The sequence below is a fragment of the Microchirus variegatus genome (assembly GCF_963457635.1).
Source record: "Microchirus variegatus genome assembly, chromosome: 18".
Lineage (NCBI taxonomy): Eukaryota > Metazoa > Chordata > Actinopteri > Pleuronectiformes > Soleidae > Microchirus > Microchirus variegatus.
Window position 1 is genome coordinate 19,282,284 of NC_139819.1, and position 254,742 is coordinate 19,537,025.

At 41.3% G+C, this 254,742-nt stretch overlaps 4 protein-coding genes and 1 long non-coding RNA gene across 15 annotated transcripts; 4 read left to right on the forward strand and 1 right to left on the reverse strand.

Annotated features, from left to right (window-relative positions):
* Window positions 1–76,442: 76,442 nt before the first annotated feature.
* LOC310940110 (uncharacterized protein) lies at window positions 76,443–80,667 on the forward strand. The gene is made up of 5 exons (XM_083905040.1): window positions 76,443–76,496; window positions 76,594–76,671; window positions 76,907–78,770; window positions 79,233–79,343; window positions 80,014–80,667. The coding sequence occupies exons 3-5, from the start codon at window positions 77,315–77,317 to the stop codon at window positions 80,355–80,357; spliced, it is 1,911 nt and encodes a 636-aa protein (XP_083761166.1). The 5' UTR covers window positions 76,443–76,496; window positions 76,594–76,671; window positions 76,907–77,314; the 3' UTR covers window positions 80,358–80,667.
* Window positions 80,668–86,492: 5,825 nt separating this feature from the next.
* LOC310940316 lies at window positions 86,493–88,482 on the forward strand. The gene is made up of 3 exons (XR_014593070.1): window positions 86,493–86,747; window positions 87,868–87,985; window positions 88,137–88,482. It is a non-coding gene; the product is annotated as an uncharacterized lncRNA (long non-coding RNA).
* Window positions 88,483–90,914: 2,432 nt separating this feature from the next.
* On the forward strand, window positions 90,915–108,484 carry LOC310939809 (protein transport protein Sec24C; the record flags this gene model as incomplete). The annotated part of the gene is made up of 19 exons (XM_083904653.1): window positions 90,915–90,968; window positions 91,295–91,348; window positions 91,454–91,565; window positions 91,817–91,944; window positions 93,069–93,204; window positions 93,310–93,419; window positions 98,238–98,350; window positions 98,424–98,615; window positions 99,024–99,120; window positions 99,262–99,366; window positions 99,952–100,119; window positions 100,665–100,761; window positions 100,847–100,995; window positions 104,216–104,354; window positions 104,663–104,784; window positions 105,141–105,320; window positions 105,415–105,591; window positions 108,008–108,097; window positions 108,194–108,484. The coding sequence occupies 19 exons, from the start codon at window positions 90,915–90,917 to the stop codon at window positions 108,332–108,334; spliced, it is 2,364 nt and encodes a 787-aa protein (XP_083760779.1). The 3' UTR covers window positions 108,335–108,484.
* Window positions 108,485–112,910: 4,426 nt separating this feature from the next.
* Window positions 112,911–212,654, forward strand: camk2b1 (calcium/calmodulin-dependent protein kinase (CaM kinase) II beta 1). Of its 11 annotated transcripts, XM_083904782.1 has the most exons (24): window positions 112,911–113,170; window positions 129,728–129,822; window positions 138,774–138,833; window positions 142,540–142,594; window positions 142,874–142,939; window positions 149,406–149,478; window positions 160,220–160,322; window positions 161,032–161,115; window positions 161,208–161,302; window positions 165,973–166,095; window positions 166,273–166,356; window positions 167,029–167,071; window positions 180,745–180,819; window positions 186,652–186,689; window positions 192,105–192,173; window positions 199,121–199,165; window positions 200,898–200,946; window positions 205,815–205,904; window positions 206,700–206,843; window positions 207,518–207,700; window positions 208,151–208,226; window positions 208,317–208,411; window positions 208,841–209,076; window positions 209,566–212,654. In XM_083904782.1, the coding sequence occupies exons 1-23, from the start codon at window positions 113,109–113,111 to the stop codon at window positions 209,071–209,073; spliced, it is 2,040 nt and encodes a 679-aa protein (XP_083760908.1). In that variant the 5' UTR covers window positions 112,911–113,108; the 3' UTR covers window positions 209,074–209,076; window positions 209,566–212,654. The 11 variants fall into 11 exon arrangements, with proteins under 11 accessions (XP_083760908.1, XP_083760913.1, XP_083760911.1 ...); XM_083904787.1 differs by lacking the exon at window positions 205,815–205,904; XM_083904785.1 differs by lacking the exon at window positions 192,105–192,173.
* Window positions 212,655–214,115: 1,461 nt separating this feature from the next.
* LOC310939597 (retinol dehydrogenase 14) lies at window positions 214,116–217,472 on the reverse strand. Its single transcript, XM_083904399.1, has 4 exons — window positions 217,236–217,472; window positions 216,743–216,985; window positions 214,654–214,956; window positions 214,116–214,420 (listed from the first exon to the last, which is right to left on the reverse strand). The coding sequence occupies exons 1-4, from the start codon at window positions 217,354–217,356 to the stop codon at window positions 214,161–214,163; spliced, it is 927 nt and encodes a 308-aa protein (XP_083760525.1). The 5' UTR covers window positions 217,357–217,472; the 3' UTR covers window positions 214,116–214,160.
* Window positions 217,473–254,742: the final 37,270 nt, after the last annotated feature.

The following is a 254,742-nucleotide window of genomic DNA, read 5'->3' on the forward strand; positions in this document are numbered from 1 at the left end:
CACCGCCCTGGGATCCTCCGCCAGTCTATCCTCCGGCTATCACCCCCAATCCAACGGCCAAACCCAGAGAGCCAACCAGAGCATGGAGTTGGCTCTCCGATGCGTCGCCGCTCACCACCCGGAGGACTGGAGTTCGTTTCTCCCTTGGATAGAGTACGCTCATAATTCCCTCACCTCTGCTTCAACCGGCGTCTCACCCTTCATGGCTTCCCTGGGCTACTAACCCCCACTCTTCAACCCCCAGGAGAGAGAAGTAGCAGTCCCCTCAGTCCAAGCCAACATGGAACGCTGCCAGGTGGTGTGGGAACAAGTCCGAGCATCCCTTCAAAGAGCCTCCCTACAATCTCCAAAGCAAGCCAACCGCCATCGAACCCCTGCTCCAGAATACCTACCTGGCCAGAAGGTTTGGCTGTCGACGAAGGACCTCCCCCTCCAAGTCGAATCCCGTAAGCTGGCTCCAAAATTCATCGGTCCTTTTCCCGTCGACAAGATCATTAACGCCACCTCCATCCGTCTCATACTACCCCAGTCACTCAAAATTCATCCTACATTCCACGTTTCCCTTCTCAAACCTGTGATCGAGTCAGACCTTCCTTTAAAGGGAAACATAACACATACATCTCCAAGCTTCAAGCTCCAGAGGGGCCCCAGACAAGGTTGTCCACTCTCCCCTTTACTGTTTGCCATATTTATAGAACCGCTTGCAGCCGCAATTCGAGAAAATGGAAATATCAAAGGTATTCAAACAGAAAATCTGCACCACAAGATAAGCCTATATGCAGATGATGTTTTACTCTTCCTTCAAAACTCACAAAACACTCTCTCTGGTACTATCTCACTCATCAATAAATTCTCAGCAGTTTCAGATTACTCAATTATTGGACAAAATCAACTATTTTACCAATCAACTCCAACTTCAAAACATCTTTACCGACTTCCTTGAAATCAGGCAACATTAAATACCTGGAAATTAGTTTATCCTCTAGGATCTCAGACCTGACTCCACTAAATTATACACCTCTACTTAAACAATTGAAAATGACCTCCAACGATGGACCTCTCTACCCATATCACTTATGAGTAGAGTTGCCACTATAAAAATTATGTTCTTACCAAAAATTAATTACCTCTTATCTATGATCCCCACCAAAATTCCTGTGGAAAAATAAACCAGCACGCATCAGTCTAAAAACCCTTCAAAAAGTAAAAACCTGTGGAGGATTAGAACTTCCAAACTTTCATAATTACTTCCTGGCTAATAAACTACAGTATGTCCAAAAATGGATAAAACCCGACCCACTGGACAGTCAATGGTTAGACATAGAAAAAACATTCTGCAAAGATATCCGAATCTGTGATCTACCTTTCATCAGTACAAGCATTAAACAGCACCAATGTTTTAAAAGCATAACTATAAGTACCTCCCTCTCAGCCTGGTGGGAATTTATTAAAATCACTAGGTCCTCACATATACCCTGTAAACTTACCCCAATCTGGAACAATCCTGACATCCTGCAAAATAAAGTAATGTTAAACTTCTCAACACGGCATGAAAAAGGAATAAGGTACCTGGAACAAATACTCAAACATAACACATTGATCCCATTCCAGAACCTGGTGGAGCAATATTACCTCCACAGTAGTAAGTTTCTCGAGTACCTGAAAATGAAATCTGTAATTAGGTTTAGAACTAGTAAATGGGAACTAGAACTACCTCCAATAATAAATCAATTTCTAAACGTCACATCTACCAGAATATTATCAAAAATGTATGCTCTACTGACAGAGAATGACACAATAATCTCCTTACCAACTAAAAAATGGGAAACAGACCTAGGCATCAGCCCAGACGAAACTTTTTGGAGACAAATATCAGCTAACATGTTCAAAATGATTAAAACCCCAGACTTACAACTCATACAATACACAGTTCTACACAGAATACACTACACAGGACAATGCATGTTCAGAATGGGGTATTTACAATCAAACACCTGCTTAAACTGTAAAGAAGACAAAGCAGATAATTACATGCATGCTATATGGATGTGCACACCTGTACATATGGTATAGGATATGTGAGGACCTCTCAGCATGCCTAGATCACACTATACCACCTACTCCTGCACTGTGTATACTGGGAGATTTAGGTCAAATAAATATAGAAACAGGGAAAAAACTTTGCTAATTACTAGCCTAAGCATCGCCAAGAAAACAATCCTCATAAACTGGAAAAACAAACAAAAGATAAGTACAAGCCAATATAGAAATCTTCTGCTTGACCACATCTGCCTCAATTAAAAACACTAACACACACACACACACGCTTAAAATGGTTCCATATTCCCAAATGTTCTTTAAAAAAAAGAATGTTTGTCCCTAATTCTCCACTGTGGGTGTTTCTGTGTCCACTCCTCCCTCATCGTTCTCCACACCACCTCTCCTCCTCCTCCTCCCTTTGTTTTCTAACAGAAAATATTCATCTACTGTGGAGGGAGGAGGAGGTGTCAGTGTCATCTCAACGAGTTTCTGTTCCAATTGAAATAGATTGAGTTTACAGTTCAGAGAGAAGACGCCCTGAAAAACCAGTCAGTTTAAGGTGTGCTGTTTACGGCTGTTGCTTTGCTTGTGTGCATTTTATTGATGGTGTTTTATAATCTAATCACTGTGTAATTTGTTTGTCCATTTACTGTCTGTGGTTTTAATTGCTTTGGCAGATTGTGATCCTGTTTTTTAGTGGAACAATAACTTTTGTTGAATGCAAAATAACTCAAGTTTAGAAGTTTTGCTTGTTCTGATATTATCAGAACAAGCAAAACTTCTAAACTTGAGTTATAAATAATGATTTTTTTAGTTTCATTCTCTCTTTCCCTCTCTGGCTTCTTATTTAAACTATTGACAGTTTTTTTTTAAAGGTATTAACACTCATTGCACTTGCAGTGATGTCATATTGTTGTATTTGACACTTTTATATGACTTTTGGAGAATGAAAATGCTTAAATCCAGGATTTTGGTTCTGATTAAATAATCATTCACATGGTCAAGTGTATTTAGGTCGTGTCTGAATTCACTTTAACTCATTTCAAAATAAGGTCAAGGCTATTATTATAAATAATATTATTTTTATATATATTTTTTATAAAAAACACCTTTCCCTGTTTTAAAATAAAATACAATAAACCATCATTTGCCAATACTACTGTGTGTGTCCTTAAAATAACAGGATACATTATTATAACACTGACTTCAGATCGGGATAATCTACAAACAATAATCTGCATTTGTTTGTTCAATTCTTTAATTCTACTGAAATAGTATTTGAGGAAAGTATTTTTCTGATTGGTACCACAGTCAAATTTAAAATGTATTCATGAAATATCTAAATATATAAGATGAATCATCTGTCCCATTTCAATGGCTCCTTTAAGTGTATTCTGCCTTCATCATCCAAACACCTCCCAGGATTCATTGCATTTTGGAGACAATTTATTTGAATGAAATAATGAGTTCTTTATAATAATGTTCTTTATGTTGGGGAAGACGAATGTCAGGGCTGATGGGTGACAGGAGGACAGCAGAGAAAGCCAAAGGGAAAGTCTATGACGTTAGTGAGACCGTAGCACTGTCTAAAACAGGACAGGAGCTGGAGGTGGCAGAGCTGAAGATGCTGAGATCTTTGTTGGGAGTGACCAGGATGGACAGGATTCGAAATGAGGGACAGCTCAGGTTGAACAGTTTGGATTATAGTAAGAGAAGGTCCATGGATGTTGTGAAGGAGGACATGAGAAGAAGACATGATGGAGGCAGATGTTCTGCTGTGGTGCTGTGGCCCTTAATTGTCTTCATGTGTCCGTTTCCATGATATTATCCTCAATATTTCTGTCATGTTATTTTGTTTTTCTTTGTTTTGACAATGATTGACGATGAAACACTTGGTAACATGGTAAATAAGACATTTTACTAACAGGACAATTGAAGTTTTGGTTTGGTCCAAGTGATGGATGAAGATGAAATATTAAAAATATGACACATTTATTTGTTGTTGTGTGAAATATAAATCTGTGAATGAATGGATCCAACTGCAATATGATGTTTGGTAGGACTTAAAAAGTTAGTCTTTGTTGTCCTCACCATCATCACTTATCAGTGCTTAACATCCACTTCTTCTTCTTCCTCATCATTTTAAAAACAGAGCACACTACTGCCTTTGTGTTTCTCCTTAACTCCTGTGATGCCAAGAGTCAACCGACCAGAAAACATGTTTGTATGAGTGTTTCAAGGATGTTTCCTGTTTAATATAAAGTGATAGATGTGACCACGTCTTTGTTACACGATGCACGTCTAGATACACACTAAAAAACAGCGTTAATTGGAACTTCCGGTCTAGGTCCGCTTTAAACATTCACCTGGAGCGTAACACTGCTGCATGCAGTTTGTTTGAGACACACAATGGTTTCCAGATCTTTAGAGAAGATGTATAGGTTTGACAGTAACGATACTTCAAACTAACTTTTTCTACATTTTCCTCAATGTCAATGTTGCTCCTCAGCACACACACACACGCGCACACACACACACACACACACACACACACACACACACACACACACACACACACACACACACACACACACACACACACACACACACACACACACACACACACACACACACACACACACACAGTCTCTTCACAAATAACACTTTCATTTACTCAGTGTTTTTCTTCTGAAGGAAATGGAGGGAAAAAGCAACTCATTGTTAATGTGTGTGTCTAAATTGTGCGCGCTCACATGCAGGTAGACTAACACATGGACAAACATCAACTCAAACTCAGAGAGTTAGGATGAAGACGAGTCTCACACTGTGCAGATACAGTTTAAGAAGCAGCATAAGAATGGATGAGCAGGGACAACAAGGAGCTCCTACCTCACCGATTTGTCCTAAAATGAGTCTTTATATTTCCTCTCAGTGTCTTCACCAGTGCCTCTTCTTCCTTTTCTTTCCCCTTGTCTCTTTCTCTTCTTTCTTTCCTTCTTTCTTCCGTCTCGTCAGATTTGCTTCAGCTTCGCGGGTGTTCCTGAGGAGGTGTGTGTGTGTGAACTTATCTCACACACACTCTCAGCCTCTCCTATACCGTCAGTTTCAACAACACACTCACTCACACACCAAGGACAGCAGCACAAAGCAGAGCCTCACTCTCACACACACACACACACACACGCACACACATACACACACTCTCTGCCTCGGGGAAACACCCCCCCCCCCTCTCTCACTCACTCACAGTCTGTCTTTCTTGTCTTTTTTCTTTCTCTTCCATCAGATCTTTTCATTCATCTCATCACATTGGAAGGTAACACAGAGGGAAACATTTTCCATTCTCCTCTCCTCATCCTCCTCTCCTCATCCTCCCTCCTCTCCTCATCCTCCCTCCTCTCCTCATCCTCCTCTCCTCATCCTCCCTCCTCTCCTCATCCCCCTCTCCTCATCCTACTCTCCTCATCCCCCTCTCCTCATCCTCCTCTCCTCATCCTGGCTGATTCTTCAGTTTGTAACCTGGTCTTTTGTTGTCTTTCCTGCTCATATTCCCTCCACAGTTTGCTCGTCTGCTGATTCATGAATAAGTTACAGAGAGCTGGAGAAAAACAGATCACTCAAATATCTCCTGCTTTTTCTTTGGCTTTATATCAGTTTAAAAAAAATAGTTGACTGTGTTTGCACTTTCCATGTGCAAACATGTTCACCTTATCAATTAGTCCTAATATAGTGTAAAAAATAAAGACAAAATTGAAGTGAGCTGTGGCTGTGAAAACAGGACATTTACACAAACTAAACTCCTTATTTAAAGATCTGATTTATTCTCAGTGCAAACATTCATTTTTAAATCTATAAATCCTTCATTCATGACATTTTTCAAAGTCTGAAGAACACAAATGAAGAACAGGTAGAAGAACAACATTTACTGAACATTCAGACGTCTGATGTTGTTACAGTCTCTTTATCTCTTTATATCTCTGTACAGACACCATGTTTGAAGCAAACTTCTGTCATTTGTTTCATCTTCTCATCAGCACGGCCATGGAATTGATTTTTTGTATTAAGCTGTGTGACAGTGTCACGAGGAGGCAGATTTGTTAGTATTTGTGTTGATTAGTCAGGGTTAGGGTTAGGGTTAGGTGTTTTAGTTTATGTCTTCAGTCACGTTATAGTTCATGTCATGTGGTGTTGGGTTAGGTTCACTTCCCCTTTTATTTTGGTAAACCCTCACTCTTCCTGTTGCACTGGCACTGCATCCACCTTGACGCACCTTCCCTTAATTCCCTCATGCACTGCACCTGGTGATCCTCAGTAATCACACACACCTGCCCTTGATTTCCTCTCCCCTTTATAATGTCCCCACTTCCCTCAGTCAGTGTCAGTGCGTCGTTTATGCTTCATGAAGAAGTCATTGTTTCAAGTCTGATCGCAAGTATTTTTGAAAGCGCAGAGCTAGAATAGTGTTTGTTATTTTTGTTACAAACCAGTTCATTGATTACTTGGATTGTTATTTCATTTTGTTTGAGGAGCAATAAAGCCTCACCGTTGTTCATTCATCCTGATTCCTGTCTCTTGCATTTTGTGTCCAAGCATTGCTACACCTTCCTAACAGCTAATTGTTAGCCTGTCCAGTGCCATTCTGAACATCCATGAAGTAAAACATATCAAGTTTTTTAGCTGACGGAGGATAAAATCAGCCTGAATTTTGTCATGTTTTTGTCACTTATTGTGATTCTTCTGTGGAGTGTCTTCTATTATTTCTGGACACTGTGATGCGCCTGCACAGAGCGTCCTGGACAATTTTTGTCCTTTTAGACTCTGGTTTTGACCTGATTTATTTACTGTCATTTCTCAAGGTCAGTGGCATTTTTTAAGAAATGTGCATCAAGACGTTGACCAATTGCTTTTGACCTGATGTTTCATTTCAGATGATAAAAAACTAGAAGAGGAAACCTGTGTGTGTCCTTACATACTGTGTTTTTAAATAGTGTGTGAGAGACTGTGGGGGAGGGAGATGAGTGAGCTCCACATCTCTTAGAACAAAGCTGAAATATGGCGTGTACATGCATCTGTTATGGTCATATTACTGTTGAAGGCACTGAGGAGCTTTTCTCTCGCTCTCTTTCTCCTTAACAATAGACTGACCCCCTGTAGAGCTTCTTTATGGGGGGTGTTCTCACTGAGCCATCTTCATCTCCCTCTGAGACTCCTGGGAAACGCTCACCCAGCTCCCCACCTCTCTTTACCTCCCCCTTTGCCAGTTTCCTTCACCCTTAAATTCCCTCTCTCATATCCTTCCCTCCGAGGCTTGAGTTAACTTTGGTTCAGATCTTTTTTTTTCTCCTTGTGTTAATCTCTGTCCTGTTACTCTTCCATTTTCATCTCCACCACGATGATGACCCTGGCATGTTCTCTTCTTTCTTTTTTAAAAAACACAGATTTTCTCCTCTTCTTTTCTTTATTCCTGTCTCTTTTTCATTCTTTGACACTTGTCTCTCTTCTTCTTTTAACAGTAGAGTGATTTGGTCCTGGCTCTCAGGCCTGTGAGAATACCAGGAGCTTGGTTTCATCTTTGAATAAATAAGCATCCATGGCTAATCAGCTGTGAACCTGCAGCCCCTTGTTTATTTCCCGTTTAGAGAGAGGAGATAAAGACACAAAGTGATGGCAGAGCCTCACAGACGCTCATTATATGCTTGTCAGTGAAGTTTTCTCACAGGGTTTCACAGATAGCTCAACTCCACTTCACTCTGTTTGTTTCTTTTCAGGGTAAATCATCTATATTACATTCTGCTTCCTTCTGTATTTTGGTATTTGGATAGAACTGGTCTCATGTATGAAGCGCCACTTCAGGCTGAATCAAGGCAGATTATTGAGAGCAAACTGCAAAGATTATTGCACTGAAGTAACGGCTATTATAGCAGAGAAGACTGTGAGACTGAGTGAAAAGAAGGCATCTGTGGGCGTTTTTCTTTAAAAGACAGGCCCTTATGTTATGTTCTATGATGTTATGCAGTGAGTGGGGTGTAGCAGTTGTAGTTGCTGTCTCTCTCTCTCTGACTCACACAAACACACACTCCATTCATGACTTGGAGAGGGAAGTGTGTGAGCGCCAGGTCAACTGTGAACATCAGGTATGAATATTGCAGGACAAACAGGTTTTCATTAACACAGCATCACTTCAAGAAATGTCTTCATACACATACGACATACAAACCCCCTAAAACGACTCTAAACGCTGCAGTACATATGGCAGGACTGTATGTGGCGCTGTAGCTCGCTTCCACAGAAAAGACAAGAAGATGAGGCAGATATGTGGGGACAATATGGGGTTTATCTGGAATGGCTCATTTCTGACGATAAAGGGACACTGTCCGTACGTTTCCAAGTGCAGTTTAAATGGATAACTGTCCTTGTCCTAGAATACAAGCACAAGTGGCTCATTTATTTCAGTCGTGTCCTACTCTGCTGCTAAGTCGTAGTGGTAAAAGGACCCTTTTCAGATTCTTTAAACTCGCCTTGGCACAGCTTTTTGGCTTTTCCATTCGTGATAGTACCTGTAGTTTTTTAGCACCTATGGCGAGGTTCCAAGTGAGCTGAGCCGAGACTGTCTGCAATGTCATGAGAAAGAATGCTGGTCACTGATTTGTCAAAGTGTTGTCACTGGAAGAGACATGAGGAAGAAGTCTGTACCTCCATATTTAAGTGGACTCTGGTGTATTTTAGCGACAGCGCTGCTGAAAGCCTGTGATTGACAAGCAACAAGCAGCATCACAAACCCTGCTGTTGTATTTCAGTTCGGTGACTGTCAGACAGTCTGTGCTGCAGTCTTGGAGGAACTACTGAAATAATCTTTTTAATGAACTGATTCTAATGATTCACTACATCGAAAACAACTGCATTACGTTGCTTCCGTGCTTTCATGTTGAGGAGGTACTATACAAAACCGTGAAGAGTTGAGCCATTCCATGCCAACAACTTTATCTGATAGCATGTGTGAGTCATCAACATCGGTGTTGAGTGTTGAGTAAATCAAGTCTTTACTGCATGCATGAAGGAGAGACCCTGTCACCAAGATGGTCTTTAATGTTCTCTGCCTTTCCTTCAGATAGCTCAACCATATATACAGTCACATCAAAGCATCTTACAAACACAATAAAACATCAAAGTTACAACAAGACCACACACTATTAATCGTTTTTGTTAGTAAACGATAAACCATAATAACACTATAGCCTGGCACTTCCTGTGGTCGCTACCACTAGGGGGCTGTGGAACTTGTGGTCCGCCTGTGTCAGAGAAATCTGCTCAGTGGTCAGTCAACTTCACACGCCAGGTGGACACGACGACGACGACGACAACGAGAGGGATTTACATTCATTCAAGTACTTGAATTACTCTTTCAAGGTACGTATTGTCAAAATTTAATTAATTCGTTTCGGTTAACAACGATTATATTTATACTTAATTTATAAACATAACATTACATAACGTTACCAAATTCAACTGTCTCTGCCCCTGCGCCGTGGGTGCTAACAATGTCGATTGGATGTTGCTACGACTTCTCCAAGGGCACAATTTCTGTGGCTTCTGCCTCTTGTCAGTGTTCACTTATTTACAGTTTCAAAATATTGTACATTACGGATGTTATCATTGATATATCTTTTGTGTGTGTGTGTGTGTGTGTGTGTGTGTGTGTGTGTGTGTGTGTGTGTGTGTGTGTGTGTGTGTGTGTGTGTGTGTCTGTGTCTGTGTCTGTGTCTGTGTCTGTGTCTGTGTGTGTTTGTGTGGTGGGGAAGGGTGGCGGGGATTGGGCACACCAAGGCAGTTTCCTCCTTAACTCATGGGCTGCCATTGACTGCTATTGCAGTCAATTCCAAGTAGGTCTAACTGCAGACCGCAGACCCCATGCCAGACCATTACAGGCACTCCCATTACCCATTACAGGCACTCCCCTTACACGCAGGCACGCCTCCTCAACACTGATTGGGTGAGAGATCACGTCTGACGTGATGACGTTTACTTTTGTTGAAACTTTATTTATGCACGCGTATCCCATGCAAACTCATTGACAGAGACTTTTTGCGACAATAATAGAGACGAATAAAATACTCGTTGACATTTATGAACACAGAAGTGTACTTGGTATGCAATTTATGAATAAATAAAGCCACTTTGTAAACTATTAAATAATATAGCCAAACTGCTAAAATATATAAATGCAGATTATACACATACACAGAGATATAATTATCACGTTTATGATACAATGATCACGTTTACCATATAAAGTATCACGTTCATGAAATATAATTCTAACGTTTATAAAATATAATGATCACGTTTATAAAATATAATGACCACGTTTATATATTACAGTATCACATTATAACGTGATACTGATCCCCAAAAAGCATTTCCACTGTGACAGCAATAGCTTCTGTACAATGTAACGTTTGTGAGTGATTTAAAGGTACAACATGTAGTATTTATGGGTTTATATAACCCAAAATCCACTTTTTTATACATATTATGTGCTCCTGCATTGTCTAGTCGCTGTATAATAGTTTTTGTTTCATTTTCGTAGTGTTTCAAAAAGTCATGTTAAATAACATGACCGCGGACCGCGGTTGCATAGCCACTGTTAGCAGCGAGACGCCATGTTTCTACCGGAGCTTGTAAGGACAAACGCGAGAGAACAAATCAAGGGTCTCTTTACTTGTAGCGGAAGTCCCGCCTCCTCTCTCTCCGCTTCGTCTGCTACGGCCGCGGTAGCTCGCCCTCTCCCTCGCCTCACGAACCTCATCTGCTGACACGGAGAAAGACGACGAGGACGACATTTGACCAGCTGCGGATACCGTAGCGCTCAGGGAAGGGAGGGGGTGAGCAGAGCAGCAGGTCTTTGTTGTAAATTTCAGCCTCTCCTCTAGATGGCACTATAAACTACTTATTTCCCCTTTAATTTATTTTTGCAAACTTCCATGATCACAGCAAACTGTAGGTTCTAAAAAGTTGTGTTTAATAGCCTACACGAAAAAGTATTAGAACTATAAAAGTCTACTTGTTCTGTTTTTACACTCCCATGAGGTACAACTATGAAATCACTCAACAAAGCTTTCTACAAAATCAACAATAAACTAAACTATTGCTGATTACGTCATTAAGGAGTTGTTACCTACTTCCAGGTAGATATGTGAAACACTGGTTTCTGAATCAAACACAGTTGGACAGCAGTGGATATTTTGACGAATGAAGTCATACAAAAGCTCTGAAACACTTGATTCTGCACAGAAAGTTGTATAACTTTAAAATCCATGTATTGAATACAAGAAATGAGTGATATATTATTTTTATTTGTTTAACAGAAAACTATTTACACTTTTGAAGAAGAGCCCCGGCCGGAACAAGAGTCTTTCTGCATGGAGTTCGCATGTTCTTCCTGTGTGTACGTGTGTTTTCTCCTGGTTCTCCAGCTTCCTCCCACAGTCCAAAAACATGCAGATTTGGGGATTAGGTGATTTGGCCAATGGTGTGAGAGTGTGAGTGAACGGTTGTTTGTCTCTATATGTGTCCCTGTGATGGACTAGTGAACTGTGGTGTGACCCCACCTATCGCCCTATGTCAGCTGAGATAGGCACAGCCCCCCCCCCCCCCCCCCCGTGACCTTCCAGTGGAGGACAAAGTGGTAGGTAATGGATGGATGGATGGAAAAAAGTTTGACTCAAATTACAGCTGCTGAAGAAAGTCCTCACTCTCTAAAGCTCTCTGGAATTGGCCCAAGAGGCTTTTGAGTTTGAGCCTTGCTTTATCAGACAGGTGGCTCTGAAGCTGTTCGCTGAGCAGTGTTATCTCACTGATAAGACAAAATGATACAACAAAATAATGAAGTCATTAATGACACTCGCATACATTTGGGAATATACACTTCTGTGAAAGTTGGTTTAACAGTTTTCTAAACTATCTTACCTCGAGTCAAACTTCGTTTCACGTTTATAAATCTCTGTGGCTTTGTCCAGGGAGATGGAGCGTACAGCTGCCAGGGCGAATATTGTTGCCTGTGTCATGAAGATTAAGATTTAAGATTGTGTTGGACAGTGACCATGTGTTAAAAGGAGACATATGCAGTAATATAAAATATGTAGTCTTTGAATCAGTGTCTGATATCTCACCTCTGGCAAAAGTACATCCATGAAGTATGCAACTGGATCTGCATACATCTTACATCTGTCTGTGTACTTCCTACATTTGTCTGTGTATTTCCAAGTACTCCAGACAAAAAAGTGTATCACCTGGTCCACTTGGTCGTCTTCTTCAAAAAGAATGAAGACCCTGTCCTCCTTCTTGGCCCAGGGAGACTCTGATGATTTTATATAAATATATTATAGGTTACTTTTTAGTTTGGGTATTCATATATAAATAAAATAAATAAATAAATCTCACACAAAATGCCTTTGACAAACTCACTTGAAGGTGTTGCAGCATGCATTGATCCTCAGTTATCACTTTAATCAACAGGCAACAGGACTTACGGCGTTTGTTTTTTGCTTGTTGGGCCCTTTCCTAAAATGAAATTATACAATGCATAAATATGCAACACTGTATATATTCAAGTACTTTGAATAAGACAATTTCTTTCCCTGATCATTTGCACTTCCTTGCGTACCACAAGACTCTTTGTGGATGTGTCATTGAGCTGACCACAGTAACATCACTGCCCTAAATGGATACACAGATAAGTTTGACTGAGAGAGAGCACATCTGTGTGTTTACTGATGTATGAAAGAAATGCTTAGTCTAACGAAGTCTTTTGGAGGAAAGATGCAAGGCATCTCATATGCAAATGTAAACAACTTCCAAAAGAGATCCATGTTGGATTCAGAATGACACAGAACCATAGTTAACATACGACATGTGTCATAACAATCCATGTAGTATGTATTACTGACCACAGTGGAGCGGCTGATCCTGAGGACAGGTGCTGGGTTTTCTAGAACTGTTGCTCTGTAAGAGAATTTTAACATTTAATATTTAATTACATTTATTTTGTATTTTTAACATGGGAAAATGTTTCATCGACAATCCAGTAGTTATTAACTGGATTACATTTGCCTATAAGACTTTGTCCTAAAATATATGTAGGCTAACTGAAATGAATCAAATCAAATATAACTGTTTACTGTGATTCAACAGAAGTTTTTATTTCTAAACGTGAAATATATTATTCATTATCAAATTTTTCATCTTTACAATTGTAGAACTGAGGTCACGTTTTCAAATTATCAAAGCTGTGTGCAACTTCAGTCATTTAAAGATTAAAAAAAATGACTAGATAAAACTAAATAAAGAGCATGTAGTTTATCGTAAACATTTCTTAGTGGAAAATGTGACTCACTTTGTCAATGTTATAACCTGTATGAGTAAAGGCATTAAAGAAATAATTAAAACAAACTAGAAAAAAAATAGCTTCTCTTGCTTACTGATACAGTCGCTACGGTTACAACATGCAGACACGAGTCACGACTGGTTAGCAAACTAAACTTAATTGACTTAATCGATAATGTATAAATAACAACAATAAATACAGTGTTCAATATCAAACTGTGTATTTATCCATTCTTACCACCATTTTGAGAACTACACGCTAGTCCCTGTAGTTGTGAAGCTCTCCTCTCTTTCTAACTTCTCGCTCTCTCGTCCTTCTTCAAATACGACAACGTCATCACGCCAGACGTGATCTCTCACCCAATCAGTGTTGAGGAGGCGTGCCTGCGTGTAAGGGGAGTGACTGTAATGGGTAATGGGAGTGCCTGTTAGACCCTTCTCGTCAATTCGACCACTGCGTTCAAAATGGCTGGCAGTGAATGTTTAATGGATATGAAGCCATTGGACAGGGAAAAAAAACTAAATGAAGATTTCATGTGATTTTTGTAACGTTAAAAAAAATAAAACAAATGCAACATATGTCTTATCTTAATGTCTATTTTTATTTTTGCCTTTTAGCTGATCATGGACAGCAGTGTGGCCATGTCGTCAGGTAAGAGTATATGTGTTATTTCTTATATTTTTGGTTTTTTTTTAAGGCAAGGTCAGTATACCAGTACTAATACCAACTTTTACTATTCTTTAGATTTAAATACTGCATTTACAACAGTGGAGGACTTGTACCACACTGAACACAAACAGTGCCAATACTGTAAAGTTGCCACAGTGCCAACCAGAGACCACATCACAAAGGTCCATTTACAGTATGCTTTGTGCTTCCTTGGAGAAGTTGGTAAGCAGAAATACAGTACTGTACATGTTCGTCTACCAGTCCGGATGCTTGGCCTGATATGTTTATTTTTTTACATGTTCCATAGAGACCTTCAGTATACCATGTCACTGCCAGCTTAAGCAGACAACACGCAGTCACTGGCACTGTCCCAAGTGCAGTTCCATCATTCAGAGGAGACACTTTTGAAACTCACCTTAAAAATCATGGTAAGATTGTTAAAATATAGAATAACCACGATTTGTTCCCCTCGTGTTCTCAACATGCTGCATGCACATGGGTGTTTACATAGCATGATCATTATAAAACAGGACATTTTAAAGTGAACAGATAAACCTGTACGTCTAATGCCCATAATAATACCATGCTAGTGTTGTGATTCAACTTGTAATTGGTCAGCAAATATTAATAAAAATGATTAATTATTTTAATAATTAATTTTGTTATTAATTTCTTGAAAATGTTATTAAAAACGGGGCACCACTCCTCTTCATAGCGAGGAGAATGACAGAGAAACTGTCACTTAACAACCTTCAAATGTCTCGACTGCTAATTATAAAGAATTAATAATAAGTATTTAATTTTAATCAATAATTAACTGGAAGGTGTGAGATCATACACTGGCTTCTTTCAATTACCCTTTGTTACAAACAAGCAAACACAAAAGACAGAAACAGTACTTTTAAAGTAAAGGCTTAACATTTATTAAAGCATTAAAATTAATCACTAACAGCAACAAACATCAATCCCTTAATCTAATATAACTGCTGGTAAAAACGTTTCAATATAAAAGAAAGAAAGTAAAATAAAAAGGGGTATGGATCTGAGTGCAGGAATGTGTGTGTGTGTGTGTGTGTGTGTGTGTGTGTGTGTGTGTGTGTGTGTGTGTGTGTGTGTGTGTGTGTGTGTGTGTGTGTGTGTGTGTGTGTGTGTGTGTGTAAAAAGGGGGCGTGTCACTTTGGCAGCAGGTAACAGGACGTGAACAAAACAAAGCCAAAGTAAAACAGGAAGCAACAAACAAAGCCAAAAGGTAAAAGAAGGAGGGGTCTCTGACGTGACGGTTGTCACGGCGACGCGCCTCCCACTTCCGGGTTACCAAAAGGTGGCTGCTACGTCACGTAAAAATGTCGTCACTCGCTGTTACCGTGAGGCGACGCCAGATGGCGCTCGTGCTCTGATTTCTTCACTCCGCTCTTCCGTCTTTCACCAGCGGAAGGGTAAAAGAGGAGAGTTGAAGGAGGAAATGAAATCAGCATTGACGTGGAGAATTTAGAGGGAATGGCGGCGGGAAGTGAAATAGACAAAGGAACGGGTCTGATCAGAAAACTTCTGTAATCACACAACGTATTCGGCTTGACCGACTTAAACTGTGGTTCTTACAGATCACGGAAGTTTCCTCCCAATGATCCCAATGAGTGATCGCGGGCTGTGTTGAGGACACAGGATCGCGATACACGGGAACAAATCCCAGTACAAAAGGGGAGACACGTGAGGAGAAATAGAAACCGAATTCGACCACACAGATTAGCGAGAGTTTATCTCGTGAACCTGCCGTCTTACCGGTCCTAATTAAGGCTTCTATTATGATCGCCCCTGGCGCTGCACGCGGAGCAAAAGGCACAAAGAATAATAAACAATTGATCAGCTGGGCGGACTGCGAGCGGTGTTTCTGCTAAACGGTCCGCTAGCGTAAGAGTCAATCCGAAGAGGCCGACCTCTTCAGTTCGTTCCATTTTGATACCTTTGCCTCGGGGGCGGGGCATCCCGTGGTGTCCATCAATGGGTGAACGGCTGCCTGTTGTGGACGTCATCTGCCACATTGGGTTGTGGGGGATGAGTACATCACAGCTGGACGCCTTGGGGGGATGGATTCCTTTCCTTTGTTCTTCCCCATGTGGCTCCTGGGGTCTTTCAGACTGCCATTTTAGGTCTCCGCTGCATTCAGGCTTTCCCAAAGAGGACAGTGAGGCCTCACACTCATGCTGGGCCCAACACTAGAACTCCTCAATCCGATATAAATTCATTTTGATTCATTTATTATGTATTTTCCTCATAATTAGATACAATTGGACTGATACATTGAGCAGGTGGAGGGTTTATTTATATCACTTTGATTATGAGCATTTCAATGCTATCAATGTCAGTGATACCAGTCTTAGGCAGAGGGAACATGTCCATTATTTTCAAGCATATTATAAGCCTTGGCATGATAAAGCGATTCTAGTACTATTACACGTTAAGTACATAATATTGATGGCTAGCTGCCTGAAAGGTAGAAGATTTACATATGTATCCCAACAAAATGTTTAGTGTAATTTAAATATTTTCCCCAATCAACAGGAATGATTATTCAAGGGGGAAAAAAATCATCGAAGGTAAGTTTATTAAGATGAATAAAAGAGCCATTTCTCCCTTTATTTGTCTCTTGTGTTTATTTAATGTAATTCATTTGTTTGTACGCTAGGTGGCAGTCACTCCCAATTTGACTCTATAAATTAGAGGATGTCAGGTGTGTTGCATACCTGCAAAGCAAAACTTTTGAAAAATATGTACGCCTCTTTCATTATGTTGTGTGTGTGTGGGCATATATACATTTTTGTGTAATTTTATAACAGTGCAGAACAGTAGATAACTATTCACCTTCACTGTATCCAACAGCTTGAAGACCTAATCGAACTTGTGAAGGAAGCATTGTCTTTGGACGAAAATGACTTAAAGGGGAAATAAGTAGTTTATAGTGCCATCTAGAGGAGAGGCTGAAATTTACAACAAAGACCTGCTGCTCTGCTCACCCCCTCCCTTCCCTGAGCGATACGGTATCCGCAGCTTGTCAAATGTCGTCCTCGTCGTCTTTCTCCGTGTCAGCAGATGAGGTTCGTGAGGCGAGGGTGAGGGCGAGCTACCGCGGCCGTAGCAGACGAAGCGGAGAGAGAGGAGGCGGGACTTCCGCTACAAGTAAAGAGACGCTTGTTTTGTTCTCTCGCGTTTGTCCTTACACGCTCCGGTAGAAACATGGCGTCTCGCTGCTAACAGTGGCTATGCAACCGCGGTCCGCGGTCATGTTATTTAACATGACTTTTTGAATCACTACGAAAATGAAACAAAAACTATTATACAGCGACTAGACAATGCAGGAGCACATAATATGTATAAAAAAGTGGATTTTGGGTTATATAAACTCATAAATACTACATATTGTACCTTTAAGGAATTGTCCTCTCTCTTGTAATTGATCCATCTTTTTATTTTTTATGTAGGCCACAGTGGACATCCTAGAGAGGTTGGAGGGAATTACAAGGTTCCAGGCGGAAAAGGTTATCGGGACGATGATAGACGAGGCATGAGGAATTGGTGTGGTGTTTTTTTTGGTATTAATCCAATTCTATTTTTATTTTATTATTATAAGTTATTTTGAAAGAGAATTTTAATTTTTGTTTTGTTATATTTATTATGGTATTGTCAGTAAGAAGTGTTAATTATAATAATCAATAAAAAAAATGTTGAGCTGTTTGTGGAATGGTTGTATTTTTTAATAGAATAAAATATAACTTCATGCATGGACAGTTCTATTTCATTCTTCCTGACCGCCAGAGACGGTATGAAATACCTGGATATCCATCACGCGCATGCGCATATCGAGACATAATATCAACACAAGTCACGTGACCTGGGTGACACAAGCGACCTGTATAAAGGAGGCTGGCACCCAGAAATCCGCTCCTTTTCATCTTCTCGCCTTAGCGCACGGATCGTTGCTATTGTTTTGTCGCCTCACGGTTGGAGCTGCAGATTCGCCCTCAAGACCGGATTTGCTCTCATCCCCGCTGTGCGGATCACCAGGTAAGTATTTTCCTCGCCAACGGGTGTGATTTATTGTCCGTAACCGAGTGTTCCCGCTCTGTTGTTACGTTGTTGATTTGTCAGAGCGGCGTTTTAGCTCTACGGAATTTTTCTGTTGCTGCACTTTCACGGCACCAAGGTTGTCTGACTGGACTCATAACCAAGTGTTCTCGCTTGGTTATTTTCAACTGCTGGTGTTTTTTCTCTGTGACAGCACCTTTTTAGGTGATCGTAGCTGGGTGTTTTCCCGCCCTGCTGCTACGTCGCCAGCCTCGCAGTCGTCGGGTTAGTCAAACTTCGACAGCCTCTGTTACTATGCTGACTGTTTGTACATCCTGCATGGCTCCTCTCAGTCCAGAGGACGGCCATGTCAGATGCCCTTCATGTCTTGGCAACACTTAAGGTCTGCGCTAACTGAAAACGCTTGCGTTAACTGCTCTTGCATGCCATTGGCATGCTCTTGCATGCCATTGGCATGCAAGAGCAATTAACCTTTAACCTCCTGCACCTTTGCCCGCTTCTACAGGGTTAACATGGCCGCTCCCCATCCCGTGGCGACGGCTATCGGGTCTGTTCCTTCGGTCTGCAACTGAATTTCGGTGAGTGCGGATTCCTCATGACTTTGTTGGTACAGGTCATCCAGGTATTTCATACCGTCTCTGGCAGTCAGGAAGAATGAAATAGAGCAAGAGTTACGGATGTAACTAAGGTTCTATGAATTCTGGATGACCGCCAGAGTTTGTATGAAATACCTGGATGACCTGTACCAACAAAGTCATGAGGAATCCGCACTCACCGAAATTCAGTTGCAGACCGAAGGAACAGACCCGATAGCCGTGGAATCTTGACGAGAAGATTCTGTAGGAGACAATCTCTGGGTGCCAGCCTCCTTTATACAGGTCGCTTGTGTCACCCAGGTCACGTGACTTTGTTGATATTATGTCTCGATCTGCGCATTCGCGTGATGGATATCCAGGTATTTCATACCGTCTCTGGCGGTCATCCAGAATTCATAGAACCTTAGTTACATCCGTTACTCTCAATTTATTTGTCATCAGAGACAACAGATATTAGTCAACACTGAAAAAATGGTCTGGAGCACGAAGACCACAAGCTCCAGCGCCCCCTTGTGGCAACGGCCAGTGGTGGGTGTGTGTGCGTGCGTGCGTGTGTGGTCCGCCCGCTGGTCCACGGAATTGGCTTTTCCCTCTGTTAACCCTCTGTCCCCTCTGTCCGGACCACTGGGTGGCTGGTCCCGACCATCTGGTGACTGGTCTGGACCACCTGGTGACTGGTCCGCACTAGCCGGCGCAGGTACCGACCACACGGCGGCTGATCCGGACCACTGGTCTGTGGACGGACTGGACAGACCACTGAATTGGCTACAACCCCTGCTGCAGAAACCCTTACATTAAACCTCCTATGGCAGGGGTCGGTAACCCGCGGCTCCGGAGCCACATGCGGCTCTTAAGCTCCTCTGCAGTGGCTCCCTGGAGATTTGAAAAAAACATTTTTTTTCAAATTATTTTTCATTTATAGCTCACTAGAAAATAATTATTTATATCAAAGCATTTTACTGCTTTCTCTTCCCCATCTCTTGCCGCTCCTGTCGGGGCTCGCGCACGGTGACGTTTCGGACTTTGCGCTCATGTGGACAGCGCAGTTGTGAGGCGCACGATGAAGTTTCTCCATGTGGTCACACTTTTTTTATATATAAAGAACTGAGGCATTTGTTGCAGCCAGGTCGATGATATTACAAATCACTGTGACTGGACATCTGCGCATGGCTGCTGAAGGGAAAGCAGCTTTAATTGTAATCGTGTCTGGTTAAGCTTTTTCCCCACTCGTGATGGTCACAGCTGTGTGGAGATCAGCTCACCTGTTGCATCTGTTATTCCCTTAATTACAGCGCTAAAGCATCTTCTAAAGCATGGGTGTCAAACTCTGGCCCGCGGGCCAAATTTGGCCCGCCGTGTAATTTCATTTGGCCCTTGAGGCAATATCAAATTAACATTAGAGCTGGCCCGCCGGTATTATACAGCGGCAATCGCGCTGAGTTTAGCCGGCGATTTGGCGACTTTGATGGTCAGTATAGCGGTATTTTTAAATGTATTAGCTTGTGGAAAAAGTTAATGTTGATATTTACCTCAGAAGGCTGCAAATAGAAAAGAGGTATTCAATTTTTTATTTAAATTTTATTTGATATGCCATTGATATTTTTTAAATATTATTATTATTATTTGAAACTCGATTTTGCATGTCACTACAAAGTTATATAAGCCTTGCTTGTTCAATATTCAATGCAAAACTTGTTTGGGTCCCTATTAAAAGGTTAATTTGTTCAACCTTGGCCCGCGGCTTTGTTCAGTTTTAAATTTTCGCCCACTCTGTATTTGAGTTTGACACCCCTGTTCTAAAGAAAGATTGAGACCATGGAGTAAAAACAATGAAAAGTGCGCTCTTAATCGATCCTCGTCATAAAGATCATTATGTATGTGTCATATATGGATGTGTGGATAAAACTGCGCATAGAAAAAAGGCCCGCACCAGATGAGTGGCACCCTCTATAATTGCAATGCCTTGACTTTAGTGGTGTCAGTACACACAGTCCCAGCCATAACAACAAAGTTAGATTTAAAAAAAAAAAAAAAAAAACTTACAAAATTGGCACAATAATTAATTTCAGTTTTTCTGTTTTTTTCCATTTTGAGTTACTTTCCCTTACTTCATGAGTCACCATAATGGTCCTTCAAAAAACCTCAGAATGCCCCATTTTTACCTGAAATTTTCAAAAGCTCCGCATTTTTTTTTGGGGGGGGGGGGGTCCATTTAAATTTTGGGGTATGTGTTATCTTCATTTTAAGGGTCCAATAGGTTTTGCGGCTCCAGATGAATTATATTTCAGGGAGAGGGGCCACAAATGGCTCCTTTGATAGTAAAGGTTGCAGACCCCTGTCCTATGGGGACAAAAAAATTATTAATTATAATTTTGTAATGAAACTCTTAACCACATTATCTGGGTGTGCTTGCATTAATTAAGAACAATGAACACAGAGGCACAGGAGAGAAACTTTGAATATATTCAGAGGTCTTATTCCGTCACCTCTCGCTGTCCACTCTTACTTTCTCACAGTTTGTTCTATAACTTGTGCACCGTCAGTGGCAAGACACTGTACACTATATACATGAGTGTGTCCATGACACTGTCTGTGTATAATCATGAGTGCTGTCCATGACACTGTCAGTGTACAGTATATACATGAGTGTGTTGTTGGGCCCAGCCATTGTCATCTGTTGAGGCCTACTGGAAGTCATAAAGCCTGGTGAAAAGTTTGGGGTCATAAAAGGCCTCAAGGTTGAGAACTAAGGAACAGACCACCCCACCAGGGGTCCAGTCTGTGAGGGACCCCTCCCCACTAGCCAGGGCTGCAGATGACATCCACGGCAGTCAGCCGTTCACCCATTGGTGGACACCACAGGATGCCCTGCCCCCGAGGCAAAGGTATCAAAACTGAACAAACCCCCAGAGTTTGATCTCTTCACCATATTTTCCTAGCGAGAGCGGATGTATGTGTTTAAGAAGAGGAAAACATCAAGAAAATCTACATCCTTGCTGGCCAAGCTTTGAAGATTCTTAATCGTCCATTCCTACCCCATTTTTGGTTTTTCCCTTTTTGTTTTTATTTTTATTTTTGATCCAAGGACCCCGTGAATAACCCCCTGTTATTCCTGTTATTCCTGCAGAATAGGAGGCTGTGCTCCTAAATCCCTGTCGACCAGCTGTCCCTGTCGTGAGTGGTGAACCACGTATTACACAGCACCAGAGCCGCGCAACGAGACGCCCGCTCCCGTTCTCTGATACCGGTATACTGACCGAAGAACAGATTGAACCACGGATTGAACCACGTGAAGCACCAGGACTCCTCCTTACTCGTTGGAAGGCAACTCATAGTAAGCGATTGTGTCTGGGCAAAATAGCTTATTTAAGGCTTATTATAAACACGGGAGTGCACCCCGTAGTTTCATTGTGTTCTTATTGTTTATGTACTTTTTATTTTCTTTCATCGTCACCGTGTGTCTCACACACGGCTGTAACTTGTGTAGAATAATACCTGTGAACTAAGCTAGCGGACCGTTTAGCGGAAACACCGTGGCGCCGTCCGCCCAGCTGATCGTTTGTATATTATTCTTCGTGCCTTGCGCTCCGCGCGCAGCGCCAGCGGCGATCGTAATAGAAGCTTAATTTGACCGGTAAGAAGACTCACGAGATAAACTCTCGCTAATCTGTGTGGTCGAATTCGGTTTCTATTTCTCCTCATGAGTCTCCCCTTTTGTACTGTGATTTGTCCCCGTGTATCGATATCCTGTGTCCTCAACACAGCCCGCGATCACTCATTGAGAGGAAACTTCCGTGATCTGTAAGAACCACAGTTTAAGTCGGAGAAGTCGAATAAACTGTGTGATTACAGAAGTTTTCTGATCAGACTCGTTCCTTTGTCTATTTCACTCCTTGCTGCCATTCCCTTTAAATTTTCCACTTCACTGCTGACTTCATTTCCTCCTTCAACTCTCCTCTTTTACGCGCTTCCGCTGGTGAAAGACGGAAGAGCGGAGTGAAGAAATCAGAGCACGGGCGCCATCTCGCGTCGCCTCAAGGTAACAGCGAGTGACGCCATTTTCACGTGACGTACCTTTTGGTAACCCGGAAGTGGGAGGCGTGTCGCCGTGACAACCGTCACGTCAGAGACCCCTCCTTCTTTTACCTTTTGGCTTTGTTTGTTGCTTCCTGTTTTACTTTGGCTTTGTTTTGTTCACTTCCTGTTACCTGCTGCCAAAGTGACACGCCCCCTTTTCACACACACACACACACATTCCTGCACTCAGATCCACACCCCTTTTTATTTTATTTTACTTTCTTTCTTTTATATTGAAACGTTTTTACCAGCAGTTATTTTGGATTAAGGGATTGATGTTTGTTGCTGTTATTGATTAATTTTAATGCTTTAATAAATGTTGAACCTTTACTTTAAAAGTACTGTTTCTGTCTTTTGTGCTTGCTTGTTTGTAACAAAGGGTAATTGAAAGAAGCCAGTGTACGATCTCACACCTTCTTTGTTATTTATTAATTAATATTATTAATCAGTTATAACTGATAGTCAAGAGACACTTGAAGGTTGTAAAGTGACAGTTTCTCTGTCATTCTCCTCACGCTAAGAGGAGTGGTGCCCCGTTTTTAAGAAATTAATAACAAAATTAATTATTAAAAATAATTAATCATTTGTGTTAATATTTTCCCACCAATTACCTAAGTTGAATCACAACAGTGTCTATGAGTGTGTCCATGACACTGAGCACAGATACAGTCACACCACAGTCTGACCATGCATCAAAAGGAGGGATGCAGCAAATGATTAACACATTTTGGTTCTCATAGGTTGTTCTGCCTATGCTCAAAAACACTGCAAAGCCTGTGTTATCTGTGCTACTCACGGTGCAGGCAGAGCGATTCAACCCTCTCAACAAGCTGCTAATCCCAAACCAACTCAACCTTTTGAACATGTCATGATGGATTTTGTAGAACTGACTCCATCAGAAGGAAAGTCTCATTGTCTAGTGATGGTAGATATGTGGAGCAAATGGGTTGAAGCGTTCCCAGCCTCAAAACAAACTGCTTCAGTTGTAGCCAAAGCCCTACTCACTGAAATCATTCCCAGATGGGGAATTCCAGGAATATTTGGGCGTTAATCTGAGAACACACTGTGCCTACCACCCAGCTAGCGGAGGTGCAGTAGAGAGGGAGAATGGTACACTGAAGAACAAGTTGTCAAGATGTTGACAGAGGACTCTCATGGACACAAGCATGTCCTCTAGTGCTTATGTACATGAGAACGCGGAAACGAAGCAGAACTCATTTCAAAAGAGTCCGTTTGAGATTCTTTTTGCAGTTCCTCCTTCTATAGGTGTAGAACCTCCTCGGTCTCCACCCCCTACAGCTCTCTGACGTAAGGAAGCAAGTAGTTGCAGCCCTCCCAGTTTCAGCCAGTGGTCCCCTACACCAGCTTGAACCAGGTGACTTTGTGGTTGTGAAAGACTTCAGGAGGATGTCATGGAGGAACAGGAGGATGCAAGGAGGTGGCTAATCATTGCAGGAAGGTTCCAGCACCTCCTGCTGCTTCTCCAGAAGAACCACCTGTTGTTCATACCACATACACAATCATTGCTCAAACTAGCATATATACGCCTTGTTTTCCTCTGTGCACTCACTTTGCAGACTCCTCGACCCTGTAAACTGTGTACCTCTTGGTTGCAACCTCGATTAAATCTACTTGCTTGTACTTTTCCAACTCAGTTCTCGTGCTTCATCTCACATACAAAAAACTTCAACAACAGTGTGTGTGTGTGTGTGTGTGTGTGTGTGTGTGTGTGTGTGTGTGTGTGTGTGTGTGTGGAGGAGAGAGATGTCATTGCTGATGAATGTATATTTCTCTTGCTATATTTTCATATCTTTTAGTAAAATAATATAATGCAAGTACAAGTCTCGACAGAGCTGTGATGTCTCCACAAAGACAACTCCATAACAATTGAAAATCCAAATGAACATATCCATGCTTATTTTTCCTTCATTTTAAAATTCAAAGTAAGAAACGGAAACACAACTGTCTCTTTTTCATTCTTAAAAGGTTTTTACTAAACACTGCATTGTCTTAAGAAATGTCTTCATCCACATGAAACCCCCTAAAAACAGCTCTAAACGCTGTAGTACATATTCCAGGCCTGAATGTGGCACTGTAATGCTGCCACAGAAATGCACTAAAGAAGAAGTAGAGCATACACAGAAAGTTTTTTGGGGGTTTTACACTAAAATGTAAAAGAAATCACAGTGCCTCACCATGGCGTGGGCGGACGGCACCGTAACCTCCTTCTCAGTCTCGGGGAACAGGCGGTTGGTAACCGTAAGTGCACTGAAAAGGAGACAGACCAGAAGCAGAGGTTGGCAAAGAATTGTGTGCATACTCAATATACCCATATCAGATAACATACTCATATCAAGTGCTTGCTCGTTGCTCGTAGGGTGGTCTCGAGGTCCTGATTCATCCTCTCTGTCTGTCCGTTGGACTGAGGATGGTATCCAGAGGTCAGGCTGACAGTAGCTCCCAGCAGGTCGCAGAACTCCTTCCAGAACTTAGATGTGAATTGAGGCCCCCGATCAGAAACCACATCCAGAGGAATACCATGCAGCTGGACAACGTGCTCCAGCACTAACATAGCTGTCTCCTTGGCAGAACCACCAAGGGAACGAAATCGACCATCGTCGAGAATTGATCGTCGAGTGTGAGAACCTTGTTGTTGCCCCTGGAGGAGGGCCTGTGATGAAGTCTAACGAGATGTCACTCCATGGTAGGCATGGTAGAGGTTGAAGGAGTCCCTGCTGGGGCCTCGTCTTGTTGCGGGCAGGCCGCCACGTACTCCTTCACGTCGCGGTCCAGAGACTGCCACCAGAACCTCTGGCGGGCAACGTAGCTGGTTCGCTTGGCCCCAGGATGACAAGTCAGCAGCGAAGTGTGTGCCCAGTCAATGACCGAAGACCGCAAGATCCGTCTTGGCGAACAACCGCTAGGCACAGGGCACTCACCACTTTAGCGCTTGACCAATTGTTCTATCAGCAGGAAACGCCTCCTACCACACAGTCAAGTGGTAAGATAGGTGCTGGATCTGTGGCCAAAGGCTCCGGGTGGTGGAGGCGGGACAGATCGTTCAGCTTCCCATTCTTGGACCCAGGCCTGTAGGACAAGATAATTTAGTCTCTTAGCTCTGTGAATATACTCAGGGTTTTGTGGTCTGTCCACACCAGAAACGACCTGAAGCCCCCTCTAGCCACTGCCTCCACTCGATCAGAGCTTCCTTCACCGCCAGCAACTCTTTGTCTCCCGCATCGTAGTTGCGTTCAGCTGGGGTTAGCTTTCTGGACATGAAAGCACAGGGATGAAGTCTGTTGTTCTGGGCCAACCTCCCCATTGGAGACATCCAGAAAAAAATCAGGATATCATCCAGATAGACAAAAACGAATTGGTTCAGGTACTCACGTAATACATCATTTATGTGTTGGAAAACGGTGGGGGCGTTGGCTAGGCCAAATGGAATTACGAGGTACTCGTAAATGCCGGAGGGGGTGTTGAAGCCGGTTTTCCATTCGTCTCCTTCTCTGATTCTGACGAGATGGTAAGCGTTCCTTTAATTTGGTGAGTATTCGTGCCTCCTGTAGCTGCTCGAAAGCCATGGACCTGAGTGGCAATGGGTAGCGGATTTTGACTGTGATTGCGTTAAGCGGGCTGTAATCGATACAGGGGCGCAGAGAGCCGTCTTTCTTGTCGACAAAAAAGACTCATCCCCTGGCAACGAGGAAGGTCAAATGAGGCCTGAGTGAAGTGATTTGTCTATATAGTCTTTCATAGCTTGGCGTTTGGGATTCAAGAGAGAGTACACTCTTCCTTTGTGGCACCTGGTACGAGATCAATCGGGCAATCGTAGGGTCTGTGGGGTGGTAGTGTAGTGGTAGGAGGCACCACTGCCATATTAAACCTAGTTTGGCTGCACCACAGCCCCTCTGGCTTGTTAGCCAATCACTGCACTTGCCAAGGCAATAAATGTAGGCCGTGTCCCTCTGCCTGACCTCTCGCTTCCTACCTCTTCGGCCCGCCCACTTCCGGGTCGTTGCATCTGCTGCTGGCATCCGAGCACGGGTAAGCGTACCTTGCCGCGTTGTTTTGTGTATATTACTCCGTGTTCCAGTTAATTAAAACCGTCGCTCCTTAATAGATCTTCACTGCGGTCGAGTCGCTATTTGGGGATTGTGTACCGCTGCCGACCAGTGTATTGGTGAGTGACGACATGCTTCTGTTGTTAACTGCTGTAGCCAGGTGCTAAGCTCCTCTTCCGCTCTTCTCCCTCTAACAGTCTGCTGGTCGTGTGTTGCATGGCGGCTGTGTCCTCTGCTGCATGCGATTCTCTTTACCCCTCTGCCTCTTTGGACGGGATGCTAATGCACCCGGACCTATAACTGACTGTAAAGCTAACGCTAATGACGAACACAGCTGATTAATCGAGGCTAATTTGCCGCTGCTTCGCCGCTGCTTTGCCGCTGCTTTGCCGCTGTCCTGCTGCTGCTTTGCTGCCGCTCCTGTTCCGACGGTCTGGGTCTGGTCCCGACGGCCGTCGGTGTTCAGCCAGCTTTCTGCCATTACGTGCAGCGCTGCTTTGTGTGTGTTTGTGTGTGTGTCGGTCACCCAGCCGGAGGCGTATTGCCCAGACTCTCAGGGGACTGTACCTATGTTCCCCGGGTCCTATGTTCCCCGCTTTGTATGTGACCGGGGAACATAGGACCCTTTCTCTAACCCTAATCCTAACCCTACCCTTTTTCAAAAAATGGGTCCTATGTTCCCCTGTCACATACAAAGTGGACCTTTTTTGGGAAAAACGGGGAACATAGGACCCGGGGAACATAGGTACGACCCCGACTCTCAGCCGCTCATTAAGACTGGGTGTATGTGTGCGAGTGTGTTTTAAATGCAATCTGTCAAGGTTTGGTCTTGTTGTTTATTTATTTACTTTCTGTTTAATGGTTGAATTTCTATTGTTAATTTAATCAAATTGCGTTAAAACTGTTAAAATTGATTAATTGTTGATTTGATATCTATGGCCAGAGACTCTTTTGTTTCTTTTGCCTGGTTGATTTATTAATTCAATTTTACATTTATTTGGTTGGCACGCATTATTAAATATTGGTTGTTTTTCTTTATTTTGAGCCCTGTTAACTGTGTGCTCCTTTTCCCCTAGTGCTGAATGTTGACGGTGGTGGTGGTGGTTCTCCTGGGTGGTGGTGGTCCCCTGTGTGCTGTGTGATCTCCCTTTTAAGATTTTCTTTGTTTACACATCACTTTTTGCTGTGTGCGTGGGGGGTTCTTTTTATTTTGGATGTCACTTCCCCTACCAAACCCCTCCTCCAGCCGGTAAGCCTCAGACTATTTCCCCCTTTTTTTCAGTTGGGCTCCCTTCTTTTCTTTTTTGTTAGTGCCAAACCTGTTGCTATTTTAAATAATAAATGTTGTATGTGATCACTGAACGCTGTCTCCTTCCCTTCCTGAGTAATGAATCTGAGTGTCCTTTTCATTCAAAAGTAATAATTGACCTTTAGTACGAGTCCTTGGGCCCTAACCCAAGGTGGCGTTGTCAGTAGTTGGTGTATGATAATAATAATTATAATAGTCATGATAATACTCGTGCCGTCACAGTAGTGAAGTCACTCTCTCTTTACTAAATACCTCCTCCAGATGGTGATAACATGTGGGGACATTATGTAGGTCTAATTTGGGTGGAGGATGGCCCGCGTCACTTGACTAGGATGGAGTCAGAGGGATAGTTTCTTTATTCAAATGAGAGGTTACTAGTGTTCTTCCCCCCAAGAGCGAACTCTCCCCGAGCGCCAGTCTATTGTGGGTTTGTGTTTTATTAACCATGGAAAACCCAGAACGACAGCGTGAGATGGTGAGTGATATACGTGGAAGTTAATGAGTTTGTGATGTCCTTCTATATCCAAGGCTACAGGCTCTGTTGTGCAAGTGATCTGGAAAAGCTTGGTTCCGTCTAGGGTCGTAGCGTTTACAGGTGACGGTAGAGGAAAAGCCTTAATATTTATGGACTGGGTGAGTGCTGAGTCTACTAAATTTTCATCAGCACCAGAGTCAATAAGAGCTCCCAAACTTTGGCATATCTTCCCTCGTGACAGACTTATCTGTGTGAGTGTGCGTGGGGTAGTGTTTGATAGTTAATGGCAGCTTAACAGAAAGTCTGGAGTGCGTGTGAGTCGAGGTGCGAGTACCGGACATGAAGCTCTTTGATGTCCCGGCTCTCCGCAGTAAAAGCATCTGCCCTCCTGCCAAGTGGAGACAGGGATTCTGGCAGGCGGAAGTCGAGGTGGAGTTGTGTGTCGCCTCTCCCGGTTCCGCTCGCGAAGACGAATGTCCAGACGAGTAGCCATCTCGATAAGAGTGTGGAAGGTAGGGGGCACATCCATTGGCGCGAGAAGATCCTTTATTGGTTCCTACAACCCCGGAATGAGTCTCTCAGAGCCGCGTCATTCCAGTCGGAACCTGCCGCTGCTGAGCGGAAGCGAATGGCATACTGTGCCACCGTTCTCTGACCCTGCTGGATCATCTCCAGAGTGCGTCTCTCCTTTCTGGATGGGATTGAGCTGTGGAACACCTGCCGGAACTAGACATTTGAACATGAACACCTCCCTCAAAGTCCCACCCTCCAGGGCGGAATGGCAGTGGCTATGCGCATACGTGATTCATTTGCAGCCTGGACACAGAGTGCGAAGGGTTCTCCACTCTACTCTGACTATAGGCTTGGACTGCGGAGTTTACTGTGAGAGTGATGCCTTCACACAAGAGTCTCCAAACACCACAAAAAGTCGACAGAATTAGCAACAAAGTCGCCATGGTGGCAACACTGCTCTGTCAGAGATGCGCACGACTAGGAAGCTGTGACAGCGATCGGCGAGGCGCGCGACAGAAGACAGACAGGTAGCTCACCAAATTATTTTATTTGGTCCAAATTTTTTAATTGGTCATACTTTTATCATAATAATATGAGAATTAAATAATGATGAGTTTCAAAACCTGGTGGTTTTATCTTATGTTTTAGAGTGCCATACGCTTATTAGGAGCTGTTACCTCCCGAGATGTTAACCAGGGGATGAGGGAGGAAAACAAAGTAAAATATTTCCCGGGAAAAAGAAAACGACACGGAGATAGATCAATGTGTATAAAAATAATGATATTTATTAAAGAGTGAAACTAAAGTTGTCCCAAACTGACAACGCTGGTCAAACTAAACTCCACGGACCAGGTCAGCGCCACTCTCTGGGGAAAGATAAGCCACAGTTAAATAACTTTAACAAATTAAAAGCGTCACCGCACCTCGGGGTAAGAGAATCCAAACAACTGATAACAAGAATATATTTTCCACTGAAAAGAGTACACCACCACAGATAAATAACACCGCCAGCAACAAACAGAAATGGCCTCACCACCGATGTCCACGCTACTCTCTCTGCCCCTCCTCTCGCACTGCACTTGCTCCTCCACCTTTTGACTTGCATCTGTTGATTAGCAGAGTGGAAACAGCCACTGATCGGAGGAGGGGAAGTCACCTGGAGGAGTAGATTGGAGAGAGAGAGACACACCACCACCAACCCTAGGCCCTAAGGCCGTAACAGGAGCAATTTAAGATTACAAAAGAAAAGTGTAAAAATGCAAAAAAGTAAGTATAGCTTTAAGAGGTCCGCTGAACTGCAGACAGATCGACGATCCCACTCCACCGTCAGTCAGCGGCTTGACCCGTCAGGTGCGTGATGAGTAATGCTCATGCTGGCAGCTGGTGCCATTACTGTGGCACCAGAGGAGACGGCACGGACGTTGGGGTGAGTAATCAGCTGTTGCATGGTCTGGTTCATGGAGATAATCTGGTTTGTTATCGAATCTTGAAATCTCTGTTGTTATGTAGTCAACAGCCGAGGCCCGTTCCGCAAAAGTAGGATAAGGGATTAAGCCGGGCTATGTTGCTTATCCTGGCTTAACTTATCCGTGATCCGGTTCCTCAAAAGCAGGATAGGGGAAGGCAGGATATGTTATGACAGTTACCATGGAGATTTACCCTGTGGCCAAGTTCCAGGATTTATTAAATCTCATCCCTCATCACAGCCAGCAGTCAACACAAATGGAAACTAATAGTTATTCCACTGTCCACTACACTATGTTTTCACATTCAACTATACCCACGGTCATTATCTAAACATTTGTAATCATTGATTACAATAATTCAAAAATAATTAATAATAATTTTATATTTATACACACGATCAAACACATCAAAGAGTAACACGATGCTACTTTATTGAATAAGGATAAATCAAAGCAAGCAAATCAGCTCCTTTCAAAACTGAACTCTGTCTCTGCAAAGACATAAAGCACCAATTCAAAGCATATTATAGAACATAAGAATATTATAGAACATAAGAATGAATGCACATTAAAAGGTCTGTATATAATACACGCACACCACACGCACAAACGCACGCACACACACACACACTCTCATACGCACGTGCACACACACTCTACACAAGCTCGCTCGCACACACGCACGCTCGCACACACACACACGCTCGCATACGCACGCGCTCACACACACAAAGTGTATTTTACAATCTAAAGGAAGTGATATTTACACATTTTCACTCACAATTTCAACTCATTATCGGAGTACATCTACGTTATCGGAGATGTTAAATAACTTTTTGGATTGTAAATGTGACGGTTTCGACGGAAGGAATTGACGTGTATTTCCGCACTACTTACGCATTCTTTCACTTCCTCCATGAGGATTTCAGCCTCCGAGGACGAGAAGAACGCAGCAGTTGTCATGGTGAATCTAAGAATCTGTGATCAACAGCGAGGTCTATTTGAGAAGCTGTGTACACACACTGATCCAGGATTGGTTTCACCTGGCTTGATGAACCCGTGTCCGATCATCCTGGCTCGGTCTTTGTGGAACCAACTGAGCCTGGACACGCTTGTTTTGGATTCGCTGAACCAGGCTCAATCATTCATCCTGGATATCTGAATCCTACTTTTGTGGAACGGGCCTGGTTCAGTTCTGCGTACTGCTCCTCGTTCTGCTGTAAACGACGCCCCTGGGCGCCGAGAGCTGCTGTCACTGTTCTTGTCTCTGATGGATCCATGTTTGGTCCGTGCATTCTGTTAGGAAGGTGTAGCAATGCTTGGACACAAAATGCAAGAGACAGGAATCAGGATGAATGAACAACGGTGAGGCTTTATTGCTCCTCAAACAAAATGAAATAACAATCCAAGTAATCAATGAACTGGTTTGTAATAAAAATAACAAACACTATTCTCGCTCTGAGCTTTCAAAAATCAGACTGTGATCAGACTTGAAACAATGACTTCTTCATGAAGCATAAACGACGCACTGACACTAGCTGCGTCTCATTTGGTCGGCCGCGGCCGAGGAAGGGTGGATTCTTCGTCACAGCGCAGCGCCGTTGGCTGTCCCGAATGAACCGGTCCACCTTGACTGCTCCGTATGCGGCCGACGTTAGCTTGTTTTTGAAGGATAGGTCTGGGGTATCCTTCGCAGCCGACCATATCCCACAATTCTTTGCGCGCCAGCTGCAAAACTTTTCCAATCCAACATGGTGGGCGTGTTGCGGGAGAAGCGAGTTCGTTTTCATACGTAAGTATTACAAATCAGAATGAAATAAAACAAATTAAACGTCTCTTCTGTTTTAAATGTTCCGCTATTTATGTAATTAATAAGCACAAGTCACAAGACTGACCGCTGCATTTGCTGTTCGCTGTGTGCTGTGTGCTGTCTGTAAGCACCGTGAAACAGTAGTTTCAATCACGGCGTAACTTTCAAACTTGTTTTAACTTAAACTTTAATTAACATATATGTCGTGGTTTTATATAATACTTATTTCACCACGTACACTGATTGTAGTTGGTGGCATGAAAGAAACATACGTTAATCATTTTATTTTCTAATAAAATGATGCTCGATGTATTCTCCTCAGAGATGAGCTCACCTCTTCACTCTGGCAAAGACATAAATGTTGTTGTTGTCTTTCCTAAAAGTGAAGGGTAATGTTATTATGCCTATAATGATAATTTTAACTGTGAAATAGGGCAGCAACAAACCCCCGTGCTAAAACTACATCTTCCCTTGTTGTCTTTTGTCTCTGAATAGAACTATTTTGCAAAGAATGGACCTGCAGGAAAATGTAACTCCCTTGCAGGCCAAAAAAACAACTTAAAAAGACAACTTAAAATAAATATTAAGTAAGGATACGGTATGTATATATTAGTTTGATGTCTGTTCAGTGTTTTACATTACATTTGGTTTATCATGGGCATTAATAATATACTTTTGAAATGTACTTTCATTGTTGTTTTTGTTGACTTGATGAATCCCCTGTTTCAGGATTGCAACTGTCAGAATGGGGAAGCCCACTGCTGCAACGTTGCCCTGCGATGTCCTCAGGGATGGAGTGCTTCTGTCTCAGCACCTCATCCATGAGGACAGACAGACCAGGGCAAAGTTGCAGCAGTGGGTGAAGAGGAGGACGATTGGGTGGAGGAGGAGGATGATGATGAGGAGGAGGACCCAAACAGACCAGAACCTCAGAGGAGGAAGAGGGACAGAGACGGTGAACTGATCAACCTCCTCAGGGAAGACATGAGGAGAGAAATGAGATGGAGAGACTCCTCCCTATCCTTGAAAGATGTGTCCCCATATTTATTATATTTTTGTTTATATTTTTTGATAATAAATACACTGTTAAATAGTATCTTGGATTTTATTATTTTAACATAACAAGCTATATATATATAGCTATATATGTATGTGTGTATATATATGTGTATAAAAATGTAATACACAAAACAAGCACTATTGACAACATTTACATTAAATAGAATATAAATGTCTTGGTTGAGAAGGTCCAGAAGCACAACCAGGGCTTCTCTGCTCAGCCTGAAGTCTGCCCATGTGTCGTCCTGCCTGAAGAATCTTTCCAGCACAAGAACAAACATGTTGATCCTACAATATTGAAGAAAAACTACTTACTACTTTACTTTTAAAGCTTAAACATTTCTTAGATTGATGACTAAAACTATATATGTGTGTATACACATGTGTATGTGTATACATATATGTATGTTTATATAGATATATACACAAGATTATGTTTACTTTCTGTTTCTGTGAAGTAGGTACTACATGACAAGCTCTACAAGGGAAAATGACTCCTGGTACAGTGACATGTCCATTGTATTATATCTGATGAGCTTGGATTAAGATTACTGTTCAATTTACTGCTGTAAATTTTAGTTTGGGCTCAGATTTAAGTACTTAATATACATATGGCTGGTTTAATTTACAGTGACATATCAGATTATACTGTATACAATTATGATAGGATTGTATGGCTGCAAAGTGACATTTATTATGTTTCTATAGGAATTCTATAGGAGTTCACACCATAACCATGTTTATTTTACTTGTTCATGTTTGTCTTTCAACCTGAGAAACATCACATGCCGGCATCTGTGGTAAAGGTTCTTCATATGTAATATTAATATTATTATTATTATTATTATTATTATTATTATAATCTAAAGGCTCCATCCAAACTAAATTAAATTAAAAGGAATAGTAAACGTACCTAAAACAGACTAAAACTATACTACTACAACTAAATAATGATTGTAATGATATAATAATGAATTATTTTGAAATAATGAATTGTTCTTTAAGATAGTTAGCGGCAGATTTATTAGACTATTTTACGAAAACTAATACTAATAAAGTAGCTCTAGCTTCGGGAATCGGGAAGAATTGGTGACGGCTTGCCGCTTAGCGACGGCACGCTAACCGAAGAAGTAAAAGAAGAAGAGGTAGGCTAGACCGTCTCATTTCGCAGCGTTTGACTTCCGAGTCCTCCGGCGGCTGCGGTCCACATCGGCCGCGGTCTCGCATTTGGGACATAGCTACTGACTGAGCGAAGTGGGGACATTATAAAGGGGAGAGGAAATCAAGGGCAGGTGTGTGTGATTACTGAGGATCACCAGGTGCAGTGCATGAGGGAATTAAGGGAAGGTGCGTCAAGGTGGATGCAGTGCCAGTGCAACAGGAAGAGTGAGGGTTTACCAAAATAAAAGGGGAAGTGAACCTAACCCAACACCACAACATGACATGAACTTATATGTGACTGAAGACATAAACTAAAACACTGACTAATCAACAAAAACTCTAACAGATCTGCCTCCACGTGACAAAATAGAGACGGGATAAACCGAGCCAGGGGGACAAATAAATTCAAATAAAATTTGACATAAAGCGAAATACACTTAAAGGTGCCATATGTAAGAATGTGGCCAAAAACGGTTACTACATTCAAATTCAAAATACCGAAGTCTTTTAAGTTTCGTTTTCTGATGTACCTAGCAACCCGTGGTTGCTCAGCAGCTGAGACTCTATTGACTGCAATGATTGGTAGATGGCGGTAGGTGGCGCCACATGCCAAAACATGATTTCAAAACATAAACATTATTTGCAGTCTGCAAAATATTTTACAGTGTGTACTGTTGTTGTTGGTGAGTTCAGTTTGTTATATGAACATTATTCCTGAGTCTGTGACATATTAGGAGGATTTTATGGCCAGTTGCTTTAGATTTATTACATAATGCACCTTTAACAAATGTGAAAATGCAAATCCAAGAGCAAGACAGAGGTCATTCTATGACATAATCATTTTCCCAAAGTTGCATATTTGTTGTTTAGTCTTTTGAGTTGTTGTTTTTTTCCACCCTGGAACCTGTTTTCCAAAAAGCATTTTAAGGGCACCCTAAGCACTGGTTCTGTGTGGATAAAGAGCCCAAACAATACTAAACTTATTGTCTTATGTATTTTGGACTGAGGTTCAGCCAATTTATACACACACAATAAATGTCATCCCAAATTGAACTTGATCTACTCATGCTGAGGTTTGTAGGCTTCTGTCTACACTTCATATTTTTACCAACAGTATAAATATAACTACTACATGCCTGTAATAATGTGAAGAATACAGAAATGTTTGACTGAGAAAATTGTCCACAGTCAACAAATATGATAAATCCAATTTGTCAGTGACATGATGTCATTTTGGTGTCACCTCCTGAATCTCCTAAAAACCCCAAAATAAACTCTGTGTTTCTCATCGTTTATTTTCTAACAGTGTGTGTGATCTATACTGGGAAAAGTATAGACAAAAGTCAGATGTAGCCTGCTGTTATTGGGCTTTTGACCAGAGGAGCAGATCAAGGACATTTTCCTCCGCGAACATAGTCCAGCCACGCTTTTACTGCACGGACTCCAAAAATATGATTTATAATTTATTAATTTTCTCTTAATCTATACTTTATAGTCATAGGCCACTTTGTTGGTGAAGTGGGATGATGATGCACTCTCACAGCTGTAAACAAGACAGATACAAGACAGCTTTGTGAGATGTTGATGAGATTAAATGAAGCACTCAGTGAATTTTACTGGCTACAGCTTTGTTTTGTGGCGTTTCCTGAATTTAATCAAACACTGTGGACACCCCCGTCCCCGCAATCAAATCTGTCCAAAAACAAAAGAAAATCATATTTGAAATCTGACTGAGGATAATAAAAAAAAAGAACTTCCCCAGTGTTCCCTTCACTCTAAGTAGTTTCTAAATGAATCATCCTCCACTGAGAGTTTTACTCAACAAACAAACCCTCCAGTACATCATTATAAGTCAAAAAACACTGCAATCTTCTATATGAAGACATCTGTCTATACATAGCAGGATTTTGTTCACTCTGGTTCAAATGCCGTTCATTGTTAGTTTTCTCTGTACAGAACTCCCAGCACACAGTGGAGTGTTGGGTGTGTTGTGTCTGGAGCTTAGAGATGCTCCATGATGATGCTCCTCTGGACCTTTGTGTTCGACTGAGAGCTGAGGGAAGAGGAGATGTAAAAGAGAGGAAGTGAGGCGAGAGAAGGGAGGAATTCAAAAGAGAAGAGACAAGGAGGAAGGAGAGGAAAGAATACAGAGGCGCTGAGGAGAAAAACAAGGTAATAGTGGTGAGGAGGAAAGGCAAGGACATTGATAGAGGAAAAAAGAAAATAAGATGGAGAGAAGAGGACACTGAAATAGAAGAGACAACACAAGTTAAAAGAAAGAGATTGGGATAAAAAGAAGCAGTCATGCAACTGTGTAACCAAAGAAGAAGACAAAACAAAGAATGGGTAGAGGAGAAAACAGAGCGAGAAATCATCCAAAGGAAAGGAGATGACCACATAAACTAGGGACAAGTATACAACTATTTCCATGTATTGAATCATTAGAACCACTTTATTGAAAGGACGTAGTTCAGCATACTCCATCTGACACAGTCACTGAACTGAAGTATAGCTGAACGAGTTGAGATTGGGCTCATTACATACATTACATTGCACACTTTCACACAGTCTTTTGGCCTGATAATCCTCCTGTACATCTCGCTGCATCTCCATTACTACAATACACCGGACTCACAGTCAATTAAAAGTGCCCATTTTCTCTTGGATAGTGATGAATAACAGGAATCTTTTCATTTAATCTTTCAAATACAGATCAAAACCATGTTTTATGCAACGGTTGGCAACCTAAGTGCAGGCTGTCACTCTAAACACCTATAAAAACCTATAACAAGCCACACGAGCGCTTCATCTGCTTTAACAAAGTCTTCTACTCTAGTTAAGTTTTAATGTGTTGGTTTACAGCCTTAAGTAACTGTAACTGTAAAAAAACAGACATTGTCATGTCACTGGTGTCAAACTCAAACACTAGGGTCATCATCAAAAAGTCAGTGTCGAGCACATTTTCAAGTCCATTTCCTGATCATTCTCAACATTTCAGCGTAATGAGGACGTCTAATCCTCGGAAGTGTCTGTGTGCTGAACATTCACTCACATCTTAAGTGTTTTATTCAGTCTGAGCCTAAAGAGGATTTGATAAACAGCGTGTTGTCAATGAGCACAAACATGTTGATGTCAGCATGGTCAGTGTAAAGTACTGTAATAATCCCTTCCTCCTTCCTCTGCTGCTCACACACACAACGGTTCCTGAGGGAATGACTGGATGCTGCATTAGCTTCGTAACAGCATTACCAGGAGCTGAATGAAACTCTCCGGAGCTTTGGAGCAGACAGCTTTCTGACTCGGCTCTGATGAATCACAACAACTGAATGAATGTGAACAGACGCTGCAAGTTTTGCTGGATGTGCTGTCGTTGTGAAAAACACAAATTTTTGACTTCAGGGGCGCTTCCAGGGCCAATATGGAGTCCTTTTTTTATTTGACTAAATCAAGATGTAAACACTACATAGAAACTTAGCTGAAAACCCACCAACACAATGTTGACAGAAATGTTAAAGGTGTATATCAACATCAAAGGTCTCTGAATTTGGTCGAAATCATGTAAATGAGCAAATTAAGAGTAACTCAAAACAATGATGACACTGCTGGGGTTTTTAAAATCACATTCTATTACAGGGTTGGTTTAAATTGTATTTTATTTTTTCAGATCTTTTACTCTTAAAACTTGTCATAGTTGAGAGAAACACATTGAAGAGCTTTTATTTCCTTTTCTTTGAAGGCAGTCACTTTGACGTTAACCTTTTGTCTGTTTTATTTATTTTTCCTCTGTTGTTGTGGGAATGAGACATGTATCTCATATCCACTGTTTGATCATCAAATAACACATTTATCTCTGGAAATCAGTAAAAAAACATTAAAAATGTGTGTGTGTGTGTGTGTGTGTGTGTGTGTGTGTGTGTGTGTGTGTGTGTGTGTGTGTGTGTGTGTCAGTAAATGTTCAACAGTTTTTTCTGACAGAAAACTGAAGTTTGTGTGACTTTTTAAAGTCACCTCTTATTCCCCACACTTAATTCCATAGAGGAAAATCAGCAGTTGTATATAACTTCAATTAACTTCAATAACTTAACTTCAATTTACAGCTAGTTTACTAGCAATAACTCAATATATGACCAAAAGGTGTGTTTGTTTATGTGCATAATCACTTTAATTAAGGCAATGGACATCGATCTGTGTCTGTTAGACATACAGCTGGCCAAACTGGAGTTAATAAGGGCACCAGTGTGTGCACTTATGTCATTGACAAATGCCAGAGATGTTTTGTGTAAATATTGAAGTGCACTAGTCACTTTAACGTAAAAATGTGTTGATTTTTGTAGCCTTGGAATAAGCCTCATATATGCAGACTACTTTAGGCAAGTTTCTGCATGATGTTTCTACAGCAGCAGCTTCCAGACAAAACATGAGCCTGAGAAGACATGATGTGAGGATGAGAGTGAAGAGATGAGGAAGAATATGACAGACAGATAAAATATGTTTTCTAATACTAGAGGATGCCAGTAATGCAACATGATGGATGCAAGCTACTGTTAAAAACCATTGAAGAAGAGGAACAGCAAGCTTTTCATGTTTTGAAGTGGAAGTTTACTATGCATATGATAACTTTCTGGCATGTAAAGGCTACTGTAGTCCTCTGACATGCAACAGAGGAGTCAGAGTCTGCAGCTTCACCTTTAGATGTCACTAATCTTTACACACAATACAAAATACTGTAGAGTTAAGCTGACATACATTTTGTTTAGTGTGTTTGTATACTCTATGAGTAAATGTAATGAAATCTGAAAGAAAAAGGACAATCTTACGTGGGGACAAAGACTCATTCTCGATTGATAGGAAGTAATAGGTAAGTAAGATGATATTGTATAAACTCATATTGCAGCGCAGATACGACATAATGAGATGAACTGAAACATCAGTCGCAAAACATTTCACACATTTAAGGTACAATATGTTAAGTTTACATTTACCAAAAAAAAACAAGTGAACACATTTGAATCTTTTGGAATGCTGCCTTGATTTGATTGATGAGGTTGATTCAGCTCAAGGAAGATAGAGATATAATCATGGTGAGCAATGAAACATAAGCACTAAACAGAAGCTCCTGTGGTTTAATACACCTTGTCAACTTATGTAAAAGGACAGTTCCACTCTGGACCAGGGAGCCAGGTTTGCTATTATACTCAGAAAGCCAGCCTCAAAGCCTCCAGACCACATCAATATTAAAGCACAAGGGGCCAGAAAGGAGACTCAATCAAATATTCATCCATTCACTCGTCTTTCTCTTTCCCACTCTGCTTCTCTCCATCCAGACTGTAACACACTGCAAACACACACACAGCCGCTGTTCTCTCAGTGTTAATATCTTTTTATATTCAGTGTCAACATCTATAAGGATAAGCAGTAGATGAATGACTGAATGAATTGAGTCAATAAAACATGTGCATTGTAGTCGATCCATTACTTCTTTGGAGCAGTAGCGCCCCCTGCAGCACTGAGTGTGTACTGAGTCGAGATCAGGCTGGAAATCAAATAAGTCTGAAGCTGATATTTAAATCAAACAAATGTCACCACTAAAAACAGGGTTAGGGGTTCACAGGGGTTCATCTCAAGGAAACACCAGATTGGAGAGGGAGAGCGTTATTGTTGGAATCTGGTGTTTAAAGTACTGTGATGGGGTTGGTGACAGTGTCACAGTGAGGAAGCGACTCTAGAGTCCAGGGGCCTCATGTACAAAGACTTGCGTGGATTTCCTACTAAATCTTGGCGTACGCCAAAACCCAGAAACTGTCGTACGCACAAATAAATTCAGATGTATCAAAGTGTGCGAACGCATGGATCCAAGCACGTTCCCTTTGTACATCCCAAATCAACGTGGAATTGAGCGCACATGCAGAGGTGCCAAACTCCTCCCTGTCCACGCCCCATTTACATATGCAAATAAATTTAAATAGGCCCTGCAATTCACCTCTTTGATCAAATAACGCACTGAACAAAGAAAAGTAAAGGAATTTCACACAGTCTGAGCAAGAGATTCAAGAGTGAATGAAAAAAGTGAATGAAAACGCGCAGGGAGATTTTGTTTGACACCCTGTCAACAGGTATAAATATGACAAAAAAAACGTGAGTGGGAGTGTGTGTGAGTCTGTGGGATCAGAGCAGCGCACGCACACACACACACGCACGCACACACACACACACAATACACTCACAATACACATCGTGCGTAAAGATGGCAGGACATTGAACACTTTGACTCATGTTTAATTTTTTTTCTCACAATTAAAGAAAGCAGAAGTGCGCCGGCTGACATTTGCAACTTTACGCCCGCTTTTACTGACATGAATACTGAACACAGAGAGACAATCAGGGGCTTGTTAGAAAGCTCTGTATCTCTAATTTCACCAGCAGAAAAAAGCAAAGTAAACCAAAAACATGATATGTGAATGCGCACATGCCCAAATGTGCATGGCGCTGGTTTTCATCATACATAATAAACTATTTACTCACCCAGAAGCCACCCATCGCGCACTGTTCCAGCCTCCAGCCTGTTCAATTTGCGCATCACATATGAGTTGAACATTGATGGAATGAAAATGTTTCCTATTAACGTAAACACATTCTGTGACGGCGCTTTTATAGCGATGTGTGTGCAGTCAATAGCTCCGATTACATTAGGGAAACCGGCTCTCGCTGAAAATTGCGCTTTAATGTTGGCCTGTTCAACAGCATTGTATGGGAGTGTGATGTACCTGGATGACATTCGGAGGATTCCATCCCACACGGCTCGGCTCAGGGTTGACTGGCACACTCCTGACCGCATCGGCTTATGAGCCAATTATCATTGTTTGCAAGTAAATCCTCGCGTTCCCTAAATACTCGCTCACGCGTGGGCACCGCACATTTCCACGGTCATTTCACGTTTAATACATCTGAACATGAGCGTGGAAAAGGACGTACGCCACGTTTTTGTGCGTACGCTTTCTTTCACGCACACAATGGCATTTATAAAAATGTACTTGGCGTGGAACCTTGCGGACTGCAGCGCAAACTCTCGAGCTGCCGTGAGAATTTGCGGAGCGCTGCGCAAACTCTTGTCAGGTGGAGACGCTGCAATATTAAGCTCTGAAACTTATCACAGTGTTTCAAAATAATATTATTAATGTGTCTACAGTGACAAACATGAATTATTCTGTGACGAACAACAATGATACACCATCGTACGTTTGAACATGTGTGGATAAGATGATCAGAGGACAGAGGACAAAACTGATCCCGCGCGCAAACACACACACTTCAAACGCGCGCTCGTGTGTGTGAGTGAGTCACACTTTTCTCTAAGTCTTACTTTGAGTAAATAACTGAAATTGATTTTAACACAAATTAATATTTTCTTTATGTAAATAGACACAGCTGCTGACGTGAACGCATGGACACACGCCAGTGTAACCAGCCTAACATTTTTACGTGACTCGTGTCTACATGTTGTAACCGTAGCGACTGTATCAGTAAGCAACAGAAGCAATTTTTTTTTCTAGTTTGTTTTAATGATTTCTTAAATGCCTTTACTCATACAGGTTATAACATTGACAAAGTGAGTCACATTTTCCACTAAGAAACGTTTAGGATAAACTACATGCTCTTTATTTTGTTTTATCTAGTCATTTTTTTTTAATCTTTAAATGACTGAAGTTGCACACAGCTTTGCTAATTTGAAAACGTGACCTCAGTTCTACAATTGTAAAGATGAAACATTTGATAATGAATAATATATTTCACGCTTAGAGATAAAAAGTTCTGTTGAATCACAGTCAACAGTTAAATTTATTTCATTTCAGTTAGCCTACATATATTTTAGGACAGGTAAAGTCTTATAGGCAAATGTAATCCAGTTAATTTCTACTGGATTGTCGATGAAACATGTTCCCTATTAAAAATACACAAGAAATGTTATTAAATATTAAATATTAAAATTATCTTACAGAGCAACATGACCTTTCCTGTTGGAGCAGGCCCTGAGCTGAGGCAATGTGACTCAGACACTTTTCAGTGTCCGATTTGCCATTTGAAGATTTGCAACATTTGCATATGACACATGCTGGCACAATTCTGATTGTGATGATGATCGTCTACAGGTGCCATCAGATGCAGAGGACCATATATACAGCAAGATGCCGTACATCTTTTCTGCAAAAGACTTGGTTAGTCTAAGCATTTCTTTCATACATCAGTAAATACACAGATGTGTTCTGTCTCATTCAAACTTATCTGTGTATCCATTTAGGGCAGTGATGTTACTATGGTCAGCTCCAATGATGCATCCACAAAGAGTCTTGTGGTACGTAAGGAAGTGCAAATAATCAGGGAAAGAAATTGTCTTATTCAAAGTACTTGAATATATACAGTGTTGCATATTTATGCATTGTAAAATTTCATTTGAGGAAAGGGCCCAACAGGCAAAAAAGAAACGGCGTGAGTCCAGTTGCCTGTTAGTTCAAGTGATAACTGAGGATCAAGGCATGCTGCAACACCTTCAAGTGAGTTTGTCAAAAAGCATTTTGTGTGGGATTTATTTATTTATTGTATTTATATATGAATACCCAAACTAAAAACCTATAATATATTTATAGAAAATCATCCGCGGCACAGTGTCTCCCTGGGCCAAGAAGGAGGACAGGGTCGTCATTCTTTTTGAAGAAGACGACCAAGTGGACAAGGTGATGAGCTTCTTGTCTGGAGTACTTGAAAGTACACAGACAGACAAGAAGTACGCTGATCCAGTGGCTTTCGTCATGGATGTACTTTTGCCAGAGGTGAGATATCAGACACTGATTCAAAGACTACATATTTTATATAACTGCATATGTCTCCTTTTAACACATGGTCACTGTCCAACACAATCTTAATCTTCATAACATAGGCAACAATATTCGTCCTGGCAGTTGTACACTCCATTTCCCTGGACAAAGCCACTGAGATGTACAAATGTGGAAATAAGTTTGACTCGAGGTAAGTCAGATAGTTTATAAAACTGTTAAACCAACTTTCACAGCAGTGTATATTCCCAAATGTATGCGAGTGTCATTAATGACTTCATCATTTTGTCTTATCAGTGAGATAACGCTGCTCAGCGAACAGCTTCAGAGCCAGAGCCTGTCGGATGAAGCAAGGCTCAAACTCCAAAGCCTCTTGGCCAGATTCCAGAGCGCTTTAGAGAGTGAGGACTTTCTTCAGCGACTGTGATTCGAGTCAAACTGTTTTCCATCCATCTGTCCATTACCTACCACTTTGTCCTCCACTGAAGGGTCACGAGGGGTGCTGTGCCTATCTCAGCTGACATAGGGCGATAGGCGGGGTCACACCCTGAACAGTTCACCAGTCCATCACAGGGACACATATAGAGACAAACAACCGTTCACTCACACTCACACACCTACGGCCAAATCACCTAATCCCCAAATCTGCATGTTTTTGGACTGTGGGAGGAAGCCGGAGAACCTGGAGAAAACCCATGCACACACGGGAAGAACATGCAAACTCCTTGCAGAAAGGCCCTTGTTCCAGCAGGGGCTCTTTGTCAAAAGTGTAAAAAGTTTATTTTGTGTACACGAATAAAAATAATATATCATTAATTTCTTGTATTCATTACATGGATTTGAAAGTTATACAACTTTCTGTGCAGAATCAAGTGTTTCAGAGCTTTTGTATGACTTCATTCGTCAAAATATCCACTGATGTCCAACTGTGTTTGATTCAGATACCAGAGTTTCACATATCAGTAATGAATCATTATATGCAGTAACTCAATGAGCTCTATCTGCTTATTCTGTGCGTAATGCGCGTGTGCGTAACTGGATGATGACGCGTGACACTGACAGATTTATAGATTGTTGAAATGATCTGTTAATTCAGCACACATGGATAAGTCATGTGTAAACAAACATGTTACATCAGAAAAACACCCGCAGAATCAACTATCAATGCACAGCCAGTTTTTTTAAACATTAATATGAGAGCAGCCGCGGTGACCCTCACATTTAGTTCCTTCGTGTTTATATCTAATTCCAAATAAACAAACAAACAAAAAATTTATGTCATCTCATATTAAAACAAACAAAAACAAACAAAATGTTTGATGATAAGGATTTCTAAAATATCCAGCTCACTGTTTGCTCTGAAATCATTCAATCAATATATCCATGTTTGTGTTGAAGTAGAAAACTGTAAAACAAGAGTGTTTAAAATAAACTGCCAATTCATTTTCTATTCAGATCAGAGTAAAGATGAAAGATAAATGACAAACAAGACATAAATAAAACAATACTTGTATAAAATAGAATGCTTTGATTGTTTTGGTTCAGTGATAGTTTATTAGGGATTTATATTTGAATAATATTGTGTCTTTTAAATCTTTGTAGTTTTGTGTTTTAATCTATATTAATTACCATTTTGTACAAACATTGTTATTTGCTGTATATGTGATCAATGGCATGAATGATAAATGCTAACATCAATTCATGAGATGCGAGGTAATAAATATGCATCCTGTGAATTCTATTTCATGTACCTAATTATATCAGCAGATATAAAGAATTTTATTTACATCTTATATACTTTAATTTCTATGCACACATTTGCAAAATAGTCATGTATAGTCAAATTAGTTTAGAGTAGATAGTAATACAGTACTAAAAAGTGATACAGTACAAGACTCTTTGAAAAACATAGTGGAAGACGGGAAGTCCGAGTTTTTTTGTTTGTTTTTATTGTAACTTGATTGTAAGTGACAATGATATGGGGTGAGGGGGTTACAGGTGAAAATCAGAAAATAGGGTGATTCATCAAAATGAAGATACATAACATCATAGAGTGCAGGAGAAGACAAAATAAATAGAATTCAGGTTAGACAAACAAAGTCATTTCAAAAGCATGGAAACAAAGAAAATAATACTAGAGTTTTTATGGCTTTCTTATTTTCAGACTGACTAATTATGTTGATTTACTGTTTGATTTCCTTTTTGAGACGGTGAGTACAAAGTATTTGATTAGTGAATTTACGGTTATGGATATGAGCTTTGGCTAAAAATAATATAAATTTAATTATATAATAATGGTCTAATTGAGAAGACGGGGCTGAAAGGAAACCAAACAATACATTTTGATAGTCCAAAACAAAATTTCTGTCAATGTGTTGATGGATGAAATAGTTACATTTTTCCCAAAAATCTGCAGGTAAGGACATGCAGAAGAGATGGTGAAGATCTTCTGGAGCCTGTTTACAGAAAGAGCAGAGTTCGTTAATGTCTTTTTTATATCTTTGCATAATGTGTCCAGCCATGGCAAAACCGGTCACAAGTCTACCTCAGAATCCATGATCGCTGATAAAACAACCCTAATTCAAATACAAAGTTTATGGTTTTAAGACCCACAATACTGTGATTTGAAGCATGTAGTGGCTTCTTCAAAACTTCAACTTGTGTCATTTAAAAAAACGGAAATCCCTTATTTTGAAAAAAAAACCTATTTCCTATTTTTTTTCGTTTTGCGCTGGGCCGACTTGTTCCCCCTTGGTCCGTGGCGGGTCACAAATAGATTAGAGAGGTAAATACGATGGATGAGTTTAAGGGATACTTCTTTGATTTTATTTGTAATAAAATATTTGTAGGGGAAGGACTATATGTCTTTCCAGATCAGGTTTGTGAATATATTATTCCAGTATGACACGACTTTGGGAGTACTGACGTTTTCTTTTTTAAATAATGCACGTACAGTGCGGTTTTTGTTATTTTTTGGTAAGAGGCAGATTCGACCAACTTCTGTCTGTACAGGCTCCAGAGGTCAGGGGTCAGACTTACCCTGGATTTCCACTGGACGCTGAATGGCCGCGGAACAGCAGCGGCGGGGTTCTGCTTCGTCCTGTGCCCGGCATCAATCCCCACTGGGCACGTTACGGCAGAGGCGCGGAGCCTTGGGAGCCAGCGGTATTCACGGAAGATCATGCGATAATCTCGAACGGACGTGAGTTCGCGAGATCCAGCGATAGACTGTGTGTATAAAGGAAACAACAACAACACAGCTTCTTTTCATTCTCCGACGTGGAAGAACTTTTGATCTGGTGTCATAAATGATTTTATGTTTCTCCACTTCAACAACCAGTCTCTCGTCGTACATTATGACTCTCCGAGACGCTCTGATTAATTGACTGTTGACCTGGTAGCACCGGTCACGACGTAATGTTGATGTGAAGTTGTGACAGGCTGTATGACCTGCATATTGTGTTTTATTTTGAAAGGGGGGCAGAAGTGTTTTACTTTAATTCTGTATCAGACTTCCTGTCTGGTGCGAAGTGCTCTGTTGGAATTTACGAGGTTCAGCAGCGGCAACGGCAAAAATAGAACTGCTACCTCTCGAAAGCCGCTGACGTGCCGTGGCCGTTCCGCGTCTAGTGGAAATCCAGGGTCAGGCAACATAACATTTTTCAATAACATAATCATACCGGAGGGTATTGCATCAAATACTATTGCATATTCTTTCAGAGGAACAGGAAGTGTATATTTATTTAATAATTCTGAGTATGATAATAATGTGCTAGATTTGAAAAGTTGACTAACTAGAATTATGCCTTGGGTGAACCATTTCTCTAAGAAAATGGATAAGTGTTTGTATAGTATGTCCCTATTATTCCAAATATAATATATAATATAATATATATAATATATCTATGGGGGTGAAGTTATGTTTAAAAATCAAAGACCAGGAAAGAAGTATCTGTTTATGAAAGTTGGCTAGTTTTGTGGGAAGTTTTTCAATATTGTAGGTGCAGAGTAACAGAAAGTTAAGGCCACCAATTTTGGAAAATATATAGTTGGGAATAAAGTTCCAGATTGATGTTGGGTTTCTGATAAATTGTCTGATCCAGTTTATTTTGAATGTGTTATTGAGAGTGGAAAAATCAAGAAAATTGAAACCTCCATTTTCATGAGGATTCATTAAAGGCAAGGCAAGGCAAGTTTATTTGTATAGCACCATTCTTACACAAGGCAATTCATAGTGCTTTACAGGCAGGAAATACATTTGAAATTAAAACACAATCAATTAAAAAATCAAGTAAAGAAATTAAAACCATTTAAAACATCAAACAATTTAAAATCAAGCAGAAATGAGTGTAACAAAATCATTTGAAATTTAAGCACAATAAATTCAAAAATCAATTATGAAATTAAAACAATTTAAAACATTAAACAATTTAAGATCAACAATTTAAAACATTTAACAACTTAAAATCATGCACAAAAAAAATGCAATTTAAAATCATTATTTTAAAATTATTAAAATCATTAAAAAGGAAAGTTAAAGTGGTTAAAATTGGTAATATTAGAAAGCTGCAGTAAACAATAATGTTTTTAACCCTGATTTAAACAAGCTGACAGTTTGTGCACACCTCAGGTGTTCAGGGAGCTTGTTCCACAGGTGAGGACCATAGAAGCTAAATGCAGCTTCGCCCTGCTTGGTTCTGACCCTGGGGACGCTTAGTAAACCTGTCCCTGATGACCTGAGGGGTCTGGACGCTTCATAATCAATGAGCAGCTCTGACATGTATTTAGGCCCAAGACCATTCAGCGACTTGTAGACTAGTAGCAGGATTTTAAACTCGATCCTTTGACTCACAGGGAGCCAGTGCAATGATTTAAGGACAGGTGTGATATGGTCCATTTTCTTACTGTTGGTCAGGACTCTGGCAGCAGCATTCTGGATGAGCTGCAGTTGCTTGATTGATTTTTTACTAAGACCTGTGAAGACACCATTACAATAATCTAACCTACTAAGAATAAATGCATGAACAAGTTTTTCCATGTCTTGTTGAGACAGAAATCCTTTGATTCGTGCAATGTTTTTGAGATGATAATAGGCTGATTTAGTGATGGTCTTTATGTGGCTGTTAAAGTTCAGGTCTGAGTCCATAACTAAACCAAGATTTCTGGCTTTGTCAGTGGTTTTTAGTGTCATTGAGTCAAGTTGGTCACTGACCTCAAGCCTCGCATTTTTGGGACCAAAAACAATAACTTCTGTCTTTTCTGCATTGAGCTGGAGAAAATTCTGGCCCATCCACTGATTGACTTGTTGAATACACTCACTCAGCAACTGTAATGGACCGTAATCATGAGGTGACACTGTAATATAGAGTTGTGTGTCATCAGCATATGAGTGGTATGAGATGTTATGATATTCCATGATCTGGGCCAGTGGGAGCATGTAGATGTTGAACAAGAGTGGCCCAAGAATGGAGCCTTGAGGGACCCCACATGTCATCTTTGTTCGCTCAGATTCACAATTGCCCAGTGAGACAAAGAAGTCACGATCTTCTAAGTAAGATTTGAGCCAATTTAGCGCCGTACCAGAAATTCCGACCCACTTCTCCAGTCTTTGGAGCAGCATGTTGTGATCAACAGTGTCGAATGCAGCACTGAGATCCAGTAACACCAACACTGAAGTTTTTGATGCATCATTATTAAGACGTATGTCATTTAAGACCTTAATAAGTGCAGTTTCAGTGCTGTGGTGTGGTCGAAAACCTGACTGGAAAGCATTGAAGAGATTGTTTTGGGTCATGAAAGAGTGAATTTGTTGATAAACAACTCGCTCAATGATCTTGGACAAAAATGCAAGGTTTGATATGGGTCTGTAGTTACTTATTAAAGAGGCATCCAGATTATGCTTTTTCAAAAGAGGTTTGATCACTGCAGTTTTCAGGGCCTTGGGAAATTGTCCTGATAGAAGAGAAGTGTTAACTATCTTTAATACATCTGGGGCAACACAATTAAAGACATCTTTCAGCAAGCTTGTAGGCAGCACATCAAGACAGCAGGTCGTGGATTTTAGATTCTGAACCGTTTCTGTCAGAGATGTGTGGTCTACGAGTTGAAATGTTTCTAGGTTTCTAGAAGGCTGAGGAGGAACCGGTGACATAACCAAGTTGCCTGCGAAAGAGCCACATGCTGTTTGTCTTATCCCCTGAATTTTATCTGTAAAAAAAGCTGCAAAGTCATTGCATGACTTGTTGGACAGCAGTTCTGGAGGGACAGATACTGTAGGGTTTGTCAGTCTGTCGACTACAGTGAATAAAGTGCGGGCATTGTTGGTGTTATTTCTGATAATCTCAGAGAAAAAAGACTGCCTTGCCATTTTCAATTCTTGGTTATAGATGTGAAGGCTATCTTTATAAATGTCATAATGAACCTGGAGTTTGGTTTTCCGCCATCTGCGTTCAGCCTGCCTACACTCTCTTTTTTGAGCTTTCACCTGAGTGGCGTTCCTCCATGGTGACTTTTTTCTTCCAGAGATAGCTTTGGTCTTAATCGGAGCAATGGCATCCATAACAGTTACAACATTGGAGCTGAAACTATTCACAAGGTCATCAACAGAGGCTGAGGGCAGAGCTGGTGATGATATAAAAGCCTGAGTGAATAATGTACAGGTGTTATTGTTAATAGACCGCTTTCTTATCACCTCCGCTTCTCCTTTGCTAATACTAGCAGGGATGGTCATTTTACAATGAACACTGTAATGATCAGAAAGAGCAATATCAGTCACCACAACATCAGAAATGTTTAGACCCTTGGAAATAATTAGATCCAATGTATGGCCCTTGTTATGTGTTGGATATGTTACATGCTGTGAGAGTCCAAAGGTATCAAGAATATTTAAGAGTTCTATTGCAGATCCATCATTCACATTATCAACATGAATGTTAAAATCACCCAGTAGAACCACACGGTCAAACACAATGCAGATAATAGACAGTAGTTTGGAAAACTCATCAAAAAACATTGCATTATATTTTGGAGGCCTGTAAATGGTTAGAAATATTACACGACATGAGTTTCTCGACTGAACAGCAACATATTCAAAGGAGTTGAAATCTCCATACAGCATTTTCTTGCATTGGAAAGTTTCATTAAACAAAATGGCAACTCCACCTCCCTTCTTATCCACCCTAGCTTCACTAATGAAACTGAAGTTAGGAGGCGTTGATTCAATAAGGACTGCTGCACTATTTTCTTGGCCTAACCAAGTTTCAGTTAGGAACATAAAATCTAGGTGGTGCTGTATAATGTAATCATTAATTAAAAACGATTTGCCTGCTAATGACCTGACATTTAATAGTGCTAGATTTGATGTGTTAGAGGCAGTATCCATACGAGTGTGGACTGACTGCAGCTGACATGGAATAGATATTAAATTTGATGTTACCCTGTTTCTTGGCAATTTATACATTCTTTTTCTATTACCAATCATGACATGAACTAAAGAAGCTTCCAGTACACTGGGCCCCGACTTTCGCTGGGAATAGTCTGGAGTGACATCTTTAGAGCCTGGACCCAGATTAAAGTGGATTTTTTAATATAATGGATTTTGTTTTTCCACACAAAGTTATAAAGAGTTTTGTCAACCGCTGAGGTGGTCTGTTTATTTACGTCCAGAGATATAGCTGTATATGTGAGCCGGGATAAGCCCTCTGCTTTAGATAAAAGAATTCTGCCCTGAAGGGAAAGATCTCTCTGGAGCCAAGAGTTAAACTTTTTCTGTGTTTTTTCTATGATGTTGGTAAAGGTCAGGGAGCATCTGTTGCTTGTGTTTTTGTTGATGATGATTCCCAAATAGGTGACAGACTCTTTTACGGGTATGTTGGAGATAGATGTAATATTACAGTTTTTGAGTGGTAGCAGTTTGCACTTTTTTTAGATTCAGGTGAAGTCTGGATGCTCTAGAAAAAAAATGTATTCGATTAATAACAACAGAAATTTGTGAGGCATTTTTTAAAATTAAGGAAGTGTCATCTGCTAATTGACTAATGACGATTTCCCTGTCTGCTATAGATATCCCTTTGATGGGGCTCTGCTTGATGAAACTGAGCCCATATCAAAAATAAATATGGTGACACAGGGCAACCCTGCCTGATTCCACAACTTAAATCAAAACGTGGAGAAGTGCCTGTCTGCATTTTTAATGAGCAATTAGCTTTCTAGTACATAGTGTCAGGACCTGAGTCAGGATCATGGACTCAAATGCTCGAGAAACAGAAGTTGGTTTCAAAATCAGGGATTTTATTTGTCAAAAGAGCAAACTCAAAAAAGGCGACCATAGGTCCAAACAAAACTCAGGGAGGGAGCAAACAGACTCTAAAATACCTCCTCAAAAATGAATGAAAAATAAATCTACAGTCTTGCTGTGAAAAACCATAAAACAAAAACGACAGCCCTGCTGCGAGAAAAAACAGAAAACGACAGCCTTGCTGTGAGAAAAAACAGAAAACGAAAACAACAGCCGTGCTGCGTGACAAATACGAGAAAATCAAATCTACAGCCTTGCTGCGAAAATACCATGAACGTGGGAACAATGAGATTCAATTCAATACTTGGTCTTCTCTGAATACACATAGGTGACGCACTGACAACTGACAAGGGGAGAGTGACACTTTTAAAGGGACAGAGGTAATAATCACCAGGTGCAAGTGGTTACTAATCACGGGGGCGCAGTGAAGACAGAGACAGTGAACACAGACAGCGGAAAAGTGACATAACAAAAACCAGACAAACCTAACTAAAAACACCAACTAAACTTACATAACCTCCGCTTCGTGACAGTACAGTTGGTGGACAGTTGCTAGGTTTAGGGTTCTGACTGGCTTCCCGCCTGACCTGATCCTCAACGGGCCAGCTGACCGCTCCGACCACATGGGAAGGTGGAAGGATGGGCTCAGGTTTCCTTGCCACAGGCACTGGCTCATAAATTCGGGAGAGTGCGTCAGGCTTCGCGTTCTTGGATCCGGGTCTGAAAGAAAGGGAAAAGTTTAACCTTTTGAAAAACAGGGACCAACGGTCTTGGCGAGAGTTTAGGCATTTCGCTTTGCGTATGTATTCCTGATTTTTATGGTCGGTCCAGACTATGAACGGTAGCCGTGCCCCCTCTAGCCAATGACGCCACTATTCAAGGGCCGCTTTAACAGCTAATAGTTCTTTGTTTCCAATGTCATAATTTCTTTCAGCCGAGGTTAGCTTGCATGAGAGAAAGGCACATGGGTGCATTCTGTTGTCAACAGGAGATCGCTGGGACAATACCCCTCCTATTCCCTCATTAGAGGCATCGACCTTCACTACAAACTGGAGCAGGGGATCCGGGATATTGAGAATGGGGGCAGAAGTGAAGGCGTCTTTAAGACGCTCGAACGCCTAAGCGGCTTGTGGGGACCAGACAAAAGATGAATTTGCCGAGGTTAGCGAGTGCAGAGGAGAGGCCATAGAACTAAAATTTCTGATGAACTTCCAGTAGAAGTTAGCAAACCCAAGGAATTGTTGCACTTTCTTACGGGAGTCGGGGGTTGGCCAATCTCGTACCGCTTTGACCTTTTCGGTGTCCATTTCTATCTTTCCTGGGGAAATGATAAGACCGAGGAAGGTTACGGTAGTGGCATGGAAATCACATTTTTCTGCTTTAACATACACACACAGCTGGTGTTTGAGCAAAGACGCTAGGACCTGACGGACATGGTGAACATGTGATTCTAAATCCTGGGAAAACATCAGGATATCATCCAAGTAAACGTACACAAATCTGTTCAAGAAATCCCGAAGAACATCATTTACCATTGCCTGAAAAACAGCTGGGGCATTGGCTAACTCAAACGGCATTACCAGGTACTTGAAATGACCAGAAGGTGTATTGAAGCCGGTCTTCCACTCATCCCCCTCCCGTATGCGGACCAAGTGGTAAGCATTCCTGAGATCTAGTTTTGTGAAATATTTAGCTCCCTGTAACTGATCAAAAGCCGATGCCATGGGGCAGGGGGTATCACTGTGATGTCATTTAGGGGGCTGTAGTCAATACATGGCCGAAGAGAGCCGTCTTTCTTTGCTACAAAGAAAAACCCCGCTCCTGCTGGTGAAGAGGATGGGCAGATCAAACCGGAAATCAGTGACTGTCAATATACTCGTTCATAGCTTTGGTTTCAGTTTGAGACAAAGAGTACATTCGGCCTTTAGGAATTGGTGCCCCTCCTTGAACTGCCACCTTATCATGGTGGAGGGGTTTGAGTATCCGTATGATCCTAGGAGCTATGTTGTCCGGGGCTTAATGCCCCTGGTAGGGTCTCCCAAGGCAAACAGGTCCTAGGTGACGGATCAGACGAAGAGCAGTTCACTTACCCCTTATGAGAAAAACAAAATCAAAGACGAGTACGTCGCCCGGACTGGCGTTACCGGGGCCCCATCCTGGAGCCAGGCCCGGGAGGGGGGCTCGCAGGCGAGCGCCTGGTGGCCGGGTCTTTGCTCACGGGACCCGGCCGGGCTCAGCCCGAAGGAGCGACGTGGGCGCCCTTTCAAGTGGACCCACCACCCACATGAAGGGCCATAAGGGGCCGGTGCAATGTGGTTTGGGTGGCAGTCGTGGGCGGGGGCCCCGGCGGCCCAATCGCGGGACAACAACACTAGCTATGGGGACATGGAATGTCACCTCGCTGGGGGGGAAAGAGCCTGAGCTTGTTCGGGAGGTGGAGCGATACCGACTAGAAATAGTCGGGCTCACCTCCACGCACAGTCTGGGCTCTGGAACCCAACTCCTTGAGAGAGGCTGGACTCTCTACTACTCTGGAGTTGCCCAAGGTGAGAGGCGACGGGCTGGTGTGGGCTTGCTTATAGCTCCCCAGCTCAGCCGCCATGTGTTGGAGTTCTCCCCGCAGAGCGAAAGGGTCGTGTCCCTCCGCCTTCGGGTGGGGGGTAGGTCTCTCACTGTAGTTTCGGCTTACGGGCCGAACGGCAGTGCAGAGTACCCGGCCTTTTTGGAGTCCCTGGAAGGCGTACTGGAAAGTGCTCCAACCGGGGACTCCATAGTTCTGTTGGGAGACTTCAATGCTCACGTGGGTAACGACAGTGTAACCTGGAGGGGTGTGATTGGGAGGAATGGCCTCCCCGATCTGAACCCAAGCGGTGTTTTGTTATTGGACTTCTGTGCTAGTCATGGTTTGTCCATAACAAACACCATGTTCAGGCATAAGGGTGTCCATCAGTGCCACGTGGCACCAGGACACCCTAGGCCGGAGGTCAATGATCGACTTTGTGGTCGTGTCATCTGGCCTCCGACCGCATGTCTTGGACACTCGGGTGAAGAGAGGGGCTGAGCTGTCAACCGATCACCACCTGGTGGTGAGTTGGATCCGCTGGCGGGGGAGGAAGCTGGACAGACTTGGCAGACCCAAGCGTGTTGTGAGGGTCTGCTGGGAACGCCTGGCGGAATCACCTGTCAGGGAGGTCTTCAACTCCCACCTCCGGGAGAGCTTTGACCAGATTCCGAGGGAAGCTGGAGATATTGAGTCAGAGTGGACCATGTTCTCCACTTCCATTGTAGACGCGGCTGTTCGAAGCTGCGGCCGTAGGGTCTCCGGTGCCTGTCGCGGCGGCAATCCCCGAACCCGGTGGTGGTCGCCGGAAGTAAGGGATGCTGTCAAGCTGAAGAAGGAGTCCTATCGAGCCTGGTTGGTTCGAGGGACTCCTGAGGCAGCTGACGGGTACCGGCAGGCCAAGCGGACGGCGGCCCGAGCAGTCGCAGAAGCAAAAACTCGGGTCTGGGAAAAGTTCGGGGAGGCCATGGAGGAGGACTACCGGTCGGCCTCGAAGAGATTCTGGCAAACCGTCCGGCACCTCAGGAGGGGGAAGCAGTACTCCGCCAACACTGTTTACAGTGTGGGTTGGGAGCTGTTGACCTCGACTGGGGACATCGTTGGGCGGTGGAAGGAATACTTCGAGGATCTCCTCAACCCCACTGACACGCCTTCCCTAGAGGAAGCAGAGGCTGAGGACTCAGGGGTCGACTCATCCATTACCCAAGCCGAAGTCACTGAGGTAGTTAGGAAGCTGCCCAGTGGCAAGGCACCGGGAGTGGATGAGATCCGACCTGAGTACCTTAAGTCTCTGGATGCTGTAGGGCTGTCCTGTTTGACACGTCTCTGCAGCATTGCATGGCGGTTGGGGACAGTGCCTCTGGAATGGCAGACCGGGGTGGTGGTCCCTCTTTTCAAAAAGGGGGATCGGAGGGTGTGTTCAAACTATCGAGGGATCACACTCCTCAGCCTCCCGGGGAAAGTCTATTCCAGGGTACTGGAGAGGAGAGTTCGGCCGATAGTCAAACCTCGGATTCAAGAGGAACATGGGAGGCTCGAGGGTTCATGGGAGTTTGCTCAACCGATCCACATGTGTTTTGTGGACTTGGAGAAGGCTTTCGACCGTGTCCCTCGTGGCATTCTGTGGGGGGTGCTCCGGGAGTATGGGGTCGGGGGCCCTTTGTTAAGGGCCGTGCGGTCCCTGTACGACCGGAGCAGGAGCTTGGTTCGCATTGCCGGCAGTAAGTCAGACTTGTTCCCAGTGCATGTTGGACTCCTGCAGGGCTGCCCATTGTCACCGGTTCTGTTCATTATTTTTATGGACAGAATTTCTAGGTGCAGCCGGGGGCCGGAAGGGGTCTGGTTCGGGAGCAGCTGGATTCCATCTCTGCTCTTTGCAGATGATGTGGTCTTGATGGCTCCTACAAACCAGGAACTCCAGAGTGCGCTGGGGCGGTTTGCAGCCGAGTGTGAAGCGGCTGGGATGAGAATCAGCACCTCTAAGTCCGAGGCCATGGTTCTCGACCGGAAAAAGGTGGGTTGCTCCCTCCGGGTCAGTGGAGAGATCCTGCCTCAGGTGGAGGAGTTTAAGTATCTTGGGGTCTTGTTCACGAGTGAGGGAAGGATGGAGCGTGAGATTGACAGGCGGATCGGTGCAGCGGCCGCAGTAATGCTGTCGTTGTATCGGTCCGTTGTGGTGAAGAAGGAGCTGAGCCGAAAGGCAAAGCTCTCGATTTACCGGTCAATCTACGTTCCTACCCTCACCTATGGTCATGAACTTTGGGTTATGACCGAAAGAACAAGATCCCGGATACAAGCGGCTGAAATGAGTTTTCTCCGCAGGGTGGCAGATCGCTCCCTTAGAGATAGGGTGAGGAGCTCTGTCACCCGGGAGGAGCTCGGAGTAGAGCCGCTGCTCCTCCACATCGAGAGGAGCCAGCTGAGGTGGCTCGGGCATCTGTATCGGATGCCCCCTGGACGCCTCCCTCGGGAGGTGTTCCGGGCATGTCCCACCGGGAGGAGACCCAGAGGAAGACCCAGGACACGCTGGAGTGACTACGTCACCCGGCTGGCCTGGGAACGCCTTGGGGTCCCCCTGGAAGAGCTGGAGGAAGTGTCCTGCGAGAGGGAGGTCTGGGCGTCCCTTCTCAGACTGCTGCCCCCGCGACCCAGCCCCGGATAAGCGGAAGAAGACGGATGGATGGATGGATGGGAGCGAGCAAATCAATAGGACAGTCATAATCGCGATGTGGAGGAAGAGAGGAGGCCCGATTCTTACTAAACACTTCTTTAGTAAAGAAGCTTGGGTAAAGACACTGATGCGACTTCTCTTGTGTCATCTAAACACCTTGTTTGGCAGCCCTCACCCCAAGATCCAATCTCTCCTGTGGACCATTCTATGGAGGAGCTATGCTGGTCAAGCCAAGGAAAACCTAGTACTAGTGTCAGAGGGTGACGATGCCCATGTGTGGGACCAGTGGGGGGTGCTGTCTTTTAATTTGTCTCCACAGGCGTTTGGCGCCAGTCAGGACTACCTCGGAAGGATCCGGGAGTCTGCAGATGTGTGGTTGGTGGAGGAACAGAGGAGGCGGGGCCTGGACAGGTGAAAAGGGAGCAACGGGAAGAACACAGGAGAGACGAGACACGACAGGGGCGGGAAAAGAGCGTGGTGCAACTGCCCGAGCAGGTAGAGAAAGCGAGGTCCAGCCTATGGCTGGACGAGAGAGGGAACGCAGCGGCGGAGCCAGCCACAGACGGCGCTGGTCGGCTGCAGGATACTGGAGAGAAAGCGAGACCCAGCCTAAGGCCGGACGAGAGAGAACGCAGCGGCGGAGCCAGCCACAGACATCGCTGGTCGGTTGCAGGATACAGTGGCGACGCATCCAGGGAACATGGAGAGAAAGCGGGATCCAGCCCCAGAGAGTCTGTGTGAGTTCAGCTGAATGTGGTGTTCAGGAGAGGTGCGTGCATTGCCTACCGGACATGATGACCTTAGATGACCTGACTGTCCACAGTAGTAACACCTTCCCTCCTGGCACTGGCGTTGTCCTTCCGCTGGAGAAATCTGGGTGTGCCCCATCTGCATTGGCTCCTCTTCTCCAATGAAGGAAGCTGATGGGCTAGGTGCTCTGGATGTCGCTGGAGGCTGACAACGGAATTCGTGTCGCGATCGGCAACTGTCATGACGACGTTCCTCTTCTCTTTATCGTTTGCGAAAATCCAGATGGGTTGCCAGGGCGATCATGCAGTCCAAGTCCGACGGCTCCTCCAGCGGCGACATCTGGTCCTTGATCAGCCCTGACAGTCCCCGGTGGAAAGCGTCCTTTAACGCCACAACCTTCCACCCGATGTTGGCTGCAGCTGAACAGAAACAATAATACAAAATAATGCTGTCATCAGGGCAGTAATCAGCATAATCAATAAGACACAAGTCTTATGTTGTTGGATATATGCCTGCCCTTCATAAATCCTGTTTGCGTTTCATCAATAATGTAATCCAGTACGGCTTTAAGTCTTTTGGCAAAAATTCCAGCTAAGATTTTATAATCATTATTGAGGAGGCAGATTGGTCTCCAGTCATCTATGCAGAGTGGGTCCTTATTAGGCTTAGGGATAAGTGTTAGAACATGGATGTATAATATGAACTGGATAGAGCACCGCCCCCTCTGCCTTGAAGACAATTTTTACATGGTGGCCACTGTGGGTACTGCTACAGAAAACCCCATAAAAGCCCAAAAAGCAATTTTCCCATTGACCACAATAGTAAAAGAGACGCCTGTACAAGTGTCCACAGGACACCTCGAGACATGGACACAGGCTTTTATAGATCTTTATACGGTAGTGACACTACTGCGCATGCTCTATGGGCGGAATAAATGCAGAAGTCAAAAAACTTTTTTGGCATATGCGCTGGGTGAGCAGCTTCATAGGAATGAACGGAAGCGAAGAGGCGGTGCTCTATCCAGTTCATATAATACATCTGTTGGGCCCCAACAGTATGGCTGAAATCTATTGTTCTCTGACTAAGGCCTGTATGCAGGATTCGAAGCCTGACTGTGAGTTAAAAAAATCCTGCAGGCTCCACACCACAGGGGGTTTATGACCGGAGAGCTCTCCGTGGGGGGGTTGAATCCTTTAAGTCTCATTGGCCGTCACGGTCTCTGTTATTTTTGATCCAAGGACCCCGTGAATAACCCCTGCGAGTTATTCCCGTTATTCCTGCAGAATAGGAGACCGTGCTCCTAAATCCCTGTCGACCAGCCGTCCCTGAACCACGGATTGAACCACGCGTAACACAGCTCTAGAGGCGCCCTCTCATCTCTCCCATTCCGGCAGAACCAGCCGACGCACGGAGCAGAATCGCGCAACGCGATCCACGGACCCCTTCCTTACTCGTTGTAAGGCAACTCATAGTAAGCGATTGTGTCTGGGCAAAATAGCTATTCAGAGCTTATTATAAACACGGGAGTGCACCCCGGAGTTTCATTGTGTTTTTATTGTTTCATGTACCTTTTATTTTCTTTCATCGTCACCGTGTGTGTCTCACACATGGCTGTAACTTGTGTAGAATAATACCTGTGAACTAAGCTAGCGGACCGTTTAGCGGAAGCGGCACCGTCCGCCCAGCTGATTATTGTATTATTCTTTATGCCTTTCGCTCCGCGCGCAGCGCCAGCGGCGATCATAATAGAAGCTTAATTTGACCAGTAAGAAGGCAGGCTCACGAGATAAACTCTCGCTAATCTGTGTGGTCGAATCCGGTTTCTATTTCTCCTCACGTGTCTGCCCTTTTGTACTGTGATTTGTCCCTGTGTATCGATATCCTGTGTCCTCAACAGAGCCCGTGATCACTCATTGAGAGGAAACTTCCGTGATCTGTAAGAACCACAGTTTAAGCCGGACAAGCCGAATAAACTGTGTGATTACAGAAGTTTCTGATCAGACTCGTTCCTTTGTCTATTTCACTTCTTGCCGCCATTACCTTTAAATTTTCCACGTCACTGCTGAACTCATTTCCTCCTTCAACTCTCCTCTTTTACTCAGCGCTTCCGCTGGTGAAAGACGGAAGAGCGGAGTGAAGAAATCAGAGCACGAGCGCCATCTCGCGTCGCCTCACGGTAACAGCGAATGACGCCATTTTCACGTGACGTAGCTTTTGGCAACCCGGAAGTGGGAGTACCTTTTCTGTCTTTTGTGCTTGCTTGTTTGTAACAAAGGGTAATTGAAAGAAGCCAGTGTACGATCTCACACCTTCTTTGTTATTTAATGAATTAATATTAATATACTTATTATCAATTAGTTATAACTGATAGTCAAGAGACACTTGAAGGTTGTAAAGTGACAGTTTCTCTGTCATTCTCCTCACGCTAAGAGGAGTGGTGCCCCGTTTTTATGAAATTAATAACAAAATTAATTATTAAAAATAATTAATCATTTGTATTAATATTTTCCCACCAATTACTAAGTTGAATCACTACACTTTGATATGGTCAATTACAGTGATTATTTAGACTGATTTTGAAAGGCATAGATTGATTGTCTTTTCCCTGATTTCAGCGTGGTGCCCCGATCTAAAGTTAATTAATTATTAAACTAATTAATTAATGTTTATTACTTTTATTTGTATCAATCAAATTATTGCCACTATTGTTGAACCACAACATAATGGTGCCCCGTGCAAGGGTTTTAAAGAAAATAATAAAAATTTTAAACAAAATTAATTATTAAAATTAATTAATCATTTGTATTAATACAAATGTTATATAACATTCAGATGTTAAGCCATCAGTTCCAGGAGACTTGTTTACTTAAAGTTGCTGAGTAGCAGAACTGACTTCTTCCAAAGTTATTTGCTTGTCACAGATGACTCTCTGGTCATTACTGATACGTTTTAACTGAGAGTCATCTGTAGGGTTTTCATCATAGTGTGATTTGTACAGGTTCTTGTAAAACATTAAACAGTGATTGGAAACCTTTTGTGGATCATCTGTGACAGTCCCATCAATATTGAGTTTTAAAATGCAGTTGGCTCTACTGCATGACTTTTCCAGTCTAAAGAAATATGCTGTGTTTTGCTCTCCTTCTTCCAGCCATTGTTTTCTGGATCTCACATCAGCTCCTTCTGCTTTAACTCTGTACATTTCATCTAGCTTGAGCTGGTGTTCAGTTAATTAGGGCGGCAGACCACGAAACTCTTATAACTTTATGACGGAAGGTCCGATCAGAACAAAACTCGCCATGAGTGATGATGGGTAGTTGCTGAAGAGGACTATGAAGAAACGATCAATTTTAAAAGCAGCTCCTCCTGGTGGTGGCAGAAAACATACAAAAAAAAGTTTCTTTAAGATTTTGGGAATAACTTTTACAGATATCATTGTATCACACTCAAAATTACTGACAGCACTCAAAGCACATGGTAGATGATGCATGTACAATATGATGATGAATTGGCAAACGGCGTTGCCATGGCAACCACGCAAAGTCGGATTTTTGCGACAAAAAAGCAAACTGTTTGCTTTTTTTTGCATAACTTTGCGAATCCTGGTCCGATCTGAACCAAACTTGCTCAGATTGATGACAGGCCAGCCCTGAAGACATCTTTATGAAAATATAAAATTTTTCAGCGCCCCCCGGTGAGATAGTATTACATTTACAGTATTTCATTCTGCTCCAACAGGGATTGCTGTATCCACCTGAAACTTAATATAGGCTATAGGCCCGGATAGCCCCACATGCACTAGTCATACCAGTCCCATAACTGTATCACACAGGACGATTATACTATGACTGGAGAAAAATAAAGATTTCTTTGAGCCGGTAAAACGCATGACCCTGAAAACCCTTGGAGAGATGAACAAGAAGATAAAGATCACAACAGCCAAGAACAAGGCCTTCCAGTACAAACAACAGGGCAACATTGCCTTTCAGCTGTTTGTAAAGTCCCAAAGTCAGAGCTTTCAACTGGATTGAAAGAGCTGATGACTTATCCACTGACTGCAGTTCCATACAGCATCGGGACAGGTGACGGGTACCTAGCAAAGACGGACAAATCCAAATGTTTCCAGTATCTGACAAACGAGTGTGAAGATGCTCCAGTACCTCCCATAGAATCTACATTGGTAGTCCTCGACGGAAATGCGTACTTCTATTATATGAAGGAAATACTAGCGAATTTCAGCCTGATTTGCCAGAAGGCTGATGCAGTGTTCAGCACCGACATGTACATACCCCACTCCATCAAGTCAATGGAGCGCGAGCGCAGAGGCACCAGCGAGAAGCTCATCATCAAGGGCGAAAATACCAAAAAGCCCTGGGACTGGAAGTTGTTTCTGACAAACAGCGAGAACAAGTCAGAATTCATCAAGCTCCTTTGTAAAGTATGGAGTCAACAATCGTTTGCCAGCAAACTCCAGGACAGGAAAGTTATTCTGATCTGCGAAGGTGCTGCACACAAGCAGGATGTGTCCATCCGAGGATGGGTCAACCACAAATAAGGAAGAAATTTTGAGCACAAAAAAGTTTGTGCTCAACTCAAGAAGAAACAGATTCCATAGTAGTACTGTACTGAATTCCCAAAACAGGAAGTAAAGTCCAACATTGTACGATCTGCATGAAAATTGACATGTGAGACAAGTGAACTTCCCTGAACACGCTTACGGAGATGCCTTACACCCACAGGAAGTCGATCGAAAGCCTTCTCCAAGTCCACAAAACACATGTGGACTGGTTGAACAAACTCCCATTAACCCACGAGCACCCTGCGAAGGGTATAGAGCTGGTCCAGTGTTCCACGGCCAGGACGAAAACCGCATTGTTCCTCTTGAATCCGAGGTTCGACTATCGGCCGAACTCTCCTCTCCAGTACCCTGGAATAGACTTTCCCCGGGAGGCTGAGGAGTGTGATCCCCCGATAGTTGGAACACACCCTCCAATCCCCCTTTTAAAAAGAGGGATCACCACCCAGGTCTGCCATTCCAGAGGCACTGTCCCCAACTGCCACGCAATGCTGCAGAGACTTGTCAACCAGGACAGCCCTACAGCATCCAGAGACTTAAGGTACTCAGGTCGGATCTCATCCACTCCTGGTGCCTTGCTACTGGGCAGCTACCTAACTACCTCAGTGACTTCGGCTTGGGTAATGAATGAGTCGACCTCTGAGTCCCCAGCCTCTGCTTCCTCTAGGGAAGGCGTGTCAGTGGGATTGAGGAGATCCTCGAAGTATTCCTTCCACCGCCCGACGATGACCCCAGTCGAGGTCAACAGCTCCCCACCTCCACTGTAAACAGTGTTGACGGAGTACTGCTTCCCCCTCCTGAGGCGCCGGACAGTTTGCCAGAATCTCTTCGAGGCCGACTGGTAGTCCTCCTCCATGGCCCCCCGAACTTTTCGCTTCTGCGACTGCTCAGGCCGCAGCTTCGAACCGCCACGTCCACAATGGAAGTGGAGAACATGGTCCACTCTGACTCAATATCTCCAGCTTCCCTCGGGGTCTGGTCAAAGCTCTCCCGGAGGTGGGAGTTGAAGACCTCCCTGACAGGTGATTCCGCCAGGCTTTCCCAGCAGACCCTCACAACGTGCTTGGGTCTGCCAAGTCTGTCCAGCTTCCTCCCCTGCCAGCGGATCCAACTCACCACCAGGTGGTGATCGGTTGACAGCTCAGCCCCTCTCTTCACCCGAGTGTCCAAGACATGCAGACACGACCACAATGCCCACGTGGGTAATGACTTCAAAAGTCTTGGTTGCAAATTCAACAGCACTTGATGGGCGGGGCCTACACTGGTGGATGGAAGAAGAGTTTCTATTGGTTGGTTTGACCTCGTTCCAGCACCAGCTACGTCTTCTGCAGTACACCCACTTCTCCCCTGTGCTGTGCTGCTACAACGTAGGGCTGTGATTTAAACATTTAGTGTTGCATGGTACTCTCGGTGCCAAAACGTCACAGTTCCTACACAACAGTACTACCGTGGATTACTAAACTTCCGCCGGACACCGTGCCAGTTTCCACTGTGTCACGGACTGCTGCCGGGAGCTGGAGCCAGTAGTTTTAACTGGCACCATGTTCAGCGGCGACTCTGCTCAGGCTGTGACTAGCAGAGACAACCATGTTGCTGCTAATCAGTGTGCTTGAACAAGCAGGGCATTATAATGAAGTACTTGTGTTGTTGTTGTTGTTGTGTATGTACAGCAGGCTGTAGCCAACGATATATAGCGCAATTCATTTCTTATGGGAAATGTTTCAAGAGCAGCAGCTCAAGGGAGAAGTGGGTGGGATGCAGAAGACATAACTGCGCTGGAGTCAGGTCAAACCAACCAATAGAAACTCTATTAAACTCTAATAGAGATCCCTGCTGATGATGCTGAAGGGTTCCAACAATGTGGATTCCCAAGGAATTCCATCTAGGAAGACGATCTGCATTTCCATAGTTACCGTAGTTCCTAGTTGTAGCTTGTGGTAAAGCATTTTTGATGTTTACTTCACCTTACTGTCGAGGCCATGGGGAGAGGCCCATTGGCGGTGGGGGAAGACCCACGGACATCCGAGAAAGAGCGGACGACAGCTCAGAAAGACGGCACGCAATAGTGTCAGGGCTAGCACCCCGAAACACTGCACAAATGCTACGAGTTTCAAACAAAGAGAATACCCCCAAGTGGACCGAGGAGGGGGGAGGATAATCTGCCATCGTACGGATCAATGGTTACAGACCCGGAAAATGGAAAAAGGACTACGAGAATGGATGCGGATTGTTTCATTTTCATAGTGTTTCAAAAAGTCATGTAAAATAACATGGTCGCGAGCCGTGGTTGAATTGCCACTATTAGCAGCGAGACGCCATGTTTCTACTGGAGCCTGTAAGGACAAACGCGAGAGAACAAATCAGCGGTAGCTCGCCCTCTCCCTCGCCTCACGAACCTCATCTGCTGACATTTGACCGGCTGCGGATACCGTATCGCTCAGGGAAGGGAGGGGGTGAGCAGAGGAGCAGTTCTCTTTTGTAAATTTCAGCCTCTCCTCTAGATGTCACTATAAACTACTTACTTCACCTTTAAGAAAAGGTGGAGGGAAGCAAGCGACGAGGAAAGTGTCTGGAAGAAATAAGCACAAGGACTCTCAAAAGGCTAATCCAGCTACGGAGAGCTGAGACGGCACGGGATAAGCAGAAGGAGAAGTGCCGTAAGAGGAAAGCCTTTTTCAATAATTCCTTCCAGTTCACAGCAGACCTAGTAGGAAAGCCCAAGGGAGGGACCCTGTCTTGTACAAAGGAGGAAACAGAGAGCAGCGTGGCTGTTGCCCATGGAGATTCCTCCAGGGGCATCCCCCTGGATGAATGCCCTTTCCAACTGCCAATTCTTACACCACACACCCCTTTCAACATGGCAGACTTCACCATAGAGGAAGTGAGGACAGTGGTGTCAAAAGCACGGACAGCATCAGCCCCAGGACCATCAGGCACCACATATAAAATCTACAAATGCTGCCCACTTCTACTGAAGAGGCTCTCAAAACGGATACTTTGGAAGAAGAAGCTGGAACCCGGGCTCTGGACTCTTGCAGAGGGCTGCTTTGTGCCAAAAGAGCTCAATTCCACAAGACTCTACCAGTTCCGGGAGATTTCCCTTTTGGATGTAGAGGGGAAAATGTTCTGGTCCATCATTGCCAAAAGGCTAACAACATACCTTCTTGCCAACAAGATCATCGATCCCAGTGTCCAAAAAGGTGGAGTGCCAGGATATTCTGGCTGCCTGGAGCATACAACGGTGATTAGCCAGCTCATCAAGGAAGCCAAGAGAAATAGCGACACACTCTCTGTCATTTGGTTGGATCTCACCAAAGCCTATCCAAGCGTCCCTCACCAGCTGATCCGAAAGGCATTGGATCACTACCAAGTTCAGAGGATCAGAGGTAGTTGAGCTTGTGATGGCACACATGCGTTACGGATGAGGTTCACCGTGGGAAGCGTCACCACCAAATGGCAAAGGCTTGAGAAGGGTATCATGGCAGGATGCATAATTTCCGTGGCCCTGTTCATAGCAGCCATGAATCTGTTGCTAACAGCAGGAGCGATGCAGTGCAGAGGCCCAAAAGCAGACGACGGCACAAGACAGCCTGCCTGTCAAGCTTTTATGGACGATGTGACTGTAATGACTCCATCCATCCAGGGTACACAGTGGATCCTGAGTGCACTGGAAAAGATGCCGACATGGTCACGCCTGCAGTTTAAATCTGAAAAGTCAAGGAGCCTCTGTATCTTGAGGGGGAAAATAACGGGCAACACCTTCAGCATCCAAGGCGCAGTCCACAATCCAAGATCAAAGGATCCGATGCCTTGGAAAGCAGTATGACAGCTCCCTAAACGACAGCGACAATCTCGCTAGGACCAAGGCTCAGCTGAACACCTGGCTCAACACAGCCAACTGCTCGGGAGGTTTAAAGTCTGGTGCTTCCAGTATGGCATCATTCCCCGGCTGCAATGGCCCTTCCTACTCTATGAATTTCCTATGTCCCAAGTAGAAGGAATAGAAAAACTGTGTAGTAAGTTCTTGCAGAAATGGCTTGGAGTCCCTCCATCCTTCAGCACAATCAACCTGTACAGCAAGACCTCCAAGCTTCCTCTGCCAGTTATATCAGTAGTGGAAGAGTTTAAAGCCACCAAGGCAAGGGCAATTAGTACACTCCTTTCATCTGAGGATGGGAAAGTAAGACAAGCAAGCGAGACCATCAAAAGCGGCAGAAAGTGGAAGCCCCAACAAGTCGTAAGGGAAGCGGAATCTCACTGGAAGCACCAGGAAATCATGGGTGTGGTATATAAGGGACGACTGGGCCTGGGGTCACTACAGCGAGAAGAGGTAGAGCAGGGCAGACGCCAGAGTCAGAAGAGGTCTTGTGGTGCAGAGAGTCCGAGAGGCAGTAGAGGAGGAGCGCCAGGTGAAAGCCATCGGACTTGCCTCCCAGGGCCGATGGACGCAATGGGACCAGGCACAGGAGCGACCGCTGTCTTGGAAGGAGTTGACTGACCAAAAGAAGTTGAGCTTTCTCTTGCGCTCAGTGACTGACCTGCTGCAACCCCAAGAAACCTGAAGATCTGGGGCAAAGATGAAGATCCATCTTGCAAGCAGTGTGGTGCAGCTTCATACACACTGAACCACATTCTGACTGGCTGTCCAAAGGCGTTGGCAGAAGGGCGGTATAGATGGAGGCATGACAAGGTCCTTACAGAAATCGCTAAATGGGTGCGACAGCAGCGAGTTAAGGCCAACAACATGCAAGCCCAACCTCCCAAAGCCATAAACTTTGTGAGGGAAGGAGTCAAGACGCAAGGAGTTAAGACCAGCTCCGTGGCCACAATGGCAGTTCCCTTCGACCAGATATGTTCGTGCTATCCAGGAGCACTAAAACAATCATAGTTGCTGAGCTCATGGTACCATGGGAAGAAAGGCTGGCCACATCCCACCAACTGAAGAAAGCCAAATACCAGGACTTAGTCGACGAAGCTGTGCTAAAGGGGTGGCATGCAATCAACAATCCCATTGAAGTCGGCTGCCACGGGTTCCCCGCAAAATCAGTGGGCTATTTCCTGCAGAGGGTGGGGCTGCAACCCAAACAGCTGAAGGGACATAGCCGCAGCAGCCGAGTCCAGCTCAAGATGGCTGTGGCTTAAGAGAGCCCACAGTTGGAACCCTTCTGCAGGTGAAGGCTAGTCAGTCTTCGCTGCCCCACTCAGGCCAGGTGTTCAGGTTAAGGGGCGAAACACCTGAGACCCTGAGATCCCTGCTGACGATGCTGAAGGGTTCCAACAATGTGGATTCCCAAGGAATTCCATCTAGGAAGTCGATCTGCATTTCCGTAGTTAGCGTAGTTCCTAGTTGTGGCTTGTGGTAAAGAATTTTTAATGTTTACTTCACCTTCTCCCATCCACCAGCGTAGGCCCCGCCCATCAAGTGCAGTTGAATTCGCAACCAAAACTTTAGAAGTTGCAAACAAAGAGGACTGATTTGCAAGCAAAATGGTTGTATGTTTTTACTAACAAACATTAGTTTTGATTGAATTTGAAGAAATATGTTATCTCATATTGTATTTGTCAATTGCAACCTGTTCTTTTTCGATCTCAATAAAAAAATAATCGATTCTTCGATGCATCGCGATTCTCTCTAGAACGATACAGAATCGATGCGGATAAGTTAATCGGAATAAAAAAAAAATAAAAAAATTTACTTCGCCTGCTGCAGAGCCAGGGTTTCCCCAAGTGTATTATAAGACTAGCGGGCCGCCAGGCTTTACGTTGCTTGTTTATTTATTTAAAATAGATTTTTTTATACACCTCAGCTTTTTCTATACCGGGGAACAAGAGCGTACGTTCCCCCATGTAATCCGCGCAGCACACGCTTGTCCAGGTGCCGATTGAAACCCAAGTCACACTATCAAGTGCGTCATTATTACGGTTACATTGTTCTTGTCAATAAAGATATTATATTTAGGGATGCACCGATAATTCGGCGGTGGAAACAGAGCGAGTTCTTCACAGCAGAGAACATTCTCTCTCTTTGAGCAGTTGACTAAAGACATCAGCTCATCTGATGCATCTGTTATTCCCGTAATTGCAGCGTTAAAGCGTCTTCTTTCACAAAGATTAAGACCACGGAGTGAAAACGATGAAAAGTGCGCTCTGCTCTTCAGAGTCTGTCACCACTCAGTTTCACTCGGATCACCTGCACTTCATCGCGACTGTACTCCATCCTCGTCATAAAGATCATTATTTTTATGTGGGGAAAAACACGTAGAGAAATGATCCAGTCTTCTTTAGATCAAATCAAAATCAAATGAGCGCTTGGAGACGCAGGAGCGACGAACGGCGCAGTAGAGGGAGAAGAGAACAACGCAGGGGCGGTGCGCAGAAATAAAAGGGCTGTCTGCACCAGATGAGGCAGATGAGGGGGCACTACCACTTTTATATTTATGTTGCTTTATCTTACTTTTAAATGAGTAGCAAAGTTATTAAGAAAACATTTATCATTAAAAGTCCTATGCCAGTAAGATTGTATTAGAAAGTGACTTTTTTCTATACAACTTTATGCTTTAAAACTGAGTTGTTGAGTTTCCAATATGAATTCCGATGGGTAATACTTATGGGCTGAAATATGTGCCACCAGAAACTGAATTTGAATCATTTATATTTGAATTTGAATTGCTAAACTTGAATAATTGCATTAAAAAACTGAATTTGAATCACATCATTTGAATTTGTATTGTTTAATTTGAATTATTGCATTGAAAAACTGGATCTGAATAGTATAATTTGAAATTGAATTTTTCAAATTCAACATTATGTCTTTGCATTCAGTTCTCACAATTCAAATTCAGTTATCAAAATTCAGATTCAGTTCTCAACATTCAGATTCAAATTACTGTGACAGACAGGGTAGTTCAAGGATGAAGGAAGAACAAGTGAGCGCAGATACAGGATAATCACTTTGGTTTTTCGCCAGGAGGCAGCAGCAGAGAAAACAAACCCTAAATTTAAAAAAATGTTGTGTCCCAGAATGCGGTTTTAAGATCATTTGAGGCGAGAAATTAGTGATTTGGAATTCAAAAATGTGGTTTGTGTATTAAGATGTGATGTATTTCACCTACAGTGTTGATGAATTAACATATAAAATACTTTTAATAAATGCATATATTGTTGTTATTTTCACATTTTAAATATTTAACTTAATGTATAAATGCATGTTTATTAAAATATACAGTACCATGTGGAAAATAGATAAATTAGAGCAGTTTAGAGTAATATATATATTAGACACACACACACACACACACACACACACATATATATATATATATATATATATAAATTGTGTGTATATATATATTTAATAGTCTAGTATATATTATAGTCTCCATTATATGTAAATACATATACAATGACATTGCGACTTTAATATAAATATGACATTAATATTATACAAACGTTCACACTGTCAGGTCAAAACGTTTGCATTAAAAACAAAACACGTCAACAATAAATCTATGGATCACACCAAGTATGTAATGACGGAGCCGTCTGAACCAGCGGATCATTTTATCAGGACAGGCCGAGGTAACGCTGCTCTGTACCGGGCACTGTGCGCACCGAGCATCCACAGAGGCGGAGCTGATCACCTCCGACAGCGCCGCCACGTCATATCTTATTACACAAACCACATGTTTGGATTCTAAATGACTAATTTCTCGCCTCAAATGATATTAAAACTGCGTTCCGGGACACAGAAAAATATTTATTTCAGTTTTATATTAGTATTTTATCCTGCTGTGTTCCGCCGAAATGCATTATGGGATATATGGCTTTTCCGAGTACGCTCAAGGCCGTTTCTCAATATCCATACTTGTGTGTATGGATTTCTTGTGCGAGAACACTTCCGGATATGAGAACCGTACTCGCTGCTCGCGTTCTTGTATTGAAACAGAGCTTGGACTGAGGCTGATGGCGTTTTCACAAGTATGGAAGTACGCAAGTACGGACAAGTACGCACAAGTATGGATATTGAGAAACGGCCTATGGTGTGGGGGCATGGATGTATAATATGAACTGGATAGAGCACCGCCCCCTCTGCCTTGAAGACAATTTTTGCATGGTGGCCACTGTGGGTACTGCAACAAAAAATCCCATGGAGCCCAAAAAGCAATTTTCCCATTGACCGCAATAGTAAAAGAGACGCGTGTAAAAGTGTCCACAGGACACCTCGAGACATGGACACGGGCTTTTATAAATCTTTATATTATGTTTTTTTAATTCATGGAGTTTCATGTTTGAAAAACATTCCTAAAGGCCATAAAAAGCCCAGACAAATCGTATTTCTCAGAGTGACGTCACAGCTGTGTACGAGCACAGCAGGGCGCGGTCATGTGGCGTCTCGGGAACAGCGCTGCTGTCAGTGAACCGTACGACATAGATAGATACTTTATTCATCTCACATGAAAACTTTATGAGAAATGTGAATAAATGAAGACAATGAGGGGGTTTCGTTTACATTTTTAAAATATTATGACAAAGCAGGTTTTAGTAGTTTATTCGGCGCTCATTAACATTTACTTCCAAAGTTTTATCGATGTATTAACGAGCTGCTTTGTGGATTCATTGAGGAGAGGAGACTGACATGCTGCACTTTATCACTGTGTTCAGTCCCGGACATCGTGACACTGATGACGGTGTGGACTGTGGAGCTGTGACCGTGTGATGCACTGAGACCTGCGGTCACTTCACCACTGATTCCCGGGGAGGATGTTTGTCTTATCGTCACTATCGGTTCATAAAGTTACTGTTAAATGTGATGAATACGCGAATTATAGTTGAATACAAACGTGTTGAGTGAAATAATCGGGAGTTATAGACCTACTTTAACACGTTGTTATTGTTCCTAATAATAATTATATAAGTATATAAGGGAAATCAGACAAAAACAACACGATTCCTGTTGTTTTTGTCTGATTATAAAGTAATAGTCACGGTCCTAACCAAAATAAACCATTTTTATTGATCGTTTTAATCTTTAACTCCGTCATTGTACTTTTCAGCTTCACTATATTCACTTCGCTATCGTTGGTTTTGCATTTATTTACAAATCCATGGTTTAAAGCCGAAGTTAACGTGACGCCGGTATTCATTAAATCCGCTAGCACACGTCATTAGCATACTCCCATCATGCCTTTCGCTGTTCATGTACGCGCCGAGCAAGTCGATAACGGGGACGGCTCGTTCACATAGCCGAAAGGAATGATGGTAGGAACACTACTGCGCATGCTCTATGGGCCCCATAACCGGGAAATAAACGCGGAAGTCAAAAATGACGCTAATGACGTGTGCTAGCGGATTTCATGAATACCGGCGTCACGTTAACTTAGGCTTTGAACCATGGATTTGTAAATAAATGCAAAATCAACGATAGCGAAGTGAATATAGTGAAGCTGAAAAGTACAATGACGGAGTTAAAGATTAAAACGATCAATAAAAATTGTTTATTTGGGTTAGGACCGTGACTATTACTTTATATGTGTTACAGGAATCGTGTTGTTTTTGTCTGATTTCCCTTATATACTTATATAATTATTATTAGGAACAATAACAACGTGTTAAAGTAGGTCTATAAGTCCCGATTATTTCACTCAACACGTTTGTATTCAACTATAATTCGCGTATTCATCACATTTAACAGTAACTTCATGAACCGATAGTGACGATAAGACAAACAGCCTTCCCGGGAAACAGTGGTGAAGTGACCGCAGCTCTCAGTACGTCACACGGTCACAGCTCCGTAGTCCACACCGTCATCAGTGTCACGATGCCGGGACTGAACACAGTGATAAAGTGCAGCATGTCAGTCTCCTCTCCTCAATGAACCCACAAAGCAGCTCGTTCATACATCGATAATACGTTTGAAAATAAATGTTAATGAGCGCCGAATAAACAACTAAAACCTGCTTTGTCATAATATTTTAAAAATGTAAACGAAACCCCCTCATTGTCTTCATTTATTCACATTTCTCATGAAGTTTTCATGTCGTTCGGTTCACTGACAGCAGCGCTGTTCCCGAGACGCCACATGACCGCGCTTTGCTGTGCTCGTACACAGCTGTGACGTCACTCTGAGAAATACGATTTGTCTGGGCTTTTTATGGCCTTTAGGAATGTTTTTCAAACATGAAACTCCATGAATTAATAATATAGAATATGAAGATTTATAAAAGCCCGTGTCCATGTCTCGAGGTGTCCTGTGGACACTTTTACATGCGTCTCTTTTACTATTGCGGTCAATGGGAAAATTGCTTTTTGGGCTCCATGGGATTTTTCGTTGAAGTTACCCACAGTGGCCACCATGCAAAAATTGTCTTCAAGGCAGAGGGGGCGGAGCTCTATCCAGTTCATATTATACATCCATGGGTGGCCTCTCGCTGATCTACACTCCAGAGCAGAAGGGGGCGGTAGTGCACCTGCAGATGGATGCCAACCGCCGTAAAATTTCAAAAAAAAAGAAGAAGAAGGAAGTCCGGGTTTGGTTTAGCAGCACCATTTCTCCATTTGTGACTAAGAAAAGGCCTTGCTAACCCCGACGTGTGAAGGTACCGTGTTCTATGTTCTAATCTATTACACTTAAAAATCTGGATATTTTATATACATACTTTTGTTTCCACGTGCCTGGTCATTTTATAGTCGTCGGTAACCGCAACGAATAATCTGGAATTTAGCATTCGAGAAAGATAACGGCTAACGTCAACAGCTAATCAGAGCAGCTAGCCAAGTAAGCTACACTTGGTAGCTTAGTGTGCACGTAAATACAACACTATAAACACATCTGACAATACTGGTCTTACATCAGTTATCTGGGTAATACACCGTCGTAGTTTAAAAGCACCGAGCTTCTAAATTACTGCCAATGTAAAGTGTTAGTCTTTGATTAAATGTGATTGAGTAGCACAAAGAGAGGGGGTACTTAAAATGGATGGCTTTGCCTTTTTCTGAGATTGAAAAATCGATTTGTTATAAACTGTGATCAATTGTCTAATCATTAATGACCGTTTGTAGTTCTCAAGAGAGGAACTATATCATTAGCAACCCTAACGCTCTTCATAATCCCCAAATGTGTTGCTGATATTATTGTTATCATTATTTTTTTCTCAAAGTCTCCTGTACCGTTATGGCCAAACGTTTGTTTTTTGTTATAGTTGGGGAAAAAAAAATTTAAAAGCTCATTTGAATGAACATATCTTGCAATAATTATTATATGTATGTTTGATTAGCTAGCCTTACATTCTACTTTTTCTCTCGCTCTTGCACTATATTACACAGCCATAAATAATTGTATCAGTTATCTTGGAATTGTGTAGAAATGTCTGCTGTGATGCAGCCTACAGCCTCACTGATAGTCTTCTTAAAACACACTGTTGTGTCTTATGTTGCACTAGGTCAATGAAGTAAGTTGTTTTTACGTTGTCATGACAATTAGGATTAACTGTACATGTTGTTTTGCTCTGATAGGTCTGCTATCCAAGCAACTGAGAGATTCCAAGTGACCATTTCCAATGATTAGAGAGAATTATGGACAACCATACCGCAAACAAGAACCAAATACCCTGTCAGTCATGGATGGGTCCGAATGGCTGGTCCACAACTTCAAGTCAAAGACCCCTCCTCAACCCACTGGGCAGCTCACAGCATCTCAGCTATGAACACCTGCAGGTGTCCGCTCAGAGCTGTTTGAGTGAGCCCAATGCCTCAAACAACTCCCATCATTCTGCCATGTACAAAGTCTCCCACATCAGCAACAACCCATCATCCACATCATTATTTGCCAACACTGCTATTCCGAGTGCCTCCTCCCTCGTTTCCTTTGCTCAGCAAAGCCCTCACATTTCAACAGCTCTGCTAACATCAAACCCACAAAAAACTTTACCTCCTACATCACATCCTCAACTTAATCAAGGATTACTCAGTGGGTCCCAGCATTTAGCTTTTCTTTCACCCCATGACCCCTACAAAGACCCATTTCCATCTCCATTGACCAGCCAGGGTTTACCAGGTGGGATTCAAGGTCTGCCTATGAGCCTTCCATCATGTGGGCAGCGTATCAACACATCTCAGACTCTTTTGGAAAGACCTAATATGGAGTCTGTTGGTGCTGCTGAAATGTACCCTCACAGCTATGGCCCGTCCACTTCTCAGGAGCAACCACAGTGGACACCTTCAGCTCACTGTGTGGGTAAGGACTGTGTTACCATCATGCATTTATTTTCACTTTCAACGGAAGTGTGTTTGATTGTGTTTATTCAGCTTTTCACCTTTAGTGGACAAGAAGAATTCTGTAATATAATATATTAATATACAGTATAATATCTGGTATTAGCATGGTGTATGTTTCCTCCAGCTTCCTTTCACAGTGTCTGTCTTCTCAGGGGCTGTGAACAAACCTGTCGTCAGTACCGCTGCTCATTCTAACCGTCAGCCATCACAGAAGAGCACGATCGCACTGGTGAGGAAATTCACAGAAAACACCAAAACATACCAAAAGTGTTGTTTGTCTCTCTGTTTTTTCCTCACAAATATCTTTACAAAAAAAAAAAACCTTGGTCAATTGAATTTACACAAGCATTTACCAGAACAAGACAGAGAGGGAGAGCATGCACAGTGTCAGTACACTCCCTTATCTCACAAGGTTAATAATACACTGCTGATAACAAGTCCCTGAGGATCTTTTGTGTATGTAATAGGGCTGAACGATATGGCCAAAATGTCATATCTCGATATTCATTCCAGATATCTCGATATCGATACGATACGACTACAGGTTCGGTGAAAACCAAGCATTTTTCAGAAAAATAAAAACATTATACAAAAGACTGTGGAAACTTTCCACATGGAAAGTGCAGTTTTATTGATGAGAACTCACTGCCAGTCATCAACATTAACATAAAGTCACCAAAGAATAAATAAAAAATAATTTTTCATCATCATCACATTTTTTACTGCAGCTCTGCTTTAATGTCCGATGCGTTATCAGTCATCACGCAAACCTGTTGGTCCTCCTTCAAGTCCCAGTCTGCTAATGCACCTCTCATCTCCTGCGCTATATTATCACCTGTATGCTGCCCGGGGAAGAAGGACGTCTGCAGACAGCGGCTCTTGAGTTCGGAGTTTGTTGTAATAAAATGGATTGTTAAACTGATGTAAGGTTCGGTTGTCCGGCTTGACCACAGGTCCGTGGTTGCGGCGAAATGATCGATGATTTATGTTTTGGCACAAAATCGCCTCCGGCCTCATTATCTTCCGCTCTCATGTCGCTTTTCTTTCTTTTTTTTTTTTGATTTTCCCACTGTATGTCGTGTGTGTGCGTCTCAGTCTCCGTCTCCCTCCCGCCCTCCTATGTTTGTCATTGGTTTGCTTCAGCTGTCGATCCACAGCAAGCATGAAATAAGGTTTGTGATTGGCTGGCCGTAGTGGTGCATTCAAGGGCAATCGTAAAAAAGATGTTTATTGTGACTGCCGGAGTTGTACATGCAGGGCTAGCGCGGGGGAAAATATATATTGTTTATATCGTCGCTTTTTTGATATTAATATCTTGAATGTTTATATCTCGATATCGATACGATAACGATATATCGTTCAGCCCTAGTATGTAATGTCATTTCAACCATCCTTTACTTTTTGAGTTATGCCACTCACAAACAGACTTACAGAGAAATATTGACAAAAACAATGAACAGTTGAAAATCCCTTGGAGATTTCAATCAAAAACAATCTGCTCAAAAAAAGTTGAGCAGAACTTTTGTGTTTTTCTTATCTTTGAATTTTGACTTGCTTTCAGCCCACCAATAAGAGGCAGCGTTCAGTTATTTTACATCACCGGGCACAGCTACTTAAACAACTGGCAGAGATGAATAAACTTGTAAGTGTGATAGCATTTTATTTTTTTATTTTTCATGTTATATGTATACATATTTGCTACCCAGTATAACTGCAATATCAGTATGATCATGTTCATGATCATACTGACATTTCATCTGACTTGACTTTGTCCCCCTTAAAGCTGGATTTAATCCCTCCAGAAGACATCAGTGAGCGGGAGTCTGTAAATACAGCTGTTCAGGTAGGTCCATCTCTGTTTTGACATTAAAATAGCAGCTGAACATTCAATCCTATTCAAAGATTTTATCTTCTTTTTCTTGTTTATTTTGCTTCTTTAGTCACAGCTCTCAGCAGATTGTTCATCGCCTGCATCCTTTGATGAACACAATGATCACATTTCAACAGAAGCATCAGAGGTAGCTACGTAGCATTTTGGGGGAGTTGGGTTGGAGGTTGCTTGTTCAGTTCATAAGAAATAATATAAATTACCTGTTATTATTGAGTCATTTTGGACTAAAAATGAAATAAATTACTGATGGCGCTGAATAGACGTTTTCTTAAAGCAAGAATTGTTTTTGTTCGCAAGATGACTTGTAGTTGATGCGATAATGGATTGTAAACTTGCATAAAGTTGTTTTAACCTTTCCTCAGAAAACGGAGGAGCCATCATCAGAGGATGGCACTGATCCTGATTACTCACCAAGTGGTGATGGCGACTCGTCTGATGTGCAGTCTGACTCTGACTGGTGCTCTTCAGAAGAATCTGTGCATAGCTCTTCCTCTCTCTCCTTGGATGATGAACCTCCTCAAGTCAAAAAGAATGCTAAATCCTCATGTTTTTTGTCCAAGGACAAAAGTGCAAAAAAGTCTCCTCCAGTTAAATGGAAGACGTCCTCTGAAATTGTTGTGTTGCCAGCCTCAAAGGTGAAAGCTCACCGTGACTACAACAAGAAGAACTACTGTCTGTTTTGCTCCCAGCCACAAACCAAATTATCAAGGCATTTAGAGAGAGTTCACAGTGACAGAGCCGAGGTTGCAGTTGCATTTCAGTACCCCGTCATGTCCAGAGAAAGAAAAAAGATCTGGAGGAATTTAATGAACCAAGGGAACTTTTTACATAATAAGGATGTTTTGAGAACAGGAAAGGGACTCCTTGCTGTCCAGAAAAGGCCCCCCAAACCAGGAACAGCTAAAGACTTTCTTCACTGTCTTCATTGTCACGGTCTTTTTTTGAGGAAAGCTTTGAACAAACACATGAGAAAATGTCCAGAGAAAGTCAAGACTGAGAATGAGTCTCAGTTTGGAAACAAGCGTGTGGCTTCACGATGTGCACTTGAAATCTTAGATCTTGGCATAAGTGATGGCTTTAAGTCCATCCTTTGTGAAATGATATATGATGATGTGACACAAGCGGTCATTGATGACGAGATTCTCTTGCAGTTTGGGGAGCAAATGTTTAATCATTACGGCGCTGATGTGAAGAAGCATGATTATATTAGACAAAACCTTCGTCAGATAGCAAGACTTGTTCTTGAAGCTCAAAAAACCACCCCTCTTAGAAACCTGGAGGACTTCTTTTACCCCTCAAGCTTCCGACATGTGGTGTCCGCAGTCAAAGTCCTGGCAGGTTATGACCCAGAAACCAAAACATTCCGCGTTCCCACACTAGCACTCAAACTTGGCTATCACCTACAGAAGGCCTGTAGCATTGTGGAGAGTAATGCAGTCAAGTCTGGTGATGAAAATCTGGCAAAGTCTGCACAAAACTTTCTATCTGTGTACCAGAAGAAATGGAATATGCTTGTTTCATCAGGTGCATTAAAAGATATCAAAGAAACAAAAATGTCCACCGATAAGGAAGTGCCATTCGCTCAGGATGTAAAGCTCCTGAATTCACACTTGGAGACTGCCCATGAACTGGCAGAGAAAAACCTCATAGACAACACCACGGTGGAAAACTATGCTGCTCTGGCCAAGGTTCTTCTTGCTCGTGCAATTGTTTTCAACAGGAGAAAACCAGGAGAGGTAGCAACCATTCAGCTGACAAGTTTCATGTCACGGAAAAAGTCTGAGATGCTGGACAACATGGACGTCGCTGTCACAGACTTAGAAAGAAGAATGTGTGGGTTTTTTACTAGAATTGACATAAGAGGGAAATGTGGAAGAATGGTTCCTGTCCTGTTAAAGCCCTCATTCGTGTCAGGTTTGGAGCTTCTTGTAAAGACTCGGGAGACGATTGGAGTCCCAAGTGAGAATCTATACCTCTTTGGCCGACCAAGTGTGCTGACTGCCTACAAAGGGACAGACTGTGTTCAGAAGTATGTCAAAGAATGTGGTGCTAAGAACCCTGAAGCAATGACCACAAGAAAGATTCAGAAACATTACACAACAATGCTACAGCTGATGAACATGGATGATGAGGAGGCCAACCAAATCTTCGGTCCTAATCATCAAGTCCATAGCCTACATCAGAACAACGACATGCAGCTGTATGGTGGGGAAAGCATCTCTGAAGGTAATGTAAAGACTTAAAAACTACAACAATTATGACAAGTGATTTTGTCAAACACCTTTGTCCCCCATGATTAAGACTAATATCATGACATACTGTGATTAAAAAACATGCAATATCAAACTACAGTGGTAAAGAGTGCACACAAAGTGCAGAGGACCCCATTTAAACTGAAGGAGTTAGAATTATTTCATTAATATTTTGATTGTGGATTAATTGGTGTTTCACAACTCTCAACCAAATTTTCAGTTTACTTGTTAATTGTTCATGTCCTCCTAGTGTCAGCCCCAAGCCCAAAACAATGTGGGGTGGGTTGGGAATGCTGTATCCTGTGTAAAAATCTCTGCCACATAAAATATGTTGATTACTGATAAAGCAGGCGCTTTGCTGTGGTGGAAAAAACAATGTCTACATTATCTCAATCTAAAATCTGTCAAACTAATAACTGATTATTTTCCAATACAGGAACACTACAGCCTGAAACAGGACAAGCTGTATGGCGTCACAAGATGCTCTGCGCGTCAAGTTATGGACATGTGAACTTAAACGGTCAACAAACACAGGGAGCAACAGCAGGTACCAGTACAAGTGTTCTTCCAAACTCCAACTCAACATTAGTGATGGAGAGATTTCTGTCTTCCCAGTGATGTACACTGTGTCAAACTTCAGTTGGATATAGTAATAATGATAAGAAGTTTTTGTGTGTTAAATAAAGAAGACTCAAAAAGTGTTCATAACAGAACTACTGACCTCGGAAGTGAACTTGCAGTGCAGAAACAAGACATAATCCACCACTTCACCAAATTGTCATGTTGATGAGCTAAAGCTTCAAGACTTTTTCACTTGCCAACCCCCTTTGTATTCTTATTCACTCAAATTCACACTGTTTAAATGGACACCATTCATTTCACTATTCACTTATTCTGATTGTCCAAGTTAAATTCATATATCCGCGTGTTAGAGAATATGGTGTGATGTTATGTTGACTCACATCAACATAACATCCGCTGCTGTGAAACATGGTAAAGGATGTTATCTTAGGAAATACACATAAACTACATAATGTGACTCGTAAGTCTCTACATGTAGATGAAGGTTATCAGAAAATCTTGCTTATATGGCAGTCTTATTCACCTTATATCAGGTCATTGTCTGCCTCCATCTGCATGTGGACATTTCTTATACCACATACATTATGTTGCCAAACAAATGTGAGTTTATGACTCGAGTTCCTTTCTCTCCACAGAGGTTCAACACAAGGGCCATCATAAATGGGAAGAAGCAGAGGTCCGTGCTGTAGAACGACACATGATGCATTTCATTTTAGAGCACAAGGTGCCTCAGAAGAATGACTGCGTTCAGTGTCTTGAGGCTGAGTCAAAAGCACTGAGCACCCGTTCATGGAAGGGTGTAAAGGACTATGTCAGAAACAGGATCACAGCCCTAAAAAGAGAAAGTGGCATTTTCCAGGTTTCACCTGCAAACGGCAAAAGAGCCAGGCAAGTGGAGCCAGAGCAGAGTAGTGGACATACTGCACAAACTGGACATAGTGAACTTGGTGAACATAGTGGACATTTTCCACACTTCTAGAGAACTGCATTTCAGAGAAAGCTTAAGTAATTTCATTGTTTATGCTTGAGGTCGATAGTTTTTACTTGTTTCCAGTCATCAGTGTTGTTGATTATGTCTCTGTGTGATTTTATTTCATCGTTATTCACCTCATTAAGAGGTGTTAAACAGATTTAGCAGCAGGATGTTTTCTGGAGCTCGACGTTTACTTCATAAGTTATCTAGTATAATGTATTTTGTTCTGTTTAGTATCTGTTTTTGTTGACATTGTTACACGTTTATCAAGGATAGTGTCAATGATAAAATGATATTCTACCAGTTTATTTGAATTATAATTCAAAAAACATCCATCTGTAGTTTGAGTCTTTGTACAATAAACGACAACAAAAACACTGCTATATTAGTCTTTTTAGTCTAATTAGAATTTTCTTACAATTATTACTGACAAAAATATTTTACCTAGTAAATTTGGAGTGGTGGGCAGTAATTGTTAAATATTTTACAAATGGCTTTTCTATGCTTTTTCATGGTAGTTATAGGTCACACGTGTAAATAATACAATTCATAATGGCTAGTACAATTTAGCTTGCTCTTCTGTTCACTGTCCTGAAGTGAGTCATCATTATTGTTCTCATTATATTATTATCATCAGTGCTTCCACTGCTAAATAATTATATACAATTAAATGTATAAATGCCCCAGAATATAATTGGGGGCAGAAGTTGAATTAAATCAGTATAACTAATTACATTTGATTATTTTACTGTAATAGTTATTTTTGTTGTCTCGTATTTTTTTTTTTTATGTTTATTTCTCGTGTAATGACAGGTGTCATGTGCTTTTATTTTGTAGGGACAAGCGGAAACCGTCGTGGCTATTGCTAACATGTTACTAACGTTGCGGCCAAGCTCGGTTTGGTGCAGAGAAGCTGCTACTGCGTGTCTGAAAACACGACATTAAGGATGAAACAGTCCATCGTCTGCTTGTCATTTGTCGTCTGTCAACAGTCGTTTATCTTCCGTCGATGCTGAGGTGGAACATGATGACATTAATCACGTTAACGAACACACTAAATTCCACGGTTTCCATTGATGAGCGAAGGTAGAGTCGAGTGTCTTTATGTTACACCGTTGTTTTTGGCTAAAGCTAACTGTGTTTATTATTGTCTGTATATAAGTTGGTTCATATTTGAACGTTTGTCACAATTGAAATGGTCACAATCATAGATATAATAAAGAGTAGATATCTTGTCCGCGCTGCCGGCCAATGGAGTCGAACGTCCGCACCACCTTGTCACAGTCAACTCGCTCACCCATAACGTGTTGTAGTGGTACATGGACTTTTAAAATAACCATAACTTGCTCAATTTTCTACCGATTTTCAAACTGTTTGGTTTGTTATAAACGTCAGAATAATTATAACATTGGGCTTTAAATAACATTAAACAGAACAGAAAGGTGCAATGAATGTAGTCACACACAAGGGTATGTATGTTAAATCAATATATGGGCTACTAAAACTCAGGATACAGAATGGCATGAGATATGTGTATACTTTTATATAGGAATATTTCTAATATAATACAATAATTTGAATTATTACATGTTTAGTTTAAACATGTAATAATTCAAATTATTGGATTATATTAGTAATATTACTATTACAATCTTTTGAATTATTACGTGTTTAGTTTAAACATGTAACAATTCAAATTATTGTATTATATTAGTATTATTATTAGTATTCTTTTTATAAAAGTGACATTTATTTGCAATAAAAAAAGGTTCAAGATTTCCCTTCACAAATATACATCAAGAAATGCTGCATGTTGAGGACAGAAATGAAAAAAAAATGACCCAAAAAACACTGTGAAATCAATAATAATAAATAATATTTATTAAATGATAATGATTAACAATAGAGAAGAATATAAAGTAATGGGAGGGTGGTGTAAATCAGTAAGTGGAAGGGAACCAAAATTGATGAAAACCAAACAAAAAGCCAAAACAGAGAGAGACAAATACACACCTAAATGATCATATTTATGGGGTAATTGTATGCATGTATGTAATTTAAGAATAAGATAACCACACTAAAAACAGAAACATTCAGTGATTGTGTAAACAAACATATTCTAAAAAGCATTGTATCAACAAAAATCTTGCAATACTATTGTCATAGCCCCACTGTTCCTGTGTAACAGGACCTGTATTGTACATACTTCCACTAAGTAACTAACAATTATCCTAAATTTAAATCATAATTTTACAAAATCCTACAGGTGAAAGGTGATCACACGGGTTCTCGTTTCAACATCCGTAGGCTGACACAAATAAGCTGCACGATTAAGTCGTTTTCCGAAGAGAAATTTCAACATGTTAAAGCATCCAGAATTAAACGTTTATAACGTTTGTAAGAAACAAACCGTTTGTAAATCTGTCAAGATTTCACCGAGATAAAAGTATTCACGTGTGTGCAGATCACTAACTTACCTCAGGTTCCCAGAGATCCCACCAGAGAGATGGACTGGGGCAAGATGGCCACCAGTGCTGACGTTCAACACTCCGCCGTAAGACATCTACCCTTTATTATATCTATGGTCACGACCCTTTTCAAATGGACGTCAGACAACTTCCGTTTTGGGGCGAAGCAGGGTTTCAATCTTGCCTTTTGTAAATATACAGAATTTTGTTTAGTGCTGTCCTGTGTTACCGCATCTTCAATAGTATCTTTCTCAGCCTTTGTTGTCCTCAACTAACCTTTGCCTTAACTTAATGTGTGCAGCTTTTTTTTATTGATTGTGGCTCCTAAAATAGTGACACGAGACTGAGAAACACACGACACCCACAGTAGAACTTAGTGGGATACTGCAAAGTCTGCAACCGCAGCGTAACACAACACAAGAGAAAATTGAAGCCTAAAATCCTATTTTATAAAAGCCTGGAGATAATGAGGCTCCTCGTTTTTCTTCATTGACATGTGACAGCATGCTCTCACTGAGACTGAGTGGTGAACAGAGTTTGACACTGTTCCAAAACAATGTTAACGATAGATGAGAGAGAGCTCAGCATTACACATGAAGGCTAAACAATACTAAACTATATTCGAGGCACGACTCAGTAACAACTAGGGCTGTAAAAAACATTTTATTTTAACAACATTTACTTATATAACAACTTAATGTAACATTTAATAACAATATTTTGGAACACTGTGAACAGATTTGAACATAAATAAATAAATAACCAAAGATTTCTCTCTTTTCTGTAACAAAACAATACTGTTGGAAAAATACAAAGTAAATGATCAATCAGACTGGGATTTGTCCCCAAAGCATGCTGGGAAGTGTAATTCTTCATGAGAAGATGAGTTTTGAGTTTTGTTCCGGTGGAAATAACTTGTTTTGATAAACAGCAAAGGTAAGACAACATTTCCACTTATATTTCTTGGAAGTCAGTTGTTGTTTTGCTCTTATTTTGGGGCTGGATACGTGAATCTTGTTCGTAGAGTGATAAAAATGTTACCGTTAGAATCTGTGGATTCTCCGTTGTTTACATAATCCCACTGACGCTCCAGTCCCGCTTTTAAACATGTGCGCTGTAGCGGTTTTTTTCACCTCCTGTGTTTTAACTGTGTTTGGTGAACATAAGAATGGTTTATATGAGCTCTGAGTATCGTTACAGCCCTAGTAATAACTGTGAAGTAGAATAATAGATAAAGCAACAGCTTAATATTTATAAAGCTACCATAGCAACTTAATCTTAACTTAACTAATTGATTATGCGAGGACATGTTGCCTACGTTAAGTTATTATCCTCGAATCTCTGCTAACGTCAAAGCTAAGAAGACAAAACACTTCCCTTCGTAATGGAGGCTGGACACTTTGACAGTGTTATGGGAGCTTGAGGAGTGACTGTGTGAAGTCTATTTTGTGAACACCGCTCAGTGAGATAGCAAGTCAGGATGCACTGCTTCGCTCCAAAACGGAAGTTGGGTGATGTCATGTGAAAAGGGGTCTAAAACATGGATGTATAATATGAACTGGATAGAGCACCGCCCCCTCTGCCTTGAAGACAATTTTTACATGGTGGCCACTGTGGGTACTGCAACAAAAAATCCCATGGGGCCCAAAAAGCAATTTTCCCATTGACCGCAATAGTAAAAGAGACGCCTGTAAAAGTGTCCACAGGACACCTCGAGACATGGACACAGGCTTTTATAGATCTTTATATTCCTTATTTTTAATTCATGGAGTTTCATGTTTGAAAGACATTCCTGAAGGCCATAAAAAGCCCAGACAAATCTTATTTCTCAGAGTGACGTCACAGCTGTGTACGAGCACAGCCAAGCGCGGTCATGTGGCGTCTCGGGAACGGCGCTACTGTCAGTGAACCGTACGACATGAAAACTTTATGAGAAATGTGAATAAACTAACACAATGAGGGGTTTCGTTTACATTTTTAAAAATATTATGTCAAAGCAGGTTTTAGTTAATTATTCCTCGCTCTAATCTTTAACTACGTCATTGTACTTTTCAGCTTACTGTATTCACTTCACCATCATTGGTTTTGCATTTATTTACAAATCCATGGTTTAAAGCCAAAGTTAACGTGACGTCGGTATTCATGAAATCAGCTAGCGCACGTCATTAGCGTTCTCCCATCATGCTTTTCGCTGTTCATGTACGCGCCGATCAAGTCGATAACGCGGACGGCTCGTTCACATAGCATTAGAGGCATTATGGGCACTACTGCGCATGCTCTATGGGCCCTGTAACCCGGAAATAAATACGGAATTCAAAAACTTTTTTGGCATATGCGCTGGGTGAGCAGCTTCATAGGAATGAATGGAAGCAAAGGGGCAGTGCTCTATCCAGTTCATATAATACATCCATGTCTATTATGGATTTGTATCGACTTTCTAGATCCCGCCTTCATATAAAGAGTCACACCTATCAGTGATGGTTATGGATGATGATGGACATCCCCATACCCAATCAGAGACAGACATTCTGCCAGGGGGTGGGACAGAACGGCTGGTCCACAGTGTCACTACCAGAACTCCTCTGCAACCCTGTACCCAGCATTCAGGATCTCAGCCTGGGGTCGTCCTCTGACCAGAGCTGCCAGAGCCACCTCGACACCCTCAACAACCTCTCACCCTATCACAATTTGGGCTTAGCTAATCATGATGAACAGTCTGGGCAGCATTTTATTCTCAATGCTCACGTTTCACCCGTGGCTCCACATGCAAGCCAAGCTAGAACTCCACCTCCATGTTCTCTGCCTCTTTTGAACACAGGAACACAGCCCTGCAAACAGATGTCACTGTTATCTCCTCACACACCTCACCAGGCAACATCAGACAAGGGTTCACAGAATGGACCTCTGTTTCCACATCGAAATCATCTGCACATGAATCCACAGTGTACACCATACACTGCTCATCATGCAAGATATATCCACAGTCCTGCCATCCAGCAGCCTTCTCGGTGGACACTTTCTCCACACTCCAGAGGTAGGTTCACATGAAGCTTCAGGCCAATACACCAGTATTTATTTTTTAAAGCAACATAACAAAGGATTACCAAACTTCAAATAATGTCTCCAAAGATAACTTTGGAGGAATGTCATCCTGTCAAAGCCTGAGCAGGTCTGCATTGCCTGTTGTGGCACTATGGATCTTCTGATTTCAGGTCATTGCCATAAATACAACTATAATTTTCCACTTTATGAACTGTCTCAATATCATACTCGTCAGCATAGAATAGTGCCATAATGTTCATACCAAGTACATTTGATCAAATTCAGGCAGATGACAAGATGAACGAGTCTCATTGAAACAAATGTAATCAGGCTCAAGAGAGCGTAGGAGCACATTCTAAAGTTCAGTTATTATAAAGAGTTGAGGCTGAGCATCCTCTCCTCAGACAGGTGTCATACCAAAACCAGCCTCTGTAGCCATCAATGGGTAATTCCCTGACAGGTGAAAGTCCTTCCCTATTGGTTGTTTTTGTAGCGTGCTCCATTGGAACTGGATCTGGTTCTGGGTTGCACTGCAAAGCCCCGTGAAGCAGTTATTCCACCTCAACCATTAAAAGGTCCTGTGAAATACGAGAGTGCAGGCGAGGTAGGAAGAGTGGAGTCATGTCAATGCTTCGTGGATGCACAGCGGAGCACAGTGTTTTACACAAACTTCCAGCCTCAGAGGATTTGTGTGTCCAGTGGATATATTTTATGTATGAAAAAAATGTGCCGGATAAAGTCAGCAAACGTGTGTTTGTTTGTTCGCACCACTTTGCATCAGAGTGTTATGTGAACCTCGGTCAGTACAATTCTGGAGAAGCAGAAGACTGAACCTGAAACGGGAGCAGTACCAACTGTCCGTGGGGAGACTGCAGTGGAACAAAGTGTAAGTATACTTCGCATGCTTAGTTTGTCATTGTTCGCCTAACGCGAGCAATGAAAGTCTTCGCGGTGTCAGTGCAGTAGGCTGACTGAAATGTACTGTGGTGTTTTTGTGCTCTGGGAAATTGGCTTTAGGTTTGTATGCTTATTAATCAATAATTAAGTGTCATGTTTGTATGCTTCGATGCTGGCACGAGCAGAGACGTGGCCTCTGGCCTAACAAACAGTAATAACTTCTAATAAGGTATGTTTACTTTGTCATTGCTCGTGTAACGCCAGCTAAGGCTAAATGCGGTTAGCTTCAGAAGCCCAAGAGTGACGTCTGTTGTTTTTAGAGACTCACGGAAAGTGTTTTCCGTGTCAGGTTAGGTTAGTGGGTTGACTCGGTGAAATATACTGTGATGTGTTTTTGGGGTTGGGGAAATTGGCTTTACGTTTGTATGCTTATCAAGTACTGTATGCTTTGCTGCTAGCACGAGCAGAGACGATGATGTAGCTGGTCATGTATGTAAATTCCTATGCTAGAAAAACACCTTGAACGCACCAGTTACGTGCAGCTAGGGAGTGACATGTGTGAATCAATAATATGAGCAGCGAGCAATTGAAAGCATGGCAGAAAGGTAACAAAAGAAGGACAATATCAGTTAACTGGAAACATTTCGGCTTCATTTTGAAGCAAAAGTAAATTGTTTGCAAAGTTTCTCGCGCTGTCGTGTCTGCTCCTCAAGGCAACACGACCAACTTATTCTATCATAAAGTGCTCTATGACGAGGCGATAAAGCTCGTCAGTCAGCGCCACCACAACACAGTCCTCTATTAAGGACACTCTTTACCATGCCGTGTTTATTAATCGTGATTTCAATATCAATCAAATTAATCTTTTTTGTTATTACGTATGGACATACAGCCACACCAAAGTAAGCCAGTTATGCAGCCAAATAATGTAAATCATTAATTTAAAAGAAACCGACTAATGTTTACATGTTAAATACAAAGAGGTGATAAAAGAATTCCTACATTTGAAAATAAATCGCCATTGTCTGAATATTTTGGGAATATGTACAATGTGTTCTTATTCTGATTTAGCATTGTATTCTTTTGCCTCCCAACACTTTACCTGGCAGGAATGCACTTCGATTAAAATACAGACCGTCTACAGGAAACAAACTGATGGTGAGCTGCTGTTCAAGTGGAAGAAAGGAGAATGCACAGCAAAGCCAGTGAAAGAGCAACCAACGTTCAGTAAGTTTTCTTTTTAACTTTTTATTGAAAGTCACACTAAAAAATGTTAAGGTCAGAAAATGTGTGTAAACAAAACAAATATATAAATTACACTAGTAAAATAAATAAACACAACAAATTAAATACAATATTGCACTTTCTATTATTGCAGACAACGTGGATGAAATAGTGGACCTGGTGTTGGAGAAGGTGTTTCTGGAGCCTGGTCCATACACAGATGCAGTTATGAGAATGTCCATCCCTGAAGATCGCTCTGCACAGTTTGAGAGGCCGGACAAATAGGAGGTGATGGAGCGATTTGTGACGAGGTTCAGTCAAGGGCCGGTCTGAACCCCACATAGATGTCTTCAGCCTCAGGGAACTCTCTCCGTAGCACCACACAGCTGGCAGTGGCACACAAAGTTTTCCTCCCAGAAAACTGTAACGGCTGAACAGAGTGTGTATAAATGTTTAGTTGTACATGTACATTTTTTACTTTAGTTTAGTTTACTGTTTTATTTCTGTCACATAATGTAAACATGTCAATAAAGTGTGCTGAGTGTGAATTTGAGTTTGTTCAGAAATGTAAATGTGTTTGATATGTAACATTTTAACAATAGTCAAACTACCTTTAGAAATGGAAAATAAGGAATGGAACAAAGTTGCAAAATGTAATTTATATACGTGTATTGTTACTACAAGAACAAAAGAAAATACAAAAAGAACTTACTGTTCATTCCTCTGATGCGTAAAGGCCCAAATTAGTAATAAGTAAACAAGTAAAAAAATAACAATAGTAAATTAAAATAATGATAGCAATAAAAACAATAAATAAAAATAAATAACCAATCAACTTGCTGCACACCTTGCAAAAATGTACAACATGCAAAAAACACTAATAACACAAAATCAAAACAAAATACTCTTCTTTTTCAAAGAACAAAACAGTGCTATACTCCCTCAGCACAACATTTATCATACAGGACTGCAACTCTGCTGAAATGTTTACGTGACGGCAACACGTAACGCTTGTGAGGGCAACACGTAACGCTTGTTCAAAGTATGAACAAGTGTCTTGAATCCTGGGTTGCTTACTGATGCTTACATGTCCCCCGCTACCATGTCACAGCCTCCGTTATCTCCTGATGTCGTGGTGGGATATGGGGCAGCATTGTAAAGAGTCTCTCAATGTCAGAGCGCAACCCCACCACAGCACTCCGAGTTGTGGAGATGTCCACTCTCGCACTGAACATTCCCCATGCCAAGGAGAGCATTCCAATTGTCATGAACGTGAATATGTACTATATCCAGTGCAGCAAGGCACAAGACTTGCCACTTTTCTGTGCTGTGCAGTAGTTATTAACTCATACCATTTGAGTATTCCTGATTTGATAAATAATTGATTTGTATGTTCTCTGTAATTGGCATAATGTATAATTCTCAGAGCCCTTTTCTGGAGTATTAGCAGTGGGTGTGTGTTACCTTTATAAGTGTGTCCCCAGACGTCTGCACAATATTGAAGATGAGGAGAGATTAGTGTGCAATACAACAGATTTTTTTGTACCTTCCAAAGTATGGACACACTTCTGGCCAGCTTGCTTTTTAAGTGTCTTATATACGGCTTCCAACTTAACATTTCATCAATAATCACTCCCAACACTTTGTGCTCATTAACCCTTTCAATTTCCACTCAATTAACTTGAATGTTGATACTCTTCTTGTATCCTTTTATCCCATACAGCATATATTTAGTTTTCTCTAAATTTAGTGATAGTTTATTTATGTTGAACCACACATGAAGTTTGGCCATTTCATTATTGACTGTTTCCACTAATTGATTCAAATCATCCCCAGAGCAGAAGATGTTTGTGTCATCCGCGAATTATATTAATTTCAGAATATTGGATACTTTGCATATGTCATTTATATATAGTATTAACAGTTTTGGACCCAGAACTGACCCCTGTGGGACCCCACAAACTATGTCCAAGCACGTTGACGTGTTATCACCTATTTTAACATATTGGGATCTGTTGTGTAAGTAGCTCTTGACCCATTCCAGTGCTATACCTCTGATACCATATCTCTCTAGTTTATCTATCAAGATATCATGGTTAATGGTGTCAAATGCTTTTTTAAGATCTATAAAGATCCCTATTGAATGTAGTTTTTAGTCAATTGCATCAGTGATGATCTCCACTCACTGACTCAGTTAAAGCCAGAGCAGTTGAGTGGTTTCTTCTGAATCCATATTTGCTATTATACAACAGACTGTGTTTGCTGATGAAGCTGTCTAACCTGTTGTTATATCATTTCTCTAGGATTTTTGACAGTTGTGGTAGTAGAAAGTTTTTGATACTCTGGATCAAATACTTCCTTCTTCTGATGGTTTTTCTCAGCAGTTTTTATTTTTTATTTTTTAACTCAATAGTTTCCATTGTAGAGCTGAGTATTTCTTATTCCAGCTCCAGATTCAAGCTAATTTTTGAAGCCGTTTTTTCCCAGTGCTCTGTTCATAGTATCTTGGTTTTTCCAACAATGCAGGTCTAAGTAAGTTTTGATGTTCAACACACTTGACAGTCTTATTAAACACCTGAAGCTCATTAATACAGTGATGCATCATCTTGTAGTCTTAGTCATGATTTTGCTCACAGTCAGGTTGCAAAAAAACTGTCATAGTTTACCAACCAGTTTCAAAGAAAGCTGCTCAAGTATGTTCTTCAGTTAAAATATGCCCTGTTATTATTTACCTCTAGTTTATATTAAATATCAATCAAATGTGAAGCTGTGGACTTGGATTATCCATAATCAACCACCACTGAACTGATGGCAGGACAAACCACTTTTTGACTCATCAAAGAGTCAGAAAAACTACACAATCTAAAGCTGGAGTCCAAAGCTCTCTGTCCTCAGTCTTTGTCTTTATTTCTTTGCTTTCTCCTCAGGAACCATGAAGGAGATTGTTCCCAGTGTGGATCCACCGGACACAAACATCATTCCACAGGTCGGGAAAGTATGTTTTACACTGTTGTAATGAACTGGTGATTAGATCAAAATGTATACATACTCATTTTATAGTGCTATAAAGCAGAGAATCACAGCAGAGCCTCATATTAGAGAAGCTATAAGCATAGAAACCGCTCTTGTGGAGACTTACCTTTATGTTTAAAAAGCAGTGACTCGGTTTTGAGATATTTTTGTATTGTTTCAAAAAATCTAATTATTTGATTTTCTCTATTTTTACAGGAAGTGTGTCTTATAAAACTTCTAAAAGTCTATATAAACAGAGAACATTGTATGTAAAATAACTTTTCCATGTTGTCTCTGCAGTCTCCTAACTCTGAATCCAGATATGGTCTGGACCCAGAGCTCCTGCCCAGTGTGGTACGCTCTTTTCTACTGTCCAGAGTATTATCACAACACGCCGTATCATTTTAAGGCTATTATTATTGAGTTTGTGAAAACTGAGTTTTCCTCTCTGTTCTCCAGGTGGAGGTGATTGCACAGGACAGGGCAGTGTGGGAGGACAAGGTTTTTGTCTCGGAGCATTTTTCACATCTTCCTCCTCTGGCAACTACGTCCTGTATCATGGAAGACCAGGGTGAATGTGCAACAATGTCATTTGTATATATTCATGTAAATATTTTACAATGTAAAATTTTACATTGTGATGTAGTTTGAGACTTTGACAATCAGATCAGCCAAATCAGAAGAAAAAAGCTTAAAGGTCCAGTGTGTGAAATTTTCCCTAACCCAAAGCAAAAGCAGAACCAGAATTTTGTTTTTATTTTTGCAAAGACAAAAGAAGTGGTGTAACTTAGTGTTGTTGACTGTGTCACTGTTGAACTCCAGGTAACACCAGTCCTTGTGTGATCCGCTCCACCTCTTACTGTGTGCCCTGTGAAGGTCAGAGCGCCCTGCTGTGTCGTCTGCCTCTGGGAGCTCTGCTCACTCCTCTGGCTAAACCAAACACTGGACAGGTCAGACCTTTTAGCTACTCTACTTAGATCAGGTCTCAAACTCAAATGACCTGGGGGCCAATGTGCATCTATTGTGGTCGAAGAGAGGGCCGGCCTAGAGAACAAAAAGTTCAACTGTTCACAATATTGCATCATGATATCACATGTATACTTAATAATACTATTTATGATACAAAATGAATGTATTAATATCAAACCGACATTTATTTTAAATTACATAAATAATAGTGTGGACAACTGTAATTAAAATTCATACCAGGAGCGGGTTCGGGCACAGCCATTCATGGCCCTAACAAGCATATTTATATATGTAATTGAATGTTGTATGATACATTTAATAATGGGATAATTATGACCAAATATCTTATTACTGTTATAAATACATTGCGAGCAAACATATATTATATCACCTCTCTGGCAGCTGTGCCTCAGCTACACACTGTGTTTAAAAGACGGTGAGGTCGTGGGCCATGTTTTCATTATAACATGATATTAAGTGGGGGGCCACATGTAATCAATTGGGGGGCCCCGCCAGTTTGAGACCTCTGACCTAGATCATAATATTATAGTACACAAGGTTCCCACGGGTCCTTGAAACCCCTGAAAAAATCAATTTCAAGGCCCTTTTTTTGGAAATTGCCCTGAATAGACATGGGTCATTGAAAGTGCTTGAATTTTGTGCAGGAAAGTTTAAATTCAGTTGATATTTAGGTAAATGTCTCCCTTGTTTGTTACGACGCCACCTACTGTTTCATGCCCTGCATTGCTTGATGTACGTACGAGGCCAACACAGAACAAACTTGGAGTCATAATTACGAGCGAAGTTGTGGACACTGTCCAGTGTCTCTCTCCAGTGTTGATGTGAGATTCCATGCAGAACAAGGAGTGAGTAACATTAAGCAATAGATCATGTGATGCCTGGGAAATGAAAGTTCCAATGGCTAAGATCCCGAGGACAATCGCTTCTGTAGAATCAGTAAAAGCCATGGGTGAAGAATCCGTGTCAACATATTCACTTCTTGAATTTAAGGGAATTGGTCCTGGAAAGTACTTGAATTTGATGTCAACACTGAGTACATTAATAACGACAATAATGGAGCTCTGTTTGTGTTGGTTGTCTCCAGAAGCCCATCCCAGTCTGCAGAGAGCCAGACTGTATGTTGGGTTGTCGTAGTTGTGGAGCGGCCATGTGTCCGGGGATGAGCTGGCAGGAGTGTGGTCAGAGATTTTACTGCCCTTTCTGTGGTCAACTCAGTGAAGGTAACACACCAGCAGTCAAATGCTTCACATCTTGAAGTCAAATGGTTTTCTGTACCTGTCTTGTGTGTGTGTATGTGTGTGTGTGTACGTGCGCGCGTGTGTCAGTGCCGTGGCAACACTACCAGCCCAACAAAGGTGTAGAGGGGGCCCGGATCGATAAAGACAAGAGACCTGAACTCAGCATGGGATCCTATGAGATACTTGGTTCAGAGAGGGTATGTTTCACCTCCTCCTATAACACTCATATTATATACATGTATATCTATATAAAACAGCTCTTAAACATGGACTTTAAAGTCAAACAAGCACAAGAAGCAGCAGTCTGGATATTGACATTGCAATAAAATTATATATATATATATATATGTATATATATATATACATATATATATTTATAAATATATATATGTATATATATATATACATATATATATATATACATGTATGTATGTATGTATATACACTCAACAAAAATATAAACGCATAAAGAAAAACTTGTAGTTATTGTTATGTGACAAAACAGAGTAACTATCCAAAAATAACAAACTAAAAATAACTTTATCAATGAAGTGGCTTTAATTTGCGAGCATTAGGATCAATTTCAAAACAAAAGTCCTGGAGTAATGGCAGGAAGAACACAATGGGGGTCAATGATCCAAGTTCACAAACTGTTCACAATAACGTGTGTGTCCACCATTAGCCTCACGCAGAGCGGTACACTGGCGACGCATGGACATCACCATGTTGTCGATCGTGGCCTGGAATGATCGTGGAATGATGCACATTCAGTTGTGTTGCCACAGCTGTAACGCTTAACCCAGCACTCAGCATGCCAATGGCACGCTCCCTCATGATTTGTGACATCTGTGGCATATTGACAAGTGACAAAAGTCCACATTTTGGTGTGCCCTTTTATTGACCAGACCATAAGGAGTGTCTGTGTACTGGTCACACATATTGACCACCACTCTGCCATGCTCCATGACTCACGTGAGTTGAAATACTCAATCTGAGATTGTAGTCAATAGGAGTGGCCAAGTGACACTGGACTACTGGGTTTGAGCAAAACAAATCATTCCATAAACAAATGCATCAAGAATCTGAACAAATGTCATGACATTCTATTTTTGTTCACGATTTCAAGTTTGTGCGTTTATATTTTTGTTGACTATGTATATATATATATATACACACGTGTATTTATATATTTTTTCTGTGTGACTATTTTTGAGGATTCCTAAAACCTCACATAATTCAGTTTGAACATTTCTGCATTGAAACATCTAAAAATGTCATGTGCTTACCAAAATCTTTCCAACACTCTTTACGTCTAGAGAAATCCATATTTATCTTCAAGGTAACAGACCGTGTTTCATTTTGGTTGACATTTAGACTAAGGTGCAGACTTGACGGTACATTTGGATACTACTATACAGTAGTTATATGTTCTGTAGCTGTGAGAAAGGAAATATTCAGTACTGTTAGGGCCTGATTTACTAAGATTCCAAATAGAGAGCGCTAAATTGCTTGCGCGAGCAGAAAGACTGCGCCTGTTACTGGATTACGTTTTGCGGGTGAACTACTAAGATTGCAGCCGCAATTGACTACAGGCGCAGAAGTGGTTAAGACCGCCCTATTTAAATGAGGATTTTGCGCTAGTCAAGAGTTGTCCACATGGAGAAAGAGCAAACTCAACGGAAGTGCAGAATTAAATTTGAAGCCACTGAACAGAAAGTGACGTTCTGCGATGAGCAGATAACTGGGAGCGAGGCATATATGACATCCTTGTTCCCCGGGTCCATAGGACCTTTTTATATTATTATTCTTATTATAATTCTGCGTCTGTATTTTGGACAGCTCCATCATTACCTGATGTATCAAACAAAGAAAACTATGGACTATGGATGTTGCCGTAAAAAAAAAAAAAAAAGGTCCTGCGCTCTCCTCCTGACTCACCTGCAGCTCACTGACAGGAGCCAGGAGCGCTCTGCAGTTTCTCTCAAGATTACACATAGGTCTAATTTCAATGGATGAGTGACTTTTTTGTCAATAAGTAAATAAATAAATAAAGCGGATCATCACAATGGCTTTTTAGTCCCAGTCCGTCCCTGGTTTCATCTGTGTTCATTCAGTCGGGGTGAGTTTCCATTACGCGTGCCAACAGCCTTTGATCTGACTTCAGAGGCGACGGGACAATCGATATAGATGATATATCTATAGCTGATTCAGATAGTTACATTAAATAGTGATTGTTGTGATTATTTATTGCATTTAAATGTGCCTGGAACTGGAAGGTTTAGGGTTAGGGTAACCTGCCTGTGAGGTTTTGGTGACCGCCTGCGCTTCGCCTTGCACCAAGAGTAGACCAGGGGCCTCATTTATAAACGTTGCGTACGCACAAAAGAAGGCATACGCCACTCTCTACGCAAACCATGGGATTTATAAAAAGAGAACTTGACGGGAAAATGTGCGGTCCTCCACGCCAACTCTGACCCATGCGTACGCACATACCTGGGGTAAAGCGAAACTGCGCCACTGATGGCAGAAGAAAGAAACGGGAGAAATGTGTGAAACTGATCGTGTAAAATAAATTATAAGTTATATTACCTCCCATATATGAACAGTTTATTTGCAAGAAATGGATAAAAACAACTACATTTCTACAACGAACAAACAAACTAACTCCCTGGAGTGCACACGGGAAACATATGATTTAGGACAATAGTCAGACAACAGTAGGGCAAATTATGTATTCACTGATATGAGGGTAATTCTAACACGTGTAGCAGATACCTAATCGATGGGCATATAAAGGCAGGTACTCACAATGCGTCATGGCGCACAATGCTTTGGCACTGTTAGAGGATGTGGCAAACGGAAGGATACGGAGGGAGCGGAACTTCCGAGACGAGCTAGATCCACTGGCCAACAGTGATGAGTGGCTGATGAGCCGTTTCCGACTCCCACGAGCTGTCCTCTTGGATCTGTGTGTGGCATTGGGCCCAGCCTTAGAGAGGAGCACCCACAGAAACCACGCCGTGCCAGTCCCGCTCCAAGTGCTCACAACACTCGGGTTTCTGGCGACAGGTGTTGTGCCAATGTAGGTATCCCCGACAGAAAGTGTTTACCCTGGCCGCGGAGGCGGAGGCGGAGGCGGAGAAACAGTGGTGCGCTTGCTTTCACCCAAGTAAATTAAAACTACAAATTGCATTGTTTAATGATTTATTTTATGTTTACTTCACATACTAGTCTATAACCTCTGGTATTATGAACAGCTTTCTTCTATTCTAGCCGAAAATATGGGGGGATACAAATTATGGCAGACAGGTAAACAGTCTGAAATAATGTGTTTCCCCCATATCTTTGCCAGACGTTATAGAGTAGTATGTGAAGTATACATAAAATACATCATTAAACAATGCAATTGTTTTAATTTACTTGGGTGAAAGCAAGCGCACCACTGTTTCTCCGCCTCCGCGGCAACACTTTATGTCGGGGATACCTACATTGGCGCGACACCTGCATGGGCGTCCCCCTAAACCTCCGTCACCTCTCCACTCAGGAGGGATTCCCCGATGATCCCCGCCAGTTTTTCATCCAGCGGGGTGAGCTCCGGTTGGCCTGTTCCTCGCCCGTGGCACAGACGCTCTGCCTGTGTGACTCCAGGCGATTTTTTGCGTCTACTTTAATGTCTGATCACTTTTTTTTCACCTCGGTCACACTCCGACCTTCTGATGAAACAGCATTGACATTATCCGCCACATGCTGCCACTCTAGAACACCAAACAATAAAGACTTCCTCTTCTCCACCTCCCCGACAAGTACTTCCACCTCGTGAAATTACGTTATTTGGCCTTTCTCTCCGATTTCTGCATGATTTCAGTCATGAATCAATATTTATGAGGGGCGTTTCTCTGAATATTTATCGGCAAATATGGGCGTGGTATGACCCGCAAACAGGTGCGCCACATTTAGAGTGGATTGTGATTTATAAAGGGAAATCGGCGTAGGATGTGCGTGCGCACTGTTTTATAAATCAGGATATTTTTGTGCGTAAGCACTTTCTGTGCTTCGTGCGTACGCCAATTTTGACGTCGGTCCTACGCACAGTTTTATAAATGAGGCCCCAGGTTAGAGCTGGACCCGTTAAGGTAAAGCGGGGTTCCCCGTTCCTCCGGTCTTAACCGGGTAACATAGGTATGACCCCTCCTTGAACCACAAACTGCAGACCAAGGTAAGCCCATACCAGTACAAACATACATTTCTCCTATGGATATCTATATTTAATTTATTCAGATATACCAAATAAGAAATGAATGTGCGTCATCTCTTAACGTGTAGTTGAACATACTCTGGAAAAGTGTAATTTCCTGATTTACAAATATAATATAACTATAAATAACCGCAGCCATGCGTGCGCACCGCTGTGCCAGTTAAGACCTGCCTTTCAAACGTGCTAAATATAGACAAAAATAAACACCGCAATCAGTTTCAGGTTTGATAAATCACTTTGCGCGTGCTAAAATAACATATTTACATTTTGTAAATGCCCCATATTACATATGCATTAAGGCAAGAACGCTAAATGGGTTGCGAGTGCTATTTTGCCGATCTGAGGGACGCACTCCTCGTTGCGCCCTGTTAGTAGATCAGCATCAACGCAAATCTGCGTGTGCAATCCAGTTTGCACACGTTTTTGCACACGCAGAGCTTTAGTAATCAGGCCCTTAGTGTTCAGCCCGTGACCAAGCGGAAGGGAATTGGGCTTGTTACTGGTGGGGGCTATAAGCCCAATTCCCAAATTCCAAATTTGTGTTGACGACCTATAAGCTGAAAGTCTTTTGTTTTGCATTTTATTGTGTGTATTTCACCTCCCACACATAAAATTACAACAGAGTGAAATCTCAGTTTTTCTATCAATGTTCTAACATGACTTTATTGTCGTCTGACCTTGACGTTCACATCACTGTTGCCTCATGTAGAAAATAAACAAAGGAAAGGTCCAGTATGTATGATTGTTCTTTGTGTGTCAGGGTGAAGCTGCTGCTCTGCTGCTGGCCCTAGATGTGTCGGCCTCAGCGCTGAGAGGAGGACATCTGGAGTTTGTAACACAACAATTACACATGCTGCTCACCTCTATGAACAGGTACAATACATAGATTTACACACAAACACACACCTCTATGTAGAACTGAAGCATTGTCATCTTATTGACACAGGGAGGGTGGTGATGCCTTGTCAAGTGTCCGCATTGGCTTGATGACGTATGACAACAGGATCCACTTGTACGACCTGAGCCCCACTCTGTCCCGTCCACACATGCTGGTCATCACAGACACTGAAGAGCTGCAGCTTCCTGTGAGGGAGGGGCTTCTGGTGTCCTTTAAAGACTGTGTACACAGCATCCAGAGGTACCAGATGTTCACTGTTGTCAGTGCCTTTACATGCATGTTAAAATTGCATTTTAGTCCAACTAAGAAAATAATGACATGTAATCATGTTAGTCTGACTAAAATTGAGCCAGTCTTAGTCGGACTAACATACCTGGATAATGCGATGAATTACTCCTGCATTTAAACACTAAATGGGACTGGAGTCATATACATCGTCCCCAGACGACGTATAAGCTGCAGTACTGTAGCCGGAAACATACAGCAGCGTTTTATTTCTTTGGAAAACACGACGACCACATTCTCATTTGTATCACAATTAGCATGTACAACAACATGTAAAGATCACAGGAAACTGATTCAATATGCACTAGTTTATGCACTAGAGTGTGCTGTTATTTGAATTGTCTACATGTTTTGTGTGTCTAGTGTGTTGCAGCTTCTTCCTCAGTTCAGTGCAGAGTGTGATGACTCCAGTGGAGTTCCCATCGAGCTGCCTGTCAAAGCAGGACTTACTGTACTGCAGGTTGGTTTTCAGAGCACTTTAAATCACTCCCTGTGCTCCATCTATTACAGCTGTCTTTTTATTATTTTACTGACAATTGAAATTGTATTTGTCAAAAACAAAAATTAATAAATGTGTTTTTCTTTTGTGTTGTGTTCTTAGGCTCTGGGTTGTCCTGGTAAGCTGCTGATCTTCCATACGGCCTCCTTTATTGAGACAGGACTCACTAACTCCTCCTCAGGGCTTTTTGGCTCCAATAAACCAAAGGTACATAAAACCACACACTTATATACTGTACTTTGAAGTGTGGACAGAAGGACAACAAAGTGTGATGGGAGTCCATGGAAGACACTGTGCCACCAAATGCCAAGAAACCTCATTTCTCATCAGCTCTAGTGTTTGCTCAACCATTAGCTAACTGTTGACTGTTCTGGAAGGGAATAAACTGGATATAAACATTTGCAGAGTGTGTAGGTCAGTGTACAAGTGCCTGAAAGCTGCAGTGTGTTGGTCTTCAGGGGGCAACTCCCCTGGTTGTGAAAATAGGTCTCATTTTAAGTCTTTATTTTTTCACTTGATTCCTGACATTAGTCAACATTTTCCTAGTGATTTTTGGTCTTAATCGCTCATTCTGGCTCTTCTTCAATACACCATGATGTCCATTTTGTAAATATTTGTCCCATTTATTGTAAATCACACACTAAAACATGACATTTACTGGGGTGTGAACTTTATGTGACTGGCGGTTTTACTGTCCACTTGAGAATTAAATGACAATTATTAAGAAATGAGCAATAATAATATTTTTTTCCAATATATCTTCACTTTCTCTTCCACATTTGTCCTTCCCAGTCCATTTTCCAGCCATCAGAGCCAGACATCTCATTGGCCAAGGAGTGTGTCCGTCAAGGCTGCAGCGTTCACTTGTTTGTCCTCTCCCATCAAGATGTGGGCGGAGCCTGGCCAGGACACATTCCATATCTAACTGGTGGAGCTCTGCACACCTACAGCCATCTGCAGGTATTTCAGCATCTCCTAACACTTTGTTGAAGTGCACAGCATGAAGGAGACGTTGTCATGAATATTTATATTTATATAATTACACTTTCTTTTAAGTTTATCTTAGCTTTAGCTTGGACTTTGTCATGAATGGTCTTTGAATTTGATGTGGGGACCCGGATTATTAAACCTGTAACATTTTCTCAGATGGAGGTGAAAAAAAAGACAATGGCCAAAGATAAAGGCCAAAAACAATTGTAAAATATATGGCTCATAAATGGAGAGATTACCTCAGGTTGAAATCAATAATTGAAAAAAAAAAAATGCAATTCTCAAATTGCAAAGACTGCAATGAAAAACCTTAGCATTGGTCGTAGAAACACTCATGGGTAGAACTGTAGTTTTGATATTTTCTGTGTTAAGTTAAGCTAACGGGTTGCTCTTCATGTAAGTTTGGACAGGTGTCAGATAGTGAAAAACTAAATGGCAGCTTCAGCTTGTCAGATGAGTTATCATTGACTGTATGTCTTCATGTAGATTGTTGTGTATGTGATTTTGTCTTTCAGGGAGAACTGGACAGAGAGCGTTTCAGCTCTGATCTTAACAAAACTGCAGAGATGGACACCGCCTACAAAGCAGACCTCAGGATATTTGTCAGCAAAGGTGAGAAAATACACTGAGTTATAATACAGCAAGTAAAACGTTTATAAAACACCAGAAATCCTCATTGTTGTGTCTGACTCGTCAGATTTACGTGTGTCTGGCTGTTACGGACTCTTCATCCCTGGTCCTAGCCCAGGCCAAGTTACCATGGCAAACCTTGATCAGTGGACAACACTGGGTGTGGAGCTGGCCCACACCAGAGCTCTGGATGAGACGAGAGGTGTAGCCATACAGGTGGGCCATTTCATTCTACTGTTTGATTTATAGTGCTGCCGTAAATCACATACTGAGGACATATTCAGTTAAACTACACTAGTCATTTCACACTACTTTACTGGTGGAGCCTTGGTGTTATTGCAGATGAGCCTTGGCCATGGACAAAAAAAAAAAATTAAAATCTATATTTAAGGTCACAGAGTGGTCCTGTTGCACATAAATGTTAGTGATGGAGGTCTACTTACACATTAACTTGTTTTTCTGGTCAAAAACCTCCTAGTTGCTGTAAACGAGCCGATTGAAATCCTCTTTTCTGACGCTTTTCGTCAGCCGTGATGTTTCAGAGTGAACTTTCACCCCCAGAAAACTTGTGGGCTTGTGACTGGCCAGTACTATTCAGCACACCAGCTCGCAGATGCGCAGCTCCCCCTTTTGGAACGGTGGATGCACTGCTCCTGATTATCAAAACATCATTTTAACAGTGTTTAAAAATAGCTTCGTCATGACTCCCCACCGCAGTCCCTTTTATGACTTTGACCTGGAGTCAGACCCAGAGTCAGAAGACACTGTCGCTCGCGAAACACCTCCACAACGGACGTTATTCTTCTTCTGCGGTTCAATGTACGCAACCGGATGTGCCCGGACTAGTGCCCGGAGCAGGACGATCTGCTGTTCAGGATAACCGCTGTTAACGTAACTATTACGGGATTTTCAGATATCTCGTTGAGCCCCGAGATTACAATAAACAGTGTTCTCAGCAATGGCTGAACTGCTTGTTTCGAACCTTCAGGGCTTCATAAAGGTAATGACACTGATACACGCCAAAAAACAGTGTTAATAGGAACTTCCGGTCGAGTTCCGCTTTAAAACAAGTCTAATAAAAATCTGATTTTTACATTTTAATATATATGTTTTGTTTGTATTTACACAACACAAGCTAATGGTAATGACATTTAAAGCTGTAAGCAGCAATGTTCAGGTCGTCACAACCACTGTGCTGCCAGCAGGTGGCGCTGTGCCCTTGGCTCACTTTTAGTGTTGCTAAATTAAAAATGGATGACTTCCTTTTGGGTAAAGTTCATGTTTGTATACGTGTTCAGACTCTGTCTCTTTTGTCATGTATGAAGTTTCAAGCCGATCGGTCAATGTACGGTGAAGATACAGGGCACTTCCTGTTTGATGGCCAATGGTTGCTGTGGCCATGCCCCTTTGAATCTGTTAGACCTTTTGATAAGTTTCTCTATCTTTGATTTGTCTACATGCCAAATCAAAAATGGTGGATTTAAGGTCATGGTCCCAGTGGACTTCTTTGTTTTTTGTCTTGGGCTGTGACACGTTTCCACTAAGTTTGGGAAGGTGCAACTTTGTCCTACAGGGTTTCACCTTCCCAAACTTAGTGGAAACGTGTCACAGCCCAAGACAAAAAACAAAGAAGTCCACTGGGACCATGACCTTAAATAAGCTTACCTGAGAAGGTAAGCATGTGTAAAACAATAATATTTATTTACAGAAAGGTATAAACAAAAAGCGACTTCAATAAAAGTAGGAAGTGAGGGGGGGAAAGTGAGGGAGTAATGCCGATGCAGCTGTGTCAGGTTCTGGCGTGGATTGCGTTCGAGCAGCGATTCTTCATAGAACAAACTCACTGGTAGTGGAGGAGTCAGCAGGAGAAGTTCCCAGGAGAAGAGGGAAGACTGACGACGACCAGTGGCTCTCGGCGGTACAGGAGACGTGGTGACCTGGAGCGAAGAAACGCGAGTGAGAATCCAGGAAGACAACGAGTTTAAGTGACAGCAAGTTAGAGTGCAACTTTACCAACTCATGTGGAAAAACGATCTGACGCTGGTGAACGGGGCGGCTCCGCTTAAGAGTCTTCCTGATTGCTGATCAGCAGCAGGTTAGGCGGGGTCGCGAAGGTGTAGACGATCACCAGCGCCTTCAGGGAAAGTAGGTCAGCCACGCCCCCTGCAGAGAGAGAGAAGGAAGAGCACAGGGCAGCAAAACAAAAACAAAACAACTACAAACTAATAAAAAGTGTTGAAGGTGCAGGTGAGATCGTGACAGTAAGTCTTAAAGTATAATATACTTTAAGACTTACTTTAGTAATATGTCATATTTTGACATTTACTATACTTTAGTATCAAAAGTAATTTTCTGATATAAAATGTATAATACTTTTATACAAGTAAAAGTATAAAAAAAAGTAAATTGTCTTTCTACTGGAAGGCAGCGTGTGTGAATGTGTATGAAAGATGTGTGAAGAGACGAGAACAGCTCTATATAAATGCAGACAATAATACCAACTCATCTTTGTTAGTAATGAGTAACAAATATAGTTAGAGGAAAGGTAGTGGAGTAAAAGTAATATAAATAAGAAAGTAAAATAACGATGTGAGTTTTGTACTTAAAGCGGACCTAGAACGGAAGTTCCAATTATTGCTGTTTTTTAGTGTGTATCTGCGTCATTACCTTGTTTAAGAAGCCCTGAAGGTTCTAAACAAACAGTTCAGCCACTGTTGAGAACGCTGTTTTATTGTAATCTCGGGCTCAGCGAGATCTCTGAAAATCCCCTTATAGTTAGTTAAACAACGGTTCTCCGGAACAGCAGATCGTCCTGCTCCGGGCACTAGTCCGGGCACATCCAGTTGCGTACATTGAACCGCAGAAGAAGAATAACGTCCGTTGTGGAGGTGTTTCACGAGCGACAGTGTCTTCTGACTCTGGGTCTGACTCCGGGTCAAAGGTCGTCAAAGGGACTGCGGCGGGGAGTCGTGACAAAGCTATTTTAAACATTGTTAAAACAATGTTTTGATAATGAGTAGCAGTGCATCCACTGTTCCAGAGGGGGGAGCTGCGCTTCTGAGAGCGGGTGTGCTGTCACTTCCGGGTTGAGAGATTTGAGTCTCAAGACTCGCGGCTGGGAAACACCATCAGAAAAGAGGATTTCAATCGGCTCGTTTACAGCAACTAGGAGGTTTATAACTAACATATATGTGCAACAGGACCACTCTATGTGACCTTTAAATACAGCAACTATTTGTACTTTGTCTTTTGGAAGGGAAAATACATTCCAGGAATTCATTAGGTCCTCACATCACTGTAATCATTTATATCAGTATTGAGATAATTGAACAATGCGATGCATTTCACTCATGTTTGAATCTAAGAGCGGGTCTTTGCAGAAGTTTTGCAGTGTTTTTTACAACAGTTTGTCTTCTTCTCCTCTGGTGTCCTGCAGACTGTGTTGTCTTACTGCAGTCAGACAGGAGACAGAAGGACCAGGGTTCATACTCTGACACTGAGATGTTCTCGTCACCTGAACGACTCTTTCCGTCACTACCAGGCCCAAACACTGCTCACCCTCTACTGCAAGAAGAGTAAGTTCACCTCGGAACAACAGCATCAGAAGAACTTCAGATATATGAAAACAAATGGTGTTTTTATTTGATGAACTTCCACATTTTAAAAGAAAGTGTGTGGTTTTGGATGTTGTCAGAGCAGAAATAAATTGAATGAAGTTTAGCATCAGTTTATAGCTGTTATTTAACTGAACTACTTGACTTTGATCTTTACTGACACAGACTCTTCATAGCTTGTAAATGTTTTTACTCACTGTCACTTGTAAACATCATCAAATGTCTTTATACTGTCTGAATTAACTCAAGATTTGATTGTGTCCATTTAGTGTACTGTGCTGTGTTGGAGCGCCCTCTACAGGAGCTGAGGGAGGAGCTGCAGATGGAGATAACAGAAGCGCTGTCATTGTACAGAAAACACTGCTCCTCTACCTCTATCTCTGCTGGAAAGGTGAGTATTTTCACTCTTAAAGGTGCACTTTTGTCAATGTCAAGGGTGTCCTTCTAGTGGGCCAGTTCTGGCCCATGGGAGGCCACTAGAAGGTCCAATCCAGCCCCAACCTGAATTTGTGTAAACTACTGTTATAATAACTCCTACTTTAGTTTCAGGAACACTACATAGATGTGTAGTAACATCATTTCTAGATCTTGACATGTTCTAATGTGAAACAGTAGAATTTTGTGACTAAATGTTTTGTACGTTTGTAGATCCACTGTCATGTGTGTGTGTGTGTGTGTGTGTGTGTGTGTGTGTGTGTGTGTGTGTGTGTGTGTGTGTGTGTGTGTGTGTGTGTGTGTGTCCTGCAGCTGGTCCTTCCTCAGCACCTGCGAGCTCTTCCTGTTTACATCAACAGTCTGAGGAAGAGTGAGGTTCTGCTGCCTGGTCTGAGGAGCTCCATCCACCAGAGACTGCAGCAGCGCTGTCAGGTGCTCGGCCTGGACACCTGCAGCACCGCCACACATTTCTACCCTGTTTTGCTGTCTCTGGTCAGTGCACGTCCACATCAGCATCTGCTCTAAAGATACTCTAAATGAATACATGAATACAATGACAGATATTCTCTTCTCTGTCTCTGGTCAGAACCCTGCAGAGCCCGAGCAGATGCTGCGCTGCAGTGGTGTCAGCCTGGAGCCCACAGCTCTGTATCTGCTCCACGCTCCCCTCACTCTGCTGCTGTGGGTGGGAAACCAGGTCCCAGCAAATGTCCTGACTCAGGTCTTCAACAGCAGCTGCTTCCTCTCACTGCCTTCTGGAGAGGTAATCTGGGATTATTCACACACAGGGATGAACAATAAGCCAATCAATATTTTCAACATCATTCAGGTTCAATATATTGATATTCCACTTCTATGCTGTATAAAAACGTTTTAGGTCACAACACATCATTGCTATCAATGTGCAGTGTTTGTTTTATGTCTATAACTTCATCTTTGACTCCTGACTGAACGATGCATTACACCACACATTTGAATTTTTACATTATATTTACTGACAGTTTCATCTTTCATAAACGTGATTGACCTGAACAACACTGTGTTTATATAATTATAATTATAATGTACATTAAAGTACATTTTACAGTGGACTTTTAACTGGATTAGTAAAAACTCAAATATTATCTAAATATTAATATATATATATTTATATATATGAATATATATCTCACGCTCCATCCTTCCCCCACTCATGAACAAGACCCCGAGATACTTAAACTCCTCCACCTGAGGAAGAAGGAGCTGAGCCGAAAGGCAAAGCTCTCGATTTACTGGTCAATCTATGTTCCTACCCTCACCTATGGTCTTGAACTTTGGGTTATGACCGAAAGATCCCGGATGCAAGCGGCTGAAATTAGTTTTCTCTGGCAGAGCGCTCCCTTAGAGATAGGGTGAGGAGCTCTGTCACCCGGGAGGAGCTCGGAGTAGAGCCGCTGCTCCTCCACATCGAGAGGAGCCAGCTGAGGTGGCTCAGGCATCTGTATCGGATGCCCGCTGGACGCCTCCCTCGGGAGGTGTTCCGGGCATGTCCCACCGGGAGGAGACCCAGAGGAAGACCCAGGACACGCTGGAGTGACTATGTCACTCGGCTGGCCTGGGAACGCCTTGGAGTCCCCCCCAGAAGAGCTGGAGGAAGTGTCCTGCTAGAGGGAGGTCTGGGCGTCCCTTCTCAGACTGCTGCCCCCGCGACCCGGCCCCGGATAAGCGGAAGAAGATGGATGGATGGATGGATGGATGAATATATATAATATATATATTTAAAGCCAGTCACTCATTTAAAAGTGTTCAAACTATGGCCTGTGGACCAATAACGGCCCTCGTCATTTTTTCACTCCTGCGTGGGTTAGATTTGGTTACATTTCCATTTAAAAATTACAATTGTGACAATAAATGTTACATTTTATTGTTACTGTTGATCACTAACCCCTGGAAATCTGTACTAGTGATGATGGGAATTCCATCACTTGGCTCGGCTCACTAGTGATGTAATCAACTAAACATCCAAACAACACTCAACAAAATATAAATTAGAGCTCTGGGATGTAGGTCTACTAGGTGGCTGTGGTGGTGATATACTGGCTGACGCTACATAGGAGCAGCAACAGTTGCAGGAGTTGACACACTGCAGTCCCTTGCTGGTCTTTTCTCCAACTCCATTAATTGCACTGTTGGATGATTAGTTTGCATATGCCTGTGCAGGTTGTTTGTGGAGCCAGCTCGGTATGACATTTTTATTTTACAAAGTGTACACTCTGCCTTTCCGGAGTCTAACACTTTAAAATGTGTCCAAATTTGACTCCTTTTCCTGCTGTCACTCATCTACGGTAAACTGGTAAAATCCTCTTGCTCTCGTCTCTCTCCATGCTGTGTGTGTGTGTGCTGCATGCGAGTGTCTGTAACCCCTCCCCTCCCCCTCCTGCTCAGTGGAGTCACACAGATGCTGCCACAGCCATACATGTTGACCAATGCGGCTTTAAAAGACAATGTTTTATTTCTCCTTTATTTAGCCAGGAAGGTCCAGAATATGAATGTTAAAAAGAGGTTAAATTAAAGGCATACTTCACCGATTTGAATGTGGCTTTGTATTGCTAGATTAGCACTAGTATTTTTTAGAAAATGTGCTTCCCTCCTTCAGTTTTTCCCTGACTTGTAAAAAAATCTGTTTTCCCTTATCCAAATGTGCCCTACCGTGAGTCAAATGACGCGTTTTGCATCACAGTCGGGCAAATTTGAAAATGGAAAACAGATTTTTATACAACTCAGTGAAAAACTGAGGGAGGGAAGCACATTTTCTAAAAAATACTACTGCTATTCTAGCAATACAAAGCCACATTCAAATCGGTGAAGTATCCCTTTAAAGTAAAAAAGAGATACAGTAAAGTGCACAAGGATACAGGCCATAGCAACACAATGCTTCATCTGAACCCTGAAAAACCAACATGTTTCTGTCATGACGGTGTTTAAAGAAGGCAGCTCTTTCCATGTCCATGTCATTATCACCTCAAAGAATCAGACAAGTGGGTTGATTTTTTTTTATTTAAGTAACAGATGAATATTAAATAGTTTTGTATTTGTATTTGATTTATTAAAACTAATTTTCACTTCATCTCACAATCCCCCAGTGTGTCCTCCTGACCCTCAACAGGTTGATTTGATCATCCATGTGTTTGTTCCTCCAGACCAAACTGCCGCCTCTGGAGAACCGTCTGTCCGTCAGTATCCGATCCCTGATCACCACACTGAACTCTCAGGCTCCCTGGGCTCGTCAGGTGAGACACAAACACTCCTCATTTCAAACTTATACAAACCCACTTATAATAAACCAACGCTGTATGTCACACACACACTGTGTCATTGTCGCTCAGCTGTGGGTCGTGAAGCAGGGTGACACCTGTGAGGAGGCTCTGCAGCGCCACCTAGTGGAGGACAAGAGTCCAAACGGAGGAGCGTCCTATGCAGACTTTCTCTACCATCTTCACGTCAACTCAGTGCGTCTGCTGCACTGACCAAATACATTCACAACATCCATATATAAATATATATTTATATGACTATGTAATGCCTGCTGTGATGTAATATATGATGAATCTGTTTATGTATGTCCGTGTCTCCTAGCGGTCTGGTTATCCCTGCCTGAGATTATGCATGTGTGTGTGTGTGTGTGTGTGTTTGAGATGCATACAGTTGTGCATAATCTCCTGTAAAAACTAAAAGATTGAAGTGAACCACAGGGTTTGAAATGTTTTTTTGTTTTTGTAATTAACTTCATTCAGCAGTCACATATTAACATCAACATCAGGAAAACTGTCTAATGACTTGTGGATTATATCGTTAATCCTTATGTTGACAAATCTTCAAGAAACTTCACACATGAGAGAAGAGACTCCATCAAGACATCAGCACATGAAAAGGGCATAGCGCCACCTGCTGCGAGGGCCAGCACAATGCTATTATTATTATTATTATTATTATTATTGTTATTATTAGGCTTAGTGTGCAAGAGATACTAATATTTATTGGTGAAACTGAAGAATGCTTCAGCTGTGATCCCCCACGAAGCAAGGCCACCTCTTACAGTATATGGCAAAAATGACATATACAAAGCTTATTTTCATTATTCTAAAGCTACAAAAACCATAGTATTTTTATTTTAATGTGATTATACACTTGAACAAATATATACGTAAGCTCCTAAATGTTACACCGTAGACCTTTTGAGGTTGTCAGGGTGTGATGATCTCTTCACATGCACTCAGTGGCGGCGCGTTTTCAGCACACTCACCAACTCTCTCATATTTGACCGTATTAGGAGATAACACGCTGTGCACGCGGGAGGTGTTTCTCCATTACGTAGCCGCGCGCTGCTGTTGCGCGCTGTGTCCGCCAGAGGGCATCAGAACAGAGAGCAGCGGCTTTCAACACGGTTCAACATGAAGCTTCCAAACTCAAACAGATCGTCAAGGTACACGGACGCAACAGCCCATCACCAGGAAGTGGTAGAGTTTTGGCTTCCAAAATAAAGTTCAACTTCATAAAGTTCGCTGTTGAGGTAAGTATTATCCTAAGACCTGGATGAACTTTTTTTTTATCATGTTTCTCAATATGTTCATTGGATAAACACATAATTATTTTTATTTTTTATTTTATAGACTTGTTTTTGGTAACTAAGATTGTTCCAGATGAATAAATAAAAGTCATTTCACTTTTAAGTTATCAAACTTAACGTTTATCAGGCCACTTTGTTCGGTTTGTGCATTTGTTTTTTTGTTTTTCACTTTTTCAGATCCAGATTTTTACCCCTTCACCACTGTATTTCCTGCTTCCCCTATTTAAGCTTACACATTTACAGATAAATAAATGAATGGACTGGCTGTGTGCACCTCTGTGGGACTGCACTGCTGTGCTTAAAGGTAACACACAAGATGGAGTCAAGGAAGTCACTCACAGATGTTTGTGTGTGTGCATCTTCCTGACTATTGTGACTGAAATCAAACTCTGTGTACTGTGTGTTTAACTTACTTTTTAAAAATTTATTTATTTCAGGGGAATTTAGAATTATCTTGAACCAGATTTATGAAAGGTGAGTATATGTTTTTGAGTAATGTATACTCAAAAATAGAATGTCATGACATTCACTCAGATTCTTGATGCATTTGTCTATGGAATGATTTGTTTTGCTCAAACCCAGTAGTCCAGTGTCACTTGGCCACTTCTATTGGCTACATCTCAGATTGAGTATTTCAACTCATGTGAGTCATGGAGCATGACAGAGTGGTGGTCAATATGTGTGACCAGTACACAGACACTCCTTATGGTCTGGTCAATAAAAGGGCACACCAACAGGTGGACTTCTGTCACTTGTCAATATGCCACAGATGTCACAAATCATGAGGGAACACTCAGCCGGTGTGATGGAGACGTTTTCAAGAAATTTCATTCAGTTCTTCTAGTTGCCAAGTTCGCTGGTGCTATGGCTAGCGCAAGTCAATGGTATGTGCTAGCATGGCATTAGAAACACTAATACCGACTCCACAGTGCACCCGAGGCAAATCAATTGTAATGGCAGACTATCGATGTACATATCTGTGTTGATAGAATGTTTGAAATAAAAGCAACCTTCCAATTTGAAGGATTTATGTCTCATCAGCAGCAGCAGCGCATCATACTTCCGACAGTGGCGGACTGATCATTCTGCTGCCGGAAGTATAGTGCTGAGAAAGTAGTCCCTCAAAAATTCATGCGATGCAAGTTTAGTTTTGTTTCAAATATTATTCTATCAACACAGATATGTACATCTATAGTCTGCTGTTACAATTGATTTGCCTCGGGTGCACTGTGGAGTCGGTATTAGTGTTTCTAATGCCATGCTAGCACATACCATTGACTTGCGCTAGCCATAGCACCAGCGAACTTGGCAACTAGAAGAACTGAATGAAATTTCTTGAAAACGTCTCCATCACACCGGCTGAGTTGGAAAATAGGTCTTATGTCCAACATTCCCAACTATCCCTTTAATGTTGGCTGAGATGAATTGATTAAAAAAAATAACATCAACATCTAACTCAATACCATGATGGATTCTCAAGATATGGGTCAATGACAAATAAAGCTTCTAAAAATTTATTTTTTAAAAGTATTTTCAAAATGGATGTAATGCATATTTTTGAGTCCAGAACAATGTGCTTGAACATTTCTCATATATGGTTTAACTATTCTAACTGTTTTAACTCATTTTTTAACAGTATCTTTAACTTCACAACAAAAAAAATGTCAGGTGGCACAACCAACTATTTATAAAAAAATATATACATTCCTAATATTTATTTTAAAATGAATTATTTGGCAACTATACCTTAAGGTGTCTACACTAGATAAACATTATTATTTTTATCATTGTGTTGTTTGTTTTTTTTTTACAATATTTTAAGATTTTTGGTCTCTGAAGGTCAGGTTTTAAACATCCTTAACATCCAATTTTAAAGACAGGAAAATAATCACACAAATACACACATTCATATATTTCAGTATAATAACTACACACATTACATTTATAAACCATTTGGTCACTTTGACGTATCATTTATTGGTTAAAATTGGTTTAACCACTTGACAAATATTGGTTGCACCACCTGATCACATTAGTTATGCCATGAAATATGCTGAAAAAAAATGCATTTTCATTTCAAATAGTAACATGTGTTTTAGACATCAGTTAAACCTAACCCTAACCCATCAAAAACAATTCACATAACATTACATCTTTATGATGAGGATCGAGTATAGTCGCGATGAAGTGCAGGGGATCTGGGTAGATGTTAATAAAACGTGGTGACGGACTCTTAAAGAGCAGAGCTCACTTTTCATTGTTTTCACTCCATGTTCTCAATCTTTGTGTAGAAGACACTTTAGCGCTGCAATTAATGGAATAACAGATGCATCAGATGAGCTGATGTCTTTAGTTAACTGCTCAAAGAGAGAGAATGTTCTCTGGTGTGAAGTCAATGTCGCAGGGAGTTCATAATCTGCTCCGTATGCAGCCAAGTTTCGCTTTAGCGCAAAGAGACGTTTCAGCATTTAATAGGTGCTGTTCCACAGTGTACCCGCTGTGTTTCGGCCGCCGAATTATCAGTGCATCCCTAAATATAACATCTTTATTGACAAGAACAATGTAACCGTAATAATGACATATTTGATGGTGTGACTTGAGTTTCAGTCAGCACATGGACAAGGGAGCGCTCGCCGATTACATGGGGGTGCAGTGGCCTTGATCACTAGTTTTACATTGGTTTACATTGGTTGTACCACACTGACATGGAAAATGTACCAACCTACATATAGTTGAAAGTAGTTATTTTTATCAGTATTTTACAGAGATCTACAAACCTTTAGCTTAGTCGCAAGGTTCTCTGGGGTTCCTCTGGCTGATGCAACATTTAGTTTACAGCTAATGTCTCTTGACTTCAAAATAAAGTCTAATGTTTATGGTTGCACCACCCTGATATTTAGGAAATGTACATTTCTGGACAAAAGTTTTGCAGTTATTAAGCTTTAAAACTATTGATATTAGGGAAAAAATATTATTCAAAAGACTTCAAACATAAAATTATTTTAATAGTTTTCTTAGTCTGCTCACTTGCTCGGACAGCTGCATCACCTGATATCTTAGGGGTTTGAAAAGTCAAAACATAAAATAAGATAATTATTTGAATTTACTGAAAAATTGATGAAAATTAATGGGTTATATAGAATAAAGTGATAGATGTCATGAAAAGATTAAATTTTGTTTTTTTTTAGATAGTGGACTTGGACACAAAAATATGCACGTCATGTCATTGACCCATACAATTTGAATGTCAAATCACTGAAAAGTCAACTGTTTTTCCAGTTTACCGGCTTTGGCCCCCTCCTGACCACACTAGAAGATCACTGGCCCCAGGTCATTTTCAGTTTCTGGCCCCTGTTCTAGACTAGAAAAGCTGTATTTTATTGTGAAAGTAGCAGGAAGCCGAATCGGATGCGCGCGTGAGGCGTCACATAGTGAGTAGAGAGCGCGCGAGCTCACACTGGCCTGCCTGCTCGTTTCGTCTCTCCAGTGTCAGAACCGCCGCTGCCTCCGCCGCTGTTCTTTCAAACCGTCGTTTGAAGGCATTTCGCCGCTTCAACGGCCGTGAAGCTGCTGGGCGGAAGTGTCCTTTAAAACCTTTACAACACAAAACAAGCGCGAACTGATTGAGAACAAATAGGTGAGAGAGAGAGAGAGAGAGAGAGAGATAGAGAGACATGGCAACGACAACCTGCACGAGATTCACAGACGAGTACCAGCTGTACGAGGAGCTGGGCAAGTGAGTACACAACTGTGTGTGTGTGTGTGTGTGTGTGTGTGTGTGTGTGTGTGTGTGTGTGTGCGCAGCTTTTTCGGGATGACAGCTCTCAAAATACGCTGCTCTCTCTCACGCGCACACACACACACCACACTCCAAACATGTTATGTTGTATTTTTGTTTTTATTATATGATACACACACACACACAATCCATTTTATTAGGTACACCTGCTCAACAACTTGTTAATGCAAATATCTGCTCAGCCAATCACACTGGACATGTGGGCATGTGCGCATTTGGACACGGTCAATATGACCGCACAATGTGATTTCAGTGACTGAAAGTGTTCATGGTTGTTTGGTCTGAGAACTGCTGGCACTTTGACACTTAAACCGTTTCTCGTGTTTACTGAGAATGGTCTGAAACATGTCCAGTGAGTGACCAGCAGGTCTCTGGAGGAAATGTCTTGTTGATGTCATGTTTGGTCAGAGGAGAATGACCAAACCGGTTAAAAATGATAGAGAAGACACCGTCATTTAAAATATAATTCCAACAATATTAACATAGCAATTATAACTAATGGTTTGCCTGTATCAGTGGCGTAGGCAGAAATAATATTTTGGGTGGGCCAGTACAAAAGTGGGTGGGCCATCTTTGCCCCAAAAAAGGAATTAGAACTTGAAAAATGACAACTATAGACAAACTGGAAAAACAACGACTATTTGACTTTGTAATATTATGCATTGCAAAGGCAATGACGGCAAAATACTGCCTATAACACAAGCTCTACCATCAGAGCTATATAAAGGCTTGTACACAATACAACAGTTTAGACAAAAAATTTATTTGCATATCGGCGTTATTGCACGACACAATTAATCATTATATTGCACAAAGTGCCAGTAAACCCAAACAGCAGAAAAGTTGTTAACATACAGTATAACATAGTGCTACATCAGAAAGAATTCAGTTTGGCACCATCTGTGCCATTTGAGATTTCTTAGGTACCAAATTATTAAAACCCATTTAATTTTATTTATATGTCACTATTGGTCTAAAAAGAACTTGTTTTGAAAAAAAAAATAGTATGATAACTCAGGTGCTCCCCGTGCGGTGCGTAATAACAACTCTGTGACTGCAGCGTCTTCAGTTACGCAGCGCCATAGCTCTGGCTTACCTTGGTCAATTAGGGTGATTGACAGCTCGTTTTAAACCTCTAAACCGGTAAAATCAGACCCCGGTCTCCAAATGCACGTCAATCACTTCAATAGCGAGTCAAAGGGACATAAATGCATATGACGCATTTGTGCGGACATTCGCCCCTCTCTAATCAGAACAATCTAATGTCGCTGTAATTATCAATCAGACCGGGATTTGTTCCCAAAGCATGCTGGAAAGTGTAGTTCTTTATTAGAAATGGTTTTGTTCCGGTGGAAATAACTTGTTTTGGTAAACAGCAAAGGTAAGACAACATTTCTGCTTGTATTTCTTGAAAGTCAGTTGTTGTTTTGCTCTTATTTTGGGGCTGGATCCGTGAATCTTGGTCGTAGAGTGATAAAAATGGTACCGCTGGAATCTGTGGATTCTCCGCTGTCCAGTCGACACGTGTTTTTTGTTTACATAATCACGCTGACGCTCCGGTGCCACTTTTCCATGTGTGCGCTTTTTTTCGCTGCTGCTGGTTTGATCCGTCGGTGTTTTAACTGTGTTTCGTGAACATACGAATGGTTTATACGAGCTTTTTAGCTGAGTTTCTGACCTTTCTGTGGGTATGCAGCATGTCTGTGTTTATTCAAGTTAGACATGGTTTTATGACACTTTTGTCACTGCGTGGGGGCAGCGTCAGTGCTGTGCAGGGATAGATCCGCAGGTAAACCCGGCGCGTTAAGGCCACATTATACTTCTCCGACTGCGTATGCGTTATCCGTCTGCGTCACCACGGAGACGCCTCGAGCATTTATACTTCTGCGTCGTCGTGACGGACACTCGCTGCAATTTCCCGCCCGATCAGTAGGGGTCGCTACGCAAGGTTGTTGTGCTTCTGGCTACAGTGAGCAATGGCGTCCGAGAAAGAAAGAGAGAGAAAGACTGTTGTTGTTGAAAAAGTGGCCGTTTCTCACTTTTCTGTGTCACGGAACGCAGTTTTAAGATAATTTGAGGCGAGAAATTGGCCATTTAGAGTCTAAACATGTGCTGTGTGTGTTAAGATATGACGTATTTATAGTTCGGCAGCGGCGTTATCGGCGGGGATCAGCTCTGCCTGTCAGGACGCCCGGAGCGCACTGAGAGCCGACACAGAGCAGCTTAGCTCGGCCTGTCCTGAGGACCAATCGCAGCTCTTGCCGTCTCCGTAGTCCCTTGACGGAGTGACGGACACTTAAAAAATATTTCGTGCAGACGGAGACTACGCAGAGGCTCTTCGACAGTCTCTGCGTCGACGCAGAGTCTCTACGTAGCCTACGCAGAGCACTTTACGCAGAAGTATAAATTGGGCTTTACGCTGACCGGGAGAGAGCAACTGTGCCGGGGAACAAACGTCAGTGTCCGGGGCCGGGCTAACCTTCTTGTGGGCTAATTACTCTGAAATGTATTTCCTTTACATGCATGTTTTTTTTTTTTTTTTTTTTTTAAACAAAATACGTTTTTCATCATACTTGGCTGGGTGGGCCAGTGAGTAAACTGGGCGGGCCAGTGCCGCCCAGGCCCATTGCTGGCTACGCGCATGGCCTGTTTCCTGACTCAGCATTCCCAACTAATGACCAGCTGTTGCAACTAATGCGTGCAAATAAACTCTGAGCACACAGCTAATACTAGAGCACATGGGCTACAACACCACCACACTGAGGGCCACGCTTATTATTATAATAGTATTGTATATATATATTAGGACTGGGCAATATGTCGAAAATGTATCGTTATCGAAATTATAATCAACGTCATTTTGCCATTATCAATATATTCGATAAGTAAAAAAAACAAACAAAACAAAGTAATAGTCATTAATGGCTGTGTGTGTATGTAGGCAGGCTACCGGTATGTTCATGTCCCTTTAAGACACTCAGACATGTACAGCATGTGTAGTCGCGTATATATATGTTATGTATGCTATGTGTCAGTACTGATATCTGTGTCACGGCGCACATGCTTATATCAAGCAAATGGTATATTATGCACATTATGCGATGACGTCGTTTAGCATCTTCAAACTTATCGTTCATTTATCGTTATCAAGGTGAACTGCTCAATATATCGTGATTGATTGATTTGAGGCCATACCACCCAGCCCTAATATATATATATGTATATATATAGGTCAGTGACAAATAAAGTTTCTAAAAAGGGATTTTTAATAAAGTATTTTCAATATAGATGTTATTTTTGATTCCAGAATAATGTGTTTGAACATGTCTCATATATTGAATAACTATTCTGTTTTTTTTTTTGTATACTTTTTATTTTATTTATTTACAACAGAACATGAGATCATCATGGGTGTTACATTTAAATTAGAGATATTATTTTACACATCCAACTGTCCAGGGTGTACCCCGCCTATCGCCCATAGTCAGCTGAGATAGGCACAGCACCCCCCGCAACCCTCTGGTGGAGGATAAAGCGGTAGATAATAGATGGATGGTTTTTACACATACAGACATAGATACATACACATACATCCTAATACAAAGTTTCAATATTCAAGGTGCATACCCAATCCATTTCTCCCAGCGTACAGTACATTTCTCCAACTGAAGTCGTAAAACAAAAGTAATTCTCTCCATGTAGTACATTTCTTGAACCATTTCTTGGACCAATGTTGGCGGATCTAGTTGCAACCATTTTCTCGTTATAGCTTTCCTGCTACTTGCTAGAATAATCTTCAATAAGTATTTGTCCTTGTGTAGGACTGTTTCTGGGATTTTACCAAGATATAAAGTGACAAAAGAGAAATCCAAATCCACCCCCATTATGTTATTTATATCGGTTAATACCCCCCTCCAGAATGGCTGGATTTTCGGACAGGCCCAAAAAACATGGAAGTGGTTAGCCATAGAGGTTCCACATTGTCTCCAACAGAAGCCTCGGCTCTGTGTGCCCGTCTGCAGTGCTGTTATTTTAGGAGTTATGAAAAATCTCGCTACATTTTTCCAGCCGAACTCTCTTAGTGATCTTGAGTTAGCAGTGGTCGCTTATGTTTCACATATTTCCAACCAGGTCTCTTCTGATATCTGTGATTCTGACTCCCTCTCCCATTTTGTTTAATTGATATCGTAGAGTGATTGTTAGAGGCTTCTATACTTCCATATATTCTTGAGATCAACTTTTTGTTGCCTTTTTTTGTATGCATCCTGAAATATAGAAATCAAATTGTATTCCTTCTCCTCCTTTATTTGTAAGTTTTTTATTATAATAGTCTCTGACTTATTGGTGGAAGTCCTGCTTTTCCATTCCAAAAGTGTCTGAAATGTATTGTTTGAGACAAGGGAGCAGAAAGACGTGAGACTTCTCCCAGCCCACTGTTTAAAGCCCCTGTCCAATATAGCAGGTTAAAATTCTGGATCATAAGCTACCCAATTCAAGATTTTAGCCTGTTTCTCTATTTGTAACTTCCTCAAAACCTTAAACCACAACTTAAGAGAGAATACAGTCCATTGATTCAAACTGTTGTATTGTCTTTCAGCTTGGTTTTTATTTGCAATTATAGATTATATATAGATATAGAAGCCGTGGCAACACATTCATTTTAATCATTTCTATTCTATTACTCATATCAAGAGGGACGAGGGTCCATCTAGAGATGTCCAATTTGATCTCTTTATTAATGAGGCCGTAGTTGTTTTCAAAAAATTTAGACATATCCTGAGTAAGATTTATTCCTAAATATTTCATTTTGGGCGAGTCCCAGTTAAAATTGTATTTCCCTTTAATATCTGGGGGGTATAATTAAATGTGAGGGTTTGTGTTTTTTGGATATTTAGCTTATAACCAGAGTATGAATTATATTCTTTTAGCAGGGACATCTTTTTAGGGATGCTTGAGTCTGGGCTTGTAACAAAAAGAAGAACATCATCTGCAAACATACATCTCCTCTAATCATGATCCCCTTTATCTCACAGTCCTCCCTGATAGCTTGAGCTAAGGGTTCAATAAATAACGCAAATAGGGTCTGGCTCAGGGGACAACCCTGCCGTGTCCTTCTTTCCAGATGAATAGTTTGCGACAGGTGTCCAATAATCCTGATCCTGGCTGTTGGAGAGAAGTATAAAGCCCTAATGTATTTAATAAAACCATCTTTGAAGCCGAATCTTGCAAGTACCCTGTATAGATATTACCAACCTACTGAGTCAAATGCCTTTTCGGCATTTATGCTGATCAACATTGCACTGATGTTTTCTGATTTAATATGGCTCACCACCTGCAGAGTTCTCCTTAAATTATCCTGTGTCTGTCTAATACAAAGCCTGTTTGATCCAAGTCTACCAGCTCTGGGACAATGGATTCCAGTCTTTTAGACAGGATTGAAGCAAGCAATTTATAGTCTACGTTCAGGACTGATATTGGTCTGTATGAGCTGCATTCCTTTTTATCTTTTTCTTCTTTCGGGATGATAGAGATCACCGCTTCCTTCCATGATTGGGGGGCTTCCCCTGTTCTCAGTGTATGATTTAAGCAGCTAAGCAGCACATATTCTAACTGTTTTAACTAATTTTTTAATTTTTTAAGTATTTTTAACTTCACAACAAAAAAAATGTCAGGTGGCCCAACCAAATATTTGGCAACTATCCCTTAAGGTGTCTACATTAGATAAACATGATTCTTTTCATCATGATGTGTTTATTTCAATAATTTAAGATTTTTGCTCTCTGTAGGTCAGGTTTTAAGCATCCTTAACATCCTATTTTACAGTTAAAGACAGGAAAATAATTCCTGTCACCGTTCCAGAGGGGGGCGCTGCGCTTCTGAGAACGGATGTGCTGGATAGTACTGGCCAATCACAAGACTCTGTCTTCTGGGGGTGAAAGTTCACTCTGAAATCTCGCAGCAGAAAAACACCGTCAGAAAAGAGGATTTCTATCGGCTCGTTTAGAGCAACTCGGAGGTTTTTGACCATAAAAACAAGTGAATATATGTAAGTAGACCTCCATAACTAACATTTATGTGCAACAGGACCACTCTATGTCACCTTTAACATAAATAAAAAAATGGTAGTCCCCCCTCATCTGGTGCAGACAAATTTCTGCACACCGCCCCTGCGCTGTACTGTCCTCCCTCTCCTCTCCTAATTTCTCTACACGCAATTTTACCCCTACAACGCTGCAATTAAGGAAATAACAGATGCATCAGATGAGCTGATCTCTTTAGTGTTCCAGGCATGTCCCACCGGGAGGAGACCCAGAGGAAGACTCAGGACACGCTGGAGTGACTACGTCGCTCAACTGGCCTGGGAACGCCTTGGGGTCCCCCCGGAAGAGCTGGAAGAAGTGTCCTGCGAGAGGGAGGTCTGGGCGTCCCTTCTCAGACTGCTGCCCCCGCGACCCGGCCCCGGATAAGCTGTAGAAGATGGATGGATGGATGGATTTTTAATAGTTTTCTTAGGGCCTGATCTACTAAAGCTTTGCACGTGCAAAAACGTGTGCAAACTGGATTGCACACCCAGATTTGCGTTGATGCTGATCTACAACAGGGCGCAACGAGGACTGCGTCCCTCAGACGGGCAAAATAGCACTTGCAACCCATTTAGCGTTCTTGTCTTAATGCATATGCAATGTGGGGCGTTTACACGATATTTTGCGTGTGATGGGAGGAGATATGTCATTTTAGCACGCGCAAAGTGATTTATCAAACCTGAAACTGATTGCGGTGCTTATTTTTGCGTCTATATTTAGCACGTTTGAAAGACAGGTCTTAACTGGCACAGTGGTGCGCGCACATGGCTGCGGTTAAGCACATATCCTCTGAGAAATCCATAAACAAAAATACTTTTTGTAAATCAGGAAATTACAGTTTTCCTGAGCATGTTCAACTACGCGTTCAAAGATGACGCACATTCATTTCTTATTTGGTATATCTGAATAAATTAAATATAGATATCCAGAGGAGAAATATGTGTTTGTACTTGTATGGGCTTACCTTGGTCTGCAGTTTGTGATTCAAGGAGGGGTCGTATCTATGTTCCCCGGTTAAGACCGGAACGGGGAATCCCGCTTTACCGTAACGGGTCCAGCTCTAACCTGGTCTACTCTCGGTGCACGGCGAAGCGCAAGCTGCACATTGCGCAAACGTCACCAAAACCTCACAGTCAGGTTTCCACAGTTCCAGACACATTTAAATGCAATAAATAATCACAACAATCACTATTTAATGTAACTATCTGAATCAGCTATAGATATGTCATCTATATCGATTGTCCTGTCACCTCTGACGTCAGATCAAAGGCTGTTGGCACGCTTAATGGAAACTCAGCCTGACTGAATGAACACAGATGAAACCAGGGACGGACTGGGACTAAAAATGTTTATTTATTTATTTACTTATTGACAAAAAAGTCACACATCCATTGAAATTAGACCTATGTGTAATCTTTAGAGAAACTGCAGAGCGCTCCCTGGCAGCTGTCGGTGAGCTGCAGGTGAGTCAGGAGGAGAGTAGCACCTTTTTTTTTTTTTTTTTTTCTTAACGGTAACATCCATAGTCCATAGTTTTCTTTGTTTGATACGTCAGGTAATGATGGAGCTGTCCAAAATACCAACGCAGGATTAAAATAATAATATAAAAAGAACAAGGATCAGGTCATATCCCTCGATCCCAGTTATCTGCTCATCACAGAACTTCAGCTGTACTTTCTGTTCAGTGGCTTCAAATTTCATTCTGCGCTTCAGTTGAGTCTGCTCTTTCTCCATGTTGACAACCCTTGACTAGCACAAAAAAATTTAGTTTATTTAAGTTTAAACATATTTCACAACATATTACCTACACACAAATAAGTAAATGACCCACTCTCTCGCGCTCTCTCTCTCTCTCTCTGTGTGTGTCTCTCTCTCTCTCTCCCGCCCCGTGCCAACAATGCCTCGCGCTCTCTGCGCGCACAGGTTTAAATGACAAACAAACAAATGCTGAGTGCTGATCAAAAGTTTTGTGCAAGTGATTTAAGATCCTGACTCTTGTCCCAAATATGACAGGCTTCGTTCAGTGATTTAAACAAATATATAAAAATGAATGAAATGTTTACATGCAGAGCGCTCACTCGAAAAGCAGACAACATCGATGCGGGTGCGCGGATGTTGTGTAATCAAATACACAGGAACGGCCGTATATAAAAAATTGGCCGATTCCGATCACTGGCCGATTAATCGGTGCATCCCTATACCGAAGTTATAGGGCACTTATAGGGTACCCAGAAATCCTGCTCAGCCCGGTGGTAGGGCCTCTTGGGCAGCCCACCGATAGCCCACGGTGTTTTTGTAAAAAATTTTTTTTAAAGTTGACAGGAAATTAGAAATTATGACTATGATGTGTTATTGTAAGACATTTATTAACAATATTTAAATACTAAAAAATAATGTTATGTCCATTATTGACCATCGAATCAGCGATAATTAAAATGAGGGGCAAAAAAGTGTGTCGCCAGACGGCTCAGGCTTTTGAACCTACGCTTGTCAACCAGAGTGCAGGATCTTGACTGAGTGAGATGCCGTCTTCAAACGTGTAGACGGCTTATTGTTGTGTCCCCCACCCCCGTCCTAAACATTAGGACGGGGGTGGGACGTTCGCACTGCACACACGCACAGCCACTGGAGAGAACAGCTGTTGTCACCATGTAGGCTAACGTTACATTCACCCTACAAACCAGCCTTTGAGCATCACGGACACCGGCCAAAGCTCCATAGTTACCTTAACGACACGCCCTCGCCTATTCCATTCACAAAAACGGGCCGGTGACTTGTCCTGCCCAATGCGTGCACATCATCTGAGAACGCAGGGAGCCTGGACAGCAGGCACACCTTTTCGTGCACAGCTTCTTTAACCTCGTTGGTCGTGAACTTTACGTGTTTGTGACTTTTTTTTATGACATTTTTTTGTCGAGTTGCGCACGTGTCGATTGTCGATCGATTTGTCGACAAAAAAGTCCCATCCTACTCTCTCCTGCATGGTTCGCCGCTCCTGTGCTCTGTGCGTCTCCGTAAGTAGACTGGATCATTTCTCTGGGTGTTTTATCTCCACTTACAAATAATGATATTTATAACGAGGATCGAGAACAGTCACGATGTGCAGGGGATCCGGGTAGATCTTAGTAAAACATGGTGACGACTTATGAGAGCAGAGCGCGTTTCATTGTTTTCACTCTGAGGTCTCAACCTTTGTGTCGAAGATGCTTTAATGCTGCAATTAAGATGCATCAGATGAGCTGATCTCTTTAGTTAATTGCTCAAAAAGAGAGAATGTTCTCTGGTGTGAAGTTGCGGGGAGTTCATAATCTGCTCCGTATGCTGCCAAGTTGCGCTTTAGCGCAGAGACTTTCCAGCACTTAATAGGTGCTGTTCCACAGTGTACTTGCTGTGTTTCGGCCGCTGAATTATCGGTGCATCCCTAAATATAACATATTTATTGACAAGAACAATGTAACCGTAATAATGACGCATTTGATGGTGTGACTTGGGTTTCAATCAGCACTTGGACAAGGGAGCGCTGTCCGATGACATGGGAGCGTAGCTAGGGCTGGGCGATACGGCCTCAAATCAATATCACGATATATTGAGCAGCTCACCTCGATAATGTTAAATGAACGATAAGTTTGAAGACGCTAGACGATGTCATCGCCTAATTGCAAAAATTTGCCTGATATAAGCATGTGCACCGTGACACACAGATATCAGTACTGACACATCTCAGACATAACATACACATGTATACGTATATATATATATATATATATATATATATATATATATATATATATATATATATATATGTGTGTGTGTGTGTGTGTTTGTGTTTGTGTTTTATGTCTTTACGGATCATTTAAAAACCAGGAAGTGTATCGTCATTAGCAACATAAGCATTCATGGAAGCTCCCGCTGTGGGGAGAACGTGGACATACGTGTACATTTATGGCTCACGTATGTAAAAAATTTTTTAAATTGTCCGGTTTAAATTAGGCTGGTAATTACAGTTAATGTGTCGGGCCGGGCTTGAACACAACGTGCACGGGCTCGGGTAGGGTTGGGCTTGATTTTTTGGGCCCGATCTAAGTTCTAGCAGGGATCCCAGCAGCACCCGCTGCTTGTTAAGGGATACGTGCTTTCACGTGAGAGTTTCCAAACACCAGAAAAGTCTCCAATAACACCAGAAAAAGTCGGGAGATTTGTCACGAGTCGCTTTTGACAAAGAAAGTCACTAGGAGGAGTCGGAAAGACCAGATTTAGCGACAAAGTCGGCAAGTTGGCAACACTGCCACCTCTTTTTTTACATACGCTGTACACAGCCGAGTGTCTTAAAGGGACATGAACATACCGGTAGCCTGACTGCATAAACACACAGCCATTATCGAATATATCGACATGGGCAAAATGATGTCGAACACGTCGTAAATTTCGATAACGATGAATTTTAGATATATCGCCCAGCCCTAGGCGCCAGGCTTATAATGCACTTGGGAAACCCTGCTCCTACATAGATTTGTCGGAACGTACGTAGATTTCCTGTTGAGTTGAGGCCATGGTCTTCCCACCAAGCTTCAGGAAATTAGGTGGAACTCAATCTATGCTGAAATTATAGGGCACTTGCTGTATCGTCGCGAATGGATTGCCATGGTCACACCGTTTTGAATCCGCAAAACCTTTGGACAACTTTGCTAATATTGCGAACAAACATATATTATTCTGTCACCTCACTGGCAGCTGTGCCTCAGCTAAACACTGTGTTTCAAAGATAGTGAGGTCATGGCCCACAAACCCTGGGACATGTTTTCATTATAACATAATATTAAGTGGGGGGCCACATGTAACCGATTGGCGGGCCGCATATGGCCCACGGGCCTGCAGTTTGACACCTGTGTCTTAGGGGTTTGAGAAGCCAAAACATAAAAGAATATCATTATTTGAATTTACTGAAACATTTATGAAAATGAATAGGTTTTATAGAATAAAGTGATAGCTGTCATGAAAAGATTAAATGATTAGGGTTCGAGCACGACAAGAACCCTATTGAAACTGAAATAATTCTTTATTAGGGTTCGAGCACGACTGTGCAAGAACCCTCTTGAAACTGAAGGAGTTATAAGGGTTCGAGCAAGACTGTGCAAGAACCCTATTGAAACTGAAGGAATTCTTTATCAGGGTTCGAGCACGACTGCAAGAACCCTCCTTGAAACTGAAGGAATTCTTTATTAGAAACTTAATATGTGAGACCAGGGACTGGTCCTGAACATGTCTGCAGAAGATGACCTCCCAACAGGAAGTGGAACGCCCGTAACAGGAAATAAAGTCCAACATTGTCTGATCTGCACGGAAATTGACATGTGAGACAAGTTAACTTCCCTGAACATATTTACGGACAGTCCTATGACCAACAGGAAGTCAGCCATTTTGAACAGGAAGTGCCCTCTAACTTTGCCGTACGTCACACGATCCCCTCTAATCTTGGATGAGGTTGCGCACGCCGCGATGGCTACACAGACAGACATGCCCGGGGACGCCGCTGAAAATAACTAATACTGAAAATAACTATCACCGCGTGCGGTGAATGATCAGGTTCGTGGGCATGCACCGAGCGTCCGCTGCGTCTGAATCACTTAATTAGTGAGTCAAAATGACATGAATGCGTATGACGCATTTGTGCTGCACATTCGCCCTTCTCTAATCAGAATGATCTAATGTCGCTCTGTAATGATCAATCAGACCGGGATTTGTTCCCAAAGCATGCTGGAAAGTGTAGTTCTTCATTAAAAGTGATTTTGTTCCGGTGGAAATAACTTGTTTTGATAAACAGCAAAAGTAAGACAATATTTCTGGTTTTATTTCTTGAAAGTCAGTTGTTGTTTTTGCTCTTATTTTGGGGCTGGATCCGTGAATCTTGGTCATAGAGTGATAAAAATGGTATCGTTGGAATCTGTAGATTCTCCACTGTCCAGTCGACACATGTTTTTTTTTGTTTACATAATCACGCTTTTTAATGAGAGCGCTGTGACGTTTTTTCCCGCTCCTGCTGTTTGATTCATCGGCGATTTAACTGTGTTTCGTGAACATAAGAATGGTTATATGAGCTTTTAGTTGAGTTTCTGACCTTTCCGTGGGTATGCAGCATGTCTGTGTTTGTTAAAGTTAGATATGGTTTTATGACGCTTTTGTCGCTGCGTCTGACGCTGCCCCCGATCCCGGGGGCAACCGTGAAGAAGAGGTTAAGATCAAATAAATAAGAAATCCATGACATGATGCGATTTCTCTTTCAAATCCACCAGTGTTGTTTTCGTCAACGATGACGATGACAAAATCTTTTCGTTGAAGCCACTTTTTTTCATGATGATAACGAGACGGTGATGAGATAAACATGACTCTTTGATGACGGAAACATGACGAGACTTGTGTGAGTTTTCGTTGACGAGACGAGAATGGACGAAAATGTTAGTGGGTGGTCTGTCAGACGTTTAAAACGGTGTGGTGATCTCACATTCCAGAGCTTCTGTTGTTTTTTCGGCCAATCACCTGACTGTCACGAAGAAAGCACATGGCTACTTAATATGCACGTACCCCGCTACTGCTCCTGCTGTGTATGTGTGTGTGTGTGTGTGTTCACCGTTGAATGACGATGGATAAGGAATCCCACAGAGGGACAGAGGCCGACACTTATGTAAGTGGACTCGTTAGCTTTTTAAGCAAGCGATCTTTATGCTAACGTGTTAGCAAACAACAAACAGATGGATCATTTAGCGGCAGAAAAATGACAATAACTGGACAGAGTAGTAGTGGCTAAAGTTAGCTCTTGTTACGTTAACGTCAATTCATTATGTGTGTGTTTCTTTAGCAGCATGTTTAGCTGTGTTTACATTCAGTGACGGTGTGGTCATCTCATTGTGTGTTATATATTATAATAATAAGCTCACAATGTGTTGCAGTGTGTTGAACTTATAGGTCTACTCAGTGTGCGAAATATCCATTAATAATCGGGGGGTCCCATCTCCCATTTGTTGCGCAATACTGTTTCACCACCCCAGGTGCCACCCTGCAGTATTAGCGATCTTCCCTGTCAGGTGAGGGCTTGTGTGGGCCTTTTCCACAGGGCCATTTGGAAAGCAATTCATTAAAACATTAAAAATACACAATTAGAAATGAAATAATTGACATTTTGTTTGTTTAAAAAGGATAAGAAAGAATTCAGATTGTATTATGTATGCAGATCATATATGTAAAACTGAAAGTACAAAAATCTTTAGGAAAAAACATGCTTTCCAATTACACGGTAACATGTTTAGACCCCCCTTAAATTTTGCATTTTGAGGCTTTCAGGGGGTGATGAGTGTTAATCAGGGGGTCTAACCCCCCCAGACCCCCCTGTATTTCGCACAGTGGGTCTGCTACTATTTTCACAACTTATGTGTGACACTGCCCAACAACAATCTCCAATACTTATTGGGCCAAATAAATTTGTAATAACTTTTTTCGACTAAAACTAAACTAAAATCTTTTTGAGTTTTCGTTGACTAAAACTAGACTAAAACCCTTTTGAGTTTATGTCGACTAAAACTGGACCAAAACTATCACATATAGAAGTGACTAAAATGTGACTAAAACTAATAAGCATTTTCGTCCAAAAGACGAGGCCGTTTCTCAATATCCATACTTGTGCGTACTTGCGTACTCCCGTACTTGTGAAAACGTCATCAGCCTCAGTCCAAGTTCTGTTCCATTTCTCAAGAACGCGAGCAGCGAGTACGGTTCTCATACCCGGAAGTGTTCTCGCTCCACCCATTTTACCAAGTATGCATCGGGTGGTGACTTGAGCGTACTTGGGAAAGCCATATATCCCAGAATGCATTTCGGCGGAACATAGCAGAATAAAATACATATATAAACCTGAAATAAATATTTTTTTGTGTCCCAGAACGCAGTTTTTAAATCTTTGAGGCGAGAAATTTGTCATTTAGAATCCAAACGTGGTTTGTGTAATAAGATATGACGTGGCGGCGCTGTCGGAGGTGATCAGCTCTGCCTCTGCGGATGCTCGGTGCTCACAGTGCCCGGCACAGAGCAGCGTTACCTCGGCCTGTCCTGATGAAATGATCCGCTGGTTCAGACGGCTCCGTCATTACATACTTGGTGTGATCGATAGATTTGTTGTTGACATGTTGTTTTGTTTTTAATGCAAACGTTTTGACCTGACAGTGTGAACTTTTGTATATATATCTTATTTGTATATATATATATTATAATAATATTAATGTTTTACTTATTGTAACTTTGAATTCTAGATTTATATTAAAGTCGCACTGTCATTGTATATGTATTTACATATAATGGACATTATTTTATAATGTGTAAAATATTGAAAATGTGAAAATAACATCAATATATGTATTTATTAAAAGTATTTTATATGTTCATTCATCAACACTGTAGGTGGCGGTATTGAGGCTTTTTTTCCTCTTTTTTTTGGCCCCTCATTTTTATTATCTCTGCTTTGATGGTCAACATTGGACATTTCAGCCATGTTTTTGAGCCTAAAACGAATAAATACACTGTAGAATAGTTTTCACCCCCACATTGCTGCTGTTGCTGCTGCTGTTAAAAAAAAACCAAGAACAAACAATAAATGACAAAACGTTAAAAGACCGACACGTGGACCTCTACAATCGACTCTCAAAATGACGTGAAATTCCCATCTCTAATAGCCTGCAAACATGTGCTACAGTATGTTACCCTTCTACATCACACTGTGAAAGCACAACAGTTACATCCACTGACCAAACTCCTGCCTGTTCAGATTAGGCCACACAACAGACCACTCCTGTGGTGGAGTGTGGTCTCAGTAACATATACGTGTGTCTCTTCTGTGAGCTTGTTCACTGCTGTGCGTTAAACCAATGACTTTACATGCTGGTGATGTTGTTACACATACACTCTGGTTATTCAAACTGATCACACTCCCAGGTCAGGATCACAATACAGCCTTCTGCAGTTTTCAAGTTTCAAGAGGCGCAATATTTTTTAAAGCCAAAATGTCTGTGAAAATATGGTTTTAGTTGAATGATTGTCTTGATCTCTACACATCATATTCTACACACTGAAGAGGACATCTTTAGATCTGCACAAATGTCACTGCATAATCATTTTTAATGTTTCTTAAATGAAAATGAGAATAGTTATGTCAAAATGTGTGATATCGCAAATTGTATCGCAGTTCCTATCAAAAGAATCGCAATCCAATATTTAACAATAAGACTAATCTAAGACTATCCAACAATAAGACCAATGATGTAGAAACGTGTGTGTGTGTGTACACAGTGCACATGCTGTGTGTATGTGGAACCTCATGGGAGCTTATTACATTGACATTTTTTAATATAGATGGTTATAAATTGACATTCTGCATTGGTAGTAGAAAAATGTCAGTAAATGTGCTGAAAGTGTCATAATGCAGAAGACACCTCTCCATGAAACCATGCAGAATCATTTCATTTACAAAGAGCTGACTCATCACTTCAGTGACGTGTTGTCCACCATCTTTAAGATATAATATCTAACAATTCTGCCTTAAAACATATAAAAACAACAATAATAATGTATGTTTTAATGAGTTCTGTTGTCATATAAGTCAAAGTGTTTCCTACACTCTTAAAATCTGTATGATCTATATGATCCCTATTAGGGCTGTCAATCCTCCCCCCAAATCATATTCGAATTTCTAATGCTTCTTATGTTAAATATTCGAATAATATTCTTTCATCTTTTTTTTTTTTTTTATTACATAATTATATACACCGATACCAGCTTATTATTAGGCAATACCTCCTGTGTCCACTAGAGGGCCCTTCAACCGCATCTGTTATGTAACATTTGCAACAAGTTTTACCAACGCGTGGCTAGAATTGTATAATAAATATATTTAAATAGATAAGATATAACGCCAGAAATATTCAAGAAATTATGTTTCATGAAGAAGCTGATAGAGCTGATGAAGAAGCTCAAATACACACATTGCTATCCTAAGTCTCAAAAAGACAACTCTTCATGGATAAAGAGAAGCAGGCAATTTTATTCCCACTTCGTTATTAACACATGGATTAAGTAAATAAATTAAATCATATCAAAACGAAAACAGAAGTTCTTATGGCTGCAGCATTTAAAACATTTCCGGAGTTATGCTTTCCAGCTCTGCGTCTGTTGGAGCGCTGCTCCCCGCTATCTTGTAAACACAATGCCGAACCGCAAACGCACAACAGTGATTTGCATCGTTGCTATGTGTCGTTGCTAAGGCAGAAGTTCGAACGTCAGTTTCCACATTCGAATCATCTCATTTAAAAAAAAAAAAGTGAATTGTTTGAATAGCGAAGTTCGTTTTGACAGTCCTTTCTGTGTTTCCCAGGGGAGCCTTTTCAGTGGTGCGCAGATGTGTGAAGCTGTGTACAGGACAGGAATATGCTGCCAAAATCATCAACACCAAAAAGTTATCTGCCAGAGGTGAGTGTATGTACAGTATACGTGTGTTTCACAGTGGTTTGTAAATGAAGTTTGTCTCAGTTCCACAGTGACTCATTTGTCCCAGTGGTCGGTGTAGACACTATTATGTACAGTGGAGGAAACAAGTATTTGATCCCTCACTTTTGTAAGATCATCCACTCACAAAGAAATGAACGGTCTATAATTTTAATAGTAGGTTTATTTTAACAGGGAGAAACAGAATATCAAAAAGAAAATCCAGAAAATCACATAAAACAAAAGATACTACTTAGTACTTGCTGGAGAAGCCCTTGTTGGCAAGTACAGAGGTCAGACGTTTCTTGTAGTTCATCACCAGGTTTGTACACATCTCAGGAGGAATGTTGGACCACTCTTTGCAGATCTGTCCATCATGGGCAAGACCAAATAACTTTCTAAGGACATCGGGGACAAGATTTTAGACCTGCACAAGGCCGGAATGGGCTACAAGACCATTGGCAAGAAGCTGGATGAGAAGGAGACAACTGGTGGTGCTATATTAGAATATGGAAGAAACAAAAACTGATTGTCAATGTCCGTTGGTCTGGGGCTCCACGCAATATTTCACCTTGTCGGGTATCAATGATCATGAGAAAGGTGAGGGATCAGCCCAGAACTACACAGGAGGAGCTTCTTAATGATCTCAAGGCAGCTGGGACCACAGTCGCAAAGAAAACCATTGGTAACACACTATGCCGTAACAGATTAAAACCCAGCAGTGCCTGTAAGGTCCCCCTGCAGGCACATGTACAGGCCCGTTTGAAGTTTGGCATTGAACACCTAAATGATTGGGAGATGGTGATGTGGTCAGGTGAGACCAAAATTGAGTTCTTTGGAATCAATTCAACTCGCCGTGTTTTAGGGCTGAACGATATGGCCAAAATTTCATATCTCGATATTCATTCCAGATATCTCGATATCGATACGATACGATACGACTACAGGTTCGGTGAAAACCAAGCATTTTTCAGAAAAATAAAAACATAATACAAAAGACTGTGGAAACTTTCCACATGGAAAGTGCAGTTTTATTTATAAGAACTCACTGCCAGTCATCAACATTAACATAAAGTCACCAAAGAATAAATAAAAAATCAAACATTTTATTGCAGCTCTGCTTTAATGTTTGATGCGTTATCAGTCATCACGCAAACCTGTTGGTCCTCCTTCAAGTCCCAGTCTGCTAACGCACCTCTCATCTCCTGCGCTATATTATCACCTGTATGCTGCCCGGGGAAGAAGGACGTCTGCAGACAGCGGCTCTTGAGTTCAGAGTTTGTTGTAATAAAATGGATCGTTAAACTGATGTAAGGTTCGGTTGTCCGGCTTGACCACAAGTCCGTGGTTGTGGCGAAATGATCGATGATTTATGTTTTGGCACAAAATCGCCACCGGCCTCATTATCTTCCGCACTCATGTCACTTTTCTTTCTTTTTTTTGATTTTCCCACTGTCGTATGTGTGCGTCTCAGTCTCCGTCTCCGTCTCCCTCCCGCCCTCCTATGTTTGTCATTGGTTTGCTTCAGCTGTCGATCCACAGCATGCATGAAATAAGGTTTGTGGTTGGCTGGCCGTAGTGTGCATTCAAGGGCAATCGTAAAAAGATGTGTATTGTGACTGCCAGCACTGTACATGCAGGGCGAGCGTGGGGGAAAATCTAAATCGTTTATATCGTCGTTTTTTCGATATTAATATCTTGAATGTTCATATCTCGATATCGATACAATAACGATATATCGTTCAGCCCTACCGTGTTTGGAGGAATTCAGACTATGATCCCAGGGACACCATCCCCACCGTCAAGCATGGAGGTGGAAGCATTATGCCTTGGGGATGTCTCTCTGCTAAGGGGACAGGTCAACTTCACCACATTGAGGGAAAAATGGATGGGGCCTTGTGAAATCCTGGGTGACCAACGCTTTCTCTCAGCCAGGAAACTTAAAATGGATGGGTCTTCCAGCACAACGATGACCCAAAACATTCAGCCAAGGCAACGAAGGAGTGGTTCAAGATCATGGAGTGGCCTAGCCATCTCCAGACCTAAATCCTATAGAAAATCTTTGGAGGGAGCTGAAGCTTTGAGTTGCCAAGCGAAAGCCTCGAAACCTTAAGGATTTGGAGAGGATCTGCAAAGAGGAGTGGTCTAAAATTCCTCCTGAGATGTGTTCAAACCTGGTGATGAACTACAAGAAACGTCTGACCTCTGTAATTGCCAACAAGGGTTTCTCCACCAAGTACTAAGTAATGTTTTGATAGGGGGTCAAATACTTATTTCACTCAATGAATTGCAAAATAATTTAAATCTTTTGTGTATATACTGTCTCTCTCTGTTAAAATAAACCTACCATTAAAATTATAGACCGTTCATTTCTTTGTAAATGGATGATCTTACAAAATCATTGAGGGATCAAATACTTATTTCCTCCACTGTAAGTGCTATCTAACAATAGTTCACTCTCAGATGGTGCTGCCGAGGACATGTTTTATCACACTGGGATGTCTGAACAGAAACAGAAAAGTCACATGTAGTTTAGTTGCAGTTACATACACAACAGTGCACTCAATACTTAGAATCGCAGGAGGTGTAATATTTTTGAAAGCCAAAATGTGTCATTGTAGATGAATTATTGACTTGATGTATACACATCTTATTTAATATACTGAAGAGAACATCGTTGTTTCTCACAAATCTGCACAAATATCACACCATAATCATTTTAAATGTTTTTCCAATGAGAATAATGATGTAAAAATTACAATTCCCTCCGATATGGCCAATCATATCACAACCACAATTTTCTGTCAAAATAATCCCAATAAGATATTTATACAAAATGGTTCAGCCCTACTTTAGATAAGGGCTTTCTGAGTTCTAGTAATCATTGTCAATATTTGAATAAAGGCTCACACTCTCAAGATTACATTATTATTATTAGTATTATTATAAATGCGACTTTAGAGTATACAGGACTGAAGACACAAACAGTGTGTTTCACATGTTGAATGACACTTTATGGAGAGACAGCCGCAGCAATGACTTCTGTCTCAGGTTGAATTGTCAGTGAAATGTTGTGAGAATAGAGGGAATTGGACAGTTCATATTACACTTCTACAACTACAGTAAGGTCAGTCAAAATTATTTAACAGACAACAGGGACAGCTCATGGTCAAGTGTAAGGGGAACATGGATGACTGATGGTGGTTTGTACTTAGTGTCACATGTTACTCTGACACTAACCGTTTAAAACCAAAGCAAAGATAAATGCCACGGCCATGAACATGAAGAGCAGCTCAGCACCACAGTGGTCACAGTGTAACTGGAGAGGCAGTGTTGAGGCCCAGACAGTGTGCACCATGCTGACACTTGACTGTTACCCTGCCTTCACACACACACACACACACATGCATTGAAACATTTCCTGAATGTCTGTCTCTCACCAGTGACGTATTACTATGACCCAGTCTTCTTCATATGAATTATTAAAACACTAACCAGCCCTGTACTGTAGTGTATTATATATATATTAAATCGACAGTTTTTCGACTGAAAACTGTGGGCAAGCTTTTCTGTGCTGGGATGATGTGTCAAGTTTGTTTATCAACGTGGTCGGAGTTGGAATATTTCACTCTGCTGCATACAGCATATAGCATTATAACAGACACACCGCAGTATAGTGTGCTCTCCTCTTCAGATTACAGACAAGTGGCACGTTATAAGATAAATTTGATGTTTTAGACATTTAGACGTTTAATGCACTTTTGGAATTAGCTTAGCATTTCCAGGTGTTGGTGACATTTGTATCCTTCATTGAAAAACACAAACACCTCTTTTTCAACATTTTTCTTATGACCAAAAAATATGAAATACACTTCTTATATGACCACTTTCTTATGTTTTTTGCCAGAATAAGTCTTGGCTGGCATCAGTTATGTCACATTTGTCATGTTTTTACAGTATGTGAGTGCAGATAGTCTTAATCCCAGTTAATTCCAGTGATTGGTGTGATGAGTTGTAAAAATGATCTCTCTATCACACACAGGGATAAATAAATCTTCTCTAGGTTGTGCTATGTACCTATACATATGACTGCATACGATTTATCAGAGATTGCAGCTGCTTGCAGCTTCTCACTGTATTTCTGAGCCAGGGTATAATCTCTCTGCTGAACTAATCTGTCCTGACTGAATGGTGTTTGAGGTTTTTGTTGTGCTACTTACTAATGTAATGCCATGTTCTATGAAGACGGCAGAGCTGCTGCATACTACTTTTACTCCAGGTCCTATTTATAACTCCATGACCTATCTAATATAGGCTGCTGCAGCCATGTTCGATGGCAGTCACAGTGACTCACTCCTTTACTCAGGAAGGATTTGGCTGAGGTGGTTTTTGAATGTTTTACCATCTCTGTGGCTGCAGGTTTAAGATCTGTGAACGGTCTGTGAACATCAGAACATGGAGCCCTGGTTGTTTAGAGCTGGCACATGGAGATGGTAGGTGAGAGGAGGAAAGGGTCATGTGAAAGAAGACACCCCAGGAACTTGTCCATGGGCTGGTACAATATCATCTTGTCAGGATTCCATTGTTTCCCAATTCTTGGGTGCTCCATGTGATTCTGATTTATTGTAATTCCATAGTATTATTATATGTATGTAGCAGTCAGACAAGTTGCTACTTTGTTACTTAAAAAGTATTAAAAATTAAAAATCAATGAAAAGAGCCTCTGTAAAACAGGACAGAGCACAAATGTAAGCCTTCAAATGAACATGCTGTGACTGTTTCAAATCTCTGGTTTGTAGAGATTGTAGAGATTGAGGTTAATTGCAAATTGCTACTTTTAGCTGTTTGTGTTCATCAAGTTTGTAGAAACATCACAATTCTGGGACAGAAATCAACTTTTAAAATAGTCTTTAAAAAGGAAAAAACAGTATTCAGATGGCAACAGCAGAGGAGCTGAGGCTCAACTACACAATTCATCTACTGGTTATACAAAAAAAAACAGAATAATAATCATCAAATCCCACTTTATAAAGAACTTGAGCAAATACATGTTAGAGATCAGCTGTTGTGTGTCAATGAAAGGGAAGCAGGCTAAGGAAGGTAACAGATGTACATATACTCTATTTAGTTTGGGCATGTCATTTTCGAGCAGGGACTCCAAAAAGAGGGTCAGGGAAGAAGAGACTACTTTATCATGACAGAGTGGCTCTATACATGCTTGATGTTTGTGTATGTGTGTCTACCTCTGTAAGATTTTTGTCCACCTTAAATACTGATCTTACCAGGACCAGTAGTCCTCATAGGGACCAGAATCTGGTCCTAATGAGGCAGAACTTCATTCCTGAGGAACTCGATGAGTTACTGTGTGCCTGTGATCAGACCTTGTTTTTACACATCAAGGTCAAATCACCAGGGCAGATGTACTCACCTGCGCCATGTACTCACTTCAACATCCACTGTGTCATGTGTGTTTGACAGGGTTTATCAGCAGAAAGTGAATAAACCTTCCATAACCATGTTTGTAATAGTATATCATTGTTTTAAAAAGTTGCCTTTTACATGTTCTTAAGGTCAGGGCCTTTTGGAGTTTGATGATGCCAATGATGATGAAGGACTTCACCCAAACCCTGATGTTTAAAACAAAGAGAAAGAAAGTGTTAAGATACTTTGTGGTATCTGAAGGCCATCGTAGTTCTCTGACACGCTTAAGAAAGGGAGGGGAGACTGAAGGAGACCTCTGTCTGTTATACTCTTAAAGATGATCATTAGATTAGTGACAATTACTCATTAGCTTAAGATTGACCCCCTGAAATCAGCTAATTATACACAATAAAAAACTGATTTGTATCAAGCAACCCTCATGAGCCAAAATATTTTTTTTTTATTAGTAACTCACTCTGTCAAAATATCAAGGACACAGGCAGACTCCTGACTTATACATGGCTGTCTGCTGACCACACTCTAACATTCTCCAGCTGCTCAGAGGTTTTCTTATGCTGTGACTGGGAGCCTAATATTCATTGTCATCAATCATCAACATTGTGCTTTTCATATCTTGTACATCTCATCTCCTCCTGGGACCGCAGTCCTCACTGGTGATGATTATTCTTTTCCTCCCTCTCCTGGTTCTGTGTTCATGTGGACCACATCTCTACCTGCTTCTCTGCTGCATCAGAAACAATAGATTTGGTGTGTGACAATTCTAAGATGGTAGTGACATTGATGCATTCTCCAGCTGTCATCTCTGTGTATATACAGTATGTCTATGTTTTAACCAACCACTACCCCCATTTTATTGTCAGTATAAACCCAAAGATAATTCTGATAGGCTCCCTTTCATTGAGAGCTGCAGCTGTGGGAACACCAGATATGATGCCTTACCCCGGATTTCCACTGGACGCGGAACTGCCGCGGAACGGCAGCGGCGCGGTTCTGCTTCGTCCTCTGCCTGGCGGCAATCCCCACCGGGCGCGTTACGGCAGCGGCGCGGAGCCTTGGGAGCCTGCGGTATTCACGGAAGATCGCGCGATACTCTTGAACGGACGCGAGTTCGCGAGATCCAGCGATAGACTGTGTATAAAGTAAACAACAACACAGCTTCTTTTTATTCTCCAACGTGGAAGAACTGTTGATCTGGTGTCATAAATGATTTTATGTTTCTCCACTTCAACAATCAGTCTCTCTTCGTACATTATGACTCTCCGAGACGCTCTGATTAATTGACTGTTTACCTGGCAGCAGCGGTGATGACGTAATGTTGATGTGAAGTTGTGACAGGCTATATGACCTGCGTATTGTGTTTTATTTTGAAAGGGGGGCGGAAATGTTTTACTTTGATTCTGTGTCGGACTTCCTGTCTTGTGCGATCTGCTTCGTTGAAATTTCCGAGGTTCAGCAGCGGCAACGGAAAAAATAGAACTGATTCCTATCGATAGCGCTGCGGCGCGGCGAGCCGCTTCTGGGCCGCTGCTGAGATGCGCCGCAGCGCGGCCGGTGGGAATGCTCTCATTGATTAGAATGGAAGCGATTTGCAACGGCGACCGCGCCGCTGCCGTTCCGCTTCCAGTGGAAATCCAGGGTTAGAGTAGATCTCCTTTATAAAACCTTGTATGAGTGACCTGCCATTGTAAGGTCATCTGTGTGTCACAGGGTTGACTCGAGGTTTATCTGCCATTGATCCAGTCGTCTGATGAAATAAAGGATAAAGGACCTCAATCTGCTAGGCTAAGCTAAGATCAACTCGACTGTTCAAAGTTTGGTTTATTTTTCGGAAACAAATTATTTGTACTGAAAATTATTCACCAACACTGTATCTACTACTACGTTTAAGCAATGCTGTAATTTCCAGAACAGCATCCTTCCACCTGAAAACATAATTTGCTGTAAAACTACTTCATACAATTTTTAGATTGAACGAGTGAATGCTGCAGCACTAGTTCTGACAAAAATTGAAAGAGACACCGTTGTCAGTGAGGTGGACACCCTCCTCTCTGTGTTTAAAGACAGACTTAACACCTGCTGGCTCAGGGAAATGTAAACTTTACTTTAGTTATACGCTGATGGGGAAACTCCCAATGAATCCAGTCATTGTTCAGTCCAGAACATGTGTTGATCAAGCCTGGAAATAAATGATGGTGTTCTCAAATGTCTTGTTTTGTCAAAACCAAAATGTTGACATCATAAAACTTTTTTTTATACTTGTTTAATTCATTAAAAAATCACTCTAATCTATATATGCACTATACTTTGTCAATGAATGTCTAATTTTAGATCTAGCATCTGATTTTCATCTTCGTCATCTTCAGATAAATAAAAGGCTGACCCATTTATGATGGATTGCTTCAGTGTTTAAGATTTTAAGAATAGCTCCTGTCTGTGTGATACTCTATGTTGTGATTTGGAGCTATACAAATCACATTTGATTTGTCTGTCTCATTTGCATTTAAAAGAAAAAAAAGAAGGTCCCACGGTTGGTGTAGTGGTTAGCACTCTCACCTTTGAAGCATGAAGCCCCGTTTGGAACAACTTCAGAACAAGGGCCTTTCTGCAGTTTGCATGTTCTCCCTGTGTGTGCGTGGGTTTTCTCTGGGTTCGCCAGCTTCCTCCCACAGTCCAAAAACATGCAATATGGGGATTAGGTGAATTGGTCACTCTAAATTGACCGTAGGCATGAGAGTGTGAGTGAATGGTTGTTTGTCTCTGTATGTAGCCCTGCGATGGACTGGCGAACTGTCCAGGGTGTACCCTGCCTATCGCCCAATGTCAGCTGAGATGGGCACAGCACCCCCGCGACCCTCCGGTGGAGGATAAAGCGGTAGATAATAATAATAATAATGCATTATATTTAAGGCGCCTTTCAAGACACTCAAGGTCGCCGGATGGATGGATGGAAAAAAAGAATGTATTTAAACAGTTTGTCAACACGCTGCATTATAGCTATGATTATCACACTAAATGCTCATACATTTGAACAATTTAACTTAAAAAAAACATGTCTGGTATTGGATTATATAATTTGTTTTACTGTATGCTCAATAGCACTATTAACTATTACTGCTATGACTGAAATATGTAGCGCTCAAACTAGTTCACAGTTAGTGCATTGTTTTTCTGTCCACAAATTAATGCCCAAACCTCATCCCAGTTAATTAATTGAATGAATTCATTTTCTTTCATTTGATTCTCTGTATATCCATCAGATTATCAACAATTATCACGTCAAAGTATGTAGAGGCAAGTCCATCTTATTATGGTTTTTTCGTGTCCCTCTGGGTAGTTTTATGTCTCATCTTAGATGATTGTGACTTCATAAAAGGCAGAGCCATAGATGATGGGTCGCTACAGTATTGGATCATGAAGAAACAGTATTTTTTCAGTCAGATTTTAAGAATAGCTCCTTATTTCCTCTCTGTCTTCTTGTCTCTGTCATCCTTCAGATCACCAGAAGCTGGATCGAGAAGCTCGGATTTGTCGCCTGCTGAAACATCCCAACATTGGTGAGGAAACATCTGTGTTTGTGCTTCTTTTACCATCAGTCTCACTTTCACAGAGTTTGTTTTGTATGCAACTCATTTATGTTTGACCTTTTAATGTGAGATGATGCTCTGCTCTGTTAATGTGAATTTACTGATGTTTACAAATAATATTGACCCTTGTTCTTTATGGAAGCGTAGAACTGCCACAGGGTAGAAAAAATATCACTCACTCACTCACTCAGCAGCGATGACACTGAAGGAGAAAGTTCTTGTGACTTTGCTGAAGATACTAAATACTATTTCAATGGTAATCCCAGACATCATCTTCACAGTGACAAAAACACAAAACAAAGAGGGTCAATAGTAAATCCAAACCATTGAGCCAGTCCTGCTTTAATCTAAGCCCAAGACCCTCCAACCTCATTAGCATAAGACATAGGCATAAATACATGTGCAAATAAATCCATAAATGAATACAACATTGAAATGAATAAATAAATAAATGAAACGACTATATTTGTATGTGTATTTACTTCTGTATGTATTTATTCATGTATGTATGTCTGTAATTTATTTATTTATGAATGATTAATTTTTTTAAATATTTAATTATTATAATTTTCTTAAAACCCTCACACAATTATGTTTGGGATCAACAATAGTGCCAATAATTTGATTGATATCAATAAAAGTATTAAACATTAATACATTAATTTTAATAATTAATTTACTTTAGATCGGGGCACCACCCTGAAATCAGGGAAAATACAATCAATTTATGCCTTTAAAATCAGTATAAATAATCACTGTAATTATTATTATTATTATAGTGCTGTCAAACGATTAAAATATGTAATCGCAATTAATCACATTAATGTCATAGTTAACTTGTGATTAATCGCAATTAATCACACTTCTTCTCTATTCTAAATGTCCCTTGATTTCTTTTTGTACCATTATTTTTCGGCATTTTAATACTCTTATCAACATAGAAAAGTGGATTGGCTTGCTTTGTGTAAATGTTATTTGCATATTTTGGCATGAACAATTAATCAAAATGTATCTAAATTGGAATACAGCTTACTGCAATTTCAAGACACTATTTATACACAATATGGTGTGTGTAACTTGTGTGTGTGTGAGGAGCTGTGTGTGTGTGCGCTGTAGGAGTTATGAGACGTTCGCGTACTGTGACGTAAGTGAAGCAGGAAGTAATGTGTCCATGTGTTTACATCATGGTTTACATTAGCGAGCCGCAGGTGAATATCTCTGTCACTCTGCATATTTTAAGATATTCCTCTCATTATGAGAGCCGCACAATAATAACAGAGTCTGTGTATCACCCCGCAATTCTGTGAATAAAGAGCCTTTCTCCAACGCAAAAGAAATCCCGTGGTTTAATGTGTTGTTGCCTTAACGAGCTAATCCGAGCTGAAGGAGCTAGCGGAGAAGCACGCAGCAGTCGCCATCCACTCAAAACGTAACGTTTACTCTTACTTATGTGAGCCGACTACTCTTTGGTCTGTTGTTTTGTTTCTAGATCCGGTGTGGTGTTGTAGTTGTTCTGAAGTTACTAGTTGAGGCAACAGCATGTGATAAAAACTACTACTAAGTTTGCTCGGCCAAAAAGAGCGTTAATCGCGCGATTAAAAAAAATTGACGCCGTTAAAATGGGTTTAACTGACAGCACTAATTATTATTATTCATTACATTTCTAGAGCGCTTTTCTAGACACCCAAAACGCTTTACAAATTGGCCATTATTAATCAACACATTCTCACTGGTGGTGGTAAGCTGCTCTGGAGCAGACTGACAGAAGCGTGGCTGCCAATGTGCGCCAAACGGCCCCTGCATCAGAAAACCGGCCCCCTACATACATTCATCGCATGTTTTTTTGAACTTAATTGACTATATCAAAGATATCCCCATTGAACAGTAATGAAGGTATGAATCCGAGCACTGACTCTCTCAACCCCCGTTTGTCACAATATTCATGTCCAAAAGACACAGACCATTCCTTTAAGTGAATAATAGTAACAATTTATTAAATCAAATAACAAGAATCAATTAAACAATTTGATTCACCAACATTAAATATCCAAGGCCTAATTGAATGATCTAAGTCAGTGAACATTAAAGCATAATGATAATTTAGTAATTTGACTCAATAAATCTTACTTGCTAAAGCTAAAATCACACAAGCTATCTACAACATAAACACCAGTGTGTGTGCGTGTGTGTTATTAAAACAGGAGGAGATAAGAAAGATAAGAGAAAGGAATGATGCGGTTAGTGGCCACTCCCACTCATAGAACCAAAATGGTGGGGGCATGCGCAGTGGCTGTGACTGTAAACGCACGCCTCCACCGAAGATGGCGCCAAAAAAACACATTAACATCAGGCCGCAGGTCTTACACCGAACGCGTGACAACATGGTTGTAGAGGCACGTATTCGACTCAAGATGCTCTAATTCATGAATGAAAGAGAGAGTGAATGAGTGAGAGAGAGAGGGAGTACACAATTGAATGAAACACAGTGTAACGTAAGTTGATGGCAGTGTAAACCACACAGACTTGACACAGGCGAAGCCAGGCCAGTCTATGAGTCGTAACGTTTATACAGCCATTATCTCACCATGTGATCTGTCTGCTCGCTCACAGCGGGGGAGAGACCCAGCGCTGCAGCGGGGTGTGCTCCGCATTAAACAGTATAACCACAATAAGGGACACAAAGCGTAAATAAAGAACACGTAGTTATGAGGATAACACAAATGGGAGCATGTGGGTGCGCAATCCAACACGTTCAACACAAAGAAAAGTTAATAAACACAGAAACATAATCTAACTCTGCCCAGAACACGTTGCCTCTTATGGTAAGCCGGTACCAGGTGGCGCGGTCTGTTCGTGGATCTGGTCCATTTTGTTGGTGTCACGGAGTGTGGACGGGCCGTTAGTTGGCTCACAGCAGACAGCTGTTGGTCCTCTGCGTCTCTTAGTGGAAGCAGTTTGGGCGTCAGGTATGGAGGGATGCGTCGGCTGAGGTGCGATGGAATCTGGCGGCTGCAGAGTCTCCATCTCAGTTCCGTAGGAATGCGTGGTCAGACGCAAAACAAGTTCCTCACTCGGGCAACGAGTGTGAAACTGGCATGGCTTCTTCAAAAAGGGCTTTGTTTGTGTGGCACGGGATGAGAGCCGCATGCCGGAGGCCACAGAACCACCACTAAGAGAGGAGCAAGAGCAGCAACAAGAGCAGGAACAAAGAGAGAAGAATGTGTGTCTTTCACTTTATATGGTTGTCAGTGAAGGAGACCATAAAACTAAGAGGGCCAACGGGACTTAAAAAATCCTTCCCCCCCCCCCCCCCCCGGGGAGTCCTCCAGTCATAAACCCAAGTAATGTTACAAAATGAGGGGGAGGCAGAGTTTGTTTAAACTCAAATCAGGCTTTTTTGTCTGCATACAGGCCTTATACAAAGAACAATAGATCACATCCACATGGCTTAGGTCCCAACAATGTCCTCCATAATAGTGCATTATGTTAGTCATGTTAATTATCATGAACTCCCTGTTGTTTCTTCCTCACTTACTCTCCCTCTTCATCACTCTCTTTTGCTTCTCTTTTTTAATCCTCCTCATAAAAATGCAGCAGTGTTTTTCTGAGTGATGCAGAAATTGTTGACGGTAATAAACAGATATTTATTTATTTCTGTTCAATCTTTCTCTTTCAGTTCGTCTTCATGACAGTATATCAGAGGAGGGCTTCCACTACCTCCTCTTTGACTTGTAAGTTCTCTTCTCTCCTCTCCCCCATTCCTTTCCTCCATAAATAATTACATAAGTCTCTCTCCTATATTTGCCCCCTCCCTCCATTAACCACCCACGTTACCCACATCAATCTATCAGTAGATCCTGCTTGTTTCCATGGTCGCTGTGTGGCGATGGGGGGGGGGGGTAGGTGCAGGACTGAGAAAACAGAAAATGATGATGGTATCCTTGCATTGCCCACTTCCTGTTCAAGCATCCATCTGTGTGTGTGTATGTGTGTATGCATGTCTCTCATAGGGTGACCGGAGGTGAACTATTTGAGGACATCGTGGCCAGAGAGTATTACAGTGAGGCAGATGCCAGGTATGAGCACACACACATCTTTACTCCTGTACCTGTTCTTTACGTGTGTGTCCTTTGTTCTTGTTCCACTTGTCTTTCCTCACTCTCCTAACTATTTGCCTCTCCTCCTCACTTCCTCCTCACTTACCCTTGTCTTTTTACATCCTGCTGTACTCTATTTCTTTCCTGTGTTTCTGTTTCTCACTTTATTTCACTGTACATTTTATGAGTGCTCTTGACTTTTACACCTCTTCTTCCTCTTTGTTTTCTCCCTCTAACATTTCTATTTCTTATCTCTCCTGAAAGCTGTTTTCCTTTCTCTTAACTTTCACTATTCATTGCCATATGCTCCAACATTCACACCTCTTCCTCACCTGTCCAGTGTGTATTTCTTTACACCAGTACCAAAGTACTTTACCTAGGGCTGGGCGATATGGCCTCAAATCAATATCACAATATATGGAGCAGCTCACCTCGATAAAGAAAAATGAACGATAAGTTCGAAGTTGTTAAATGACGTCATCGCCTAATTTGCATAATTGTCCATTTGCCTGATATAAGCATGCGTGCCGTGACACACAGATATCAGTACCGACACATATCAGACATAACACTCACACACACGTATATATATATATATATATATATATATATATATATATATATACATATTGGACACAAAAAGATGCACGTCATGTCATTGACCCATATATATATATATATATATACAGTATATATACATATATATATATATATATATACATATATATATGTATATATATATACATATATATATATATATACACACACACATATATATATATATATGGGTCAATGACATGACATGCATATTTTTGTGTCCAAGTGCACTATCTAAAAAAGACAAAATGTAATCTTTTCATGACATCGATCACTTTATTCTATAAAACCTATTCATTTTCATAAATTTTTCAGTAAATTAAAATAATTATATTATTTTTATGTTTTGACTTCTCAAACCCCTAAGATATCAGGTGATGCAGCTGTCTGAGCAAGTGAGCAGACTAAGAAAACTATTACAAATGTTAATTTAATAATGATAAACTCAAAATAAAATACTCGGACATAATGAACTCCCTGTGACATTCACTTCACACCAGAGAACATTCTTTCTCTTTGAGCAGTTAACTAAAGAGATTAGCTCATCTGATGCATCTGTTATTCCATTAATTGCAGCGCTAAAGTTTCTTCTACACAGATTGAGAACATGGAGTGAAAACAATGAAAAGTGAGCTCTGCTCTTTAAGAGTCTGTCACTATGTTTTATTAACATCTACCCAGATCCCCTGCACTTCATCGCGTGAAGTTAAAGATACTGCTAAAAAATGAGTTAAAACAGTTAGAATAGTTAAACCATATATGAGAAATGTTCAAGCACATTGTTCTGGACTCAAAAATATGCATTACATCCATTTTGAAAATACTTTAAAAAAAATACCTATTAGAAGCTTTATTTGTCATTGACCCATATATGTGTTATGTTTGATATCTATCAAAGGCAGTGAAGAAACATTTACATTTACACCGCGCTCTGTAAGCCAGAGGTCTCCTCTCTGCCTGTGAGTGCTTTGGGAGGGGGCGGGGATCCCGACAGCACCAGCTCTCTGTGAGCACATTAACTGCAGAGGGATACGTGCTTTCACGTGAGAGTTTCCAAACACCACAAAAGTCTCCAATAACACAGTCGGGAGACTTGCCACTAGTCACTTTTGACACAAAAAGTCGCTAGGAGGAGTCGTAAAGTCGCCAGATTTAGCGACAAAGTCGGCAAGTTGGCAACACTGCGACGGCACCCGCCGCTGCAGCAGCAGCAGCTGCAGCAGCAGCAGCTGCTTTGACTTTCCTCACCGTCTCTTTCCCTTGTTACAGAGGGCAAGGAGTCATGTGGCTACACACACTGTACATGTCCGAGTGTCTTAAAGGGACATGAACATACCGGTAGCCACACACACAGCCAAAAGCGACTTTTAATGTGTTTTCTTTTTTCAAATTATCGATTATAGCGAAAACGGCAAAATGACGTTGATTATCGCCATATATTTCAATATCGATACATTTTCGATACATATCGCCCAGCCCTAACTTTACCTCACACACTGACACAAGAGGTACTTGTACGTTTGTCTCATTTTTTCAAGATCAAATTCAAAATCAGGTTTTGAATGAAAAAGCCCAATTTAATTCAAAGTAAGTAGTTCATTAAAATTACTTTAAATAAACCAGGAAGTGTTTTTGTTCACTGACATTATATGTTTTTATTTGTGATGTTCCCCTGAATCTTAAAGGTCACAAACCAAACCAAATGTTATTGTTATGCTGCCTTTTTATTTTTCCCTTCTTGTGTTTTCCCTTACACCAAAAAATAGGGTTTAAAAACAGAACACAAATCAAGTCCACAAACAAATAGTTCTTTACTCTCTGTTCCACCTCCTCCCATGTTGTTTTTTAGCACACTCCCACCACCCCCATGCTGACTCATCCTCAAAGTCACACACACACACACACACACACACACACACACACACACACACACACACACACACACACACACACACACACACACACACACACACACACACACACACACACACACACACACAGTAAGCCTGAGAGAGGTAGTTGTAAATGACAGTAGTGATGTGGCTGTTGGTCCATTCAGCAGGATTTAAACCTGGAACTGAACAGTCAGAGAAAATCCTCTACACTACTTCTTAAACATATCATTTATACCTTTGTCCTGTAAGAGACAAACTGGGGATTAGTGTCTTCAAAATTGATGTGTGTCACAAATGACTTGGTACATTTCTTACAGAGAGTGTTTGTGTTTGTAAATAGTTAACCTTTGAGTTCCACATGAACAGTGACAGTCTTTAGTATCACTATCAGCCCACAGTGACAGTCTTTACTTTGCTTTGTGCATTGTTGTTCAGTGACAGTGTGAGAAGACATTGAGGTCAAACCTTAGCCACACTCTGAAGCTCTATCTTCACTTTGACTGATGCTGTGTTTCCACCCACTCGACTCGCCTCGGCACATCCTGGTTCAGTTGTTTCCACTAGCATAGTTTTAGTTCCAAGCGAGTAGAGAAGATACTATGCGTGCCGTCGCCATACTGTCGGACTGAGTGTCGTCACAGGAAGAAACGTCAAACCGAACAATGCTGAACTCTAGATCATCTACAAAGACTTAAAAATCAAACAAACTAAAAAAAAATATTTTATTGTAATTTTATTTTTAGGACAGGGACAATGCACAATAAAACATTCATCTTGCACAACAAGAAAATATGCATTGTGCCAGGTTTTAGCAGATTGCTACATGGGTTAAAACCATATCTTACTTTAACAAACACAGACATGTTGCATACCCACAGAAAGGTCAGAAACTCAGCTAAAAGCTCATATAAACCATTCTTATGTTCACGAAACACAGTTAAAACACCGATGGATCAAACAGCAGGAGCGGAATAAAACAGTCACAGCACACACATTGAAAAGCGGCACCGGAGCGTCAGCGTGATTATGTAAACAAAAAAACATGTGTTGACTGGACAGCGGAGAATCTACAGATTCCAGCAGTACCATTTTTATCACTTTACAACCAAGATTCACGGATCCAGCCCCAAAATAAGAGCAAAACAACAACTAACTTTCAAGAAATACAAGCAGAGATGTCGTCTTACCTTTGCTCAAAACAAGTTATTTCCACCGGAATTCCTTATGAAGAACTACACTTCCCAGCATGCTTTGGGAACAAATCCTGGTCTGATTGATCATTACAGAGTGGCATTAGATCGTTCTGTTTAGAGAAGGGCGAATGTCCGCACAAATGCGTCATATGCAATAATGTCCTTTTGACTCGCCAATGAAGTGATTCACACGCATTTGGAGACCGGGGTCTGATTCTACCGGTTTAGAGGTTTAAAACGAGCTGTCAATCACCCTAATTGACCAAGGTAAGCCAGAGCTGTGGCACTGCGTATCTGTAGACGCTACAGAGCCACAGAGTTGTTATTACGCACCGCACAGGAAGCATCGATTTACAGCGAGTTATCATACTTGTTTTTTATTCAAAACAAGTTATTTTTAGACCAATTGTGACATATAAATAAAAATTAAATGGGTTTTTAATAATTTGGTACCTAAGAAATCTCAAATGGCACAGATGGTGCCAAGCTGTGCCAAAAGTGAGGACGCCCAGACATCTCTTTAATAAAACCTCTGTAATTTCACTCTGCTTCATTTCAGCAGCGTCAGACTTTGCACAGCTCATGTCCACGTGTTTTTATATGACCTCCATGTGTTTTTAAGCTCCTGCTGCATATTTTAAAGGTGATATTTGCTTTAAAATGCAATATTATTTATGCGAGAGAAAAAAATCCTAAATGTACATTTACTCTGACACAGTGGCATCTACAGTGAAACTTACACCTCTGGTGGAATCTCACAAGTGTTATCTTAATTTTGATACCAAGATAATCCACATAGAGCTTGTAACTGCAGATGTTTACTCTATTTAGTTTGGGCATATCATTTTCGAGCAGGGACTCCAAAAAGAGGGTCAGGGAAGAAGTGGTTAACACTAAGACTATATAAAAAAATTAAATAAATAGAATGTGTAGTGTACATAATAAACAATTTCCAGAATATATACAGTATGGACTAGATATTTACATTAGACATAGATTTAGTATGGGATATATGTTTACATTGCACATGTGTAAAAAGACAGTAAGCACATGGGATGAGGAGCCTGGTTATGTGTGGTCTACTGAGAGCAGTGCTTGTTGTACAGTCTAACAGCTGCAGGGAGGAATGAACTGCAATAACGCTCCTTCAGACATTTAGGATGTTTTGGTCTGTTAATGAAGGAGCAGCCCAGTGCTGTGATGATGTCCTGCAGGGGCTGGGAGAGATTGTCCATCAGAGATAATAGCTTGGTAGCCATTCTCCTCTCTCCCACCACCTCCACTGGGTCAGAGGGACATCCAAGGACAGACCTGGCTCTTTTAATCAGTCTGTCCAGCCTGTTCTTGTCCGCAGCTGTGATACTACTCCATAAAAGATGGCTGATGCCACTGCTGAGTCTTAGAAGGTCTTAAGGAGTTCACCCTGCACTCCAAAAGACCTCAGTCTCCTCAACAGGTAGAGTCTGCTCTGACCCTTCCTATAGAGCGCAGCAGCATGATCAGACCAGTTTTTGTTAATGTGAACACCCAGGTATTTGTAAGATGTTACCATCTCAGTGTCCATTTCCTGGATGTTCACGGGTGACGGAGGAAAGTGTCATCTCCTGCGGACATTGATCTGGAGGTGGTTCCGCAGGGATGCAGAGTCCACACTCTGCATCACATCCTCTGTCACCACTGACCAGAGTCTCTTCAGAAACTTGTGTGGATATGTGTGTGTGTTTAGTGTGTGTTTGTGTGTCTAAATGTAATGTGTGTATGTGTGAAATCCATTTTAGCATCATCACCAGCACAGGGAGCAGACAGATTCATAAATAGTCACAAAAACCCTGCTGTGTTATTTTTAACGCTGAACAATGCTGTCCAGCCCCAGATATCAAAGATTATGGTGAAGAATTGGACCAGAGTACACACACAATCAAAACCTCAGAAAAATACAATCTGCCCTAAGGTGATTCTCTTTTTCCTGAAAACCTGTCTATATATGTGTGTGTGTGCGTGCGTGCGAGCGAGCGAGCGTGTGGTAGTGTATGTTTTTTTAAGATGCAAGCGTACATCTCTCCCCCCTCCCTCTCAGTGCTCACACACTCAGTAGACAGTGTGTGGGTGAAGATCCTGCAGCCTGCCATTAGTCACATATTCTGCACATTATACTCTCTCATTACCAAGCCTACACACACACACACACATACACAGGCAGAACAGAGTGAGGTGTGTATTTCTTTACAGTGTGTACACACACACACACACACACACACACACACACACACACACACACACACACACACACACACTGTGTTTTCCTGTGAGTAATGGAAATGTGATGGCATCAGCCCACCAGTCGTCTCTGATTCAAACACACGATTCCACACGCTTTTTTTCTTTGTTCATATCTCTCTTAGCTCTTCAGAACACTTCCTCTCCTCTCCTTGTTTCCTCTCCTCGTTTCCTCTCGTCTCCACTGTGTCCTGCTGTTGTCTCCTCCATCCACCCTTCCTTCACTCCCCTTCCAATTCAATCTTCATCAGTCTTTCCATCTCTTACTCCTCCTCTTTTCTCTCCCACATATAATCTGTCTTCCTCCTGTCTTTTGACATATCCCCCCTCTCTCTTTTTTTTTAAAATGTAATGTTGTGATTCTGTTTCATCTTGTTCATCTGACCTGATCATGACTCTGCCCCCCCCCACCCACACACACACACACACACAAACGGTCCATCCCTCCTCCATTTCTCTTCTCTCTCTGTTTTGTCTTCACAGCCACTGTATCCATCAGATTCTAGAAAGTGTCTATCACATTCACCAACATGACATAGTGCACAGGGACTTGAAGGTTAGTAGATTTAGAGGAGAATTTGTATCCCTCACTCCCCCATTACCTTTCCTCTCCTCAAATCCTTTTTCCTGCTTCCTTCTTTCCTCCTCTCCATTCCTTCTTACTTCCTTCATCCTCTGTCTTGTCTGTTTGTGTTGTTCCTGTCAGTTGTTGCGCTGATGTCTGTCTGTCTGACTTGTCTCTTGGATATGCTCTTGACTTTCTTTTATTTTTTGTCAATTCAAGAAGCTCTAGCCTGGCTCAGCCTCCCTAATCCCTCCCTCCTCCATCTGTCCACCCACTCGTCCTCTTCTCAGTCATTTTACAATCGCTCATCTGACAATGAGATGAACAAAATAAATAAGCCACATTAACACCCACCCAAATAACATTTAATTACATTTACTCTGTTCTTTATTGATTTCCTTTACCTCTCTGTCTGGCATCACAACATTTTATTTTATTATATTGATCCCTGTATTTTCAGGACAGCCTCGATTTACATACTGTGTCTTAATATCACAGAGCACAAGCCTGAGTTTAAAACTAATACCATAGTTGGAAATATCTCATGATCGTCTTCAAACATGATGTTGTTAATCTGTTTTATAAATTCAAGCTGAAAAAAGTAATTTTTATTAAATACCCTTAAACCAGGTAGCCTTTATTCATTTGATTATTATTATTATTTTTTTTAAACCAACAAGGCATTATTACTCCATGCAACTGGTAAAGTCAATATAAATAGAAATAATTAATAATCAAAATAAATAAACAAACTTTATCTGCAACGTTATCTGCTTTATCATGTACTTTTACTAAATTAAATTTTATAGTAGCACATGTTTAGGTCAAAATACAGTTTGGCACATTTATTTATCAAAAGTATTAGGGCCAATCAAAAAAAAAAAAAAAAAACAGAGGAAAAAAAAAATCTGGCACAAAAATTTTTTAAAAAATCATGTAAAAAAATAAATAAAAATAAATCAACAATGTTTGATCAGATGCCTTTTTGTATCTTGTGATACAACATACCCTCTCTGGATCGCCCGCAGGTGCAACCATCGGTACCCCTGCATCTGCCCCGCATCTGCTATTTCATTTTGTATGAATGCGGCCACCTCCTCCAAGTTTGTATGGTTTATCCTCCTGAACAAACCAAGTTTCCGACACAGTCTCTACAGCATCCTAATACTTATCACCACACCGTGTTTATGAGCCAAAAGAGAGAGAATTTCCTTATTATTATAGACGATTCTGAAGTACCGCTTAATTGGACTTTTTTTTTTCTTGTGCCGGATTTGTTTTTTTTTGTTTCTCAATTGACTTTGATTCAAGAGCAAAAATCTATTTTTATCTGTCTGTTACTATATGTCATTTTGTATCACAATAACATTGTTGGCCACATTCAGTCCTATGCTAAAGCATAACAATAAAAGAGTGGATCTTTAAAGACAGCAAAGCTCTACAGCTGACCGTGCACGCACACACACACACACACACACACACACACACACACACACACACACACACACACACACACACACACACACACACACACACACACACATATCCATCTTAAGTATTAAGATTAAGTATTTTCTTTGTTAATAGAGATATAAAAATTATGAAAACCATTGTATTATCTCAGTTTAGGCCCATATTATGGATTACTGACGTCATCGTTGCGTAACATTTATTTTTATTTTACAATCTTTTGTCAATAGCCAGCCGGTGCGCACACGCGATAGGTTGCTATCGTTTACCCTTCAATAAGCCGTGGTGTGTGGTAACTGTCAGCTAAATATGTCCGTGGTTGTGGTATTTGTATGACTATCATCTTATAACTAACTGACAACCTAATAACTTGACTGAAATAAAATAATAAATAAATAATTGTGACGTAAATGTGTTCTTCTTCTTTTTTGGAGTTGACAGACTGGACGCAGCTTTGGCGTTATTCTGCCCCCTACAGTCTGAAGACGTATCTGCATTTAAGGGGTGTCCCATTTCTAAGTGACAAAATAACCCTCAACACTTGGTTTTGAGGGCCAGTTAAGATAAGGGTTGAGCTTGAGGGTTAAGATTGAGGGTTAAGATAGGAATTGGAATTGGCCCTATGTTCAATGCAGAATTGTCAATGAGGTAAGGAAAAAACATTTTGTAGCAGCTAAATGCATGAAGGAGTCATTGAGACCAATTGGTATCTCTGGTTTTGATTTAACATGGGTTAAAATTTTGAGCATTGAGGGTGTCCCTATCAGTACACACTGGAGGCACTGCTCTCTGTGCCGAAACGTTGCCTAAGAGTAACTTACCACTTTAAAAAGCCACTGGGAAACTGATTTGTAAACTGCATGACATGTTTGGTTGTCTAGTACATGCCAATTACCCAATACTGTACATAAGGAAACCTACACATAATTGCTTAAAATAAAGAACATCAAAGTTTCTGAGAGGCCCAGTTCTAGCCCAGACCTTAACCTCTTCTTCCCTGACCCTCTTTTTGGAGTCCCAGCTCGAAAATGACATGCCAAAACTAAATAGAGTAAATCTCTGCAGTTACAAGATCTATGTGAATTATCTTGATATCAAACTACAGATAACACTTGTGAGATTCCAACAGAGGTGTACGTTTCACTGTAGATGCCACTGTGTCAGAGTAAATGTACATGGAACACAGCATAAATGAAAGATTTCTTTCTCTCGCCTAAAAAAATATTGCATTTTAAAGCAAATATCACCTTTAAAATATGCAGTAGGAGCTTAAAAACACATGGATGTCATGTAAGAACATGTGGACATGAGCTGTGCAAAGTGTGATGCTGCTGAAATGAAGCAGAGTGAAATTACAGAGGTTTTATTAAAGAGATGTCTGGGCGTCCTCACTTTTGGCACAGCTTGGCATCATCTGTGCCATTTGAGATTTCTTAGTAACCAAATTATTAAAAACCCATTTAATTTTATTAATATGTCACTATAGATCTAAAAAGAACTTGTTTTGAAAAAAAAAAAAAAGTATGATAACTCGCTGTAAATCAATGCTTCCTGTGCGGTGCGTAATAACAACACTGTGGCTCTGAAGTGTCTTCAGTTACGCAGCGCCATAGCTCTGGCTTACCTTGGTCAATTAGGGTGATTGACAGCTCGTTTTAAACGTATCTAAACGGGTAGAATCAGACCCCAGTCTCCAAATGTGTGTGAATCACTTCATTGGCGAGTCAAAGGGACATAAATGCATATGACGCATTTAGGCGGACATTCGCCCTTCTCTAATTAGAACGATCTAATGTCGCTCTGTAATGATCAATCAGACCGGGATTTGTTCCCAAAGCATGCTGGATAGTGTAGTTCTTCATTAGAAGTGGTTTTGTTCCGGTGGAAATGGCTTGTTTTGCTCTTATTTTGGGGCTGGATCTGTGAATCTTGGTCGTAGAGTGATAAAAATGATGCCACGGGAATCTGTAGATTCTCCGCTGTCCAGTCGACACGTGTTTTTTGTTTACATAATCACGCTGACGCTCTGGTGCCGCTTTTCAATGTGTGCGCTGTGACGGTTTTTTTCCCGCTCCTGCTGTTTGATCCATCTGTGTTTTAACTTTGTTTGGTGAACATAAGAATGGTTTATATGAGCTTTTAGCTGAGTTTCTGACCTTTCTGTGGGTATGCAGCATGTCTGTGTTTGTTAAAGTTAGATATGGTTTTATGATGCTTTTGTCGCTGCGTCTGACACTGCCCCCGATCCCGGGGGCAACCGTGAAGAAGAGGTTAAGCTATAGAGAATGGAATTGAACGGAACACACCTAAAGGCTACTCATGCCAGACATCCTTTAAAATATGGCTGAATTGAAAAGAATGGGGTAAAATGCCACTTGGGTATTGTTCTTGTTCTTGTATCTGATTCACAGTTAGCAGGAGCACTTGGTTGAACTTATTGCTGTCAAACAAGGCTTAAACAGTAATTAATTCCAAGGGTTCACTTATTTTTGCCACTGGCACTTTGGATGTTTTATGAATGTTTTCAATAAAGACATGAGAAATATGAAACATGGTAAATTCATTTTGGGAAAAAATGTAAGATGTTTAATGTGGAGATTAAGATCACGTCCTCCTGCTAGTGCTAGCAGTGGCTAACTTATGAAACCCTACCAAATGAAATCAGTGCTATCCAGTCTTAATTTCAACGAAGACTGGATAGCCTATCAAACAAATGATCAAGGTCAAGGTTTTGTTTACCTTTACGTAGTGGGACTTGTTAATGTTGATCGTGCAAAATGTTGAGGGACGCGCTCGTGCACTGTAGCTCTTCACCGTAGAGAGGCAGGCAGATCTGGTAGAGGAAGCACAAGGTTGGCTGTACTGGCCGTTAGGAGGAGGCAGAAATTAGTAGCCTACTGTATTTCTTAAAACAAACTGGTTACTTACCACAATTTTTTAAAAACCTGGTAGCATATCACACGCAAAATTAACAATAACTTACTGGAAAACTTTTAAAAAGTATTTTTTTTTAGTATTGGAAGTAAAGTACTGTAGAAATTGCTGAAATGTCTAACAGTGCGCATTGTGCCAAAGATGGTGATCTTTCGTCGCAGCAGCTCCTCTGTCAGCCCAAATGAGGAAAATAAATGATCAATATTCACAGTCACCCTCCCAGCCCCTCCGACATGTCCAACACGACCCCCTCTGTCCTTGGTTTCATTTTGGCAGCTCATCAGCTGACCAATAGATGCCAACAGAAGGAGTCCAATCTAAGCCCGCACGGTGGTGAAATCGAAGTCATTCCACTCGGACAATGTCCTTCTCACATGCAGTTTGGTTTATTCCGTGATAAGTTTTGTGATCTCCTTGGTGAAAAATAAATAAAATGTGTCAATCAGCTCACTAACAATGGCCACGGCATAGCAGGGAGATTCTGGAGTTAGTCCTGAGTCTGGAGGCTTGAACTGGAGCGTCAGGGTGTTTGTGGGTGCCCAGATCTCTCTGTTTTTAGATTTCCACAAAAGGTCCACTAGTGTCACCTCTTCCCTAAAGTCAGAAGAGTCAGTGGAACTGATGGCACACGAGAAAGCCCCCAGGGAGTACTCTTCATCGGCTGTGTCGTTGTCCGAAGCCAATGGAACGCATCACGCTCCATGCGCTCGGCTTCAATGACCATGTTTAGCGCCTCCGCAGTGCCGCTGTGGTGCTTAATTGTGTGTGGTTTGACATGTGAAGTCCAGCTATGCTCCTTAGCTCTGCACAGACACCTCATCACCTGTACACCTGTGATCATTGCAGCGCAGAGCTGCGCTGCAATGATCACAGGGGTTTGTTTTGGCTCTAATTTTGGCTGTACATTTCATGTGCTGGGAAATCATGTTTTGGATATTTCAAAGCTGTGGGGACCCCACAATTTAGATGTCGGGGTGCCTTGGAGACTGTACTTTGAACTTTTGGTGCTTTGAAAATTTACATGAAAGGAGGGCATGGAAAAGGTGCCACTTGAAAGCGACCTGCGCTTTTACGCATTCTGTCACACTGTAAAGGCAACATGCACGGTAAAGACATGTGTGCGTGCACACGCACACTCGCATGCACACATGCCCACACTCATGTACTCACACACCCACGTAAAATTACCGCCATGGACATTGTGTGTAGGGGGGGAGAGCAGGGTTTAGTGGGAGTGCCCTTGATCAGAAAAAGCTGTTTTTTTCTCCATGTGCCAAAAAAGAAAAATGACGTAATCTTGATGGAAATCTGTCAGAGCACATATTTAAAGCCTTTTGCTTCAAATGATGTTGAAAAAAATAGATGATTCATGTTTTTTACTTTATATTTGAGCAGGATCAAAAATAGGGATTTGAATGGGTTTCAATGAGCACATTTTGGTGCAAAGGTGTTACCGTGACTATTTTTGCTAACGTTGTTTAGAATGGACAAAATAAAAAATCACATGAAAACATTTTAAAGCACCCAAAAATACACAACCTGGCAAATACAAATGAAAAAGATATATGCTAAAAAGAAAAAGTCAAAAACACAATAAGGTGTCTAGGTGTTTTAAAGGGTTAAGTGATGTGTGTGCATGCGTGTTGCTTGTGTATGTGCTTGCCTGGGCACTGCATTGTCATAGAGATCGATTTGAGTGATGTAGCTGCTGGTGCGAAGGAGGGAAATGGAGATGGATATGGAGGCAGGCATATAGTGGGCAGGCTAAATGATGTTTGTCCATATATCTACACGGTAAATTAAAGTAAATTAAGTAGTGAAGTTACTTTTCAAATCCAGTAACTAGTAAAGCAATCTCATTACAATTTACAGTAACAATAACTAGTAAATAATTACTTTTTTTAAGTAACTACCCCAACACTCCCCCTTACTTCACATTAAATGTGAAGTAAGCGGGAGTAAGGGATACATTTTATCCAACTGACAATGTACAATTGTAGCTCACGGGGAAGTATTGCAGACACAATAACCAGAGTAAAATTGTGCCAGGACCCATTAGGCATTTACCCATCCAATAATATTTTAAAATAACCATTTTTAAAGAAAATAGTAAATACAAACATTTGAAACATTTTTCCACGTCCCACATACGAAACTTTGAATGTTGAGTTTAGTTGAAGGCGGTGCACAGGATGCAGACATCAGAGGTCACACTGTGTGCATGTGTGTTCTTCATATTCATACTAAGGCTACATAAACATCAGCATCTGTCTAATTGTACAGTGCATATACACCATCTTTTTGATTATGTCATCTGCTCACTTCACTCCTCTGTCAATCCTCAGTGTTCCTCACACTCTGACATGAATCACTGTTGTCAGTTATGATATTAACTCCCTCACCAACATCCTCACACCCTCATGGAGGAAGGCAGTGGACCTAGAATCCACCTGCAGCTGAATCAACAGTATATTGTGTTTGTCCATGGATGTACTTGTCTGTGGAAAATGTAGAGTATATCCTGATTAGTCACAGAATATATTGGTGAAAGAAATCTGTCAGTTATGACCTTCCACCTCATAGTTATAACCACAAAGCCCACCACTGCACAGGTTTATAGTGTTGCTAGTTAGTTAAATCTATATTGCACAGGGACTTAATTCTGGGCCAGAGTTGTTCACTGACCTAATCCGTGTAGCAAACACTTGTAACACTAAAAGTAAAACCAGTTGTGTTCCATGTTCATTATCTCTGGTGGGTTACAGTTTGCTCAGGGTCAAAAGTGAAATTATGGTTTGACAGAATATTTGAATCCTGTCCTCTACTGTCATAGCTCCTCCCCCTCCTTCCCCACACCTCTGGCCTGTGCACGAGATCGTAGCGCTGCTCAGACTAACATGCTCCCCCTCGCTCCCCCCCTCCCCCCTTTTGGTGTTTGCATGCAGTCATTGCATCCAGCAGATCCTGGAGGCGGTGCTTCACTGCCATCAAATGGGCGTGGTGCACCGGGACCTGAAGGTGAGTGATGGGAGAATATAGATGTGTGTGTGGGTGTGTTGTTTATGTAGTCTGATAATCTGTTGTGTTGTTGACATAATGTCACTGTCAATGCCTGAGACACACCGCCCCAATGGTTGGCCTGTCCAGCAGTAGATGAGCGTCCATTAGCCCTGTCAGGTGTGACAGCGGTGTGTGTCGGCTGTTGTCGGTTTCGTCAGTAGTCCTGCTGACAGCTTTTATGGCAGATGTCAAATCAGTGTTGCAGAGATCAGAGTGATTGGCTGTTTAGTTCCAGCCTATCAGAAGACAATTAGACGAATAAAAATGACAAAGCAAATAAACAACTTTTACAACATTCCAATTGGATCCAAACACAACATGGCCATCTGGAGTCTTTGTGGTGAGTAACAAAATCAACAAATATCCTCCTCTGCCGAATAAGGCTTCCACTTTTTCCTTTTTCACTAACAAATACAGACAACTGCTTCTTGCTCTGATTCAGGAAGTGTGTGTTGGTAGCCCATTGTCTGTCGTCGATGCGGTGTGTGTGCAACACACTGATCTGAGGCAGCGTTGTTGTGGTTTGTTGACCTTCTTTGTCATTGGCCATGCATTGGGGCAGTGTATCTGGATCTTAGACAGGGGTTTCCAACCATTCTCTCTGAATTCATTCATTTTCATCTGCTTTGTCTTCCCTGAGGCTCATGGGGGAAGATGACGTGGTGAAAGGCGGGGTTCTGTAAAATATAGCTGCTCTCCCCTCTCACACTGTAGCTGCAGCAGCCCTCACAGCTTTGACTGTCCTATATCTGCCCTGACCTTTCTCTGGCTCTGTCTTGTGTTATGTACAGTCTCCAGCTCTGTGCTGTCACCTTCTTCTGCTGTCGTGTAAACACCACCTCCCCCAGTCTGGGCAGATTTCAGGCATGCACTGCTGCTCATGCTGGCTGACCAATACCTCAGCTGTGGAACAGGATTATTGTCCATGCATCTGTCTAAAAAGCCCCAAGAGGAAACTTAATCTGAATTCTTCTTCATTCACTAAATTGACAGCGACTAGCTCATGAGGATATTGATTAACAAAGCCCCTGTGTGTTTTCATTGCCTCCACAGGTCATATAATGACCCTCAGTGCTTCAAAATTAACAGTTAATAAACGGTGATCAATTCGCCCCAGGCGTAACATGCATTGATTTTTGGTTTAGTGCCTGTTAACATTAGGCCTTTTTCAAGGTTGGAAACCTTGGATTCCGGAAGTGACTCTGGCTGTGTTCAGACCTTCTGCTGTCTTGTCTTGTACCTGCTGTTGTGTTTTTTGTGTGCATGCCTATATGTCTATCCTATATGTATGTATATGTGCATGCCTATGTCTACAGTGCACATCTCAGAGCCAGCATTCCAGCAAAGACGTGTTGTGTTTATCAGAACTGTTGTGACCATTTCTTTATTTAGCAGACACGCCTCTCTGGTTTCACACCCAAGCATCGTGGAGCATTTCATGCAATAGGTCATAGTGTGATGACTGAGGACAGCCTGGGTGACAAGATCGCTCAAAATAGGAACTAGGTTATGGCAAATGGGATGACAACACAGTGAACACCATATAGTCCTGCACTGTGTACAGGGCTATATATAGTATACAGCAGATGTAATGCCGTTTTTGGGGGGGCTGGGGTTGAGTGAAAACTGTTTTAATTAACTTTCTAACTCATTCATTAGCAGTGTCCTCTGCAACTAGCATGTAAGTAGTGTAAATGTCAGCTAATTCTTTTATTTAGCCCTTTCGGCACAAACTCAGTAAGTGATTCAAGTGACATATGTCAGGGTGAAGTCAAACCATTGCAGCATTCTGCTTCAGCTGGAGCTCTGTCACTCTCTCATAAGGAATTAGCCTGAAATACTGCCGCAGCTCCATATCCTCTAAGGTCAGAGAGAACTGGGAATGATTCCATCAGAAACACCCACTCATGACCTGCACTCAAACACAGCTCTCTCTATCTTCTACTCACCCCCACCCCTCTGACACTCTAGTGCTGTGCACTTATTATTTGTCAGTGTCCTCAGTTGTGCATGTCTTGTCTACATGAGTCTGTGGAGATGGAGTGGTCCCCTGCATTTATGCACCACTTCATTGGTAGTACAGGCCTTATCAGAATGTCCACAGATTATCTTATTGATGCAGTGTTTATGAAGGAGTAAAACCCAATCAACCAGTAGAGCTGGGAGAATGTATGGAGAATGAAGGATCAGTGCTTTGCTCACTCACAGTCTCACTCTGTTGCTCTAAGGTTGTAAAACCTCTGAAACCTCCCTTTTAAGTGAGCTGTAAATACACTGTTTTTTTGTTGCCTCTGAACAAATCAGCTGAGGAGACGGATGAAAGTCACACCAACGACAAAACAGTGACAGAAAATACATCCTAAATGCAGTATAACTTACTCATTCGTAACTTACTCTCAGTTTGTAATTGTTTTGCGGTTCAAAATTATATATTTAATGCTCAACAGCTCTCAATTGCTTGGCATTTAGGTGTTAAAGCTCCCATAGAGTGGTTATGGAGTTGCACTTACATACATTCATTTGTTTTTATGAACCTCCTAGTTGCTGTAAATGAGCAGATCTCTCCTCACTGAAGACTGAAATCTCACCCCCAGAAGACAGACTGTGTTGTGATTGGCCAGGACCCATATTTATATATCCTCCTGACTATCATGAAAAAAAACATATAAACAAATATTGTGACCAAAGCCCCACCCCTTCACATTTGGTATCATTGAAAGTTTCTAAATGTTCACTGAGTTGATTCAGTAGTATGCAGTGGGTTTACAAATTACAAATGAGGACAAACTTGAACTACTGGTAGTCAGGAGGTTGTGGGTTACCTTGGTGTGTCTTTAACCTTTTTGGCCAGACGTGTGAATTCCAACCTTATCAGAACCATGTAAATTGGTTAATCAAAAAGACCGTTCAGTTCTTAGATTTTTTTTAAAACTACTTATTCAGAATTGCCAGCTGCTTTATCAGATTTAATGACAGAGTGAGTCAGAGAGAGACAAAGTGTTTCAAAGGTTTCATTATCTGGGCCTTAGAGTAATGTACCACGGCCATAGCACACCACATGAGGCAAAGACTGACTGAGATTAACACTCCGCTCAAATGCTTCTCCATGTGTTATATAGCTTTAATGTGTCCATGTGTGCATATATGTGTTTAACATGATCTGTATGTGCATGCAAACCTATCTATTATCATCCTTCCCCTCAGTAAGGCACGTCACTTCAGAAAGTTTAAATCAGTAACCTTATTTCTCTCACCTTCACCACTTCAGCCAGAAAACCTGCTCCTGGCCAGCAAATGTAAGAATGCCGCCGTGAAACTGGCTGACTTTGGCCTGGCCATCGAGGTGCAGGGAGATCAGCAGGCCTGGTTTGGTAGGTAACCCAGTCATTAAGATGAACTTACAGCACAAAAGGTAACACCATCTGTGTTTTAAAAGAAATGAGAAAATAAAACACTGTGGTGAAGTGTTTTTTCTTTTTTTAACCTTCTTCCATTTCTTCTTTATTTATTTAATTTGGATATCCCGTGATCTTCTTCCCAGACATTGTCAGTGTATAATTTGTAGTGCCTTTCACTATCAGAGTAAAGAATAGGTGAATTGGTCTTCTGGTTTGTCTTCATCAGTGATGAGTACGATCTACCGCCACCTGCTGGTAAGGAGAATACTTTTCTCTCATGCAGGTGCTAAACATTCACTATTGTGCAGATTGTAAGTGCCACCTTTTGCCTTGACACATGCCGGTCTGAGGCAGAATTATAAAAAAATAATAAAGTTGTTCCTGAACTGGTAGAGACATGAAAGGTTTCTGTTGCCACATTGAAGTATTTACCCAATCATCAATAAAGAGATAAATAGTAACAGAAATAATAGAATAAGGTACATTTAATAAGATTTGATTTACTGGCCAGTCCTTCACGCTACACAATAACTTAAAGCTTCTAAAGTGTCTTTAAGATCACACTCCTCTGTGTGGATGAATAGTAAACTTACCAAGGATTATTTTACTTTTTTAACATGACTGCTCGACAATAATAATGGTGTCTTGAACACATCAATCAATAGTGTTTTTTTGGCTGCAGGATTTGCTGGCACACCAGGATACCTGTCACCTGAAGTACTGAGGAAGGAGGCATATGGCAAACCTGTTGACATCTGGGCCTGCGGTGAGTTGCAAACACACACATTTACACACTGAATGAACATATATACATATCTCTCAACAGTGTGTTTGTGTATCTGTGTGTGTGTGTGTCAGGGGTGATCCTTTATATCCTGCTGGTGGGTTACCCTCCTTTCTGGGACGAGGACCAGCACAAGCTGTACCAGCAGATCAAGGCTGGGGCTTACGATGTGAGTCTCTCCTTCTCCTCTCTCCTCTCCTTCTACTCTCTCCTCTCTTCTCCCCTCCTTTCCTTCTCCTCTCCTCTGTCCTTGTTCCTTTCAGAGTGCAGTTATATAACTCCATCACCTCATTCATATTTCAGGAGGCACCAGAGAAGGAGCCTAACCCTCTGTCACATTCATCTCCATGTTAAATAGATTGTCTGACAGTGATTTGGGGCTTTTAGGGCACAGACCTCAACATAGATGCCTCAGACCAATGTGACCTGAGGGCTTTCAACAACTTTGAACAACTTGTATTGAGCTATGCTCTTACCCCTTGACATTTTGAAAACACACTCATGAAGGCAACGTTATAGTGACAACACCACAGGTTCACATCTGGCCTTAGGATTAATATGATGTTTGTGGTCCTCTCCCTAGTAAAGCAAATATCAAATGACATAATGTGTAAAATACACACACATAAAAATATGACATTTTTTTTAATTGCATTAATATATGATTTGAAACAGTCATATAAATGCACTGTGCCTTTATTCTTTTTTTTTTCTCAAACGTTTTCTATCCCACAGTAATACAGGACATATTTAAACTTTCAGAATTATATCCCTCTGGTACAAAAACATATATACAATCATATACAGAAACAAATTTAAATCCCAGGGCACAGGGCCCTCCCACCCCACTCCATTGCTCTACACAGGACTACAGGAATTAAGATATGACGTATTTATAGTTTGGCAGCGACGTTGTCGGCGGTGATCATCTCCCGCCTCTGTGGACACTCGGTGTGCACAGTGGCCGGCACAGCTTTAGCAGCTTTATCTCGGCCTGTCCTGAGGACCAATCGCAGCCCTTGTTGCTTCGTTGTCCCTTGACGGAGTGACTGACACTTAAAAAATATTTTGTGCTGTCGGAGACGATGGAGAGTCTCTCTGACAGGCTCTCCAGCGACGTAGAGGGGTCTCCGTAACCTACGTGGAGCACTTTACGCAGGAGTATACTGTGGCCTTTAATCTGCATCAAGGGGTTTTTGTAGTGAGGCATAGAAATCCAGAAAGGGCCTCCAAACTTTAACAAAGTTTTGTAAAGACCCCTTAAGTGTGTATCTGATTTTCTCTAATTGTAAGAAATATCGAAGATCCATTTGGAGAACGAAGGTGGTGTGCGTTGCTTCCAATTTAGAAGGATCAGGCGCCTTGCAAGGAGTGTTGTACAAGCAATGACTACATAAGCTTTATTTGGTAGGCTGTTGCGGTACTCCACAGGAATTAAACTAAAAATGGCACAAAGGATCGGGGAAAATGAAAGGTGGACCAAACCCTTTCAGTCTCAGAACAGAAATGCATATTTTTTTTAACATTACAGTAGACCAAATGAGAAAAAAATAAAATAATAAAACTTTTTCTTTTTAAATATTTAGCAGCATTATAATCTACATAAACTCTGAACTATGATAGAGGCAATATAAGAATAGAGGAATGTATGTACTTTAGGATTACCAGATTTCAGCAGGCTAAAGCGCAAACCATCTTTTCTGAGCTGGGCTTTGATGGGGGCAAACATGGCTCTTCTTCTGGCTACCTCAGTGATGTAGTTGGCGTAGATGTGGATCTCCGACCCCTTGTAGTCCACGGAGCCTCTTTCACACACTAGCTGCATTATTCGGTGAATGCACGCTATGAATGGACACGGTGTCGGCAGTGTAGCACCACCAACCCGCCTCTTCTGGACAGCTAGCCTGTGTGCTCTATCAACAGCGATGGGGCGGGGGTAAGCCTCGGCTCCAGAAACTTCTTGCAGAAAGGATTCTATGAAATAGGTTGCTTGTTTGCCTTCTTCTTCCTCTGGTATGCCAGTTATTCGAATGTTGCATCTTCTGGATCTGTTCTCAAGATCGTCAACTTTTAATTTAAGCTGCTCATTCTCTTTCGCTTGGCAGTTAAGTGCAGACTCCATTGAAGTCATTCTCCCGTCAAAGTCATTCAAAGGTTATGTTAAGCGATGGTGATTGGAAGAAATCTGCGATGTTAGGTTGGAAATAATTCACTCTTCTATTGCCAGGGAGTAATTGCTGTATTTCCGTCAGTGAGACCGGGCTGATTTCGCATCGTTGTCTTTGTTAGCATGGTTGGAGGCTAGCTCCTTGCTACTGCTCTTGTTGTTGGGTTTTTTGCCCTTAGGTTTGTCCTTGTTGCTCATTTCAGCGAAATTTTAGGACGTAGTATGTCCAAGACCTATACAGGCGGGTCACCACCGTCTAATGCAGTTTTCGAACAAAGAATGTAAAATAAATGTCGAATTAGGACAGAGCTCTTCCGATCTGCTGCTTACTCCGCCATTCGCCATGTGTGCCATGTGTTTATTTTCTCTGCTACGTTTCATTCGAGGCTCATAGGGGAGAGACGGGGCAAACAGTATACATACATATGCAATGCAACATTTAAACTTTAAAGAGAAAAGACAATATCACAATGAAGAGCTGAAGCACAGCTGATTTTCAAACCTGTTAGAAAGCATCAAGGTTCTTAAAGACCAGGGACTTCAAGACACTGCACAGCATCAATGGAAAAGGTAGAGATGATGTCACATGAAAGTGGAAAGTTAACATCGGGTTGATAAGATAATGATATCTGTTGAATTTTAATGTCCAGTATACAGAAAGAAAGTGTTTTAAAACTGCAAAAAGACAACGTTTGTTTAATTATTTGTGTCCAGCCATGGCAAAACCGGTCACAAGTCTACTTAGGGACATTTGGAGTTATTTACAGATTCTGGAAGTGTTATTTCTAAGCTTTCCAACAATGTCCAACACATGCAAATCAGATAATTTTAAATTTGAAGAAGATATGGCAATTTGAATATAGTCACTCCTCAAACTGCTTTAGGGAGAATTTTAGCCTCAAAGATTTACACCTTCTGGGAGCCAAGAGACAGAATCATTACATTTACATAGCACAACCACCTCCTGGTCTATGCTGTCAGTGAAACCACACCCTGCTCTGTATGAGCACAGATACTGTTGTTGTGAGCTACATTGCTACACAGAACAATACATATACAATACATTAAGCTGGACATAATATCCTCTTAAAATTTGGGGGGGGGGGGGGGCTTATTATGTTATCATTTGTGTAGTCATACAGTGAAATGCAAATGTTTGGGCACCCCTGTAAATCTTCATGATTTTCCTTTATAAATCATTGCTTGTTAGAAAAAGACATTTCAGTTAAATATATCATTGTTACGTTTATATGATTTACAGAAAGTGTTCAAGAATTATTTAAACAAAATTAGGCTTGTGCATAAGTTTAAAAACATTTGTGCAACCTTCTTTTGCAGAAATAACAGTCTCTAAACACTTCCTATAGCTTCTAATTAGAGTCTGTATTCTGGAGGAAGGTATTTTGGACCATTCTTCTTTACAAAACATCTCCAGTTCAGTTTGATGTTTTGCCCCGGCACAACTTCAACTTTATCACTGATTCCTGGACATTGTTCTCCAGAATCTGCTGATATTGCAGACGTTCTTTTAATCATATAAACTTTCTTTCACTTCTCAAATATCACTGTGTTTGTCTCCTATATGATATATTTAACTGAAATTTCTTATCCAAACAACCAATGATTTATAAAGGAAAATCATGAACATTTACTAGGGTGCCCAAACTTTTGCATACCACTGTATTTCCATCATCTGTTTATTTTGTTTCATGAAAACAAAATATACTATATATACTTAAGAGAGAAGGATACTACTGGCATACATTACGTAGATGAAAACTCACCCATAAGAATATAGAGCGGTGCTGGCGTCACGTCATCATCTCAGACAACTACTTTGTCTGTCCTGCTCTCTTTCAGCCGCTGAATAATCCATTGGTTTGTTGTTTTTGTGAAGATGAAGTCTGCTAACACGTTAGCATAAAGATCGCTAGCTTAAAATGCTAACAGTCCACAAACCAGCAGTCTCTGTGCTGTCTGTCTTTGTAAAGAAGTTCAGCCACAGTTCAGTTATTGTCTTGTTCTCCTTGCCTTCCTTTGGTCAACAAAGCTTTGATGACGACTGCTTTGATGACAATCACGCTTTAATTTCGCACTGCACACACACACACACTGCACACGCTGAATAACTGCTGGAAAGTTCCAGACACTCTCTCTCTCTCCCCCTCCCCTCCCTCTCTCTCTGTGTGCGTGCATATTAATTAGTTATGTGTATTCTCCGATCGTCAGCTGATTGGCTTAAAAAGCAACAAGCTCTGGAATGTGAGGCCACACCCAAACTAGGAGTGATTCACAGGGATAAAACAACCTTAATTCAAACACAAAGTTTATGGTTTTAACACCCACAATACTGTGATTTGAAGCATGTAGTGGCTTCTTACAAACTTCAACTTGTGTAATTTTTAAAAAAACGGAAATCCCTCACTTTGAAAAAAATATTTTTTTTCTCGTTTTGCGCTGGGCCGACTTGTTCCCCCTTGATCCGTGGCGGGTCACATTTGATAACTTCAACATTAAATGTTCACTTCATGCTACTTTAGGACTAATAGGAATGTACATGTACACACACACACATACAACACATTATCATAAATGTACAGCAGAATAAAGTGTATTTCGGTTTGTCTGAATCTGTTAGATGTGAATCCATGTGCTTCTGTTTGTCCCTCTAGTTTCCTTCCCCAGAGTGGGACACAGTCACTCCAGAGGCCAAAAACCTGATCAACCAGATGCTCACAATCAACCCAGCCAAGAGGATCACTGCTCAGGAGGCCCTCAAGCATCCATGGGTCTGCGTAAGTGACACCTGCTTTACACAGAGATGTTCTTCTTCTTCATTTATCTTGTTAGAAACTCAAACATAACTGGTTGGATCACATCAAAGACAAAACCTTGATGTCGTCCAGTTACCACACTTGTTTTTTAATTGTCATCCTCATTCTCTCCTCCTGCTCTTCTTCTTTGTTTTCCAGCAACGATCCACCGTGGCGTCCATGATGCACAGACAGGAGACCGTGGAGTGCTTGAAGAAATTCAATGCCAGGAGGAAACTCAAGGTGTGTTCACAGTACACTCTCTTCCACATGTTTCTCTTGTACTCTCTAATCTAATTCAGGATAAATTAAGTCTTTTACTTATTTATTTTTCCATGTAATGTTTGCCATGTACTCTTCCTTGTCTTTGCTGATGTATTGACTTGTACAACAGCTTCATTATCACTGTTACCCTGCTGCTTTTGGCAGCAGTATTGACAATAAAGGTGGATTTCCACTGGACATGTTTCAACCTCTTCCCAGTGTCAATTCCCACCGGGCGCGTTACGGCAGTGGCGCAGTGCCTTGGGAGCCAGCGGCTGTAACGTGTCCAGTGGAAATCCGCCCTAACACAGGTGATTGATTATTCATCCATAAATATATTTAGCATATACAGCTTGATATTATTTCTTCTCAATTTGTGCTTGATCAGTTTGTTATGTTATCTGTAAAATATTTACTGGTAAATATTGTCCACTTTGTTTTTCAGAGATTTGTCAAACATCATTGGTGATACTAGATTATTTGATGAAAACCTTTAGGTGTCTCTGTTTTCAGTTTAGAACAGAAGAAAAGGTTAATCTCTAAAATAATGATCGATTAATAATAAAACATATTATTTATATACTTTTAAAAGTAAAAGTTCACAAATTGCTTTTAAACACCTCTACTTCTGTATTTATTTTTCTTTCTCAGGGGGCCATTCTTACTACAATGCTGGTTTCTCGAAACTTCTCTGGTAAGATTTGCCTGAACACAGTTCTTGTGTCGCCCATCTATCATTGTGAATCTATCATTCTTGTATGGGAACCAGCATTGGTCAATATATAGTTACTAAACTATGTGTGCTGAATGAACAACACAAAAGTGTTAAGCCAAGAAATTCTGAAGGAACATGTCATCAAGTTGAATCAACATGGCTCTTAATTTATATTTAACCTAAATTCTGATTCATTCATTGTAATAGCTGCGAATGCAAGGTAATCAACCACTAACACTAACATGATGAACTGTAAATATGGGGAGAGAGACCATTGTGTCTCCCTTATTTTCTTCTAAAGTTTACAGAGCATGCTTTCACAAGCAATGTCACATTTTCATTTCATCCCACCTTTGTATATTAGTAAATCCTTTGTTCCAATTCCTTAGTAATGAGATGTAGGCTGATGCAAAGGGAAAGCTATAGATTAGATCTGTGCCTCAGAGACTTTTCACAAATACCTCTCAGTCTATCTATCTATCTATCTATCTATCTATCTATCTATCTATCTATCTATCTATCTATCTATCTATCTATCTATCTATCTATCTATCTATCTATCTATCTATCTATCTATCTATCTATCTATCTATCTATCTATCTATCTATCTATCTATCTATCTATCTATCTATCTAGTATGTATTCTATAGACTTGTATTCCTCCTAATAAATAGAAGTCCATTTCTTAAGAGAACATGTTATTGTACAGTTAGTTTCAACCTTGGTGCCAAGTTAAGGCTACAGCATTGATTTATTGCCAGTAAAAGGCCAATCAGAGCCTGGTGCAACCAAAGCAGAGATAATAATGGAGCTGTCTTTATGATTCTAATGAAATATGTTAAAGGTCATAAGTCAGATGAACTGACAGTATGTGAGGCAGGCTGTGTACAACTGACATGAACTCAGCTAAAGGAATCCCAACCAATGTTCTGTGTCCATGTAAAGTACATCTGTAATGTACATATACACTATAGATGTGTGTCTGTGTACACAAGCGTGCTACTTCAGAAAACAATGGAAAGACACGCATACACTGACACAGGTTAGTGTTAAACAACCTTTTCTCTCTCTCTCTCTCTTTATTCCATGACTCCATCACAAGTGTGAGGTCATCAGATGAAAAGAGGAAAAACATTATGGTGACATATGACAAAAAGAGAAAAGCAAACAGCAGAGGCCTCATGTACAAAGACTTGCATGGATTTCCTACTAAAACTTGGTGTACGCCAAAACCCAGAAACTGTCGTAATCACAAATAAATTCAGATTTATCAAAGTGTGCTTATGCATGGATCCAAGCACGTTCCCTTTGTACATTCCCCAACGTGGAATTGAGCGCACATGCAGAGGTGCCAAACTCCTCCCTGCCCACGCCCCAATTTACATATGCAAATCAATTTCAATAGACCCTGCGATTCACCTCTTTGATCAAATAACAATGAACAATGGAAAGAAAAGGAATTTCACACAGTCTGAGCTAGAAATTCTAGTGAATGAATGAAAATGCGCAGGGAGATTTTGTTTGGTACTCTGTCAACAGGGATAAATATGACAAAAAAGACGTGAGTGGGAGCGTGTGTGTGAGTCTGTATGTGCCGTGGGATCCGAGCAGCGCGCGTGCACACACAGATTAAAAAGAAATGGTCAGATCTCAAGGTGGAGGTGAAGCAGAGGGTTTCTGCTCACCACTGAAGTGAAGTGACCGCAACAGGTCATACAATCATATGAGGGGGCGTGTAGGCCATAATTCCTTTTTTGACCTCTCACATACACAATTTTACCTCACACATTCACAATTTTACCTCTCACGTACTCTCTTTTACCTTTCACATACAATTGTTTTACCTCTCACATGTTATGTGTAAAAACATTTAGTGTGAGGTAAAAACATTTAATGTGAGCGGTAAAACATTTAATGTGTGAGGTAAAAAACATTTAATGTGAGGTAAAACATTTAATGTGAGCGGTAAAACATTTAATGTGTGAGGTAAAAAACATTTAATGTGAGCGGTAAAAAACATTTAATGTGAGCGGTAAAACATTTAATGTGAGCGGTAAAACATTTAATGTGTGAGGTAAAAAACATTTAATGTGAGCGGTAAAAAACATTTAATGTTGTGACTAAAAGCGGGAACTGTGAACAGGTAGCGCATCATGGCTGCTGGGAGAGAACGAGAGCGCCTCGGCCAAGCTGCCGCTTTATTGAACTGTCTGCTTTCTTCGCCAGAGGCCATTCAAAATGTATCTAATAACACCTCACTTCAACAACCTGCTACAACCATACATGCCTCAGTTGATGGTGAAATCACGTCACTGTTCCCCTCTGGTCGGAGCAGTACTAGCATGCCACCGATGGCAGCTAGAGAGGGACCTCGTTTTCAGGCACAGCAGCGCTTTGGAACCTGGACAACCGGCAGGAGGAAGAGGTAAACACACACACACGTGCCTACATTAGATAAATTAGTGCAGTAAGATTTTTCAGTTATGACCAAATGAGGCTGCGTGTGAAGGTTGGTTGTACTGTGTGTACTGTAGTGTTAATATACAAAGTGTATATTGGGTAAGACATGGATGTACATTGAGATATAAAGAGACAGAAACAGTTATAGCGGTACTTTCTGCCATGGTCGGTCGCTGCTGGCTGTGGTAAGTTTGTTTGTGTGCCGGAGTCTCCGTGTCGGCACAGCCGCGGGCGGGCAGACGGCGCCGCTGCCTGGTGTGGCGTGATAAATCAGCGAAAATCTAAATTACTCAGAAAAACTCGTGAAAATCAAGGATGCACACCTTCGGGCCATGCTCAACCCATATCCAAAGTCTTAGGGCGATTTGTAATTGCAATCAAGCTTAGCTTGGGTTAGCTTTTATTATTGAAACATTTAGAGTTTTATTGTGGAAGGTAAGAAGACTGAACGGAAGAAGAAGAGCTATGCGCGCTGCTTTTGTTGACGGAGTAAAATGTTTTTTTCCGACTGATCGATGTTATAAAAAATATATTCACGTTCCAATTAATCGCACAAAATACGACCCCGGTGTGTAATGGTATTTAGTTGTTGTTTTATGTGTTTAATCTGTTTGTGTACCTTGTGTTTGCGTGTATGTGCGACTACTGCTGCCTTTCTTGGCCAGAGAGAGTTTTAATCTCAATCTGAAAAACCATTAATAGTTGTAGTATCAGTAGAGGTTTTATTATACTACAACTATCAGTTATAGTGTGCAGGCGAGTAGTGCAAGTACTGAAAAACATTTTTTTAAATTACACTTTATATTCCTTGCCCTGATACATAATTATTATTGATCTCTCTTTATTTTCAGGGCAGCAAAAGGACTCCAGTACCATGAGTGCTTCAATAAAGATGTCATATTACTCCCAAATCCAAATTGGGAAGTAGCATGCAAACATCAGTCAAAACAACACCTGCATGACTTGGGACATATACTCAATGCATTTGAATTTCAAAAGGCTTGGGACCACAACACAGTCCTGGAACAAATCCGTGATGGTTTTGGTGAAAGAATACCAAAAGATGTCAGGTAAATGCAAAATAAAAATATATTTGATAAAACTTGTGTGACCATATAAAAACTAAGAACATTTGAAAACTTTAGAATTGTATTATGAGGGTACATATTCTAGGAACATATGGGTATTAGTGAGTTATTGAAATATTATATTTCTATTAGTTTTTCAATTTGTCTTAATATTGCTGGGTGATATAAAATGAATTAATCTCATGGTCAGATTATTTATATATTAATATACATTGTATTATTTGTATATGTAAAATTACTATTTGCATTTTTCATGATTTCATGATTGTATAAAGTGTTATTAAACACTTGAGAAACATGATAGATTTGTATGCAAAAATATTACAATAATGTGCTTTGATGCAATTAGCAATAATTTTGATTAAATGTCCATCCCTGGGTCTTACACATTTAAAGTTGACACTAAAAAAATAATTTTATGAAGACAATGAGTTTACTTATTTTATTTTGCTTAAAACAATGCAATAAACAAATATAATATAAAATAAATGGAACAAAACTCTATCATATTGTTACATATTGTAACCACTAATGTAGTTATTAAGAATTTATTGTTGACAACCGACATTCTCTTAATAGCCTCCAGTGTCTTATGGCCCCCAAATGTTTCATTATTGTATGTCATCTAAAACACAAAAACATGCATAACACAAATAATTTTTAGAAATATCATTGGCAAGCATTCACAATGAGCCTATGCACCTCATGTTTGTAAAGGCTCTTATTGTTATTGTGTCTTTTGTTTGTATCTTTAGATTTCATTCTGTTTAGATAGTTGTTTAAATTTGCATTCATTTCTAAGTAACATTTAAGGAGACAATCCTTTTGTCCAGTTTTGCATTTGTGTTTATGCATATTACCTTGTTCTATCTATACATTAATGCAATATCCACTAGGGAAAAGCTTAGTCAGGATGTAACAGTTTACTGAATAAAATGCTGCATATAGTTTAATTACCCTAATCCTTAAAAGTGGGTGGTATGCATTGCCTACATCCATAAACCAATTTGTTGGACTTCCTGCATGTTTTTAGTTAGGCCAAATAAAGTCTAAACCAAGTTTGAGTTTCCTATATTCGAGGATTATATAAATAAGGACGATAGCCCACGTAGCAGTTTGGACAAAAACGTAACTTTTTTTGGCTGATGGCTGAAAACAAAAATCCTTTTGTCTTTAACAGAATATCATGGACAACAGTGAAAATGAAGACAGTCCAGTATCCCACTACACAACCAGAGCCATGTCAAGGCTGGACCCTTCCACTACAGCTGTTAGTAGGAACACCACCCAGGATGATAACCAGGACATTTGCATTGACCTCAATACAGGTGTTCAGGAAATCTCTGCTCAGCACAACACCAGCAGACACCTGAGAAGTGGTGAGGTAATCTTCTCAGAGGTCAGTACTGCCACCAGGGCTAGAACTGCTTGCCCAAGGATGATGATGGATGATGACTGCCTCACCGGAGAAAGTAGCCAAGACAGCGACTCCCATGCAATCAGTAGCCACAACTCCACCTACAGTAACATCTCCATCCACAGCCACACTCCCACCATTCACACTCATCTAGGGATTATAATAGAGGATGACAGCTTCACGAGCACAAGCAATCAAGAGAGTGGCTCCCATGCAATCATATTATATATTATTATTATTATTATAACATTGTATTTTATTATTATAGCATTATTATAGCATTATTATATTATATATGTTATTTTAGCCCACAATAGCCAGTTCTGTAACTGCATTGCCTTAGGTCCTGTATAGCTCAATGAGTGTTTTACACTTTAAGCATGGCCCTAACACAATTTTTAGCCATTTATTCCTCCCCCACGCCACACTAGTAACAAATACAGGCCTGTACTGTACCCACTAAATACACTAAAATAATTAGGTGAGATTAGTAACGTCTCAATAATCAATCATCTGTTTCTTGGTAATTTTAACTAATTGGAGCATATGGAGTTTATTTCTTCTGCAATATGGTAAAACAAATATAGGGCTCAACATGATCAACATAACAAAAGAAAATGTGCGAATGAGCACATGGATCAACTCCTATATGATTAGTGATAAGAACATATTTAAATTTTCCAAAGGACACATTGAGAATGTCACACTAATAAAACCATACACTTCCCCGATCACCTCCAAATGGTGTGAGTGATCAGATCTCATTAGGTCTGGGGTGCATCACACATTTAATTGGTGGTGTCCACTCCTGAGCAGATCACCCGACACATTTTAATGGGACGGTGAACAGGGCCATTAATATGATCCACTGAATCATATTGTCTTTTTGTCTTTACAGTGCTTCAGAATGTCCAAAAAACATTCGGAGTCAAAAAATAATCCTAGAGCTTGCAGAAAAAATAAACACCAACCAGCAATGCAAGTTCAATATAAATCGTTCAGCGGTGCTCGATGGAGCAATACGGGGCTTCAAACGTTCGTCCTATAATCCAAGCTCCATGATGTCCATCAAGTTCTCAGACGACTTGGGAAGACATGAAGAGGCTATTGATTTAGGTGGTTGGAGGTTGGAGCAGATTTTCCAACATTTACCCGAAAGTCCAAACATTACCCTGATACACCATCATTTAGAGAAAAGTATTTATTGAATACATTAGTGTATTGATAGTTCTCACAGTCTCCTGAGGTTGGTGTCATTGTTGGTGTCCACATGACCTTTTCTTTAGTGCCAGTACCAACTGAAACATTCACTGATATTGCAAATGATTATATCTACAGACCGACTTGTCACGTGTTGGTTTTCCACAAATAAAATGTAACTAATTATTTTTGGTATTATACTCTTTTATACAGATTGCTTGAAAGACTGAAAACACTTGGGGTTCTGCAAAAAGTTCACCCAGATAGTTTTCGCCCTCTGTTCTGCCATCAGCCATCCCCACTCACAGCTGACAAAATGGATGACCTGTTCACCATTCACCTGGCCACAGAAGGGAGCAACAAGAGATTGGCTGAGGAGGTTGTTGTTCCCTTCTGGAGGGACTACTTTCAGGATTCTGAAGGTATATGTCAATATGGCTTTAAATTGTTAAAGGGAAACGATTTATTAACTTTTTTTTAGGCAGGCTTAACACATCCCTGAATTGGATTGAGGTGTTAACGCTTACTGTCTGTTAGCCACAAACAGTAAGTGGAGTTTAATACTTTACAGGGGCCCTTAAAGTGTGTGTGCATTATGTGTATGTTCTGGATCCAGGCAGTTTCTGTTTTCAAGTGACTTATTCATTAAAAGTAAATTAAAAAGGACCAACTTTCTACATTTAATAGCTTAACATACAGAGTCCTCCCACCAACAAAGATGTGTTGTTGAAAGTTGCATTTGATTAAATTTATTTGAAAATGTTTCATTCTAGCTTAAGTTTTTGTTTATTATACATTCATTTAACTGAATAAGTCTAGTAATAACTTGTTTTTTTTCTAAAGATGAAGAAGGAGCAATAAAACTCCATATTTAATCATGACTTTGTATTCTGTTATCGCAAAGGGCAGTATAGCAGCTATATATAGCTAGTTAGAGACTATGCCTGGTTATTAAGTTTGTTCCAGTTTTTACACTGAGGTATGGCTTTTGAAAAATGTTAACTTTTTATTGTAAAAAAAAAAAAAGGTCTTTTGTTAAAGTGGGATAATGGCTAGCTGTCTATTGTCAGAAATGAATGGACCTCTACTGAGAGTTCAAGATTCCCCGTCGTCCATTCATTCCTGATACTGTGATAATGGGAACCTAGTCAGCCATATCCCTCAAATATGGTTATTTTATGGTTTCATGTTGTCTACAAAGTCAGTGAGTTCACATTAGTACACACATTTCAAAAGCTTACAGACCACGTTTTACAAAGGTGGAAAGTTAAGGGTTTACTCTAGTTTATGTAATTGAGTAGACTAATACGTTGTTGAACAATTAAGCTGTCACTTGGAAAGTTTAAAAGGTTTTAAATAAAAAGGCTTTGACACAAAAAGCTGTTGCATTATGCAGTTTTGGCAAAACAAAAATCATGCTCTGTTATACACATCCAAATAGTAACAATTCAAAGCACATTGAATTATAAGAAAAAGTTAAAGAGGATGCTTTTGTGTTGTAAATCTGGTAGAAGGATAGTTGCGACCTAACCATACAAGTACTCGGTAGCTTCAAACTATATTCAAGGTAAGGCTTTAAACAGATTCTGAAATTTCTGAGGTTTGTATTTCTTAAATGTTATTGGATCACTGGGAATGGTGCTCTTGAAGGAAATTCAAAAGGCTAGAAAATAAATCTATACCGTGATTTCCATCATTTTGTAGTGGGGCAACATTCTGTTGAATTGTATTCACAGTTGTCACATTTATCATTATATCAATGGGTGGAATCACAACATTGTTTCTTGTTTGAAACCCAGGCAAAGGACCTTCTTCATCAATACCAAAATAGTTATCTACCTCAAAAATGGCATCTATAGCTGGGTCATGTGTCCCTATGTTGCTGACGACACCGGAGTACCACAGTTGAACAGGAGTCTGCCCCCCTTGTGTGGAAAGGCCATGATTGTTCCACTGATTTCTAAATTCAGCAGCTGCCCTTTGAATTCTTGGCATATATATATATAGTGGAGGCAAAATTCATTGATTTAGTTCATTCATTCATTTAGTTCATTTAGTGAATCTAGAATACCCTGCTCCTCCATGAAGTTAAAAATGCCAACAAAGTGTCTTGATACCACTCGATTGAGCTCTGCCCATAGTCTTTCAATTCTTTGGTTGCGTACGGATGACGGGAAGGTCTTCCTCTTACATTAAATGTTTTTTGCCGGAAGGCGTTCCGCTCAATTGTTTTTTACCGCTCACATTAAATGTTTTTTACCGCTCACATTAAATGTTTTTTACCTCACACATTAAATGTTTTTTACCTCACACATTAAATGTTTTACCGCTCACATTAAATGTTTTTACCTCATACATTAAATGTGTTTTACCTCAAACATTAAATGTTTTACCGCTCACATTAAATGTTTTTTACCTCACATTAAATGTTTTACCGCTCACATTAAATGTTTTACTGCTCACATTAAATGTTTTTTACCACTTACATTAAATGTTTTTTACCTCACACATTAAATGTTTTTACCGCTCACATTAAATGTTTTTTACCGCTCACATTAAATGTTTTTTACCTCATACATTAAATGTGTTTTACCTCAAACATTAAATGTTTTACCTCAAACATTAAATGTTTTACCGCTCATATTAGATGTTTTTTACCTCACACATTAAATGTTTTACCGCTCACATTAAATGTTTTTTACCTCACACATTAAATGTTTTACCGCTCACATTAAATGTTTTTACCGCTTACATTAAATGTTTTTTACCTCACACATTATATGTTTTACCTCAGATTAAATATTTTTTACCTCACACATTAAATGTTTTTTACCTCACACATTAAATGATTTTTACCTCACACATTAAATGTTTTACCGCTCACATTAAATGTTTTTACCTCATACATTAAATGTGTTTTACCTTAAACATTAAATGTTTTACCTCACATTAAATGTTTTTTACCTCACACATTAAATGTTTTACCTCACATTAAAATTATTTTTACCTCACACATTAAATGTTTTACCGCTCACATTAAATGTTTTTTACCTCAAATATTAAATGTTTTACCACTCACATTAAAATGTTTTACCTCACATTAAATGTTTTTTACCTCACACATTAAATGTTTTACCTCACATTAAATGTTTTTTACCTCACACATTAAATGTTTTTACCTCACACATTAAATGTTTTACCTCACATTAAATGTTTTTTTTACCTCACACATTAAATGTTTTACCGCTCACATTAAATGTTTTACCTCACATTAAATGTTTTTTACCTCGAATATTAAATGTTTTACCTCACACTAAATGTTTTTTAATTCACATTAAATGTTTTACCTCACATTAAATGTTCTTCCTCACACATTAAATGTTTTTTACCTCACACATTAAATGTTTTTACCTCACACATTAAATGTTTTACCGCTCACATTAAATGTTTTACCGCTCACATTAAATGTTTTTTACCTCACATTAAATGTTTTACCGCTCACATTAAATGTTTTACTGCTCACATTAAATGTTTTTTACCACTTACATTAAATGTTTTTTACCTCACACATTAAATGTTTTTACCGCTCACATTAAATGTTTTTTACCGCTCACATTAAATGTTTTTTACCTCATACATTAAATGTGTTTTACCTCAAACATTAAATGTTTTACCTCAAACATTAAATGTTTTACCGCTCATATTAGATGTTTTTTACCTCACACATTAAATGTTTTACCGCTCACATTAAATGTTTTTTACCTCACACATTAAATGTTTTACCGCTCACATTAAATGTTTTTACCGCTTACATTAAATGTTTTTTACCTCACACATTATATGTAAAAAAGGAATTATGGCCTACACGGCCCCTCATACAATTAGCTGCTCACACATCGCTCGTGCGTAAAGATGGCAGGATATTAAACACTTTGACTCATGTTTAATTTTTAGATTTTATTCTCACTATTAATGAATGCAGAAGTGCGCCGCGGCTGACATTTCCAACTTTACGCCTGCTTTTACTGACATGAATACTGAACACAGGGAGACGATCAGGGGCTTGTTAGAAAGCTCTGTAGCTCTAATTTCACCAGCAGAAAGTAAAGAAATCCAAAAACATGATATTTAATTGCGCACATGCCCTGCGCTGGTTTACATGCGGGACAATTAAAATAAATTATTATAAACCATTTATTCACCCAGAAGCCACCCATCGCGCACTGTGCCAGCCTCCAGCCTGTTCCCACCATGCTGTTAGTCATAATGAATGAGTCATAATGAACCAGACCACCTTGCCATGATGTTAGTTAGCTGCATTTGCGCATCACATATGATTTGAACATTGATGAATGAAAATGTTTCCTATTAACATAAACAAATTCATCCTGTGATGGCACTTTTATAGCAATGTGTGTGCAGTCAATAGCTCCGATTACATGAGGGAAACCGGCTCTCGCTGAAAATTGCGCTTTAATGTTGGCCTGTTTAACAGCATTGTATGGGAGTTTGATGAACCTGGATGGCATTCGGAGCTGGCATGGCTCGGCTCAGGGTTGACTGGCACACTCCTGACCGATATCGGCTTATGAGCCAATTATCATCGTTTGCAAGTAAATCCTTGCGTTCCCTAAATACTCACTCACATCGGATTGCACCATTTGAAGGTGTTAATTGTTCATAAGTGTGTCTCTGATGCGACATCATTCTCATGACTACTTGTTTTCACATTATTAACAGTTTCCCAACATCACCACTAGGTGTCGCCAAAGGAACAATAGCTGGAGAAATGTGCGTACGCCAGCCATGAAGTTGGTGGGCACCGCACATTTCCACGATCATTTCACGTTTCATACATCTGAATGTGAGTGTGGAAAAGGACGTACGCCACGTTTTTGTGCGTACGCAACCTTTGTACATGAGGCCCCTGGACTGTGTGTAATGAGTAAGTACTGTATATTCTCATTATGTATATGATGAATTATATTTTATCATTGTATCAGTGGTACAGAGGTGGATCTGTTTGCCTCTACATGCTGATCTAATATCATATGGGCTTGTATTACACGGTTAAGTGAAGGTTAAATGCAGAAAACATTTGTCTGGAGAACACCTTTTTGTTTATACAGATAAAAAAAAAAGAGTGCCTGATGAAAGTTAAAGTGATATTTCTGTTTCTTATAATCGGGAAGTGTGGTTGTATCAGGCATTGACACATAATCAACTGATTCTTGAAACTTTGACAAAAACATGTCCCAAGTTAATAACATTTTCATGAATAAATATAATCAACATCATAATCAGGGAGTCCTTTGCACATATGTAAGGTTCTTGTATAGGTCTATTTTTAATTTTTTATTAATTTAATGATTATATAGGAGATGATCATTTCAACTTGATAAAAAAAAAAGTTATAAAGAAGTTATAATTGAATTTAACAATATATTTACCACATTAAAGAGTACATTGTAATATGTATTAAAAACTACAAACAGTGAGTTTTGAAAATATTTACTATTATTTTGTGGTTGCTCAAAATGTGTCGCACATATTCGTCACCATCGTCCGATATTTATAAAAAGCAATAAAATCAGGTAACTAAAAGGTCAACCACATTCCTGAGGACCCCATGTTCAAACCTTCAGCTCTACTGCATTCTTCAAGGTCCCTCAAGCTCCTGTAGGTTTGCTAGTTTCTCTTAAACTTGTTGATATTTTTGGACACTGCTACTGTCACAGCCATAACATGTAATCACTGTCTCTGTTGTATAAAAAATATGAGATTAGATTATGAGATAAATATAAACTTTTTAAGAAGAGGTCTGAAGTAGCTAGCAACAGAGGGGAAACAAGATGGCTAATGTGAACTCATGATAATCATGTGAAAGAGTAGGTTTTTGTCACCACCATCAGGTTTTCTTAACCTGATGGTGGTGCTCTGCACTTCCAATAACTAAAGCCAAATGAAAATGGCATGACAACATTTAACCAAATCTAACATTCACTGTAATTCCCACCAGTTTCATAGTCATTACACTCAACTCTAACTGTTATTAATGATAGCCTGTTGCTAATTGAACCTACAGCATATGTTTCTTATTGAATGTTTGCCACAGTGCTCACAATTATTGTTATCTGTTCTTCACGTCCAATATACAGTTTACAGTTACAGTTACATATAATTAATTATTTTATGAGTAGATGACAGTTTAAGATGATGTCAGTGATACATTGTACATTATTCTTACTGGTAATGACTACTGCTATTTACTAGGATGATTTGATATTTGACAATATGGAGATTTCACAATACTCAGGATTGTTATATTTTTGACCAAATAGTTAAATAAAGTTGTGAAGCAAGAAGCCATGAACTTGGTGGTATAAAATTTTGAAATGAATGTTGAAATGAGGCCACTGTCACCACCGTCAGATTAGTGTCGCCACCGTCAGTTCTAAAATCACCGTCGTCAGTGGGAGTTTTATTTGTTTTAAATGACTATGCTTACAATATGTTTCTTCAGTACTGTTGATATATTAAAGTAATAGTCTCTTTTAATACAAAATATGATTTTAAAGAAAAAAATAACTTTTTTTCTATTTAGGCTTAAAGTAAAGGAGTACACGTGAAACAGTATAAAACATTTACATAAGTGAATAGAATGCCAGATAAAGATTTAAAAACTCTAAATACATATTAGACCAAATGAATTAGAAATAATTTTCTTTATATTGTGACTCACGGTGTTGACAAAAACAAAATAATAACTGGAAAAACGCCTATTTTATGAAAAAAATAAAAATAAAATTAGGAGGTTGCACTGGTACTTTGCTGAACAGCCAAGACCTTGATCTCTATTGAGATACCTTCACATTTTGTAATATAAGTATTTTTTTTTTTTTTTCAAAATTAAAACCTGTTTTAGCCAAATTCCCAAGAATCAGTGAATTAATAAGAATTAATGTTGACCTTACATTGTGGGAAACCAGTCTGAGACATGGAGGGTCACTGTCACTGAAAACATGGCTGTCAAACACCAATCACTCAATGTTAAAGTTTAACGCTGCTTTATCATCCTGTCAATTTGTTAAGTTTTTACAAAGCGACACACACTTGAATTTCGATCAAAAAAGGCTGTGTCTGGAGCATATTATTGAGATTTGGTGAGCCTTGTTTTTCCATCTGCCTCATACAACCACTCCACTGTCAGATATTTGATTTGCTGTCCCCTCTATCAGAGCAGCAGATTTATATGTGACAGTGATTGTGTCATAATCAAAGTATATTCATGTATTAATCCCACCTAAACTAATGAGCCACTCTTCTACCTACCTACTTCCTGTTGTGTCCCACTTTCACTCCCCCGCCTGCTTTTTTTTTTCTAAATGTCCTAATACTTACACTTTCTTGTTCATTTTCACATCTTCTTCTCTTTCCTTATAACTCCATTGTGTCTTGTGTGACTGGATGTTGGACTCTTTAACAGTGGGCAGCAGACAGACCACCGCTCCAGCCTCTGTCACTGCAGCTGCCAGCACCACCGCTGGCCTGGTGGAACAAGGTAGCATGGTGGCTCACCAGGGCATGCTAGCTCTCTCCTCTTTCCCTTCTCCATCCTTGTGTTTTACTCTTTATTTGTCTTCTGTCTTTCCTCTTTCACCGCCCTCCCTCCTCCCTCAGCATGGGAACTCCAGAGCATGGTGACTGAAGTCATTTGCTCACTGCACCACCCATCAACCCATCAGCAGCAGCATTAGCTATGCTTTCATCAGGCTTTAATATAGCTAATAATCAATGACGAAAGATGTTGAGTTAACACTTTATATGACCAATGTACTTCTGATGCTATTCTTTATTGAGAAAGTGGAAACACCAATGTTTTGTCAAACATTGTGTTCTATGAGGTGATGTTTCATATTGTTCCATTGTCCTGTAATAATGCGCGATGAAAGCCCAGCTACTGCTGTCATTTTCCATGTTAGCCCAGCTGTCACCTCTTGTCTTAGATCTGAAAAGAGTGACCTGTCACTCCTCTGACATCACCGCTGACCCATCTTCATCTTTCAGAGCATGGCCCTGACCCAGCAGAGTTGCTACCCTGTCTTTCTCTTTCTTTTTTCTCCCCACTCTTTTCCTTCCACTTCTTCTCTTTCACGTAACCATTCCATTTTCCTCCACATCCTTGACTTGGGTCTGTCATTGTTACTGTTGTCTCTTGGCTCACCGTATGCATCTATCCCACTCTTTCTCTTTCCACCATGATTTCATATCTCACAGTTTCCCTATCTTACTCCTCTTTACCTTTCTGGTCTTTTCTGTGTCTGACGATGACTGAAAGTTCACCTCTGTCACTTTGAAGGATGGAACTGTTGGGCAGCTGTTGGTCGGTGAATGCTGCATGAGGCTGCATCCACTGCTACACTTGAGGCATGGTGAACACTGTGGAACATGCTAAATTGGGCTGGTTCTCATGAAGTTGAAATGCTCAAAGCAGTGGCTTTATCTGTTTATCCCATAGTAGCTCTCTGATTGAGCTGTAGTATCCGTTCAGGTCATCTGCTGTAATCAGCTGACAGCCATCTGACTGTCTCCAGTCACAGTCACTTTCACCAAGGCGGTCCATTTAAATAACACTCTTCTCTGACTCATTTCTTGCTACACCAGTGCTGCCTCACACTGTTGCCACAGTCCCAGCCTCCACTTTCTAGCTCATAGTTCGACAGGTTGAAAAGTTTGAAATTCTTCTTGTATAATGCTTCCTTGTCCTACATCAGTGCCAAGTCTAACTGCTTTTCCATCTTTTCCATTTTGCAAAATGACTGAATTAAATTTCCACTGGTCAAATTTGCACAAATGACACAACAATTTTTTAGCATTTCTGACCACTGTGTTAGAAACAAGCAGGAACTAGCACATTATGATGATTTTAGACGATTCAAAATAAAAAAAAACAACAACAACACTTGTGGGGTGAAACACTGGCCGTCCGATTACAGTATGAACTTTTTGTTTTTAATACCGAACATTAGCTGACACAGAGCAATATGGTTATCCCTTAAGTATGTTTTACTTGCCTTTGGTTTGGTCAGAGAAATATCCTGTGTGCTACATTCTTGGCTGCATTCAGCTTCTCTTTCTCTGAAAATAATGAGCTGCTGATGATAAATAATGATCATTTAAAATGTTTAAATCACAGATGTTTAGAGTCACACAATTTTGTCACAAAATTTACAACTTACTTGAATATCTTGTTTTTTACATACTTTACACTTCTATTGTGATGTGGCGCAGGATGAGGGGAATGTTTATCAGAAATGTGAGGATGTTGGCTTACTGCAAGTATTTGAAAATGTTCCTGCACTACAGGAGCATAAAAGGGTCAGATATTCAGTCTGTCAACTTGCAGTGAATTCTGATTGCTTGAAACCACCATTCTGATTGCTTGAAACTGACGCTGCAGCATGTCAGTGTGATATCCAGAGTTCTACTGGATGAATCACCATGGAGCTCAGGTTAAGTGTAAGAACAGTAGATTGTGAAGTTTTTTTGGATGCCAATCATCTTACTTCTATAGATAAATGACACAGAGCTCCTCATGGCAGTCTTGCCTTCAGATAAGAATAAAGTAACAGTAGCAGTGTCCTTGTTTCTGTGTCCCACTGGGCCTCTGCAGTCCTGCTGTTGCCCTCAGCCTCCACCAGGCTCTAATCAAATATTTATAGTAGGCCTCCTCTCTCATTAGACTCACTCACTGACTTTCTAGAGTCATTGCTCTACCTTGCATATTAATACACAGACAGTCACAATCACCATCTACTGGAACCTTCTCCAATCCTCATGCAGGAATAGTTTAATGTGCCTGAGTTTGATTTCAGAGGGCACCATATCCTTCATGAGTCCATGCCCATTCTTGCTTTGCTCTTGCAGTATTGCACCATGCATGTATTAGGGGATATTAGATACTTGTTTCAATCTGTTCCTCCTCTCTTCTTGCTTCATTTGTAATTTGTGGAAAGGTAAGGAGCACCCACTGCTTCTTCACCTTTCATTTGAATTAAACTACCCTTTTTTCGGGTTTCCACAGAGATTTCATCCTCGCCAGTGGATTATAAGCTGTTTTAGAAACCTTTAGCTTTTACGCCTTCCTTTGATGTAACAAATGTCACAGTAAAATACCCTTATCACCTCCAGTCCCTTTCTTCTCAGTATCCAAGTGAATGTGACACGGCCACATTTCTCTTCCTCTAAAGTAACCAGCCTTCATGACCAGGCACAAGATATCATCCATGTTCATTCATTCTAATCTCACATCATGGTGTTTGCTGAATATGCAGTCCTAAACAACATTGCTGAAGTAAAAAGAAAGCTAGGACAAAAAGGTCACACACTGAAATGCCTCGACCTCTGTTCTACAAGAAGAGATCATCACAAAGTTTAAATCCTGTCATGGATCATGTTTGAAAAGGGATATGAGAATTTCTGAAAGGACCTACATTATGTCACATGTTTTTACAGAGACGAAAAGAGAGAGAGAAAGTGAAGAAGAACGAAAGAAAAAATCCCAGGCTGCCAGAAATAGTGTTTTCTATAATGAGGCTGGCAGCTGATGTGATAGCATCTGATTAGATTTAAAAGGTTCCAGTAAGCATTATCAATGGACTTGAAATAGGAGGTGATAGCAGGTACTGTTGTTTATGATGTATTAATATTTCTATGGAACAGACACGTTTCTGCCTAGTCATAATATAGAAAGGATGTTTTCACATGACATCACATGATTGAATTCTTTGTTAACTTTGTAGTCTTGAGTCTCTGTAACATGAGAAATTATAGCCCTATAAATAATATAACAAACACCTTCATATTTAGGAACATTAAGTAGTGGTTACCTGCAATCATAATGATATCAAATATGTGTCATCTTTAAAGACTTAAAGGGATATTTCACCGTTGAGAAGATGGATATCTATTAAAACTAGGTCATCTATGTAGTATAAATGTTAAATAATATTTGAAGCAAGTGCCTTCTTGGCTGAGAAAAGCAGAAAAATGTATTTATCGCTTATGTACACGAATGACAACAACTCCCAGAATAAACTCCCAGAGTTCACACTGCCATTGTCACTCCGAGAGAAACAGATGCGTCCATGAGCAGACAGCGTGAGGTGTCTAAAAGACACAAATCCTAGAGGGGAAAAGCCTTAGTTGGCGGATACATTAAAGATCTGCAGGTTACACAGGATTGTTCTCTATTGTGCTAAATTATACCGGGACATGCAGTAAAAACAAGGAAAAGACAAGCAGTAAGTTCCCATTATTTGCCGGTCAGAGATTCCGAGCAGTGCTGAAGTTTGAAAGCTTAGCTATGCTAAGCTTGTTTGGAGTGTTGTAGAAGATATCGAAGACAACCTGGGCTCTGGCTACACTCGGTCAGAGCTGCTAGCAAGAGCCCGTGACGGCACAAAAAAGTTCTCCAGGTACCCAGTTCCGGCCGCGGGCACCGCCAAAAAGCAGGCATTTTCCCTCGCAGCCATATGAGTTTGAAAACTACATTCTGTCATTTTCTTCTCAGTTTACAAGGCCAAATTAAAGAACCAGAGCTGGTGATAACTTTTAGCAAAGATGGCGGACACTGTGTTTACATTCTGGGAATGAAGTCTCGTCCCCCTGTGGGTGAGTCTAAAAAGTGCAGAACTAGAGTTGTAGTTTCAACACTGAAACTAAGCGGAGCCTACCAACGCCTCAAATGACGCGTTTTGCGTCATTTGAGGCGTTGGTAGGATCCGCTTGGAAAATGGAGAACAGACTTTTTTCAGCTCAGTGAAAAACTGAGGGAGGGAAGCACATTTTTTAAAAAATATTACTGCTTTTCTAGCAACACAAAGCCACATGCAAATCAGTGAAGTATTCCTTTAAGCTTAAAGACTGTGTCAAAAGAACCCAGTTTCATTTATCTTGTATTTTAAAAGCTTGTCAAATATACCGTATATGCTCTCTTTAAATTAGACCAAACTTTGCCATAAATACAACCACTTAGAAATCAAAATAACTTCTCTGTTTTTGATGTCCAGGAGGCAGATAACATGGGTAATCCCCCAAATTGGGAAATGCAAAATGTATGTCTTTAAGTCTTTTCTGGAGTTAAACAGCATAATTCTAGTAAGTATGTTGGTGATGATATCATCCTTTAAATAGTACTGTTGCCTCATGGTCAGAAGGTCACTGGTACAAATAACAGTTTGACCAATTGTGGACTTTGAATGTGTATGGGTTCTCTCTGGGTACTCTGTGGTTTCTCCCACAGTCAAAAAACATGCAGAGGTTAAGTTGACACTCTAAATTGGCTGTAGTGTATAGTGTAACCATTGAGAGTGAATGGTTGTTTGCCTCTGAATGTTTTCCCTGCAGTGGACTGTCTAGGCCTGTCCAGGGACTATCTCAGCTGGGATTGGCTCCAGGCCTTAGTGATCTCATTTGGAGGATAAAACAGTAGAGAACTTTTAATTGCTAAAAAAAGCAGTGCAGTCATGGAAAAAGCCCTGCAGTCGTAGTTTCCAGTGTTGTAAAGGGTTACACTCACATTATCATCCTTCCCATCCTCATAAGCCTTCATTAGAGCAGACTGGAGTCTAATCCACATTAAGACCCTACAGACTTCTTTGAGGCAAGGCTTAAAGTCTGCTTTATGGCAGCCATCTTTGTTTCTCTTTTAACTGCCATGGAGGAAACTTGGAACATGAATCTATGTGCAGCAATGAACAGTGACAAAGCAGTGGACTGTAACGACAAAGCAGTTATGCTATGTGCTGTGTGTGTCAAAATATGGTGAGTGGATTCTGAGGATCAGATTCAATCCACGTACAACTAGCTTCAGTGCAGAATATGCTGAACTTTCTTAGAGCCGTAACAGCTCTTCAGAATCATCATCATCATCACTTTAATTCAATGACTTCTATACTGTGATAGCATGTTGAGCTTGGTTCTGTATTGGTTTCTGGCAGAGATGTCATTGTTAGCAGGTAATTAGCCTGTACAACATCATTATAAGGAACAACAAATCTGGACCCAACTTCATTTGGTCTCACGACTGACTTGGCCAAATTCACCATTCGTGTCCATTCAAGCAATTGAGCAAAATCCTCACACAGGTTTAAATAAACGTACGTTTATTGAGATTAAACAAAGTACAACTTTACTGGAAGTACATGCTGGGGAAACTGAGTGTGGTGTTTACAGAGCTGCATTTCAAACAACTGTACTCTGTGAAAAGTCAAATATACAGTAGATCTGTGAAGGCTCGAGCACAGGTTACACTCTGAGCATCACTGTTGCGTTACTTTGATGTTTCTACTAATCCCTTGTCTCTGACGCTGTATTTTTTGTCTAATTGCAGCAGCCAAGACTTTGCTCAACAAAAAGGCAGACGTTAAGGTAAGGCTCATCACAGTGTTCCTCTTTTTCTTTGTACAAAGAAAGGGTAAAGGGTACAAACACCTGCCTCCTTCCTCAGCTCTTTTGTGACTCCTTCTGGCTAATCTCACTCTTTTCCTCTTGAGCACTCATTTACTCACAGTCAAATGTGTGGTTTTGTCATGAATGTGGTGTCTGTCATGATTTTGCCTGTAGTGTGAGTGAAGATTGTGTATGTGTGCTTGTGTCAGTGTATATGCTGCTTGGCAGTGCACAAACCTCAAGTAGCACATTCATCTGAAAGCACCCTTTATTTTCTTTTGCTATTATTCAGCTATATTATTAGATATTATTAGATATTATGATTGCCACCTCTCCATCTCCATTATTAAGTCTAACTATCTGTCGGTCATCATTGGTTTTAGCATCATTTCCTCTCATCCCTTCATTTCTGCATCCTCCTCCTCATCTAGTGCTTCCTCTTCCTGCTCACCCCATCTGGTCTTTAACCCTGCATTCCCGTTCATCCTTCAATGAAGATCTTTCACCATCCCACACTTGTCCACAGTGGTGTTCATGAAGACCAGCATGTTTGCCTCTTAGCACTGTGTGTTACCTTTGGTAGAGCTTTGTGCATGTGGACATACAGAGGTTACCTTGTGTACAAAAACGTGTATGAAAGGAGAATGGAAAAACGGGGCATTAGCATTCTTGCACATTGAGAGAGAGAGAGAGAGAGAGAGAGAGAGAGAGAGAGAGAGAGAGTGTGTGTGTGTGTGTGTGTGTGTGTGTGTGTGTGTGTGTGTGTGTGTGTGTGTGTGTGTGTGTGTGTGTGTGTGTGTGTGTGTGTGTGTGTCCTCCCTGCTGGATCGGTTCAGCAGGGAATGTGACTCTGGTTCCAGGAATAGCTGCCAGTCTGGACCCTGGAAACTCAGATGACAGAAATAGATACTTCCACTGTGGCGCACTCATCACTTAGCAACAGGCTCCCTACACACTCACACTCACCCCAAACACTTTCTAAAGGCATCTCTTCTTCATCTGCTGCTATCCTTACTTTACTCCTCTAGTTTCTCTTCTTCCTTACACTTGCACAAATGTCCTCTTGTTCTCTTGATGACCCTGGACTCTTGTCCTCAGCCCGTCCTTCTTCTTCTCCTGCTGGATTTGAATTAACCCTATGGCAGCTGAGCTTTTTATTCTGTAGAATCCAATCTCTCTGGCACTAACTACACACACCCTCTGCCACATGTGTTGCCTACTTCTGCCTGTAGAAGTCACTCCATCCTTCTCAGTCAGGGTTGGTGCACCCATGATGGTTCCATAAACTGCTATAAAACGGTCCAACAAATTTGACCTGAACTCTGAGCCTGTGTTTTATCTCTGCTTCAGTTTTCTGGTATTATTTTGATGTCCTCATCCTGCTCTTATTTTCTGCCTTCTTGCTTTGTTGCCCCCAAATACAGTTTTCACTTGACTTCTCTGAGATGTGTGTCACCTAAACGGCTAAACCTAAACTACCACTCCTTTTCCATCTGCTTTCACCAAATGTCCCACCCAGTTTTAAGGGTTGAAACTTGCATTGCCATCAAAGTGCACACGTTTTCATTTAAACTGACATGTTCTCTTTCACTGGTCACTTTACCCCCCTACTCTTCTTCTGTTCATCCGTCTGTCCATCCATCAATAAACTCATCCATCCATCAATCGCCTGAGGACAGAAACGCAAGTCCAGCTCTACTGTTGAGTATATGGTGAGCATGCAGTTTATGCATCTGCCCTCTCCTTATCTCTGCTCTTGTTTTATCTTCCTTTTCTGTGCCTTCAAAGTCATCTCCTTCCCTTCGTTCAAGTATTAATTTGTCACACAATAGTGTTTGATTCACAAAACAAGTCGCAGCAGCAGCTTGTTAGGAAATGCAAAGTTAAGGGCAGATGTTCATATTTTTGATAGTTTGTATAAACTGCACATGATGCCTCCTCATTTTTAGGGTGCATCAATTAGCTAACAAAAATCAATGAAAAATAAGTCGCTGACAAAGTTAATTGTCAATAACTGTCGATGATGTGATTGCACGTCTTTCTCAAGCTTTGGACTTTGACCTGTTTTTGTGTGTTAGAGTGAGCCATCTGGCTTTCTATCTGAGCATTTGCTCAGAGTGACAAACATGAAGTCAGACACTTGTGATGCAGTGATGCCTCACCTGTCTGTCATGATCCCCCCCCCCCATATCTGATATTAGAATGCATGTTCTGTCATCAGATAGCGGATCCAGTAGCACTTCACCTGCATTTACACCTGGTAGGAACCTGCATCTCTGGTGTCAGGTGACAACATCATTAGCCACAGGTGAAGTCACACTATTGTATGGACTTTTGGAAGCAGGGGGAAAGTTGTCTTCAAAAAATGGTGAAAGGACCCACAAGATCTGCCATTGTATATGACCCTAAAAGTCGTACTTATTCTGAAAACCTAATGGAAGCAGGATGTTTCCATCACAGTTACTCCAGGGTGCTGCTCCAGATCTGTCAGCAGCAAACTTTTAGAATACAGAGAGTGCTTGTTTCATGCTTTCATTTTCACTTACAACTATGTGGTCTTACAAGACTGTGCACATAGGGACTAAAATGGATATGGCTATGTGGGAGCATCATTGCTCTAACTATCACACATGGATACTTTTCTTGAAATTCAACAGTTAATTTGACCCCCACAATAACTCCTCTCCGTTCTACCCTGACTCACCTTCTGTTTCCTGCACCCTCACCATCTTCTTTGTGCTTTCTTCCTGTGCTTTGATTCTTTTACTGACCTGAGAACCTACATATGCATATACCCTCAGCCTCTTTCTCCATTCTTGTTGTCAGAAACATGATAAAATAGTGTGTCACAGACATCTCAACATATGACCTCTGTTATATTGTTATACTGGTATAATATTGTTCTTTCCACTGGTGAACCTTTGGCCAGGAATCCTGTCATTATGCTCTTAAATGAGAGTTGATACTACAGAAGAGCTTTGATGAAGACAACTCACCATCTAATGGTGCCTTTGCTGAGGTGTGTGTGTGCATGTGTGCGTGTGTACGTGCATACATGCGTGCTCGGAACATGGAGAGAAAAATGTCTGTACTTCAGTTTACTGTCAGCATACACCAGCTTTGACTGTCCTGGTTGCTTTGTGTCTGTTTGACATGATAGTATGTCCTCGTGGGTCTCCTCTCCTCACTAAGCCCTTTTGCTTAAAGCTCACATAGAGTGATCCTGTTGCACACCCGGAAGTGACATAATTAGCACACCAGTTCCCAGAAGCGCAGCTCCCCCCTCTGGAACGGTGGATGCACTGCTACTCATTATCAAAACATTGATTTAACAATGTTTAAAAATAGCTTCATCACGACTCCCCGTCGCAGTCCCTTTTATGACTTTGACCCGGAGTCAGACCCACAGTCAGAAGACACTGTCGCTCGTGAAACACACGCAGGCACACACACACACACTTGGTACTTGACTTCCTTTCTCTCTTGTAAGTCACTGTGTCAAACCAATTTCGTAAATCTGATTCAAGTGTCTTTGAACAACAGCACCACTCAAACATGTTTTAACATTATATCTCAGCAGTTTCATGAAGGTTTAAAAAAGCTTGTATGTACAGTAGGTTCTACAGAATAACCTTTCCATGATGTTGGGTGAGACGCAGGTTAGTTTATTTGCATTTGGTTATCCATCCTTCCCTCATTTTGTTTTGGCTATTAATTCAGGACTAAATCATGTTTATTCATTAATTATGCTAGGATCGTTACAAATAGACAATTAATAATTTTCCTTGGTATCATTAGCAATCGTTGCAGTTATGTAGCTGCCTTGACGTGCAAAGTGTGAGTGTTTACACAAGTGCGCATGTAGTGTAAACACTTGTAAACACCCCTCTTAATATACTATACATATACTATGACAAGTGAACTATTATAGTTTCAATCTTGCCTTTTGAAAATATACCGAATTTTGTTTAGTGCTGTCCTGTGTTACCGCATCTTCAATAGTATCTTTCTCAGCCTTTGTTGTCCTCAACTAACCTTTGCCTTAACAGTTATGTGTGCAGCTTTTTTTTATTGATTGTGGCTCCTAAAATACTGACACCACAGCGTAACACAACACAAGAGAAAATTGAAGCCTAAAATCCTATTTTATAAAAGCCTGGAGATAATGAGGCTCCTCGTTTTTCTTCATTAACATGTGACAGCATGCTCTCACTGAGACTGAGTGGTGAACAGCGTTTGACACTGTTCCAAAACAATGTTAACGATAGATGAGAGAGAGCTCAGAATTACACATGAAGGCAAAACAATACTAAACTACTGTGAAATAGAATAATAGATAAAGCAACAGCTTAATATTTATAAAGCTACCATTGCAACTTAATCGAGAAACAGACAACTAATAGATTATCAAAACACTTGTAGCCTACGTTAAGTTATTATCCTCGCATCTGCTGAGGTCAGAGCTAAGAAGACAAAACACCTCCTTTTGTAATAGAGGCTGGAGGCTTTGACAGTCTGTGTACGTCTCCCAAACAAAATTTTGGGAGCTTGAGGAGTGACTGTGTGAATTTTGTGAACACCGTTCAGTGCGATAGCGGTAGTCAGGATACCCTACTTCGGTCCAAAACGGAAGTTGTGTGACGTCATGTGAAAAGGGTCTATTAGCAATAGATTAAGCTGAATTTAATCACCTGACCTCACCATGTAAAGGTTTAATGAGGCATGAACTAATCCATGAACTTTCTCCACCTTGATCGTAGACTAGTAGAAATGACTTAGATGTGTTAATGTTACCAGATTACGTGTGGTTTCATGTGTGGTCTTTAAAGAAGCTTTAGATAAAGCCTATGAAGGCAGTATAAAGCAGCAGAAGTCATCAGTGATGTCCACATGCAGCATCACCTGTTGCCTCAAGTCAACACCCGCAAGTATAGGTCAGGCCTGTGTGAATTAATTATGTTAGGTAAATCTTTAGACTCCACACACACTCGTATGAGTTACACTGGAGATTATTATTATTATCCATGAGGTTTGAGAGCAGAGTGAACATAGCATTCTGCCTCTAATGCTAAAGCTGTGGACAGCACTGTACGTTCATCTTATTATGTTCTATTCTGACTCTAGTGGTGGATGTGGACAGTGTGACCAAGGCCTTTACCTCATTGTATTAAGTAGCTGTCAGAACTTTTTTGGTCCATTCTAACTGAAAGAGGTATCCAATAATCGCAGACAGGACCTTGATGTTGATTCTAAGATAAAGAACATAAGACAAAACTGTATATACAGTGGGACTGTGACACCTGCATGGTCACGCACACACACATTCACCTCTTGCTGTTGTTAACACTCTCTTGTTGTTGTTTCCTCTGTGTTTTCCTCTCCTCTTCTGCACAGCCCCAGGCAAACAGCACCAAAAACAGCATAGTCACCAGCCCTAAAGGAAACATCCCTTCACCTGCTCTGGTATTTACTGCTTTCCCTGACTTCACCTGTGTGTGTGTGTGTGTGTGTGTGTGTGTGTGTGTGTGTGTGTGTGTGTGTGTGTGTGTGTGTGTGTGTGTGTGTGTGTGCGTGCGTGCGTGCGTGCGTGCCTCACCTTTAATTAGTGGCGGATCTAGAAAATTGGCAGGGTGCATGGGAGGACGGTATGCAAGAATCCCCAAATGTAAATGGATTTAACATAACAAACATAAAAATACTTCCTCCTCTTCATCCCTCACATCCTCTTCTCCTACTTATTTCTTCATCTCCTTCTGTGGTCTTCTTCTGCTTTGAGCCTCCTGGTCTCTCCAGTTCACTACCTTCTCCTTCATTTATCTCCTTCTCTTTCTGCTGTGCACTTTTCTTACTAAAAATCCTTTCAATATCCCCTTTCGTAGCTCTCCTTTTCATTGTGAGAAGCTCTGGTTATCCTTGTATCAATGCACTGTAGGGCCATGTAGCAAATACGTATAACAAATCTAAAATCAGAAGATTTTTTATACACAGAACAGTTATGCTTAGACTACTTATGGTGCGTTCCAGAGCCCATCCAAACCAGTTGGAGGTGGGACTTATCCTACCTCCAACTAGAAAAAGTGCACTGGAATGCCTGTCGAAGTGGGACCTCCTATTCGCGAAGTCTGGGCTGATCGACCTACCGCCACTTCACCAAAATGAAGTTGGTGAATAATGGCGGCGCCCATGGAGTCACATTAATAGGCTATAAACTTTACTTTTCTGCGTGTAGACTTGTTTTAGACACAACAATTTTATCACAACTTGTTTTTCATGTTATGGCGTGAAATTGTGTCATCGTTGTTATCTGTTAGCATGAAGATATGTTGGGTTTCGGTAAAAGTATACTCATGACGTTACATATTGATATGTATCGCTTTTACATATACTGCTCGCTTGTGTATGTAAGTAGACTAAATTGCTGACCACGAGCGTCTGGTGGTCGGGCCTGCACCCATAGGGCCCGACTGGGCATAGCCCGAAGAGGCAAAGTGGGTCCCCCTTCCCATGAGCTCATCACCTGTGGGAGGGGCCATAGAGGTCGGGTGCAGTGTGAGTTGGGTGGTAGCCGTAGGCGAGGACCCTGGCGGGCTGACCCTCGGCTACAGAAGCTGGCTCTGGGGACGTGAAAACGTCACCTCGCTAGTTTAGATGGACTTCGGGGACAGTGCCTCTGGATTGGCAGACCGGGATGGTGGTCCCTCTTTTTAAGAAGGGGGACCGGAGCTTCCGGGTAAGATCTTTTCGGGGGACCTGGAGAGGAGAGTCCGTCATATAGTCTCGGATCCTGAGGAACAGGGTGGTTTTCGTCCTGGATGTGGAACGGTGGATCAGCTCTATACTCTTGGCAGGGTCCTGGAGGGTGCATGGGAGTTCGTCCAACCAGTCTACATGTGCTTTGTGGATTTGGAGAAGGCGTTCGATTATGTCCCTCTGGGACTCCTGTGGGGAGTGCTCCGGGAGTATGGGGTTCCAGAACCCTTGGTAAGGGCCATTCGGTATCTGTACGACCGGTGCCAGAGCTTGGTCCGCATTGCCGGCAGTAAGTTGGATCAGCACCTCCAAATCCGAGACCATGATCCTCAACCGGAAAAGGATGGAGTGCTCTCTTTGGGTCGGGATGAGATCCTGCCCCAAGTGGAGGAGTGTAAGTATCTTGGGGTCTTGTTCACGAGTGATGGAATAATGGAGCGAGAGATCGGCAGATGAATTGGTGCGGCGTCTGCAGTAAACTTACCGGTCCATCTGCGCGCCTATCCTCACAAGCTGTGGGTAGTGACCGAAAGAACGAGATCGCGGATACAAGTGGCAGAAATGGGTTTCCTCCACAGGGTGTCTGGGCTCTCCCTTAGAGATAGGGTGAGAAGCTCGGTCATCCGGGAGATGCTCAGAGTAGAACCGCTGGTCCTCCGCATTGAGAGAAGCCAGATGAGGTGGCTCGGGAACCTGGTTAGGATGCCTCCTGGACGCCTTCCTCTTGAGGTGTTCCGGGCACATCCCACTGGGAGGAGGCCCCGGGGAAGACCCAGGACTCGCTGGAGAGATGTCTCTCGGTTGGCCTGGGAACGCCTCGGTATTCCCCCGGAAGAGCTGGACGAAGTGGCCGGGAAGAGGGAAGTCTGGGATTCTCTGCTCAAGCTCCTACCCCCGCGACCCGACCTCGGATAAGCGGTAAAAGATGGATGGATGGTTTAACTCATTGGGTTAATTTAAAGACACGGGTGAAATATCCAATTGACTCAGGATTCAAGCAGCTCTAGATAGGTGACAGTAAGTGGTTTTATAGCAGGTCTACTGCTACAACACACTAGTGTGTACAACTGTGTAATCGTGTCAGGGGCCTAAGATTATATTTACAATTATTGATTTTTGGTCAATTTATTGTTTGTTTCACTACTTTGAAAAGCTTGTGGACATAGTTGCGGATTTGTTTTTACAAGTAAAGTTTGTAAAACACAAAAGTTATGGGGGCAGCTGGCCTTGGTGTATTTATATGGTGTATTTCTTATATGAGCATCATCACACTGGGGTGCATGCAATCTGTGACACAGTTGTAAACCTGCAAATGTAAAAATCAACAGACATCACAGCTTAAAGAAAACTGGGCACCACACTGAGCCCTTTTTGTTGTAAAAGTCCTAAAAACACTTAGTAGAAAAACAATGGTGTGCAGGTTTCACTGATCAGTTTAAGAACTAGCTGACAGCACATGCTCCTTTCCATCTGCTCTCTGTATTTAAAAAACAAAACAAAAAAAACAACAAATTCAATATAAATAAAAGGCTGATTTCAAATGAGAGCAGCAGAAACTGCAAACGTATAGATTGTCCAGCAGTGAGCCTTATTTCAATGGCTCTGATGCTATTATAGCACATGATATCATTCCATTTAAAACCAGGCCATTCACTGCACTCAATCATAAATCACTGGCAGCTGAGTCCTAGACGCCACAGTAATGATCTTACCAACTTGAGTTTGGCTCTAAATATAGTTTTGTTACACTGACTCTACAAGGTGCTTCTAAGCTTTTAATGTTAATAAATATTGTTGTGCACGAATGCAATCAATTACCAATATATTGTCATCACTATTTAATTATTTAAATGGACACTATGTAGTATTTATGGGTTTATATAACCCAAAATCCACTTTTTTATAAACATTATGTGCTCCTGCATTGTCTAGTCGATGTATAATAGTTTTTGTTTCATTTTCGTAGTGTTTCGAAAAGTCATGTAAAATACCATGGTCGCGGGCCGCGGTTGCATAGCCACTGTTAGCAGCGAGACGCCATGTTTCTACCGCAGCCTGTAAGGACAAACGGGAGAGAACAAATCAAGCGTCTCTTTACTTGTAGCGGAAGTCCCGCCTCCTCTCTCACCGCTTCGTCTGCTACGGCCGCGGTAGCTCGCCCTCTCCCTCGCCTCACGAACCTCATCTGCTGACACGGAGAAAGACGACGAGGACGACATTTGACCGGCTGCGGATACTGTAGCACTCAGGGAAGGGAGGGGGTGAGCAGAGCAGCAGGTCTTTGTTGTAAATTTCAGCCTCTACTCTAGATGGCACTATAAGCTACTTACCTTTCATGTTGAATTGTTGTTTCCTAGCAGTAGCAGTAGAAGTATAATTTAATCATGATCTGTACAGTCATCTCTTAGCCCACATCGCTGTAACTCTGCATCTTTTTGTTAATACACAAGTGATTTCATGACTTCTCTCCTCAGCAGGTGTGCTGCTGCTGCAGAAAGTGAAACTAAAATGTATTATTTTTTATATTTTCTGGAGTGGTAACAACCAGTGATTGAGCTCATTGCAGGGTTCGTACTTTTTTTTAGCAATAGTTTTCCATGACTTTTCAATGACTTCTCCATAACCTTTCATTGACTTTCCAAGACCGAAAATCGGTGCCATCCCACAGTCTTACATGAATGTCCATTTGTTTTGACTGCAAATCTTTGTTAAGACTTTCTTCAAATAAAAAAACACATGCAGTTTGTTGCGACACGTCTTTCATTATCAGCATGTTACACGTCCGTAGTCTGCGTCTTTCAGTAGCCAAAATTTAAAGCTCTCCTTAAAAAGCCACTCTGTTGTAACTTTCTTTCATACTTATTGATTTGAATTATTATTTGAGTAATGCTTGAAGTAATGGTTAAAACAGAGGAAGGGGTTGTATTCTGTAAGGGCTTTTTTTGTTGTTCACGTTTTGGTTCACGCCTGCAGTATACACTTGCAGCCACTGTATGGCATCATTTGCATGTGAATTGTTGTCCACTATAGGCGTCTCCTTTTTTTTTTTTTTTCATCTCCGAGTAAGAACGCCCCCCGGAAGTGTTGCCTTGTGTTTTTAGCTTCTCCGTTCGCTTTTGTGTGGCGAAACCCACACGCCAGGACTGAATGATCGTCTCCGCCTTATTTGCATAAACGCAGTTAAATCATATCACACTCGTTGAAACTACACTTTCCTGGCATTTCGTCGTTGAATAGAGCTCAAAATCCATGTGAGGACTGGAGGGTCGCTAAGCACGGCCCCAGTGATTGACACTTCCGTGTCAATTTAAATTTTAATCGCACATTACAACATTTTATTTATGTTTTACGCATCCAAAATATTATCCATGCAATATTTCCATGACTTTTCCAAAACTTTACAGGAAATTTTGTTTTCCAAAACTTTTCCAGGTTTTTCATGACCGTACGAACCCTGTCATTAGCTCCTCAGGAAACTGTTAATGTGTTAACTTCATAAATCAAGTGAGAAGTACAAGCTCATTTTCACATCAGTCAGTCTTCTGTTTGCAACCAGCCATCTAATATATTTATATTTCTGGGTTGTCCTCATCCAGGAAACTGGAAATCGACATCTGTTTTTATATACATGTATATTGTCTTTGCTTTTCCCCTAAACCTTGAAAGGAGTAGGGAGTGAGAGGGCGGCTGTGTTCTTACCATTGACAGAGAAAGGGAGAGAGGCCCTCGGTATGACCCTGTTTTTTGGAAGGCTGATGGGAATGCTAAATAAACACATTTTCTGTTGACATCACATTTCACAAAATGAAACTAGCAGGGCTAACTGAGCATCTTTGAGCAGCAATAGTGTAATTGTAACGTCTGATGTGTCGCCTTCTCTCTGATATGCAAACCCTCGGTACTTTGTTCTCGCTCATCATCATCATCTCCATCTCCAAAGTTACCACTGGTATCTGTTGCCTTGGGTAATGGTTGCACTGACAACACTACCATCACCAAAAGGGAGACAGCTGATGATTGGTCATCAAAGAGGTGTTACTCCCTGGGGTAGAGTGGAAAGTAAATGTAAATGTAAATGTGGGGTGGTGGATTTTATTCTATTTTTTACTCATTCGCCTGCACAGAGCTGTAGAAAAACAAAAAAACTCTCTGAATCAGCAGTAGCAGTCAGGGGGTTCTGTTAGGATAGACAGAGAGCAATAGTTCTCCAATCCAAGTATGGAAGAGGATAAAATGTATTTATTTCAGCCAGGAATCCTGAAATGAAGCCAGTACTCAGTGTTCAGGATTGTTTGTCTTTTTTTGGAACAGCAGAACAACCTGGTTTTCATCCCGTCGATGATGTGACATTCTTTTTGTGGCCTGTAATGGTCCCTGGTGATTATCTGTGTCAGAGCAGTTATATCGTATAAGATGGCAGATTTTTTAAATTTACAATATAATCCTCTTAATTCAGCACATATTTGCATCAGATCAGGCTATAGAGGCTTTTTAGTATCGTTACAGCCCTCCAAATACTATCGCGAAATATGCGTATCGAAATCGCGATATTCAGATCCACGAACCTGTGTCGCGATGTGAGAAGGCAGAATCGCGCCACGCCCTTTCTAACCCCTAGTTATTTTTCCAGTCAGCCACATGATATGAGCTGTTAGTGCTACCAAACTTATTTTTATTAGAGGTGTGAAATTATCGCTTTAATTGTGATTAATTAATTACAGTCAACATTAACGCGTTGTGTTTTTTAATCGCGTTGATCTCTTCTTCACTGATGTCCCCGCTACTGGGGGCAGCGTCAGACGCAGTGAAAAAATCGTCATAAAACCATGACGTCATAAAACCCCCCAAACTTTAACAAACACAGACATGCTGCATACCCACAGAAAGGTCAGAAACTCAGCTAAAAGCTCATATAAACCATTCTTATGTTCACCAAACACAGTAAAAACACCAATGGATCAAACAGCAGGAGCGGAAAAAAAACGTGTTGTAAACAACGGAGAATTCACAGATTTGTATCACTCTATGAACAAGATTCACGGATCCAGCCCCAAAATAAGAGCAAAACAACAACTGACTTTCAAGAAATACAAGCGGAAATGTTGTCCTACCTTTGCTGTTTATCAAAACAAGTTATTTCCACCGGAACAAAACTGCTTCTAATGAAGAACACTTCCCAGCATGCTTTGGGGACAAATCCCAGTCTGATTGATCATTTACTTTGTATTTTTCAACAGTATTATTTTGTTACAGAAAAGAGAGAAATCTTTGGTTATTTATTGTTATGTGTTATATGTTCAAATCTGTTCACAGTGTTCCAAAATATTTCTTATTAAATGTTACATTAAGTTGTTATATAAGTAAATGTTGTTTAAATAAAATGTTTTTAAAATAAAATAAAAATCGTGGGATGTATCGAATTGTGGGTCAAAAATCGTGATACTAATCCAATTAGTTTGTGTATCGTTACAGCCCTAATACTTAGCTCTATTTTATACCACTTTCTCTTCATCCAACGTTCATATCACTCTTTCTTCCTCTGAGTTCATTTCTTTTTTTGCAGTTTATCCATCTCTGTCAACATTTATGTGAAATTGTTTTTATTTTTCTCTCTTTCATTAAATATCCCTCTCTCTCCTCCTCCCCTCCTCCTCTCGCAGGAACCTCAGACAACTGTCATCCATAATCCGGTAGACGGAACAAAGGTATACATCATTCCCCATCATTCCTGACCTGCTTTTGTCCTTCTTTGTCATTCTCCTCCTCTTCCTCATCCTGCCTTTGCATCCTTCTCTTTATTTGTGTGATCCCAACATAATGGTTGTGTGCATGTCCTCATGCTTGTCACTATCATTCAAATATCTCTGAGTCATGACATTTTTGTTAAGATCTGAAGCATTTTTACTTTTAACACATATATTACTCCTCATATGGTAGAAAAGACAGTATTAGTCTATAATAATAATAATTGTATTATAGTAGTTTGTAATATCACCAGTTATTAAGACTGTTGTTAGAGCTGAGCTGGTGAACAGCAAAGGTACTTTTGAGAACTTTGTCATATAAATATTACATCGTTCTGCATAATTAAGTAAGTTTAAATGACTAGGAAAATAAACTTCTTTGACTAGATCATGGAATGTTAGGATTTGTGGTTGTGATGTTGTACCATGTCAATTAGTCTGAATGTGTATGTATTAGTATGTGTTTGGATTTGGCAGTTTACTGACTTTTTAAATGATTGTAATATATTTTTGAACGCAGTATACACAATACAGTTTATAGCATCACTTAAGCTTTGCTTGTGTTTGCACTTGTGTTTGCACCTCTTCCGAGGGGAGGAGAGTCTCCTCTGTCAGCTTCTGTTAGTTTGGTGGGTTTACATTAGATGGGAATCGTCTGACAATTAGATATTAAAGGCGTGTGTTTGTTTGCACATGCATGGTAACCTAACAGAGGGTCAACTTTTTCACAAACAGCATAACCTCATAATCAGAGAGGACAATCTCTGACATCTTTCTAGCCTCTCTTCTTCATATAATGTGTTCATATCTGTGACGCAATAGTACCTCTTGAGGGTGCAGTTTAATGTGTGTCTCTTGATGCTGTTAGAATGATTAGTCAGTCTTTTTGATGTTATTTTTCTGTTATTTTCATGACTAACACACTACTATATTCAAGACACACTTTAAAAGAATGATTTTTTCCAGCCAGAACTCCATCATTGTTTATATATATATGTATATATGTATATATATATATATATACATATATACATATGTATATATATATATATATATGTATATATATATGTACATATACATATATATATACGTACATATACGTATATATATGTATATATATATATGTTTTTCATTAGCTGCTCTGCAGCTCTTAGCTTGTGAGGTTGTTGGTGTACATCTTCACCACGAATGAGGTCAATGAGTCTCTCATCTCTCTTTTACTTGCAGGGGAATTTAGGCTCATTTAATCTGCTAATTAGAAATGAGAATCTCCTGTGGCTAAAGCCTGTGAAGGGTAGAAGACAGACAGTCAGATTGTTGGATAGATGGCAACACCTTAGCATGACAGCTAATCAGCATTGTGCTCCTGTTACTGACAGAGAAGGATGGAGCTCTGTGGAGGAAAGATGTCATTCACACAAACACAATGAAATAGAGTAAAATAAATGTTTTCACACTAAGAGTTAAAATGGAGTATGGATTGACTGTTGTCATGGTGACATGTTGGAAGAGGAGTTATTTGTCAAAGCAGATGAATGATTGTGACCAACAAACACCATCCCTTGTTTGGCATTTGTCATAGATGAGTGTAGACATGTCATGGCAACATAGAACTAAGCCCCCTGCTGGCCATGTGCTGTAACTGTAAAGTGTCTCTTGTGTGTGTTACTGACTGTGTCTTTGTGATCTCCAGGAGTCATCAGACAGTAGCAACGCCACGGTGGAGGACGAAGATGTTAAAGGTAAGATGACAATAACAAAATGCCAGGACATTTTGACCATGTTGAATAGTTTTTCAGATGATTTATATCCCTTCACTGTGGGATCTAAATACCAGACAGACAAACAAAAGAAGCTTTAAAAGCCAGGGCTAAGACCGTTGACAGATGCACTAAAACGGAAAGACGAGGAGAATAGGCCAATTTAAAGTTCAATTTATGTGACAATCAATTGAATAACTGTTCCCTTACAAATGGAAAATGTGATTTTTAAGCTGTTCCTTTTTGAGAAAGCTGCCTCAATTAAACGTGTGAGCTGTTGGGATAGTTCAGGATTGACAGTCCAGAGCACTCAGAGAGAGACTGCTGCTGATGCTCTGCTTCTCATTAACCTGTCAGAAGCCTCAGGGTAGAAATGAATGCTTTATGCACCATGACTGCCTTTGTCTTTGTGTGACATGTCTTTGTGGCCATTTGTGTCACAATGTATCTCCACTGAGTTTGTGTTATGTCATTGTGTAAGATATACAATGTATGTACCAAAGCTCAATGAAGAGAGTGTTGTTTTAAAAGTTAGTGTGGAATGTGTGGTGTAAATGTGACATAAATATACAGTAGTCACCATGCAGGTTCTGATACGTCCTGATGCTGATGCTGCTGTGCTTTGGCTTTCTCTAAAGTGTTGGCGTTTGGCTGAAACCTTAATACCAAGAAAGACCAACATGCCTGTGCAAGATGAGTTGTGTAGTTTCCTGTGTGTGTGTATATGTGCGTGTTGCTTATTGGAGGAATTGTGAAAGAAGTGTCTGTGTATTAGTGTATATAACCTCACAAAAAGCTCTCATGTGTGACCTTTTATTTTACCGGTTATCTGGATCTTCTCCACATTCAGGCTAAATCAGGTCATGAACGCAACATTTCAGTGCCAAGTGTGAAGAACAGAATGTGCACTTCCATCTCCTCCTCTCTCCAAAAGAAGTTATGCTACAATTTCACAAATTCCCTAGCAACCACAGCAGAGCGTTCATATGATATTTAAGGTGAAAGTGCTCTTATTTTACTGATTCATTCTAGTTTATAAACTAAAAGTACTGAAGACAAGATAACAAATGTGAACGGTCCCCAAACAGACATACTACAGTCTCATACTGTACAGCCCTCTGTACGCACAGTCAAAGTTCTCCTTCACTTCCTAAGTCCCCACTTACACCCCCACCCCCCCACTCCCCCGACAGGAATGGAGAGGACAAGGGCACCTTGGTCAGGGGGTCGGGGCTAAAGGGGCTGCTGTCTAAATTTAGTCCTGGTGGCAGGAAATCGAGCCGGAGAACCCAGAGGGGCGTTCTCGCTCTGTGAGCGCCACCCTTGGATTGGCATCAGTCTCACACAGTAATTTTAAGGCTCCTGAGATACGACCTGGTGGATAGAACGACTAGTGTCACAGGAAACTACAAGAGCCAGGTGAGGACAGGAGGAAGAGGTTCAATTGATTTGTATTTTTGTAGAGTCTCAGGACAGTGACTGTGTGACAGCTGACTGTAACACAACACTTGTGCTGACTTTAGGAGCATGTGGACACTTACTGTACTGTACCGTTACTCTCAGGACTTTTATAGTTGACAACATGTGACAGGTGACAACTTTATTATTTAAGTGATCATTTATTGGGTTAAATGCTGTAAAATTACTTCCTAATTCCTCTTCTTGTGACATCTGTAGATTTAAATGTTTGGATGATTCTTCACTGTATTTTCCCATGACCATGATCAGCTGTACTGTGACAATGTTTTGTTCATGTTGTTTGGTACCACTTAACTTCTCTGGCCAGTGTAAGAACCTTTGTGAGCAGGCACTGATTTATTTATGGTGGGTTTATCAGCCAATAAGAACAAGAATAAACAAAACACTTGCTGATAGACACTCATTTGTATCAGCTATGTAAACTGAAAAAAACTCAAAAACTAGCAGTCCTGAAACATTTTGTGTTCTATGAAAATAAAACAAAAACACCTGTATCAGCCAAACTTTTATATAACCCTCATTGGTTGACTGAGAAAGTAGGTGTCTTTGTTCCTTAATTTTAGCCTTTAATTCTTAGCTCTCTGCTCTGAGCCGAGTCTCTGGATATACTTCTAACTCTGTGTCTTTCTCTGCTTGTGCTACATGTACATGTTGACGAGGTGCAGGCTTTCTGAGACCACGCCTAGCAGTTTCAAGGTCTTCTGCTTCACGCATCTCTTTCAGCAGATCTAAGAATGTTGGAGGATTATCTTTCTTATCTCTTAAATTAAGTTGAATCAACATGAGATCAGACTCAACTGCACCTTTAATGAGCTGGTCTAGCCTAGCTCGGTTAGCTGCATTACCTGGCAGACCACCTCTTCGAATGACTTTACTGAGGGGTTTTTCCAATCTGCGCAAGAACTCAGATAATTGTTCATGTGGCTTCTGATAAAGAGACTTAAAGGACAAGTAAAGGTCTTCTCCAGACTCAGTACTTCCAAATGTGTTGTCTATAGCCTGTATGTACTCCATACAGCTAGCACCAGGATCAGACCACCGAACGGCCTGAATGATCTCCATGGCTGGTCCTTTAAGACTTTCAACAATCCTTCGTTTTTTTCTCTTTGTCTGAGCACTCATACTCTTCTACCATAAACCTTGCCTGATCGAGCCAGCTATCCAAACTCTCTTCACCGAGTGGAGTAGGGCTGATACCTGAAAAAGTTCTCAGTCGGCGATAGCTGTTACTCTCCGTTGACTTAGGACTCTGCCGCAACACTTCACCAACAGCACGAATTATGGATTCGGGATTACTGTTCCACTCATTTCCACCAGTGTTCGCAGTTGGGATGTCTTCCATTGTTTTTCCTTCCCCTTGGAGAATTGAGCTAATTTCTCTGAGAAGTTGTCTGCATTGTCTGTTTCAGGTTCAGAGTTATCACGATTGTCCAGTTTATGCCTTCTCTGGGTGAGATTAAGTCTGGCGGGACTCTGGACGGATCTATTTCTTCCCTACATTCACATAAAATAGTAACAGTTTGGGTGTCAAACATTTTTCCTCTAACTCTGACTTTGCCCAGAGATTAAATAGTTTACAGTGATTCCTCTATGTCTTCATCTTCTGGGACACCATGCAACATAAGGGCTTGGGTCACAGGAATTCCCTCCCCTCTGCACCAGTTAGTTAACTGAAGTTGGTTTGGTCAAAAGTACTGTGCAATTTTGAAAGTTTCTTTACTAAATAAAATTCATGGAAAATGTATTATTCAGTTTTTAAATCCCAGCAGTGCCTCCATTTGTGTAACACCCTACCCATGTGACTGTTCTAATCATCTCTGGGCGGGCTCTGGGTTCTTTTAGTTTTGTTTTGTGGTGCCGAATCAACTTAAGATAACTGTAACAAAATACTTATTTTAATCCCAATCAATATGTATAATAAATTCAAATTATCACTCACACACAGTACTACAAATTAACTCAAGTGTATTACACACAAACAAAGCTTAAGCACTTGTCAAATGTTCCTATTATTCACAGATCTCAGAAACATTCACAGTATCTTGGAATAAACAGAAACATATTTCAATGCCCAAACCAATGACCATATTCACACCATACTTAAAGTCTAAACAGTCTTTGAAATAAAACGATGCGGGCCCGATTCGATGCTCGAGTACGGTGAGGTCAAAAAATCAGTGACCGCTTCACTCAGACAAGCAAAATAAAAATAAATAAATGCATGCGCAGTTGGGTTACTCACACTGTCCGTCCTCAGGTGAGGTTACAATAGCTTAACATGTGTAAAACATCCGTTAGCATGCTAGTGCGAGCTAACCGCTAATCGCTAATTACGTTTAGCATTCACATTGCAACTTTAATACCAGTAACACAGTCCGTGATCACCACATTATAAACATTTGCCTTCTGTATGCTTTTGTATGTCCATATACCAATGACAAACTCTGCATCTATCCTGGCAGAACAATACTCTGGCATTACAGCAAATCACCCATGTCATCTTTCTGACGCTCTGTCAGTTTCTCCATATAGGTCTAACCTGCATACTTATGTCCCACCCCGGTATCTCACGATTGGTTGACGTTATGACAGATGAGCAGGCAACCAATTGACAAGCTTTACAGAAATAAATGGCACAATGAAAAGAAATAGTTACAAATAACATTACAAACATATGAACCACAGTCAAATTGAACTTTTTAATGAAAATAAGCTATTTATTAGATAAACTTATTTACAACTTAATGTTATTTTAGACCGGGCTACATTTATTTTGAACATAGGTATAGGCCTAGAACTTCACAGTGAATTATTAATTTAAAGTAAAAATGAATGTATTGTTAAATGTTGAGGTCTGCTTCATTTGAGCCTGGGGCCTTTAACATGAGGAAAACATTTAGTTTTTTTTTTCTTTTTCAATAAAATCTGTCAGACAACTGTCGACTGTCTGCCCCTCCATCATCACACCTGCTCTGTCTTTCCAATTATTGACTTTTGCCAAAGAGAAAATGTTTTCACCGGAGTGTTTGACTGTCTGTTAGTGACCAACATAACTCAAAGTCACAGACGGATTTGGATGAAATCTTCAGGAAATGTCAGCAATGGGACCAGGAACAGGTGATTCAATTTTGGGCGTGATCCATGGACGTTATCACTGGTTACAACACTCTCTGTCTGACCCAGGCATGCTGCAGGGTGTATTTTGAAGGCACTGAGCTGCCTTGGCCGAGGTCTGCACTCTACATGTGCTTTTGTAGTTCCTCACTGTTACTTTTCTGTTTGTGTGCGACTTGTTGTCATCTTTCAGTGGATACATGTTGTCATTCTGCGCGTGCGTGTGTCTGTGTCTGTGTGTGCGTGCATGTTATCAGGGAAGAGCTTAGACAACAGCTCACTTCAGGCTCAGTCCAGCACAAGCTCCCAGCCTGAAAGCTCACAGGGCTCCTCATCTGCTGTGTTTAGTAAGTCAGCATGGCCTCTGTGTGTGTTACCACCGCTAACAGACACACACAAACACACACACACACACACACACACACACACACACGCACACACACACAGACGCACACACACACACACACACACACACACACACACACACACACACACACACACACACACACACACACACACACACACACACATACATGTGCTCTACTGGTCATTCACCTTTATTAACCCTTTGCTGTGTGTAGTGCCTGTACATGTTAAAAGACACAAGGTCCCTAAGTTCACTGACATGCATGTCCATGTACAAACAACAAAAGTTACCTTCAAACCATAGTTAGTTAGTTAGGTAATTGGTTAGTTAGTTGTTTAGTATGAGTGAAAACAGAAAGAAGCACGAATGTAAACATTCTGCTAAAGACTTCTTGCACCCACCTTCACCCTGCTCTGCTGCTGTATCCACACAAAGCGGTTTTCAGATGAAGGACAGTATTCCAGTCAAGAACAAAAACAAGATGTCTTGTAGTATTACTGTCCCTCTACTCATGCCCTTAGCTCACGTCATGTGTGTTTAGAATAATATTTTGTCTGCATCCTACGGTCATACGTTTATGTGGAATAGAAAGAAAATGTCACATGTTCATTTGTTATTTTTAAGCATGAGTTTTACTTGGTGTTTCTGTTCCCTTCATTGTGCTGCAGTCAGACTGCAGTCAGACCATCACAGTTGGATGGCTCTCCTCCTCTATCTTTTGTCCATGTCCATGAACTCTTTCATTGTCTGCCATGTTCCTCCCTCCCAAACTCAGCTGCTGCAAAGTTTGCTGACCTGCTGGGTTCAGTTCGCAGAGGCTCAGGTTCTGCAGCTGAGAGTGAAGGCAGATCTGTCACTCCACCTCCTGCTGTACACTCAGCCCCCTCCCCTCCACACACCCCTGCTGTCCCAATGCAGAGTGAGTAGAAAACAGGGAGTGTGATCACTGGAAACCACTGGAAAAGAAAAACATCCAGACTTCCTGTTTTTGCTGCCAGACGATGCATGAAAAGAGGCCGATTCTGTCTTTCACGTGTGCTTTTCTAATGGAAAGACAAGCAGTAAAATTTCCAAACTACATTGATCACCTCATTAACACAGATCAATGCTTTATAGCTGTTTGAGTTACTTCTTCTAATATATTTGCTCCTGTTTAACAGTTATTAATAATTACTTTATTAGAAACGAATGTGCCTTTTTAAAACAAATGACATACAGTAGTTACTTCAAATACACTATATGCAGTACATGTACATGTACCTGTGTATGTATACATGTGAATCTCAGAAAGACGAGGGACAAAATAAAACTTCTTCTGTGAACAGTTCAGACGTGGTACCATCTAAAAGAAGAACATTAAGTGTGTTTAACCTCATCTTCTAAACTCTCACAGTAAACCTGAACTGCACAATAACATAAACACACTCATTGTTTCCATAAAGTCACAACTTCTTCAAGATATTGCTTTATTTCTTCATTCTTCATCAACTTCATGTTTTTCTCTTTGTAATCTATTCTTGCTTCTTCCTCCATCTCCCCGTCCACCCTATCCTTCCATCCATCCTTCCATGCTGCCAACAACACTTGTGTCAGTGTCACGGCTCACAGACCTGGTGAGCAGTGTCCGCAGGGTGCCGGCACCTCCTGTACTTGAGGGTGATGCTGCACCGGTGCAGGTACCTAACCAAGTCAGGCAGCCTCCACCTGCACCTGCACAAACCACCTCCCCACCTCCCCCTCACTCCCCCTCCAGCCCCTCCCTGTCTTCTGCCCAGAGTGAGTACTTTCTGCTGCTGTGAAGCATGGAGCCCACACAGTGGCACTAACAGAATGGGTTAGGATCTTAGTGCAGGTGTGTGTGTGTGTGTGTGCGCGCGCGCGTGCGTGCGTGCGTGCGTGATTGTGTGAGAGATTTTGTGAGATTGTGTGTTTAATGCCTCTGAGGGGTGAAAACCTCTCAAATACAGTAATTGTAGCGTATTGTTTGTCTGCATTTGCCTGACTCAGATGTCATGAACTTGTCAGTTTGCAGTGATTTGTGACACAGTGTGTGTTTCATAATTCAACAGGATGCACAAGGTCTCTGTGTGTGTGTTGATGTTTTATTGGTTTAGGGTAACGTAAGAAATATCGAGGTATTACAGTATAGATGAATGACAATGATTTGACAGCTTACACCTCCTCATTTGTTCTATAATTCTGATGAGATTTTTTTCTTCTCTGTAGCACGCAAACAAGAAATCATCAAGATCACTGAGCAGCTGATAGAGGCCATCAACAACGGAGACTTTGAGGCGTACGCGTGAGTCTGCACCTCTGTTTGTTTTAGTTCATTACTAATATTTAAAGGGTTAAATCTTTGCTGAACATAGTTGTGATGTTTTCTCCTCAGTAAGATTTGTGACCCTGGACTGACTTCGTTTGAGCCTGAGGCGCTGGGAAACCTCGTGGAGGGAATGGACTTTCACAGATTTTACTTTGAGAACCGTAAGTTCAAAAGATGAATGAATTCTTATTGTCAGATTTGGGTTTTTTCTTTTTTTTAACCATGCATATACGTGTGTTTTTGTGTGGTTGAAAGTGCATTATTGATGAAAATAGCCTTTCAGCATAGTGAAAACCAGACCATAGAGAACTTAAACTTTGACCAATTACAGGACAGTTGTTTCCTACACCTGCTCTGCATACAAACATGGTGAAAACACATCACAATAAAACACATCAGTAGTCTTCTTCTTCTTCTATAATCTCTTCTTATAATTTCACCCAGCTTTATTATTTGATGCCAGTCTCCCTTTTCTAATTATTGCTGGAAAACCTGTGCTTATTATCATGAGCAGCGATAACCGAGAAGTGGTAACAACGCTGTTGTTTTTTCTCTTCTTTCTCCACACATTGTCCACATCAACTTTTCAGTTTTGGCTAAGAACAACAAACCCATTCACACCACCATCCTGAACCCTCACGTCCACCTGATCGGCGAGGACGCCGCCTGCATCGCTTACATCCGCCTCACTCAGTTTGTGGACGGTCAGGGTCGACCGAGGTCCAGCCAGTCTGAGGAAACTCGTGTGTGGCATCGTAGAGACAGCAAGTGGCAGAACATCCACTTCCACTGCTCAGGAGCTCCTGCTGCACCGCTCCAGTGAAAGGTAACTCTCTACTCTCACTGACACAAGCTTATCCTCTTTGTTTGCTCACTTATCTGCATGAATGAATACAGACGATGCAGTGGACATGCATCATGCGTTTATTCAGAATAAACGTGTTTGACACACAGAGAAATGTGTCTTAGACTCGAGACCGGAAGGTAGCCGGTTCAATCCCCGACCAGTCCGCAGCTGAAGTGCTGTTGAGCAAGGCACCTAACCCCCTCACTGCTCCCCGAGCGCCGCTCACTGGCATGGCAGCTCACTGCGCTGGGTTACATGTTCTACACCTCACTGTGTGCTGTGTGTGTTCACTAACTCACTGCAGAATTGAATTTCCCCTTGCGGGACTTAAAGGGTTCTTAATCTAATCTTAATCTTAGAAGAAGCTTCACTTCTGCCTGTGCTGTCATCAAATGCTGTTCTATACAGTTCTACTGTCATTGCTCTACAGTATATCTGTCATTTACTCATCGCTGTTTTCCTTTTCAGGGAGGAATGCCATAGTTTTGTCAGTGAGGAGAGAAAGAGGTGGAGGAGGAGAAAGGGTTGAAAGAACAAGTCCACTGTCAGTTTCAGGGGTTCCTCGCCCTTCGTCAACAAACCCCCTGCCTCCCTCCCTCCACTGATGCCCAGCTTCCCCCTCCACCTTCAGAATGCATCTCTTCTTCTTCTACTACTACTGCCCCCTGTCTTTCACCTGCTGTAAAACACCTTGTGATAAGCGTCAGACAGAGCATCCTCTCTTCGTCTCTTCTCCCCCGCAGCACGCAGGGTGAATGATGGTGGAGGTGGAGGAGCAGGTGAAGGTGTGATTCCCTCTTCTTGTGGTCTCTCCCTCATCCACACAGCAACCCTGTCGTCCTCATGTGAATCCACACTGGTGTGACATAAACACTGCACTGGAAATACATCATGTAAAGTTTGAAGTCAAATCTATTATCAATATTATTATTATTATTATTATTACAACAACAATATTATTGTTATTATATGACTATGATTATGATTATTATTATTACAACACATTCATGATGCCAGTGTTTTTTTAGAGTTGAAGGACATCTTTGTTTGTTTTTCTCCATCTTTTTAAGGAAGCATGTTTTTTTCCCAGTATTAACAGTGACTGTTTTTATTGTGGCTATTCAGTGGAAAATGATATTAGCAGTTTGTTTTTGTACGTTAGCTATAATAATGCGCCCAATCTCATTTGTTTTGGTTTTTTGTCTGATGACGATGGTCTGATGGGTGAAGTCATGTGAAGGTCAAGAGTGAATCTGTGTGTGTGTGGCTGTGGTTTGGTAAAAAGCATTTTCTCATCTAGAAAACGCTGACTCTGCAAAGCTGGAGGAAGTATTTGAAGGGGCGGAGCTTACTAAACCCATTTTAAAAAAGCATGCAATAAGAGTTACATTTTACATTTTTACATTTTCCTTTGGTTTTCTGCTGTAATTAAAGAGGAGGAAAAGCAACAACTGCTGGTGACTCCTGCTGGTGACAGCTTGAAGCACAGGCTTGAGCTCAGCACATTTCTTCTTCAAAAGTTGATAAGGTATTTTTACCTGGTTAAACAATTGGTGCTGTGTGGAACACAGTAGCACATCCTGTTTATGGTGAAAATGTCAAAAAGGGAAAGGTGGTGCTCTGAAGAAAAGCTTCCCCACTGCAAGTCTGACCTTCCCTACTTCCAAAGCCATATGATGCTGAAAACTCCTGTTGCTGCTGTCTGTTGAGTCTGATGAAGCACGATTGACAGATTCCCTCCGCACAGCTCCTCTCTTCTTTCAGCACAGTCCTTTGCCACCCACTTGTATAAAGTGTGTGTGTGCGTGCGTGCGTGCATGCGTGTGTGCGTGTGTGCACGTGCACTACATCCATTGCTCTGAATGTGTATGTTTTCCATGTTGATGACATACATGATACTGAGAGGGTGAAGGCTTTATTTTGCAGGGCATGTCAGTCTGCTGCCTTCAGCCCAGGATGCCTTTCTGTCTCATGATTTGATTTTTACTTTTGTCATGTTTTTACTTTTGTGTTACAGTTGTGTTATCAGCGTTTCATATGATATATGACGTGCTTGTGCCAGGTGTTTTCAGGATGTGTGACTTTACCATCAGCTCCACTGTTACTTTGCTCGTCCACTTATGGCTGCCTTTTGGCCTTTTGGCCTTTTGGCCTTTTGGCCTTTTGGCCTTTTTCACGTGTGTCTCGTCCCATTATTGGTCAGACCAAGATATGAAAGAGACCCGACAGTCGGTTTGGTGAATAGTCCTCAGGTTTCTCTTTATTTTCAATATTTATTTATTTATTTCAGTGGGTATTTATACTGTTTTGTTCTCATTGTACAGCTTTTGTGATGTCTGCTATTCTCAGACACTGCTGCATCATATAAAGGGATAGTACACCCAAGTTGCATCCTGCATGTTTTTTGTTGTTTTTTTCCTGTAACGACCAACATGGTGTGAATTTCCTTTTCTTGCTTTTGTTCTTGCTGCAACATTAGATTTACGCTGACTTTGACATTTTAACACTTTTATGATGTCTCTTTTTTTCCTTCTTCTTCAAATTAGGTCATAATACGTTATTTTTCCATGATGGTACAATGGTACACTTTGAATATTTGTGTGAACTATCCCTGTAAAGATCTTCACTGAGGCCGTGCAGTGTTTTTCACATGTTTTTCAAATGTTCATGTCCAGTTGCTAAACACACACACAGTAGTCCAGGAAAGAGAATAAATAGCAGCATGTACAGTACAGACATTTGGTTCTTCTGTTCTCCTTTGTGTGTTTTCACTTAAGCATCAGTTTAAATAGAGTGAGAGTAAATCGTGTTACACAACTGCAAATCAGTCTTTTTCTCTGCATGACAGTCAACAGTTTTCCTCATAATTTCACATGTTCTACTGACTGCTGGTAAACTCTAATTTCTCTATTTTCTCAGCTTTTTAAGTGCATATAACTATTTTTGTCTCGAGATGACATAATGAAGATAATTCTATTAATGACTGTGGCACTAAGGATGATGGTGATGATGATGATCATTTTGCATGTTATTCTACTGGGCTCTGTTTTTGTCACTGTAAATGAGAGAATACTACAAGCACATGAGAGCTGTCTGCATTAGTGAGAGCGACCAGCAGGGGGCGCAATCACACAACTAAAAGCACAAGCAGATGTAACTGCACTCGGAACAAAGTGAAACTGAGCAGACATCAGTTTATTAGCTTCCATTGTGATGATTGATCAGGGCTGTACAATTATGAATGACATGGAACCAGTTTATAGACCACTGATCCATCATGAGCACAAACCATTCATTGTGAACTACACACTAACTGTTCAAGGTCATCTTCTTTCTCCAGACACTGACACACCACCTTTGTTTCTTGGTGTCCTTTACGCTTTCATCCACTCTCTCCCTTTTCAACCTCTTCTTTTTTCTGCAGCTGACTCTTATTTTGTGTCAGTTTGGTTTTCTTTCTTCTGTATAATGATATTAATCTCTGATTCTTCTTCTGATTATTGCTCTGATTACATGCTAAACGTGTTTCTCCAACTTCAAGAACATGTGTTAAGGTGTTATGAATAAAATGACAGTTTTAATAGAACAAACATCTGTTTGTTTTTATCTGTGAATTATATCACACAGACACATAGTGAGCAACAGAAACAACAAGAATCACATTTAAAGGGACACTGTGTAGTATTTATGGGTTTATATTACCCAAAATCCACTTTTTTATACATATTATGTGCTCCTGCATTGTCTCGTCGCTGTATAATATTCTTTGTTTCATTTTCGTAGTGTTTCAAAAAGTCGTGTAAAATAACATGGTTGCGGGCCGCTACTGCATTGCCACGACGCCATGTTTCTACGGGAGCCTGTAAGGACAAACCCGAGAGAACAAATCAAGCGTCGCTTTACTCGTAGCGGAAGTCCCGCCTCCACTCTCTCCGCTTCGTTTGCTACGGCCGCGGTAGCTCGCCCTCTCCCTCGCCTCACGAACCTCATCTGCTGACACGGAGAAAGACGACGAGGACGACATTTGACCGGCTGAGGATACTGTAGCGCTCAGGGAAGGGAGGGGGTGAGCAGAAGAGCAGTTCTTTGTTGTAAATGTCAGCCTCTCCTCTAGATGGCACTATAAACTACTTACTTCACCTTTAACTGAAGGTTTAAGAAAAATAAAAGTATCCAAACCCTCAAAAATGTTTGTGTGGAACATCAGTGCTTTAAATCCAGGATTTTTCAGTTCATTTTTAATTTTATTTGTTGATTTGACAGGAACAATATATGTATGTATTGTTCCAACAACTAAAAAAAACCAACTCAAATGTTAATGACATCCAGCCATTGACAATTTGTATTTTGTCTCAGTGAAGCTTTTCAAGAATAAAACAAATATCTTTTTAAAAAAACAAGTCAAACCATCTGTTACATATGAAGTCAACATTTCTCAGGCTTTGTATCTGTGATGCTTTCACTTTGCAGAAGAGATTCTAGTTCTTTTATTTGGAGTTTGAAGACACCAGACATGTTTGTTTGGTTAATTGTTAATATAATTCTGTTGCATTTTCCCTTACATTGGTAATTATAATGAAGAGAGACATGAAATGGTTCATGTGGCCAGGATGTATCATTGTGGTACATGCCCTTATCATTTGGCTATGGGATGCCCCTTAATTATAACTTTCTACAATTATTGATTGTAAACAACTGGAAAAAACATCAACGTGGTATTTCTATTTCCCTACACAAATGCATGGTGTAGATTAAAACCTGAATCTCATTACAAAGTTATTCAATCCAACTGTTTATGAAATATGATTCTATTGAATGACAAGTTACCTCCTGAGAATTAAAAAATGCCAAAGCTATTTCACTGCGCAAACAAACAAACACAAATAAATAAATAAAAATGACAATGTCAGAAGAATGTTGATGGAAAAAAGGAAAAACAAATCTGGACTTTATACAAAACAAACATTTATTTCAAACATAAATATGTCAAAGTAAAAAAAAAGATGGCCATAAATTACACACAAACAAACAAACAAACAAACACTTTTCCTCTGTGGTGGGCATCAGACCAGTTTGACCAGTCCCTCACTGGCCTCCCACAGTTTCTTGGCCACACCAGCGTCTCTGGCGAAAGGACGCAGCGTGGCAGGTCGACAGTCGACAAAGTAACCACCGCTGTGTTTGGCCGCTTCATCCGACACGGCGCAGTAGACGACCGTCTGAGCTCCGATCTCACACGGCACAAAAAACATCCACATGATCACCTGCATCATCATCCGGAAGAGGATGGAGAAATGGCACGTCCAGCCACTCTGGACGAAACCTGGAGCAACACGTGAACATCAACATGTCAGGAATGTTCAGACTGTATAACTGAATCTCAGACAGCTGCTGAACATCAGAGGTCACTCTGGACTCTCTCCACAGATTCTCCTGCCATCTCCTGTGAATACTCAAACCTGGATCCTCCACAGAATCTCTATCTCTATCTAAACACAGCTTATGTCAGGGAAATATGAGATTGAGAAGTAAACTTTTAATCAACAAACTTCTTACCAGGGTGCACAGCATAGCAGGTGATATCTTTTCCTTCTGTGATGCGAGCCAGTTCCTGACTAAAGTAGATGTTGGCCAGCTTGCTGCGGCAGTAGGTGAAGAAGGGCAGCAGGTTGTAGTTGAGGTCCTGGAAGTCCAGCTTCTGGTATTTGTAGTTGGAGCATGTGAGGGTGATCACCCGGCTCGGAGCACATTCTTTCAAACGAGGCAGGAGGAGATTGGTGAGGAGGAAGTGACCTAAGTGGTTGACGCCAAAACACATGCTGAAGTTATCGTCTGTCCAGTCGAGGACACTGGGCATACCTGAAGAAGAAAGAAGTGGACAAGGAAATGGGAAGAGAAAATTAAAAGTGATCATTAGAATGCAAGTTCATAAAATAACTTACTAAAAAATTGTTGTACCACTAAACTATAATGAAATAATGTAAGCACTTATTAAAAAAAATAAAAATATAAATAAAAAAGTCTCCATTCTTAAAGGCGCCATCTGTAACAATGTGGCCAAAAAACGGTTACTACACTCAAAATCAAAACACTGCGGCTAGTCGTCCTTCATTTTTGCCTCCCCATTTTTAACGTTATATATTTTATGGCAATGTACATGCAAAGACCTAAAGAGGACTCGAATTTTGTCTCCCTCAGTTCCCTCAGATTTCTAAACTGTTCCCTCAGTTTTGAAAATCCGTTGTGGCAATGAAGGCAGCGGCTGCTGCAGGAGAGGAGAGGAGAGGCCAGTGATCAGAATCAGGTGATTAGTCAGCGACATAAGCACGTTCGTAACCTGGTTCTGATTGCTTGCAGTAGGCTGGGTCCAGACACAGTTCGTTTGGGAAGGACGGAGAGACGGTGTTGTTTTTGTAAATGGTTCGTTTATTATGAAGGTATATTTGGTGCAAAAGGCCAGAGCACATGTAACTGCAGATTTCACATGCGCACACTAAAGTCACAAATGTGTAACCGTAAAGTTGAAGTTGTACATATTTTTTTAATACCGTGTTAACACAAATCCTTGTTACAGGTACACAAATCCTATCCTGTGCATCTCAAATTCCAGCAGTCATGCACTCGACACTTTTGCTCCAATAATATGTAATAAGGATTTGTGTACCTGTAGCCCTATTTCGAGGTATAAGGTATAAGAAAATATTTACAACTTCAACTTTAACGGTTTACAAATGCACAAATATTGTGCATGTCCTCAGACTATGAAACACAGGTGTGTGAATGTGTTTTGCACCAACTGCACTGCAAAAGTGTCAAGTGCATGACTGCTGGAATTTGTGTTGCACAGGATAGGATTTGTGTACCTGTAACAAGGATTTGTGTTAACAAGGTATTAAAAAAATATGTACAACTTCAACTTTACGGTTACACATTTGTGACTTTAGTGTGCGCATGTGAAATCTGCAGTTGAATGTGCTTGTGACTTTTGCACCAAATATACCTTCATAGTTTTTTGTCAGCAATACTGAAAACAAATTAAAACAGCTGTTCCTGCACTCTGCAGCGCTCTATCCCTCCATTTATGTCTCTTTCGCTCTGTCTTTTCTCCCTGCTCCGGGCGAGTGTGCTCTTACCGGCTGTTCAGATGACACAAACCGGCGTGTGGATTGTGTTTGTCCAGCGCGGCGGCTGCAGCGGTGGTGCAAGAAGAAGTAACTAATTCAGCATCCGTTTAGAAATTCCTCTCAGCTTTCAACTCTCTCCACCGTTCAAAAGCATGTCCTATATAGACCCTCACTTTGCCACAAACTTTATCTTTCCGTTTTTGATATTCATACCGTTTTCTCTGCCATTGTAGCTCAGACGTACCTGGCAACCAGTGTTTGCTCGGCAGCTGAGACTCTACTGACTGCAATGATTGGTAGATGGCAGTAGGTTGCACATCATGCCAAAACATAATTTCAAAACATAAACATAACTTTTTGGTCTGCAAAATATTATTTTAATGCCAATATTTTGGTTGTACTGTTTTTGTTGGTGGGTTCAGTGTGTTTAATGAATATTGATTATTAGCATCTGTGTCATATTAGGAGGATTTTACGGCCAGTTGCTTTAGATTTATCACATAATGCATAACTCTGGTCACCTGCATTATTGATGAGGATGTGGAGGCTCTTCTCTCTCTGAAGGAAGCTCTTGCAGAACTCCCTCACAGAGCGCAGGTTGGCCAGATCCAGCTCCATGTGGCCAACGTTCAGACTGTGACTCTTATATTTGATGTCTCTGACAGCCTTCTCAGCTCTGTCCAGGTCTCTGCAGGCGACGATGACCCGGGCTCCTCTCATGGCCAGGGCAGCCGCTGTCTCTTTGCCGATACCAGAGTTCCCACCTGCAGGAGGAAAACACAGCGTGAGGCTTACAACAGGAAGACGACAACAAGACAAATACAACACAATTACGTCAGACTACAGGTATGATATCATATAGTTTTTCAAACTGTATTAACATCATTTAAATCTACATTCTCTCTCACACACTCACACACTCACACACTCACACACACACACACACACACACACACACACACACACACACACACACACACACACACACACACAGTGTAACCTGCAGTTTTTCACCTGTAATGAGAACGGTTTTTCCATCGAGTCTATTCAGGTCAGTGCAGTACCTCCTCTTTTTCATCCACTTCAAGGCGAAAAAAGAAACCAATGCCACTATAATTGTGTATAACACATACATTTTCTTGTGTTTTCTTGAGCACGGGGGCGATTATCTGTCTGATACAGCTGTATCTGTGAGCCCAAAGCTAAGCTAAGCTAGCTTGTTAGTTAGCTAGTTCGCTGAGGAAAAACACACATTAATTCCTCCACGAATAGATTCGTCCATCGCTCAGAGTTGTTATTGTCGCGGAGGAAACAACAACGAATGAAAGAAGACGTTTACTCAATGTTTCTTTACTCTGTACGCATTATAAGCATGATTCCATGATAGATGGATAGAATGCGAAGTGCGCATGTGCAATTTGTTCGAGTATGTAAGTCTCGCGAGAATATGTTCTTCTTCTTCTTCTTTTAGTTTTACGGCGGTTGGCATCCATCTGCAGGTGCATTACCGCCCCCATTCTGCTCTGGAGTGTGGAGCAGATACAGGCCACCCTTACACCATACACTCACGCACACATACTCTTATCCTATATATTCCCCCAATTTTCTATTTCACACCCTATGAAATAGCCCCGTAATCCATAAAAAAGTTATTACTACCCTAACTTGTGCTTTCTCCCTCATTTCCATTACTCCTTTTAAATTAAATTCTTGATGCCCTAATTTCCTTAGATTATTTTTCATCACCTCTCTGTGTGCCTCATATGCCCTACATCTCAAAAGTATGTGTTCCACAGATTCTTCCTCTTCCTGACACCTCTCACACAGTCCTGTCTGATGCTTCCCTATTAATTTAAGTGATTTATTCAGTGCACAGTGCCCTAACCTTAACCTCATCACCACGACTTCCTCTCTCATGTGTCTCATACCTGCTCTATTTACCCTGATGCTGTTTTGTATTTTGTACAAATGCCTCCCTCTACCCTCTCTATACCACCTCTCTTGCCACATTTTATTGATTTTTCCCCAGATTACACTCTTAGCCTCTGCCTTACTGACACTCACTTCCATCTCTACTCTACTTTTCCTTGATGCCAAGCATCCATAATGGTGTCACTAGGTAAACTATTGTAGAGCTTATTGTCATTTCTAAGACTCCCAGTTCGTTTGCTAGTTGATTTCCCACTCTCCCAAAATTTCCCCACTGACTCTTCCCAGTTTCCCAGCATTCCTGCAGTACCTCTCTCGTCAGGTGAGAATCACTGTGTCCCTTCAAATTCACCCAGTAGTTCACCATCATCTGCTTCCTTCTCATCTCTCCCATCTCCACCTGTAACGCAGGTACTGGTGTTTTAAAAGCCCCACTGCAGACTCTCTGTGCCTGAATCACATCCAGCCCTTCAAGCCTTGACCTATAGTTGATCCATATGCAATACTTCCATAGTCAAATACAGATCTAATTAAGAACACATACACTCTTCTCAGTGCCGAGCAACTGTCTCCCCAGTCTCTACCTGTCAGACATCTCAACACATTTATTACATTTTTACATTTCTTTTCTACTCTCTCAATGTGACCTGCCCATGTTAAATGTGAATCAAACACCACACCCAAAAATGTAAATGTCCCACTCTTTCCAACTGATTCCCATACATTTTCAGTTTCATTCCTTCCACTATTTGTTTTCTCGCAAAATAAACTGTCTCCATTGTATTTCTTCCTTTTCTAAAACCATTTTGGCAATTTGCCAACATTTCTCTCTTTTCAAAATCATATGTTAATCTCCCTGTTATCATCCTTTCCATTATTTTGCACATATTTGACATTAATGCTATTGGCCTATAGCTAGTGGATTATGAAGGGTCCTTACCAGGTTTTCTTATAGGGACAACTACTCTTGTTTCTACTACTACTTCTTTCCAGGCCCCTGGTAATATTCCCTCTTTCCATAACTTGTTATACATTTGCAGAAGTGTTAATAATGCTCTGTCCCCCAGTTGTTTTAGCATTATATTCCATATTTTTATGGAATACGCTGCATACTTTCCCAGGAGAGGTTGGTCTGGATTTATTTATAGCTCTCATCATTTCCACCATAGTAAATAGTTTGTCCATTGCTTCCCCTGTTTCTTCCCTCCTGTCTAACACACCTGGATACTGACCCTTTGTTTTCTCTCTCCTCCTCCCCTCTTCTGATAGATTTTCCGTGCCTGTTAGAAACTGCAGTCTCCTCCCCACAGGTCATGACTGGATAATCCCACACCTTTCTTTCACCCCCCATCTTTTTTATAATTCCCCAAACCTCTCCCACCAGTGTCATTCTTCCTATTTTTCCACAAAACTCTCTCTTGCCCTCTTGGTCTGGCGTATTGTTCTTTTCACTATTGCCTGTGTCTTCTTGTACTGGATTAGCTGCTGCATGCAATGGGTTATTTTAAGTTGTTTAATGTTTCTACTTTTAACAGCCTGTCGACATTCCTCTGTCCACCATAGTTTCCTATTTATTTTATTCTTACTCCTAGGAATAGCTCCCTCTGCTGACCTTGTTCCTGAAGTTATGTTGTCATTTATCTCCTCTATATCTCCTGAGACGTCAACTCTTGTCAGTTCTTCCACACTGAGCCCTTGAAACAAAGCCCATTTTGCCTTTGCAAATACCCACTTTGGTAATTGTTTGTGCTTCCTGCCATTCTCTCTCCTATCGAACATGACTCTGGGTAGTGATCACTGCCTATGGTGAATTCTGTCCAGACTTCCCAACTACTGATTCCAGCAATTGCACTAGATACTAGAGTTATATCTAATGCTGATTCAGTACCAGTAGTTACATTCATCCTTGTTCCTCTCCCATCATTCATACATACCAAGTTCCTTTCATCCATCAACTCTTCTACTACTTTCCCATTTAAATTAGTTTGTAAGCCCCCCACACTGAGCTATGAGCATTAAAATCTGCACACCATATTATTTTTTGTCTGTTTTGCCAGTAATTGATCCAATTCCAACCTTCTGCATGGATTATAATAATTAATTATAACCATCTTCTCCTCTCTCTCCCACACTTCTACCACTATATGTTCCTGGTCCTCCCCCTTTTCCAGCACCCTATATGGTATATCCTGCTTAATGAATGTGGCACCCCCCCCCCCCCCCCCCCACCACAATTTCTGTCACTCCTTATCACTGTATATCCATGTACCACAAAGTCTAAACTTGGTTTTAACCATGTTTCTTGAACACATACTACATCTGGCCGTATTGCCATTTCCTTAATAAATTGCTTAAACTCCTGTCCATTTGCCAGTAAACTCCTCGCATTCCATTGTAAGAGAATCACCATGATCAATATTAACCCACACGTTACATCCTGGCTTGACTGATTTGTGAGACTCTCCCTCACTTCTTCCCATGTCAGTCCCACTAATCCTAAATGGTTCACTGCTGCTTTAACAATGAGCTGGATTTTAACACTTTTTGATTCACTTCGGCTGTACTATTGATCACTCCTGTTATAAATGTCACCAAATCTCTTTTCTTCACATAAACCCTGTCTTCTGTCCTGAGCTGTGTTTCTTGTATTTCCACAGCTCTTTGCTCATCTCTTTCTCCATTCTGTGTTCTTGATGCACTCACAGCTTCTGCATAGATGATTCCTCTCTGGACCCTTATTTTTTGGATATTAGTTTCCCTCCTCATTGCCTCACACCCACCATATGCTTCACTATGACCTTCCCCACAGCTACAGCATTTAGGCTGCACCCCTTGTTCACACTTCCCATATTCATGATCACCTCCACATCTTGCACGCCTCCTCTTTTATTTACAGTCATTAGCTATATGTCCAAACCTTTGACAGTTAAAAGATCTTAATGGTTTTGGTACATATGCTCTCACTGGTAAACTCACAAACCCCAGAAACACTCTCTTGAGCATATTCTCTTCTTCAAATTCAATCATCACTGTTTCACTATCTTTTTTCACTCCCTCCCTCTCCCTCTCTCCCTCCCCTTGTTGTTTTTAGCCTTTGTGCTTCCTTAACTCTCCCACCTTTAATACTTTTCTTAAGCTCCTCCATTTTTACATTAATAGGTACTCCCGTTATTATTCCTTTGCAACCTCCTCCATTTTGTGTTCCCACCCTTCGGGTTCTGACCACCTTGTTGCTCCCTATCTCTTTTAATCGTAATGCTTTATCAGTTTGTTCTTCAGTGTTACACCTCACCAACAGATTCCCCTCATTTACTACCTTTGCATATTGTATTTCTTCTATTTTACCAGCCAGACTTGATGTCAGTGTGAATGGATTTATTTTCTTCATTTTTTCCTCAAACCTTATTATGACAATAAACTTCACCTGTCTCACCGTTTGTGTTTGTTCATGCCCTACTTCTTCACTCTCATTATTTTCATCACCATCCCTTCTTAATCTCTTCTTCCCTTTTGCTTGGCTGCGCTGGTTCACATCCTTATATCCTCTCCACTCTCCCTGATTGTCCCCCTATCTCCCTTCACCAACTTCCATTCCTGCCCAGCTGCCTGTCCCTGACCCATTCTCAGAGCAGTCGTGCTCAACCGCCTCAAACATGTCATTTGCGTGATCGAGGACGATATCCCCCGACCACTCAATCCAACTCCTCTTGCACACACTCCTTCAAACTACTTTAATAATTGTTAAATCACTCCAAATCCAAAAAAACCCCGCTCTCTTTCTCTCTCCAACCGACCGACACACACTTCCTCATCCGATGCTCCCGCCAAACGCGAGAGTATGTTTCTACGCCAAACTCGGGTTGTTCAACTTAAAATCATGTAGGAGTTTAAATGTGTGAATATTGTTTATTGGTATTTAAGAAGAAAGACATATACAATACAAATTGGTTAAGTTTAAGTGTTCTTTTTAGACAGTTTTAGAAACATTTTCCCAGTGGCCATTCGTGGTACTGCAATAACACATATTCCCCATTGACCCCAATAGTAAAAGAGACACCCTTAACTGTATTGTAATATTTTATGATCAATATATTACTATAATAATAATAATTATTATAATATTAATAATAATAATGAGCTTTATTTGTAAACGTTACAATTAATATACGCTGGAATTGTTGTAGAACCGTTAAAAATGTATTGGCCTATTTTGCCTAAAGTTAGTACTAATGCTACTGATCCTAAACAGCAGCATTATTACAGTCGCTGTTTATCTGACAGTTCAGTTGAAAAATTCACTGAACAGCTCTCGTCTGCCCTCCAGCCATGTTTTATCACAGAGGAAGACTATAGAAACATCTCTCCCACGGAACTTAATGGAATAGTGGACAACACAAATTTAACCTTGCAAACAGTTCTAAACACTGTTGCTCCTCTTAAGAGAAAGGTTATCACCCGGGATAAGTCTGCCCCGTGGTACACAGCCCAAACTCGAGCGTTAAAGCTCAGTACACGGAAGTTAGAAAGAACGTGGCGTTCCACACATAATGACAGTCACTATGTCTTGTGGAAGAACAGTTTTGATATCTATAAAAAAGCTCTTAGACATGCAAGAACTTCTTATTAGTCAGAGTTAATAGAGAAAAATAAGAGCAACCCCAGGTTCCTTTTCAGCACTGTAGCCAGGCTGACGGAGAGCCACGATGCAACGAATCCATCGATCCCTCGATCGATGAGTAGTAATGACTTTATAACATTTTTTAACGATAAGATAGAAACGATCAGAGATAGAATTAACAACCAGTTTAGTACAGCGAGCCTAGACTTAATCGCGGCTCCAGCTTTACACGTACTGAATCATTTTACTCCTATAAGCCTCCTGGAGCTGACCTCACTGGTCTCCTCCTCTAGACTTACTACATGTCAGTTGGACCCTATACCAGCTAGACTCCTTAGAGAAGCTCTACCACAAGTTGGTAATATTTTACTAGATCAAATAAATATGTCTTTACTGAGCGGCTGCGTCCCAAAGGCCTTTAAGATGGCAGTAATTAAGCCATTACTTACTGTAGCCACCCAGTTGTGTGATCACCTGTGTAGCAATAATGTATTTGAAAAGTTACAGTCTGGGTTTAGAACCCACCATAGTACAGAGACTGCACTACTTAGAGTAAAAGATGATATTCTTATGGCCTCTGAAAAAGGACTGGCTTCTATACTGGTCCTGCTGGATCTCAGTGCAGCATTTGATACGATAGATCATGAGATCCTGCTACATAGACTAGAACAAGACATTGGGATTAGAGGATCGGCACTTGTCTGGTTCAAGTCCTATTTATCAGACAGATTTCAGTTTGTTAGTGTAAACGAGGAATCCTCCATATTCACTAAGGTCAACTACGGAGTTCCTCAGGGTTCCGTGCTCGGACCTATTCTTTTTACCCTGTACATGCTGCCATTAGGCAACATTATCAGGAAACACAACATAGATTTTCATTGTTATGCAGACGACACCCAGCTATATGTATCTGTACAGCCGGACGACCCAAACCCATCTATTAAACTCCAGGATTGTCTCATTGACATACAGACGTGGATGACTCGTAACTTTCTGATGCTTAACACAGAAAAAACTGAGGTCATGGTCCTCTGGCCAAAAGATATAAGAGCAGCACTTTCAAGTGGAGCTCTAAACCTAGGCAGTAACACTCCAGTCCCTTGCACTACAGTAAGGAACCTAGGAGTCCTGTTTGACCAGGATTTATCACTGGATGAACACATTAAGCATATATGTAGAACAGCCTGCACCTTCGCAACATCAAGACAATTAGAAACATTATATCAAGACAAGACTCTGAGAAACTTATCCACGCCTTTATAACCTCTAGGCTGGATTACTGTAACTCCTTACTGTCTGGATGTCCTAGTAAGTCCTTGAGAAGCCTTCAACTTGTCCAGAACGCAGCAGCACGGATACTGACTGGAACCAGACAACATGATCATATAACTCCTGTCTTGGCTTCTCTTCACTGGCTCCCAGTGAAAAGTAGAATCGATTTTAAAATACTTCTACTCACGTACAAGGCCCTGAATAATCAGGCACCTTCTTACATTTGTGACTTAATCACTTTATATCAACCGAATAGACCGCTGCGCTCCCTGAACTCAGGTCTACTGGTTATTCCGAAAATAACTAGAAGTATCGGTAGAAAAGTAGAATCGGTGGTAGAACATTTAGCTACCAGGCTCCTCTCCTGTGGAACCAACTTCTGCTTTCAGTCAGACAGTCTGACTCGGTCTCTGCCTTTAAGGTGAGACTGAAAACCTACCTTTTCAACATAGCCTATAGTCGAAGCTAGATCAGGTATGATTAGACCTGATTAGAATAGTCTATCTTATGCTGCCATAGGCTTAGACTGCTGGGGGAATTTCCCATCATGCACTTAGAATGAGCACAGACTTTGCACGAGCCGCACTTTCTCTACCCCGTCCTCGATTTTTCATCCCTCACCACTTACCCGATGTACCCCCATGAGATGTAGCACATAAATCCACATGTAGCACATCTCTAACTGATTTTAATCTCTTACAGTTCTGCTGACACCAGTGAACGACGACATGAGGTCAGGACAGGAAAGAGGACTCCGTCATCTTCAAGTCTCTGACCACAACAGCCTTCACCTCAGGCTGTGACAAACCCAGTGATCCAGATGGACCCTGGCATTTAAAGACTTTTTCACTTTTTATTCTTGTGATTGTGTATTGTATGTTTTGGGTAACATCTACTGCACGTCTGTCTGTCCAGGGAGTGGATCCCTCACCTGTGGTTCTCCCTAAGGTTTCTACCCTTTTTCCCTTTTACAAGGGTTTTTTCCCTGGTAGTTTTTCCTTACACTGGTAGAAGGTCTAAGGACAGAAGATGTTACCAACCCTGTGAAGTCCCGTGAGACAAACTATGTTTTGTAAACTGTGGCCTATACAAATAAAGATTGATTGATTGATTGATTGATTGATAAAGTTAAAGAAACACATTTCATGATGATAAATAAAATGTATCCTGTGGCAGCGCTTCTAAAAAAAAATGTAAGTTTGAAATGGACATGTGTTCCTTCTGTGATGATGTCACTAAAAATGAATCACGTTCCATCCTTTGAAATTATATCACTACATCGACATGGATAGTTTGACCTTGTCTGTTTTAGTCATCCATCCATCCGTCTGTCCATCCATCCATCCATCCATTTTCTACCACTTTGTCCTCCACATGAGGGTCATACTGGGGGTGCTGTGCCAATCTCAGATCAGATCACCAGTCCATCACAGGGACACACATAGTCAAATTCACCTTATTCCCATATTGCATGTTATTAACATTATTTTTTATCACATTCGCTGTGCAAAATGGAGAAAATGTAAGCCCTCTTTCCTTGGATTTATTTACGAATTTAAGATGATTTTTTTTCTGTGAATTAAAAACATTGAAACAAGCCGAACTGCAAGGAAAATCAGCAGAGTAGGCCTAATTCCCCTTTTTCTCTCATATATGCTCTGGTTTGTTAATTTAAAATGCCTAATTTACACTTCCTGTTTTTTGTGACCCTCCTGTGGAGGATAAAGCAGTAGATGATGGATGGATGGATTCTCCTAAAGTCTCCTTGTTTATATTGTACTCAACTTTAATCTGTATCAGTTTGTATTTTGCACTGTACAATCACAAACAAACAAAAAAAAGGGGCAGGTGCCCTATCCAGTTCTTATGACACATTATTATTATTATTATCATTATTATTATTATTACATTTCTAGAGCGCTTTTTCTAGACACCCAAAGCGCTTTACAAATTGGGCATTAACACATTCTCACTGGTGGTAGTAAGCTACGTGTAGCCACAGCTGCTCTGGAGCAGACTGAGGGAAGCTTGTCTGCCAATGTGCGCCAAACGGCCCCTCCAACCACCACTATCATTCATGCATACAATTCGCATACATTCATTCATGCTTTATTTGAACTGTGGGAGGAAGTCAGAGAAAACCCACGCACACACAGGGAGAACATGCAAACTCCTTGCAGAAAGGCTCAAAGTTGTTCCAACTGGGGTTTGAACCCAGGAACTCGGGCCTTCTTGCTGCGAAGGCGAGAGTGCTAACCACTACACCAATCATGGGCCCAAATGCCACATGCATGCCTTTGACAAGCTTCACTACCTTTGAGCAGTGAAGCTTAGTGAAGCTTAGCTTCACTGCTCAAAGGTAAAGTGTCACATCGAGTGACAGTCACAAGTGTCACAGGCTGGTGACCCAGTCATGACTGAATACATAGCATATTTCTGTTTGCTCAAGAGCAACACAACATTATGTTTGAGTCGGGCCATTTTTCTCTGTGGAATTCTTCGTATTTGCTCTTCAGAAGCAGCTGGTGAGTCACATTAACATGTATTTTAATTTATTGCGGTAAAATTTCAAATCTGTGCACACACAAGGTGATAGACTATGATCCCAATCAAACATATTGTGCACTATCATAAACTGACAGTGCATCATGTAATGCTGTTTGAGAGTGGTATGCATCGTCAGTGTTCAGTCATCAGCGTGCTATTGTTTTATTCAGCAGATCAAACATGCAGGGGAAGGTGTGGATACATACAGGAGGAATGTTCCTGCCATACAACCTGTGTGTCATTACTGAACTGCTGTGCAGACTACGAGTACGCCTGTTTTCAGGTGACAGCTCTCAGGATCCTTGGTTTGGCCCTTCATCCTGGAGCACAGCTTCTCTGCAGGTTTGTGTCAAGACAAGCCTCACACTCACAACATCAGCCACTTCATCATGGCATTATACTTAAAAAAAGGTCACATTTTTATTAAAGAATTGCATATCAAATTACAACTTTCCAAAACTGAATGAAGAGGTAAAGAGTAAGGTCATTGACTTAGCACAAACGTCTGCATACAACTATATAAACATGTCACCCAGCTCACTAACACCTCAAACAAACATATGGTAACACACACACACACACACACACACACACACTAGTGTTGATAATCTGAAGACAATGTCATCTACATCACCATGATGGAGTAAAGGTCCAGTCATTAACCCTAACTCATTGATGACAGAGTTCAGTATTGACAGAAAAAGTTTTGCATCGTTTGTGTTGTTGTCCTGACGTCCAGTTAGTGGTTGTTTAATTTTTTTGTGTCGTCCTCTCCTTGCGCTCATTCGTACGCGCGTCGTTTGTCTTTGGGTTGTCTGTCTTCACGTCATTCAGGCTGGCAGCTGAATTCCTCTGTTGGTCTTCTATTTCAGCGTTGTCCGTCCTGGTGTCGTCCCTCCATGCGCAGTTCAGATGGACAGCTGAATCCCTCTGTTAACCCAGTGACGCGGGGAGAGTGGCTGCGCGTTTTATTCTACCATAGACGCCGATAAAGCGGATATGTCAATTTTTGGGCTATAAGGGTTCCTCGTGACATTGTTTTGAAATGTCTTCTCACAAACATGGAGGACTTTGACAGCGAAGAGATTTCTGAAGGCAGTGATTTTGAGTTTTGTCTTCGATGGCGTCATCGCTGATAACTTTGAACGCGCTGAACAAATCGACCGGGATTTATGGTTAAGACATAATTATGTTTGAAGACAACGAGGTCGATGATGATGACGATAAATACCACCGTAATTGACGGAGTGTTTACAACCGCGCATCAGGGGTGACAGTGGATTTACCTGCAGATGCCACAGCGCTGTAAGCTCTATCACCGTCACATGTGGAGCAGACTGTTACAGTCATTACATGCTGTTCTTGTTCTTCACAGTCCATTAGGACTAAATCAAGGCACTGACACAAGTTGATATTACATTATTTTCTTACTATTTTTAATTGAAAATAGTTATTCACTTTAATTGTACATTTTTGTATCTAAATAAACTAAATTTCACAGGAAAGCCACAGGTGTAAGCTCTCAAATACTTTTTGAATTGTGTTCCTATCTGCTACAGAGCAGGCATGGCGCCAGGATTCTAGTTGTGGATGGGCCAGATCAAATATGGGTGGTCCTTCAATTAAAACGTAATCAAATCCCTGTTAACCTAATAAAAATGACCGACTAATATAATGTTATGTTATCTGTGCATAATAGAGATTTTAATAACTTGATTCTCATTTAAATATTTTGTTGTTGTAAAAACTTTTGTTGCATAGAAGAACGGACCAATTCACGATCACTCTCCCTGGTTCTAATCAGAGAAGAGTGCTTTGGAATCTCCATTACGCATCATACCTGGCTGTGCTTTAGCGCGTCGGCGTCACTCTGGCCTATAGACTGTAAAAGTGTTCTAATATTTCCCACATAGTTTTGTTCTGCCCGTACAACACGACAACTTAATAATTCAGTTTTATAGGGATGGGAATTCCACGAGATTTTGAGAGTCGATTGTCGAGGTCCAGAGTCGATTGTCTATTTTTTTTTTAAACAGCAGCAGCAACAGCAGCAATGCGGGGGTGGAACATATTCCCCTCATATTCTACAAAAATGATGGGCAAAAAAAAAGTTTTCTCTCCGCTGGCACAGGTGTGTTGCCAGCGCTCGTCAGGTGTCCACTGGAGTGCAGGATCTTGACTGGGTGAGATGCCGCCTTCATTCGTGTAGACGGTTTATTGTTGTGTCCCCACCTCCATCATAAACATTAGCGCAAGCTCGTTGGACGCACAGCCACTGGAGAGAACAGCTGTTGTCACCATGTAGGCTAACGTTACAGGTGACTGGTCACACACTCATCCTACAAAGCAGCCTTTGAGCACCACGGACAGCGACCGAAGCTCCATAGTTACCGTACCGACCCGCCCTCACCTATTCCATTCACAAAAACGGGCCGTGATTCGTCCTCCTAATTATTCTTGACGAAATTTAAATATGTTATTAATTTTTTTTTTTTTTTTTTTAAGAAAAGTATTGGATGGGCCTGTTGAGATGTGTGTGGGCCTAGGCCCGTCAGGCCTGCTACAGAGGCTGAGAAATCAGTCATTTAGTTGCCATTGAACCTCAGGTTTTAGAGACATCTTTTCCAGGCGCTTCAGGCCTTAATCATGGATGTATTATATGAACTGGATAGAGCACCGCTTCGCTTCCATTCATTCCTATGAAGCTGCTCACCCAGCGCATATGCCAAAATAGTTTTTGACTTCCACGTTTATTTCCGGGTTATGGGGTCCATAGAGCATGCGCAGTAGTGTCACTACCATATAAAGATCTATAAAAGCCTGTGTCCAAGTCTCGAGGTGTCCTGTGGACACTTTAACAGGCGTCTCTTTTACTATTGTGGTCAATGGAAAAATTGCTTTTGGGCTCCATGGGGTTTTTTGTTGCAGGTTTGTTGTCAGGTCTACGCCACACTGCTTCTTTCTGTGTGGCACCACATGCGTCTTGTGGTGTGGAAAAAAGACTGCATTGCTGTAAGAGAACTAACAGAATAGAGACCGGAGTTGAGACAAACAAAGAATGCCATTTTTGCAGCAGCAGCATCAGCTCTTGCGTCCACAGCTTGCATGCCTTTGTCAGTATTGTAAGCTAAGAGGGAAGTGAACCTGAGTCAAGAGTTTCATGATTAGTGACACTAGCAAATCCAACTCTATTGCAACCGGTTTGTGGGTCGCAGGAAGTGGATCTATCTACAAAAAACAACCAAATCAGGATTAGTTAATAGAGATTCTTGTAGAAGCGGTTATGGGGAGCAGCTGGAGGACAGCAACACAGTTATGTTCTTGTTTTTTGGGAAATACAAACATTTAAACATTAAACATTAAGAAGTGCTTTTAGGTACCAGCTGGATTTTTTTCTTTAAGTGTGCACAATAGATGGTAAACTCTTGAAAAAAATGATCGATCAGATTCTTGCCAATCCGATGCGCGCTGACATGATTGACATGGGCCTAAATCTTCCCAATTTTCACCACATCATGTGTGTGTGTGTGTGTGTGTGCGTCTCACGCCTTTCAAACTAAAGTTACAAGCTGCTTCATAAAATACAAGTGTGGAGGCTTTTGTAGAGTGGAGGATATCTATTTAGCGTTAGCTTGTTTTTAGTCTTCAAAAAGATTTATTTCATACACATGTATCAAAATATTGAGACCCTTTTCACAATAAAGAAAAAGGCTGCAGATAACGGTGATCAAGGTATCAGTCACTGCATCCTGAATCAGTCACACTCAGACTCAAATACCACATCTGCCACAATAGTTGGACTGTGGAATGGGAAATATTAATTTAATCAGAATTATTATTTCAATTCGGTTTTATTGCTTTACGTCTTACGTTTTAATACTCTTTATTGTTGATGAGAGGAAGTATGGTTGTTGTTTTTATGAGCTAAGTTGAATCTATTTGTCTACCAATCAAATAGGAAGGAGTAGCCTATAGCATAATACGTTTCAATGAACTGAACAGAATATGTCCACAATGTTAAGAAAGGCAGCAGGATGTCTAAATTAATCACATTTCTGTTTCTGTAAGTTAACAAGAGGTAGGCTAAGATACCAGTGAAACATATACCTCAGCCTACTGTTATTTGTTTGTTTATTTTGGGCATGTCAGTTAGATCAACATCAGCACACATCATCTGTTTAATTCATACACATGACCGAAAGGGAAAGCGGGAGAAGCAAAAACGTTGGGTTACTCACGTAACCCCGGTTATCTGATAAACGAATGAGGTATCTCACTATGGGAAACGCCCTCTGGCGTGACCGATCATGGAAGCTCCAATGACACCACGTCCGTCATATGACAGACCAATCATCTCGAGATGCACGGGCCAGCATGCCCCCCTTATAAGCGCACCTGTGCGCTGTACCCGCCATTCTCAAGCGTATTTCTTCCACCCCACCTAAGCAAGTAGGGCAGTGTTGTGAGATATCTCACTCGGTTATCAGAGAACCGGGGTTACGTGAGTAACCCAACGTTCTCTTTCAAACCTCCCTCGCGGTATCTCACTATGGGAGATATAGCTCACTCCCCGATTTGCATGCTCCAAAGCCCACAAAGCCGCGACCCACAGTGGGTCAACACCCTAAACCCTCCCAGGAGCTAGCACGCAATTAACCTGAACCCACACTCAGGACTGAATGAGCCAGAGGAGTCTTGGTTACATCCAGCCTGTAAAACCAAATGAACTTGTGTGGGGATGCCCAGCTGGCAGCGGCACAAATATCCCTCACTGATACGCCCCTGAACAGGACCCAAGAGGTGGCCATACCTCTGGTGGAGTGGGCCCGAAGCCTCTCCGGGGCTGCAACCCACGACTCTCGTATGCCAAGATTATAGCCTCCACCAGCCAGTGTGACAGGCACTGGCCCGTCAGGGTCCTCCCCCTGTGAGAAGGAGCCCAGGACACGAAAAGCTGGTTGCTCTTCGTAAATTCCTTGGTCCTGTCCACATAGATACGTAAAGCTCTCACAGGACAAAGTGCATTGAGCCCTCTTCATCCCCTCCTGCAAACGGCGGTGGGTGAAAAGCGAGCAGCTCAAGTGTGGAACAGCTGTAGGCAGAATCCCTAACCTTAGGCATAAATTCCGGGGGTTAGGGCGCAGCATCAACCTCCTGTAATCCACGGAGAACTGCAGACATGAGGTGTGCACAGAAAAAGCATGTAATTCACTTATCCGTCTAGCTGAGGTGAAAGCCAGCAGCAGGATAGTATTAAGGGAAAGTACCATTTAAAACAGCAAATTGTAACCCTGAGAGCGCCTCCAGAACAGTGGGTAAATCCCATGACGGGACCAGAGGTTTACTCTCGGGCCGCAGTCGACGCGCACCTTTCATAAACCTCCTAATTAGAGGATGCTGCCCGATAGGCGCACCTCCAAAACCCACATGACAAGCTGAAACAGCGGCCAAAAAGCCCTTAATGGTGGAAAAAGTTTTATCGCCGTGGATTAAGTCCTGCAAGAAGCATAACACATCCAGGACAGAGCACTGAAATGGAATAATATCCTTAGCCTCACACCACCGTTCAAACACGTGCCATTTATTATCATATAATGATCGCATGTTCGCATGATATCGCCCTCGTGCATTGAATAGTCTCAATCACCCTACAAGGGAGACCAGACTCGTGTAAATTCACCCTCTCACGTGCCAAGCACAGAGAGCCAGCTGTTCGGGATGTGGATGGAAAATCTGCCCGCACGCTTGTGACACCAAGTCCGTGCGTAACGGCAGCGGCCATGGCTGACCGTGGACGAGTTGCATCAGTTCCGCCATCCACGCTCTGCTGGGCCAGTAAGGAGCTATCAGGATTAGTGCTAGCTGCTGTTCCCTCACTCTGATCAGAGTCGGAGTGATGAGGCCGAGCGGGGGAAACATGTTTGGCCACCGGTGCGCCAGTGCATGCGCACCCAGCGGTGTGTTCTGGTCTCTTAACGAGAAGAACAGAGGGCACTGTGCGTTTTCGTGCAATGCGAAGAGATCTACGGACGCTCGGCCAAACCTCTCCCACACAAGGTGAAGCACCTCAGGGTTCAGAGAGTAAATCCGCCCCGCTGTTCAGTACACCTGGCACATGCACCGCGCATAACGATAGCAGGTGCTCACTGCTCCATAATATCAGACTCTGAGCCAGCCTGTGTAACCTCACAGAGTGCGTGTCTCCCTGCCTGTTTATGTAAGCCACGGCTGTCGTGTTGTCCGTTCTGATCAACACGACACCTTCCTAGGAGAGGCAGAAAATGTTTGAGCGCCAGGAAAACCGCCAACATCTCCAGGTAGTTTATATGCGCCTGGTGAAGCGTCGGGGGCCAGGTCCCGTTCACTGACCTGCCCTCGAAAACCGCTCCCCACCCCGTTAACGAGGCAACCGTTGTAACTGTCTTCCTCATCACTACAGCTCCCAGTGGGACGCCGGTAGTGAATATCCCTGGGTCTCTCCAGTAACGGAGAGCCAGGAGGCATTCCGGGGAAAACCCTCACCATACGTCTGAGGTGACGTCGTGCGTCCATTTGTAGGGAGGATACCCAGCGCTGGAAATCCCTCATTTTCAGCAGTCCTTGCGGAACGACAGAAATTGATGACACCATCAGCCCTGACAGCCGGAGACAGTCCTGTAAAGACACTGAATTTCCCCGTTGAAATAGAGCCAGGTGACGGCGAAAATGATGCGCCCGAACCCGAGACAGAAAGACCCGAAACAAAACAGTTTATTTCAAGACCCAAATACTCGATATTCTGAGTGGGAGAAAAAACACTCTTTGCGTGATTTATACTGAAGCCTAAGCTGTGCAGCTTGGTTATCAGTCTCTGCGTATCTCTCGTTTCCTCCTCCCTGCTGGGAGCACAAAAGAGAAAATCGTCCAGATATGCAAACACTCTGAGGCCCGACGCTCACATCGGGTTCAGGGCTGCTTCCACACATTTGCTGAAGACCCTCGGGGCTAATGAGAGCCCGAAAGGCAGGGTCTGATACTCGTAGGCTGCGCCCTCAAAAGCAAACCTGAGATATTTCCTGTGTGCTGGATATATGCTTATATGAAAATAAGCGTCCTGCAGATCCACAGAAGTGAACCAGTCGCCTGGTTGGATGGATCGGAACAGAACATTGTGTGTGAGCATTTTGAATTTGTATTTCCGGAGGTGTAAATTGACGCAACGCAGATCTAGGATCGGACGTAATGAACCTCCTTTCTTTGGGATGAGGAAATAAATAATAATCTCTCCCTGAAATTGTAAAACCGCAAGAGGCCAGGCAGGGGTGGGACTCGGCGTCCTTCACCTTGCCGCTAGCCGTTGTCCCATTAGAGGAAGCGATAGTCACGACTAACCTCGACGGTCAGTTTCACAACACCACAAGCTAAACCCTGACGGCTAATGTTGCAGTAAATGCACACGGCTTTCGCAACGAAAACAGCGATAATAAAAAACGATGAACAATCCTGACTAAAATATTCACGCTTGGTGACTACCTTTACGGCACGTCTGAAAAGCAGTTAAATGAATATTGCTGAGGAGCTCGGCGATCTTCACGTTGAAGAAAGCGAGAATGTCGGGTACAGCGCACAGGTGCGCATCTAAGGGGGGCGAGCTGGCCCGTGCATCTCGAGATGATTGGTCATATGACAGACGTGGTGTCATTGGAGCTTCCATGAACGGTCACGCCAGAGGGCCTTTCCCACAGTGAGATACCGAGGGAGGTTTGAAAGAGAACTTATCTAGTCCCGCCCCCCATTACCCACAGAATACACTTTTTTTTTTTTTTACTGTTGACAGTTTGACGTAACGTGTTTCAGCAGCAGTAGCAATCAGGGCTGCGGTCTAGCTCAGGACAGACAACAGTCTACGTGTATGTCTGTACATGTGTCCTTATTGATCCGTCCTGAGTGACAACAGTCGCGACTTGTTGCCTGGGATGTCACAGTGTCCAATCAACAGAGTTCCTTTCAGTAGTGTGAATATTAACTACGATGGTGCGAGAGCCCGTTTCCCTCTCTTCTGCAGCTTTTGACACGCTTAGCTTCGCCATTTCTTCCCGTTTAGCTGCGTCCGCTCCCATTCTTACCACATATTTGCGTATTGCGGAGATCAGAGCGCATTCCCACCACAGCACTCCAAGTTGTGGCGATGTCCACTCTCGCACTGATCTGCTCAGAGGCGATCTTTCTCAGCTTCTGATGTTGCATGAACATTCATGTCAAGGAGAGCATCCCAATTGTCATGAACGTGAATATGTACACGTCCGCGACATCCTCTATATCCAGTGCAGCAAGGCACAATACTTTCCACTTTCCCCATTCTCAGGTCGTTTATAAGCACATTTTGACTAAAACTACAAGTCTTGACCCCCACTCACCCACCATGACTCCTTGTAAGTGCTCACACCCGGGTGTAAATAGATACGTCTTTAGTTTTGAAGATTAAAAGAAAGTATTCATTGTCAGTCAGTGATTGAACTAGATAAACCTATCTGATGTGAGCTGTCAAAGATGCTTAGAAGATGACAGCAGAGTTAGGCCAGAAGAACATGCAGGTTTAAGTCTGAGCTGAGGTCAAATTATGATGATGATGATGATGATGATGATGATGATACAGTCATGAAGTTCAAAAACGAGCACTGGTGGTGCGGTGACTGTGTGGTAAGTGAAGCCAGGTCTATTGAAGGGTCTTTGTTAAGAAGACACCACATGACTCTTTACTTTTTCAATAGTCCTTATTTATTGCTACACATCAACACACCCTCTTCCCTTCATGGAGGTATGAGTGGTTCTGAAATGATAAAAACATACAGATAAAACACATGGTTTAAACAGTCATAAAAGGTTGCAAATAATATCTATCTATCTATCTATCTATCTATCTATCTATCTATCTATCTATCTATCTATCTATCTATCTATCTATCTATCTATCTATCTATCTATCTATCTATCTATCTATGTGTTGACATTGCACTGAAGGCAAAGAGGTAGTACTTTTATTTTGAAGAGTACAGCGCAAACATAGCCAAGTGGGCACAGAAGACCCACCCACCAACGAAAAGGAAATATTGGGTGGTATATATGTTTGTCAGCAAGACCAGTGAAACGAAAAATCAAACTGAAAACGACCGGTTTTCCGGTTTTTGCCTCTGTCAAATTTTACCCGAAAAACAAACGGAACAAACGTACCTTGGTCATTAAGGTTGGGGATACTGCTTTGTTGAGGCTGCCTAGATTAATGAAAGTATTATGTGTGCACATGTATGCATGAGACATAACCTACTTCCACTTCAGCCTCTGTTTTTGTTTAGTATCTCTGCACAAAAACAGATGTTGTAAAGAATAACAGACGATAGCATCATCTGTGAGAAGTTGCACAACAGCCATTGGCCAAATGAATAGATCTTTTTATTAGATCTAATAAAAAGATCTGAACAGTTTATTCTGCAGTGATCAAACCCATCTTGATTTCAGAATATTGACTATGTAATACATGAATAACAATGTGGTGTTTTGTTGGGGCCAAAGCCACATGGCTGTTGTCAGTGGCTATGAAGGAGAAAACCTCATGTCATTGAGGTGTGTCTAACAGAAGGACACCTTCAGGTGCTCGGGAACCAAAATATCTCTCCTTTCACCCAGCAATTATTGGATAAATCTGCATGTTGAGATGCTTGAGAGTTGGTCATATTTAACTGCTGCTTTCTGCCAACACACTTGATATAGTCATCATAATCATAAAATAAAGATGTAAATCATTATTTACTTATTTATTGCACTTATTTATTGGCTTTACTGCTGCATTTGTGATTATTATATTATAATGACTTTATATCAGTTATTATGTCCCTGAACAAATGATTGGTCAAATTCTTACTTTAAATATTGGTATTGGTGATGATCAGATTTTCATAGTATTTTCTGTCCCTTGAAAATGTGATCATTATGAAGGAAACAGATTGATAAATACTTATTAATGTATTTTATATGACTCTTAACTTCAGACAAACCACTTCTTGTGTTGTGTTTCCTCATTATTGACTTAAATCTAACAGAATTGGCATCTACATGAGTCGCATTGGAGTGGTTACTGCAGTGGTTTCTATCAGAGCCTGACACCAAATGTGTTCTCTGTAGGAGTCTTTGTGTTGGCTCCCATGTCGTCAGAGTGTGACAGTGATGTTCCTCTCTGGTGTTGGTTTGGAGCTACGTGTCCATGAAGGCCTCATGTCAGTGACTGTGCTGCTGCCACACTTTACCAACCTGACTCAGGGTCGGCTCATGGAGTCATGAACTCTAACCCATCTGATGATCTGCTGACACAACAAGGAGACATGGTCTCCTCAGAAGACGCCACGCCCCAGGAAATCTTCACCTTTGGATCTGGCTGTGAGTGTGAAAGACCACTGAGAACTTTTGACAACTTGTGTTATCAATCAGTCTGAATAATCAATGCTGAAATGTTCTGTTATAAACTCTCTTTTAGAGTTGTGGATGGAGAGCATGTTGCGTGTTTAGGAAGACATGATCTGATTATGGCCTGTTGTTGTTGTGTCTAATAAATACCACATTTTAAGAACACAAGAAGAAAACAAAGCAGATGTTTAGAGTTAGCCTTTATTGATTACAGCCAAATATCAGTGGTTGTTGTTGACCATACAGTGTGAGAAAAAACACAGCAGGGAGGCAGACTACATACATACATACATGATAATATCCCTGATGAATCTACAACACATTCAAATTCACCTCAAAACACTCACATATTTTCTCCATATTTTCACAGCAAATTAGGCAGTGAAAATGATCTTTGACCAAAGTTGTCTAGATCTGTCAAATATATCACAAACACAGCACTTCTGTGCCTATTTTAAAGTAAAAGCATTTTACTCCCTGGTGTCAACAGCAGGTTGCATTACTGCCTTTTTCTTCCAGGCCCTGATGAAGGTCCTGCAGCCAGGTACCGCATGAAAATATTCAAATCTGTACATGAATGTGTTTTCTACTGTTGATTGTCTTCATAAATCATGTACCTTAAAACACAATGTGCAGGGTCAAGTCCAGTTGCTTTGCATGTCAGGAATTGAACTCGATTCCACAGTGAGCACATTGAGATCTGATTAAAGACTGTGTTCTCAGCTGACGTCTTCTGCACTATTTTTAAACTTCTTAGTGGTATTGGGTTATTGGTAGCTACCCCCAACATTTGAATTTTGATAACTGGTTGCGATGATTCCTTTTTTTGGATTTAAAAAATAAAAATAAAAAATACACATATGTATGTAGGCCGATAGTCGAACCTCGGATTCAAGAGGAACAATGCGGTTTTCGTCCTGGCCGTGGAACACTGGACCAGCTCTATACCCTTCGCCGGGTGCTCGAGGGTTCATTGGAGTTTGCTCAACCAGTCCACATGTGTTTTGTGGACTTGGAGAAGGCTTTCGACCGTGTCCCTCGTGGCATTCTGTGGGGGGTGCTCCGGGAGTATGGGGTCGGGGGCCCTTTGTTAAGGGCCGTGCGGTCCCTGTACAACCGGAGCAGGAGCTTGGTTCGCATTGCCGGCAGTAAGTCAGACTTGTTCCCAGTGCATGTCGTACTCCGGCAGGGCTGCCCTTTGTCACCGGTTCTGTTCATTATTTTTATGGACAGAATTTCTAGGCACAGCCGGGGTCCAGAAGGGATCCTGTTCGGGAGCGGCTGGATTTCATCTCTGCTCTTTGCAGATGATGTGGTCTTGATGGCTCCTACGAACCAGGAACTCCAGAATGCGCTGGGGCGGTTTGCAGCCGAGTGTGAAGCGGCGGGGATGAGAATCAAGCACCTCTAAGTCCGAGGCCATGGTTCTCGACTGGAAAAAGGTGGCTTGCTCCCTCCGGGTCAGTGGAGAGATCCTGCCTCAGGTGGAGGAGTTTAAGTATCTTGGGGTCTTGTTCACGAGTGAGGGAAGGATGGAGCGTGAGATTGACAGGCAGATCGGTGCTGCGGCCGCTGTATCGGTCCGTTGTGGTGAAGAAGGAGCTGAGCCGAAAGGAAAAGCTCTCAATTTACCGGTCAATCTACGTTCCTACCCTCACCTATGGTCATGAACTTTGGGTTATGACCGAAAGAACAAGATCCCGGATACAAGCGGCTGAAATGAGTTTTCTCGGCAGGGTGGCGGAGCGCTCCCTTAGAGATAGGGTGAGGAGCTCTGTCACCCGGGAGGAGCTCGGAGTAGAGCCGCTGCTCCTCCACATCGAGAGGAGCCAGCTGAGGTGGTTCGGGCATCTGTATCGGATGCCCCCTGGACGCCTCCCTCGGGAGGTGTTCCGGGCATGTCCCACCGGGAGGAGACCCAGAGGAAGACCCAGGACACGCTGGAGTGACTACGTCACCCGGCTTGCCTGGGAACGCCTTGGGGTCCCCCCGGAAGAGCTGGAGGAAGTGTCCTGCGAGAGGGAGGTCTGGGCGTCCCTTCTCAGACTGCTGCCCCCGCGACACGGCCCCGGATAAGCGGTGGAAAATGGATGGATGGATGGATGGATGGACATATGTATTATTTATTATATGATTACAGACACGCACAGACGCACAGGCACACACACACACACACAGTTGCATTTACAACACATGAGTGCTCTGTGATCAGGAAAGCCACCCTGATCACAGAGGATCCCTCTCATCCCCTCCCACATTCATTCAGTCTCCTCCCATCAGGCAGAAGATACAAACTGGCACTGGCCAGAAAAACAACCTACAAAAAATAATTAATTCCAACTGCAATCACAACCCTCAACAGTAGAGGTATTTCAGTAACCAGATCATCTGCTGCTGGTCTTTTTCTTTTCTTTCTTTTAAATACCAATGTGTGTTGTTTACACAGGTTTTTTATTTGGTGTACTTTCGGTGTACTGTGTATTTTTGTTGTGTGTGTGTGTGTGTTGTGTGTGCGTGTGTGTGTGGGGGTGTGTGTGTGTGTGTGTGTGTGTGTGTGTGTGTGTGTGTGTGTGTGTGTGTGTGTGTGAAATGGAGTGAACTGAAAGCATGTGATTGGATGACAATGGTTTTATATTTAATTTCTAATGTATTGTTCTTCCTCAGTGGTGTGTTGTGGCTGGCTCCCCACACCTAGGAATGGAAAGAAGTATGGCACATGTTATTTATTGGGTAATACTTTGAGCTTCTCCTGCAACGAAGGCTATTTACTGTACGGCTCCACACGTCGCACTTGTCTTAATGATGGGACCTGGACAGGAGAGCAACTCTACTGTTCAAGAGGTTGGTGCATTTGCTCTGTTGGTAGAATAAAAAAGCTGGTTGTGTTGATCAAACCTAATATATATGTGGAAAAACAGCCACATTTTTAAACTTACATGATACGGTCTACTATACATATGATCGTGTAAACAATATCTGGAAAACCTTGCAACCTCTTCTCTGTGGCACTGATACTTTGGCATCAGAGCTTTGAGAATTGGCTGCAGAAATGTGTTGCATTCATGAGCTATTTTCTCTGAAATCAAACCCACAGGGCACACAAGTATGTAGCACACATGGATTTTGTGAAAGGATTGTGTGATTTCTTTTTTTCCCTCCTTTAACAAGTCCCTTCTGGCAGCAACATTATGACCACAACAATGAACGATTTGGAAAAATAAAAATAACTGAAAAACATCAAATTGCACTGTGAATAATTATTTCAGAAATGTTAACTTGAGGCAAATTGAGTCTCATTCTGCACTGCACAGAAAAAACAAAGGCTGCATGGAAGGTGGAAAATTTGATTACAGTTATAGTTAATGTGGAGTTAAAACATGCACATTTTGTCTGTTGTCTGTTTTTATTCTAATCAGTGTGTGAGGTAAGTCATTCTTTTTATCATGAGTGAGCCCTTATTGCTCTAAAAACGAATGCTTTCTTCTCATGCTTTATATTCAGTAGGATTGTTGCTTCTATAATTGTCTTTTCATCTCTTTGTAAAGCGAGATAGACATGGCTCTGGGCTCTTCATGCAGACCATTAGCTACAGAGCTATAAACTTCTGAACCTGGCTTGGCTTAACTCTGTGTTTATAAATTGGAACCATCTGGGTCCTCCTAATGCTTTCATTCATCACCCAAACTCCAAACTCTCAGATGCAGTTGTCAGCTTTTGCCACTAGGTGGCACTATTACCCTCTCGATTCCTAAGTGTTTGGGAGCAGGTTGATGCCTCATTTTGCCTCACTGTGTTGCTCATCGGGGTCTTTTGCTTAACACATTACTGTCATTACCAGCACTGTGTAAATACAATCCTGAATCACTTAACTTTAATATGTGAGGAAGTTCTTCATCTTCCTCTCAGACACTAATAGACAGAGATGCTTAAATAGTTGTCTTGACTTGTTCCACCTCCACTGTCCTCCCTTCACCTCCTCACTCTCTCCTTGTTAGACCTGCAAACAGAGACTTCCTTGTGATAGTAATCAGGGATGAAGAGATTCATATGTGGAGAATTGGAGGCCCATGTAACACCTGTTTGGGTCACAGCTGAACACAATTGATCCAAGCTGCTTTGTTAGGCAAACATATTACTTTCATAACTAGATTATCCAGTGGAGAGCTGTTTAGAAATGTTTCATATTACACCAGCTTATTTTTCCATCCATCCATCCATTATCTACCGCTTTATCCTCCACCAGAGGGTCGCGGGGGGTGCTATGCCTGTCTCAGCTGACATTGGGCGATTGGCGGGGTACACCCTGGACAGTTCGCCAGTCCATCACAGGGCCACATATAGAGACAAACAACCATTCACTCACACTCTCACACCTACAGTCAATTTAAAGTGACCAATTCACCTAATCCTTATATCGCATGTTTTTGGACTGTGTGAGGAAGCCGGAGAACCCGGAGAAAACCCGCACACACACGGGGAGAACATGCAGAAAGGCCCTTGTTCTGAAGTTGTTCCAAACGGGGCCTCGAACCCAGGAACCCGGGTCTTTTTGCTGCACAGGCAAGAGTGCTAACCACTACACCAACCGTGGGTTCCAGCTTATTTTTGTCAGTGTTTTTCATTTTCCTCAGCTATTATACACCTTTAGGACACTGACATGACCACAATCTCATGTTCCAGGAGACGTCATTTGATTTCCAGGAAACCGATTCACTGCTTTAATCACTCTCCTTCTGTCTGTGCACATGTTAAATTATCTCCTTCCATTTTCATGATTCTTGGCCATATGGTGCACCTCGGGCAAAAGTCTCTTGCCATGTCTATGTCTGTGGTTTGTGGCTCACACTCATACACTCTCTCGCTTGACATGATTCTTGCACAAGGGCTAAAAGAGGTTGGTGTTGTTTTGAGTCTGTTGTGGTGACCGCTCTGCAGCATAATTTGCTAAGGACAGTTTTCTAATCTTTTCTCACCAAAACTATGTCCGTGTGACGGATGGAGCTTCTAGTTTAGGTACGAGCTTGTCGTTTTTGTCTTGGCCGAGTCAGAATGATCACATTCTGTGTCACGTTCACTCCACAGTTGATTTGTATTGCCCTCATGTAAGGTTCATGTTGTGTGGAAGAATGTAAAAGTGTGATCCAAGTGATTAAAAGAAATGCCTTCAGCACAAAAGAAAAATAAACAACAGTTTTTTCAGATGTGCATTATTATACACACAAAGCTGGGCATTTCAAAGCTGTTTCACAATGATCACACACTGGTTCTGACACCCTCATTACACAAATCAGGCCTTACAACTGTCAACGTGACCTGAGGTGCTCGATGGCAGGTGTTGCCTGAGCTGTTAGCTCTTTCATTCAAACATGACCTCTAACCATTGTAAACAATTCTAAATACAGACAGAACAAGTGATGCCTTGACTAATGTTTTCCCTCGTTTAAATGACGGCAGCATGACACGCTGATCAAACAGCCACAGAACGTTTTTCATTGTTGAGATGAACTGTGTGCCACCACATCCTGTTTGACTCCTTCTTCAAGTCACTGTAATAATGAGCTTCTGTTGAAATGATGCCTGTCAGCAGAAGTGACAGCAAGTCCCTTTTATCAAAAGTGGATTATGCAAAATACATTATACTGCAAACAAGATGGATTGTAATGTGCTAGTGTTGTCAATGAGCCTTTTAAGCTCATTAGACTTCAGGCTGGGGTGTGGTGTTATTGTCATGATGAAGGTTAATGTCTTGTGCTGGAAAGGTGAGGGTGGAGTTTGGATGGAAAGCTGTGGAAAGAGTGCTTTTGAAGTGCAGACAGAGCCACGGAAGACTGGTGGAAGATTATAAGAATTTACAAGCTTGAATGCACCTCGTCACACTTACCAATAATATGATCAGCCAACTTTAATGGTGTCACTTTATTGTTAAAGTTCTTTGTGCTGATGAGAAGGTAGTGATTGAAGGAATAATGGAAGACGACTGAAGCAAGATTAAAAGGCATGTGGAATGCTTTCTTTTGTGATTGTGGACAGGTTGTTGACATAATTACCTGGCAAAGACTGTTTCTTTCTGAATGTGAATGATAAGTGTGTTTACTAAACTAGGAGCCATTATGGGCCTCAGTTTTGCATGACTGAGTGAATTGTGTGTTGAGATCTTAATATTTTATGATACTATTAAATAAAAGAAAAAACACATTTGTAATGATCATCAGACAGGTGAAAAAGCCATGTTGACATAATGTGGCAGACAGAGGCTACTAATTAACTCAACCACTGATTGTCTTCTGACACTTTTATGAATTTTTGTCTGAAATGGTTCCCAACCAGCAGCAGAAGAGGAGTAATTAAACCAAAAGAGGATAACTCTACCCAACCAAAAATGCCAAGAAATGGGCTGTGAGCAGAGTGAGGGAGAGTAGTAGGGCTGATTCACCGGACCAAGTTGACTTTTTCCAGATGCTTGATAAAGACATGAATTATTAGATAATAAAGGCTGAATTGATCTTGTGAAAAAAAGAGTCATACACTGTTCAAATAGACCCTACATCACTGAACTCTTGTGACTGTACATAAGAAATGGACATAGTCTTCCATTTTGAAAATTTAAGCCTAGGATGCATGACAGGAGACGACTCAGTTTGAATATAAGACTATGGGAACATTTATAAATAAACATTTTCCTGCTGAGTTCTTGAAATCAGTCAGTAGTTTCAGGTCTTCAGTAGAACGTGATGTAAATCATGAGGAAAATGGACGATAAAGCACAGCATAATGTGTGGACACCAGTGTGATTGATCTGCTATTGCCCATTGCGTGCCTGGCTGCAGGTGAATGTCCAGTTGCAAAAACTGTCATAGTCAATTTTTGGAGTACGTTTAAGCACTCGTGTGCTTGTTAAGGTTTTACATGAAAATAGATTTCTAATGCATCCAGCCATCACATGAAGTCAGACACAAGCTCCACACACAGACACATGGAGAGAATAGTCAAAACTATTATTTTAGGATGATATCAGCTTTGGCAACAACAACAACAACAGCAGAAAAAGGACTTTAGGCTTTATGTGATAAGACTGCAGCTCAGGGGTGGATGGGTGGGTCATGACAACAGTCTTTATCATCTGTTTTTTTTTAAGATAAACCCTGGAAAGTGAGTCAATGATAACGTGAAAAAGTTTATTTTTGAATTTGAATGTAAGCAATCGCAAGAGTGGTATTTCAAGGAAATCACTGTTAGATCTAATTGTCGATGATGATGATGATGATGATGCCATCGTTGCTGTACACTTTGTATGCCGATCAATAGTTGCAACGGGAAGTGACGTGTTTCACATCACATCACATTTTGTGAAAGCAATAGCTCAAGAACATCTGGAGATATTGCTTTCAAAACAGCCCCAAATGTTCACTTGAACTGATTAGATTTAGGTGGTCAAGACATTTTGTCCTCATTGTGATTTCAGTCCCCACTCTCAAGAAAGTCTTGAGGAAATCCTTTCAAATTTGGCACAAACTTTGGCTTGGACTCGAGGATAATCACTTAAATGTAGGTCTTCAAAGATCAAGGTCACTGTGACCTCAGAAATCAGCTTTTTTGCGTTGTAAATGTGTTTCAACCAAACACAAGCAATAGTTCTAGTTTTATTCTGCTATACTCGGCTATTTCAATGCTCCTGCACCTAGACATGTAATGTTACCAACTTATGGCGTTTTTCCACTATATAATACCGCCTCACCTCGGTTTGTTTTCCATTACTATAGCACCTCCTCAATGTGGGCAGGGACATCACAGCACGGCTGCATGAACTCCCGTGACTTTGTTTTATACGCAACACACAAAAACAAGTGACTTGTTAAGCAGTTGTTTTCAATGTACTGAATCATTAGAATCAGTTCTTCTTCTTCTTGTGCAATTCCGGCAGTTTAGACACTGTTAAGCGTATTACTGCCCTCCACAGGTCCAATGATGAACTAGATTTTTACATATAGTCCTTGCACAGGAATTTCAAAATTGCCTTGGAGATCAATTTCTGGTTCTCACAGTGACCAAGCAAAGAAAAAACTGTTTTGAGACTGTTTTACTGTCTCAGGACTCCCACACTCACAAAGACCAGACACCCATTTTCCTACAATAAATAAAGAGTGATTTAACCCAGAGTGACCCAGTCTTAGTCTACCCAGTTTCAGTAGTCTTTTCAGTCCCTACAAGACTGAAATGTGCAGGTACATCTTTTTTTAACTTGAGTCTGTAAAGAGAAATAGTGTCTACCCCTGCTTTCTTTTTCCCACCCTTTCTGCCATTCTTCATTAAGCCCTCTTTAATTATTTCTCTCAACTCCACTCTCCCCAGGATATATGGACATCTATCTCTTTACAAACTCTATTTTGCAATCTGGTCCACCTGCTCATTACCCCCAACCCCCGAGTGTCCAGGAACCCAGCAAAGGGTGATGTAGGATCTAATCCCAATTCTAAAAAACACAGTTAGGATGTCAATACCAATATTGGGTTGAGCCTTAGATTTTCTCATTTTGAAGGCTTCCAGAGCAGCTGCAGTCAGAACAGATGATAACCTGTGTAGGTCTGGTTCCCTCAATCCATCTTAAAGCCCATAATATTGCCATTAACTCTGATTTAAAAACAGAGCTCCCATTTGACATGTGCCGGCCAATCTTCACCCCAAGCTGCTCCACATATGTCCCAAACCCAGCTCTCCCACTAACTGGATCTCTAGATCCATCTGTAAAAATAATCAAAGTGTTGTCTCTAATTGAATTTAGATGTTCTTCTATTTTATTAAACAGGTTTTTATCTTTTTCCTGTAGAAAGGCCAATTCAATATTCAGCTTGGGCAGTACCCAATATGGCACAGGTAGCCAGCTTGTTTGTTCCACTATGCTAACCTGTTCAAAACCCAGCTTCCCAGCCCACTGATTTATATTTACAAAGAATGTTTTGTACTTATTGCCTCTGTCAGACTCTTGTAACAGACACTTTGCTGGTAAAGTCTGATGACACCCACTTAGTTTCACCCAGTACTGCAACCCTAACGTAATGCGCCTTAACCATAAGCATTTCACCCATTTCAATAAGCAGGGCTGGGACTGGGGATGTTCTGTAGGTCCCACAGCAAAGTCTCAAAGCCCTGGCCTGCAACACATCTGGCCTCGCCAGAACAGATATAGATGCAGACCCATACACAAAGCACCCATAATCAAGAGCAGATCTGATCATGGCCTGGTTAATGAGAAGCATCGTCTCCCTGTCAGCCCCCCACTCACAGCCAGCCAGACTTCTGATAACATTCAAAACTTTTTCACACTTTAGCAAAATTTTACTGACATGCACAGCCCAAGTCATCCGCTCTTCAAACCAAACGCACAGAAATTTGAAAGCTTTGACTTTCTCCAGTGGAGACCCATACATATACAAGCCAATATTAGGCAGCTTCCTTTTAAAACCAAATACTATATATTTAGACTTAGAAGCAGATATTTTGAAACCTCATGTTTTCCCCCATTTATCTACTGACATTAATGCTCTTTGAATCTGTTTTAAAATAAACTCAACATTCCGCCCTCTTTTCCAAATAGCTCCATTGTGGACCTCCCATTTCTGAAGCCATTCTGAAAACCAACAAAGAAGTCTCTAAAAAATAAACTAATAGTAACAATTCTCTCCATAATTTTACATAGCACTGCTGTGAGTGCAATAGGACGGTATGAGCTAGGGTCAGATGCCTCATTGCCTGGCTTCATGATAGGGACCACAGCATGCTTCCATTCCTTTGGCAGGCAACCCTCTGCCCACACAGTGTTAAATAAAGCCAGAATGTCCTCGAGTACCATATCATCCAGATGTTTAAATAACTCGTATGACAAACTGTCTCTCCCTGGGGAAGTATTTGCCCCAGACATAATTGCTTCTTTCAACTTCTTAATAGTAAAGAACAGATTAATGGGATTAGCATTATCTAAACTCACCTCCAATTTCCACTTATTAGCTATCATCGGGGTCGTACCTATGTTCCCCGGGTGCTATGTTCCCCGTTTTTATGAATGAATGAATGAATGAATGAATGAATGAATGAATGAATGAATGAATGAATGAATCGTTTATTTCGGGCATGACAAGTAATCAACATCTGCATACATCATCATTTATATTCATACACATGACCGAAAGGGACAGCGGGAGAAGCAAAGCTTATCTAGTCCCGCCCCCATTACCCATACAATTTTATTACTTCTTTTTTTTTTTTCTTCCTTTTTTTTTTTTTTTTCATGTTAACTTTCGACATTTTGGACGTCGCAGCAACAATAGTACTTCACAAGTTACATAAGGCATCCATCATAACATCTCAGTATAGTGTCAACAGACATTTGACCATGACTTCATCCACAGTCTGGTTGGGACGCCCTGTACCCAGCCACCATTTTTTGGGACCTTTTTTTCCCAAAAAGGTCCACTTTGTATGTGACAGGGGAACATAGGACCCTTTTTTTGAAAAAGGGTAGGGTTAGGATTAGGTTTAGAGAAAGGGTCCTATGTTCCCCGGTCACATACAAAGCGAGGAACTGGTACGTGGAACATAGTTACGGTCCCCTATCATCAACTCTGTCCCCTTTCTACATCTCTTAACTCCCAGGCTCCCTGAACTGTGTACTGCTTGAAAACTGTCTGCTTTCTTTGTTGGAGACTGCTACAATCTCTCCTTTCCGTAACACTATTGATCTGCTTTTATTCACCCCTGACATTTTATGTACAGCTGACCACAACTGCCTTACTGGAGTTTCAGGACCTAGCGTACCACAGAACTTCCTCTAACTGCATCTCTTCGCCTCTTTAATAACTCTTCTTGCCACTGCCCTTAGTCTTTTATTGTCTGTCACATTAAACATTATTGGATATTTTATTAATCTTCTATATGCTACATTCCGATTCCTTACAGCTTCATCACACTCTTTATTCCACCACGGGACCAGCAAACGGGGCCTAGGTGCCTGCTTCACAGGAATGGAACACCAAGCAGCCTTGTGTAGCATGGAGATAATAGCAGCATTCCAATTGTCCACAGAATCCTCACTATCAACCTCTCCAATTAAGCTTCGAGCACTTTCCTGAAATGTATCCCATTGGCTTTTTCTCTCCTCAAATCCCTACCAAACCTGCAAATAATTGGATAATGGTTGCTACCCAGATTATATTTGTATATTCCATTCACCAATTCTGGCTAAATTTGAAGAAGCAATTGATAAATCTATTATGACTACATGCATTTCTAAGAATATCATATCTAGTTGGCCTTCCATCATTTATCACTTCCAGATCATACTTATCTAAAAAATCTTCTATTATCACACCGTTCCTTTCCCTGTGATCACTGCCCCATTATGCGCATTAAAATCTCCAACCTATATAACAGGACACCTTACCGTCTCCATTATATCATCAAAATCTGACAATACCAAAGGTTTACATTTACAGGATTATAATAATTTAACACAGTTGTTGAATTATGACTGCTCCAAACCTCCACAGCCAAACATTCACTACAAGAATAAACATCAATTTTTCTATATTGCTTTCCATTCTTAATTAAAGTTGCACAACCCCCACCTGATCTATCAGACCTATCTAACCTCAAACACTCATATCCTGGGATTACAAAATCCAGACAGGGCTTTAACCATGTTTCTTCATATGCATTCAAGAAACATGGTTAAAGCCCTGTAAAAATTGTAAAGAGGCACCATATTTAATCTGGTGCCTCTTTACAATTTTTAACAAATCTCTTTAACTCCTGGCCATTTGCAATCAGACTCCGGGCGTTCCATTGAAGAATGTATCGCATTCAATCTCATCATCACTGCTTACATCCTCCAAACTGCTGGTCCTCATCAACCCCAGGTAATGTCCAAATCGCTGGCAATTATAACAGCGTAGCGGTGGTCTGATGTACTCCCTAACCTGATATGCCATGCTTCCTAAAAACACTCTCTGCGGCAGCACTCTGTCCGTGAATGTTAATAGGACCGGTGGATCCGGATGATGTTGCTGCAGTACCAACCTGTCTAACGCCTACTGCATTTGACAGGCTGTATGTTGGTGCATTCAAGCATAAGAGGAAGTTATTGCTGCAATTATCTTTGTCAGCACATATGACTTAAAATAATAACCCCTGGCTCAGTGTACTGTATAAATAGTCGAGTAGATTAGAGATTGCTTTACTGAAATTGCCAACACCTGGAGGAAACTTTCAGATGTTCTTATATGATCACAAGTGCAAACAAGGTGAAAGCCACCTATGGGAAAATCGAGCAAATTCTGCTTCTATCAGTCCATCCACTCATTACAGTGAGTCAGTGAAGCCAGTGTATCATTTTTGTTTAGTTTGGGCCATTTGCTTATTATAAAAGTGGACGTACTGGCAGAACACCACGGCTCTTTGTGGGAAAGCAGTGTTTGACCTGCTTGAAAAATCCATAATAGGATGAGGACTATTTGTGCATGTTTTGATATTAATATGAAATGCACTCTTTGGTCAATCACAGTTCCGAGCACTGATGAGTTTTATGATTATTGAATAAAGAATGGGGCGATGCAGATAAGATACTGTGTCACATTTAATTTAGCACAACCCTGTCAAAATCCTGTGTATTATTACAAAGGCAATGCTCTGGAAAACGTTTATGACGAAATGACCTTAGTCATTTGCAACAATACTCAAAGTTTCCTAATTCAGACAAATACATTTCACATACATGAAAGTAAGTACATACATCTGCATTGATTACCCGATTAACAATATCTTTAAATCAATTAAAGCAGGTGTCATATTTTATTTTTATTTTTATTTATTTTTTCAACCTGTCCTGTCCAGTACCTTGGGCATGCACTATGGTTGACTGCATGTCTGTTGGTGTTGAACAGATTTTGCTGTTTGCAGGGCGGGTAATTACAGAGCTGTAATGCCCGTCCTGCTATGTATGTATTTTTTTTTTTTTTTTTATTGATTTATATATTTATTAGGTTGTGTGGGAAGACCGGGCCGGACAGGGGGGTGGGGGTGAGGGTGGGTAGACAGACAAGGGAGGTTTGAGAGAGATGGGGTAAAGAGAGAGAGAGAGAGGGAAGGAGGGAGGCAGAGAGGGAGAGAGAGAGACACTAGATAGAAATTAGTAGCATAACACACTAAAGCAATAATGATAACATTACAACATTAACAACACTGATATGCATTTGTATAAGTACAGTACCATTAGTATTTGTTAACAACCACATATAGAAAAGGGGATCTTGTTTATAATGGCTGTATCAGTTTATATTGGTTCTTTCATGAACCAGAGTTTGTCTGTGTGTGTATCTGTATGTCTGTGTATTCGCACATCCATGTATATGTATGTGCGGAGGTTGTCACTTGGTGTGGTCGGGAATCCGTGGTGAAAACCGTGTCGCCGCCCCCCAGCCCCCCGGGAGAAGACCGGCAGTAACCCAGGCACATGGAGCGTCCACCGGCCTCCCGGGCCAGGAGAGACCCGCAGCCGCCCGACCCATGGCCAGCTGCAAGTCCACCCTGCACGAGACCAGGGCAGGGAGCCCCAGAGCCGGAGTCCCCCTCCCTGCCCAGAGCCCGCCCCGAGGGGGCAGGAGCACAGCACAGGGACCCACAGTCCACCTAGGGCAAGGCGCCCAAAGTCAGGCCCCGCCGAGCGACCAGCTCGCCGCCCACCACCACCCAAGGTGTCATATTTTAAGCTTCTATAAAAGTTGATACATGAATAGTTTGAAGCTTTTCTTTGTCAGTAACACGCAGAGGTGGAAAAAAAAGTAAGTAAAAGTACCAATACTTTGATGAAATATTACTCAAGTAGAAGTAAAAGTAGTCATCTGAAAATGTACTCAAGTAGAAGTAAAAACTAGTTCATTTGAAATGTACTTTAAGTAAAAGTTACTTAGTTACTTTTCGGTTTGCTGTGAGGGTAGTAGAAATATGACAGGGGTCAGAATCCAAAACTATTTTGGAGCTCACGCGCCCGGCGGGACACAGGATATGACGTCATTAATCACATCATCATTCGTCTGGTTCTGCTGTATATTTTCCCCCTGTAGGTCTTCATTGTGCTGAATTTTTATTTTTACTCATTAACGGATAGGATTTATAAAGTAACTAAGGGCGCTTTTACACCAACAGCAGTTGGTGCGCACCAAACGATCCATTCGAACCAAAAACTCTAGTTCGTTTCGTTTTCGTTGGTGTGAAAGCATCAATCGCACTCGGCTCCACACCAAATGTCAGACTCTGGTGCGGTCCCTCTGGTGAGAACACGAACTCGGGTCCAAACCTTATTCTGCAGTAAATGCCATGGACATAGCCTACCTTGTAGGTCTTTGGAGCAATCTCCGTCTCATAGTTAGCACGACCACATTCATGAAAATATCGCGTCTCCTCTGCCTGAAATTACGCACTATACGTCTTCGCTGACTCCAGTGCATCAGCAGATTGTTCTCCAGACGTAGCCGCGACTCATTCTCAAATTGGATATTTTGCCAAAAATGGCCAATACAGAGGTAATAAACGAAGATCAGAGCAAGTAGCAATGTGCGAACGTGTTGCTCCATAGTGAGTCAAAATTGGTTTTCTACCGGAAGATATATACACATTGATGTAACGTCAATCGGGCCAATTTTGGTTCGTTTGCTTGTGTGAAAGCGGACCACACTGGAGTCATATGTTACATAATAACAATTGTATTGCCTGGTGCGGATCAAATAATCAAACTAGTGGTGTGAAAGAGCCCTAAGTACAATACTTGAGTCAATACGTACTCAAGTAAAATCCTGATTTTAAATTGTACTAAAAAAATACAAAATACACAAAACAGTATTCAATACAGTAACTTGAGTAAATGTATTTTATTACTTTCCACCTCTGGTAACACGTGTATAAATGTGCCCAGCCATGGCAAAAGCGTTCACAAGTCTACTTCGGGACATTTGGAGTTATTTACAGATTCTGAAAGTGTGATTTCTAAGCTTTCCAACAATGTCAAACACATGTCCATCTGATCTGATTTTTGAAGAAGATGTGGCCATTTGAATGTAGGCACTCCTCAAACTGCTTTAGGGAGAAATTCAGCCTGAAAGATTTTGACCAACTTGAGGAGCCAGGGCAATAGCTGCTCATTTGCATCACATTTACATGGTCACAACCCCCCACCCAGTCTAGCTGTCAGTGACATCTGATGTCTGTTAGCCCACAAACAGTGTAGCAGTTTGAAAAAAAAAAAAGGAATGAACGTAGTTCATGTCAATGTAGTGTTATTTGCTGTAAGTACTTCAGTGGACTGATAAGAATCAGAATTTACTTTATTGATCCCAAGAGGGAAATTCTGGGGACAAAAAGCACTTGAATAAAAATGAGAAACAAGAAAGGTGAAAGATAGATACTTTTTTTTCAAAAAGATACGTCTGCCTGTCCATGGTCAGTCCAGATGGGGCCAGGACGGGAAGACTGTCAACAGGGGGCAGAACTCCTGGGTTGCGCAGTAGCTGAAACTCGATAGGCTCTGCATCACTGTGAGTTTGAGCAAGCACCACACCTGGTCTGTTGGCATCAAAGCTGTGACAGAATAGAAGCACACAACAGGATATTTAAAACATGGCTCACTGTTCACATGGAACACTATTATGTCCATTCATGATTTTTTTATTTATAAAATGCAGAAGTTTGAATATAAATACCTAAAGTGCTGATAACTCTTGATCTGAGGGAGCTTTCGAAAGTAGGGACTCAGATGTGTCTGCCAGTCGGCCTTTACTATCACTCTCCCATTTGCCGTTCCAACAAGCTGCAGAATATTGAAGCGACTTTCAGGAGAGCTGTGTTCCACTACCTGTTGACAGCAAGAACCACAATGAAAATAATTATTTTACTTTTCCCAAAATAATCACATTTTACACATTACATATTGTACTATTGTGTAGAAATCAATTTATACACATACCAAGAGCCTTAGCCGATCTCATGTATAGACGCCACACTGAGGCCTTGGACACATGGGTTGGCAGCAACTTCACATGCCAATCCTTATGCTCAGGATTCTGAAAAAAAATGAAAAAAAATACTTGTTTCAGATCATGGTTCATGTTAACAGGCACTTTATCACTGAATCAGTATAGATTGATCAGTAGTATTGCTTGAATTATGTGTGAATGCCACACCTTTATGTGCATGAATGCACGTGTAATTAACACATTCATCACACATTGTGTTAATCATGTGTGATTCATGCATGCAAAGGTTTGGCATTCACACATCATTCAATGCAATGTTAGGTTTAGAACACGGGAGTTTCGTCTCAAAGCATTTGAATCATCAAACTGAACCTGCGGGTGTACAAAATCTCAAAGAGGGCCGTGACATGCTCCCCCCACGGCTTATAATACGCTCATCTGACCGAACACAAGTTTCAAAGTTTTGAATGAAAACTAACATAACATAGATTAACAACGTTAATGAAAACTCGCCCCATAAGAAACTGAAAGGTATTCCAGCAGACTTCAGTGCCTCCGATCAGATAAGAGGTCCGGGCGTGCTTCCTTTTCGTCGCAGTTTTACGTCTGTTCGCCTCCAAATGTCCAATTGGAGCGGTGCTGGCGTCACGTCATCATCTCAGACAACTACTGTGTCTGTCCTGCTCTCTTTCAACCGCTGAATAATCCATCTGTTTGTTGTTTTTGTGACGATGAAGTCTGCTAACATGTTAGCATAAAGATTGCTAGCTTAAAATGCTATCAGTCCACACACCAGCAGTGATTATGCTTTCTCTGTCCTTGTGAAGAAGCTCAGCCACAACTGACTCATTCTCCGGTTTTCTTTGCCTTCCTTTGTCAAACAAAGCTTTGATGATAATCACGCTTTAATTTCGTACTGCACTGCACACACAAGTAACTGCTTGAACTTTCCAGACTCTCTCTCTCTCCCCCTCCCTCTCTCTGCGTGCATATTAATTATCCATGTGTATTCTCCGTGATCGTCAGCTGATTGGCTGAAAAAGCAACAAAAGCTCTGGAATGTGAGATCACCACCCCCAAACTAGGAGTGATTCACAGCGATAAAACAACCTTAATTCAGACACAAAGTTTATGGTTTTAAGACCCACAATACTGTGATTTGAAGCATGTAGTGACTTCTTCAAAACTTAAATCCCTAATTTTGAAAAAAAAAACTTTTCTCGTTTTGCGCTTTGCCGACTTGTTCCCGCTTGGTCAGTGGCGGGTCACATTTACTCTGACACAGTGGCATCTACAGTGAAACTTACATCTCTGGTGGAATCTCACAAGTGTTATCTTCATTTTGATACCAACCAAGATAATCCACATAGAGCTTGTAACTGCAGAGGTTTACTCTATTTAGTTTGGGCATGTCAATTTTGAGCAGGGACTCCAAAAAGAGGGTCAGGGAAGAAGTGGTTAATGCATATGCAATGTGGGGTGTTTACATGCAATTTTGCGTGCGCTGGTAGGAGAAATGTAAATATGTTATTTTAGCATGCGCAAAGTGCAAACCTGAAACTGATTGCGGTGCTTATTTTTGCATATATTTAGCATGTTTAAAAGGCAGGTCTTAACTGGCACAGCGGTGCGCACACATGCCTGCGGTTACGCACATATCCTCTGAGAAATCCATTAACAAAAATACTATTTGTAAATCAGG

Excerpts from the sequence above, each read along its gene's own strand:
- LOC310940110 (XM_083905040.1), top strand. The coding sequence starts at position 77,315 with ATGTCCAGAGAAAGAAAAAAGATCTGGAGGAATTTAATGAACCAAGGG. Across the intron at positions 78,771-79,232 it reads TGGGGAAAGCATCTCTGAAG|GAACACTACAGCCTGAAACA; the intron begins GTAATGTAAAGA and ends TTTCCAATACAG. Across the intron at positions 79,344-80,013 it reads AACACAGGGAGCAACAGCAG|AGGTTCAACACAAGGGCCAT; the intron begins GTACCAGTACAA and ends TTCTCTCCACAG.
- camk2b1 (XM_083904782.1), top strand. The coding sequence starts at position 113,109 with ATGGCAACGACAACCTGCACGAGATTCACAGACGAGTACCAGCTGTAC. Across the intron at positions 167,072-180,744 it reads GGTTTCTCGAAACTTCTCTG|TGGGCAGCAGACAGACCACC; the intron begins GTAAGATTTGCC and ends ACTCTTTAACAG. Across the intron at positions 199,166-200,897 it reads ATCCGGTAGACGGAACAAAG|GAGTCATCAGACAGTAGCAA; the intron begins GTATACATCATT and ends TGTGATCTCCAG.
- LOC310939597 (XM_083904399.1), bottom strand. The coding sequence starts at position 217,356 with ATGTATGTGTTATACACAATTATAGTGGCATTGGTTTCTTTTTTCGCC. Across the intron at positions 214,957-216,742 it reads CATCCTCATCAATAATGCAG|GTATGCCCAGTGTCCTCGAC; the intron begins GTGACCAGAGTT and ends TTTCTTCTTCAG. Across the intron at positions 214,421-214,653 it reads CTGCTATGCTGTGCACCCTG|GTTTCGTCCAGAGTGGCTGG; the intron begins GTAAGAAGTTTG and ends GTGTTGCTCCAG.